The sequence below is a fragment of the Nilaparvata lugens genome, chromosome 4, assembly GCF_014356525.2.
Source record: "Nilaparvata lugens isolate BPH chromosome 4, ASM1435652v1, whole genome shotgun sequence".
Lineage (NCBI taxonomy): Eukaryota > Metazoa > Arthropoda > Insecta > Hemiptera > Delphacidae > Nilaparvata > Nilaparvata lugens.
In genome coordinates, this window is record NC_052507.1 from 26,376,111 (window position 1) to 26,660,622 (window position 284,512).

Genomic DNA, 284,512 nt, shown 5'->3' on the forward strand with positions numbered 1-284,512 from the left:
GCCGCCGAACGCCGAGAGGGACCGGACGACATCCCCAGCCAAAGCCGAGGACGACATCTATCAAGTAGGGGGACAGCTCGTACCACCGCGCGCCGGACACCAGGAGTCCAAGGACGTTGCCCACCACGTTGAAGAGCAGCCCGGACCGCCGACCGCCCACCTCATCGTCCATCCACCGAGGACAGCGCCTGCAACATACAAACCCAATACTCATGAAGATAACCCACAAAACAATAGAAGTAAAACAGAAACCCACAACAAATCGAAATCACAATTGAAAGTAAAAACCTACAAAACAAAACAACACACAAGCAAAATAGCAGCTCCACGGAGAAGAAGAAGCATTAATAGAATTCATTTACACCGCCGTCATGTTAGGCTGAAATTGAATATCAGATTTTTCCCTGCCATGCAGAGAAGAAAAATAGTGTCAAGAGGAACCTACAACCACCGCAGTCATGTACGGTTAAAATCAAGCTGACTGTACACCAGCATGCAGAAAAGAAAAATATTATTCGGAAAAAACACACAGACACCACCAGCATGTCAGGTTTAAAAAGATCAAACTGCATGTTACCGGCCGACAAAGAGGAAATACGTTTGTAAGAATTGATTTACACCACAGGCATGTTCGTTTTAAGCCAAGTTTAATAAAACGGATAGTCACAAATCGGAATTGGACCTGAATAATACCGAAATCAAATTAGATGGGGGCTTGAGGAAAAAATAATATTTTAATTATTTGGAAACTACGTTTGTGGATCATATCAATCATCAAACTTTCATGGTCACAGCCTACCCACCGAATCATATCTTTGCAGACTAGCACCTTTCTACTGCAGCCTAATCAACATAACCTAAACTTCGCCGCATCTCAGCTAATAAGAAAATATCAATCCACATCAAATGAAGAAATTATTATCAACTCTAAGTCAAGAAAATAAAACTACGAAACAACTTTAAAAATTACCAACCTGATCAAGACATCTGCCTCATGTCATAGTCATCACAGGAAAAATCGCCTAGTACAATCCGCACAACTGAAAAACAGAAACAAAAATTATATTATCAACAGAAAATAATGTAAATTAGAAATCAGATGAAGTTAGAAGTGAATAGGAGGAAAGAAAATAAACAAAGTTTATTTGAAAAAATGCGTAAATATAACCTCGAAATACAGAATCAATCAAGAAATCTATTCAGAGTTCAGAGCCTAAGCCTGTTCGATAATTTTCTTCGTCACACCAGCCAATGTGTGCGAGATCATAGAGTCAATTTTAATGGAATCAAAGCAATATCGTTATTAATTATTGTAACCTATTATTTAATGTGAAATTATAAGTAAAAAACGCAACCAAAAATATATATTTATGTTAAATTGCATGGAATGCGCATGTTCTATGTCATATAAATGTATCTCTAAAAAGCTCAAAAGAAAATGAAATTCTTACCTTCAAATGTGAAAATTCATTATTGTTGCATCAAAAGATCATGAATTGTAATTCAAATTGATAAATATAATCTTGAAAGCATAATATTTGTAACCAGCATTGATAAAAATCAAAAAAAAAAATCACTTCAAGTGTAACCCTGTTGTACACAACGTACTAAGCATAAAAAAGGAATTGCTCGAGTCAAACGGTAGACAATTGTCAAGTCACCGAAGTTAAATCACACTCTCACCCAATTTATGTAAAAGCCAGAGCAAAGAGTCGAAACCTGTAATAACCATGAAAAAATGATGAAAATCTATATTTGTTGCCAATACTGTTCGAATCTTAAGAGGATAATATGTGAAATTTTGTATATTTGTTATAGTTATGGGTCTGCTCATAAGCCACCCGTGAATGTAAGTTGTGGAGTTGTTTTAATGAAGGATCCAAAGAGACCTCATTAATTATTGTATTTCGATTGTATCCAATGAAAGGAACAATCAATTATTTATTTTCTCGTAGCCAAAAGTGCACGATATATTGTTTTAGTGTTAAGTGTGGAGTTTTCATAGAAGTAAGGAGATGAAATGGTGTATTCATCACAATATCGGATTTTTCAAATAGTCATTGTTTCGACTCGTCTCCCAATTACCTATTTAAAATATCCTGGGGGCTTTGTGTGATGAATTTTTTAAATAGACCTCATGAGAAGAGAGAAAAATTGTGATTACCTTTTAAAATGAAAGAATTTGCTAAAGGAATAGTTAGCGACCGAGCGATAAAGCTTACTTATCAGTAACTGTATATTAGATAAGAGTACCGTTCTGTACTGAACATTTTCTAGAAAATTATTCAATAAAATTATAATTATTCTGCAAATAAAGCACAAATTATTTACAAATTGCTCATTGAATTTGAGGTTACACTTTGTTTACTATCGATCAGATGTTTAAAGCAGCCTGACACAGCTGACTGATTCAAAGTATTGTCAAATGTCATGCCGGTTTTCATGCAAGGTATAATACATTCTAAAAATTATAAAACTATCAATAAAGGACCAAGAATTTCGAATAAAAAAATAAAATGTATGTATTATCGTTGAAATTATTTATTATTTAAGAAATTATATTATATGTCAGGTCTTATTGTAACTAACTAGGTCATAGCATGAGAGTATATTATTGATAAAACGGCAGAAATTAATTATAACAGTCTCAAACATAATAAAAATTGTATAAGAATATTAATTTATTAATGATTAATTCAACTGAACCACATGGTAATTAAATCTCTTTGGCAAGCCTAAGCCAATCATAGTGCATAGAAATAGCACCAAAAAGGTGATCGTTGAAAGCAACACATGTTAATCTACTATCAGACAACAAACCTGCCTTATCATATATGCTAGCACATGTACATTGTACGAGAGGAACTATGTCTATGAGATTAAGCAGTTTTAAGAATTACATAAATTGAGTTATTATTGTAATTAAAGGAATTATATTCTACTGCCTGCCACTGACGTCACATCTACGTCACAATCGTTCTACCAATGGCAAATTTTCATGCAAATTATTACATCGAGATTCTCAGAAGAAAGGTCTAGCCAAGAAGCTTAGAGAACGACAGCACTTCCCTTTTGAAATCCTCACCGTTCAGATCTCTTTATAGTTACCAAGACCTATTCGTTAAAAAATTCTTGTTCGATTTTATATGTTTTATTTGTGAGCCAATATTTTAGGCCAATATATCTGTTATTTGTAAATTTATTTCCATCAATCGATAAATTGAAGAGTCTAAAGTTAAATCATCCCTTAATTAATTTGGTGAAGGAAATATTAAATTAAAATTCCCCACGTGCTGAAACCGAAGCCTGGACCCGCTGCCGATCAAACGATTTTTGATCTAAAGAAGAAAACCACGACCACCAAGGAATTTCACGTGAGTTATAAGTTTAAAGGGGCCCCAATCTACGCTTCGAAAATATTTCAGTGCAGAAAAACATAAAATTTTCTTCGTTAAATTATTGGCCACGCCGACAAGCGCTTTAGCATTTAAGAGCCTAGAATTTATCCATATAAAATTTCTAAGAATTTGTAGTTTGATTAGCTATCCTCCGCTGCCAGAACCACGACCCCGAGCATTTTAAAAATATTTTATAATTCATTTTTTCACTATTTTTTCAAAACTGTTCAATTTTATCAATTGTAAAATTCTGTTGAATAATTGGCACAGTTGCCTAATTGATTCTCACTGATGATGTTTGTTTTATTAACTTCCACTAGAAATACTCTCAATAATTTTTCATGAAATATCAGTCCGAGAGTGTTTTTTCTCTGAGGTTGGCTCACCATTAGTTGTCTCTAGGAACATACTTAAGCTTGTAGACGTATGGCATTGGATAAACTGGATATATGTTATTAAGGGGGTAAAATCTAGTATGGACAGCCCCCACGGGAAATTATTATGAAAGGGGTTATGAGCAGTAAGTGATTTGCCTCCTGTTAAAAGTGCAGACTAGCAATTCAATTGCTGATTTCGATGCAAGAAGGAAGATCTTTAGAGAAGTTTCAAAATCAAGAATAGACTGAACGATAGATAAATTATAGCATAAGTATCATTTCTACTATTGTACTATTTTTCTCTATGTTAGAACGTAGTGAACTCCTAGAATAGAAAACTTGAAATTTTCTCACATAAAATAGATATTATCCTCAAGTATCATTTTTGCTCATTCAAAGTGGATTAAACTGTGCTGCACTGCTACAATTCTCAGCTCATTTGAAAAGTAAGCTGGTATTTACTACAGGAGAGAATGGTGCGTACTAACGTTGCAAGTGTAGAATGCCTGATTAGTAATGTTGATGCAGAGAACTACGTAACCTGTCCTACGCCTTTTGTTGCTCTCCAGTACTTGGATATCACGACATTAATTCCATTTTAATTGCCTTGCACCATGGGCGCCCTATAAATCACATAATTGTAGTTAAAATTTCATCGTCGTTCAACAATATCGCCATCCTTCTCACAACGTCTTTTAATCGTCTTAGGATTTTATTAGAGTTAATATTATTCCGGAATTAGTAATTCAATAAGCTTTACGGTTTCAATTTGTATACACTCGGTCGGAATAAAAACTTGCACGAATTTACGAGGTGAAGCGACCGGCATCATAAACTATTTTAATGTTGTCGGAAAGCGAACACTGCTCTCGCATCCAAATGAATTAGCGCTCTCTTCTCTATTGAAGACGAAGAAACGCACTCTCTTGGACCAGTCCACACTACTCAACTTGCTACTATAATTCAAAGGCATATTTCCATTTTCTTCAAACCAACTCAACTCCCGTTTCGACTCAACCCACACAGTAACTAATTATACATGCAGTATCAAGCCAACTAACACATGCTGTATGTTTTTCACAATATTTTCGTTATTACTTCCGTCCGAATAATTAAAAATGACTTAAATTGATCAAATTGGTGAGGTAAATAATTTTATTGAATTTTTTTAGAAGCATGACATTAAATGAAATAATGTGATAGCAGAACAATATTTCCAGAACCGCTTACACTTACCTCTCCACTATACCTATGGAAATTGGGATCATCGATCATTGTATTTATTATTAACTTTCTCCTCTTGGTCCTAAGATCATATCATTATCAAATTGATTGAACAAGAATAATTTCCAATAAATTTTCTGCCAAGAGTGTACTTTCTGGTCGTACTTGAAATTCCCTAGTTGAAGTGGGTTATTGAAACTGTTCAAAAAAGACATGTTTATGCGTGGCTAACGAAATGATAAAGACGCTTTTAGCGGGTTTTGAACCCTCGACCAGATGCAGCTATATCAGCCTGCAGTTGCAACTCTTCAGAGTACTCTGCTACGCCGGCCAAATTATCCTTGGATAAAAATTAATAATATCGCAATCTAAATGTTTGATAACCTTGCAATCAGCTTGAAATTATAAGAGGTGAATATAAACTACGGTAAATAGGAAGAATCAAGGAGCAACAAATGGGAGCATTTGAATACAGAAAACATTCGGAAGATGTGCAAGAGGGAAGTGAATAACGTAACTTGCTATACAGTGAACGGAAAGTTCTGACATCTAACCATTTCACTTGGGCAGGCAGAAGAATTTCTCAGTTCCTGTTGACAAACTACAGACAGATGATACTTGGTCAAGTTTGTTGGACAATACTTATCTATATATATAAGCGAAATGGCACTCACTCACTGACTGACTGACTCACTCACTCGCAGAACTAAAAATCTACCGGACCAAAAACGTTCAAATTTGGTAGGTATGTTCAGTTGGCCTTTTAGAGGCGCACTAAGAAATCTTTTGGCGATATTTTAACTCTAAGGGTGGTTTTTAAGGGTTAAAGTTCTTTTAGCATGTATATTCTTCTTATCCCAATATCTTAAAATTATAATTGAAATGCCCATACCATATGTTAATATAGAACTATAATCTAGAGAGAGTACCTCTTCGAAACAGTTGTTCTGGTAACTAAATTGAAAATTTTGTCAGGTTGGCATTAAGTTGAGTTGACTTTGTTAGGTTGGCACCAAGTTAAAGATTGAAATGCATTTATCCAGGACCTTCTAAATACCAATTTATCCAATTAGCCAAAATTAACGTTTTCTCAGATTTTCTGCGTTTCCTCACCTTTTTCAATAATTGATGGAAATATATTTAAAAAAATCAGTACACAGGTTTAGCTGAGGTGGAAGAATTTTGTTCGCCAAAGATACGCCGATATAGTAACAGGTGTTTTTCGAGATCAAATTGACATAATACGTTCAAATTTGGTACAGAGGTTCCGCTGAGGTCTACATGCAGGCGAGCGAAGCGAGCCCGCCGATCTCATTTTTGGACAATCCAGTCGGGGGTCCAGAATTCGGTACAAAGGTTCCGCTGAGGTCTACATGCAGGCGAGCGAAGCGAGCCCGCTGATCTCATTTTTGGACGATCCAGTCGGGGGTCCAGGGGGCGGAGCCCCCTGGCTAGACGGATATGGCGAGCGAAGCGAGCCTGACGGCTAGTCTAGTTTATACATTTGTTAAACACACACATTTGAAGGAGGGGTTGGAGATTGGGAGGTAATTGTTGCTGATTGATCAACCACTTGAAGATTTCCAAGTGCCTGGATCTCATTGGCTGATGTCAATTGAGAGAACTTGGAAGAATAGATGGAATCGTATTAAAAATGTGCACGGAGTGGATTCAATAATGAGAGTTTGTTAGGAGTTGGATTGCTACAAGGCTAGACAAGTACTCAATCTTTCTTGTACAACATAAAATAAATAACTGTTACAGTTGGAAGTCTGGAAAAAATACTCTTCGTCCTTCATTGGTGATTGAAACAGCGCGATATGTGATCGAATAAACAAGCAAGTTCGATGTGTACTCAATTTATTGACATTAGAGTGTGCAGGAGAAACGTGCAGTGGAAACCAAAACTTTCAAATTGCTTTGAAACGAGATAATGGGTGCTATGGAGTATGAAGTATGAATGAGCCAATTTCGTGACTATTAATCAATTATTATTAATGAAGACCAATTCTAATAACTAACTATTCATTGCAAGTCGCAGCTTAAGGAAGATTCCTATAACCTCTGATGAACTTTTTCACACAATCAATAGTTTGTCTAAAAAACCTTTCGAGAGAGAGAAATTGATCATGAATGCCACAGTATGAGTTGATTAATGAGCAGAATATTATGCTCATTAATGCCGTAGTGATTTTTTTCTTCAGCCAACCGTCATAAGATTCGTCAATCATGGTCTACTGTAGTAGGAGAAAAGTGACTTATGATAACCTACTTGGAATCTTTCAAGAACTAATTTTCACATACTTTGATATAAAAAGTACATGAGTGAGCATGGATGACATAATAGAATCTTGCTGAAGGAAATCTGCCACATTAATTGCATTTTTTAAGGTTTTTCTCTCAAATGGTAGAGTAACGATGGAGTACCAAACTGATGGGATCTCAGATGAGAAGAGGAACAATAGCTTCCATTAGGACCAGTTCAAGCCAAGAAGCTGTTACTCTATTGCCAAGTCACTGTTGTAAAATACCTGCTACTGTAAATGACAGCCCTTATATTGAATCTTTTCATATTTCAAAAGAATTTTGAACACAAAATCGATAATTTACAGCCTCTAAACGTCATTTGGCTGAAAATAAGTATACTTCTGAAAAATGAAGATGTTTTTGGCACAATCTGTGTGGTCGGCCAAGATTTCTTTTCTGCAGATGACAAGGTAATTATCCTTACTGAGGTTTTTTTGAAAATAATTCTTCTAGTATTTATCGATCAGAAGAAAGGAATAGAATTCTTCGGTAACTGTATAGACCGCATTCTTGTCTCCTGTTGTGTTGGATTATCTTGGTGGAAAGAGTAAACGATAATTATTAGTAGAGTGATTCATTTCAGGTTTACTTTCCAAGGTTAAGTCAATATTGTATTGTTAATAACAGAGAATGATAAAGTGTTTGAAAGTTTATGTCTGTTCAATTAGGTGATAAGTTACTTCAAGTGGACATTTCATTCAAACATGTTCAAGCTCAATTCTAAATGAGAGAGGTTCAAGATGTCTACTAAAAGCAGCAAGAATACAAGATTCTATTTGAAATTAAATTAAACCAATTCACAATGTGAAAGTATTTTTACAGATCAAACGCAAATAAATTGAAATTGTTTTGGCATCAAAATGGACATCTGTAAACGTCGCACAGCCAACTCAAAACTTGTATGTAGTTGTAGACCGCAGATTCAGGTCCTGCCATCTTCAAAGAAAAACTGTTCAATGAAAGCTCAAAAATAGTTAGGACTATAACGGTTTGTTCCCGACACCTGTTTTCAAAATGTGTGTGACAAAGCACAAAACTATTCGAAATCGGAACTGGCAAAAAATGGTCAACGGTTATTATAGAGCAGGCCTAGAAGTCGCATTCAGCAACACCACCAGAAAGGTGTCATTCACACATTCGTTTATTGTTTCTTCATCGTTCACCTTGTCTTTGTCGAAGGTGAGAATCGTATCCTGTCTTTGTAGCACATGAAGACGTTGGTTCATTCAGGAGAAGTATAGCTGTTCCTGGTTCTAAACAAGCAGTTTAGCTTAGTTATTTACATAGCTTAGCCTTGGTTAGTTTAACCTTCAACCATTTTTACAAAAGCCAAAACTTCAACCGTCATATTAATTACTTGAGTATTGTAGTACCTGTAGCATCTTTGAATTTTTTAACTGAAATTAAAATTTATTTCTCAAAAAACATACACAATTATAATAATATAATATTATAAAATCTAAAAATAATACAAGAAAAATACTATTGAATAAGTATATAAAAATACTCCCAAAACTATAGTATATTTTTATGTCCATCTGTGCAGGAGTAGCCTACAAGGTAAAACCTGTGCGTAGACCTAGGTTTCAGTAATATATTATTCAATATAAAGAAATTACAACTGAACGGAAACTATTCTCAATAATTTCCAAGAAATATGAATTGCAATCTAATAATGTAATAAAAACAACATGTTCTCTCAACAAGAAAAAACATATATTTTTCAATATTCTCTTGGAATTTTTTTTTTTGCTAGTTGAAATAATATTCTATTGGAACTAACAAATGCTTAGCGTGACATTTACGCCATTATGGAAAGAGCTATACCTATCATAGAATAACTATTTTAGAGTATAGCTCCGCTTTACATAATATACAATAATAATGAATAAGTAAACCAGGAATTTTTTTACTTTCCTTGCCCTATTACCATAGGTAAGGAAAGTATTGCTTTCCGAAAAAAATTAAGGTACCCCAATTTCTAAATTTCTATACGTTTTAAGGTCCCCTGAGTCCAAAAAAATGGTTTTTGGGTATTGGTCTGTGTGTGTGTGTGTGTGTGTGTGTGTGTGTGTGTGTGTGTGTGTGTGTGTGTGTGTGTGTGTGTGTGTGTGTGTGTGTGTGTGTGTGTGTGTGTGTGTGTGTGTGTGTGTGTGTGTGTGTGTGTGTGTGTGTGTGTGTGTATGAGTGTATGTGCGTCTGTGTACACGATATCTCATCTCCCAATTAACGGAATGACTTGAAATTTGGAACTTAAGGTCCTTACACTATAAGGATCCGACAAGAACAATTTCGATCAAATGCGATTCAAGATGGCGCCTAAAATGGCGAAAATGTTGTCAAAAACAGGGTTTTTCGCGATTTTCTCGAAAATGGCTCCAACGATTTTGATCAAATTTATACCTAAAATAGTCATTGATAAGCTATATCAACTGCCATAAGTCCCATATCTGTAAAAATTTCAGGAGCTCCGCCCCATCTATGCAAAGTTTGAGTTTAGATTTCCAATTATCAGGTCTCAGATATATTTTAAACAAAAAAATTCTAGTGGAAACGATTGAGCATGGGCATCTCTTCAATTAATGTTCAGTAACATTTTCACCTAAAATCGAAAATAAGCTTGAAATTTGAGAAAATTTAATTATTCAATTGCAAACTGTTGGCAACTGTTGATTCTATTAAATCATTCACCATAAAGAGATAGCAGATCTCGTGTGTATCCAGCGTTATTGAACTGTCACCAGCTGGCTCAGATCTTTGACTTGAGATGTGCGTTTACACTAGCGTCAGGTGATCAATTTTCATAACGGCAAGGAAAGTTGTGTGAGTGCGCCACACCAGATTTTTGATAATAACCAAAGAGAAAAACATTTTGAAGTAAACTCAATTCAGATACAGACACTCATCTCTGAGGACAGTAGTGGGCAATTGATGCATTTGATAAGCTCCAAACAACATTCATCATGGTGTATTAGTTTTTACAAAATGTGCATAACAAAACAGTTTCAGAAATATATCACTTATTCTTAAACATGGATTATTTTTTCATAGTATCAAATTCCTATTTGTCTGGTAATTAATTACTAAATGCGATTCTTCCTAGCAAGAATGCTGGATCTCATGTTTAGAAGTGATGATTGAGTTACGATAAAAATATTGAAGCAGACAAAAAGGAGTCGCGTCAAATCGATTTTCAACACCATGTGTGGCTCACTGCTGAGTATAGCTATATTTCACCCCCAATTTACACCTAAATTTGTTTATGAATTCTAATCGGGCATCCAAGCTGAATCTGAAACAGTTTTTTCCCCTCGAAAGTTATGTCTCTCGAGACGTTATCTTCTATCTATTTCATATATTGATCGTGATAAAAAAGGTAACGTAATTCACTGACCGTTAGTTGTAGCTTATCCGGGGGGTTTCCAAGTCTAGCCAAATGATTTATGTACGCCGATGTTAGTTGACATTAATATTTGAATATGTAAATAATGATCAAAAGAAGTAACATTGCGCTCGTTTCGATGTAAAACAAACTTAGGTGTTGTATTGGTCTGTTTAAGATTAATCTCTCCTATATTTCTTTCACTGTACTTTGTCAAATCCTCAACTTAAAAAGCATTTTTCCCATTCACTTGTACTTCTTTAGGATGGAACACATTCCAGCTAGTAAAAACCCTTTTAAAAGTCAAAAGACAATGTTTTATTCTTGTGTAAGCTTCTTGGCTACCAACCAAATTCAATTCAACCACTGTAAGTTAATCATCCGAGCTGAAAAACGGAGACAATTCAATAGGTTTTTCCAGTGTTGGCTTTACATCTTACTTGGTTGGTAAGCACAATTGCTTACTGTATTACCACAGAAACAAGAACAAGGATAATAAATCAAATGATGGTTTCTCTTCTTGTGAGGTGGTAAAGAACCAAATCCTACAAGAAGCACCAAGTCCTGTTTTACAGTATGTCTCATCCCGTATTGATATTTTTACGAAAAATATCAATTTGGGGTTATCTATTTGTATATTTCAGCTTATTTCACACTTGCAAAGACCTCCATCAACATAAATAGAATTCCAATTAGATTCAAAAAGAAAACTACTCTTGTTTTATGGATAGCAGAAACATTTCCATACAATGGTAAACATCGATTATGATATTAGTAACGTAGCCTCCGTAGCTAAATCGAATACGCAGTACAGTATATGTATACTTGATTCTAATTGCTGTACATAATTCTATAATTCCAATAAGTCGCAAGGTTGGCTCATTCAATTTCCACATCGGAAGTCATTGTTACTAAATTTGTTTGATTTTGTTAAGTCTATTTCAGAAGATATAAATGTGTATTGCTACTCTTATTTTATCTATGACTGTATCCCTCATCAGCTCTATCCCCACTACAAATGGTATTTTCGTATTGGTTGGTATTACTAATTTGTTGTTTTATTCATTATCCACAAAAAAATATAAGTGAATGAGTGTGAAGATGTGGTTTAAAAAGATCCTAACGGAATATCAAAAGATCAATTTACTAAACGAATATCTCAGTTCACTTGATTATCACCACAACTAGAAGGCGATTGCTTCCCAACTCCATCAGGCTTTATCAATTTTCGAACAGAATCACTGAACACAAGCAAACAGTGTCGAGTGTTGAACAAGGGATGTCTTTCGTCCCTGTTACCTGGTGTCACAGGATTACAAGCCTGGTGGATGAGAATTCTATCTTGTAGAGGGGAATTGTCTGTCTATCCTATACCTCGACATCGGCATCTTCGTCCATCTTATCGTGAACGTATTCTCTTCTCCATCTCTCTTCTTCTTGTTCCTCTCACTCCTTCATCACCACCTATTTCTCCTCACACTTTCCTTCCATTGACCACCTCCCTACCCGCATATTATCCCGCTACTAAGTTACAATACCACCCATGCAATCTTCCATGTTTTGTATTTCCTCCTCTTTTGTCTTGATAGTGGTAGGATTACTCTATTGCTTGCCACTCTGCAGCCTATCAGAACGTTTCAATGTGATTCAATTTCACCTTACTTGTCCATTAAAAATAGCACTTCTCAATCATAGTATAATAGAAGAGAATGCTAGAAGGGTAGGTAAATTGATTTTTTTAACATGCTTATCAACAATTAGTCAATTACTAAAACAGACGGCTCAGTCAGATAGCAAAACAATTGGAATACTTGATTTTTTCTAGATAATAATAGTGTTTTTATGCTAGACAATATAGGATAATAGAATGCGACGCGAATGCTACAGAATATGATAATAATATTCAATAAATAAGATGTATTCATTACAATTGATACAATTTGAATAACATCTTAGTGTTTAGTTGAGAAGAGTAAGTTTTTATCTACTGCTATTTCTTATTACTTTCATATTTTTATAGTTTTTAGTTCCACTAATCTTACTGCAGTGAAAAGAATTTGATTTGATTCTGTAGTTGATTATTTGGTGTCAGTTATGAGATACAACAAATTTAGATAAAAGAAGAAGAATGCTGATTGTTATGCAGATTTGAAGATGAATTATCAATTCTCACAACAATACTGCAATAATTTTTCTTTGTGATTTTCTTCTCCATACATTTCGGTTTATCATTGTCAGCAGATTATCACAGAATTTTGAACGAGAAAAGTGCAGTATTTGGATTTTGTAAGTATGCCCATTTCTCACTGTGAGTCCACAATGAAGGTGTTTGATTCCTCTACAACTAAAAGAGAGACGAAGAGAGTGAGTGAGTTAGTAGGAGAAAGTGAATGGTTGTTGTCGATGAGGAGGGGGGATCTGACAGCTGAGAGAGTATTCCCATTGAGCCAGGTCGAGCTTACCTGGACACATGGTCAAACCTTTCAAACAAAACACAAAATTTAGAGAGTCCTTTTGACGGAACGAAACTATTTTTCCACCCGGCCGTTCTACAATACTCCAGTGACCCGCGCAATTCGTATTGCTTCTTTTCATTTCAGAACAATCGCTGTCTCTCCTCCATTCATTCCCGCTGCGGATGGTAGTGTTTGCGTTCCGATCTTCATTTTTGTCTCCAACGGCTCTCTGCGCTGCGCCGTTTACAAATCCTTTGCAACTCCTTCCAAGGGAAGTTCCATGAATGAGCTCTGGTTTCGAACGGCTTTATAACAGGAACGTGAATGGCGTTGCCAAACTTTGTTGAATGACTTGGAAAAATAGAGCCATTGAGGAGAGAGAACTGTCACCTCTTTTGATAACTGGACTTGCAAAAATGATTCCTTGCTTAGTAAAATAGCAATTATCATTACTTCTGGAATCTCTTCTATCATAATATTATTTTATCTCAATCAAGTGACTTTCTGTGATTCTGCGTGACGGGAGAGAAATTCGTCTAGCGTTTGATTAAAAAAAACTTTTGTTTTTATAAAATTCATGCGATAATCATATAAAGATCGAGAAATATGTAATGCATAACATCAGGATGAAAATCACAAGTCAACCACGTAGTAATGATGGATTTACTTAGAGCAAGAATAAGTAATAATATCATACGATAATGATGAAGATTTTTTTCTCTCACTTTCGGGACAAAAACATGGTACACCATCAGACGATACGTTTCCTGTCCATGAAAGCAACAAGAGACAATGTTGCAATTATTTGAAAACTACGTAATTATTTTTCTTCATTCTAGAACTAACTGAAATGATAGCATTAATATTTCTCAAGTTATATGCCATAATCGACTAGTATCTTGAATTAATTTTCCTTCACCTGGGAAAGCTACATAATGTGACAGTAACTTGTCTATATGACTAATAATCAGAATTGTATTACCTTGAGACGTTTGAGCCTACACTGTTGAAATCATGTTTCAAGTAATATGATTTATGTTCTCTTCCTATTATCGTACTCGTACGATAATATTATTTGAAATATAGAATTTGAATTTTCTATTTACTCAAATATGAGTAAGTGCAGGCAGTTGAGATGAGATTTCTCCGCAGAACTAAGGGCTGTGACAGAAGAGATCACATCAGTAATGAGGATATAAGGAAGGAACTAAATATCTTCTGCCGGAATGAGAGAGTTGCATCGTATCATCAACAGTGGACACAGCATGTGGAACGAATGCCAGTTGATAGGCTTCCACTGACAATTTTCAAGTATCAACCGGTAGGCAAGAGACACATAGGCAGGCCACAGAAAAGGTGGCAATGATTATAAAATTAAAACAGTAGATTATCGAGATGCCTATGATGATAGTGATGTTATTAGATTAGATTTTATTAATTTATACATTTATTTATTTCTTTTAATTATAAGTTGTATGTGAATCGGAACAGGCAATAGCCTAATCCCTTTTTGAAAGAAGAAGAAAAAGAAGTTCAATTTCTATAATGAACAGCTCAACTATACTATGCTCCGTCTTATCATCATTGCTCTTGTTTGTGCTGATATTGATCTGGATTTTCTTATTTATAAAATATATGTTAATTCCTATAATGGACTGAAATGATGTTATACGACGCGTAGGTGCAAACGAAGTTTATTCATTCACAGTTGACCTCAAAGACTACAAAGCTAAATTTCATGGAGTACAAAGCTAAGAGCGGATGATATTCGAAATTCATAGTGAAACTGAGCCGTGGTCGCATGCACCGCACCGCACCGCACCATGCAGTTGAGTGGACTCTCGACTCCTCGACTGTCAACTGTCATCCATGTCCATGGTGCGTTGGTGCCCGTGTCGAATGCGAGTCCGAACAAGCAGCATCATCGCCGTCACTTACCTGTGTGAGATACACTCTGAGAGCAGTAATAAATTGACTGGCCTTTGAGGAGAAGAAGAAGGCAAGACGGCTCTATTCACAGAACTCAAGGAAGGTCCTCCTCGTTTGACAGGTGGACTTCTCTTGGGACATGGACGGTTCTCTATCACTCTCTCTCTCTCCCGCACATACACACTTTCTCTCTTTGTCCTCGTCTCTCACTTTTCTGCTCCCGACAATGGACATGAATCACACGTGTGTGCGAGTGAAATAGACTTGAGGCCGCCATCACCGATCACAGAGTAGAGAGTCGACTCTAGCGCCACAAACGTGACTTAACGCTCACAAAAAAATTAAGGACCTGAAAGACTAGCGTAAACTTTTCTCTTCTTCCCACATCACGTCAACAAAGCGCGTTTTACCTATAAGTGAATTATCAACAACGAAGAAGAGGTACTGTTAGTACACATGTGTCTCAACTCAACTTAATTGTTATCAAATTCATTGTATTTGATCAGAGATTATACAAAATAGCCAAGAGATCAAATTCCTCTTGGCAAGTTCGTCTTGAACACTTGACAGAAGACAAAATTAAAATTTAATTTCATCAATATTTAATATTGATGATCTGATAATATTGTATATGGATGGCATTCTATATCAAACAGTTGCTTCAATAAACTCCAATAGCCCATCTTATTGTGTTGTCGTTACGCCATGAATATTAATGATGCCATAGAGGAAAGAATACTCAGTAGTACTTGGGAAATATTTCATCTCTGATGATGGAAAGGGCAGAAAATTATCAATTGTATTGAATTGATCAATACAATTACACTATTCGATCTCCAGACTAGAAAAATCTCCCTCAGAGAAGTTACTAACAAATTTGTTTTTGAATTTCCCTTGGGAAACCCCCATAATTGAGAATTTTTGAATTGCATGAATAGCACATTATCACAAGGGTTGCTGCACTTTGTTTGCATAAATTGTGCGAGGTTAATAGTGTTTAACAAGATAGTTTTGAACAATACTCAAATCACTGGTAATTTTTGTCACAATGTCAATGTGAAAGCAAACAACAGTTACACAAAATCCTGGAAGGTTTCATCAGCTAGAGATATTTTGCTGTTCCAAAGAAGCATGAAACTTGTAAGAATATTCTAGTTCTGTTCGTTCATTCTAGGAGATAAACGTTAGCTGAATAGGAAATAAATCCTTGGAGTAGTAAAAGGGGGATGAGAGATGTAGCCGATCGAAAGTGAACAGACTGGAAATTGGGTGAGCGGGGAGAATGGGTGGGGAGAAGAGAGTTGCTGGAGGAGAGGGAAGTGTGTTCTCCATTTCGCAAGGAAGGAGGAAGGAAGCTTCTTGTTTTCTGATTTCCTCACTTGGGTCTCTTTCTAATCGCCGAGAGTATCTAGTTCACTGGCTGTTCTTTTCCTCCTCATCCGCATACCCGTGCACGTCGTTCCTTCAATGATAAATGTAGCAGGTTGTTAGGGGAGGGGGGAGCTGGGGTTTGGTTGGAAGCCAACGGTAAACGTACGAAATTAAGCGCATATCTCCAGTCTTCTTTCTATTGCACTGCTCAGTCGCGAATCGTGTTTACAAACATATCGAGGCCGTTACCCTTTGCCAGACTTATCATAAACAATTGTCGGCTTTGCGAAAACTTTTATTACAGATCAGCGGCGAGACGGCGGCGTCTAGGGCGCCTTGACGCCGCTCTACTGCGCATGCGCACCACCTGCTGCTCTCTCACACACACACACCAAACAAATCAGCGCTGATTTCTTTTGCTCGCTTCTCCATCATACATCAAATAGCAAATTCTGGGTTCTGGGTCCAGGCAGAACCAATATCAGTTGAAACTTCGTCGTACGAGTTGACAACGAATCAACAGAGCATCAGAAAACTGGACCATTCATGTCGTGCACAACAGCTTCGAGTCTTTATTCCTACAGATGGTTTGCTTTCCATGGTCTACTTTTCACAATAGTTTTATTTTAATTCATAGTATTCATCAAATTTATAATAGCCCAATAAAAATGAGGCACCTTAACAATAATCCTTCCTATAACATTCACATTTATTCATTTGATCTGATATCCAATAATAAATACTTGAATGCCTGTTAAATTTTCAAACATACACTATCTAGTCTTTAAAAACTGTAATCTCTTTCAATGCTCTTGGTTCGATCGATTTCCAGATCTGCCTTCTGAACAATGATAATAGATAACTGCAACATTACTATTGGATGTATAGGTTGGTCACTTTCATCTAGAATTCATATTATGTTTTACTGAAATCTCTAATAGAAACTGTAATCTCTTTCAATGCTCTTGGTTCGATCGATTTCCAGATCTGCCTGCTGAACAATGATAATAGATTACTGCAACATTACTATTGGATGTATAGGTTGGTCACTTTCATCTAGAATTCATATAATGTTTTACCTGGCCAATTACATTCTCAAGGTACGAACAGAACGGTACATATCAATTACTCCAAATGTTTTTAGTTTTGCACAGCTTTTAGTGGCACAGATCTTCACGGCGACTTACTTGTTCTGTTCGCACTTTTACTCATTTTCAATTTTCTTATCAGAAGCGCCAGGTTTTCCAATTGATCCTTCAATGGATTCAACTGAGGAATAAACTCTTTATAAGTGATGCAACTTGATTCCAATATTGTAGGCAGAAACCTCTAAATCTACGCTAAGGTTTGATCTGAGGCTCCTACAACTACATCAATCATCGAACTGGGACGAAAAGGATATTAATGTAATTCTAGAGACGGAATTCAATTAAAAAAGTAATGCTTTTAATTTTTGTTGGACGGAGGAGAGGTCCAGGACTAGGTGCTTCACTTAGAGACCACCCAGGTTCCCTCATAACTAAGTTGGATAGGGTTTATCATTGTGTTTCTAGCAGATGATTGATTTTATCTATTGTTCATCATCTCTACATCCCAGCAGCTCATGACTTTTTAGTAAAAGTGATTTTTGTGGAAACTCCAAATCAACCATCAAAGATGATTTCAAGTGTACTTCCAACTACATATTTATTTATAGCATAGCATGTCTAGTCTAGAGTAAATTTTGCGATCGTCTCACTGAATACTCTATTATTGAGAGGCAGCATAAACTTTTCAGTTGACAAAATTAATCTTCAGAGCATACTTCACTTGCCGAGATTCATTGGACCTTATTCTGATGAAACCTGATCAATTTGAAACGCTTATAGAAATCAATTTTCAACACTCTCATATACAAATCTCAACTAGAATTCAGGTATTTTCCATATACCTAATATGAACAGTGGTTCAGGCTGGAAACAGTTATTCTTTCGAGGTGGGAGAAAGGAGTTGGAACGCCAACCAAATAAATTACATATGAAAAAACACTGGCAATCAATTGGGATAATTACAATAGGGTTTGAGAAAGAGTCTGGTGGTTAATTGTACAGCCGTCGGTCCTATTTACAACCTCAATAAATGTTTAGATAACAGGGGCGATAGTAATTTGTGACCTGATTACACGCCGTTCAAGACTATTATGAGGGAATATTCATTTACCGCTCGTATTTCAGCGAGTGAGGTAATTATGTTCGCCATCAATAAGGCGCCTAATCGATTATAAAGCACCTCCAGCATTCCAGCAGTGGTTGTTGGGTAGTCTTCTGCGCCTTCACTTCATATAATATCCTCAGTTGTAAGCTTGCCACTTTTACTAGGCCCCAATACTTCACAAGTAGTTTCTTACGATATTTCGAGCGCCAAGCCTTACTGGAGTGAACTGCATGGATGTGTCTCTAACAATTATCATAAAATAGTTGAAATTTATCCATTGAAACAATAAACGTTAATATGACGTGGTTGATGAACTGATTTAATGGTCAAAAATATCCGAACATTGTACTTCCTTCAGAAATACCCATAAATTACTTTTACAATGCATTGTAATATTCCGTCAATTTGACGACCAAAGTTGGCTGAAGAGTTGAAAATGCCTCTAAAGAATATTCTATTAGTTGAGAAAAATATATTCTCTCCAATTCGAAGATTAATAGTCCTGCTTGATGCTGAAATTCTTTAGTTTTGTGATTCATAATGGGACCTTTCCCTATTTGTAATGATCAATATATGCTCAATTTTAAGAATCATTTCTATAATCATTAATTTATATAAATAGTATTATGTTTCAAATTCTAGAACTGGAATTTCCGATGTTCCTGAGTGTTTACCACAGCGAACTTACTTTACTTTATTTCCTTTTCGGTGGTTGGAGAGATAAGGCTCCAGTCTAGACTGCCATAAGGAGTTTCGGTCATTGAATTTGCAGCAGCAGCAGCAGGGTCTGGTTGCTGCACCCCTCATTGGAGCAGAGCCAAAAAGCGCTAACGACCAGCTCCAGTTCTGTCTGCTGAGTTGTCTGGCTCAACCTCAACAAGTGGTGAACCCCTTAGCACCAGCACCATCTGTGCTGTGGAAAGCTCAACCCTATACAGTCTGGCTGCTGGAAAATGATTTGCACATCGCAAATGTTGTAGAATAAGTTTAATGTCCTTCCGAATTCTTCTCCTCCAGGAAGCACTTATTATTTCTTGAAAGAAAGAATGCTTCTAATGAAGCTGTAAATCAAATCAACGACTTGATGATGGTCCAAAAATGTTATTCTTAAACTTTCTTCGAGTGCGTTCCAAGGTCCTTTCAACCAGATATCTTTAAATGAGATTTTTTCTCTTTACAACTTTCTTTCAATTATGATTCTGCATGATTGAATCATTTCCGTCTTTCAACCTTATAATTATTATAATCTTACGATTTAGAGCACAATTTTTCAAATTTATTGGATGGATGTGAAAAATGGAATCCAGGCATCACATGAACATCATGAAATCAATTAAATCATACCATTTTATAAAGACCAATCATTAGCCAATGAAAGTGAATGGAAAATTATAATACTTTCAGCAGAGAAAAGAAGTTTGTTTATGAATAGAACGGGAATTTTATGTAATTCATCCAATTATATTCTATTCTAATGTTGTGTGTTCAAATGATAGGCTGTGATGTTTCTTTGAGACAGATAAGGGCTTCTTCGATAACCAGACCATGACTTATGACAAGTCTTTTGAAAATTATATAGTTACGACTGTATTGAAAAATTAACTGATCAACATTTCTAACCGGTAAACATATTAGTATACCAATATACCAATGTTCATCTTGTGAAGTTCAAGATACATGTAAAGTAAAGAAAGTACTTTCGAATGTAATCGGAAATTCATAATGATAAAAAATAACTTGAAAAGATTTTCAGCAGGGACACTGGGGCAATTACTCAATCTGATTTCTTCAGATGCTTGCTCCACGTCAGATTTCACCCAATAACAAATGTGCCTGACCTTTTTAAAGGTGATAAAGAAGATAATTTTGAATAAAATTTAGAATTTAGAAATAGGCCGACACATCTAGAAAATACCTGAGTCTATACCTAATTCATGCAGGTGAACGGGCTAGAGTCAAGAAAACTTCAATTAATCTTGCCATGCCTGATTTAATAGGTTTATACTATAGAATAACACTACAATTTGAAATAATTGAAAAATACAAACAGCTTCAATAAACATTGGCAACTAAAATCGAACAACAGAAACAACAATTTCATGTTACTTTGTTGACATTCTTCATCTGATTCGGGGGCGCATTACTATCCCCGTTTAGATAGCAATACGTCACAAAACCAAACAATATCAGTCATCAAATAACAAGTTAATTTCAACATAAAATTACTCAAGAAAGAAAAGCCCGTTGAACCCAAGTTTCGTCGATAGTAACCCATATAACCATTTCATAATAATTTTGAATCCCCACTTTTGATTGACATTCTCGAATGAACCTTTGTTTCACTACACTGCACTTTCGTTGGTCTGTACGTTGCTTTATCGTCGGGGTTACAGTACCTTGTTTTTGGCGGTGAACTTTTACCGGTTGAATTTGGCTTGACGGCGACGTCCTCTTACGTCCCTAGACCTGTCGTCTGAACGGGTGTCTTGAAGCGGTGTTACATAAAGTTGCGGAACCAAAGGGGTGGTAGTACAAGAAGTTGGTTTGGGGACACACATGAACCGCTGTAAATAAATGTATTACAGCATTAATTTCTAACTCTTCCTACAATTCATCAAAAGCTAAAACAGGAGTTTATTCTGTTATTTAATTTAGATTTTATCTTGACGTTCTGATTTCATTCTCAAAATTTAACAGATTTAAAACAAATTTACTTGCCAGAGTGTCATTAATATACAATGCAACATTTATGAAAACACCCGTAATAAATCAATATAATGCTTTTAGAAAATGAATACTTCATTAATTATTATGTTAACTTTTATATAAATTGATATAATACTCTTAGAAAAGGAATAATTCAGATTGAAATGATGCTAACTTATATGATATTTTTCGTTTGGTTTGCGAAATCAAATATAATTTTTCATATAGTAGCTCGGCTAGTATTGTTGGAAACTTGTGCGCTAGCCAACATTTATTTTATTTATTATTTATGAACTATAGGACGCAATCCAAGTGTAAACAACGGGCATTCGCCCAAAACTGCTCAGAACCTCAATTAAAAATGAACATTCCAGAGTTTATGATTTGATTTACCTACAAATACAAGTCCAAAAACGAGTATCAACTAGAATTATGAATTTATCACCAAATAAAACAAGACACTTTATAACACAATAAAAGAAAAAAAATATTGAAAATTTCACTTTAAGGTAAAAATAATGTTTGCCTTATAAGATTCATCTTGTAGATAGTTTTTACCTTTAATTAAATAAAATTAGTAGACACATAGAAAATAATTTAAATTGTATTAAAATTTGAACATTCATTAATATTAATTTCCTGGAAAAGAAAAACTTTCTTCTTCGTCTATTAAGATTTCTATCATAAAAAATTTACTAAATCATTCGAAAGCCTTAATGACATAAGAAAACAGAGTCTGAAAAATATAAATTATAAAATGTCATAAACTCAATATGAACATAATCTTAAAAATTTCATTCCAATTTAAAGGCTATCTTCCTGACTTTCAGCAATACTCTACGATAATATATCTCCAGAAACAATAACTCAAATGTAACATAACTGAAAACTTTCTATACTTCTTTAGAAAAAATTTATAAGTATCTTCCATCACTAAAAAAATCAAAAGGATTATTCTCAATCAATATTATTAACTTGAAAAATAACAGGCTTTGTTGATAAAATACTCTTTGATTGAAGTTTCAATTAATTAAATTCCCTAAATTATATTTTAACCTTATTTTACATACCTTAGCGGTTATTTGAAGAAACAATTATTCGTACATGAAGAAGAAACACAATTAAACCTTTCAGGACATGGCACTACTAGAAAATTTAAACTTTAATAAAAATAAAACTAGCTCCTACATTAACTAATTATATAAACTTATAAACTTGCCCAAAAAGGGCGAAACATAATGACTACATCTTTACTCTCGTAGTGCTCCTAGCAAAGTGTCCTCCGAAACGTAATCTGGTCTCTCGACTGGGGAATCCCCACTACTGTATTTAGAAACAGGTCTCCTATTGAGCGAAGGGAATCAATTTGACCAATCGTCGCGTGGCTTCTAGAGCCTTTGGACCAAATAGTAACTGCAAAATCGGTAGTTTGTTATAATTTCATTGCTTGCTGTTTTCCAACTTATCGCACTCTATGTCGCGACAGGAAGGCTATGCTTTAGAGATAATTCCATAATCTACATTCCTCGACGACTCGGAGCCACAATTTTTAAATATCTATCATGGGAAACTCGAAGTCATGGTCGTTCATAATAGAGAGAGAAAATAATTTATTTCGCTAACTCACTTACAATAATGGCTCTAGTCTATTGCGTATTAAATTTACTATTATAACTTGGGAAAAGGCCTGAATTAAAAAGAGTGCTCGGCACACAAACAGGAAAGGACTACAGTGCTCGAATCTGAGGTATGAGGCTCAGTTGTTAGTCTAGAGTTGTTTACAACAATTATTATTTAGCACAAGCAGCACACCTACATCAACGCAAAGTGAAGAGACACTGCTCTTCCCGAGATCAGCCATAAAGTGAGGTGTTCTCTGCGAGTGACACACTGAAATTGGGCGAAAACATGTCACTTTATCAACTGTGGTGAGGTGTTGTTTACTTCCCAGTTGCTCTTGAAGAAGCTGATTTCTGCAACTGATACGTGCAACAAAGCTTAGTTATACCGTACTAATGCTTCTTAATCACCACCACAACAAAACTATGTAGGTGATGGTTCGCCAAAATCATCATAAAAGATAGAGAAAGAAGGTGTTAACTTACAAAAAGACCGTAGTGTTATAGCTATGCTTGTCATAACCATTGTTGTAGCTATGCTTGATTTCAATATGACTGATATAATTACCAATGTGATAATTTAGTTATATTATGACTGAGTTTTCCTGGTGTTTTTTTACGTTTAATAGATAAAACATTTAATGATGTGGCGGTTGCTATGTTGTAAATTGATTTGAAATTGAACAGTTATTTGAAAAGAAATATTATTTGTCTTGTTAGTTCTATCGCAACACTATTTTTCAACAGTTGTGTTCACATCAAAACCAATCAAAATTCTTGAGGATGGTTGTTCTAATAATAAGAGAAGTTGTTTTTATTATATCATGATCATTGTGTATTTCAAAATTTATCTCCCAAAGATCCTGAGGTTTTACGAGTAGGTTTGAATTTGATTCTATTTGCAGAAAATGTTTCAGCTATGATTAGTAGAGTTGCTACTATAGTGAGGTCCACATTATAATGACAGTATTTGATCAACTTTGGTTTTGCTATCCTTGTCTATCATTCGACAAAGCCGGTGTTACTATCCTTTTCTAGGTTCAGAACGATGCCAATTATGTTTTTGAAAGTGTAGAAATATAATTAATTAATGCAGAGAATCGGCATCGCTATTCTTTTATCTTTATCCACTGCCATTATAACGTGGACCTTACTATAGTTATTGCCGTGAGAGAACTCTTGATCCGATTCCTGGGAAAGTACTCGAGAATATGAAGAGATCAAGTCGAAGTGGCATCGATTCCAAACTCCTAAAGATGGCAGAAAGAACTCTTAAAAGTTGAGACAGAATCGCCAAGTTTGAAAAGTTTAGTACAGGAATGGCGCCAGTCTCAAGTTGAGACTGTGTCAACTAACGGTTCTCCTAAGGGTTTAATACCCTTTATTTTTATGGAATGAAAATAAAACTATAATTCGTCGTTCTCAGTGCATATATTCAACTTGATTTTCCCCTCTATGCTTCTTGATAGGCGAGATCAGGAAGGAGAATTGCAGTTCCATATCTGGGAGCATGAAATTCATAACAATAATGGCCAGCCAATCAATGAGTTTTCTATAATCGACACTAAAAATTCGTAACACTCTACTTACGAACTACGAAGTCTATAAATTTTCAAATAAAAAGAATTATGAGTATTATTACGCTATCACGATTGATTTATTAAAATTTAAAATGATGCACCATGCATACTGGTGATATCAATATTGAATTTAAAATACCATACTATATCACCAAATTACGATAAGAGCCGGAAACATTAAAAAATATATTTCAGATATAGAAAATAATAAATTAATATGAAATGTTTTCAATCACTTCTTATTCTGGAAAGGAGAAATCATTGAGATCATGGAATATATTACCTACATCACATTATTTATCAGAATAATATTATTAGATATATCACGGATGATATATCTGAAAGAGTAAAGAAACAGGTTTTCAATACAATTGTGATGAGCTGTGTAACTTATGGGGCGGAAGTATGGACATTAACCAAGAGACTAAAAGAAAGATTATTGGCTATGGAGATGAATTTCTGGAGAAGATGTTGCCAGCTGACCTTGAGTGATAGGGTGAGAAATGAGGTTATAAGGGAGAAAATGAAATTGGACAGGTCAGTGGTGGATGAGGTGGAGGAAAAACAACTGCAGTGGTACGGACATCTAAGAAGAATGAGCCCCAGTCGCATACCAAGGAAGGTATATGAGTAGATTCCGGCTGAGAGGAGAAAACGAGGACGACCACGAACGGTTTGGCAGCAAAACATAGAAGAGGCCATGGAGAGCAGGGGCATCCAACAAGACGTATGGAGAGATAGAGGCAGATGGCGTGTTGAGTGCGGGAAACGGCCGGGAAGGCTGTAAAAACCCGCGTATTAGGTATTAGGTACATATTTAACGGGAGAACAAGGAAAAGATCATTGCACTTTTTCAAAGAAATCTACTTTTTTGAGCAGCTGGCTAAAGAGTTCTCAGAGTATATTTGGAATGCTGATAGTGATTGATGTCTAGCATTGTTGTACAAGGCTGATGAACAGGTCAAACTGCGTCCTCAAAATTCAATCACAATGCTCAGCACATCTGCTACTATCAAAAAATAATTTCTTATTGGACTGTAGAGACCTTGACAATAATCAGCTACCAGCCACACGTGAACCTCCTGGCATGAACTGTAGGGCAAATCGTTGTATTATCTTATATACTGATCATAAACAACGATTAACCGCATGTTGTTGGACGCTAACTATTACCATAATTATGATTCATCATTTAACCAGAATCCCAAATAAGGGACGCATGAACATTTATAACAATATCGTACGTTATAATTATACATTTCTGGAATCTTGTGAAATAGCCGCACAAGCCATGAAACATTCTTCCTGCTCAATAAGATGTTTACTAGAATGTGATGATAATGAGAATGCATACTGAGCATGAGAATAGACATAGGCATTGCTGGTGAATGAAACCAGCGGCTAATTTGATCGTGAGCTCGTGAAGAGTGATTGCGCAATGCGCAGTAGATAATAGGTGATTAGTACTAATTATTATTGTCCGATGAACGGGGGCCATGATGTAATATTCTTGAGTTTTCATTATATAGGGTTAAGAAAGCCAATAATATTTGACTGTTGAATTTTCTGTAATTTCAAAAAATATATGGTCAGTTTTTGAGTGTTCAGTAAATGTAGGCTATGTGTGCATAACGTGTGCAGGTGTTGTGCACATTATTATGAACACAGAAAACATCACATGAAAAATATGCATCATCAGATATCACACACGAAATAGGCAGTGACAGAAAATGTTGAGAATTATTATTGCTGTCAGAAAAAATTACACAAAGCTCTGCGTATTATCATTCCTAAGTGATGTTTTGAACTTGGAACGCTTGAAGTCCTATCTTAGATTGAATTGGATATTTATTATTTAAATATGGTGATGCTTTTATAATAGCCATTAAAAAAAGATTCTATTTTGGCGACCAAAATGAGCTTGAAATTATGGTGCATATTGACGTTAATATTTAGTCAAGTCCAAACCTCGTTTCATTATCACATTTGAATAAAATCTGCACTGTTTGCGCAAGGCTATTCGAATATAAAAATATACTCACACTCACAATCCTGTAATGCATTTGCGATTACAACACATGAAACACCACGAAACATCATACTGAAAGTGTTTAGAGAATGATATAATACACTATAAGTGGAAAATGCTATTCACTCACAATTCCAAGATTCCAATTATTCTGAATCTAGTAGCAATTGAATTTATTGAGTGCATTGCATTTATGCACAATTCTCATGAAGAAGAATAGTGACGTTGATGACGTTGATCCAAGTGAATGGCTGTTAGCATTTGACATGATGAGAGCAACAACATCGTGAAAAGTGATAAGAAGTGCTGTCGTGTGTGGCCGGCTGGCTACCAGGTACCTGGAGAGGCGAACGTTGATCTCTGATTGGTCGAGATGGCAGTGAGAAGTGGAGCGTCTTTATTAGAGGCGATTAATCGACAGCAACAGGATCACTCCGCTGTAGGTCTGGCTGCCTGCTCTCCAACAGGGTGGAAATGGGTCCTTTCTGTCGGCCACTTGCTCTCAAAACAAATAAATGAAGATATAAACGGAGGCTCGTGGGAAATAATAACATGAGTGGTACGCATCAAGTAGCCTCAACAATAGTCCAGTCAATATAGACATAAAAAAGGGGGTGTGCTTGCAATTTATATTGTAGTTATGATTTTTTAATATATTATTTGGGTACATTAGAGAAGTCCAGAACCAATTACTTCATGCAAAATTTCCTTGTGCTAGATACAGGGTGGACAAAAAACCTTGTATTTTCGGCTCATTTTCGAGTTTTCAGCTATTTCTGCCAAATCTCGTAATTGGAAAGAAAAATTTTGCTCCTGCCTTTTTTTAAGATCATAAAATTCTTAATAAAATGAAATCATTCGGAACTCTCTATCTCCAATGAGTACTGAGTTATGATTTTTCAAAAATTAGTGAAATTTTAAGGAAAAATAAATTTTGATGAATTTTAGTTTTTGATCTACAATATCCTCCGATTTTTAACATTTAGATGTATAATTCAAAATCCCTCTGGGCGTATTTTTGTGCTCTACAATTTAAGATCAAGGAGAGTTCTCTATCTCGAATAGATTTCCAGGTACACCTGACAACAATGCTCCTTGTATTGTGAAAAACACCTAATTTTCAACTTCAACCATCATCACCAACTACATTGTCCTCACATTGATATTTGACAAGTTCATGATCTATGAGAATCACCCGCTAGATGCAAATATTGAATATTGTAAAGCATGTTTCCTAGTGGAGAGGCGCGCTTAAGAACACCTCAAGGATAAAAATTTCAAACACCTATAACTTTTGACACAATGCTCAGATTTCGTCGTACTACACTTCATTATTTTCGGCTCGTCAAGGCGGTCCAGAATCATGCATCATAAGTCAAATTCGGTCGAAAAATGAAAAATTTATTGTTGAGTGTACTTAAGCCCATATTCCAATACACAAAAAATGGCCGATTTCTATATTCAAAGCTATGTATCTCTGTAACCCCTTATTATAAAAATCATGACTTGATCTTGAAATGTGCAATAGAATTTTTCCATTCTTCTGCTGTAAACGATTCATTAAAAAATATTTTCGTAGAGTGAGACTTCATTGTTGAAAAAAATCCGGAAATTGTAGATATTATTCTCATATAAACAGTTTTGGCAGTTCTATGATATGCCAGAGGGATCCAAGATGGATTCTAGGCAGCTGAGCTCGTAGAGGATGAATTTATCTACAAATTGTAATCAATAGTGAGTTTTTATGATGTATCAGACTCGTTTTAGAAACTCTTGATCTACAGTAAAATCTCAAAAAATTTAAAAACTGAAATCACCATTTTTAAAATCTTCTGTAACTTTCGAATTGTATTGGAATCGGAAATATTATTTATTGGGTGGGTAGATGGGGACAATTTTCACATCCTCACTTGATTTGGAAATTTTATCAGGAGTATTTCTCAAGACAACGAGCTTTGAATATAGAAATTGGCCATTTTTTGTGTATTGGAATATGGGCTTAAGTACACCACAGAGAAGAGAATTCCTCCTACTTTGTGAGTACACTCAGCAATAAATTTTTCATTTTTCGACCGAATTTGACTTATGATGCATGATTTTGGAGCAGAGAAGAATGAAGTGTAGTACGATGAGATCTGAGCATTATGTCAAACGTTATAAGTGTTAGAAATTTTGATCCTTGAGGTGTCCTTAAGCGTGCCTCTCCACTAGGAAATACTGAAATGAAGTGCATCTAGCGGGTGATTCTCATAGAACGTGATTTCATGAACTTATGTCATTGTGCGAAATATCAATGTGAAGACAATATACTTGGTGATAATGATGAAGCTTGATGAAGAACTTTGGTGATGATGGTTGAAGCTGAAAATTAGGTGTTTCTCACAATACAAGGAGCATTGTTGTCAGGTGTACCTGAAAATCTATTTGAGATAGTGCGCTCTCCCTGATCTCAGATTGTAGAGCACAAAAATACGCCCAGATGGATTTTGAATTATACATCTAAATGTTAACAATCGGAAGATATTGTTGATCAAAAACTAAAATTCATCAAAATTGATTTTTCCTTCAAATTTCACTCATTTTTGAAAAATCATAATTCAGTACTCATTGGAGATAGAGAGTTCCGAATGATTTCATTTTATTAAGAATTTCATTATCTAGAAAAAAGGCAAGAAAAATTTTTCTGTCCAATTACGAGATTTGGCAGAAATAGCTGAAAACTCGAAAATGAGCCGAAAATACAAGGTTTTTGGGCCACTCTGTATCTAGCACAAGGAAATTTTGCATGAAGAAATTGGTTCTGGACTTCTCTTATGTACCCAAATAATATATTAAAGAATCAGAACTACAATATAAATTGCATGCACCAATGTATATAGTGACTGGACTACAACGCAAGTAAATATTTCCAGGCAAGTTATAGGATGTCAAGTTGCCAACAAATTTATTACGGGTCCAATGTGTCTTCTACTCCCAAACCTATGTCTAATTTCTCTTGGGGTCGCCCCTCCAAATCCTTTTCCGCCATTTTGAGCGTTGTTGAATTAATTCAGGCTCTGAATTTGTCGTCCTCATATCCTTGAAGATGATACCGATCCAAAGGTAGATCCAAGTAAATACACGAATAATTTTTATTGCATTTGCTCAAATGAATATTATTCAACTAAAGAGTTAAAATATAAATTTATGTTTTAAACTTTGAAATTGAGATCTTGATTATCATGAATGTGTAGCAAAAAAGGATCACTCAAGTTATCTTGAAATCAACTGAATGAATATTTATTTATGTTTCTCTTATTAAATATTCAAATTTTCAATCAAAATTCGGGAATGAAATAGTAATAATAAGCAGACTAAAGCCTGGTTTCTCACGTCCAATCATTTTGAGATTATATGTGTATGCCCCTGATGAATAAATATGTATGGAATGGAAAGTTGTTATATGGAGGTACAATCTACAAAATGAACGCACAGAAAGTTGAAATCAGAATAATTTATTTTTGTTTCACATTAAAAGTTCTTCGAAACGTACCAATCTTGTTGAATTGTTCTTTGCATTGAGTTCAATGAATGATAGGTTGTGGATATGCTCATCAAGTAATTGGCATGAGCCAGAATAATCATGGAAATTATATTAGGAAAAACCTTCACGACTCCGATGTGAATGTTCTGTGTCAATGTAGGCCTACCCTTTATCATTGAACTAATGTTATTCCAGTTGATCTGTTTTGAAGAGTTCTCGGTTTTGTCAGATGAACCTGCAATTAAATTGAAATGTTATGATAAATTATAAGGACTCAATAACTATTTTCCTCTACACATGAATATTTTCCATTACAGGTTTCAATATTTTTTGTGTGTTAGTGTTAACAATATGTGAATAGAAACAAATAAATGTTGTGATTTGATGATAAGCAGTATGTCTTTTAAATGCTACTTTGTATTTTAATGCTCCTGTTATAGGCAATACAATAATTTCCTGTAATAGGACATTCAGGCATTAGCTTAAAGCAGCTGCTCTGCCTTCAATGAATCTTTCCATTCAATACCTTCTTTTAATTAATTTAATTCAATACCTACCTCCCTTGCATTATGGATTGAATATGAATACAAATAAATTCAATAGATATGTGAAATCACATAGCCATTGAGGTCTAATTTAATTAATTTATTTAATGATACATGAAACACAATTCGTGCCAGTACCCAAGAAGTTTGGAATCTTGTCAAACTAGGTACTAGATGAATAATACTATCAAAATTCTACCGATCTACTTGAGACTAATAAATTTTTGTTAGTATTGTACTAGTTCTTAATCAATCAAATATCACCCGGTCGTGTGTTGATGGGAAGGATATTATTTTATACCCTTTATAGAGAATCGATAATTATTTGTTGAATCACCGCCGATTCATGAAGTTACATCACAATATTATACAATCATTATTCAAATTGGATTTAATCTCTATTTTCATTACTTGATTCTTCATACATTGTAAAATTCGTTGAATAATTAACAAAATTTTTATTTAATGTAAGCCAGTAAATATTTTAACATACATAAATAAAGAACTCCAACTGTAACTCTAACCCATGACACATTTGAAAATTATCTCTGTGATGGGAAAAGAATATTCCTTCTCTATTAATCGTAATGAACTTCATTCTTCTTTATCAGTCGATATAAAACAAACTTACCATCATGTCTTGAAGCAAACTGTATCACTTCAATCTTGCCTAAGATGTGTAGACATCTTTGTTGAGTTCTACTGGGTAACCTTCTCCGGCTTCGGTGGTACAAACCTATTAATATATGTGAACTTCAACCCCAGTAGTGCTCAGCAACGTATCAATCAGGATTCTTTAATGGAGAGATTGTCTCGAGTTAACAGCTCCATTGAGAATGGAAACAGTGGCAGGAGCTGGCGACAGTCGAATGCAGTTGCTGCTATCTGCGAAGGCGATCTTATCGACCGATCGCCGTCAAACGGACGACAACCGACCGACGTTTGTCAGTCAAATGGCAGAAGGCGCCATGGCAACCAGTGCCGGTGCAGGCGCCTGCTATTAATTGGCGCTGATTTATGACAGGTGATAATCTTGCCTTTTCTAAATCCAGCAGCCTGACCCTGCAGACTTCCTACCTGAGTACTGAGCCACGAGACCACTGCTGCTCTTCCACTAATGAGACAACGTTTATAGGCTCATGACTCAGGTCGATCTACAGTTTTCCCTCAACTTAATCACCAGCTGTTATCACTGTGAACATGTACCCGATTGCTAGGCTAGTTCTGCATTCCATCTCGTTTTTGTTTCTAGCCAACACACGCTGTATGGCTGCTCTGCTCAACAACACATGTATGAAAGAGTCACCAATGTGAGTCGGCTACCATTGGAGAATAACAGTGGAGAGGGGGTTTATACGAATACTATGTCCTTGAAATTCTTGAGGCACCTCAAAATCAAATCTTGGGGGTCCCAAAAAAGGGCAGCTACTACGGACCACATATGGCTGATTTTTTTCTAACTCAGGGGGTGGAGTGCGTCCATGGGCTTGGGAGTGGGCATCCCTGTATATAAGCTTGCATTCAGCTCCATATTTCAATACACAAGAAATTGATTGTTACAGAGATATTGTATCAGTTTCAAATGAGAGTATAAGTTACTAACTACACCAAATTAATGCTTAATTGAATGGTATAATTGCAGTGATATTACTGATAGGATGTAAGAAGTAATTTTTTTATTTCAACAGAAATTTTCCAATAATACCCCATTCCCTACCAGACCACTTATTGAGAGAGGATGCGAGAACGATAAAAAGTCAAGATAACGTCAATATTATTGTAGGCTATATTATTGTACTGTACAGTATCGATAATACGTATACGAATAGTATCGATACTGCAATATTATTCAGAAGAAAAATTATTTTGTATAACGGGAAGCATTGAAGCAATTATTAGTGAAAAAAACCGAAAAAAGTGTAGGTAACATTTTTGATTTCATTCTACTTCTAGAGTATCTTAGGTTCATCTAGGCAAGGTAATACGTTTTGTATCCAGTCTGCAGTGATTGAGAAAAAGGCGTCTCAAGTAACCATGAAAACTACTTGCTGTGCTCGAGCCGATTCTATGTTTTCGTTGATGATGCTAACGAAGATCTTCTCGCCATCGCCGACCTTTGTTTCATAGAAGGACAACGACGACCAATTAGGACCGGTGGGCGATTGACGCGATTTACTGCCCAATTCGGCCCCCGGGGGGCGGCAAGCTGTTCAAACTTGCTTGCTTTTCTCTCAAAACTAAATTGAAAACGAAACGCTGGTTGGTGCCGCGAAGGGGGGGGGGGGTGAAACGTCCACCTACTCAACCGGCGTACCTCCAACCAAGAGCACGACACTTGGTCATAACTCGTATCCGCAAATTGGAACACGATCCTCACCGACATAACGAGCACAATCCTAAATAAAATCCACAATTTCATCTTGCAATTGAATTGATGGAATTAGAAATAAGTTAATGCAGAAAAAAGAAATATGATACATTTAGAAAGCATAATCAAGCACATAATGTTAAGTACATTGCTTTATACAGTAAAATACAAATAAGTAATAATTATTCTTCAAAATTGATACTTAAACAATCATAGGGCACCAGAATACAAAAATACAGAATACAAAAGTTTTATAATACAATAGTACTAAGTCAACAAGAACCAATTCATAATAAATAATATCGGGGCACCGAGCTTCGCTCGTTATTTTTATTTATTGATAGACAGAACACAATTCTCTAAAATTATCGTGTTTATATTTTACAGCTGGCTATACGTCATCTTATGAATTTCGGGGATGCGATATTTTGATTTTTCACATACTCACTTTTTACTATCCACAGTTGTTTCAGCCAAGGATGAATTATCCTTTTAATGTCGTTCAGCGAGTTTTCCCCAAGGATGAGACCTAGTGCAATCGAATCTTTATATCATAAACCTACCTACTATGTTCCAAATTTCGTGAAAATCGTTAAGAGCCGTTTTCGAAATCCGTTAAACATACAGTAGAACATCGATAATTCGGACGTCAAAAATCCGGTCCGTCAATAATCCGGATTCGTCTCTGGCAAGAAATAAAATTTTCGTACCTTCTGCCCTCGACGCTAAGCTCCTTACTTTAGAGCGGGCGACGGAAGAATGGCGCGAAGCGAGGAGAATGGGAGTGTTTTTAAAAACTGAAATATGTAGTGTCTGGTGTTTTTACTGTGCGTTGTACACATGTTGCTGTAAATAAAATACGATACAGTGCTTTAAAAACGTGTTTTTAATGTAGATGTATATGCAATTTCAACAGCTTTGTTTCTTGAATAGTGCGTGCTGACCGTTTTTTTAACGTAATTTCGATAATCCGGATAATTTATAATCCGGATGGGGTCCGGTCCCAATTAATCCGGATTATTGACGTTCTACTAATAACCATATATAAAAATCTGGTGTGGTACACTCACACAACTTTCCTTGCTCATATTTGAAACTACGATCAGACTTCTGTATATGTGTATAATTGTTTTCAGAGTACTTTTTTTTGTGTGAATTGTGAAATTCGATGATTTTTTTAGTCGTCATTTTTTTAAAGTCGTCAAAACAGCTGTTCTACAGATGAGATATCTCGACTATGTGTTCTTTTTATGAACTGCGCTACCTACCCTCCTCATGCACGAGGAGGTTACTAAGTCCATTTCCCAAGGATGGGGTGGACCCCCATTGGTTTCCCAGAAAGAAGACTCATGCCAGTTGATAGAGCTTATAAATAGCTATCCATGGTATAAATTTGAAGGAAATCGTTAGAACCGTTTTCGAGAAAACCGTGAAAAGCATGGTTTTTTAGTCATTATCCGCCATTTTTCTCAAGAATATTACGGAGCTCCTGGAATTTTCCCAGAAGAAAAACTCATGTCATTTGATAGGGTTTATTAATAGCTATCCATGGTATAAATTTGAAGGAAATCGTTAGAACCGTTTTCGAGAAAACTGTGAAAAACATGTTTTTTTAGTCATTATCCGCCATTTTTCTCAAGAATATTACGGAGCTCCTGAAATTTTCCCAGAAAAGAGACTAATGTCAGTCGATAGGGCTTATAAATAGCTATCCATGGTATAAATTTGAAGAAAATCGTTAGAGCCGTTTTCGAGAAAAACATGGTTAGTATGGAATATAAATTATCCGCCATTTTTTCCGCCATCTTGAATTGAATTTTATTGAATTTCTTATTGTCGGATCCTCATAGTATAAGGACCTTGAGTTTAAAATTTCAACTCAATCGGTTAATTAGGAATGGAATTATCGTGTTCACAGACATACATACACACACACATACACACACACACACACACACACAGACCAACACCCAAAAATCATGTTTTTGGACTCAGGGGATCTTGAAACGTATAGAAAACATGAAATTAGGGTACCTTAAATGTTTTTTGGAAAGCAATACTTTCCTTACCTATGGTAATAGGTCAAGGAAAGTAAAAATAGCCAGATATAAAAATAACCAGATATATACATACAGAAAGTGCTCGCTCAATATAATAGGATTAAGGAACAGCATCTCCGAGTAACTCTAGTCAGGTCCTTACCACGATAGCAGTATTTGATTAACATTGTTGCTGCTATACATGTCTATCATTCGACACCGCTGATAAAGCTCCGTTACGTTGCCAGATCGTTCTCAAACAATGTAGGAATATCATTAATATTATAGAATATTCAATCTCAATATTATAAAAATTCATTATTGATTCATTAAAAAATTTATTTTCTTGACGAATAGAGTATAATAGACTATTTTTATCAAGAACAGTTGATGTTACATTAGATACATCGGAATCAGCTATCTTTTACAGAGAGCAGTGGCAAGTCCAGAAAATCGGCAACGGTGTTCCTCTATCTTTCTCCACTGCTATTAAAACGTGAACCTCACTTATACAGCCCAAATAAATCAATAATATGATAATATTAATTATTTTTTTACTGAATTATCAATTTCAATTATTGTATAACTCTAATTCTGATGTTAAAAGGCATAATTACTCCAATTTAGTTGGAACTGGATGTCCAATTTTATTGTATGAACTGTCGAAAGAAGGTTCTGTTGTAAAATTTATCTTGTAGAAGATAACCAGTTTCTTTATTTTTAATTATAAGCTTCCATGTTATAAACGTTCAAAAAATGTATAATTAATAATCATGAATTTACAGGAATCAATGAACACCAGCCCGTAGCATATTATATATTATTATCAGTGATTCTACTTGTATATTACTGAGATTTATGATTCACTTAAACTAATCTAAGCAGTTGGCGAAACTACTGAATGTCCACATCAATAAAAGCCAGTTTACTATTTGTGAAGCACAAAAACAATCCTTTCTCCGGACGGGAAGAGATTTTTCGAGCGTCTGTAACAGAACGAAAAATTGCCCGATATCCGAGAACGTCTTTGGACCAGACTATGTGATTTTCTTCTTTTGTTGGAAGTTTTTCCACAGTAAACTTCCACTCTTAATATATTACGCCTACATGTTTTCCTCCATGTTCCCCACTCACATTCGCTCAAGACCGGAAAACTGTTTTTCTCTCTATGTCGGATCATATGTCGAAGAAACTTTCCACTTTGAGGGAAATGAACTGATGAAAAAATGAGATTGGTCAATACAGATCTCTTGGACAAAATGTACTGTTTCCTTGACTGCTGTTGGCTGTCTCCACTTTTAGTCTTCTTTAAATGGTTCTGCTATACTTTTATCTGTCCTTGGAGGTTTATTTTATATTAGTGGATAAAGATAATCGTTAAAGAATGAAATAATTTGGAATGAGAAAATGTTTACAAAAATACATGTGCTGCTACAATTCTTGTGGTCCCAGCTCATCATTTTTAATGCAGGAACAGACTTCCATTAATTTTAGATCCACAATATTGATCTTAAAATTATGTAAGTTGATATGACATAATGTCTCACTGAAATTAAAATCTATTTAAAATAAAAGAAAATTGAATTGATATAAAATCCATCACTCCTCACGGGTCATTAAATAAATTATAGCGTTACAGGAAAATATAAATTTTTCAAAAAGCAAGAAAAGTTTTTTGAACGAGCGTAGCGAAATCTCACTTTGTCTTTAGGCTTGAGTTCTTTTCCGTTATTGCTACTAAGGCCTAAATGGTTGCTACTAAACTAGTGAAACCTCGGGCTGGAGAGCTCGCTCAAAATGCCGTTGTTATTCTCTCAGCTGTTCTATTGAAATATTATATTTGAATATTGATCATATTTTTAAGTATTTCATACCGTATGATTGACATGATTTTTTCGCAGAATACTCAAAAACGGAAAAGGAATCAAGCCTAAAGAAAACGTGAGAGCATAGTCACAAGTCCCCAACCCTAACCATTGTGATAAGAGATTGGGGATGGTTTTAAAGTTCCATTTTCTATTAATCTTACGGACATTAACATGCCATACAACTTTAAACTTTACAACATTTCCTACACGTTTTATCTGACAAATAATTTTATAATAATTATACTTCATATTTTTCGAACTACTCTTAGGGCCGGGTTCCGAGCTCGGGATTTAGCCAAGTTCTAGACTTTAATCAGCTGGAGTCAGAAAATTGGCTTTCCAAAACGGGGCGTAGTCGCAGTTTTTTGACAGTAGTCACAGTTTTTATTTTCTCAATTCTATAATTGGAAACGTTTATCCTTGACGAAATTAAACATTCCTTAATAATTCAAATTAGCTGAAACATTTCTCTATTTTCTCTTTATTATATTTTGTATTCAATTTTCTAGTTTTTCAAAATTTAATACAAACGTAACTATGACAATGACTACGACTACGCCCCGTTTCGGAAAGCCAATTTCCTCATTTTGAAGGTATTCATTCCAGTAATTAGCAGTTTTGAACACCTTCTCGAATATATACTCATTCGAAAGCTTATAAAATGGAGAAGTTTTTGAAATATTGAAACCACTATAATTACCCGGAGAAAAATCGAGTAAAAACTGTTTGAATTTCGACTTTGAATTTGAAGAATAGCATTTTTCAAGTTTAAGCCCTAATAAAAACTACATAATAACTAACAACAAATAAAATTACATTAATCTTGTTTGAAATGTTTTTCTCTTTCCAACAATATCCTTGAAATTGAAATTCGACCAGTAGTTTTCGAGTTATTGAGTATTTAATGACCGGAAGTGAAAATATCAGAATATTCTGAAAATATCGAAAAATCGATATATCTCGAAAACTAAGGTCGATAGGAATAAAATTTACTGAACATTTTTTGTCAGAAATCGAGTAGAATCTATGGGCAACGGCTGTTACAACCTTGGTGAGACACCCTGTATATTTAGATTGCTTCAGATGTGAAGTAGATCTTATATCTTTTAGATATTTGTGAAATACTTTATACTTATTCATTTGCAGTAGTGTTACTAATTCACTTGATGAAATGCTGATGATTGATAGAACTTGTTGAAATATAATATATAATATATATACTTATATGCTTTTTTATATATATAATATACAGACTCTAATTGAGATAAATTTGCACTGTTCGAAGCTGAAAGCTGTTCTACAGCTTAACAACTGATTCATTTTTATAGGAGGTGGTAGGTATTGATTCAATCATTATCATCAATATATGGTATTGTGAAACTACACATGAGACTACCCATTTACTGCTTGTTGTCTTTCTCCGTTTCTGTCCCTGATGTAACTAATTGTATAGTGTTCTCAGATGAGATGATTAATGAAGCATAAGTCCTCTCATTCATAGCGTCTGCCTATCCTTATTGTTATAGGCCTACTAAACTATGGATCGCACACTGAACTGCTTTCCCCCGAAATCGTTCATTTGACGTAGCCGTGTTATCACATATTTCCATTTTTTGAAGATTCATTGTGCCAGAGTTCATCACAGAAATTCGCATTGATCATTGCTCATTGTACTTTGTAAACTAACTGAGAATCTCTGCTGAAAGTTTAGATAACCCGAATTCAGCTTTAATTTATTCTGTGAATTTGTTGATTGACTCGCAAGATCAACACTTGTCATTTGAGCCTCCTATTATTCAAAGCACAGTATATTGTAGAAGATGATCTTCTAGATATCGTGGCTTATAGCACATGATCATGTCATACACTGAGACCTAGCCCATCTATGCTTCTACACAGAGAATGAAAAAGTAGTAGGCCTATTCCTTCTACTTTGTGGTTTCTACTACTTCAGCACAGAATTTAAGTGTTTGCGCAAGGGCATGAAAAACATTCTCCTCTCTTCTTAGTAACGAAAATTTCACTGGATTGATATTATAAGGAATGAATTTATTTATTTTATTTGAGTATTACAATAGTGCGATAGTATCCCTCTAGCTGTAAGCTATTTGAGGGATATATAAAAATAATCCTTTACATACAATAAAAAACAACAAATAACAATAATTATCTTTCTTAATTAACCTGATTATATTTCTTCATTTTTGTAACTGATTGTTCTCTTTTGTCCATTGCACCATAAATTAACTTAAGTTAAACTGACTTAACTAAACGAAATAAGACTTATAGAAAAAGAAATTCTGCTGCTCTTGTATTTAGTTTTAGTTTATCAGAGGTTGACAATGGTGTAATAACCGAAACCGGTCTTTCTAATCTCTATACTTATAAAGGCTAAGCCCCGACAGACTGAAATCACACCACAGCCTAAACTACTGAGCCTAAAAACTTGAAATTTTGCACGATTGTTTATGGTAGCCTGAAAACATCCACTAAGAAAGGATTTTCAGAAATTTGCCCCCCTGAGGGAGCTAGGGCCCCCCAAAATTTTGTACTTTTTAACCGCTCATTGCACAGCAAAGTCATGAGGAACTTTTTTGTTCAGCTACGAAAAAAAATTAGATCTATGCAGAAAAATTTCGATCAGGAGCTCAGGGAGGTCCAGTAGAGAACATTTTTCGAAAAATTTTATGTAAAATCACACTACAGCTCAAACTAATTGTCCTACAGACTTGAAACTTTGAACAAATATTCTTCAAACATGCTAGACGCGCACTAAGAACGGATTTTGAGATATATTGCCTCTAAGGGTTTCAAAGGATGAAAAAGGATCCTATTAAGTAAGGTTATGGAAATGGTAAGGTGAGTGCCATAATGGAAATGAAATAATTTATTTATTGACAAGTGATATTCTAACATGTTGTAATCATTGGAAATAACAAAATAATATGATAGAAATTCAAAAAAGAACATCTGTTCTGTTATTGCTTTCTACCTGATTCCACTCAACCTCAATAATATTGTTCATTGTTTAATTGATAAATATGTTTAATATTATTATTAATATGATAAAAGTATTGTTTTGATAATCAATATTTTTCCACAAACTCTGTATAATAATATGGCGAATGTGAAACAGCTGCACCAAAGAAATTATGTCAACAACATATGTTTAGGAAAACCATAGTTTTGAACTTCATTTTCCTGATGCAATGTATAGGCCCAATGTATGGATTATTAATTTTTTAGCTAGAACAGTTTTTTGAGACTGCTAAATAAACGTCTACAGATTTATCAATGCTGTATCGGCAATACAGAAACGCATGCAGTTAATACGGTATGTCTTTAAATAAAGGTGTTGACATTCACATGAATTAATTATTCTCTACCATTTTTATTTTATTACAATTTCAAAATTATTCGAGCCATGATAGAATTATTGACTCACTGTAGAGTCAGTCAAAAAATTTAATATTGAAATGAGGGGTATTTTGGCAAGCTGAACAAAAAATAAGATCCTATGCACCTTTTCGATATTTCCTCAAATGAAAAATGAGTTTTGTGGGTTGTCAAAACTCCCCCTGAAAGGGAAACTATTCAACTTATCCTATAGTTTAGTAAATTAACAATGATTTCTGCGTTGAATAACATGTTTCTTGCCAACAAGAATCGAACTCTCTAAATGGAGGTAGAATGATAGGTTGACAACTTTCAGTTCTGTTGTTTTAACATTTTTTTTAAATCACTTTCAAAAAGTTCATGTAGTACCTACTATTGTGTTCGAGAAACTTCTGGGGCTATCATAGTTTCACAACTATTCTGTTCCACACTCCTATCTCTTGCAGTCGTTAACCATATTTATAATAAAATAAAGAGTTGGCTTAATACATGATAAGAAAATTATGTTTGACGCATTATCACGTCTGAACTACTGGACTAATCAACATGAAATTTTGCATATAGGCTAGATTCTTAATTAACCAAGGATGGTTATAGGCCTATTTACAATTCTTCAAAATTTCATTACGTCAAGTTTTCAGATTATCAATTTTGAAAATAGATCCTTGCGAAGCACGGGTTCCTGCTAGTCATCAATAAATCAGTGGCTTTTTGACAATTTCTTAGTCTTTTTCATTCAATATAGAAAAAGACTTTACTTGGTAAGCGACAATTAACAAGATAAGCAATGTTACTCACTCTGAACATAAATATTTATTAAATCATAATATATCTTCATTGAAAAACTAAAATTATTTTAAACTCAAAAAATATAATAGTCAATAAAAAAATACACACACTCGAATAAACACAACAAACAAAACACAACTCATTTCCTGAAACTAATCAAAATGATTTTATCCTTATGAAGTGCACTTTGAGTTTAGTTTGAATCTCATTCTTACTCTGTAACATTGTCAGCTCTAATGGCAATGAATTCAACAGAAATGGTATTCTGAATTCTGGAGCTCTTTTACCATATGCATTATTATGTCTCTGGGTTCTATAATTCCTATTTTAATGGTTCTCTACACAAGATACATTTGAATATTATGTGATGTGGAAAGCAATTAGGAATAAGGAATAAGTTGTCTCAAAAATTCGATTTAATTAAGTACACTTTTTATTATAAACAATATAATGTGTATAATGTTTTGCTGATGGATATTTTATTTTCATGTGTATAATAGTATACTGAAGCTTTTTGTGTGAATTAATAACTTGTGTATTTGGTCAATAAAAAATTAAATATTTATTCTATCTTGATAGAGTGAATTATGAACAATTTCTCACCAAAACCATGCTGACATACTGAAAAAGAACTTTGCATATTTTAATGTCTAAACATACAGACGGGTGTTTTAGGAGAACATATTGAAGTTTCCGTACAAATTATAGAGACTTTATTTTATATTCAAGGAAGTAAGAGAGCAGAAATTGTTATCTTAAAAATCCTCAGACGTTAAATCATGACCTCCTTACATTATTGCAATTTTTATCAAATCATTCTTTTTCTCTTTTTAGCAGGTTCCATACAGCGGGAAGGCCCCGGTCGTGGTTCCAATACGCCTTCATTATCATCGCCATCAGGATCAGGAGGGCATTGAATATCATTAGACTCTCTTTTACAGTGAAACCTGTCATTTTTGTGAAGGGACTCTTTCCTCTCATTCGTGAAACCTACAAGTAAAAATTGAAAAAAATAAAAATAATACTGAAGTAGAATAGTGTTCAACCCACCTGAGTGAGAGCCTCTGAACACTTGAGGTTACTCTGAGGGGTATTCCATGATTCAGCACAACCCCCTAATACCCCAGGACCAAACCATGCTTATGATTACAGCCACCTATTATTGAAATAGCCTGTCATAAGGAGCCATAGTAGGTCATTCAACTTGTCAGTCAAAGAGTTGAAAGCAGTGAAAAGCTAGTGGAAACTGAAATGTCAACGATAGGTTAAAACGCATTCATGCATCATGCAACTGATCATCAACCCTGGTTACAATGTTGGCAACTCGTTGGACATGACATGTATTAAAGGTGGCTGGAGTGCAGGGGTGCCCATACACTGCCTCAGTAAATGGAGGTAGTGGCCCATACCCGTTGTGGATGTTGGCTCGAAATCCTTTCCAAAAATCATGGCAAGACCTAAAATAGTCCGTCAAAATCAACCTTCTACCTCACCATAAGCCCCTTCCCTCCCAACCAAACAAGTGAAGAATTAAAATTTTATCTTAAACTTTTCATTTTTATCCATTTAAAATGAAATGAAAGTTAAATTCAACATTGAAGCATGAGCTTTGCGCATTGAAGTTCATTCAACACATGGTTAAATTCCTGCTCCATATCAGATAATTTTCTATAGTAAATCTATTCATTTTTTTGAGGTTCTCTGTAATTTATATCATTAATGGGCTGCCAGTTTTGAAAATAAGTAAACATTCTCTCAGATTAGATCACTAGAATACGTAAAATTATTACCAATCATTCTCTCTTGTATGAAGAAAGGTTAATATTGAGAATACAAATGAACAACGAGCAATGATTCTAGAGTATTGGACAGCTTAAATACAAAAATTTGACCTTCTGGCTCTGGAACTTTTTTAGGGTGCCCCAAAATCCACGGATTTTCGGTTCAGCAAAACAGAAGAGAGAGAAAAAATAGTATGAGAGATTTGAAAGCATGCCTTCAAAAACAACAATCGATGAAATGAAAAAAAAATGTTTAAACACTCCAATTACTCCAAGACCAGTCAATGAAATGTTATAGGGGGGAAAAGTTTAGAAGACAATTTTTGACCCCGAGGTTCTGTTTAGGGTGGTAAGAAGGTAACATATCAAAAGTCCCCATCCCTAGCCACTGTGCTAAGGGTGGAGGTTTTAGCCAATATAGTTTAGCCAATACAGCCCCAGCACAGCTTCGTAGAGACGAGCACCTGAAGAGAGAATGGGAAAAGTGCCTACACAATCCATAAACGCCGATGTATGATGACATCCTACTCTTTCCACAAAGCACCCTCAAGTCTAGAAATCCTCCATGGAAGATTATGTACCCGGAGGTTATGGAACGTGGTAACATGAAAGAGAGGTGGAGATCGAAGTGGGCACAAGATGCACCCACAAATAACTTCCTGGTTGAAGATCCAACTGAAAGGGTGCATGGATTAGATCTCCAGAGGAAAGAGTGGAGTGCTCTCAATCGGATCCGTGTGGGAAAAGGGCGATGCGCTCAGGAGAAAAAGAGATGGGACCTACAGCAGTCAAATTTGTGGCCAAACACACACCATGAGCCACATATAACTGCTGAATGCCCAATCCATTCTTTTTAGGGAGAGCTAAGAGAGCTGCATGAAGCCTCAAACAGAGCTGTAGAATGGTTAAAGCAGCTAAGAATTGAGCTGTGAGTGACTCTGAAGAATAACTGAATATTTTTGTTTTCAGGCTAGACCTGATACTAATATTTTATGTTTTGGAGACGAGGGTCTGAGACTGATTATTATTTTTTTTCTGAAAAGAATTTCAAGGCTGGTGTTAGCGTCGGACCATACGATTGAATGAATGAGGGTGGAGGTGGTTCAAAGGTACCATTTTTTGGTTTCTGGCATAACTCAAAATTTCTAGTAATAATGCAACTTTTTCTAGGTACGAATTTCAAGGCTCATAAAATGACTTTTTCTCAATCACAGGCAGAAATTCCAATGATCATCATAATAGTAATTTAATGACAATTGTTTGTATTTTACATTGTTCGACGTAAGATAAGCTACGTCTTTAAGGTAATCAACGTATTTAGGATTATCATGTTTATGAATGAAAGCGAGACTGTGATAGATTAGTCTAACTGAAATATAAACATTATATACAGCATATTTCTGATCACTATAATTACAAATGATAGTATCAACCGAAATGATTGAGCAACTGAATTTCAAAGTTATTATCCACTGTTCAAATCGCACTGTGATTTCCTTTTACTTCCAAATGGATTGAATTGCCTCACTCTTCAACGTTACAATTATTATAAAAAACCAGTAGAATGTGAACGTCATCCGAATAGCATTTGAATTTCAATTTTCAGATCATGAAATTCATAAAAAACTAATTCTTGAGAGAATAGTGATGAATTGCAAACAGTGCAAGTAACATTGATACAAGCGATACAATGAAAATCAACATCGATTAATTTAATACTGGACTTATAAAATTTATATTACCGTTAGTTATATTATATTTATAATGATGAATTGCAAACAGTGCAAGTAACCATTGATACAAAGCGATACAATGAAAATCACATAGATTATTTAATACTGGACTCATCAAATTTATATTACCGTTAATTTATATTATTTATGAAGCTTATAAAATGTAAAACCACAAATTTTAAATTTTCTCTACTGGAGCAAAAATCGATAGAAAATAAAGAAGAGCCCATTATAAGCACACTATACTTGTGTACTAGAATTCACTTGAACTAATCATCACTTCAACCCTTCAATGATCACAATGAACTATAATGGTATAAAAACCATGAAATTGATAATCAGGTACATTTTTCAAATAGCTTCAACCAACTAAACCTGTGAATGCTAAGTCATAACAAATCATGTTCAATAGATTTAATTTGAATGCTTTAAATATAAAATGATTTATTCTTTTGGTGCCCTAATCAAAATCAATTTCATTCAACATTAATCGACATAAAGAAAAGATTCTGCCAACTTTGTGTAATGAATGATAAGATGTGAGTGGAGGTGAAAAATCGATATGTTGACAAAAATAATAGAAGATGATGAATCATCTTCAATTAATCTTATACGGTAGGGTACTTTGTGGTTAAATGTGAAACACTTTCATGATTTTCCTACCTTTTATGCATGCTTACTCTTCCTTAATTTGTATGTTTGCATGGCTTTCATCTTAAGAATCTACTGAATTTTCATATTGGACTGTCTAAATAATTTAGATTCAACTAGTAAGAACGGAAGATAAGCTACTTTACAGAGAGAATCATAGAAGTTTCAACTCAACAAGCCCAATGTATACATTTTTTATGCCTCAGGGTTCTATAATTCCTATTTTAATGGTTCTCTACACAAGATACATTTGAATATTATGTGATGTGGAAAGCAATTAGGAATAAGGAATAAGTTGTCTCAAAAATTCGATTTAATTAAGTACACTTTTTATTATAAACAATATAATGTGTATAATGTTTTGCTGATGGATATTTTATTTTCATGTGTATAATAGTATACTGAAGCTTTTTGTGTGAATTAATAACTTGTGTATTTGGTCAATAAAAAATTAAATATTTATTCTATCTTGATAGAGTGAATTATGAACAATTTCTCACCAAAACCATGCTGACATACTGAAAAAGAACTTTGCATATTTTAATGTCTAAACATACAGACGGGTGTTTTAGGAGAACATATTGAAGTTTCCGTACAAATTATAGAGACTTTATTTTTATATTCAAGGAAGTAAGAGAGCAGAAATTGTTATCTTAAAAATCCTCAGACGTTAAATCATGACCTCCTTACATTATTGCAATTTTTATCAAATCATTCTTTTTCTCTTTTTAGCAGGTTCCATACAGCGGGAAGGCCCCGGTCGTGGTTCCAATACGCCTTCATTATCATCGCCATCAGGATCAGGAGGGCATTGAATATCATTAGACTCTCTTTTACAGTGAAACCTGTCATTTTTGTGAAGGGACTCTTTCCTCTCATTCGTGAAACCTACAAGTAAAAATTGAAAAAAATAATACTGAAGTAGAATAGTGTTCAACCCACCTGAGTGAGAGCCTCTGAACACTTGAGGTTACTCTGAGGGGTATTCCATGATTCAGCACAACCCCCTAATACCCCAGGACCAAACCATGCTTATGATTACAGCCACCTATTATTGAAATAGCCTGTCATAAGGAGCCATAGTAGGTCATTCAACTTGTCAGTCAAAGAGTTGAAAGCAGTGAAAAGCTAGTGGAAACTGAAATGTCAACGATAGGTTAAAACGCATTCATGCATCATGCAACTGATCATCAACCCTGGTTACAATGTTGGCAACTCGTTGGACATGACATGTATTAAAGGTGGCTGGAGTGCAGGGGTGCCCATACACTGCCTCAGTAAATGGAGGTAGTGGCCCATACCCGTTGTGGATGTTGGCTCGAAATCCTTTCCAAAAATCATGGCAAGACCTAAAATAGTCCGTCAAAATCAACCTTCTACCTCACCATAAGCCCCTTCCCTCCCAACCAAACAAGTGAAGAATTAAAATTTTATCTTAAACTTTTCATTTTTATCCATTTAAAATGAAATGAAAGTTAAATTCAACATTGAAGCATGAGCTTTGCGCATTGAAGTTCATTCAACACATGGTTAAATTCCTGCTCCATATCAGATAATTTTCTATAGTAAATCTATTCATTTTTTTTGAGGTTCTCTGTAATTTATATCATTAATGGGCTGCCAGTTTTGAAAATAAGTAAACATTCTCTCAGATTAGATCACTAGAATACGTAAAATTATTACCAATCATTCTCTCTTGTATGAAGAAAGGTTAATATTGAGAATACAAATGAACAACGAGCAATGATTCTAGAGTATTGGACAGCTTAAATACAAAAATTTGACCTTCTGGCTCTGGAACTTTTTTAGGGTGCCCCAAAATCCACGGATTTTCGGTTCAGCAAAACAGAAGAGAGAGAAAAAATAGTATGAGAGATTTGAAAGCATGCCTTCAAAAACAACAATCGATGAAATGAAAAAAAAATGTTTAAACACTCCAATTACTCCAAGACCAGTCAAGGAAATGTTATAGGGGGGAAAAGTTTAGAAGACAATTTTTGACCCCGAGGTTCTGTTTAGGGTGGTAAGAAGGTAACATATCAAAAGTCCCCATCCCTAGCCACTGTGCTAAGGGTGGAGGTTTTAGCCAATATAGTTTAGCCAATACAGCCCCAGCACAGCTTCGTAGAGACGAGCACCTGAAGAGAGAATGGGAAAAGTGCCTACACAATCCATAAACGCCGATGTATGATGACATCCTACTCTTTCCACAAAGCACCCTCAAGTCTAGAAATCCTCCATGGAAGATTATGTACCCGGAGGTTATGGAACGTGGTAACATGAAAGAGAGGTGGAGATCGAAGTGGGCACAAGATGCACCCACAAATAACTTCCTGGTTGAAGATCCAACTGAAAGGGTGCATGGATTAGATCTCCAGAGGAAAGAGTGGAGTGCTCTCAATCGGATCCGTGTGGGAAAAGGGCGATGCGCTCAGGAGAAAAAGAGATGGGACCTACAGCAGTCAAATTTGTGGCCAAACACACACCATGAGCCACATATAACTGCTGAATGCCCAATCCATTCTTTTTAGGGAGAGCTAAGAGAGCTGCATGAAGCCTCAAACAGAGCTGTAGAATGGTTAAAGCAGCTAAGAATTGAGCTGTGAGTGACTCTGGAAGAATAACTGAATATTTTTGTTTTCAGGCTAGACCTGATACTAATATTTTATGTTTTGGAGACGAGGGTCTGAGACCTGATTATTAATTTATTTTCTGAAAAGAATTTCAAGGCTGGTGTTAGCGTCGGACCATACGATTGAATGAATGAGGGTGGAGGTGGTTCAAAGGTACCATTTTTTGGTTTCTGGCATAACTCAAAATTTCTATAATCTACTATAGTTTCCGAGATATACAATCTTAAAGGTATGACATTTAAAAAAAAAACACCTTTATAACTTTCTAAAATCGATGTCAAAAATCTCTGCTGATTATGAGCTTAAAGTTCATTCAATTTCATGTATAATTTCACACTTATTCATTTCCTTACAGCAGATTTAGTTTAGTGTTGAATGTGAAATCTCCAGTCTTGTTACAATAGACCAATGACATAGGAATTTGGAAGAAATGTTTTGAACACAATTTTTGACTTTGCAGCTCTGTTAAGACTAGTTAAGAGGATAACATATCAAAAGTAGTCCCCATCCCTACCCTATGTCAGCCAGATAGCCGAGTGTCCTAAGGCGTTGCACCCTTCAGTCGCTTGTGCTACCTGGTCGCGGGTTCGAATCCCATAGAATGGGCATGGACGTTTGATCATCTCATAATTCACCCTCGCACTTCCCATTACCCACGCACAAGCAAAAAGCTCATGTAGGCATCATCCGCAATAAAAAAATGTGCTAAATGAATGAGGGTGGTTTAAAAGTTGAATTTTCTACCTTTTTGCTTCTTCGCTTCTATCTTGGAAGCAATGCGTTCAACCGACATGACTAACCATTCAAAAATTAAGCTTGATAAATTTTCTACAATTTTTGTTTAGTGGAAGTTTTTGTTATTTCTAACAGTTTAGCGATATTCGCTCTTGAAAGTGTAAAATTGACTTATGAATATTTTTGAGCTAACCGAAGTATTAGGAGGGACAAAATTGTTTCCCCAAAAATTGTGAGGGACGAGTTCCCCTTGTACCACTACCTCCGTAAACAAAGCCATAGTGCATGACAGGTGGTTGATGATAACGTCAGCACAGGTAGGACTCCTACACTAATAAAAACACTAGCTGATATTGATTAGCTGAAATCAACAAATTTTGATTGGTGTAGGAGCCCTACCTGTGCTGACGTCACCAGAATACACTATGGCTTTGCTTACGGAGGTAGTGTTTGTACCCGGTGGATACTATGTACATGGCTTCCTTAAACTTTTGTGCTTGGTTTTAAACGCATAGAGTCGCAGTTGAAGAAAAAGCCAAATTAAGAATTCCGGGTTGGCCAAATCAGGAGACCATTGGACTATAAGAAAAATCTGTCAAACGAAAGATTACTTTTCCAGGAAAAGCTTGTTAGATATATTTGATATTCATTATTGATATCTGAACATTGTTGGCCTTCAAAAAGCTCGCCATCTGCTCATTTTCATGTACTAGGCGCTTTGATGTTATATTATCTTGTCTACATTTCCAAAACTACTAATAAAAAAGATTGTAAGATTTTAGTATTACAATATTTTAAATGATCTCTAGTCTAATCACTGTGATAAAATTGGATCATCTTAATTTTTTCCAACATTCCAACAAAATGTAAATCTGAGTGTAGTTTTTGATTTACTTTCTGTAAATTGGGAAACAATCACATGTGATATCTTTACGTTAGGTACAATAAACTTATAATAATCTTATTGCTGAAGTATTGAGTGAATAATAATTAATATTTATACTAATTATTTTGTTAAAGCAGATGAAAAATAGCTATTTGGATATCTAGAGTGGAAAGTACTGTTTTTTCTCCCTGAGGGAAAAGTTTGAAGCCCGAGGCGAAGCCGAGGGCAACAATTTTCCTGAGGGAGAAAAACATTTTTCACTCGTGATGTACACAACATTTTTCCTCCACCTACATTAGAAAAAACTGCAAATAAAATAATTTTTAAAAACTTACGTGATCAGTAAAATGTGTTACAACATAACTTAAAAATTAAACAGCTGGCTTGCAATCACACAGTTTACCGCCGACAGCGCTATCTGTCGGCAAAAGTTGTAACAACAATGGCCGCCGACTCGACTACAACACTATGATGAAGTTCCCGTTTCAAATTTAATTAGTTAATAAGGAATATTCGTTGGTTGGTATTTTGAATAGCATGAAATATAAAAAAAATATTTATACATTTTTATAGTATATTGTCTGGCAGTACATTTTGGTATCAATAAAAACGTCATTAATTGAAATGAATTATTAGGTCTCAGGCAGGGAAACAAAAATATCTGTCACCAATAATACTATCAGTCAAAGATATAGATGAGACAATAACGACTAGAAAGGCTAAGATTATGGATAACAATTTGAAATAAAATCGTTTTCTCAATTATTTAATAAAATAATAATATTGTGTGAATTTGAGGTTAGGTTCATTGTAAACAACGCTTGTCAGCAATATCAATAACGGTCAAGCTGGACATCTACAATTTAATTAGATACTCTCTAGCAAAATAATTGAATGTAGGTAGCATTCGTTAAGATGAGGACAAAAGTGTTTTGTAACTTATAGCATGCAAAATAAAGGATATTAATGTTTAAAAAGCAAATATGAATATTTATTGATATATGTGAGCAAATAAAAATCACAAAAACATAATGAAAAATAAAAGGGAAGTAGGATCAAATTTTTCTAGGCGCATTAATACATTCTGTATACTCGATTACAATCTGATTGTTTACCAATCAGAGTACAGTATTCGCTCGGCGCTAAAAAATATTCAATTCAAAATCTCCACGTGGTCTTTATTGAAATTATAAAAATTTCTAATTGTTGCAGAATGCATGAAAGACTGTAATTATAATAAAATAAAAGTTAAGGATAAAAATATTCGTTTTTAACATAGTAATATGCTCTTGTACTGTGGACTATTTGACAGTATTAATAATTGCATCATCGCAGATTTATTGAAATCCGCCAATAGGAGAAGATATTTAAATTTTAAAATCGGCATGCAAATTTAGAATCGGAAGTAAATTGTCAAAAGAGAATAAGGGAAGACCAACTGCCTACTTGCTTGCCAGAGACTGACCAAGATGCCAACCATCACGAGAGCAATAGACTGATTCCCTTATAAGAATTAATTTTATTTATTACCAAAGTTTAAATATTGAAAATAATTGTGATAAGTAATGAACCTAACTCAGTGAAGTCGCTCTATGACATGAGTTATTAATTTAAATATTGGAGAGGACGACAGCAGCTCAACAGAAAGGCATAGGACACACGAGGCGAATCCATGCCACATCTTCAAATTTGTGAAAAATCTACGCACGTGAGTTACAGAATATGATTTCTTAAGAGGGCCCTCAGTGCAACGAATAGAAATTTCATAAGCTAGCTGATCAAAGGTTTTACTTAATAATCAAGCTTGATTTAAACGTAATTGTGCAAGTAGTATAAATAAAGGAAAAGTCCTATTTAGAATACAGATGAGAACTAAATCTTAAATTATATATCACTATTTAAATTATTAAATATGCTCAGTTAATGTATTTAAATATCAGTATTATTAGTATAATAAGAATTATAGATGCTCAAAGTTCTTAAGATAATTTATTTATCTAAATTCCACTGACAGCCGAACCTATACCCTGAGAATTAATATTTTAAAGTATCTAATATTATTGGAATATTGAATTATAAAATTCTAATTTGATAAGCAGAAGCAAGTCGAATAATTGTGCTATAGAAATCTTTAATATATGCTGATAGAAAGATCATGAAAATTATTAGTTGATGCTATTAAGCAGAATAAGAGTTTTAATTGAGCCATCTGTGATATTTTTCTTGTATATTTTCTCATATTGTGTCTGCATTTATTGTTTCATATATTATTTTTTGCTCGTTGATTTCATTGTAATTATATATTTATTGATTGAATGGTGTATCTTTCATTTTTAATCCTGTCTTCATGCATGACCAATCTTGTACTAGTATTTTTATTCATTATTATTGACAAATTAATAGAATTATCAACCAACTATATTCTTCATCGAATAAGTTGGATCACTAAATCTTCAGAAAATAATACGTTCTCAAGATTTATTTAAATGGTTCAACCCAATCACTGAAATCGAATTGACTGAAATACAGGGTCATAGTATTAAGTCGAAGCAGTATTACAAATCAAATCAAATCAAATCAAATTTATTCTCTTCAAAATATACACTTTACAAAATTTATGCATATTGCACAGCACAACATTAAATACAGTACTACTACAACATAACATAAAATTCATAAGCATAGCATAATAAAGACTATAGTAACAATAGTAACAATTTGTTGTTCTGTACAAAATACAGAATATGACAGCAATGAGAAATACCCTTACATAGGCTATTGCCTGTGAGTAAGGGTGAATCTGGATTGAATGATTAAGATGAGACTTGTATGAGAACTTATCAGATAAAGATAGTAAAGAAATAAAGAGATTTGAAATTTAGTTTATCTTATTGAAAAATAGAATTTACCGGAGCTTGAGAACGTCCACTAGTTAGTAGCCTACTTGCTTCATCTAGAATAAGTTTGGGTATAAAACTCTATAACCTATAAACTGAGCTAATGATATTTTCGGTTCCATCCTACCTATTTCGCTTAGCCAAAGATTCACAATTTTTTGTACACTACCAAAGATGCTGCATCAAATTCTCTGAGTTTGTTGGGAATATTCCTGAAAAGCATATGAACTATGTAATAAATGTTGTGGATGAATATGTTTTGTTAATTCTAGGTGTCATTATTCCTGAAATTGTAGCTGTTCGGGTGGGATATGTGTGGGTATTTCTAATGAAAATATCAGTATGGTGCTTATACATATAAATTAGTGCATTTTTCACAAATAATTGCCTGATATCCAAAACATTGAAGTCTATATACAGGTCATGTGAGTTGGATCTACTTTCTCTCTTCAATGCTACTCTCAAAACAGCTTTCTGTGCTACTTTTAAAGGTTCCAAATTAGTTTTATAGCATCCACCCCATGAGATTATACCACCCTGTATTAGTGACTGAACGTATGCAAAATATATGTTCCTGAGTTCCTTCTGATTTAATATGTTATTGAGCTTGTAGAACAAGAATATAGCCTTACGAACTCTGTTTCTGATGTATGCAATATGTGCTGACCAATTGAGGTTGTCGTCGAACATTACGCCCAAGTACTTGTAGCACCTCACACGTTCTATCGACGGACACCACAAGTGGAGCTTTGCAAATCATTGCAAGAGTGTAACATTAAACTTTGAGTTGTGTCTTCAACGGTGTTTCTCAATGAATTTCCATGTATTTAGTTTTTTCACATTCAGAGTTAATGTATTATGATCAAGCCATTTTTTCAACTTTGCAAGGTCACTCACAGCAGTTCATACATCTTTTCCTCGTATCACCAGAAACCAGCAGGGCTGTATCATCGGCAAACAGGTACAGGCTTCCGGTTACATTCAGTTTAGGTAGATTGTTGATGTAAATTAGGAATAAAAGCGGCCCCAGAGTGCTTCCTTGTACCACACCATATTGGATGCTCTTCAAGTCACTCTCTACTCCATCTATTTGCACCATCTGCTGTCTATTGGTCAAATATGATTCCAACCATTTATACGCTTTATCTTGTATTCCTATAAGATTAAGTTTTTTTAAAAGCCTGGGCCTATCCACCGTATCGAAGGCCTTTGCTAGGTCTAGAAACACGAGTCGATTTTTCTTATTTTGATTTAGTGACACGTTCAGTTCCTGGTTCAACTGAAATAATGCCTCAGATATAGATCTGTTGGTCCTGAATCCAAACTGTCGCTCAGAGAGAATGCCATTCTGTTCCACATATAATGTAAGTTGGTGCTTGATAATTTTCTCTAATATTTTGGAAAAAACACTCAGCATTGAAATAGGACGGAAGTTATTATGGTCCGACTTGATACCTCCCTTGTAGAGTGGAAATACCTTTGCCACTTTGAAAACGTCTGGGAAATACCAGTGCTTATACTTAATTATAAATATGCTTTAAAGGAGACAGAAACAGGTCGATATTTTCTTTTAAAAAACGAGCAGATATGCCATCATAGCCCGGGGCTGACATACCTCGAAGTTGTTGAACATTTGACAGGATAACCAATCTGAGGAGTGTGTTTTGATTAATTCATCTTTTGATTGTCGTAGTTTTGAGAGTTTAATGATAAAAGTATTTGATAGGGATGGTCCTCTATATGTTAATGTTGTTTATTTTTTCAACTCCGCCAATTCTGATCATTATAATAGGTATTTCGATTGTATTGAGGGTTATGTCAATGTGATAGGTGATAGATTGCTTGTTGCAGGTGACTTTAATTTACCTGAAGTGATAGACTGTAATTATGATCTTCTTAATGGTTCTGTGACCGCTAAAAGGTTAGGGAATTTTCTAAATTTTTATGATTTGAAATCTATATAGTATTCAAAACTCTAATTTTCGTACACTTGATTTAGTCCTCTGTAGTTTACCCGTCGTAACCCTAGAGCACGAACCCAATCCGCTGGTACCAGAGGATATTGAACATCATCCAGCTCTTAATATAAACTTGCTGAGTGATATTGCCGTGAAAAGACGATCACTCAATAATGCTCTCCCGTCTTTGATTTCCGTAGAGCAGATTATTTTGCTTTATATAACATGCTAAAGATTACGACTGGAGTGGCTTGTATGGAATTGATGAAGTTGATGCGGCTGTTGACTGCTTCTACAGTGTAATCTATGAATGTTTTAATGCCACGATTCCTCTTAAATCAATTCCACGTGAACGGTCCAAGTACCCGCCTTGGTTCACTCGCCAAATCATTGAAATGGTGAAGAGGAAGAACAAATGTGCGCGTAAAAAACGGTCTTCAGTTGGTTACATGGATGAATTTCTAAGACTGAGAAGAGAGCTGAAATCTCTTATTTCAGAGGCCTATCGGAATTATGTTATCAAGGTGGAATCGGATCTAGGATACAATTCAAAAAATTTTGGAAGTTTGTTAATAATAAACACAAGTCTAATGGCTTTGTGAGAGGATGTCACTGCATGATGAAAATTTTGTTGGGGATGATATTCCTTCAGGATTCGCTAAATACTTTGGTTCTGTTTTTTCACCGGTCACGTCCTGCTATGATAAGGGTGAATCGCTTGATTTTGTTCATAATATAACAAGTGGTACCTTGGAAATATCGTCAATATCAGAGGATAGAATCAAGTCAGCAATTGATAGATTGAAGCCGAGGGTGGCTCCTGGGCCTGATGGTGTTCCTGCCTTCATTGTCAAGGGTTGTTGGGAGCTACTAATTGGGCCTTTGAAGTTCATCTTTGACTTGTCACTGAAAACTGGAGTATTTCCGAGCAGATGGAAGATCTCGAAGATAGTCCCTATATTCAAATCCGGTAGGAGAGATGAGATCATGAACTATAGACCAATAAGTATATTGTCAGTCTTTGCCAAAGTTTTTGAAAGATCACTTTATGATAGGATTCTTTGGTATTCACGCCCTATAATGTCTGAAAATCAGCACGGTTTTCTTCCTGGAAGATCAGTTGTAACAAATTTGTTGGAGTTCACAGTATCTGTCTCTAATGTGCTGGATGCTGGTGGGGAGGTTGATGTTATCTATACAGACTTTAGTAAAGCCTTTGATCGTGTCAATCACGGTGTATTATTGAAGAGACTATCTCAGCTAGGCTTCAGCACTGCATTAATTGAATTCTTCAGAAGTTATCTGTTTCAAAGAGAGAATTTTGTATCTGTGCAGGGAAGCATTTCTTGTGCTTACTTCAGTACATCTGGTGTTCCTCAGGGCAGCAATTTGGGACCCCTTTTGTTTCTGCTACTGATTAATGAGCTACCCCTCCAGATACCCAACTCCAGATGTTTGATTTTTGCAGATGATATGAAAATCTTCAGAGAGGTGAGAGGCTTGGACGATTGTTATTCCTTGCAGGCTGACATTGACAGGGTTGCATTGTGGTGCCATGAGAATGAACTTGAAATGAATGTTAAAAAGTGCAAATGTATGACCATCTCTAGGAAAGCTAATCCAATTTGTCATTCCTACTTGATTGAGGGTGTTTGCTTGGAAAGGGTTACAGTGTGCAGGGATCTGGGCGTTGTTTTCAGTAGTGCACTGTCCCTCAGCACATGTTGACCACGTCATAAGCAGGGCAAACAGGCTCTTGGGCTTTGTCTTGAGAAACTCTGCTAGTTTTAATAATGTTAATACTGTGATAACCCTGTATCAATCTCTGGTCAGGAGTGCTCTCGAGTATGCATCCATTGTTTGGAGTCCTTCCACTCATCTGGATGCATTGAGAATCGAGCGGGTGCAGAATAAGCTTCTCCGCTTCCTTTTCTACATGAAATTCGGAAGAGCATGTCCTCTGGGTTTTCCCTCTGGACGTTTGAGGTGCCTTTTCAATTTAGACTCTTTGGGAACTAGGCGTGACAGGTTCTCGTTGCTTTTTGTTTTGTCACTGTTAAGGGGTACTGTCGATTCACCTAGTCTCCTCACAAGGATTGGTTTTCAGGTGCCCTCCTTCAATGTAAGAAGAGTTAGGACCTTTCATGTCCCAAGGTCAAGAACTTTGCATAATTATTGCTCTCCATTAAACAGAGCACTGAGGCTTTTCAATGATTTTTGTGATGGAGTTGATGTACATGGTCCTGCCAGTGAGGCTAGAAGGCGAATCATTGACGCTATTGTTCACTGAATACATCAATCTCAGTCTTTGGGATAAAGTCAGTTGCTCTGATGCTCTCTCTTATTTTTGGAAATATATTTTCCCATTATTTCCCCCCGTATTATAGGTAAAGAAGGTAAATTCCCCCATGCCTATTATTAACCAAGCCTATTATTATAGATATATAGTTACTATAGTATAACTCACTTACATTTCTTTTGTTTTTTCTCTCTGAAGCATGCATTGTAAATTATTTTTGCAAATGAATCTGTTGTTCAATAATACTTGTCTCTCTTTCAAACTAGTAATTCTTAGATTAGTCTCATTATTCTAATTTTTTTTCAATTTACATGATTATGTATGTAACACTTATATTTTATTTAGTATGGCTTGACTTGTTAACCTCAATATTTTCTCTTCTTTGCTTCATAATAATGTTTTCCAATTTATTTATCCGTAGCTTTAAATTACATTTAACATAATTCAATTTTTGTATTATTATTAGTTATTTTTTTTTAATCAATCTCTACTTTCACATGCTTACCATTCACCATGCTTATATTTATACCTAATTGCTACACAGCACACACTGTATGAATTTGGTATCATAATATCATCTTCCGTATCTTTCATTGTATAACCATTTATTTTTCATTTCTTACATGTTCATTTTGTTGGTAAATAGTAGTGAAGACTGATTTGGCGTAATGCCTGTAGTCTTCCTTGACATTGTAAATAAATAAATAAATAAATAAATAAATATTGAGTTCATCTGCATTTGAACTAGAGTAATAATACTGCATTCTCCTAATAAAATACTTGATTAAAAACCTTAACTGATTACAACAGCTCAAATAGCCCATTTTCTTATAATAGATTTTATTGATATATTATCATGGCTTGAGATATGTTCTTGTTGACTGTAATAAACTTGACTGAATTTCAATTTCAATAATTTATCTAGCTTTGAAATGAGCAAATGAACTACAGTATAAGGAAAAAGAGATGGCCAATTAAGTACATTGTGAACTGAGAAAAATGATAATAATGATTTGTGATCTTTGGGAAAATCACAAGTTCAATATTAATAATAAACATCTTCAGCTATTAATATTATATTAAATTAAAATTAATAAATAATTGAAATTGAGCTACTGTAATAATAGGTACATCACTTGAGTAATATTTTATTTTAGGCACAAAATGAATGTTCAATATCTTCAATAAATAAACTAGAAAAAAGGGGAAAAAACTTAAACTGTGAAAGACTTGAAGCATTTTCAAGCAAGTAATTATTATTTTTGATAACTTATTCTATAGGCCTTCTCATAGACCCATAGAGCATAAACAAAACGAAAAAACAAAAACAAAACAAAGTTATTATTATTTCAGCAGGCGCTAAAATATCAAAAATATTCAAATTTCACATGCTCTACCACATATTGCCAGCTGGGCACATGTAGGTCAAATACTATGTTACAACTGATATATGAAGTTTGTAATAATTTTAGCATGAAACATATAATTATTTCATATTGATCAAATGTCTGGTTGAGGTATAGAATTTAGTTGGTTTAATGGCTTAGACCTTCTAACCTATTTCAAATGTAAGTTTTTAAAATAGAGATGCTTCCCATGCTATTTAAATGGAGTCACTTTTACGCTCTAGGGAGTTTTTCTGTTTTAACCTCCCGAGAGCGAAAAAGTGACACTTTAGTATTATGTTTCAGGGAGTAAAGTAGGCTCTTTAGACAGTAGGTGGAGGAAAAAGATTAATTCTTCCCCAAATTTCGAGCTGATGGAGTTTTTAAATCAACCCCCCCCCCAATAAATTATGAAGTAAAATTTTGTATTGGATAAAGTGGAATCATCATAATAAGGGACTGTCGTGGATCGTCGAAAATGTAATATTGTATATTCTATGATTGAGTAGAAATATACAGTAAAACCTCTACCTAACGAATTTTGTCACTTGGCAATTTAGAATTCTCACATGTTTCTTTCCTGTATAAAAGGAATTTCTCTATGCAGCGAAATTTTAGACAGGATAATAAATTTCGATACCCAGAGGTTCAACTGTATAATAATCTGACGGAAGGAAGATGCTGTAGAGGAAGCGCTTTTCGGTTTGAAGGTGTCTGGATGCACAGAGTATTCTTCTCTGAAGGCAGTACTGCTTAGATCATCCATAATCTATATCTATATGGAGCATAAATAGACGTCTATACAATAAAGCCTCCTTGATTTAAAAATGTGGTTACAAAAAGCATATTCTACATAGTTCTATATGTCATTTCTCTTGGAATATGTCAATTCCTTCACCTCCTCACCTAGGACGATGTTTTTACAACTTCTCTCCTCACTTTACATTTTTTTGGTTCCTATCCGTTGCCAACTCACATGATATTTTGACTTTGTTTGCTGCCGCTCGGAACAATTCAATGGAATGTTATATCAAACTAGGCTCTCACGTTATAAAGCCACAAGATTCGCCACCAACCAGCTTCGTATTCTGTTTGTATATTATATGCAACAAACCGAGCCTGTTGCTATTCCGTAGTATATACCCAAAATATTCAAGTTCACAAATCAGTGCAGACTTCAAGTGTCTCAAAAGTTAAATTCACAAGTTGATGAATCCAGTAAAATTGTAGACCTTTCAAGAGAGGTAACACATGAAACTATGTAGAGTTTCCAGGAAATACTACGTCAATAAATCAGCAATGGAGATTGTCATTTGAAGGAATACTAGTAGTTCTGTGAACAGTAGACCTCACGCAGTATTCTCATCCACAAGTACCTGATTGAAACTATAGACCTTATGGAAATACAGCAATAGACTGGCTTCTCCACACATCTGTGTAATCACTTGTCTGCTGATTTATGAGGAATAATTCTATAGTCAGATTTTTACTTTCCTTGCCCTATTACCATAGGTAAGGAAAGTATTGCTTTCCGAAAAAATCTGATGTGGCGCACTCACACAAATTTCCTTGGCGTTATGAAAATTGATCACCTGACGCTAGTGTTCTCGCGCATCTCAAGTCTACTATTCAAAAATCTGACCCAGCTGCTGACAGGACAATAACGCTGGAGACACACGATGTCTGCTATCTCTTTATAGTGAATGATTCAATAGAATAAACAGTTGCCAATAGTTTGCAATTGAAATAATAACATTTTCTCGAATTTCGAGCTCATTTTAAATTTTCGGTGAAAATGTTACTAGACATTAATTGTAGAGATTTTCATGCTCAATTTTTTTGTTTAAATTGTATCTGAAGCCTGACAATTGGGAATCTAAAATCAAACTTTGCATGAATGGGGCGCACCTCCTGAAATTTTTACAGATATGGGACTTGTGGTAGTTGATAGAGCTTATCAATGACTATTTTAGGTATAAATTTGATCAAAATCGTTGGAGCCGTTTTCGAGAAAATCGCGAGAACCCTGTTTTGACAACATTTTCGCCATTTTAGCCGCCATCTTGAATTGCATTTGATCGAAATTGTTCGTGTCGGATCCTTATAGTGTAAGGACCTTAAGTTCCAAATTTCAAGTTATTCTGTTGATTGGGAGATGAGATATCGTGTACACAGACGCACATACACACACACACAGACCAATACCCAAAAACCACTTTTTTGGACTCAGGGGACCTTGAGACGTATAGAAATTTAGAAATTGGGGTACCTTAATTTTTTTCGGAAAGCAATACTTTCCTTACCTATGGTAATAGGGCAAGGAAAGTAAAAATTAAGGTACCCCAATTTCCAAATTTCTATACGTTTCAAGGTCCCCTGAGTCCATAAAAGTGGTTTTCGGGTATTGGTCTGTATGTGTGTGTGTGTGTATGTGCGTCTGTGTACACGATATCTCATTTCCCAATTAACGGAATGACTTGAAATTTGGAACTTAAGGTCCTTACACTGTAAGGATCCGACACGAACAATTTCGATCAAATGCAATTCAAGATGGCGGCTAAAATGGCGAAAATGTTGTCAAAACAGGGTTCTCGCGATTTTCTCGAAAACGGCTCCAACGATTTTGATCAAATTTATACCTAAAATAGTCATTGATAAGCTCTATCAACTACCACAAGTCCCATATCTGTAAAAATTTCAGGAGGTGCGCCCCATTCATGCAAAGTTTGATTTCGATCAAAAACAATTCAAGATGGCGGCTAAAATGGCAAAAATTTTGTCAAAAACAGGGTTTTTCGCGATTTTTTCGAGAACGGCTCCAACGATTTTGATCAAATTCATACCTAGAAAAGTCATTGACAAGCTCTATCAACTGCCACAAGTCTCATATCTGTAAAAATTTCAGGAGCAGTGCACCATCTATGCAAAGTTTGATTTTAGATTCCCAATTATCAGCCTTCAGATACAATTTAAACAAAAAATTTCAAGTGGAAAAGATTGAGCATAAAAAATCTCACCTAAAATTGAAAATAAGCTCGAAATTAGAGAAAATAAGATTATTCAATTGCAAACTGTTGGCAACTGTTGATTCTATTAAATCATTCACTATGAAGAGATAGCAGACTTCATGTGTCTGCAGCGCTATTGTCCTGTCACCAGCTGGCTCAGATCTTAGAAAGTAGACTTGAGATGCGCGGGAACACTAGCGTCAGTTGATCAATTTTCATAACGGCAAGGAAAGTTGTGTGAGTGCACCACACCAGATTTTTACTCTAATATTGGCGTATGAAGGAGGCTCCTTTTTCCTTTTATATTATCCTTGAAATGCAATTTCCAAAAATCTTGTATATATGTCGACGCGCAATTAAAAAAGGAACATACCTGTCAAATTTCATGAAAATCTATTACCGCGTTTCGCCGTAAATGCGCAACATATAAAAATTCAAACATCTAAACATTTAAACATTAAGAGAAATGCCAAACCGTCGACTTGAATCTTAGACCTCACTTCGCTTGGTCAATAAATTCTTCAAAAATCAAGCGAAATATGCATCAAAGAATGTAAATATTCCGTATCTTCCTTATTTTTCTTCAACTACATTGAGAAATCAGAGAGGTGTTATTGCTAGACCTGCTGTAAGTGGTACACAGTTCTAGATTTCTCCTTGCAACTGCCAACAATACATAGTCAAAATATCAAAAATTAAGAACAAAAATTAGAAACTAAATAAGAAGACCAATATTATTTTTATACTCATTTAATTTTTATTGATGATTACGAACAATATTACATGACATTGAACAAGCCTAGATTTCAACATTTTCACAAACATACTGAAAATATGATAACTTAGATTTCTACATTGGAAAGAACAATACAATATATTGTATGTGTTAGATAATAAGTGGCAATGTGATTATAGAATGGCTTTAAAACTTTGAAAGCAAAATAAACGTTTAAACGCACATTTAAAATAATTACTTAGGAAATTGTGAAAATGTCATTTTGATCAGATGTGACTGAAATAGTAAATCTCACTGAAATTCGATTTCTTGTCACACTATATTCAACATATTGACATAATTTCAGCAATCACGGCAACGATCCAATGATTGAGGTCATCAAGATTATCAGGTAGAGGTGGAAAATAGTTTATATCTTTGATGACAAATCACAGGAACAAGTTCAACAATCTTTATTCCCGGAGCGATACATATTTGTAATAAGACATGAACTGACTGAAATCTACAATCTAAAACTACTGAGTTGTATTGCAGGAGTCAGTGATACTACTTGTCCATATATTCATGCAATGGATTTTGTAGAATGTCATTGAATAAAACTATTGTACATGATCTGTACTAGTCAATGTCGCACTTTCAAAAATAGTTACCATGACGTTAGGAGTGAATAAAAATGAGCATGTAAAACTTGATAAGTTTTTGAAAAAAATAACACCTTTCTGCAATAGGTGATAGCAACTAATATTCAAGTATAAAAGCCATTACAAGATCACATTAAAATAGTAGGTTGGTGGCTATCAATCACTTTGATAATTCACATAATAGGATTATTTGAATTGAGTTCATTATGCAAAATGAAAACTAAGGATGCATATACTGTACTTGGATTTTATCAACTCTATATTCCTAATATATTTAATTGTAATCATTAAAATAAATATACCGTATTTCAGCATATTACCATTTAATTTACCCCGGTTTGAAATTGGGTTTTACATAAAAGTCAATACGTTTATATCATATATCTAGATGCTGCTACATGTGTGAGAGCATGATAGATGCTTCTAAAATAACACCTTAATATAAATACCTTTGTAAGAGTTTCTAACAGATTAACAACCATATATGTGCAAGCTTAGTTGTTTATGATCTATATATCTATGTCATTACATATCACTAACAACCATATACACGTTATTCGTAATAGGTAGGCCTACTTTGGGAAGATGAGGTTCATGCTTATTTATTGAATTCTTTGACAATATTTGTTGACTAATTTGTAAGATTTCATACTTTCAATTTCTCAATAATAAACTTACTGTGAATAAGTCACAATAATTTCAAACCATTTCAACGTTTTTAAATGTAGTGAGTGTTGATAAAATTCAATATGGTAACTAGATTTTAAAAATCGAACTATTGGAAGAGATGCAGATTCAAGGCTGGGATACACATAAGTGCGGTCGAGTGTCGGACGTACTACGGCGAGTGAGAAAACAAAGGCTTTTAAACGTGTAGACACATACCAGCACCGACGCCGTGTTTGTTGCCCGCGCCGTCACCGACTAGTTCAGGTAACTTTTTGACGGTGACGGTGCGACCTCGAGTAACATGGAGAGTGAAGAGATATGGAATTGTCCAGTTTTGTACGATCAAAGTGATGAGTGATATTGCAGTTATATATGGAATACATTATAGTTATAGAGGGAATACATTTCCTCCAGAAAGTATCGTTTTTTCAAGGGTTTTTGTTGTTCAAGAAAAGATGGAAAGTATTTTTTGTCATACGAAAATATCCGTAGAACTTCATTTCATAACCCATGAGACGAGGAAACAGGGTACTAAATTCTCCCTCAATGGGTCTTGATTTCCAGGCACTATCCACCCAAGTTCTCTTCCTTCGCCTAATTAATGTTTTCTCTCTTTCTTCTTCTAGAGTCAAGGCAATCATTGCTAAATCACTGTTCCGAAATTTCGAAAACATGATTGAGATAATAAACAGAGATCACATTCAGAGATCAGAACACAGTGGCACAATGTGAAAATCAATGTCAATTTGGCATTAATGTCAAAATCTCATAGAATTTAACACAATTTGAATAGTTTTCTGATCACATTCTGAAATCAGAACACAGTAGCACTACAAAACTGAGACACTGCTGCGCTCGGCTGTCGCACGGAGTACGTGTGTTCTCCTACCACCATCACCGTGTCGCGGGTTTAGCTCGGCCGTACGTCGGTGCGGGCTCGGTGCAGTTTTGTGTGTCCCGGCCTTTAGGAGGAAGCCAGCTAACTAACTGAATTAACTATGTATCAACTGAGAATGACTGAATAAATGAACACAATGGATGTAGGCCTACCTGCATAACATACTAATATATTAGATAATATTTGACTTGAACACAAAATACAAATAGTTCTATATCCATTATAATTAAGCTAAACTGAAAGCCATCATAAATCTCAAGAATTATTCATGATGTACGTGAATGCTTCTGTAGAATATGTGCCCATGATAGAATACAGTTCTTGAATAAAACTTTGTAATAGATCGTTGGTGAATTCTACATACTAATATCTATATACTAGATAATAGATACAAACATTGATAGAAATTCATGAAAGCTAAAAAATCAAAAGAATTGCAGCAAAAACTCATCATTCAGTATTTGAGTTTTTCACCATTATTTCACAAAATTTCTAAAGATCGTGTTTATATGAAGAAAGCAAACTAAATAAAATAGGTGAAATTGATCTTGATACATCGAAAAACTTTTTCACTTATCAAATTGAGTAATTAACGAGTATATGATGAAGAAAATGGCGCAACCGAATAAGGATTGCAGTTGAAGTCAAGATGTAACGACATGTTCAGTATCCAGATGGAGGATTGTATTGCTGCCGGCTATGGTCATATTCCAAGGGACGAGAATCGGAAGGACCTCTTCTCATTTGCATGGGCAGGTTGGGCAGACTGGGACACTCAGGCTCAGTCAAGTCTATGAATTCTGGAGGGGGTTGCAGCTTCCTATATTCAGAGGAATCCAGTTTCACTGTCTTTTTGGACACAATCCAATGAGTTTCATCAGATTTACCGTATTTGCTATTGAAGCTTTCCAACGAGTTTTCAATTTCATTAGACAATGTTTGAAATTTCCGAGCACGAACTATGAAATCTCTATTTTTAGGATCATCATAGAATTCTTGTGGGAAATTGAAAGTTCTCATCAAACTTACTGCTTTAGTAATCTTGTCAGACATTTCAGATATTTGTTCCAGTTTCTGCTTCAAAATTTCATCATCATATGGTCTCCATTCTTCAAGTCTTCGAGGATTTGATGAGTAGTCCACATTGACTGATTCAAAACCTTTTTGTGGTTCTCTATCATAATCTTTTTCATATTTCTTGTACTGATTACGACTCTCAGAACGATCTCCGCTTCTAGATCTTTTATCTGCCACTTCTCCTCTTCTTGTGAAAAGATCTCCGCCATACTGGCTGGCCATTCTCTTTTCAGATCGACCATTACTCCTAGATCTCCTCCTAGAAGTGCTTCTAGATCGCCTAGATCGTCTATCTCTGCTTTTTGATCGCCTATAATCCCTGCTTCGAGATCGAGAACGAGATCGCCTGTTGCCTCTACTTCCACTCCTACTTCTAGATTGATAATTGCTTGAAAACTGCCTGTCTGGCATGCTTCTCTCGCGACTAGGAGGCTCACCAAGTCTATCTCGGATGGAAATGGCAGTTGGAGGGAAGTTGTCATTAGCTGCAGAATCCATTGATCTACTCATAGGAATGTCATTTCTGCCTTGCATTGGTGCAGTATTGAAATTGCCACCTGGATTATTTTTAGTCATTGCATTTGATCCTGAGTTCAATCCTCCAAAACCAGTATTAGGATTCCAATTTGGTCCCGTAGGAATCACACTTGATGGTGCTGATGATAATATATTCACATTGGGACCCATAAGAGCAGAGCCTCCCATTTTTGCCATATCTGGAATAGGTCCATCATCTCTGTTGATAGTTCCATATGCAGCCAACCTCTTAGATCCAACATCATCCAACAATTGAGATAAATCTCTTTCCCTCTGAATAGGTCCGACTTGCTTTTGGATGCCAGGTCTACCTTGATCTAGAGGAAACTGAGAGAAGTCTCTCTGCATTGGGCCAATGTTGTTTTGCATTCCAGGTATTTCTTGATTGTTAGCAAATTGTGAGAAATCTCTGTCCCTCTGCATTGTTCCAAATTGATTAATTCCAGGTCTATCTTGATCCATAGGGAATTGAGGAAAATCTCTATCTCTTATGAATAGTTCATTCCGCTCTAGCATTCCTGATCTACCTTGATCCACAGGGAAAGGAGGGAAATCTCTACCACTTTGCCCACCTTGACTTGGCATCTCAGGCCTACCCTGATTTCCAGGAAATTTAGAGGACTCTCTGCCTCTCAATAATGACTGAACAACTCTGTTCAAAATTCCAGGTCTGCCTTGATCCCCAGGTGAATTGTAATCTCCACTTCTCTGCATTGGTCCTACTTGGTCTGTCATACCACGTTCACCTTGATTCACCAAGAAATTATCATTTGGGCCAATATTATAGTTATTATTCCTCCTTCTTGTATAACCCATATCATCTACTTCTTGATTTGATTCAAAAAATCCAGGCTCAAAGTAATCACCTGCAAAAAATTTAAACACATTTGGAAAATTACAATCAGTGGAAGTGTTTCTTTTATAACAAGAAGCCTATAGTTTTACCTTCATAACAAAACAGTATAATATTAATGAAAATTCAACTATTCAATTTCATAAAATTTTATTGATAACAGAAATGAACTGCAATGATATTATTATTATTACTATTAAATTTTATAAAACTTTAAAGTGAAAAAGCACTCACATTCTTTGATGTGGCGACGTCCGTTTCGTGCTGGTATCGCACATTTTCAAGCCAAACAGGAACTGAAGAGTTTAAGGTTATGAGGGTGAAATTTGGTGGGGGTGGAGAGGAGTTTTGGTGGTTAATGGAGGAGTATTTAAATGAGTTTGTCAAACAGGGTGTGGGAGGAAAAGTTGATTTGGTCATTTAGAATATTGTTTGGCTGTTGTTTGGTGTGTTTGTATATTTCAAACTGTTCTAGTACATTCAATTTTCTATTTTTGTGGGAATAGTGGAGTATTTCGAGGTTTTTGTCTATGTCAGGGTGTGTGTGGTCAGTGGAGATAATGTGTTCTGCAAAGGTGGAATGGGAGGACGGATGGGTAATGGCTCTTGTGTGTTCTTTGAATCTTATATTGAATTTCTAGCTGTTTTACCTATGTAGAATTTGCTGCAATCTCTACAATTTAGCTTATAATTCCTGGTCTATTGTATTGATTTTGAGAGGTGTTGTGTGGGGACAAGAGTTTTTTCAGTGAGTTTTTTGTTCTGTATGCAACCTTGTATTTTATTTTCTTGAATGATGCTGCTATTTTGTAAGTTTTATTGTTGTGGTATGTGAGGGTGACGAATGCTGTATGATTATCAGTGTTGTATTTGTCAGAGTTTTGCGGATTGTTCTTGTTGTTTTTAATTTTTTGTAGTAGTTTGTCAATCATTGAGGGTTTGTATCCATTTTGTTGTGCAATATATTTTATTGTGTGCAGTTCAGTGTTGTAATCTGTGGTTGTCATTGGGATATTTATTAATCTGTATAGCATGTGGTTGTAGGCTGCAAGTTTGTGTTGGATAGGGTGATTTGAAGTGCAATGGATTGTGGTGTCGGTTGTTGTGGGCTTTCTGTATATTTTGAATGTTTTGAATGATTGGTTCTGTTTTGTGATGGTGATATCCAGGAAATTTATGCTGTTGTTGGTTTCTAATTCAAGTGTGAACGTCAAATTTGGGTATATGCGGTTGAGGTGGGTGTGTAGTGTTTCAAGTTGTCGTTTGTTCCCCCTGTATAGTATTAATATGTCATCTACATATCGGAACCAAGTGAGTATTCTATTGGATTGGATGTGTGATTTGGGATCATGGTTGTGTAGGATGTGTTTTTGTTCTATAGTGTGAATGAAAATCTCTGCTAGAAAGCAAGATATGGGTGATCCCATAGGGAGGCCATGGGGTTGAAAATAAAATTTACTATTGAATTCAAAATAGTTTTGTGAGGTTACAAGTTTGGTTAGAGTTATTATTTCTTGCATAATGTCCTGTGGGGTGTTGTTTGATTGTAGCATATCTTCTAGGTATTTTATTGTCTCCTGTATAGGTACATTGGTGTACAGATTGGAGATGTCAAATGAAGCCAATGTTGAATTATGTGGAATCTGGATTTTTTGAAGTTTGTTTGTTAGTTCTATGTTGTTTTTTACAGCAGTGTGTTCATGGAATGTTATATGTTGTCTTATTGTTTTATCTAGATGTTTTGCTAGGTTGTGGGAAGGGGCTTGTGTGTGGTTAATTAGAGGTCGAATGGGTACATCAGGTTTGTGGATCTTGGGTAGGGCGTTCAATTTGGGAGCTGATGGGTTTATGTTTTTGAGGTGTTTTTTGTTGGTATGTGGTATAATATGTTGGGTCTGGTTGATGGCATTCTTTATTTGAGCCTGGTATTTGAGAGTGGGGTCATGTTCTAGTTCAATAATGTTGTTGTTTGTGATGAATTGCTCTACTTTTGAGTTTAGAGCATCTTGTTTCATTATCACAGTGATTTGTCCTTTGTCAGCTGTAGTTATGACTAGGTTATGTTCTTGTTGTTTTTTGTTGATATTTTTCATGATTTTGTACTCAGCATTTGAGTGATTTTGTGTTTTGAAAGTGTTTTGGTTTCGGGCTATGTCTTGTCTCAAGTATTCTTGATTCTGGTATTGTGTGTTTTGTATGGCTGTTTCGGTATCAATGATTGTGTGTTTCAAGTGTGTAAATGTATTATTAGGTATGTTTATGCTATGTTTTAATCCCTTGTTGAGTAGGTTAATCTCTAATTGATTGAAACTAACTTGTGTGGTGTTGATGGTGCGACTATGGAAAGGTTGGAAAGATTGAATTTTTGGAGTTTGTGTATTGGACAGTTTTTCACCCTCACATACCACAACAATAAAACTTACAAAATAGCAGCATCATTCAAGAAAATAAAATACAAGGTCGCATACAGAACAAAAAACTCACTGAAAAAACTCTTGTCCCCACACAACACCTCTCAAAATCAATACAATAGACCAGGAATTTATAAGCTAAATTGTAGAGATTGCAGCAAATTCTACATAGGTAAAACAGCTAGAAATTCAATATAAGATTCAAAGAACACACAAGAGCCATTACCCATCCGTCCTCCCATTCCACCTTTGCAGAACACATTATCTCCACTGACCACACACACCCTGACATAGACAAAAACCTCGAAATACTCCACTATTCCCACAAAAATAGAAAATTGAATGTACTAGAACAGTTTGAAATATACAAACACACCAAACAACAGCCAAACAATATTCTAAATGACCAAATCAACTTTTCCTCCCACACCCTGTTTGACAAACTCATTTAATATACTCCTCCATTAACCAGCAAAACTCCCCTCCACCCCCACCAAATTTCACCCTCATAACCTTAAACACTTCAGTTCCTGTTTTGGCTTAAAAATGTGCGATACCAGCACGAAACGGACGTCGCCACATCAAAGAATGTGAGTGCTTTTTCACTTCAAAGTTTTATAAAATTTAACAGTAATAATAATAGTGGAAACAAGATGGATAACCAACAACATATTATTATTATTATTATGTGGATAATGTTATGATGATTGTAGCTATGTTGTGTAGTAATACTCCATGAGAAGGAAAAGAAATTCGATAAAATAGCAATTGTCAATATGGAAGTAATTTTATTGATCAACGTATTGATTTATTCGTAATTCAATCTTAGAAGGGCCAAGTGAAGATGCAACAGATTGCAATTTGATAATAGAGAAAAGAAGGTGAGAAAGAGCTCACACATTCAAAAACTGAGTTCCATAGAATCTTCAATGGATGACCTAGAAGTAAACTGCATGCCTTACAAACTAACAATAATTGATGATTCATCAGAATAAATAATGGATCATTGAATTCAAAATAATTGTAAGATGAAAAATAATTATTGGGCTACGAACTGAACAAATAATTAATTACACATCCATGAATTACAAATGAAAAGACGGTCTAATTAGGTGTACAATGTAATTTTAGAACTTCTCTTCAAAAGACAACTTAATGTTAATCAGATTGTTGTCAGAGTGTGCTAGTACGGTATCTCATTAGTGGATAAGTGACCACTTGTTGGCTAGCCTCACAAACTTTTAGTTACATGCTTCCAAAATCCCTTTTTAAAATAGTATGACTTCTTCATTTAATGACATGACGCAGTTTGGACAGCAATGTCCAAATAATTAATGTGTTAAATCCAATAGAAAATAATGGGATCAGTTTCCAATCAAAATCAATTATAATATTATACCCCTTGCTACAAACAAGAAAATAAGGAAAAAGAAAATAAATATTTAAAAAAATCAAATCCTTTTGAGCTGAAGAATTAAAATAATGAATTTGTATATTTGAAAGGAACTATTTAAAATAATATTCTGTTATTTTTTAGATAACCTGAAAAATTGAATAATCACAGTAATGATTGAATGTGCTCCTAGAATACTGTATTTGACTCAACTTCTATAATTAAGGCTTCCAGACTGAGATTTCCAAACACTCCCACAATTTTTTTTTAAAAAGCAAATTCTTTTCAAATGATTCCTTGTCATTTCTACTATTTTTCATGTATTACTTATATTGAGGTGCGTATGTGCTATGTTTTTTTTTTCAATTAATGAAATGAATATTTCAGTTTTTCACCATGTTTATATAATAAAATTGAATGATAAAATATGTCCCAATGTGCCAAGTGTAGTTTCTTTGAGGACCAACATTAAATTCAGATCACAGAAGGACCCAAAGTGCGTTTTGTACCTCACAAAGTTACAAAAACCACATAAAGGTGCCCCCCAGAACCAAAAGTTCCAACTCTTCTCTTCCACCCCCCCCCCTCCAACAATAATGTCCATTACTAGACAAAACTCCCCCCCCCCCCCAACGACCAAAAGCTTGTTTGATGAATTCCTTCTGCCAATTAATGTCCATTATTGTTTAAAATTGCCCATCAGAAGACCACAACCTCCCCACCCCACCAAACAAAAGTTTATTTGGTCCATTATACCATAAAAATGTCCACCACAAGAACTCAAACCAATCCCATCCCCAACCCCACCAATCAAAAGTTTATTGGTCCATTATAGCATAAAAATGTCAGTCACAAGACCGCAAACCCATCCCACCCCACCGATCAAAAGTTTCTTTGGTCCATTATAGCATAAAAATGTTAATCACAAAACCGGAAACCAACCCCACCTCCCACCCAACCCACCAAGAGTTTATTTGGTCCATTATAGCATAAAAATCTCCATCACAGCACAAGACCGCAAACCAACCCCCCGACCACCCAAAAATTTGTCTGACAAATTTCAGCAATGAATATTCATTTTTGCAATGTAATCACAAAAACAAACCCCCCCCAAACCAAAGTCTAACACCCCCATCCACCCACAACTGACGGAAGAATGTCTTAATCCATCCCTAACAACCCCCCTCGCCCTCTTTCAACACTCTACTGATGTCAATAACTCTTTATAGACCTACTCTATAACCTAAGAGCCGGTTTCCGAGCTCGGAATGTATAAGTTCTGCACTTGCAGAGACCAGATCTAAAGTAAGCCCTCGGATCTAAATCGTCTTTTTGAGTCAAGGATTTATTTTCTTAACTCCAGGATCTATAAGTTCTAGACCTATTTTGAGTCCTGAACTTGAAGCAGTAAACATGAGGGAAATACACAATATTTTGTTGTTATAATGTTGGCTCAGACAGCTTATAGAAATGTGTTACTTAATACCCTGTAACTCTAGTTGGAGCATAGGGCATCCACGAATAGCAGCCACCCCTCTGCCATCCTTCTCAGCTCTCGCCATGTATTTCCCACCTTGCCAAGCTCTTTCTCCACTGTTCGCCTCCATGAAATCTTTGGCCTTCCTTTTTTTCTTTTCCCCTGAGGATTCCACTGCAAAGCATCCTTTTCTATTGTTCCATCTCTTTTTCTTAAAGTATGTCCTATCCACCTCCATTTAATGAAATGAGTTGCATCCTTGTAATGCGCAAGTGCAATGATTGACGTTTTTGTTCTTGTTCTCTGTGTTTATTATAGAAATTTAAAGAAAATTTTCAAATAATAATAGCAAATTATTGTCATTTCAAAGCAAACCCTAACCTTTTGAAACATAAATGAATAAACATTTCATTTTACATTATCCTATTGATCCTCGGTAGTGATTTGGGATTGAAAATATGAGTATTGAGTTGGAAAACGATTTTTTTTTGTAAAATAAAAACAAGTATAATAATTTATTACTGTTACATTACTATTCTTATGTTACAAATGACACTGATTAATAATATTGTAAGATAAAATTTCAAGACAATTCTTGTGTTATTTTTTCTTGAAATTTTACTTTATGACCCAGTCCAAAATAAGTTTAGTTTAAGGTTATTTCAAGTTCAATAAGGTTAGTTTTTTATTCATCATTTCGATAGAACTTTATTCCAAAATAGAATCACAAACTATAAATTATAAATTTGGATGAATTAATCCACATAATCTAGGTATTTCATGACACCTATTGGGCTATTCATTTACCCATAAACAATAACTGAGATGTGTTTGCTCAGTTAAGTCTAAAACTAATTTTTAAATCCTACCCTCGTCGAGGGTTAAAATCGCGCTGTTTCAAGTTGTGGACTTAATGGCTTTTGATAAATCCTTGACTCGGAAAAAGACGAGAGCCTACACTCTGTACAAAATTACTTTTGACTTGGGAGTGACATGCGCAGCAGATTAGGCATACAGCCGTAGGGATAAAACGGCGGCGATGTTACCATTTTGAACCGGCCAGCGTTCTCCAATTTCTAGTGAGTATTCAAGCGCTGAAAGAATTGAGTCGACTGAGTCAAATCGACAAATTGGCAACTGCGCTTCTACCTATAACTCTATCCATCACTGTGATTGGCTGATCTCTCTCGAACTCTCTGCACTGCATATTCTTCCAAGTCAAAAGTCATTTTGTACGGAGTATAATTCAAGTCCTTTACTCAGAAAGCGAAATTATAAACTCCATAGTCTAACGTGTTCTCTAACCTCCAGAGTCTAGTAAAGTCCTCGACTACGTTAACGCCCTGGCTCGGAAAGCAAATTTTCTGACTCCAGAGTATAAAAACCGGTTAAAGTCTAGAACTTAGCTAAATCCCAAGCTCGAAAACCGGTCATAAGAGTTATAGAGGTAAAACAAACTTGCTTTTCAGAACTTCAAGCTTCAGTCAAAGCCCCCCTTTCCTCTGTAATCCATCCTCATCCATTTGGTTACCTCATATTTAGTCATTCCATTTCATTTTGCGCTTTTGTTTCGCAATTCAGATTTTTCATTCCACTAATAATTAATTATTTATTTTTCTCTCCTTTGCACTAGTATTCCTTAATATTTTACGCCGTTACATGCTTAAAAGCATAAACAATCGCATGCGATATGATAGAGAATCTGCTCAATCATACTCAATCATTTGTCCACTCATATATTACAAATTCAGAATGTTTGTGACAAATACTGATTTTATAAGATGAAAATACATTCGAATAACACATCAAGGATCGCCTCGAAATGTGTTAATTAATTTTGTAATTTTATATATATATATAAACTGCCAGAAATCATTGTGATTTCCTGTGTTAATGTTTGGTAATGTGACTGATGACTAAATAATGCTAATATTATTATTGATCACACAAACACAATGTAACCAAACAAAGCCACTGGCAAGCTATTTCACGTGTAACGTAGGTACTTCACCTTTGAAATAAAAGACCCCTGCACAGTTACCACTGATAAAGCGTCCAGTGCCCAATCTCACATAGATAGTAGGTGAACAAAAATTGATCACTGACCCCATTAATGGGTAGGTCTACAGAACGGCACTACGGCACTACTACTGGTCTGTGTCCCCGTCTGCAGGATTCTTGACGCAACGCACAACTTCAAACCATCGGAGGTTACCAGAAACCTCAGTAATCTCATGTTATTTTCCCATTTTAGAACATCATAAATCAATATAATGATGAAAACAAGTTATATCATTGAAGTTATTTTCAGTGTAGGTCAGCGGTTCCCCACCTATTATCACTCACATACACACGGAATTTGACGTGGAATGAAATAATGATGAATTAAAAAAGTATTCCCGTCGATTAAAAATACTTCTTCCCTTTTCTAATGCACTTTTAGGTGGTAATTATGACAATTATAACAATTAAATCCAATTAAGGTTATATACATGAATATTATTAGCTGCAAATATAATTAATTTGGAAAATTATAAATTAACATAAAAATTCGACTGAGTCAATATAAAATAACAAATATAAATGAATTTTTTATTCAATTATAAATTAACATTATAATCTAAGGTAATAGCATTATCCTGAATAATGAAAATTACAAAAATGAATGATTATTTGAATAAAATGAATAATTTAAAAATTTCACTTTTTTATAAAAGTGAATAAAATATAATCATGAAGACTACTTCTATTTTTTATGAAGAAGATAATATGTTGGATTTAAGCTTCACTACACATTTTATTACGTCATATATAATGAATTACTGTATATATGTATTTAAGAAATAAGTACATTATAATTATTCTTGATTAACTGAAGAAACATAATAAATATGCAACCAGCAATCGAAACTGTAGGAATGTTTAAATGTAAAGAGAGCTGTTAGGATGGGAACCACTGCGGTACGTTAAAATGTCTGTGACAATGTTGATACAAAACCAATCATGCCTGGAAAAGTCAACAACCCGAAAACTATTGCTGATTATGATATGAGATCAATGGAATTTACATTTTGATTTAGAGATTTTCCATTGTTTCTCATCACATGTTAGTTTTTATGTTTCACATAGTAAGGTGGATAAAATACAAAATAGAAAATAATATTGCCATTATTTTTATATGATTTATAATTTAAAGTTTTTTATGGAAAAATATGTGAAATTAAATTTTTAAATATAAGCTAATGTAAGTTGAAAAGAATTGTATCCTACCTGTCTGCGTAGTGTGTCGTTGGTCAAGTGCTCCTCTTGGAAATGGAGCCAGTCCCCCATCCGTGGGACCCATTTGAGGTCGATTGGATTCTGGTTGGTACTGGCTGCCAGGGTTGGAACGTGGATAGAACGTTTTCTGGAAAGATGTTTCAGGAGCCATTTCATTGCCGCTTTTGTTGTTAAAGTTCCTCACAAAGCCAGATATCAGCCGATCTCTCAAGTCTTCCTCCGGAGGCTGAGTTTGAGGTTGTGATTGCCATTGGCGATAATCTTTCTCGTTTTCTTGAGGAAAAATCGGTTCTCTGCGCATGTCAGGGGGTCCTCTATTCGGGAAAAAGTCCTTTGCTGGTTCAGTAAACATTTCCCCTGGACCACCTAGAATGCGAGAACCAAGTTCTGGAATTCCAGAATTTGTAGATTTCGGTCCGAAATTGAATTTGAGGAATTTATTTAAAGCACCAGCTTTACCAATATTGTATGGCATATTTTCCATTTCTGACTTCAAGTGATCCAAGTACTCTTTACGTTCGATTCCATGGCCACGAGCATCTTCAAATTCTGCAAACAAACAAACCGACAGTGTGTTAATGTATTACATTTTTGTGAAATATAATCAGTTTTTCATTATAGGCCTCTATATAATTAAAATATTTTCAAATATAAGGTTTCATTAGCTGATTAGATGAGAAGGCATGATAATTCCAATACTTTTGTTTTCGTGTTGTAATTTTTTATGGCCTAGAAGTAAGATGATCGATCCTACTTATTGAATTGAATATTCATTGATTATTCAATCAATTTTAGGATTTCCAATTGTCAAGTATGAAAGTCGGACTGACTTAATCTCAGCACTATATGAATTGAATACACAATTTTGCAATACATTTAGCAATCAATTATTATATTTACACACAAACGTCTGTTGACATCTAATTCCGATTAAATGCCATGAGAACCAATCAGAGAAGCCGAATTCTAAAATGAAAAACCTTCTTTGATTAGTGGACTTAATCACGATTAAAATTAAACAGGTTTTTGTCAACCTTGACAAACTAAAATAAAAAATCCTAACTTACCTGAAATGGCATTATTAGGACGAAATCCTAATCGTTGAATCATGTATCTGAAAAACAGAAAGTAATTGTGAAATATGAAATCCCGGTTTAGTGGAAATCATTTTCAAACTCATAGATTCCTGTACTATTCGATATCTCAAGTTTTAAATTCAGCATCTGTTCAACAGAGAATTGTGTTTTGTTGGTTCATAACTCTCCTGCTATTATGGTAGTATAAAGTAATAGAGTTATTAAATAGTAAAATTGTTCTTGTGGGCCTTCTATGGCATAATGGCACCAACTTTTTATAGTAAGATCTACTTCTAACTGTCAGTATTCCTTCCTTATAAGTCAATGTTTCCCATTCAACCAATTCTGACAGTGAATTCTACTATAGAGGGCACTGCTACATTCTAGGAAAATGTCTTTTCTGGACTATTCTTCACTATTATTATTATCATCTTCCTTATCTTATTCAAATCAATTAGTTACCCAAATTACAAACAGAATCGTTTCTATTAATTTACATTTGACTACTCAATATTAATAGAAGAACCATCCATATCTTTATCTACAACTATAAGTATACAATCACATACTTTGCTATATCTATAATTGGCTACTTGGGACTATTTGTTTAGACTCATCAGCAATCCACAACACTGACTTACCTGCAAACAAGGTAGCCAGTTCTATTCACGCCATGAGTGCAATGGACGCCAATCAGCTTCCCGGCTAAAACCGAAAAATGAAATTTAAATTACGCAAATTTCAATCGACTAATTTGAAACTGAGTTTGCTTTTGAAAAATGATTCAAAAAGGAAATGAGTGATCAGTTTATATTACTTTTAATTTAAATGTCTTAAGAAAAATATAATTCTAAACTTTCCAATGTGCTTCATACAAGATTGATTCTGGTACTTAAAATGCTATTGTATGATAGAATTTAATCATTTTAGATGCTGGTTCCACTCAAAAAACTCTAATTCATTTTAAGAATGATAAGTAAGTCAAAGAACAACTTTATGAGAACAAGAAAGTGAAAAGAATATTTGATATCTCCCGTATAGCATAAACTTTTTCAAATGAATTGTAAAATTAAAGAAATAGCATGTAACTAACTCCAGCTGACTAAATGATAAAATCAATACAAATTGTTTTCTTATGCTCTTTCAATGTTATTTTTATATCATGAAAAAGGACGAAGGAGTGTATCAATTTTGTTGTCCAACGAGCTTGACCTATAAGGCTCAACTCACACTCACGCGACTCAGGTCGAGCAGAGACTCGACTCTAGTCGAGAGCATGTGTTTTCAAATGGTGACAGTCGCGGAGACTAGAGTCGACTGATCTGAGTGTCACCATTTGGAAACACATGCTCTCGACTAAAGTCGAGTCTCTTCTCAACCTGAGTCGCGTAAGTGTGAGTTGAGCCTAAAAAGGTTCGAAGAATTCATGTTCCAAATTCGAAGCTGATTGATCTATTTTCTCTAAAGTAATATTTTAGAGAATACAAACAGACAGAATACGACGTTGGCCTTCAGTAAGTCAAAAGTGAGAACTCGCTAACGCTCGTACAACTACTACTACTACTACTACTACTACTACTACTACTATACTACTACTACTACTACTGTATTGTGTTGATGCATGAAATGACCTGATTGTGGATTGTAGACGTACTCGTCAACAGCATTGAAAAATCTGAAACGAAATGAACAACATTAATTTTATGAGTTTTGTGGCAATATGATTTCTATCAAGTGATTAGAAAAGGATTGAGTGCATTTGGAAAATGTTGTTCAAGTAGCCTATTGTTAGAAACAATATCCACTACATTACTTTCCACAATCAATATAAATGTTTTTCTTTAATCATGTTCTCAATGATCCCATGTTGTTACAAACTTGTTCAATTGTAATTCATTTCTGATAGCTTCCAACACTGAATAAGGATGAAAGAATAACAAGACAGAAGTTGAAAAAATTAAACATATCAAAAGAGGAAAATATGAGCTAATAAGATCAATTAAGTTCCTGGAGTGGTTTTCTCTATTGTAACTTTCCTTTGAACCAGGGCAACTTGTTCTTTTTAAATCTGCATGTTCATTTGTTTGTGAATTAAACGCTTTGAGTGTTTCATGTGTTTAACAATTAGAGATGTGAATCACAGAGTTTCATAACATACCAAAACCAAGTACTTAAAAATTATCATCAATTGGGAATTCCTTCCATTGAGCTTAACAGCATTTTGTACATGAATATTATGTTGTTAAAATGCAGTCAAACAAGTTTGTCTGTCGGAGGGTGGAGGGTGCAATGACATTGTGATCACACAACCCGATGCGCTCCTTTGCTTTTTCGACGCCGAAATTGAAACCTCAGTGGGAGGTGAACAGAATTGAATTACCTAAGATTTCTCCTCTACTTACTAGTCAGCTGAATGTTTCATTTTTGTTTTATTACAACTCCTCATCATCATCATCATCATCGTCATCGTCGTCCGTCTGAGACCCTTTCAGGATCTACTGCCAACTTCACATACTTGAAATTAATTTGTGGTCTACCAGAAAAAGCCTACAACGCGAAACATACGCTGTCATCGAGGGAAGGGCCGGGACTAACCCTTTTCTGGGCTAGCTGCGGCGGCAGAAAGAGATGGAGAAGTCAACTCAGAGCGCTTGTCTAAGAAACGGCATCCCCATTTGTCATAACACAGCATGATGACGGCCAGCCTCCCCCCACCCCTCTCCTAACAGCTGATTCTTACACGTCGCGTATAAATCTATTTCCACCTTCTCACGAACCACTATTGTTGTGCGCCGTGTGATATCGGCAGCACACAGCTCACAAGACACAGATTAATCACAATTAGGGGTGTGATATACTGGTTTCAGATTTTACTTTATAATGAACGGTGATAATAGCAGGAAAGATAAAACTATTCCCAGCCTACCCCCTCCCGCCACACGCATTTCCAGATGACCACACAACTGATACTAAAGAGAACAGCTATCAAGATTGAATATAGTATGAGCAAACAAAAGAGTTGGAATTATGAACGTTATTTCTTCGATTGTTTCGGGAATTGAATTACAGAAGTTTCTTAACAATAGTCCTGGAGAAACGCTATTTAGAATATTGAAAGATGAATAATTTTGACACATCATGTAGCCAACTGGTAGGTAATGCGTCATTATCCAGTTAGCAAAAGTATTTTCTCACGGTAGTAGCACCAATTGACAACCATATAATGTTTTTTCGATTATATTATGTTATCTCTACAAAGCGAACCATTTTTACTGTAAACTAAACCAGTGTAGGCCTACATTCTTACACGCCATGAATACACTCGGCTAATTTTATTCGAATTTCAACAATCCATGAGGAGTCATGAACTCAGCTGTTTGCAATTATCAGGATGTTTGCGATTAGCGTACAGACTTGGCGAATCTCTGTTTGAGAAAAGATCGTGTGATGCGTGGCGCATAAGTCTGTAGGAAGCTTTGTTGACTTGCGATAAAATATAAAGTGTTACTGAATATAAAATACTTCGGAGTGTGAGAGATCTTTGAATGGAAGGCTTGAAAGAATGAATTGAAACTGGAATATACATTGGGGTAGTTGAGAAGTAAGCTGTTAGTAGATTGTAGAAAAACTGAACGTCACAGTACTACAATAAAGAAAATAATGTGGAAAAAATAAAAAAATAGACAGTGATTTGGAGTGAGAAAAAAGCTAACTAGTGGGCGATGACTGCCTTAAAACTGAATAAGCAAGAACGATAGGAGCCAGTAATAATTGCTGACGACTGGTACTGTAGAATAAATTTGGTTAGCACAGAATACCTCAGTCCGTTCCCTACAGTCGAAATTTATGCGTTTGCCCATTCCAATTATTGAAGCTAAATGCCCCACCATCCGCCACCACTAATAAATAATCACAACTTTTATTTGCTGCTCATAGCACAACCTTCGATCACACACGCTTGCACGCACGCACCCAACGCGCATTCGCGTACAAACATCACCTGTCAAAAAACAAAAAGCTGCAGATCTGACGCTCCAGTCACCAAATAAATAATAATGAATTAATTTCTAGTGTTACGAATGAATTAGATTCTGTGGAGGTTGTTTGCTTTCAACAGAATAACTCATATTGGCGCTTTTGTACACTACAGACTATACTATTCGTTCTGCTTTAGGTCACGAGAAAATAATGCGAATTCCACACGAGACTGATATATGTGCTCCAATCTCACACTATCATAATTTTCAACAGAGGAACGAGGAACTATAATTGGGATACCATTCACTGGATTGTTCTCCAACATAAACTCTCCAACAAAAGTGATCCATTGAGCTTGCATAATTTATTTTAGTAGGTGATTTTTCATATGATGTTTATGATGCCGAGGCAAGAATGAATGTAAGCAAGGTGTGACAAGTGGGCTAAATCATTTATGCCACGGTCGGATTAGTTACTGAATTAAAAGCATTCAATTTTGAGGCCTAATGTTATGAGAAAGTTAATCCTGAGGCTAGTTTTCACAGTTAGAAATTATTTGATATCAAGTTCCATCAGTTGATTCCTAGGAGATTTCCCTATTTATATTTTTTAGTCTATAGAATTTATGGACATGTTATATCCCCAATCATAAATGTAACCAACTGTTCACATTATATTATATTCAACTTGTTATTACGTTCTTAGATTCATTCACTCAATGTTTATATTCCATTCAATTACAAAGTCTTCATACTCTCTCTCTCTCTCTCTCTCTCTCTCTCTCTCTCTCTCTCTCTCTCTCTCTCTATTAGTTTTTCATTATTTCATTATTTTCAAAGATATAATAGGATATGAAGCTAGCTAAATTTGTTAACTATACCTAGATAATGAAACATATTTTATTTCGTTACTAATTCGTAATAATAATAATTTTTGACAAAGGAAAATATAGATGGACTTGATTTACTGTAAAAGAATTCAAACATCATGATACGAGACAGATGAATTCGTTCTTCAATGCATAGCCTACATGTACAATGTACTGTATCTAAGAGAGACAAAATATTGGAAATGAGCAATGTATTTGAAAAATATCGTAGAGTAAGCTACTTTTTCGCTCCCTCCCAAATAATTTTATGAACTTTCTATGAATAAATCAACTTATATTGATAAATAAATATTCAAGTACAAATATATTAATTGATAATAGAACAGTACAAAAATATAAAAGTAATAGATCGAATTTCTACAATTAGTTATGGAATAAAATCTTTATAATCACATCGTAACAGCATCTGAATGCATACGAACATGCAAAACAAGTCATGAAGAATCAAATCTGATTAACTTGTATAAGAGTAGAATGTTTTATCTTAAACTGCGTATGACCGATGTTTCCTACTACTCGAGACCTGTATACTCTCTACTCTTGATTTTAATAAAGAGAAAATTCAATAAATCACTACCGGCTGTTAAATAAATGGAAGTGAGACTGTCAAATCATTTGAGGGAGAGAGTAGAACATTTGAGGGTCTGAAGAATTGTCAGTTTCCTTACATTGGTCTTAAGACCAGTAATTTTTCCTTAAAATTCACGCATAAGACATTTTTTAATAAAATAAAACTGGCTGCTACGAGTAAGGAAGTGAGACAAGCAGATTACTTGAGAGATAGACAAATACATCAGCAGAAATTGGACAATAGTTTGTGCAGAAATAGAGTAGAAACGGTTGTCAATGGACGAAGAGATTCGCAACAGTCGGTTAGCAATATGGATGGGCCTTCTGGCCTGAGGCTCCATTCACCAATTTCAAGTAACAGATTGGCTGGCATGAGTAACGTTAGATGACAAGCACATCGGTGAAGTAGCCGCTTCTAAAGGTGGACTTGCGATTCGTAACGCCGGCCGATCTCCCGTTTAGCGCTTAGCTGCCTGAATGAGCAGGCAGGCACCCTTCGCGTTTAATGTCGTGTGAAATCGAAATATTATTTATTTGTTCGGATAGGGATCAGACTGCGGTCTTCAAATAACGCCTCGTCGCAGAGAATGGACCTAATAAGCTGTTCATTTATTGTGAGTTATAGCCGGTCGAGATCGCGCCTTAAGCCACCCCCTTCTCTTCCCCCTCCACGCACTATCTTCGTACCCCAATATCAACCCACTTGCATGCAGTGCCATAGCTCGCCGTCCAGCTAATCGAGTGCACTTTATTGGCAAGTGAAGCACAGTACTGATGTCTTGCCATTAGTGCAAACGATCTGGAATAGCCAGAAATTTCTAGTGGGAAGCAGACCCATCAAAAAACCTCTACCACATGGACATAATAATGGAAATGTCTCTGATTACTTTAAATAGACTGGAAGAGACACGTTTCCAAGCTATAACGTTGTCAAAAAATATTGTCAAGTGGAGTATACTTAACTTATGGGAAAGAAGACAGTTCGAAATCAATTCTAGGAGCTTGACTATAATAATAAAATTAAAACATTATTTTATACGGATTCAACAACTGCAAGGATAGTTTGTGATTTCTTAATCTAAAGATAGTCAGATTCGTTTCCAATGAAAATATTACAATAAAATATTTGCAGCATTACCGTAACCTTATTACTTATTAAATATAACCATTTCGAATAACATTTCAAGAATCTCAACTCTGTGTTTGAAAAATTATATTCAACTCGCAATGTCCTATGGCATTTGTAACGAAAATACTAAGCCGTCATTCTGCAGAAAAAAGTATTTGCCTTTTACTTATTTTTAATGGGGAAGGTATTGGAATCACCCATTCATCAACAGTTTTATTTCATTCATAATATCACATATTGTAAAAACACTTCACTTGAATGGGCTACTTTTGTACAAATTAATAAAAACAATATAAAAACCTTGTAGTACCCTTTATTATTAAAAAATTTAAAAAATGGTTGTTGAATGTTGCAATACTGGCCATTGATAGTACTCGCAATTGTAACGATACATCTAATGTGGATCTTACCAAACTTCATTGTAATTTTAAACTGCATAAATGGAAGAATAATCTTTCTATGCAGTCCACAAACTATGTTCAAGATGGCAGAAAATCGTACAGCGGCTTATAAATGTGCAGTCACCAATGCAAATGGGTTATCATGATAAACGATAGAACACAGAAGAAAAAGAAACGTGAATATAAGTAAAAGAGGATGCAGATGAGTTGCAGAAGCAGAAGATTGGAGGGTTATGTTTCATTAGAACACAGAAATGCATCATATAACTCCTCCATCATGCTTCATTGTTTTGCCTGCTGGGAGGTTACACTATTCTATTGAACACGAACGCTATGCGTATGCGTTAGAATGTGCGTTGAGCAGTGAGCATCCTACGCAACGCAACGCATTACACTCTTAAAACAGCAACCTAATGTTCCCCCCCCACTCCTCCCATTTCATGGGATAAACAACGAACAATACCATTCCTAGTTTGAGATCTTATAAAATATGCAGGTTGTTTGTTTACTATGTTGCGATAATATCGCCCGATGGCCCGCTACCCAAACAAAACTGAAATTTGTTAAGTTTCAATTTATAGTTGCTAGGAGTAGACTACACAGGCAGAAAAGAAACGTAGGGGCTAGTCAACTAGGCTGAGATATTATGATAACACTGCCTAGTGCCTAGAGAAACCGTTTTCTATTCTACTGAACACATAACTTACAGACCAAACTCGGTGTCAGAGATTAGATTGATCACTCAAAATTAAACTGTTATTTAAAACTTGTCCTTTTACTAATAATTCAATAAAATATACAAACAGATGAACACATACTATCAGATAAGCTGAAATTTTATGAAACGATTATCATTATTGAGGTTCTGACAGCACAATTTTGAAGATGGAGAGAGTTGAAACACACAATCAGAATACACCACGCAGCAAACAAACTACTAAAGCTACATCCTAATTGACCGAGCGAAGTGACGTCTAAGATTTAAGTCGACGGTTTGGCGTTTCTCTTAATGTTAAAATGTTTTAATGTTTATATGTTGCGCATTTACGGCGAAACGCGGTAATAGGTTTTCATGAAATTTGATAGGTATGTTCCTTTTTAAATTGCGCGTCGACGTATATACAAGGTTTTTGGAAATTTTGCATTTCAAGGATAATATAAAAGGAAAAAAGAAGCCTCATTCATACGCCAATATTAGAGTAAAAATCACACTATAGAATTATTCATCATAAATCAGCTGTCGAGTGGATTATAAATCGCATGCCATGACGCATGCAATTCAATATCTCAATGTAACATGGTAAAAAATCAGCAGCTGTGTAGACTATAAATTGCATGCCTCATTGAATTCAATTTTTATGCACTATTAAATAGGATGCAAAGAACTTATAACAGCTTGTCTGGGCGCCTAGATGTCTTCTGGTTTTCTTGCTCTAAATTCCAGAAAGCGTTATATGATAATTTTATCTTGTGTAAGCATGATCTGATCAAATAAATAGTTGGTGTATCAGTGTGGATGTGCATATGGTTTGGGACGTCGTTCAATTATAAATGTTATTAATTCTATTGATAAAATTTTTGTTCATTATTTGTTATTAAATTCTCTAATGTTTATAAGTTCTGGAATTTTGAATTCTTAATTTGTTTTATTTTTACTTTTTTTCATAAGTATTTGAAATCTTTGTATTTTTAATTTTTGAATTGGGAGGTATTTTTGTTGTTTGTATTTTTTATTATTGCATAAGTTCATATTATTTTTATTTTTTCATTTGTATATGTACAATTTTTATTGTTAAGGAGTCATATTTGGGGAAACACGTTGTCTCCATTGTGAATAAATAAATAAATGAACTAGCCTATTGATTGCGTGCAATAACGCATGCAATTAATAACTAAAATAATTTAGTATTGTCTCTCGAACTTTCTCTGCTTTGAACTTGGGCTGTCCTGTTGCCAGTATGTCTTGAAGGAGATTAGCTTCTGATGTTAGCATTTTTGATACACCAACCCCAACAGCCATAAGCTGTTTTCACACCGATATCTCGCCGACACGACATACAGACAGGATTTACTCTGATGGACAGTATAAGAGGAGGCTGCGGTTTATAACTGCGCGAGGTCTACTGTTCACAGAACTACTAGATTAAAAAATGATAGTGAAGTAATCAAAGCAAAATTTCTCATGAATACTGTTTATGAATAATATTTCATGGATTCACGTTTCATACAAATTGAAGGTCCTCTAAAAAGTAAGAAAGCAGCCGAAATTCATCTCACAATTCACGTCCATAATATGGCATCAAGTACGTGGTAGTTCCTCCTGGATTGAAGGACTTGAAAATTTTATTGATACAGGCCTCCAAAATCTTAAAACCTATTTGAATGGAATCATGCAGATGTGATATTTTAAAAAGTATCAACTTCTAGTACAGTACTTTGGATAATTTATTTGTAAAATTTCAAATTCTAAAATGACTAGTTCAACTTCAACAATGAGTATTAATGAGTATAACCTTCAGTATTCATTATCAATGAAACAAAATTCATTATATATTTACTAAAATGTTAGAGGAAAACTACTAAACTACAGTGCATGAATAAAAAATAAAACGAATTATCCACTTACTGCTTGACTGAATTCAAACTTGGAACCATATGTCCTTGGCACATCACTTTCTTGTACTTGATGGCTCTCTTGCGATATTCCTGCAAAGCAAAGTGCAAATAAAATTTGATTGAATTTTTAATTCAGGTTCAATTGAATATCAATGAATTTGGTGAAATTATATGTTAATTCATGTTCATAACTGAAGTGAAATGTCATGGGACTAATGCTTCATGGAGTTTCTCTAATTTAAGATAATTTTTAGTATATGATTACCTAGAATTACATTTTTACATCTCTATATCGATTAATAAATAAATTAATTCTGCAAAGAAAAATACAAGTTAAATTCTGCCCTAGGTCAAGTTGTTGATTCAAGAGCGAGCATTTTAAACAAGAAAAGTTTGAACATAATCAATTTTTCAATTAATTTTTTTGACTCAGTAAGAAATCAAATCAATTTATTTTCCATTTTTACAATATATACAGAGCATGAAATTACTATAATCACTGGAACAATTACCATATAACTAAAAAATCACAATCGTACCCTGAAGAACATTACCAAAAATCAAATATACATGGAAAATAATCCCAAGGGTACAAAAACCTGTTTGGGCAGAAAAAACTACTTAACATAAAAAATGAGTGTTACATTTTACAAAGCAAATTGAGAAAGAGTAAAAAAAACTAAAAAGACAAGAAAAAAGGAAAAAGAACTTCAGTATCAGTTTAACATTATTGAAATACTAACAATATTACACTATAAACAATAACATTACAAACTAAAAAAAAAATGTCGCGCTTACCAGTTGTAAAAAAGTATACTACTGTGCAGGCCTGCAGTTCAAACAATATTTTCATAATAACCAGAAACATCTTCATGAATTTCTTTTTAATTGAATATAATTATTGTTTTATAGCGTTATTTGGTTCTACTGCTTAATAATTACTTGATTGATAATTTTCGTTATGACTGGGATGATTTTGGAAATTGAAATTACTTACAGAAATATCATTGTATCGGTCAGTGTTAGTGAGGTCTATGATTAATCCCAGATTAGGAACAATTTTCACCAAGTCTTCGACGGTAAACCTGGAACAAATGAATCAAAAATAATAACATTAATTATAGCATGATTTAAAAACCAAGTTTGAATAACACCTCTCCCTCGATGACTAGAAAAAGGAAATTGAAATTTATGGAATAGGGCCTATTCTGATATATTAATTTGTAGGTATGAATTATTACATTATAAATTCAAAAGAAAGTCTTAATCCTCAAAAAATTTCTTCCATGAGGGTCAAAAAATACTTGAGAGCCTTGTATCTTCTTGAATACTGTGAATAGGTGTTATCGAGTAATTATGACACAAGAATAGTTTCTAAAATATACTAGCCTAATAACAATGGTGCACGAGGGGTAGACCTATTGTATCAATAAAAATAAGAAAATAAACTGTTCTGAGGTTGAACGGGATGCATTGATGTCATTTAAAAGAAAATACTGACAGTATAAATTGAATCTCACTATGAAAGGGTAGTTTATTGAATAAGACATTAGCTAAATGATTACTACAGAAAACCTACTCTAGATATCAAAGGTGTATGATATTTTTGACGAAGGCAAGATGGAGTTCTAATGGATCACGTTTTAGTAAATTAGTATGTAAAAACACGGGGAATGTAGGAAGTGTTTCAAAAATTCATCTACGTTCTATCGATAATACCCATAAATAATTTCTTCATTCAGAAGATAGCGTTTTTGTAGATAATAATGATAAATGGAGAGAAATAGGTTACGTGGGAGGAGATAGACTGAAAGCTCATTAGATTAGATCTCAGGTCTACTTGGCCAGTATCATAGAATTGAAAACAATTTGTGGGGATACAAGACGTTTCAAAACAACGACCTCCACGTAAACAGATAGGTACTTTCTCATCACTAATCACAGAACTACAAAGTATTACAGTTATAATTTATGACAATTGGCCCCCCAATATTCTAACAGCCAAATGAATATCATTTAAAAAAATGTTTTTAGGAGTTTATCCTAGAAATAACAATGATAGATTTTACTTTTCATAGCATACATTGTTTATTATGGCTAGATGTGAGAGACTATTTGTTTTGTTTTGAATCAAGATATTTTAAAAATTCATAAAAGTACTAGAAATACCATGATGATATTCTACATCTAAAAACATTCAATATTTTCATTTAATGAATAATATTTATCTAAAGATATATTTGAATCAACATTGAATACTAATTCAGACTAAAATTCATTATCTTTAAAACTAAAATTGATACATTGATTCTATGAATTGATGACAAAAAAATGCGAATATCTAACGCTATGATAGGCTCAACACTAACTGAATTTTTGCCGGTTTCTTAATCATGTCGAGATGGTTATGAATGATCTTCCTATTACTATTGATGATAATGACGGTACATTTATTCTTTGAGAATAGAACTGGAAATATTTATCCACGTTCAGTTGGATTCTATAAAGTCGAAGAGTCATACTAGAACATTACAGTTGTTCAGAGTATCCCGTTTAAGGATTCAACAATGATAGTTATTACCAAATTACATGGATATTAGTTGTAGTAAGAGGTTCACACCAGTATTACACTAAGAAATGCCATGAATTTCACCGTGAAGAGATGGAAGTTGTACTCGCTTAGTACACAGTAGGCGAGCAATGCATGAGTACAAGTTGACTTCAAATTGAAAAATAATCAGCGGAACGAGAACGTCGATTAATTGAATTTAGAAGTACATTCTACAAGAATAAATGGGTCGAGTATCTCATAATAAGTACCAATAACTCAGTGATATAATGGTGGTGCATAGCAGTACCTGCTCTATAATAAGGATCGACATATTTTTTAGTATGCACTATGTAACAACTTCGAATTTCTTTGTAGGATAGCTCCCAAAAATAAGCAACACTACTTTTCCAATATGGGTAGCCTACATTTCTCATTATCTTGGAACTAGTTTCACTTCAAACTAAACCTTTGGAGAATTTATAATCTATCATTGAAATCGGATTAAAACGATCTCAAAGGGTTATTTAAAACAGTCTTGAATCTATTCATTCATTTCTCAAATAATAAAAAATGGTAAAGTGCATGTTTTTTCACCTGTTATTACTCATTTAAGGTGCCCATTACAAAGCTAGCATGTGAAACGTGTTGTTTGTTGATAGCTCAGTTGTTGATTAATGATTAAATAGATGAGTGCTCCAACACAAGCTACAACGAACAATCCACAGAGTGCATAGAATATAGTTTACACTTTGAAAAGCTCCTTAAATTTGATGAAGTTCAAAACATGAATATGAATGAAGACTGACAGTATTTTGTCAGCACAGCAATGCTCATAAAGGGTTGAAAGGAGGATATCATATGAGTAGGAAGACATCTAGACATGGCCAGAGTGCATCTCATAACAATCGTGTCAACGTCTTATGAAAAGCATGAAAGGGAAGGTGTTTTTACTGAACGCCCATCTGCCTTGAAAGGTGTCGGCTCGAGTGTAATAAAAGGGGGACGCAGCCATCGCCATCATGCCTTGGTGTGGATGACCAGCATCAAAGAATTCGTCTGTTAATTACGAGAGGGTGGAAACTGAAAAGATGTCTGACTGCAATTAAGCCTGTATGTATATGTGAGGGGATGGCATTTAATGAAGGTATGTTGACCGGTCTAATATCCCGGATCATCTTCGTTGAAAAAATTGTACCCATTCTACTATCCAGGAATTCGATTCCCATATGACCATCTCATAGCCTTTGGATCAACTTCGTTAAAAACGTGTACTTCCCTCCAGCAATTCTATATAAGCACCTCTACCAAAGACGTGTCTATTACAGCTAAATCAGTTGCGACCGACAGCTCCTTTCAGATTTGAATGATTAAAACTGTTGAAAGTCCTAGTTGATATTATTTTCTAATTAGAACACCACTACCTTCACTACAGTATTCAATTGGACAATACAATAAACATTTCACTATGATCACTAAACAAAGCGGAAACTGCCTACATTATAGAGCCACTTCACAAAGTACAATCGTTACGAGCACAAAATTGAAAAATAGCTAACCATCTGAAAACCAATAAATGTTTTGCAAAATGTATGTGAAATACGGAAAGGCCAAAATCAGATACCTGGAATAAGCTACTGCCTATTACAATAACTTAAATCATTGAGAGAGCCCAACTCCAAACTGGTCTATTCTCATTTTTAAAATTCGAAACGGAGCTTCAGTGTAATAAGGTACCTGTCATTTATCTAACCTGTGGGTCAAGACAATACTTTACAATTGCAGAAGGTTCACCTTATTGTTACCACAAACAGATGGAAACTTATCACTCCAGCACTCAGTTAATTTCCCTGAAGCATTACCTGAGTCTTGGGGGTCCTCTTACAAGGGTGGAAAAGACGCAACCTAAATAGTTGTCGTTCTGTAACGCGCAATGAAAACCGACCGGAGTATCGTCGCGTCTATTCCGCCAGTACAGTTGGGGCCTCAGGAGACCTAGAACTCTAGAACGATGTAATCTGAATGTAGGAGCCATATTCACGGTGTAAACGTAAAACGAATGCATTTACACGGTGAACTGGGATAACGCATCATATAAAGTGGGTTTGGGTGACGAGTGACCGACCGACCGACCAGCTGGTAGCGAAGAGCATTCTTCAACGTGTGAGGTGCCCCCATTTGTATTCATAAGGGAAGGCCCACAATTTATTGTTTTCCCCTTTCCGTCTTCATACTTTCACTCATTCGATATCCACGCTTGGAAGAAGGCGAGAAGGAAGAGGGAATGTCGAAGACAGCGAGGCCTAGGTGATAACGAGTGCTGGAAGAAACCCCTAATTGGAATTTTACAAGCGGCCGCGCTCACGAGGGTAATCGACCTCTAGCTATTCTAAATGATCGGCTCGCAACGATTTTCGGATATCAGAAGAGACCAACCTATACTGTGGGCCTACTTCCACATACCTTTTTAGCCTATTAAGAAGTATGGTATAGCTTTACTTGTTTCTTCAATAATTATCTAACGATGCATCTTATTAAAATTCCAAACAAAATACTTTTGGTGAAAATTTAAAAAAAAAATCACATTGGTGGCTAGGAAACTCTTAGCCTGGCCACTAACGGTAAAAATAATTTAACCTCAAATAGAGCAGCGAAGAAAAAATAAACATAAAAAATTGGAGACACAAAAACCTAACCTCAGAAAATTTTGCTCGAAGCCTTTCGCTGAGATGACATAATAATGTATCATGTCATGTGTATCATGCATGTCCTACCGTTAGTGACCAGCTTTAGGCTAGCCGCATATTGAGACGCAACGCGACGTAACGTGAGTCTGATTCTTTATTATATTATTAATATAGTATGATCATACTATAATGTTCGCTTTGGAACGAAGCTAGCACATGTGAACATTATAGTATGATCAGCTTCAACACATCTAGCAGACTTGCGTCGCGTCTCAATTGGCGACAAGCCTTACAGCAAGGACGTATTTTATGATATCCAAGTGTCCAGCAAACTAAGGATAACATTGATAATTCTATCTCGTGAAGTAATTTTTCAAGGGTGAATATTTTTATTTGAACTATTTTATTTTTGACAATTCACAGCACTTCATTTTTCAACCTCAATATCATATTTGATTTTTATATTCCCTCTTTTGCGATTTTTACATTTTCTAATTCTCTGCTTCCATTTCAGTATAATTCCCAACACTGGCTTGTCCTTGCCACTATAGTATTTTTTGTAGTATAGTCCAGTCACTATATACATTGGTGCATGCAATTTATATTGTAGTTCTGAAATCCAGAACCAATTTCTTCATGCAAAATTTCCTTGTGCTAGATACAGGATGGCCCAAAAACCTCGGATTTTCGGCTCATTTTCCAGTTTTCAGATATTTCTGCCAAATCTCGTAATCGGACAGAAAAATTTGCTCTCGCCTTTTTTTTAGATTATAAAACTCTGAATAAAATTAGATCATTCGGAACTCTCTATCTCCAATGAGTACTGAGTTATGATTTTTCAAAAATGAGTGAAATTTGAAGAAAAAATAAATTTTGATTAATTTTAGTTTTTGAGCAACAATATCTTCCGATTGTTACCATTTAGATGAATTAAAAATCCCTGTGGGCGTATTTTTGTGCTCTATAATCTGAGATCAGGTAGAGCGCTCTATCTCATATAGATTTCCAGGTACACCTGACAACAATGCTCCATGTATTGTGAATAACACCTAATTTTCAGCTTCAACCATCATCACCTCACATTGATATTCCGCACAATGACATAAGTTCATGAGATTATGTTTATCAGAATCACCCGTTAGATGCACTTCATTTCAGTATTTCCTAGTGTAGAGGCGCGCTTAAAGACACCTCAAGGATCAACATTTCAAACACTTATAACTTTCGACATAATGCTCAGATTTCATCGTACTACACTTCATTCTTCTCGGCTCGTCATGGCGGTTCAAAATCATGCATAAGTCGAATTCGGTCGAAAAATGGAAAATTTATTGTTGAGTGTACTTAAGCCCATATTCCAATACAAAAAAAGGCCAATTTCTATATTCAAAGCTGCATGTCTTGTGAAATACTTCTGATAAAATTTCCAAATCTAGTGAGGATGTGAAAATTGTCCCCCTCTACCCACTCCAATAAATAATACTTTCGATTCCAATACAATTCGAAAGTTACAGAAGATTTTTAAAATGGCGATTTAAGTTTTTACATTTTTTCCGTGAATTTACTGTTGATCAAGAGTTTCTAAAACGAGTCTGATACATCATAGAAACTCACGATTGATTCCAAATTGTAGATAAATTCATCCTCTACGAGCTCAGTTGCCTAAAATCCATCTTGGATCGCTTTTCTCTATCATAGAACAGCCAAAACCGTTAATATGAGAAAAATATCTAAAAATTCCGGGTTTTTTTCAACAATCAAATCTCACTTGATGAACATATTTTTTCATAAATCGTTTACAGCAGATGAAAGAGAAAATTCTATTGTACATTTCAAGATCAAGTAATGATTTTTATAATAAGGAGATACATAGCTTTAAAAATAGAAATTGGCCAATCTTTGTGTATTGGAATATGGGCTCAAGTACAATCAACAATAAATTTTCCATTTTTCCACCGAATTTGACTTATGATGCATGATTTTGAACCGCCTTGACGAGCCGAGAAGAATGAAGTGTAGTACGATGAAATCTGAGCATTGTGTCAAAAGTTCTAAGTGTTTGAAATTTTGATCCTTGAGGTGTCCTTAAGCGCGCCTCTACACTAGGAAATACTGAAATGAAGTGCATCTGACGGGTGATTCTGATAAACATAATCTCATGAAATTATGTAATTGTGCGGAATATCAATGTGAGGACAATGTCGTTGGTGATGATGGTTGAAGCTGAAAATTAGGTGTTTTTCACAATACAAGGAGCATTGTTGTCAGGTGTACCTGGAAATCTATATGAGATAGAGCGCTCTACCTGATCTCAGATTATAGGGAACAAAAATACGCCCAGAGGGATTTTAATTATACATCTAAATGGTGACAATCGGAAGATATTGTTGATCAAAAACTAAAATTCATCAAAATTTATTTTTTCTTCAAATTTCACTCATTTTTGAAAAATCATAACTCAGTACTCATTGCAGATAGAGAGTTCCGAATGATCTAATTTCATACAGAATTTTATAATCTGAAAATCTGGTGTGGCGCACTCACACAGTTTGCAATTGAATAATCACATTTCCTCGAATTTCGTGCTTATTTTCAATTTTAGGTGAAAATGTTACTGAACATTAATTGTAGAGATTTTCATGCTCAATCTTTTCCACTCGAATTTTTTTTTCAAATTGTATCTGAAGCCTGCTAATTGGGAATCTAAAATCAAACTTTGCATAGATGGGGTGGTGCTCCTGAAATTTTCACAGATTTGGGACTTGTGGCAGTTGATAGAGCTTATCAATGACTATTCAAGGTATAAATTTGATCGAAATCGTTGGATCCGTTTTCGAGAAAATCGCGAAAAACCCTGTTTTTGACAACATTTTCTCCATTTTAGCCGCCATCTTTATAATTGCATTTGATTTAAATTGTTCGTGTCGGATCCTTATATTGTAAGGACCTTAAGTTCCAAATTTCAATTCATTCCCTTAATTGGGAGATGAGATATCATGTACACAGACGCACATACACTCATACATACATACACACACACACACACACACACACCACACACACACAACACACACACACAACACACACACACACACACACACACACACACACACACCACACACACCACACACACACACACACCCACACACACACACACACACACACCACACACACACCACACACACACACACACACACACACACCACACACACACACAACACACACACCACACACACACACACACACACCACACACACACACACACACACACACACACACACAACACACACACACCACACACACACACACACACACCACACCACACACACCACACCACACACACACACACACACACACACACACACACACCACACACACACACACACACACACACACACCACACAACACACACACACACACACCACACACCACACACACACCACACACACACACAACACACACCACACACACACACACACACACACACACACACACACACACACACACACACACACACACACCACACACACACACACATACAGACCAATACCCAAAAACCACTTTCTTGGACTCAGGGGACCTTGAAACGTATAGAAATTTAGAAATTGGGGACCTTAATTTTTTTCGGTAAGCAATACTTTCCTTACCTATGGTAATAGGGCAAGGAAAGTAAAAAAAAGGCGAGAGCAAATTTTTCTGTCCGATTACGAGATTTGGCAGAAATATCTGAAAACTGGAAAATGAGCCGAAAATCCGAGGTTTTTGGGCCATCCTGTATCTAGCACAAGGAAATTTTGCATGAAGAAATTGGTTCTGGACTTCTTTTATGTACCCAAATAATATATTAAAAAATCAGAACTACAATATAAATTGCAAGCACACCCCCTTTTTATGTATATATTGACTGAACTAGTATTCACAGAACTTGTTGCTTGTAAATCTGTTCTATTACACATCCTACCTGAGAAACTGCTATGCTTTTATAGTGTTGTCTACTATACTCTATACAACGCTTTTTCACAGGATCTACAGAAAACATTGGGAATCGATGCTTCTGATGCACTTTTATCGGTTCGGTTTCCTGTCTGATAGGTAGGTCTACACCTATTCATTCTCTTCCCCTCATCATTAAACTTTCGATATCACACTTCTTATAACTACTGGCTGCTCTTCTGATCACTCATTTTTCACTCGCTATATTGTTTTTCTATTAACATAGTTAGATTTTTCTACTTTCCTAAATTTCTATACGTTTCAAGGTCCCCTGAGTCCAAAAATCTGGTGTGGCGCACTCACACAACTTTCCTTGCCGTTATGAAAATTGATCACCTGACGTTAGTGTTCCCGCGCATCTCAAGTCTACTATTCAAAGATCTGAGCCAGCTGGTGACAGGACAATAACGCTGGAGACATACGAGGTCTGCTATCTCTTCATAGTGAATGATTTAATAGAATCAACAGGACAATAACGCTGGAGACATACGAGGTCTGCTATCTCTTCATAGTGAATGATTTAATAGAATCAACAGTTGTGTGTGTGTGTGTGTGTGTGTGTGTGTGTGTGTGTGTGTGTGTGTGTGTGTGTGTGTGTGTGTGTGTGTGTGTGTGTGTGTGTGTGTGTATGAGTGTATGTGCGTCTGTGTACATGATATCTCATCTCCCAATTAAGGGAATGAATTGAAATTTGGAACTTAAATTTGGAATATAAGGATCCGACACGAACAATATTTCAATCAAATGCAATTAAAGATGGCGGCTAAAATGGAGAAAATGTTGTCAAAAACAGGGTTTTTCGCGATTTTCTCGAAAACGGATCCAACGATTTCGATCAAATTTATATCTTAAATAGTCATTGATAAGCTCTATCAACTGCCACAAGTCCCATATCTGTAAAAATTTCAGGAGCTCCACCCCATCTATGCAAAGTTTGATTTTAGATTCCCAATTAGCAGGCTTCAGATACAATTTGAACAAAAAAATTCGAGTGGAAAAGATTGAGCATGAAAATCTCTACAATTAATGTTCAGTAACATTTTCACCTAAAATTGAAAATAAGCACGAAATTCGAGAAAATGTGATTATTCAATTGCAAACTGTTGGCAACTGTTGATTCTATCTAATGATTCACTATGAAGAGATAGCAGACCTCGTATGTCTCCAGCGTTATTGTCCTGTCACCAGCTGGCTCAGATCTTTGAATAGTAGACTTGAGATGCGCTTGAACACTAGCGTCAGGTGATCAATTTTCATAACGGCAAGGAAAGTTGTGTGAGTGCGCCACACCAGATTTTTTATTTTCGTGCTCGTGCTCGATTCTGTTAGTTTCCTACTTAACTCTTGCATACCCAGTTTCCATTTGAAAACTGTCCTTCTTCAAAGAAATATTGCGAAATGCTGCAATACTAATAGCTGCAATTTAAATAATAATTTGAATACTAATAACAATTAGAATAACAATTTAAATACTAATTTAACTGCAATAGGTATTTTATTTTTGTGAAACTTGTGTTAAACATGTTGGTAGGTGTGAAGAGGAAAATATGCATAATATTGTGATAATATTGCTGTGGTTTGATGAGATTTTGAATATGATCGTATGCTCTAAGAGCTCTACTGACAAGGAATGATGAATCGGAGAATTCAACAAACAAAATTTGATAGCATGGTTAGAGTAGATCAGCGGAAATCTATTGATCTGAACTACAGGTCGGATTCAACGATAAGCCGGATTAGGGGGAGCCTGTTCAGTAAGGCTCTACTAGTTTTATTTATAGTAACTTTAGTCGAGGTCCCAACTAATAGACGCGAACAATTTTTTTTAAATTTGATTGTATGGTGAAAGATGTAGTGGTATTTCTCCATAATTGAAATAATAAGACGTTGATGTTGTCAATAACACTATATTTGTTAAAAATCAATTTAAATTACAGAGCCAGGTTTCATGTCAACACCTGCCACATCTTCAGCTGAACTGATGTTAAAGATTGTAATTGTTTCTATAATGTAATTCATTAAATGGGAAGCCACTCTTCGAACCCTGATAGCATACTTAATAAAGGTATCTAATATTGCAAAAATTGCATTATTCAGATTGTGTAAAATGTAAGCAATAAATATGTATTTGTACAAATGTGCTCAGATTGACGAATGCTTCAAATATTTGTCTGGAAATACTCCTTTTCTCATATTCATAGCAGCATCTTGTAGAAATAACAATGAAATGGCCACTTTTGTTGGTCACTAGCAGAACACATGCGCGTGGGACAGTAGATGCGTGCGTGAGTGTGTAAGAGAGAAGAAAAAGCATCAGTTGTATCAACAGAAATATCGGATGGTATTACGCCACAAGGACGACATAAAATAACTACTAATGGCTGTGCTCTTTCAACTGTCTGCTCTGTCTCAGAATAACTGGAAGTAGTGTTTACTACAACGGCACAATAAACTATTCAATCGAAATAATGCGGCAATTGGAAAATCGAAAATCCTCTGCCGCCGATGTCTAGAGGCAGAAAGAGAGCGAGGATGGGCAAGTATACTATTAACTGGCCCAACGGTAGGACGAGAAGGATAGGGAGCACACAGAGATGCCGTCAACTAGTACAAGACGTTTTATTCTTTCGGGAGGGATATTCACGATTAAACACGGCATATAAAAATCGGGAAACAAGAGTGAAAAAGCAATGAATAGAAATGAGACGGCGCCACTAACGCTTGCGTACATCCACATGTTGAACGGCACCCCTCGCTCTCAATGCTTGCATTAGAAGTAGGCTACTTGTGGAGGAAAGGAGTTATGTTTCACGCAGTGCTCAAATGATATATTCACATTTTTATTTTTTCAGCCTTGGAAATTGATAGCATGTGGGCAAGCAATAGCACATTTTTGAAAATCGGTAAATAGGGAGCATAAGACGTATTAATCAACAGATCTAACAAATCGAATATACAAACAATATAATCTGCACGTGAATGATAGTAGAAAGGAAGTTTCTATAGTTTAAGAATATTTTAAATATTGGAAATGGCAATCACATCTTCTACTTTGCCACTCAGTAATCAGTACCGAGATGGATAATGTTTGATGAGTTTTTTTTAATTGAACTCTACAAATTTTTCTATACTAGGTGAAACTTACCTATCTTGTGGTTCAATTTTTTGGTCGAAAGACTGAAACAAAAAAGAGAGAGAAATTACTCACTTGCCAAGCGTGATGTACACAGCAATTGTCATACAAACAGAGTGATAGACAACAGATAAAAATGAAAATATTATAATACATTATTCCCAGAACATGGAGACAGTTAAGAACAAAATAATAATTATAAAATCTGAATTAATCATTCGATCTCACTCTAACTGAAACGCAACTGAAATGCTAGAATCACCATACAGGAGAAACAAGAAAAGCTCAGACGATGATTGAAAGCACTCCTCATTTGAGAATTCATGAGCATTTAGAAACATACAATTTTTCTTAATAATTTGCATGGGAAATGAATGACCAACGATGGTGGTTTCTGTGAAAAGGGTTATTTAAACACTCCCCCCTCAATAATGAATCAATGGTAACTGGGTTAAATTCAATCTCTATGTACTAAAGTGGTATCTACTTAATTGATTGAGATTGTAACAGAAAACTAAGAAACGCAGATAAATTAAGGTAATTATAGATTTTATCCAAAAAAATATTTGTTGATTTCTACATAATAATTTATTCTAGAATACAATTAATAATATTTATTCTAAGTATTTAATGAATACTTAAAATGAGCAGAAAAGTGTTTATACTCTCTAGGATTCTATAATTAAAACTTTTCATGAGAAATGTAATTCACTCGATAAAGCATTAGCAGCACTCAGCATCAAACCAACGCGATCTCTAGGCATTGGTTTGTAACACATTTTGTCCAAGAATCTCTCCCTCCAGGTATCCTGCCTAACAAGGATGAAAAATTTGATGTGGCACGAGTCAACCCGGCAATAAGCTTTTGTGATACGCGCCTCCCTTGAATAATTTCCTGGTATAAAATATAGATTTTTGTTGCGAGAGTAGGGAATAGTCAACCAACCAGAAGTCCAAATGTATTCTCTGAAGTATTATTCAACACAAAGTAAGTATGATACGGTCGATTAGATTGCTTCCTTTTCTGTGCAGTTTGTGGGTTTTGCAGTGAAAAGGGCAGAAGTCTGGCATCACGTAAGCGGATATAATGATTTAATCAGCCAAGCGCAACCACAGTAGGGGTGCCGTACTCCACACATCTACAGATGTACGTCCATTTGACCAGATCTTCCATGAGACCAGGTGATATTCATCGAGGGTGGTCCACCCCTGACCACTGGACAATCCAAAATAATATAGTGAATTTCTGTACTTTCTAAAATTCAGAAGCCCACATTTTTAAAGGAATTTTCAAATTGGGTCTTGAAAACTCAGCCTTCAAAACTAGGCTGTTCAAAGTTCTCCTTCAAAAATTAAAAATAAGTTATTTCTACTGTACTTTCTTCAGAAAGTAAAACATTCTGCCTACCTTTCCTTCAGTTACTTGTTATTTTGTCTTTGTATGAAATTAAATATTTTATACATCCAAAAAATTGTACAAAACAAAATCTTATCATTAATACAAGAAGCAGAAAAATCAATATCTTATCCTAGAAACAGAGAAGTGTACAATAATGTAAACCAAGTGTCGATAAAATAATAATGTAGACCTACTGTTGTACGTGTTAGTTTTTACCAATTAAATGTATGGCCTCTCATTCTCCCCTTTAAAAGAAAAAAGAAATAAAAAAAAGAAAAATCCCATTCTCCCCTTTATTAGTAATTCGGTAACTCAACCTCCTTTGGGCGCAAATTAATCCAGTTAGAGAAAATGGACAGATATAAGTGGAACGAGTTTAAAACAAACTTGAAAATCAATGATTTGAAACTAATTGCAACCAACCAAATTTTTTCTTTTAATGCAACAAAGATAAGTGGATGAAGGTGTTGGTGGTTAGACAGTTATACCTGCAATATTTAACTCTGCAGACTCATTCTGAAATAATTTGTTGAATGCTAACCTGTAGGGCAGCAGCGCCACCGTTTAGTGGAGCTGTGGCGCCACACCCACGCCTGCTGCCATCTGTTTGCCACAACCACTTTATTCGCAAACAACACATCCTCCCACGACACACGGCCACCAAATACCAAAATATTGTCTAAATCCGTAATTTATTGCTTTTCATTGTCGATTCTGAGAAAATCTCTTACTTTTGTAACACAGGGAATATCGTTGTTTGATGATGATCTCACATCTAAAGCAAAATATGGATTAAGTCCAATGGAGGATTCTGACGCAAGTTGCAGGATTCTACATCAAAATTACTAAGCAACGTTCGAGTCAAAATTCACAAGAGAAGACACTCAGGAAATATTACGTATTATAATAGAGAATAGATAGCATAATATCTTTGCTAACTCATAGACATAGACTTTAGACTTATGACACCTTTTCTCTATGGTTATAATATACTGGAGGCGCCAGTGCATGATTCAAGAAAAAAAACAGTTGATTAGTGAGTTGTGGATATTGTAGATACATAATCCATCAAAGGAATAAAAAATAAAATCTAAGTACCCTTTTTAATGCGGAAAAGATGAAAAACTTGGAGGCAAAAGTGTTATTTCAAAAAATTTCTCACCTTCAAGAGCGGATATCTCAGAAACTGTGAGAGATATGGAAAATATGTAGAGGACAAAACTTGTTGGTAATTTTGTGAGCTTCAATTTTGCATAGTCATGAATGTTCATAAGATGCATAGTTTTCGAGATATACGCGAAAAATGAAAAAATGGTACTTTCAAACCACCCCCACCCCTTTAGCACAGGGGGTAGGGGTGAGGACTTTTGATATGTTAATCCTCTTACCATCCTTAAAAGAGCTGTGAAGTTGAAAATTGTGTTCCAAACTTTTCCCTCTATACTTTTATTTGAGTATTCGTTGCCTGGACTATTATAAAATCATATGAAATATCGGGGGACCGAGCTCTGCTCTGGAGTACAAAAGCATAGAAAATTTATTACGAAAGAGGAAATTATAATAGACTATTATTTATAGTTTATACAGAAAGGTTCTATCTAATCACAGTGGATTGAGATAATTGTCTCTCACAAACGCCCGCCCGGTTGCACAAAAGCCGGGATGAGACCTAGTGCAATCGAATTTTTATATTATAAACCTACCTATGTTCCAAAATTTCGTGAGAATCGTAGAGCCGTTTTCGAGATCCAGTGACATATGAACATAAATATAAACAGAAATTGCTCGTTTAATTGTATAGGATAGGATATACAAACACATGATCAAAAATAAGAAGCTTGCAATAGTTAAATGTAATTTTATTTATTTTCCAATCACTTGATAATGGTATTCTACAGCCGAAACATGTCGTGAATAAATAATTTAAAAAGGGTGCTTGGGTTTTAATTTATATTTATATTCAAAAGTAGCCCTAAAGAAAAAACGACAATTTGATGCCAAATCAACCTAACATAATCCATCAAGAATATAGAATATAGTATATTTAATAGTATATAGAAGATCTTCACATTTATATCGTGCGTGATTGGGAATACTTATACCAAAATAGTTTCCAATTATCATCATGATAATGGTAAACATATTATTAAGTTTCATTAATTACGGTACAAAAAGCATTATTATTTTTCAAATTTTGAAGTCTATATTGAAATGTTTATAATGCACTGTTTGTATAAATGACAATGAGTTGAATTGTATTATTAGTCAAGTATACTAAGTATTATTGTACTCATCAAGTAGTTTTCAAAGGGAATTCCATTAATTTTGTTTTTATCAACAAGATCTTTTCATTTCATTATATTTTTCAAAACAGATATTATGAATTGTATTCGACGAACCAGATTTTAAATAGCAGATTGTAGATAACAAGGAATCTCGTTTGAGTAGCAGTAGAATTAATTCTTCACCCACATATTTTCTGGAAGTATATCAGAGAATCCGATTAACGTGTATCAGGTTGCATTTGGTGGAATGCAGGCGTCTGCAATTCATAAATATTGCATTGGACAGGAGGCTGGAGGCTGGTTTCGCAAATTGGTGCGAAGCGACGGGACGTCCGCTGGCTGTTTGTTTTGGCGCCTTTTTTACGATTCGCCGCCAACGGGCTAGTGGCAAAATCGTTTATTATATTATTGTTTCGAGTGGAGGGTGGAGGCACCTGAAAGGAGCCGCGTGAAAGAAGGCATTAAAACTTATCTGGTATTTTGTCAATAGTGAATAAATTTGTGTCGGTCGGTCTCCCATCCTCAACTCGCCACTTTATTTATGACCGAATGTGATCTATGTGATGTGATGCTGGGTTGGGCCTTGGCCCCTTCGACCCCTGGGGCAGGCCGCCAATGCTATGCTATGCTCACAAGTCACAACCATCAATAGTCTTCCACCAGAATCATACTCTTATTATACATAAGTTTCTTTGAACTAATTGTTAACGCATAATCTAAATAGTTTTAAATTTCAATGCATTGCGGTAAAATAACACTACAAAATCAAGTTAAAAATGAAATAACTTAGCCTACCCTAGTTTTAAATACCTCAATATTTCTCCTGCATAAAATGGCTTAGTAGCCTAAAGTCATTTGACTGCAACCAGTCAGTCCTATCATAATATCATAGAGAAAATATAGCATAAGGAGATAGGTTCATGTTCCAAATTTTAAGCAGATTTTTGTTTGCTTAAGCCGATTACTGTCGACCATTTTCAATTATTGTATTGTCAATCATTGTCGTCTTCTCCCGATCATACATACAGTAATTGTATAATAATTATTATGATTTGTGGCTCTGTTAATAAATAAATTATTACTGTCTTGGCCGGGTGAGAGTTCATGAACGGCACATTATGAGAGACTACCAGCGTCACATAGCTTCACGAAAAAGAACTTCGTTGACAATCGGTATTAGCAGTAAAATTTGGAACATTAACGACCTATGCACGAAATTTATTGGCATTCCAAACATCACTACATTTCAAAAGCGTTGACAAGACGAGACAGATTACTAATAATTATAATTGTATTACTTAGTTGAATGATTATAGAATAGAAACTTTGATATTTGCATACTTCAGTTCATTTTGAATCGCCAAAGGCAAAAATCAAGCCCTCCTTTCTTAATTATTCTCACAGTTCATAAACGAGAAGTGAAAGCATCCACAAATATTTGCTTGTATTCCAAATGGCGCTAGGCTACCTGTGTATCCTGGATCCGTGAGGTTTTGAACCATCCTTACCATCCCACTTATTATTATGCGCTTTTAATTCTAACAAGCCTGTCACATTTCGGGCTAAGCGCATCCAGTATAATGCCTCGCTTTTTAATTACTAGACGTTTCCGAATAATTTTAATTATAACTTGACTGCAGGAAAACAGGACGCGTCAAGCTTTACGGCGAGAGAGAGAGAGAGGTATCAGAGGAGAAATATTACACAAAATAATCGGGTTTAATAATAAGTAAACTCTAGGATACGGTGGAGTTTGTATCAAGCTTGAAAAATCTCGTCCATCAAAAACATCGAGTAGGCCTACTACGCCCCGTGCTTGATACAGTCGGCTGTTAACCTAGCTTCTTCATATAATGCAGTAAAACTGTTAGCCAAATGGATTATTCATTGCGGTGTATTTTTTTAAATCTTTTCAGTTAATATTGTTATTTTCTTGAGAATATATCCTATGATTTTCTACACGAATAGAATTTTTAAAAAGAGTTCCACCATGTGCATGCAGCAGGTGAATTTATAAATTCATTATTAATAACATTAGAGTCCAAAAATATTTTTCATGCGAGTTTAGAAAAATCTATTTCAAGGATAACCGTTGACATTGATGGTATTATATTATAGAAGTTTATAGCGAAACAAGGGAGAGGTATGCTATTTGAACAAGCTTCCATTGAAACAATAAAAAAAATAAGTAGAACTGAAAACAGATTGAAAGCAGATCAAACAGAATGGAAACAATATGAAAAAATCAGATCAGAAAAAATAGGTATCCAATCTTATGAGAATATTCTGGAAAAAGAACCATATCTGGTTTAATCCACAGAATTGGTAGTAAAATATGAGATCACGCAAAGGTGTGGGTGAGACACGTTTCAAATTCTCACTAAACTCGAGGACCAAACTAATCAGGTCGACATTGAGTGTACTGCATCTAACACAATGATGTACCCACGCATTTCAGATTCAGGGTCGCACAAGATTGTGAAGAATCTTCAAGGCTCTGGCGATAAACGAGAATCCGTCTCCTAAAAGCTACTTCAAGACAAGTCCCCAAGAATTCTGATGAGTTCTTATAGAGGCTTCTAATTCTTATACAAGAATAGTTGAATTTAATTTCAATTGGTATATCAAATAAACTTCCGAAAAATGTTTTTTCATGTGCCAATAAACTGATATCTAAATTACCAATAGCCTGTAACACACTCATTCAAGTTACCTGCTAAGAAAATTTGTATTACAGTATCTGAAAATAACCTGAAACTGCAATCTTAATATATCACGAACCTAAGTTAACGGTTTTTTAGATGTGAACTAGTTTTAATTACAATAACCGAACGTTGGCAAGTCAAAAAATTTCAAACTCTCGAAGAATCGACCACGTTATTAAATTACATAAGAAAATAGCTACTATCTGGAATTGATAGTGGAATTGGGCAAATAATATTTCTGCTGGACGATACCATATTTCCAACCGAATGAAATAAAATTGATTGTTATTAATAAACTCGAATTAATGATGTAAACATTTTTTATAATGATGGGTTGGGGCTATCAAGGTATTTAGTAGCATGGGGAAGTAACGGACGACTACAGTAAATGAAATTCAACATTATGAAAATGATTTCAGGGGTCCTTCATCCACACTCGGAGATGGGAGAGAAAAGACATTCCTCTCGCAGCGGGAAGAGGTCGGTTCCGCGATCCCAGCAGGATACGATCCTATTTTTTACCAGACTGCTTCTCCGGAGCAGACGAATCTTCGGCAATAACTTGCTTTCCCCATGTAAAATACAATAACAACAGCAACTCGTTGTGTTGGGAAGGGAGCCGCGAGGAGTCACAGTCACTTGTAAATCTTGAGCGCGCGTACAAGAGACACAATGCGCGCAACAAAGGGATGGATGTACGGGGACTACAGCATCACGATAAGGCACATGAGACGTCGCTAATGTCCCGCATCTCACCATTCAGACCACCAACTCCATCCCTCTAATCGCTTCATCCCCACCCCCATGCACCTGTATACTACGACCACCATGCAGCGCAGCGCATTTCTGTCAAATTTCTAAATTGTGACTTGTTGGTAGTCTTATCACACGCCGCCATCTTACCCTGTGCACTCACACACTCTCATTTGCTCTCACGTTCCTGTCCGATATCACATGTTTCAGAATCATTCTGACAAACTCTAAACTTCAATTTTTAATAACTCTCATATATGTATTATGTTATTACGTTACTCAACATTTGGTTATAATGAGAGCCTATACATTAAACATTTAGAAGACATTTTTTCAACATTATTTAAGAAGCCGTTGATTAATTCGCATTTTAGAACGCATAATATTGTGTACTCACCCTACTTGTAATAGTGTTGAACTGTAATCTCAGTGTTTCTCTAGTTTTTTGACGTGATGCACATCTGCTCAATGGTTCATTGTTCATAACATTTATAATGTCGTAGAGCTATAATTGTTTTATAAATGTTTAAACATTTCATGGATAAATAAATCTTAAACATTTTCTCCAAGTTTTTACTCGTATGTAAATTTCACGCCTAGTGAGAACGGACTACTTGTTATCCCTTATTTGCTTATTTAGATTCTTCAAGAGAATCTAATAACTTTCATGAGAATGAATAACTTTTTCTCTAATACATATTTTTGATTTCGAATAATGCCCAAATGAGTTTTTTGCTTGTGCGTGGGTAATGGAAAGTGCGATAGTGAAATGATGAGATGATCTAACGTCCATGCCATCGGCGGGATTCGAACCCACAAACCAGGCGGTGTTGACTCTATTTTTCTGTACCTGAGTAAAAATATTCAAAAATGAAAATGAGAGATTTCTTAAAATTGATTCATATTCCAGTGTCAACCTTCCTTTTTGACCTTTCACCTCAAGTTGGAACCCCTAAAAACTGATATAATCTTCCAGATTTCTCCCATCTCGACATTTTTAGGGATGATGATTAATTGATTCGCTTTCTGAGACTTCAAGGTTTTGGTTTTGGAAAACAAATGAAACGTCTTGCACACAACTCAATCTACTTACGTTTACCTGAATATCAAATTATTTTTGATGAATATCAAAATTCATCAAATAATTGAAGAAATTGACATTTGATTATGGAATAATATTTATAAGATATTTATAAGCACATTACTTGATATGAGTATCATTGTAGTCAATTTCTATATCATTATTTTGTACAAATAGTGATATTTTATTACAATTATTTCACCAGAATATTCTAAGGACAAACAATCTCACAGTAATAAATAAAATTCCAGCCATAAAAGACTAATTGCAGATAATTATATGACAATGCTCTGAGACCAGTTATACCAACGAATTCAGATGTGAGGGCGGCTCAAGAAATGCAATTGAATATGAAGATAAGCGTACGTTGAGAATTCGAGGTGACATGGAAGCCCTTCACATATTCAAAGCCATTAAAATGCTACATAATACACATATTGTCTATGAAAAATGTCACAAAATAACTTCATCAGAGTCGTAGAGTGTAAGAGTTTCGAATAAAAAAGGCAAATGGACTGCCTTATTTTCAGTAGAATTAAACTTTCAAGTGGGGTGTATTATATTACAAAACCATCAACTTTTTCCACTGATAATGAATGTGTTATTACAATCTCTGGTTGAAATGTATGCAACTTGATATTTTCCTCTTTGGAGGCCCACCAGTCTGCAATAAAAATGAAGATATTAAGTCAAAGACGGTGTTAAACAGAAATAAAAGACTGTATTTATAGAGAAGAGACACCGCTTCTGTCCCTGGAATATCATTAATCACGCAGGGTCAAGTTGCTGTCTCATAAATTTCTCAGGTCTACATGAAGGAATTTCTTAATAGATTTGTCCAATTCATCACACGCCGGATAAATAGAAGCAGTGAGGTGAGACACTGAGGGAAACATCAAATCGACTTGAATGAATTTGATAGAAGCTTACGGAGACATAAATCGCCTATTATGTCTTATAAAATGCCACAAATGTCAAATATAAAAATTCTCAACTGGTTTTCAATTCCTCAAATTACAAGATTTTACAGTGGGCTATCAATGACTGATCGTCCGATAACAGATTATTTCAAGTTTAAAATTGAATAAAATATAACCCAAGGTCATCAACTTTACTTGATTTGGACCTTGGCCTGTCATATTCCATCACAAACTCTTGAAAATCACTGCTTTTCGGAATCTCGTGATTTGAGCACTAATGATTTTGAATAGGCAAAGAATTTGAACAAATCAATCTATATAGTGAACTGTTTCTAAAGTTCATAAGTAGTACTCATAAGTAGTACTTATGAGTCTCAAATTATGAAGTTCTGAGTCAAATGATTGAGTCACACTACAGTATTTTCTAATTAATCATAGAAGAAATTTTGAAGACTACAATACATTTTTACAGGAATCGGCACAAACTAGAAAGAATAAATTGAAATAACTTGAACTGGAGTTGTGGAGTAATAAGAATATTTAGTATTCTGAATGATGGATATGGAATGTCAATAATAGTCTATTTGCTTCTAAAACACATTGAATTCAATCAATTCAAATCAAAAGATAGAAAACCAAAAATGTATCAAGTTTTTAGAAAAAAAATTTATATTGGAAATTAATGGAAAAACTCAAAATTGATTTGTGATCGGTTAGCTTTCTGAAAATTATTTGAAGATTAATTTGTTTATAAAATTATTTAATGTAAATGGGCTGATAGTTGATGTAAGGTAAATAAATAGGTTGGTTGTTACTGTACTCAATGTTATGTATTTGATTGACCCAATTTCCAACGTAATTAAAGCAGAGGATTGGGAAAAAACAATGATTAGTTTTGATAGGCTGGCTGCAGCCCTTCGCGCGGGCAATCTCCTGTCCAAAATTGAAAGCTCACCGATTGGAATCTACTTCCAATTTCCGGGCCAACACTTCCACCTCGAATAAAATCAATAATTCAATTCTCCCAAAACTTCAATCCAACACCAGAAACCACAAATGCAAAGAAAGCGAATTCGGTTTATAATAGTACTTCATGCTGACTCCATTAAAAAAAAAAAAAAACAAAATAAGACATCATACTAAAGATCAGATTGAATTTTAAGCTTTGAATTTAGATTAAACCACGTCAGTTTGAAATTTATACCCATGTTTTTCAAATAAAATTGATATCTCATGGGAATCTATCAAGTAGAAGAGTGAATGAATAAATGATGACTACAATAATATTTATCGTATGAGCTAAATATGCATCTATTTCACTCAGAAATTATTGTTAATAACTCCAGTTTAGAACACACTTTATTGGTCAAGTAAATTAAAATCAATGTAGACTGTAGACTGATTGTCATAGAAAAATAAGAGCCAATCAACAGAATATAACATTATATTACAGTATTAAAAAAATAATATGAAACTGCTTTTACCTACAATCCTGTAAAATGAAATTTTAGAATCAAGGAACGTGCAAATTACATTACATTTAAAGTTTAATATTAATGCCAAAATTTATTTACTGCTCAAATCAACATGAATAAAAATATTATTATGTTATTTGGGTGATTTATGCAGAAGATTGGTGATAAGCCAGAAGAAACATATCGTGGATATTTTAAAATGAAAATATCAAAACAGTTTGGGGAGAAAACATTCCTTATCAGTGAATTAATTTGAAGGGGATCGAAAATTAAAATGAACGTTTCAACAGTTATGAATATAAAAAATAATTATGAGGATATAAAATCTGAAATTGGAAACACATTTCAAATGCAAAAACAGGAACTTGGTTCTTTAATAAAGAGAGCAGTAAAGAAAGCATTGAGAGATACTGACCACCTGAGAAGAGAGATGAATGATAAAAAGCAGTCAACAATCTTCTAAGAAAAAAAAGATGGAAACAAAACCAAAGACAGAACGGTCAGCCGATCTTTACGACTGGAAACTTATTAGAGATGATAATTTAACGATCAAAAGGAAACGCTATGAAGTTTTTAAAAATTCAAATAGAGAAAGAATCGACTCAGCCAATATGACACATTCGATCGCTCCGGGAAGTAAACAAACTGCTCTGACACTTGGGAGAGGTTTACATGAAATATCGGCAATATTTCACACGAATTTACAGAAACTACATGATCGGACCGCTTTCAACAGCTCTAAAACTCACTTTCCTATTGAAAACCACCGAATAGAATCATCATTTTTATAAATCCTATAACTATAAATAAGTTTTATCGGCGTTCAGGAGCTGCATACGTCTCGGAAACGCTTTCAAAACCAACTTAGTTGCAACCAAACTGAAATTGTTGCTACTTGTGGAGACATAGTTTGGTAGGCTGTGGAATTCTTCCATTATTTTCCAACATTTTATAGGAACTCTTTCACGACTATCCTTTCAGCCGATTAACATGTCTCACTGACATTATTTATCTAGTCTCAACCCCCAATCTTAGTTTTATTAACATTGAAATGACGAACCCATTACAATGGCTTGAAGCGTTGTAGGCTGATTAAATTTACTAGTCCTAATTCAGGTGAAATTATCCCAACAACAGGGGTTGCTTGACAAGAAAAATATTAGCAAATGTATAAGAAGCAAAAGTTTATATTCAAAGAATGGTGATATAATAAAACAGTTTTTTGTAATAGTCTTTTGCAGGATATCACAAAATTTATAATTTTTATCAACATTCTATTATTGTATCAAATATTACCAATCCAAATCAAATATAATAGCATATTGCTGTAGAAGAATTAACTTAGAGAGATTATGACTAAATTTATGAAATTTAATTAAGGGAAACCCAATAAAACAGTTATAAGTGGCATTTATTTACAGTAGACAGTTATTCCAGTATATGATATAGGACATACAACACATTTGTAATACGATGACAATTTCTACAACAGAAGCCAACTCGTGAAGAAAGGTAAATTTTCGAGATAAATCAATCTTGAATTTAATCACTTGTTCAAAAAGAATAGTCTTATTGGGATATGGTAATGGGTTGCAGAGAGAACCAGGAAGGGGATTGGACCACCAGGAATGTTGGCGAACAGGAACCGAAGTGACGAGTTTGATGTCCGGCGTGAGACTTCAAAAATGAAGCACATCAGTTCCGCAGTCACTTTTACTGTTGAACGTGCCATCATTTTTGCAGATCATTCCGTCATCTTGACTGCTCGTTAAAAGCCTGCGAAGACAACAACTCCTAGGCCTGTGTTATCGGTTAGAGGAATCCATTAGGCAAACCGCGAGTCACCTGTACGGACTGCCAGCCAGAAGATAGAAGTAGACTTCTATAGCATACTATACTACTTCTATACTCTGCTGGCAGCCGAGTTCCCACTCAAAGCAGTTATTGCTTCCAGGAAAGTTTTGCTACGGTGAATGTACGTGAGATCGAGAAGATGTCACTGCTGAATATTCATCAAGGCGGATTCAAGCTCTAATCTCAGCTACAAGGCAAATGAGCCGAGTGGACTAGAATCTAGAGAATGTAGTTGGACTAGGAAAAAAGTTGGGAATCTCCTCTGAAACGTAATCTATTTTTATTAGATCTTGAATGATGAGTCAGTAAGCCTGTGAAACATGGTAATCAGCCATGAACTATGATCTAATCTTGAATTGAGTCACGATTTAGAATTACAATTCATTAATCATATAACAGTGCAATAGAACGATTTTTGATGTTACATAAATCAACAAAATTATTAATTTTTTAATAAACAAATGTGAATGTGTGTAAATTGGAATTGAGCTGTGATTGTGAGTGTAGCTACACTCACTTCAATAAACAAAAAATAGATAGAAAGTATAAATAGCCACTCAGCACGATGAGGATGATGCTAAAAGCCTTGAAACGCGTACGGAATGGACACCACGTTGTAATAAGTAATAAGTGAAATAATTGTAAGTAGTGTTTTAAAAATGAAAATTCGAAACTAGAATTAAGTTAAAAAGACTAACAGTTCAAGATGATAGAAACTATATTTTTTATAAAAGTTGGATAAAATCCTTTCTTTGAATTGACCACAGATCAAGTCTTGTAGAATAAGATAGATGAGATATGTTCAATTGAGGAAGAATAGATAGATTATATTGTTGGAAGTAAGCAAAATAATAGAATAATTTCACATATTAGTATATCAAATGAAATACAATAAAATTATGTTTTTCATTTCTTTTTGAAATTGAGATCAGCATTTATTTTTTGAGAGAAGACGGTTGGAAACCTCCATCAGCATTCTTGGCGAATTTCGTTTTATGTGGTGTGTGATGAGAAAACCTTTCGACCAGTTTGCAAACGAGACGTGGTGATGAAGCGATTGAGGACTGCAGCAATTGGGCTGACAGCAGTCATCAGATACAGTAATACTAGTGTGGATGGCAGCTGTATGCAGTCAGCCAATGCCAATGCCAACACGATCGGTGTTTCGGTTTTGTTGAGGCGGTTTATGGCTCGTAAAGTGGCGGCAGCGGCGGCACCTGGATAAAGCACGCGAACCCCGGGGCAGAGCAGGAGGTGCTAATCAACCGATGAAAACTTAATCTGGCCGCACTGGCTTCTAATGGCTTCTGGTGGCGCGATCTACAGTGCGGGGCTGGCGGCAGGGTGGTTGCCAATGATAATTTTTACTCAGACACGATCACCAACATCAACTGACTGTCTCCAATCACACCCAACCAACTTCGCTGACACGAAAATCACTTCATTTGTTAAGTTCACCTACATCATACAGGTTCACAATGGATCAGTGGCCTAGAAGTTAATTCAGTTTATTTATTAATCAATTTTGTCCTGTATTTATTCATGGATTCAACAGGTTATCCCTTATGTGTCTCCAACACGATAAACAATATTGATTTAACTTTGTCCAACTAGTTGGAAAGCAATCTGCCATTCATACATCAATATCCAAATGATCAACTATGATCTATGAATGATTTCCATCACAATTATTACGATAAACAATATTAATTCAACTTGTCCAACTAGCTGGGAAGAGATCTGCCATTGATAAACCAATATTCAAATGATTAACTATAAATGAGTTACCGACTTTCCCAGAAACTTTCAATAATAGAGTCCATAATTCAAGATACGGTTGTATCATTTTTACAAAATGCGTATTGTGAGATCAACACTCGATTTAATTTAGTTCTGTCTACATGACTTGGTCGTAGATAATGGGATGAGGAATAATACAAATAAATGGTAGTGAAGTCCATAACCGTTGCATCTATAGAAGACTTGCGTCGATCTTGTTAGCATTTCATGATACAGTTATGTACTTCTTTGACTTACATGCAAGTGAAACATGGAGTAGATTCATTAGATAAATTGAAATAGAGAATGGGACCGAATTTTAGGGTTAGGTTATTTCTCAAGTCATTTCCAAGTATTTCTAAAGCTATTTATTCAAGTTACAAAAACACTACACAAGACACATAAGCTATAAGTAACGGATCATGCCCAAAATGTTGTCTTTCCTTTCTCTTCCATTGAGCCTTATTCTAAAAGAGACATTAATAGATAATATATTAAAACGGAAATAATGGAATCGTCATATTATAATAGAATTATTGCAACAGTGTACTTATGAATAAAATATTTATGGTATAACTTCAATTTCATATTTTCAATAATATGTGTATCATTTCGGACATTTTTATTCTCAATGAACAAATGTCAATGTGGCATCATATAATCAATCTCTACACTCTCTCAAATGTACAGCGTGGTTGCACCGGTAAACCAAGAGAGAACAGAAGATATTTGGAACAACGGCATCGATATGTCCAACCATCTGAGAGAATAAATAGTTTTTTATACAAGACACATTCACCAGTGCAAGTACAATATATTCGTTAAAACGAATGGACAATGGACGACAGTAACGGAGCAGTCGATTCGATCTGGTTTACATTATTGTCATCAGCGGGGGATGTTATTTTAAATTTTGTTCAGCAGTAATGATATTTTATATTCTTCAGTGCGTATTCATTGGAGTGAGACGAGTTGGGCAGGGGTTGGGCAGTGTTGTGGCTTATGGCTCTCGGCCACATAAACTACAATAATGTCCGTTTTATTAGAACGCCGCGGCCACCTTCTATACCCGCTGAGACAATGTACCACACCATTACTATACCTGTGTTCATGTTCGCTGCACGTACATAGATATGATAAAGCAAACAATGGCCGACTACTTAACACATATGTCGTCTCTACCCGTAATGAACCTAGCCAACTTAATTCACCCTGTCAAAATAGTAGTGATAGTGGTAGTAGAGCAGAGCAGAGCAGAGCTCAACACTCACATTGATCGTGTCTTAGGTAATCCTCATCCTCAACAATCTAACGGCTCCACGTTTCTATTTTAATCATTGCTGACCTATATCATAGAGAAGAGATAGCATCAACATATGCTATATTTTCTCTATGCCTATATTTCACTATAAACTAAAGATAGGAGTCGTGGATATGCATATATACTGGACCAAATAGTCATCGCATCAACTGAAATTAATACAATATGAAGCTCTGATCAAACAAATAGAAATATTTTCAAAAGGTTTCAGCACTCCATCGTTTTTTGGTGTAGCTCGCCAAATCCATCATCAGTTAGTATAAGTGATGCAAGTAAACATATCAGTTAAATTTAACCTTTATAGGCCTACAGTAAATATAATTTTTGGTTTGTACCTTAATTTTACATTTGAAATATATTATATAACTTTTTGCAACCCCCTCTCCATGTGAAATCAAATTCTCATTGTAATTTTGTGATTTTAGATTTTATGATTTTTATGGATAAATGAATGTAATCATGTCGTTAATTGTTAGGGTATTTAAAGGAGACTACTAATCATTTACTGTGATTAAGATTTTATGATTTTTATGGAAAAGTGAATGCTATTTATTTTTATTTAATCATCCAGAATTACACAACTTACGGAAAAGTACCACAGGCTTACGTCCAAAACGGTTCCAATTCTAATTTATACAACAGTCCAAATGTAGCTAGGTTATGTGTCACTTTTATGAATGTAGTCATGTCAATAATGAATAGGGTATTTAAAGGAGACTACTGGTAATTTACTGGTGGTATGCCTTTATTCCAATTCTCTTGGAAGTGATATAGTAATGGTCTACTCGTGAATGTATAATATCAATATTGGAAATATAGTCGTATTACTTATAACAAATTATATTGAACATAATATCACATACATACATATATAATATATACATTTATACATTATGTTATATATATATATATATATAATATATATATATATATATATATATATATATTCTATGAATTTAGAAGTACATTCATCCTATTTTTTTCTTATTAGCATCCAAGAAGCTATTATCTTCTTAGCTAATTTTATCTATTTTATCTATATCCAAAAACCAGGTGCAACTGAAATAGATAAAAATTAGCTAAGAAGATAATAGCTTCTTGGATGCTAATAAAAAAAAATAGGATGAATGTACTTCTAAATTCAGCTGTTAAACAATAATGGAAAAGATGTTTCACTGATCGCGTAAAACTTGTTCAGGATGTATGTATCAAGGTAATAGAATACTGTTTTGGAACCGGCTTCTTATGACTGTAAAATTTTAGAAATTTCATCCCAATGTATAAGAGGAGACTATAGTTATTCATTCATAATGAACGTTTTCTAGTGCAGTCATACAAACGTGAAACAAGTCACTAATGTGACTATGTACAAATGATGAACGGAGGAGCCGGGTTTCATAATGGATAAGGCGGTAGTTTTCAGAAATATTTATTGATTTTTTCATATTCACAATACTTTTAGGTCTTAGTCGTGTATTGGATTCGGCGTTGTACGTCGCTCACTTGTCGGGGGAAGAAATCAAATTATGAACATGAAAAATTGATAGAAAATTGAGCGCGTCCGCTGTCCAGGCGAAACTTTCGAGAAATGTTGACTAGGATAGGAATTATTGTGCTTAATTGCTCCGGATTTATGGGCAGAATTGGTAGTGGCGCACAACACCTATCCGGCAATTAGACGCCGCGGCTTCCATAAATCCAGCTGGCAAACAGGACGCTAATAATACGCTAGTCGGGGGTTAACGGCTATTAGACTTAATTGAATTTATACCGTATTCCCTGTGCCACGTTCAAATTATACCTTTTCACTATTTATGCTTAAACTTCATGCCGATCTGAGAGCCCACTACAAGTCTGAGAATGTTCAAATGCCAGTACACAACATCCTCAACAGCGTTTGTTTCAGGAGCAGTGGCACTCAAGCTACAATCTTATCTTATTGCTGAGACATTTCTAATCTTGACATTATGTCATAATAGCTTGCTTTTTCATTTCAATTGAATATTATGCTTGACAATGTTTCAAACTTTAAATTAACAATGATGCGTATATACCCAACTACAAAATGAGGTGAAAGCAAAATCTTTTCCCATCATTATTTACCAATTCAATAGATCTCCCATGATTTCCAAGATTTCTAAATTCTGTTTAATGAATTTCAAATATGTTTCTGTTCAATTTGAAATCTGTTTAATTTTGTTAAATGAATGCTTTAGTCGGAGTTTTTAGATACAATATTGTCTGGAATAACTCTATGAATGGTGTGAGGTCCCGGATTACATTAATTTGCTGACCAAAATATTTTTAGTTTTATTTAAACTTCAATTCATGGGCTAGAACGTGAGTTCGAATTGAACACTCGGATAAAGGGTACACCGATATAATCCACCTCAAATAGTTGATGAATCGCGTGATGATGTGCATAAAAGAGGCATCACCGAATGCATCTAGCTGGAGAAGTGAGTGAGGGAGTGAGTGAGTGGTGAGTGAGTGAGTGAGTGAGTGAGTAGGAAGGTTATCGGACTCGCTCCAGGCGTGTCATGAGCTGATAAGAGACCACCCTTATTGTGCCGCCACCCTTACTACAAATCACTTGTCAATCACTCTATTATTCGGTTGAACACTATTATACACTGACGACGGTTAAACATGCAGTTTGAGCCTATTGTGTGCAATCCCTTCATCACAATACTCCATCATCTCATATTTGCATGATACAGAAAATAACCTTTTTTCTTTGGAAAAAATACCAAGGAAATTATAATAAATATGCACTTCCAACCGAAGTTCTGCATTATCAATTGGTATAATTTATCTATTAATATTGATAATGATTTACTTTATATAACTTCGTTCAACTGGAAATACTATTTCATAACTTACATACAATTGATGAGATTTGAACACAATTTTGAACTTCATTAAATATTTAATTTGGAAAAGATGAATAATTTTTAGATTTTCTTTGTCATTATTTGTATCTCATAATAATCTACTCACATTTTAACGCTTACGATAAGAGTTGGGAGTGCCTCAGAGCTGCGAGTTTCAATAGTATATGAACATACCCTAAGAGGTTATGTTTAATTACGTTTTAAAGGTGAAATAAAAGGCTAGGGAGGTTAGGTTTTGGCTTTTAAATGGCAATATGTTGATATTATTTGAAATGTATTGATAATTTTCTATAATAATGATAAAGACAAATAACGAAAAGTTGAAATACTCGCACTTTTGAGATATCGCACTTAAGAATGATTATTTAGAGTTTTTGGCACCGCACAAAACTTAATAAAATAATTTCTTATGATTTAGTAAGATGTTAATTTTCCAAATTTCTCTGAACTATCTAAAAATAAAGGCAGGTCAAAAATAAAGGCAGTCATTCTATTCTAGCAGAACTTGTTCCCACAAAACGTCGCACTGAAATAATGCTATCTAGTATAGAGGACTATCATCATAGTACAATATAACCAATATTTTGTAATAACTGAGGTCACCGCAATGCTGCTTATCGATCTGTGATCCCCGAACAAAGCAGGTGTATTCAGATGACGCAGATAAGTGGCCTAAATTCATGCTCAACAAAGACACTTCGAAATGTGCATTAATTATTATACAGTCAATACATATTTCACGAGCATGGTTTATCATGGATATCATATCAATAAATACAAATAGAACAATAGATTTTCTGCGAAAAGTTGGATTGATAAGGAAAGTCGGTAATTCAAAAATATATAGGACATCAGAAACGTAACGCCAATAAAATCAGAACAACAGAAATAAATAAAAATTTAAGTAGGTACTTGGACTTTTATTTCTTTCTATTTAAGAGAAAAAAGAAAAAAGGTAATAAGAACAATGTAGAGAATGGCAAGCAATACCTGAAAACCTCCAGTTCAATCTCCAGTTACTGAAAAATTTAATACTTTTATGTCACTTTTTTCTTATTACTTTAACATAAACTTTCCAAAACTATTCAGAAATGAAAAAGAGTACAGTAGTAAAAAAGTGTCTAGTGCTGAGGCAGTTAATAAAAAGAAGGAGCTGTTAAAGTTGGAGAACATATTCAGACAGTATAAATCAGAGGATGTGAAATTTCAACTTAAATCCAGAAGGAAAGCTTTGAAACTCATTATGCAAAAAGATAAGCAAAAATATTTTGACAAGAAAATTTTTGAAGCAAAAAATAAGATTCGAGTAGCCTGGAAAACGATAAAAGCTGAGATTTGAAAACAACAAAATTGTAATCATTCAAATAAGAGTATAATAAGTAATGAAACGCATAAATCTGATCCTATTAGTATTTAATGACTTTTTTGCTACAGCAGTGGACAATCAACCAATCAATCATTTATTTCTTTCCAAAACATACATGAAAATGTACATGAAAAAGTCAAAAACTAACTTAAAGCTAAAGAGAAATAGTGACTGTTTAAAATTCAGTGTTTTTTTTTTTACAGTAAACTCGTTTATACTGTAGCATGCTAAATCTATCGAATATGCTCTCAGCAATTCCTTGAATTTTGATCTATTAGGTTCATGTCTTATGCAACCTGGGAGACAACCAATAAATTTTATTCCCATGTACGTTGGACTTTGTTTATATTTTTCCTTATTGTGTTTCTTTATTGTAAAATTATTTTTATTTCTTGTGTTGTAATTATGTATATGTTATATGTACTTGCCGTGGGAATCTAGATTCGTTAGTTTTTATATATAATATTGTCCTATAAATGTACAGGCTGTACACCGTCATGAACTTTCACTTACTGAAGAATGTCTTGCATGATTGCTCTCTATCAAGATTTAGAATTATTCTTATTGCTTCTTTTTGTAATAGGAGTATTTTATTTAAGTTTGCTCTCTATTAAGATTTAGAATTATTTCTTATTGCTTCTTTTTGTAATAGGAGTATTTTATTTAAGTTTGAGATGCTTGTTCCTCCATATATTTCAATTCCATATGAAATGTGGGAGTGGATCATTGCAAAGTACACTGCTTTTAACGTTTCTAAGTTGGAAATTTTTGCTAGTCGTCTCAGCGCAAAAATTCCTGAGCTCAATTTTTTATATATTTTTTGAATGTGAACGGACCAACTAAGTGTGTTTTCAAGATATAGACCTAAAAATTTAATTTCTTCCTTATTATTTACGAAATTAAGTTGCTTTACCTCTGAATTTCTACAAGTAAAATGGAGAAACTTTGTTTTGTTATCATTAAGTAGCAGATGTCTATGATCTAGGTACTTTTTAGTAAATGATATAGGATTGTTACATTTAATTTCTGTTGTGTTCCAGTCCTTATCAGCAATGCACGGACTTATATCGTCAGCGTATAAGCATAATTTACTATTTTCAACTAAATCGCACATATATTTAGGCAACCTCCCTAAGTAGCACAGAAACAAAAATTGACCTAACACCGATCCTTGTGGTACAGAATAGTTATTATATTTTAAGTTTGATCCAATATTGTACTGATTTTTATTGCTTGTATACTTTATATTTACATACTGTTGCCTTCCTTCTAGATATGACTTGATCCAGCTAAGCTCTTTACCTCTAATTCCGTAATTTTGAAGTTTATTTAATAATAATTTATGATTCACACTGTCAAATGCTTTGGTTAGATCCAGGAATGCTCCTACAGTATTTAATCCCTCATCCAAGTTTTCTAAAATGTTTTCTAGGAACTCTATCAGAGCAGTAATGGTTGACCTGTGTTTTCTATAGCCATGTTGTTCTTTATCGAGTATACCATTAGTTTCAAAATAATCAATTAGCTGAACTAGTACGCACTTTTCAAATATTTTAGATAGGGCAGGTTGGATGGCCAAAGGTCTGTAGTTGAGAGGATCAGATGGACTTCCTTTTCTTATATGCTGGTATTACTTTTGATATTTTTAATTCGTTTGGGTACACTCCAGTTATAATTGATGCATTGATTACGTGCAAAAGAGGTTTGATGAGTGATGACTTAGCACCCTTGATTATTTTTATTGGTATGTCATCATAGCCGGCCTTTCACAGGTATTTATGCTCTAAGGCAGATGTCCAATGTTTGTAGTGTAGACATTGAAATCGGTATACCATGCAGTAATTCATGTACATTTGCAATGGCGGCTGGCTCGCCGGGGGAATCAAGTACTGCCCGGCTGTACCAAAATATTCCAATACAAAATAATGTTTTCAAGTAAATAAATAAGTAAATAAAGTTCCCAGAATATGCATAGGGTTACGATTATTTATTGTTCAATAACTTAGCATTAATCTCATTAGCTGAATCTGAATGAGGCTGGCTGTGTGTATGAAATGTGAAGCATTTTGTCGCTGGTGAGTTTTGTTGTTGTCCCATATTACTGAGATATTCGTTCTGAGCTGCATTTTGCTCAGGGGATGCCGTGTTCTATTTTTCAGTACTGACCTTGGTCGCTACAGTAGTACTATACACACGCGTTGCCATGGAAACGAGATATACATACTTATAGACTCTACATTAGTGAAGCCTATAGGTACTGCAAGCCGAGCTGGGGCATCCCCTTACTACCAACCTTGCGATATGAAAATGCAGAACATAACGTGAAAACGAGGAATGTGTTTTGCGAAAATTCTATTGGTTAGGTTGGCACAATCAAAGTTTTAAAAGCGCCCAGTTGATGAACCGCATGTCTGCTGTTTACAGTTTGAGGCTTTGAAGTTATCCTAAAAATCTTGAAAACAACACGGTACGCATCGCGCTGATTCTTATTATTGAGAATAATTCATTCTATTGAACATTATTCTATAAATATACCGGTGTAAATAATGTATCTGTAGAAGTAATAGTGTTAGTTACAGTTAGTGTAGTGTTATAATCTTGTAGTGTGAATACTGAATAGTAGTTATATTATGTACCCATCAATAGATTTAGTTTGTGCTCTCTTAGAGACACCATTCTTCAAGTGGACTGATAGTGACAAAAAAGACCAATGTGAGTAGCCTCCTTTATATAAACTTTCAGGCATACTTAAAGTATAGTTTTATTTTTTTCAATATTTTTCTCAAACGACTCATTTTCGACACCAAACGGAATTGGGAATAATAAGGAATGCATCTTTCAAATCACATACTTGATAGCCTATGTCATATTCAATTTTTCATGTTATTTGGGCTTCCCCTAAATTTTCCTCCATGAGCCGCCACTGCACATTTGGCATATGGACTTTTTATCTATGGCAGTACAACCAAAAAAAAATTGGACAAGATACTCAAGCAGCGAAAGAGAGCTATCAGAATAATCCTTAAGCTTGAAAGATGTGATTCAGTACGATTGTTTTTCTCGCAGCTTGGGATTATGACAGTGTATGGGCAGTATATGTGATGTGGAAAGCAAATAGGAACCAGTTGTCTCAAAAATCAAATTCTAGATATCATTTTTCCTCAATAAAGGAGACTATAAAGAACAATTTAAAAAAAATTCAGATCGATATCATGAAAAATGACTGAGTTATGCCTATTAACATAAAAGCAGGGCAATGTTATAACTCCATAACGACAATACTGGTCCCTTTTCTACAACATTACATTTTTGTGTTCATATAATCGACTGTTCATATAATCGACGAAAAGGTCGACTTTTCAATCGAATCTGACCAACAAAGGAAATGTTACTGCATGATAATCGATTGAAAACTCGAAATCGATATTTTTGACCCTGATCTCTATTATTGTCTGCCCTGGACATTTTACTCTTTCAACAACTGGTCCCTTTTCGCTTTCCACAACACATATTGAATTGAATTTTCGAATTTTTCAAAATTTCAAAATTGAAATTTTTGAATTGAATTGAAAAAAATCTTTATTCATAAACATGTAAAAATACATATGAATAGTGTCACAGAATACTAAGGAATATAGCCTAAATACTAATTACAAACAAATGTAGACAGGAATCCTTATAATATTTTACGTGTATGACATTTGTTTGTAATTAGTATTTAGGCTATATTCCTTAGTATTCTGTGACACTATTCATATGTATTTTTACATGTTTATGAATAAAGATTTTTTCAATTCAATTCAAAAAACCTTGGACCCTTATTTTTGAACGGTTCTAGAAGCTCACTTGACCTGAGAGAGCCATACAGATATTATTTTTATGACTCCCTGGAGTAGGAGCCAACTTGAAGACATCAAAAACATTTGTAAATACGATCTAAAAGGATATCCAGTAAAATAGTTATTATTAGGAGATGATAACCAGATATATTAGAAATGTGTCTACATAGGAAGTGCAGAAATGTGTATATAGTGTATGAGAAGGATCACAATCAGAACTGATTGAAATAAATACAATACTCAATTTATTAAGAAACAAGATTCAAGATTTTTTGAAAGCTCTAGAGATAATTTGTCAGAGTGTTCAAAAGCATAACTCCTACACCCGTGTACCGCATTGAAATTCTTTGTTATTTTCGAAATAATTTTTTTTTTCATACATATAGCTCTATTTGAATAATTTACTATGACAGTTTGCTAAATGGTAATGACTTCTATTGCTTGATGAGCTAGAGCGGCAATAACTCACACTTAACAAACTACTTTCAAGCGTGCGACAGTTCAATGCCTAATGAACAGGTAATTTAAGACCATGGACCGATACAAATCAATCCTTGCTTATAATACCCACCAAATTGTAAACAATGTAAGCATATTTTATGCTCCGTCACGCCAGCTGATGCCTATTTGGATTTCAAAATGTGATGTTTACAACAGCAGTAGTTAGTTGGTTATTCATGGTGCTCTAAATATTCATAAAACTTCTCATTAAAGACAACGTCCAGACGTGAACCACTCATTGTACGAGTATGGGCCACAAAAACGATTTGCGGTCGACTAAACCAGAAGTGATTTATGTAAACTATTCCTGTTGTCGATACTAGTCAGGTAGTTCATCTCAGTAGATGAATATTGACACAGCTGCCTGATTTGCACAAATAAGCCAATTGTTAATAAATTTGAAAGATTAATAACGTGAAATTTTCACAATTTGAAACATATCGATGGAGTCAACGGTTACTAATTCCAATAAGATGGAAAAATGTTAATTTTTCACTTTGGTAAGGGTGCTGCCCACAGAGCTCCAAGACTTTTGGATTGGAATGGATTATGGAGAAGGTGATGTGTTTCAATAATTTATTTATTCAATCTCGGTTTGTCAGAATACAATATTTCAATCATATTATAATACAAAAGAGTCTGCCTCTAGTAGCCGATCCATTTCAAATTATAGCCGATTATTTAATTTAGCCAATCCAACATAAAAGCTCTAAGAATATCATGAATTTTGAAGCGAATTCATGAATATATTATGATATTCACTTTGAATATCATAAATATTCAAAAGATAAAGAATATCATAAATATTACAAACATCAATTAAATCTTGTCAACATCACAAATTATAAGCTATTTCAATTTATAAATCACTTAAATGATGAAAACCTTGATCGGAAATATACAAGTAGTCAGAAGTGCCCTAGAACGCAAAGGCAATCGATAACTTCAAAAGAAATCAATGTATTGAATGAGAACAAGTAGTGATGAAAACTAGAAAATAAAATTGATATTCACACGCAAAAATTATGAAACAAGGAATATGAGAGGAATAAAATGCCTCAACTTACGCTTTTGAGTGGAGTCTTGAAGCAAATGAATGGAGTCCCTCTCAAAGGATTGCCAACACGAGTGTAGTCCAGCCATCTATAAACAAAATGTAATTACTGAAAAACAACTACAACAGTACATTAGATCAAATCAAAATATCAAGTGAGTTTCAGTAATGACAAGAATATATTTTGTTATTAATATTTATCAAATATATATTATATTTCATGGATGATTTATATTTCACTGGTTGAAGATGGGGTTTCAACAAAATATAGGCGCATAAAAAGTGTATGCCATTGTAAAGTAAACCTCAATGTAGATAATATATATATGGCTGAAGTAGGAGACACATTACTTGATACTTTAATTGCAAGAATGAAATTATCAAGAGTCGATTAGCCGCAATTTATTTTAGAACCACCAAAATACATTTTTATTCAGCGTGAAACTAACTCAAGTCTTCCCGTTTATAAGCTTCACCATTATTATATTACTAGCCGTCAGGCTCGCTTCGCTCGCCATATCCGTCTAGCCAGGGGGCTTCGCCCCCTGGACCCCCGACTGGATCGTCCATGAATGAGATCAGCATTTTTCATTTGAGCATTTTTATCATATGTTAGGACAATCCAGTCGGGGGTCCAGACTAAACGTCTGGCTAAACGGATATGGCGAGCGAAGCGATTCTGACGGCTAGTAATATAATATTCCCAGGAATAGCTGATTGAAGTAGCAGTGCCCAATCAATTTTTCCGCGATAAATGTATTCCAATTCAACTTAATGCCAACCTGACAAAATTATCAATTTAGTTACCAGTTAACAACAGTTTCGAAGAGGTACTCTCTCTAGATTATAGATCTATAATAACATATGATATGGACATTTCAATTATAATTAAGAGATTGGGAGAAGAAGAATATACATGCTAAAAGACGAACTTTAAACCCTCATAAACCACCCTTAGAGTTAATATATTGCCAAAAGATTTCTTAGTGCGCCTCTAAAGGGCCAATTGAACATACCTACTAAATTTGAACGTTTTTGGTCCGGTAGATTTTTAATTATGCGAGTGAGTGAGTGAGTGAGTGAGTGAGTGAGTCAGTCAGTGAGTGAGTGCCATTTCGCTTTTATATATATAGATTTTTGAAACATTCTAAACGTTCTAGAAGAGAGAAGGCAAGGGCTTGAAAGTTACAGTGGAATGCGATCTAGCGGCAAGAACTATAACTAACTACAAGTGAAGCTGTTGAGATTCTAGCCAAAGGAAAACGATGATGAGGAGTGAGTTCTAGTCGAGAGAAGCCCTGCTAAGCCTGCTTACAGAGAACAAACTTTGATTTGAAAATACTGTAAATAAAATTAAGTCGGAAACTTTAACCAAGAGATTAAAAATAACGTTCAATAATTCTTTACAAAAATATGTGAATTGGAAAATTGTAATTTCTAAATAAAAGAAAAATAATAATACTAAACTAAGTGCTATTACCGTATGTGATGAAATTGATACTATAAGTCAAGACAAATGAATATAATTTCCATCTCATGCTTTCCAATTGAAGAGTTCAAATTGAATAGTAAATTACTAAGGAGTTGAACACATATTACTACGACGATGAGTCTAGAAGTGGTTGATGGGCAATCAATTACAAGACAAAACTCATATTAAAAGTGCACACGCTATTGAAATTACTATCGTTATCCATGTAACATCAGCTTTCACCTCCGGTGTAGAATATTTTTTGACTAGCACATTCTTTTAATTTAAAAACCATTCTATATTGCACGCTGCGGCAGTGTGCGTTAACACAACACATGCTCAGTAAGGTGGTTCCTTGGAATCCCAATCAAAGTTTCACCCTTCGACGATATTAAAGTTTGCATCCAATTCCAAAGAGCTATAATAGAAGATTTGTTTAAATCAGGTGAAGTCTTTGAATGATACTAATGTAATAACATTGGTAGATAAAATCATAATGAGGTAGTCCAAGATAAGGTTAGAATTTCACGTGTACAATTTTTATAAAATTTTAGTCCAAAAAAACATGAAAACTATAAATTTTGAATTTAGATGGCTTGAATTAATGAATTGATTATAAATATTCCACTCAATTACCACTTGTAACAAATAATATTGAGTTATTTAAGAAAATTTCGATGTCTTTGAATGTGTGTAAGTAAACAATAATGTGAAAACAGTTAATTTTTCCTGTATTTCTAGTGATACATTTCCATTCTCAGGAATACCAATAATGCAAATTTTATTGAGGGCTGTCTCCCAGAATCCCAATGAAGACTTCACCCTTCAAATGGTATTTTAGGGATGGGTTTCTAGTCCCAGGACTACCAATAAGGGCTTTTACCTTCAAATGGTACAAAGGAAATGGACTAAAAAACTATAATAATGGTTTTGAGGAGTCGGGATGAAATTGAATGGAGAATAAGATAGATAGACCAGCTTTCAAGTACGGGTAGGGGCAGTGGAAGGGGCGTTGGTTAAAACAGAGCAACGGCTTTATTCTATGTTCTTGAAGTAGTATAAAATATTACAACAGAATAGACTAGTGTTTAGAATACCATAATATTGTGCTGGCTTTGAAGAGTTTGAATAGAATAATAATAGGTTGAAAACCATAAATTATTACTACAACATGATATTCTTACATGGTTGTCAAACCCCTCTAATTATTAGCGCGCTTCCAATAGTAATATGAATTCTATATATTTGAATTGGTGAGTCTCTATTCCTATGAAATAGGCAGTATTCAGATGGACTAGCAAAGCACAATAATGGTGATGGTTATGAGGAGTGGGGATAAAATAATCATAAGTTAACCTTACATTTCTGTTAAAGGGGAGATGGGGATGTATCATTCAAATGTTCCTCTCAACAAGGGCTCCATCCTCTATAGAGAGGTCCACGTTATAATGGCAGTATTTGATTAACATTGGTGTCGCTATCCTTGACAATCATTCAGTGTAATATTTTTTACCTCTGCAACGTTGCCAGATCGTTTTTAAACGTTGCCAGGTCAATGTAGAAATATAATTAACCAAATATTTTATATCAATTAAGAAAGATTATTATTAATCATTAAAATGTATATTTTTGACGAATGAAATATAATTGATCATTTTGTAAAAGAATGAGCAATTAATATTTCATCAGACATAACGGTATCAGCTACGAATTGTATAGAAGGCAGTGAATCGGCAAAACTGTTCTCCTAACTTTCTTCACTGCATTATAACGTGAACGTCACTATATAAGTTTCGAAGTTCGATAGTGTAACGTATTATAAGATAAGTTAACACAGTAAATTCTAGATAATATTCAAATATTAAGATTTTTAAAAAATGAGGGCTTTGCCCTTGAATGGTAGAAGTTATGGACTGCAGTACAGTACTATATAGGTTCAAGGAGAAGAAATAAAATAAGATGGATTCTTTACATGGTTACAGGGGACAATATCCTCCCTCGTGTTATGGGGTAAGGGGAGAGGAGTTTTTATAAAAAAAAGGATTTGCCTGCAATGGGTTGAAGGAATTGGCATAGATTAATAATGGAGTTCAGTCACTCATTTCTGATGGTTATAATTGAGGAGATAGAATAATAATGATTCGATCAGGTTGGGTTGTGGGTTGGATAGATTTGGCGATCCTATTGTAATAAAACTTGCTATTCACAAGAATTCAAATGATAGTTTCTACTCTCTGGTTACTGTAAACCAGAGTTATTTTTCAACTGATTCCGGTACTAATGCTCTTAATTCAATTTTATAAACAAAGTTTTTGTGAGATAGCTTTTCAGCTCCAACAAACATTTCAACATCACATAATTTTTGTGGAAGATTATTAAATTCATTACAAATTCACATGCAAAAATGAGAAAGCAGTAGTATTAGAATGATTGTGAGGTTTTTTGAAGCATGGCAGCTACTGTAAATAAAATTTACATGATAGCAAAATAAGTAGTGGTCTAACAAATTTTGAGCTCTTTTCATTATTATAAGATCCATTCTCTTCATCCATTTTGGCAAGCTAAAAGGAAAGATTGATAGTTTAAATTTTAAAATCACCTTTCCAATTATCTATTTAAAGTTTCTTAATTAAAAATTTATTCATCAAGAATTTTGAGTTAAAGTTTTACAAGACTGAAATTCGTGATAATTTAGCCAATGATTTATAGTTGGAATTAGTGATGTAAAATTCCCGGGAATTTAAGATCGAGGAAATATTCCCAGGGAATTTGAGGGAAATATTCCCAAAAATCATAGATTCCCGGGGATTTATGGGAACTTGAGGAAATTTATGATTTCTTTCATAATAAATGACCGAAAAAGTCGTTTTTTATTACACAAGGTCTCAATCACCTGTTATACAACATATTTATGTAAGAAATATAAGGATGAACAACTTATAAATTGTAGTAAGTTTTAAGAAAACAGTAATTTGAAGTTCATAGACTGAAAGGAGAAATGAGCACTCAATAAATCATCCAATTGTACCACTATTATCATGCTACTTTCATGTCTTACAAGTTGAATAAGATTTTTTTACTTACTGATAAATGCCGGTAAATCAGGTAAACAAAGTCATCAAAGTATTGAGTGTAATTTAACTTTCATTGCATGATTTTATTTTTCCGTCAAAAATAATTGACCCCCTAAGTAAAGATAAGAGTAGAATATAAATCAAAAAATTAGAAATTATAAAATACAACAAAATAGGCTAAGCTAAAACAAGGAGCATACTCGAGTTTAATTCAATATTAAAAAGAAAATAGTCCCACAGCTCACAACCTTTCAAGAGTCATGAGGCTCACTTAACTTGTAATAAGATACAAGTACAGGCAATGAATGCTCAAAAAGATATAGAGAGAAACGCTTGGAACCCAATTTTTGACCTCGCAGTCCTTTTAATGATAGTGAGGGGGTAAGCATATAAAAACAAAAAGTCCTCACTCCTACCACACTCAACACTAAAGCTGCTATAAAAATTGATAGTAAGCATAAATGATGAAATAATACATTAAATTGAAGAGAATTGAATGCTCTACAACTCACTGTCTTCTAAATACTCGTATAGTCCAGTCAATGAAATATTATAGAGGGAAAATTTTGGAACACAATTTTTGACCCCGTAGCTCTTCTTTTAAGGATAGTAAGGTTAAAAGTCCTCACTCCTACCCACTGTGTAAAAATTACATTTTTTCGATGCATTGTTGTTGAGTAATAAGCCCTGAAAGTGCAAAAAGTTGGAAGAATAACTGTCTTTTCAAAGATTTTACACTTTTGAAAGTGAATATCTCAAAAACTAAAGAAGATATCACAAAACTCTACTGTACAAAACTTGTAGGAAATTTATCTAGCTTCATTTTTACTCAGTCAGCCATGTCGCTGAAATGCATTCTTTCCCAGTTACATGCGTGTCAGCCAGAAATGAAAAAATGCAACTTTTAAACTACCCTCATCCCTTAAGCTCAAGGAGTAGGGATAAGGAATTTTGATATGTTCACCTTCTAACTAGTTCAAACAAAGCTGCGAAGTCAAATATTGTGTTCCAAACATTCCCTCGCAATTTCCCTGACAATTGATCTATTGTTGTTAAACTGAAGATTTCACACTCAACACTATAACGGCTGCAACAATCGTTGGGAGATGCGTAAAATAATGAGACCATAGATGAAATTGAAGAGAATATAATGCTCTATGAACCCATGATTGACACGGAATTTTTCAATGAATCATTAAAAAGTTATAAGGCCAAAAAGTTGAAAAAAATCGGAGTCGGAAGGGGTTTTCTTCAAAATGTGATACCTTGGAGAGCTCATACCTAGAAAACTATGAGAGATATGGAAAAATGTTGGAAATGAAACTTGTAGGATAATTTGTGAGCTTTAATATTATGATTGTGTTCGACAAAAATTTCCGAAAGGTGGATATTGTTCGAGATATATGCAAAAAAACAGAATATGACACTTTCAAACCACGCCCACTACCTTAGCACAGAGGGTAGGAGTGAGGACTTTTGATATGTTTACCCCCTTACTACCCTTAAAAGAGCTACGGGGTCAAAAATTGTGTTCCAAAATTTTCCCTCTATAATCTTCCATTGACTGGACTTTTCGAGTATTTAAAAGACAGTGAGGGAATAAGCAAAAACAGGTTTGAAGAATGATGATTTATTGATTATATCAATGTAAAATGTGGCTGAGCTTGCTCAATATCAATTAGAATGATGATTTATTGATTAGATTGATGTAAAATATGAGTGGGATTGATCAATTTCAATCATTTTTAAAAACAATTTTATAAATTCCCGTAAGTTGCCATAAATTTCCTTAAATTCCCAAAATTTCTTGGCCTCGGAAATATTCCCGATCCACATCACTAGTTGGAATATCTTAATGGAAGGATTCAATTTTAGATTAATATCGTCTTTCAAGTTGATATATTCATGTCATATGGGAAGTAAGAGTAAATGAGGGTAATTGGGTATTGCAGAGATAGGATATGGTGGGTGGTACTGAGGTCATCAATACTCGCTGGAGAAGTTTTAAAAATGTCCCATCTAGAAGGAAAAGTCCCAGTTGATATATTTATATAATATGGAAGTGTAGGTAATAAGGTAATAAGGGTAATTGGGTATTGCAGAGAAAGGATTATGTAGTATGGCAGTATGGGTAAATAAGGGTAATTGGGTATTGCAGAAATAGGATATGGTGGATACTGAGGTCATCAATGTTCGCTGGAGAAGTTTTACAAATGTCCCATATGGAAGGAAAAGTCCCAGTTGATATATTTATGTAGTATGGCAGTATGGATAAATAAGGGGTAATTGGGTATTGCAGAGATATTATGATTATGTAGTATGGCAGTATGGGTAAATAAGTGTAATTGGGTATTGCAGAGATAGGATATGGTGGGTGCTGAGGTCATCAATGCTCGCTGGAGTTTTAAAAATGTCCAATCTGGAAGGAAAAGTCCCAGTTGATATATTTATGCAGTATGTGTAAATAAGGGTAATTGGGTATTGCACAGATAGGATATGATGGGTGCTGAGGTCATCAATACTCGCTGGAGAGGTTTTAAAAATGTCCCATCTGGAAGGAAAAGTCCCAGTTGATATATTTATGCAGTATGTGTGAATAAGGGTAATTGGGTATTGCAGAGATAGGATATGATGGGTGCTGAAGTCATCAATGCTCGCTGGAGAGGTTTTAAAAATGTCCCATCTGGAAGGAAAAGTCCCAGTTGATATATGTATGTAGTATGGCAGTATGGGTAATTGGGTATTGTAGAGATGGGATGAGGTGGTTACTGAGGTCATCAATGCTCACTGGGGAAGTTGTAAAAGTGTCCCCCCTGCAAGGAAAAGTCCAAGTTGATATATTTATGTAGTATGGCAGTATGGGTGGAAAAGGAATTTGGTATTGTAGAGATAGGATATGGTGGGTACTGAGTTCATCAATTCTCACTGGGGAAGTTGTAAAAATGTCCCCTCTGCAAGGAATTTTTTTCTAATTTTAGAAACGTTTACCATTTACCACAAATCAAACTCATTTTTCTAACACTCCGAAAATTAGTTTGAAATGAGTTGAATTGAGGTTCTCACCTTATTGTCTTTCTGGCCCAGTACCGTGTGCCACCAGGAATGTTGCGCTGCTTAGCTCCTCGATTATTGTAGCTCCATTTGCCAGGCATGTCTTCTGGTGAAGAGGAAATCTCTGAGGAGGAATTTGAAAGTGGTCTGTCTGTTGGTTTCAAGTCTTCAAAGGAAGACTTCCAACTGGGATGCGTATTACCAGAATCTGTTGGAGGCTGAGCTTCAAATGGTGGCTTGTTGGTCTCAGAGGTCGCTTTCAACTTTGATTGGAAAGCAGCTGGTACCTCAATGGACAGTTCCATGAGTGGCTTAATAGGTGCACTTTGTTTTGGCAATTCAGCTGGTTTTGGAACATTTGCCGGTCTCCACTGTGACTGTGAAGCAGCTGGTTGCTTTACAGAGAGGTCAATGAGAGGCTTCAAATGTCCTATACTAGGATTTGGCAAAACAGTTTTTAATGGTTGAGGTAAGAGTCCCAATAATGGGAGTATTGAGGGTGGAAGGATTGGTAGAGGCAAAAGTCCTAATAATGGTGGATTTGGTAAAATTGGCGGTCTAAAATTTGGCTGGAGAGAAACTGGTGGCTGAACAGATAATTTCATGAGTGGTCTGATATGACCTTTACCTGGTTCTGACAATTGAGCTGTTTGGGGTGAGCTCTTTGCCATGAGAGAAGCTGGGGGCTGAACAGATAGTTCCATCAGTGGTTTGATAGGACCCTTACTTTGTTTAGATAATAATTGAGCTTGTGGTGGATCTGGCAAAAGCGCTGGTTTCGAAATTGATTTTGAAGAATTTGAAGGACCATCACATGGATTAGTCAATTCGGCTGTTTCAAGTGGCTTTGGTAAAAGCTCTGTTGATGGTGTGTTGCTTTTAGCTTCCTTAGTATCTTTCTCCATTATAAGTGCCTAGCCTCGATTTTTGTAGAGTAATGGCACTGCAGGTCCTCTTTGTAGTGCGATGGATGATAAATGCTGCAAGGGTGGAGAGCCAATCTCCTTGTAGTTACAGCCCTTCACTTCCTAGAAATCGAGTACAGGAATAGTTGCTCACTTGAAGTAAGGGGTATCATCATATCATCAGTTCTCAATCTAGATAAATGAATTGCATCAAGCTGTTCATACCATGATAGCCCTATTAGCCGAGAGCGACTGAGTCGGCCGACTAAGCGTCCGGGGCCCAGAATGTATTGAGTTAGATGGAGTGAGATGATTATACTAGGTATGCTTCAGCACTACGAGTTAATCAGTGTTATTATTCTTACACTTTAAATAGGTTAATAGAACCCATTAGGGGCTTCAATAAGTTATCAAATGTTCCAAGAAATTGTGACATTGTTTGTTCTGAGAAAAATCTGAAAGCTTTACTTGTTGACATATCTCCATACAATAAGAACGAATTGTTGATGAATTTATTATATTATATTTGTTTATTCAATACTGTTATTCACTTTACTAGTTTGTATTTGACTTAGTTATTCATTTTTTGTAATGTTATTACAATAAAACGAATTTGAACCTTATTAGCCGTCAGAAACAGTTCTTGGCGACTGAAAAAGTCTCCTCGTCTGTTTCTCGAGCAGGACACCGAAACTGGCAAACAAAGTGTCTGAAAAGACTGACTGGAGATTGGGCTGTATGGCAGTCGAAAGACGTTGAGTGCCCCATGAAAAACCAAAAATGAACCCTATGTGCATGCGCCGCCAGAGTGACAAGGCAGATACAGTAGTCACCACCTTCTCACTCCCATTCCCGTTCTTGACTTGAGTCAGTTTCGTTTGGTTCCATCGTCTTGTATCGTCTCCATCTACCATCTACTAAGTTATAATTGACAATACTTTCAAGAACATAGCACACCATAACTTATGTGCCCGTGTAGCTGATTCTTAAAATTGATATTGAGCAAACAATTTGAACGGTATTATGTTTTCTACTCAAAACTTAAATTCTGGCAAATAATTGGTACCAAACCGAATTCGCAGGTAACACCAACAATTTAAGATACTGTATTTATTAATAGGGATCGTAAGTCTTTCAACTATTCTGTTAGTGCTTCTATTAGAGTTCACAGAACTAGCAATTTTACAAGTATTAGATTAGGCATGTTTCTACGTAGTTTGGTGTATTTCTGGGATCTTCAATGTTCTATAATATCTTATTCAGTGATACATCTGAATATTCATTTTTATGTTCCATTTAGGAATCCAACTGAAATTATAGTTCAAAGTCGATATCAGTGGCTTTACCATTCGAATGGTAAACAAGTTTACTTGAACAACAGAGATGATATGAAAGTGGTAAATATTACTTTAAATGAAAAAGACTAAGAAATTGTGAAGAACCACTGATTTATTGATACTTAGAAAGACCGGTTTCGGTTATTAGACTATTGTCAATCGAAAACCGGTCTTTCTAAGTATCAATAAATATGTGTTTTTTGACAATTTCTTAGTCTTTTTCATTTAATATGAATAATTACCACAATATCAACTTCTCAACTACACAAAAAGGGAAATATTACTTTATTCAAAAATATTCTAGACTTTCTTATATGAATGAATGAGTCTATATTTACAAATACGATGTGGGTAATTTAACAACATTCATCTAATTAATATTCTCAATATTGATGATAAATAAACACTTTATTAAGTTCTCACGAAAAATTATGGTTCAGTTTACGGAAATGTAATATTATCCGACAAATTCTTCAGTTTCAAGAAAATCTGCAATACGAAACAAAAACGAGATTAATTTGTTTCATATAATTATAACAGCCAATAAGTTGCACGGAGAAAGAACGAGAAAGAGATACTCAGGAGGGAGCGAGAACATTGGCAGTGACTGAGTACCCGTCATTATTGGCCGTGGGAGACTTTGTCTCCCAGACTCAATCGCTCTCGCCTAAAAGGACCTTTAGCATCGAAACCGACCAACATGAAAAACCAAATTGCGGATAATAACACTATCTACTTATTTTTATAGTGAGTTATAATAATAGATTAGTTGCATGTTGGATACAGGTTAAAGATAAAATTGTTTCAAAACACTCACTTTTAACTTGAGAAAAAAGAAATACTAAAAAAATAATAGGTTTCGAAAACTCTTGCATCAACCATATAAATTTTATCTCGGATGAGTAACAAAATAATAAAATTAATATAATTGTTATTAAAAGTCAGGCAGAATGATAGTCATTTGAAAACAGAAAAAATTCACTTAATTTTTCAATATGAGGGACTCTTTGCTGAACACTTGAACAGCTCTTTGTCATCAACATTATCAAATGGATATTCAGTGTAAATGTAAATTTGAATAACGTTTCAAAATGTTTTATAGTTTTTAGTAAACATAATATTAACTTGTAAATAAATTTCAATGTATTAGAAAAATGAGTTCGAATGTTTCATATTGTAGCTCAAAATATTTTTTTAATTTTTAAAAATTGTAAAATAGACTGAAATGAAACATATATTTATGAGAACTCTTTAATAGGGCTCATAGTTATTTTTCGATCCTGAAATTAAAAAAAATCAATTTGAAATAGCATTGATATGATACTTATGAAATATGATTGATATGATAACTTGTAATATGGTGAATAACAGTGAAATGATAAACCAACATCTATACACATTGTTATTCATATGTCTTGGCCAAATTTTACTTGTAATTAATTGATTTTGATTGATAAACATTTTTAGGCTATTAGTTTTTATTAATGTATCATTAACCAATAAATTGAATGAACTTGTGTATTGAATCACATTTTGAAATCAAAATCTGTCATCGCTCATTGACTGCAGGTACAAATAACAAGCATCATCGGACAGATTTGGGCCATCGATTCGTCGTTTGATTTCAAGGGTTATCACATCAATCCTTCATTTTCAATTTCTACTGGGAAATTATTAATTATATTTGAAATTTGCAGTCGCAGTGGGCATAGAGAAAAGATAGCACAAGAAGATATCGCATGGTATAGGGCGTTTATGTTCCAATTTTCGATGTTAACTCTAGCCGATAGTCCTAGTAGTTACTAGTTATTTTTCGTGCTGTATAACCCGACTAAAACAGTAATCGGCTTGAATTAACCACCTTAAAACTTGGAGCATAAACGACCTATACCATGCATATCCTCTTATGCTACATTTACTTTATGCTGTAGATGAGCGGAATAGATTCTGGTTTGATGTCAGATACCCCATCCGACAAAATATTTACGCAGACCAACTCCCGCAGTCCTGGATCGCAGCTGGTGAGGATTGAAGAAGTAAATAAGCTACTTGTCTATAAATAAATAAACCAATTTCATGTAATTGAGGCATCGATCCCCGGCTGCCTAGGAATTTTTAATCCATCTCTTGAAATTAGCCTACCTTTTTCATTACCAACGCACAATCCTAATACCAATTTTTTCATCATATTATCAGTATAGAAAATATAAAAACTGCAAAATATACAAATATACAGTACTATACTGCAAAAATTCACTTTTTGGCAGTTTTACAATCAAGCTAAAACAATTGGAAAACAACAAAATGTTTAATGGATGCCAAGAGCTTGATTATTCAAATGAAAGAATTAACCTATATAACATATTGGTTTCCAGTCTGTAATCTTTAATTCGAGTGAGAATTAAAATAAAAAAAATTATAGCTATTTTACCTTTTTTCAAAAGCCCTTAATGCTACCCATTCTTCTCCAATAGCCTAAATATATATTTAGAGAAACTACATTTTTACTCAGATTGGGAATCACTCACCAAGACATTTAGCACAGTATTTCTAAAGCATAGGCCTACATCTGTTACCTTATTAAACATCAATAGGTAAATCTGATAAAAATCAACTTTTTACAAAATGCTAAGGTAAGCAACGCGACCACAAAATTTCGGGAGCGACATGGCAACGCTGAAAAGCTTGACAAGTTCTCATACCCGATGGTGATGCTGAAAAGTAGCCTAATTAGATTACAATAACAATCTTGTAGAGATTGCTACAGTATATAGGCCTACACGAGAATCTTTAAAAATAGTAACGCAACACCCAAGCAGCCATATTCCTAAATAGCAAAGTAGCTTACTGGCATTTTAAAATTAGTGAGGGAGGAGGTGCTTTGATAAATTTAAGGTATATAAGGATGGTGCAACATTGGGCTTAGTAGGGTTGCATCATTAGGCATAAAGATGTAATATAAAAATATCTAGGTAATATTTACAATTTCCAAGTAAATTAAATTGTTGGTTTATACTATTTATAAGTTCATTATAACATTTTCTGTAATGAAACACTTCATTTTATTAACGTTCTTAATAATTTTTTCAAACACACTAAGTTAACTTTATGCTATACGTATACTGTATAGTGGCTTATGCTTTATGTTAGGCGTTATGCCAAACAAAGTTGAAAATAAAATTAATGATTAACACTCTAAAATTGGAGTAAATAATTGAACTAAATTGAATTACAATAGTACTGTAGTTATTAATAGAATAGTAATCAATAAGTTAGGAGAAAATCCACAAATGCAATACCGTAATGAATTATAGGTTACGGTAGCAGACAGATCACAATAAGCTATATATTCCGTTATTGAATGCAATTAATAGAGATAATTACCTTTCCGGTATCGAATTTTTACTTTTCATCATGAAAAATAAAAAGTAGATTAATAAGAATAAACTTGAAGAACTGTTTATCAATAAAATACAGTCAAAATGTCGAAGATGAAGTCGATCCAAAAATTGTTTGTATTTCACTGCCTACTGAATCTGTTTCAACTTTTGAGCTAGACTTCAATAGCCAAAAATCTTATTAAAATCTTTCATAATAAGGAAAAAATGATAAAACAAGACACAATTTTTCCATTCATGATGATTATATAACTCTATTGATTAGATGTGAATATCTGCAATTGTATGAAATGGAGAAAATAATAATTATTTGCGTAGAGTTGCGCATACGCACATGCGCAATCAATACATAGCAACACGAGACTAGTCACAAAACGAAAACAAAAACGGAGAAAAGTGTGGTTATGTCGTTTAAAATAATATTTTAGAAACATTGCCGGTTATTCATAATACCACAAAATAGAATACCACAAATAAAAATAATTTATCTATTTTGATTCATCTTCATTTGAATTAATTTTTATTTCAGTTATTATTGAATCATTAATAATTAATGTAACAAACTTCAATTTTAAGCAATGGCAGAAGATTGGTTGGGATCTATCAGAAGAGCAGAGAAAACAGGCATTATACAGAATGGTATGTTTTGAAATATAATATAATGTTAGATTTGATTAATAAATGCTTTTAATGTTATGTTATAAAGCCTGCAGTTAATTGAAACTCACCTTCTTCCTTCTAAATTCAAACACCCTAGTGGTTAGGTGTTGACTATTATTTTTATCAATAAAACTTTGATGGATTCATTTTATTTTCTTTCTATGTCTAAAATATATATCTATCTCTATATTATATCCTTATATTGGTTTCAATATTTTTTGTGTTAGCCTATTCAATAAAATTTGTTGATTTAATATCAATTTATCAATCCAGCCTAGGTAGGCTACACTAGATAAGGAAAAAATATCCCATGTTATCTTTAGCCGAACTAAGTTACGGGAACGCCCCTTGTGGGTTGGGAGAGCTTTGAGTCGAACATCGTATTCAAGAATGTGTTTAAAACCAAAATTCACCTACAGTATCCCTGCTTGTCGTAGGAGGCGACTAAATGGGACCCCAAGGCAACTTTAGACGTTGTCTTACCTTCAAACCCACGGGATCTGCCCCATCAGGGCAGTTTCGGAGAGGCAAAAGAAAAACCCAAGAGACCAAAGATAGGTGAACCTCCAGGCACAAATGTAGGTCAAGAGGCTGAGACAAGGGTGGCCGGGTCACTTGGCCACCCCTTCCTCATCGGAAGGACCTTCAAAGAAGGCCAGGAGTGGAACTCACGTAGGTCACGAGGACTAACACAGGTATTGGTTTGCCTAACTAACATACTACTTGGGAACACAATAGGCTTTGGTTGACGTGTGGGGTTCTTTGGATCCTTGAATCCGTCCCTTCAGAAACAATAAGTAATAAGTTATGGGAAGAATGTTTTAACACATGTAAGAGGGTTTAAAGCGAAGTTAAATAAGAGGAAGAAATAAAGTTTGTACCAAGTTATTGAATAAAGTTAGATTTATTCTAGAAAGATAGGGTAAATCCAGTTTTGAAACATGTCAGTAAATTATAAATCCTGTTTCTTGTACATATTCGGTTTAGTAAAGTTTAAAGGTATATAAATTAATAAGGCAATCCTTGTGCTATTTTTCTTCCATATAAGATGACAGTTCAAGATAAGGTTAGTTTTTCACATACAATTTCAGTCCAAAATAAACAAGGAAACTTTAATTTTTGATTCTAAATGGCTTAAATTAATAAATAGGCTAAACTAAAAATATATCACTCAATTACTACTTGAAACTATATAATATTAAGTTATTTAAGAAAAAATAAATATAAATTTCTAAATAATACTAAACACTAAACTCAGCTGTATGTCTTGATATAGGCCTACTCCTGATTAGTCTTGATATACAGGAGTGATGCCAAGATAATATTGTCCATTGACTGTATGTAGGTTGAGTGAGTGGTACAGCATTAACAGGAGCTGAATGCTGAGTTGTTTCTCATTTCTCTAAATTCGTATATTGCTACAGATAGTTTTGTGCATACTTTGTTTGTATGCTGCTAGCAGCTTAGCTTTTTATCAACAATGAAGCCCAGGAGATTAACTGGTGCAACATTTTGACGGCTCTATCAAGATTACACATCAGCTCTTGTGTTTAACCTTCAATTAGCAACAGTAGGCCTGTCATCATTCTTTTGTCTCCTAAAAAAGGTATGGGCAGATGGGCTTTGCTTTTGTTGAATTCGTGAGGTCCATTTCCACGACCAACTAGTGTGGTGTCAACAGCAAACACGAACCATCCAAACCGAGGTCATTTATAATGAGGAACAATAGGTGACCCAGTAGTACTGAAGCACTGAACGCTGTAGTGATCCTTGTGACACTGCTTTCTTCTTTGATTTAGTACCCATCATACTAACAACGTGACGCCGGTTCTCCAGATAACTCTCCAATATCCAACACGTTCCATGTACACCATATATAGAAAATTTCTCAACAAGACACGATGTGGCACGCAGTTAGATGTCTTTGTGAGGTTCCACAATATCAGTACACTGTTTCACGATTCTCAAAGGCATGATGAATGGATTCTGTCAATTACAGCAAGGCAATGGTAGTGGATCTACCCTTTAGGAAACCATGCTTCATGATACCCATTAACCTCCAAGTATTCAGTTAGCTGCCTCATCATTATTGCTGCCAGAATCTTAACAATAATTGTAACGATGGAGATAGGCCGGTAACTAAATGTTTGGGTCTCATTTTTTTCAAAGTAGGAGCTGTTTTTGAGACACTCCTCTCTTGATACGTGAACCGTTGCCAAAAATGTTGTCTCGCAATGTATTTTAGATGTAATAAAACAACATTTTGAAAATATATTCAATGTACCAGTAGCTATTTTGAATATTTACATCTTAATTAACATTGCACGTACTATCTTCACTTGTATCTAATGTCAATTTTTGAATATTTATGGTTTGTATTTGTTTTTTAATCATTTCAGGAAAACGAAAAGTGCATTACAAATTTTCCAATGGTCATGAAATGGCTGAAGAGTACAGTGTGGACACCAACATTCTCCTGCGAAGGGCATGGCGCCGAAAAACCGACATCCGAAAGCCTGGTGAATGGGAAGTTGAGGTTGGCGATCCTGAGCACCAGTTTAACAATGTCGACTCCATTGGGTTGAAGGAGAGTAGCAATTGTGTGAGTATTGCAAGCTACAAACTCCTCAATATTGTACTAGTTATAATGGCAAGTCCATTAGTTTGTTATAAAACCCCCAGGGACACGTCAAGAAAAACACAAAACAAGAAAGACTGCTGACGAAACAAAAGTCAAGATAAATTAAATCAAAAGCAGGCATAACCAAAACACATACAAAAAATAATAAGAAATGCCAGCTTACCTACCAAACTGCTGATCAACTCACGTAAAGCGTCAAGTTGCATAATTTTTAAAAATATAATTTTTATAAATAATATATTAAATTATATTATAATAGAAAGCTTTATGTTTGAAAATGATAATTGAATGTAATGGAACTATGAAAAATAATAAATTTCAATTTATTTGATTGAATAAAATCGCCTTTAAAAAGTTATTAGGTAGGCCTACCCGTTCTTGTATAAACTATCAATCTCTGTTACTTGAGGTGCATTTTCGTTTGTGCGTAAACTTCCGCAGTCGACGGTGACAAGCATTGTTGACATTCATATTGTCCAAATTTCTAGTGTGCTAAAACAGCTGATCAAATAACTTTTCATTATTTTTGTTTATTATTCAAGAATCAAAACATTTTTAATAGTATAAACATATTGCCATTTGAAAGTATAAAAAAGTATAAACTCAACCTCCCTCATTGAAGCATAATTGAAAATAATATTTTAGGTTATTTAGACAACTTGAAATCTTCCCATTCTGAGATCCTCGCCCTGTCGTGGTCGACGACGGCATTTACGCACAAACGAAAACGCAGCTTTACTTGTTAATTGTAGTCTTCTCCATGGTCTTTGACCTGGAATTGTCAGATTTCTTCCCAATCAATGGGGATTCACGGTCTACAGTGCTGGTATGTGTGGTCATCTATGTTCTCTGCCAGTGTATAGTAGGGCCTCACGGTTAGGTAGTTTTTCAGACTTCTAGCAAAGACGTGCCCCAGAATAGGCCGGCGACCTGCTGAATTTTGTGAACCGGTTCTGCTGGAGATCAATGTCGGTTCTATTTCAGTATTCATTCGATTCCATCAATAGGATTGTACAATAAATGAATGAATATTTTCTACGTTCTTTGTGATGTCTAGAGTGCCCAGTTAGAACTTTAATCTACTCTTAGATATTGCTCTTGACCAGAAAATGACAACACGAAATAAATGAATTAACCTTTTTTTAATAGATTAATAATGAACTACCAAGACTTGAATGACTGAAAGCTTGACTTTATAGATTATTACTACAATTATTCATTATTATTGAAATAATTTATAATTTACAGCCATATCTGGTGAAGAGAATAACAAAAACGAGTCTGGAGTGGCGTATTCGAAACTTGCCATATCCTCCTGAAACCTATTCAGTTACAGCTGATTCCAACGAGAGGTGCTTGGTTGTGAGGACAACCAACAAGAAATACTACAAGAAGATCCCGGTTCCTGAGCTGGATAGAGTTGGAATGGTTCCGGATCAGAGTCTGGTCGATTTTAGTCATAAATTTAACACGCTCATCATAACAGTAAGAAGCTCTATATTTCTGTAATTTCTTAAATGTCTACTAAATGTCAAGGATATTTATTTATTCATCAATCATGTAGGATTAGTTTCACACATTCACATTTTCTTGATTTATACATTGAGCTTTTCTCGTAAAAACTAACTTGATTATTTATTCAATTAACGATGTTGCTTTTTGAATTAATCACATGATTACTTTCATATGATGATAACATCATACGTCAAAATAGAATTACCATCGCTACAATCTCATATCCTACATTCATTTATTTATTTCATTTATCAATACAATTACAAATCATATGGCTATATGGCAAAGTCATAAGCAACTTTTACTTTTTTTTATAAGCAATGACTGGGATAGAGTATCAGCATAGCCACCTCTAATACAAGGCCCCGGCCTACGATATCGCAAAGTCGCAGTGTAGGCCTAGAATCTACTACAATCAATCTAATACATGATTGGTGAAAAAGATTTTTAAAAATACCAGCTGATCTTTTTCACCAATCATGTATTAGATTCTAGGCCTACGCTGCGACGTTGCAATATCGTAGGCCGGGGCCTTGTATTAGAGGTGGTTATGGTAACAGGCTTAACCCAATACTCCCAAATTTTATGAACAGTAACATTATAGGTTACATTTTGTGCTGTATTATTTAATACTTAAACCATTTTATTATTCATTTGAAGAATTTATTATTTATTTGAAAGTGACATTTTTTAGAGATTTAATATTTTGATTAATTATTGTCATTGACTAAAACGATGGATAGTATTATCAAGTTGTAATTTTGGATATATTTCAAATTCTTTCAAACAAGACTTTCTGTACTAATTTTTATATCTTATAACTTTTTAATATTGACCATGTGATTGGAATGAATGCATTACTTCACTATCACTTATAACAAATTTTCATTTTTATTGCAACGACCTGTTCTGCATTATGGCAATCTTCTGTAACCTTTTACAAAAATAGAAATTCCTTAAAAGAATATATTTCACAGCAATTTACCATGTAAACAATCCATGTCATATTCAACAGTCAGGACATTAGTGGAAAGGGAAATTCGGCTTCTATAGGTACCAGTATGAATGATCTAATATAGACGTGTTGTCAATCAAAAATAAGTACACTTATCATTTGAGTGTACCAAAAATAATTGTATTTTATTTTTGTAATGTATTTTATTTATTTTTTTGCTATTTATTTCTTTTAGTTCTACCTCATAAAATTCAAGTAGGTTGTTATTAAACATAAATATTCTTTTCTTCCAGTACAAGAAACCTGAAGCCGTCCTGCAAATGGAGAAGAAGGTCATCGAAGAACTCAAAAATGTTAAAGATTTGAAAGATGGTGACCTAGAATGCAATCCAAGCTAACTTCAATACATTCTCGTCTTAGTTATAACAATCTGATGATTTTTTTACCAGAAACATAACTAGATTATTATTGTATTGCACATTAAATTAGCCTTCATTCCTAAAAGCACATAAAAGATATATATATATATATATATATATATATATATTATATATATATATATATATTTAGACATATTTTTTGAATTCATGAATTAATAATTATTCATTTACACATTCTCATAATTATCATTTTAAAATCATGGTGCAATCATAACATGAATTATCACAATTTGTGAAACCTGACCAACTTGGTATTTCTGCCAAAAAATGTTTACTCATAATTCTAACTAATGATTTTTATGCTGACAATTATTTATTATCACTTGTGAAGAGTAGGTATTATTATTATTATTTATCACCGACTTTTCAAGATCATTATGAATTGAATAGATGCAAGACTCTAAAAACCAAAAAGGTATTAGGTCTATTAGAAATCTATGTTAGCAAAACAGCTTCTATCTCTCGTTATCGATTAACATAATATATTATCAAAACAAAACTCCAACTTCATTCAGAAACTACGAGAAGATATCCATCAACATGTAATTAGCACAGTTTATATAGCAACTAGTTTGATCAAATTATTATATTTTAAATTTAAATCAAAACTGTTTCAATTTTAATGTTACCGTTTAGATTGATCATTTCCACTGATTACTTCATTTTCTTTTGTAGCTGGTTTCTATAAGTTTTCTCAATAGATGCTATTATAAAACACATTATGTTTTTTTTTCTTTCGATAAAAGATAAGGTCAAATACGATTTACTTGTAGTATTTACCACCCGACCAAAAGGTGTTCCTGATTGATTCCAACCAATCATCTGATTCCTTGCATCTTCTCAGAAATTCTAGCGAATCATGTATTGTAAACACTACAAGTTTGAACGGACAGCGCTAAATTCTGCAAAATATCGAACAATTATTATTACTGTCCGTTCAAGTGGGCGAAAACTTCAATCAATTTTGTTACCTCCGCTTTGAACTATGTATTTGTAGTGTCATTCCATTTTCACACATGTATGCTGTTAATGATTGCACTAAAGAATAAGAAAAATATTACTTTGATATAGGCTAATACCACAGAGTAGAAAAGCACTGTATGTTTCCGTGCTAATACCATAGCCACCTCTAATACATTAGAGGTGGCTATGCTAATACTCAATTAATTTTTCATCGTTTTAATAATTTTAATAAATTTGTTGTTTTTTTTAAATGAGTAAAAGTTGTTTTTAAGAAGTAAGGGTATTATTTTCATTTCATTTTTATTACTGAAATTGGCCCTCTCTATTTAAAATAATCATTCAATTGAAATATGAAAATAATTTCTCTTTATCAAGCAAAAGCCTATTTTCTCTTTGATAGATTAATAATGCCATATTCTTATGAATGTTTTATTGCATTTTTAATAATATTGGAGAAGTACCATTAGTTTCGACAATAAGTTATTTAGTATCCTTTCTTTAAATTTCCGCAATCGATATTACGTCAATATTATAGATACTCTAGCAGTATAGATATTATTACTCAAATCATAACATTATTGAATATTATCTATAATATATTATGAAGGAAGGAATTGGCTTGAACATGTATGGGATACGAAATACACGTTTGACGCATCATCACGTCTGAACTAATAATTAACTTGAAATTTTACATAAAAATTCTTGATTCAACAATGATGGTTATAGACCCATCTTTTGTAAATTATTACAGTTGTTTTTAATATGTTTTCTATCAGCATACATCTATAAAACTAAATTCAATATTATTGTGCTTTTAACAAACCCTTGCGGAGCACGTGTAACACCTGCTCAATTATTTTTAAAATTGAAAAAATTTATTATGATTTGTGATACAAAGTTTACGTAAGAGAAAAAAGTCCAATCAAATCGTTTTTCTATTGCAAATGATTACAGTTGTTGATACTTTTAATTAATTAGCATGGCACTATAAAATTAAATTTATCTATTTGTACTTTGAACAGACCTTTACGGAGCACGGGTGACACCTGCTCGTACTAATTAATAAATCCTTATTTACATCCAAAAACACGACTTATAGCGTACTCGATAGAAAATTGATGTGCAATGCAATTTTGTGCGTAAAATATTTAAATTTATGTTGAAAATGACCGCACAAGTTCAGTATTCACGTCAATGATCAGTAATCTCGAGTCGTCAATGGCTTCACGCTAAATAGAGTCTGCTTCATCTTGAATACTCTCAACTATAAAAATACTAATTTAAAATACAAGGTTATTACAAATGGTGGACCCATCATTTAAAAAATCATGTTAGCCAGAGTAATAATACAAAATCAATATATCAATGAAAGAGAAAATTGCAACGGTTTTTTTACAATAAATACGTTGCAAAGGGCAGCCAGGACGCGCAACCAGCCGGGCAGCCAGGACGCGCAACCAGCCGGGCAGCCAGGACGCGCAACCAGCCGGGCAACAAGGTCACAATGTCGGCCGTGCGAGCGGTCACTCACTCCGTCGCCGAGCATTGTTTCAAGACTTGGACCGGCACGTGATTAATTCCATGAGAACCATTTAGAAAAGCCTTCTCTGATTGATTCTCGTGAAATTAATAATGATTAAAATTTAACGGGTGTTTGTTCAACCGGCACTGACACCAGAAAAAGATTGACACCGCCTACCTGATTGACTGTATGACCTGGCAGCCTAATCTGATAGGGGATCAAGGTAATTGTGAAAAAACTTTGGAATTTCCTCTTTCCATTGGTATAAAGATTGTTCATTTTTGACATTTATTATATCATTTTTTCAAGATGGATCCATTATTTAGAATAACTCTGTATGTGAATAAGCATGTCTGTAAAACGCTTTGTCGAACTCAATGGCGCAGGGCAGATGCGAACAAGTCATTTTATATAAATAGTTGAAATACTGACATTTATCATAGCATAAAAGGTCCTGTCATAAGCAATCCTCTATTCATAGTTATTTTAAGCTACAAGACAATGTAAAGGTGAGGAAGAAATTAGTCTTTAATCTGTTATCACATAGTTGTTTTTAGAAATATTTCTTCGCCTAATAAAAATACAGAATTCAATTGCTGTTATTTGATGTTTTAAATTATAGTCTAGGCAATGAATGCTTAGAAATGGGTACCTATTGAGGAAAAATTTGGAAGATAATTATTGACCCCGTAGTTCTGTCTGTTCTGTTAAGGGTAGACTCAACTCAAGTCTTGGTCACCAGTAGGAACCCGCTAAGCATGTTCAATTACTTCTTTCAGACATAAATCTACGTAGGAAGAAATGAACAATATTATTCAGATTTTTTTATTTAAAAAGAACTATTGCCAGTTGAAAACTCTATTAGAATATATACCTCTATACTTATTTATTAGGTACTTGTATATGTTTCTAATCAGGACCTTCGTAAATACTAGTACCCTACATAATATTAGTCTATATCTATATTATAGAAAGTCCTGGTCTTGTCTACAGTTTTATAAAAATCATGTGTTGTTCTAATCCGTAACAGCATTACAGAGAGGAAATGAAGGGTTATGTTTTGATGACATTATTGTTTTCTAAAGAAAGATTTAAACTTCAAATATTATGATTTAATAGATTCTATTTATTTTAATCAAATTAGGACAGGGCAGCCTCAAATCCAGAAAAGTAAGTAGAATTTACAATTTTTATTATTTAGGTTTATTGTATAATATATTTATTTATAATATATACTTGAAGGTGGAAAACATTACATTTTAAATTACGTTTATCAAAATATTACACAAAGTTGTAGCGTAAAACAAAACCAACTACTTCATTGCGTTATATTAATGTTTTCATTGTAGAAAGGGGATTGAAAAAATATGAAACTATTGATTTTAATTATTTGTTTTTGTATTATGCTTAGTGTAAACCCCGAATTCAACTCTCAAGTTTGTTCAATGGTAGCCTACTATTTAAAAAATGTATTAGTGGTTTAATTTTATTTCTATGGAAAATTGAACTTTGTTATTTTATAATAATTAGAATATTATAAGAATCGTTTACCGGTAGTTTTTATCTTTCTGAATGCGAAGAATTAATGTTTATCATAAAGATAATGTTACAAGACTTTATTACCTACCGGTACTAATCCTAAAGAAAGTAAATTTGTATGGCTTTGTTGGTGGAAAGGTTAAATTCTACCTCTATTATAGCCTATGCTTTACAACACTATAAACAAATTTCAGGGTTATTCTCTTTCCACTAACTTAGTGAATTTCTCTATTTTTTATCAAAGAAAAAGAGCTTATTACTATTCAATTTATTACATTAACATGGCATTGCAGTTTGTAATTTAGAACCATTACATCACAATAGGCAATACCCAAGGATATTCACCTGGAGTATGAGCAAACCATGTCATGGCTGGATAGGACTAGTGTGGGAGAGCTGAACTCGCAAAAAGTAAGAGAGAAAATCTTTTCTCTAGTCAGAAAATCTGCCAAGCCATATTATGTTGAACATGTAAACCCTTTGTATTTATTATTCTTTTTACTATTTTAATTTATGTAGGTTTATTTTATTTATTAACTGAACTGGGCCTAAAAAAGCATAATCATAAGTATTTTTTTTATTTTAGAGCAACACCACAACATAATTCAATTAATCATTTGACATATAACTTATAATTGTAGTTTAATTTAATAAACTTTATAAGTAGTTAAAATCCCAATAATCATTTAAAACCCCCTGTATTTTAAATTTGGATTGTTATGAATAATGACATACGATATAATTTATGTTTTAGTGCTCAATGCACTAGTACGTAGTAGGATATTACATAGATTGAGACAGGGGTGGACTGTCACATGCATTGTACGCAGGTTTGAAACAGTTTTGAATCGAGCGACGCGTGAAGGAGGTGTCAGTTTTGCCGGGGTGTTAAGAGGAGCAGAGCAGGCAGAGGCAGGCTGGCACGATGGGTTGCCAATTCTCGTGCAAAACGTCTTGCGGCGCGCCACACTCTCTCGACGCGATGACGGTGGCTAACGGTCACTCCAAAGAGAAAGCGAGTCCTTCTCCCAGGTTGACTCCTGCATCGGCACTCAGTAAGCAGAAGACCGTCATGGAGCACGTCAGCTTCTCTCACGGCTCTGGCCGAATGCCAATGGTTGGCCTTGGAACATGGACGGTGAGTAGGCTGGCTTCCTTAATCACCATACTACAATCATTGTTATATAAGTCTTAAAGATCTCACACTATTCTCAACGCTGTTATCATTAAGTATATCACTATTCTCTACATATTCATCTAAGAGAGGAAAATGATAAACATCAGAATCACCCAAGACAATTAGAGTAAATGTGACACTATTAATTTCACACTATTCTCAACGCTGTTATCATTATATCACTATTCTCTACATCATATTCATCTGAAAGAGGAAAATAATAAACAACAACATCAGATTAATCTAAGACAATAAGAGAACATGTCATTCTAATTGTCTTGGTTTTATCACTTTATTATTAGTTGAAGCCGAGTTTAACCGGCATATATGTATACGAACTCTTTAAAAAACATTGAACATGAAAATAATACCTAATGTATCTATCAAAAATCAGTAAGCTAAAAATAGTTTTCACAATAAAATCTATTGAAATAACAGTACATAGAGGATGAATTTACGATAACTTGAGAGAGCATTGATTAACTGCGAAAATTGACTAAGGGTAATATTCAAGTTAATTTCTAGTGTAGCCTTTTTATTTGTGTATATGTTTTTTGTAGTTATAAAAATAGAAAATGTTTCTAGTTTTCAAGATATTCATATTTTTTTGAATCCATCTTGTTGAATTCATGGAAAATATTCATTTTTAAATTACTTTTCATAAGCGCCTTCAATAAATAAGGGTATACATTAGACAAAATGATTCAATGAAATTTCAAATAATAAGGTACCGTGTAACAAGGAGTATTTTTTTACATTCAATTTCAGCGTTGAACGCTCAGTTACTGTTGAACGAAACTAGCATCATAGATATATTTCATTATTTATTATTTTCTTATAGCCAATGGAGTTTTTTGTGTTCATATAAATTGAGCAGGCTATTAATAATCAGTTAAATTTATGGTAGAAAAGTATATATTTGCATGTGAGAAATATTTACGGAAAAGTATTTAACTATTCAAGTTAAACCTGAAATCTTAGTTATTCGAGGTCCTATTACTATTATTAGAAATGAGATCCAAAAAAAAATTGTAATGATAATTATAGTGACAAGTTGTGATGATGATAAGACATTATTTCAACTCAACCAGTAACACGAATGAGTCTCCTGTTTCAAAGTAGGGTATCATAATATAATCTCTAGAATCGGTATTTATTTTTAGTTTTCTGTGATTTATTTTCCTTCAATATTTTTTATGTTCTACCACTTAATATCATCGATCTCATCACAAGTAGACCCACCGGTAATCTATTACAATATCACTAAGAAGATAAATCCAGTATAAGAATACAGGATATTTTAATTTCGATTGACTTAGAAATCTTTCATGACGTGAATGTATGGAATAGTACAATGAATTAATAATAAAATCAAGTGATCCATGGCCTGAAGGTATTAGCTCAAGTATTATTAATAGCATTCTAAATTGTTTATTACTCGTTGAAAACAACGGTATTTCAGAAGTGAACATGTCCAGCTTAATGTTAATCACAAATCATTAATCAAAGTCGTCAGATATCGAGAAATACTATTTCCGAGTTGAAAGCAATCAAAATTGCGTTCCAAACCAAGGTCAACTTACTGTTGAAGTAAAGTGGGCCATCGGTGTCTTCTAATAATTGTATTCTTCTAGCCGTGACTATAGAATGAAGGATTTGAATGATTGGGATAGGTGTACCATTTAATAGAAGGACCGCAACACAATCAGGGATCGATATATAAAGAGTTTGTGAGCGACGATACACCTATTCAAGTTGAAATTGGAGCAAGCTGACAAAAGCATCTATCATTGTTCAGTTTGTAACAGCAGAAGTGCATAGCATACCCTTCCTATCAGTTTGTTTCACTTGATAGTCACGTGACCCTATTCTTGAAACAGGAAGTAGATAGAAAAACATTGCTGTCGAACTGCGGTTTATAAACCACTGATAATTAATTTAATGACCCATTAAACTGTAATAAGGATTTTCCGTAAATTATTGATATTTGACCTTGGCAGAGATAGTTGCTAGTTGATAATCAAGATATCTTGGATAGTCTATCTCACCTGCATCCAATTATAAACAATATTTCCGACGACATAATATTCATCCAAGGCCAAAAGCTAGAAAGTAATATTATGCACTATAGTCAACAAATATTCAATGTTAATATACTATGTAAAGTTTTTAAATAACTTTACTTTTTCAAAAAAGAAAGAAAAATTATAATGCATAGTATGCCTAGCATAGTAATTATGTATGAGTATGGATGATATGGATCAATTCATGAAGGAAAACGGTAAATTATTTTATCAGTTGAGCGAGAGTGATTTTTTTTGTCATCTGAAAATATCAGCTTTTGGTAAATTTAATAAGAAAAACTTACCGAGGTGATTATTTTTTAATAACATGTTTCTTCTTGAATATATATATTTTTTAATTAGATTAAAATGTAAGCTTTTACGAATACCATGTTTAATGAACACAGAATACAGAGAAATTGAAAATTTGATGCCATTGAATTGCGAGTATTATTCTTAAATTTCATTGAAAAGAAATTGTTCAATTGATTTACTCCATATGAAAGACATTGAGTCTGATATAATGATACTTGAAAATATTTTTTAATGTAGGCTACGGTATTTGAAGACAATAATTAAGATTCCAGCGAATAAAAAATATCATCACCCTCAGAAAAAAGGTATGAAAACAAAGTAAAAACTGATAAGAGGGATAAAACTTTATTTTCAACTCTTATTTATTTGAAATAAGATAATTTAATGAATTGATGAACTCTGCGATGGACTAATTTTGTAAACTGCAGGCGTAATTTTAGAGACTTCAACATTTGAAACATTATCATAGTAAATAAAAAGAATGCTTATTAGTTATTAGCAGACACTTTCTCCCACCACAGCATTCCCAATGCTCAACTTAAGTGAAACTGCAGTTTAAATTAGATCAGATGCTCTTATAAGTACAATAATCGTCATTATAAGGATTACAATTATTGCAGTAAACAGAAATAGACCTATACTTTGACTTAAATCTATAATATTATGGATCGAACATTTATTTCTCAATTAGACCTACATTTTTCTAATTAAGGAGTGAAAACTATCCAAAGATAGTTTATCCTATTCATTCCATTGAAATTGAATAATAATTCAGACTTGACATTGAATATCGTAACATTCAACCTTTTTTCATTTTTCAGGCAAAAGATGAAGAAATGGAGGCTGCTCTGGAAATGGCTTTGCAGAATGGATATCGACATATTGATACAGCAACCGATTATCACAATGAAAAAGTTATAGGAAAAGTGTTGGAAAAATGGATAAAAGATGGGAAAGTCAAGAGAGAAGAGCTATTCATCACAACAAAGGTAAGACACTTTATCAGATTCGTAATAATATTGAAAAATCTCTTCATGAGATTATTAAAAATCATTGATTGTTATCAATCTATTTTAATAATATGTTTTTAAATATAATAAGAAGGGTATACGAGCAGACATATTTTATTGATAAGGAACTATTAGAATGGCTTTTCAAGAGCAGATATTAAAATTCCCACTTTTCTAATATGTTATTTTCAAATACATTTTGTTTGCAATTGCGCGTTTGATTTGACTTTTACAATTATTGCTAATCCGTATTTAATTTGCCGGTGAAATAGACTAAATCCATTCTACATGAAACCCTGAGGATTTGTGGCTTCATCCAGTTGTAAATAACTAACAGCAGTTTTTTTTAATATCATTCTAATTAGAAACAACTAGTAAGTTTAGTGGGTAATGAATGAATGAATACATTTCGGTGGGTATAGTCATAGAGAAACAATATTATCATTTTCATGAAAATCTAGTATTGGGGTATACATTATAAAAGTCAAGATTGATGTAGGGAGATTCTTATTGATGATTTCAGCTACCTGTTTATGGAAATCGAGCATCTGATGTGGAAAAGTGGTTGAACAGATCTATAGATAACCTGCGTTGTGAGTACATTGACCTGTATCTCATTCATGTTCCATTTGGATTTGCAAAAGGTGAATCAGTCACATTTGATAATGACGGCAGAGTGCAACTGGACAACGACACTGATCATGTCGCCATGTGGAAGGTAATGATCAACTTGTTACTCAAACAATCAAAAATCTATAGTTATAGTGATTCTCTTTTGAAAAATAGCTGAATGTTATTCTCAAAATTTCAATTATTGACCGGACGCAGTGAGGTCTATGTTTTAACTCGGATTTCCTTTTGTCTGTCTGTACGTATGTAACGCATTTACGGCCAAACGCGTTGATGGAATTCTATGAGATTTGGCAGGAATATTCCTTTTTCAACTGCGCGTCGATGTATACACAATTTTTTTGAAATTTTTCATTTCAAGGATAATATGAAAGGAAAAGGAATTTCCTCCATACTCCGATATCACTGTATATAATAACCTTCTCTGAAGATAGGATTAATCAGACTATAGAATTTTTTATCAAAAATTTATTTTTATTTTGATTATTAATTGCATGCAATGACGCATGCAATTAATTACTAGAATAACATAGACCTCTCAACAGAGTCTAACATAGACCAAATAACATAATTCTCTCGACCTTTCTCTGCTTTCAACTCGGGCTGACCTGTTGCCAGCATGTCTTGAAGGAGATTAGCTTTTGATGTAAGCATTTTTGATACACCAACCCCAACAGCCGTTTTCACACCGATATCTTGCCGACACGTCATACAGACAGAATTTACTCTGATGGGCAGTATAAGAGGAGGCTGTGGTTTATAACTGCGCGAGGTCTACTGTTCACAGAACTACTAGTTCTTTGCTAATGTGTACCTCGTATTCAACTTGACCTCACTCTGAATCTCTATTTGTAAGAATCTAAATTGAATCTAATTAGATGAATCTATGACCCTAATGACGACCGTTCTTTTTGTGCTGTGAATACCTAACAAAAATTCAACTGTTACGATTGTGCATAATATTGCCAACATTTATTGCAATGTAATCTACATGAAATTCTTAATTATTTTATGTACAATGTTCAATCATATTTATTATTGGAGTAGGCCTACTAATTCACATATACACACACCCACATAGAGGAAATTATCCAATAATATTGAATTGGTTTTTGAGTTCAAATGATTGGCCTCCTTATCTGAATTGATTCAGTATGAATAATGTAGCTCCGTGCATACAAGTGATAATACTAAATTAAAACCCGTAATTCAATAGTTCTCTAAAAATAGCTTCGTTTAACACACTGATTAAATTAAATGTGGAGTAAAGTAGTTTTGGAATGTGTATGTTTTGTTATCCAGTCCATTGAGAATGATCTTACGGATTGATGGATGCTGTTTCGCATTTTTACAGGAATTGGAAAAGCAGGTTGAAGCTGGAAAGGCGAAAGCTATTGGTGTGTCTAACTTCAATCAGAAACAGATACAGAAATTGATAGTTTCAGCAAAAATTCTACCCGCCAATCTGCAAATAGAAAACCACATATACTTGCAACAACATCAACTCGTTGATTTTTGTCATGACAACAAAATTACGGTGACTGCTTATTCTCCTCTAGGAAATCCAAGTCTTCAAGGATTTTTCTCTAAATTGGGAATAACGTGAGTAATCTCTTTTTAAAAAAATTCTATCTATGGATCTGCGGACAGTATTGAAATATGCTGTTAAGAATAGGCTATATATTTAGAAATAATTTTAGAAAGCTCTGTTAGTTTGGATAGATTGGTATTACTAAAATTAGAACCTAACAATGGACTAACTATAATCATATAGGAAAGATAGAGAGCCATCTATAATTTATCAATCCTATCTATAATAAACACAAAGTTAGTATAAGCGTTAGTGTGATGGAAAAACCTTCTCATGAGTTAACGTAAACCTTCTTTGAATATGATAACGATTGCAGGTACAATGAATTGAAAAATATAGTATGCACAAGAAATAATCATTTCACCAATTAGGCTATCACTATTCGATTTCAAGATTCACGAGTTATCACAATTGGATTTTTCATTGGATTCGATAAAATTCCGGATTTGACACTACACAAACTTTTGAATAATTCCTAATTTTACTTAATATTTTGATTCGAGAAATTATAAATCTGCTGCATCAACGAAAACTCTGTTCTTCAAAAGTTTCATAAGAAAATATCTACAATGCTATCAAAACGTGATGAACTCTAGAATATCAAATAAATGAGTATAAATTGATTACTAGTGAATTAAATTGAAATATTCACATACAGTAGAACTCCAATTATCCGAATAAATGGGGACCGGGACCCATTCGGATAATCAAATATTCGGATAATAGGAGTTTTTTTTAATTGCCATTGGAGAGAAAAAAAGCTACGTTTTGATATTGCACTATTTTTTTATTGAATTAAATGAAAGAAACATGATATTTTCACATGTTTTAAATATAAATAAAATGTACTCATGTACAAGTTTAGAAATAGAAATAATTATTTTTTGAACACCTCCGTCAATTTGGACTTTTTTGAACAAATTTTTTTTCTGAAAGTGATTCGGATAATCGGCGATTCGGATAGTCGGAGTTCGGATAATTGGAGTTCTAGTGTATTGGAATTGAATAAAAAAATAGTTATTTGTGCAACTAGTGCGCAAAGTGACAGTTTACTGCACCGAAAGAAACGTTTACTTGGTTGGTTTCTTGAGTGCAGCAGAGGAACTTTGCGCACGTATTTCACATTAAGTTTTTCCTACAGTTACCATTGAATATGAGAAGTGGTTGATGATGGGTAAAATGATGGCTGAAATCCATCAAATGTTTGTCTTTATAAATTAATAACAACTTTAATTTATTTTAAACTTGATAATCCAATTGAAAATTGATAATCGATAATTCATTCAAATTAAAAATTAAATTAATCCAATTAATTTGAAAATTTGAATAAATCTTAATTTCTAAAAATTTAACCGGCTGCTGTGCAACCGGGCCTTAGTATTAAGAGTGCGCAAAGTATTACTTTGCGCACTAGAGCGGAAAAGTGATTCTTTGCGTTCTGTAATCAGTGCAGCAATGGCCACTTTTCAATGTAACTGTAGGAAAAATATATTTTAGTGACAGTAGAAATATATCAAGTAGGCTAATGGAGCAATTTATTGAAGTAAGTAGACAATGAAATGAATACTGTAGTTAGATAATTGAAAAACTAATAAAATATTTTCAAGTAATTAGATTCAAAATAAACACGACAATATACATGTATAATCCCCGCATACCTCGGTATCCCCCTCCATCCTGAACTTGAATTAGTTGTGGAATTTCCAGGAAAATTTATCCTTGAAGCCTGAAAATAAAGAAAACTCGTTAATGATGTTCAAATAAATCACCGGATTAGTATATTTATTTGGTCTATTGAATCAACATTAAGTTCACTTTAAGAATCAGCTATGAAAGATGAAAATAATAACATAGGCTAATTGGTTTTGAAAGAAGAAGTTGAATCGGGTCGGGAAACCCACATTTCAAAGGCAAAGGCAGACAGATGCATCATCGTAATTAGGAGCATTCCACTTGTAAACATTTAAAACATTAGTGAACAAATAGCAATGATATATTTTCTAATGTGATAGAAAATAATCCTTATGAAATTGTTATTGAAACAATAAATAGGTAAAAATTCAATTTTTTCTTAAATGTTGCAAAATCTAGATTGATAAATTACTTCATAACAAACTTGTGACATTTTAATGCAGTAGTTTCTATATTTATTTGATAAATAATGAAATTGATGTTTTACAATAATTGGCTAACGACCAACTAGCGTACTGTGAATAATATTTATTTGGTGAGTCGTTTCATAATGCTATTGTTATAATGTTATCGAAATGAATTTCTACTTACTTGTTAATTTGAAAAACATTTCTTCAACTCCATGTATTCCAATCACTACCGATGTTGAACGGTCCACATTGAGTTGCTATCTATTGATAAGTTAATTTTCTAGAATGCAGCTTGTTAAATTTTAAGAAATGTTCACTGATTACGTCGATTACTGTATTAATTGTGGGAAATTCATATTTTTCGAGAGCATTGACTGCCCTCTAATTTCCAAGTAAATCAATATAAAGATAATCAATTAGTAGTTTTATCAGTCTGATGAGATTTCTTATGTTTTAGAATTTCAACAGGTGTAAGGTAAATCTTCTTACAGCAGACATCGCATTCATATAATTGAGAGTTGGGCTTCTTAGCTGCATGATTGATGTCAGGTTCTTTGTCTGCTGATGTCTTTTCATTTTCAACTTTACATATTTTCATATGCTGTAGTCTCTCTAGTGAAGTGAATGCTGCGGTCGTTTCACAAGCTGGACAAGTCCAATTCTCATAGGAATGGTGATCGTCATAAAGGCAAGAATAGACAAGGTAGGGAGTCACTTCGAGACCTCCAAACTCGATGTTCTGTTGTATTTTGAAGTCATCTATGAATGGATTAATATCATTATCAGCAACAATCGTATTGTGGCTTTGTTCATCGTGATCTGGTGATGCATTGTGTGTTGCATTTGATTGTATATAAATAGTTTTCAAGTCAGCAGCTAGTAATCTTTTAATCCTGTAAACTATCTGGCAATTCATGAACTGCACTAAGTCATGGGCTAGTTTATTTTCTATGTTATCAGGAAGATCGCTTGATTGTTCATCTAGGCGAGAGTACAGAAGTCTTTTCCACATATTACGGAGGCCGACTGCCTTCAGTAGGAGAACCTCTGCTGATGAGGATGTGGCGAACTGTAATTCCAACCATGAATCACAAACTATTCTGCTGAAGTCACTGTTGGTATGGATTTGATGCGCGAAAAGAAGAAGACTTTGTGCCGCAGGCATACGCACATTGTTAACTAGAAACGTCTTTGTGGTTTCGAATAGAGACATGTGAAAAAGTATCTGATGTTTGTGTGAGAACGGATTCTTAGCTTGATTTTTAATAGTTTCAATCTCAACTATATCTGCGGCATCTATTTGTAATATTTCAGGCTGGTTATTGAAGATACTAAGAGGGTGTAGCCAAACCCCAGGTTGGTTCTTTGTGTGGTATAATTGTGCGCTAACGCTCTTACAACTATTGAACTCATCTGGGATTGCATACTGAGGGTACAAACCACTGCACAAAATAACTTTCAACAGAGTGAGATCACGATGAGAGCTGGCTGTCGACCCCGACACTAAACTCTGCACTTGTCTACTGTCGTTTGAAAGTCGGAAATCAATGTCTCTTATATCGATTGGTCCATCATTGCCACCACATTCATCTTCATCAGGCAAAGCCAATTCAAACCGGTCAGCTTTCAGTATTTTAGCTTTCCGATGTGGAGTTTGATCATAACTTCGTTTCATATCCTTCAACAGTTTCACTTCTCCATGCCTCAAAGCTCGTTCTTTGCTGGACATGTCTTTGTAGCTATCTCTTTCCATTGTCTCCAAAAGCGAACAGTCTTGAAGGAGAGTTTTGAACTGAGCTCGAAGCTTTGTCATTTCATAGAATCGTTGCTCTTCTAAACCTCTTTTCTGACACCACTGTCTGCTTGAAACAGCTCCTCTGTCACCTTTTCTAAAATTATTTTTTATATCCAACCATTCTCTAAAAATATTCAGCAATGTTATGGGATCACCATGATCCGATTCTAACTCCTTTATTAGAGTTTTACAGCTGATATCCTTGCTAGCTTTGTTTGTGAATGGGGTCATAACCGAGAGTACTGAGGTGAGCGAGAGAACAGACTCAACCTGATGAAACATCGATCCAGTTATCAGCATTTTCCCCAGAGGAATGTCAACAGGAAGTTTGGATAGAGCCCTGCCGAGAACAGTGACTTTTTCATCATCAGTCATGGCTTCATGTTGCTTGAGAGCTAGGATAGAGGTTTCAATTGAATCAATGGGAGGTGGTTCAATGAATGGAAACTTCCTGGCATCTGGCAAACCCATTGTGACCATCTGCAACAAAAGAGAGTCTAGTGGAACACGCTGTATCTCTGGAGTAGTGTATTCTTGCATCTGGCTGTAATCTTCCTCAGAATAGATTCGGAAACAAACACCAGGTCCTGTTCGTCCTGCCCTACCTTTTCTTTGTTCAGCACTTGCACGACTTATTTGGAATTTTTTCAATCGTTGTACTTTACACACCGGATCGTAGCTATTCTCTTTCACTTTGCCCGAGTCTACAACAAACCTGACACCATCTATAGTAACTGATGTTTCAGCAATATTTGTTGACACTATACATTTACGAATACCTTCTGGAGCATAATCAAACACTTTATCCTGTTCAGCAACGGACAATGAACTGTGCAGAGACAGAATGATCCACTTATGAACTTTTTCATTATACTGTTTGGCTGCATCCACAATAGCTGTGATATCACTTATTCCTGCAACAAAAATCAAAAGATCGCCGCGCTCGGTTTCTGGATACTTGCTATCAATAAGCTGCATAATCTGCACATAAGGGGCAACAGCCTCGGCTTCATCTTTCTTATTTGACAGTTGGATTTGGTCTTTGAGAGGAATGGGCTTGTAGTGGAGTGTTATTGGGTACAGTCGGCCAGGCACCTGTATCACACGAGTGTTATCACCAAAAAAGTCTGTGAAAAGATTAATATTTATTGTAGCACTCATCAAAACAACACGAATATGAGAAAGTTGCTTCTGATGTAATAGACACTTGACAATGCCCAGTAAAAAATCTCCATACAAATGCCGTTCATGGATTTCATCAAGAATAATTACATCATAATCCAGTATTGCACCATCTTCTCCAGATAATTGCCTCAGGAGTAAACCTTCAGTTATGAAAACAATTTTGGTACTTTGATTTTTGTGTTTCTCAAATCGAATTTGATAGCCGATATCAGTTGTATACTCATTTAGAGATTCGTATGCTACACGTTTTGATAGTGACACACAAGCAATCCTTCTCGGTTGTGTGCATGCTACTCTATTGTATCCCGCTTTCATCAGGTATTGAGGAACTTGAGTAGATTTACCACAACCTGTGTCACCAGCAATAATGATTACTCTTTCATTCTTAACAGCTTCAATTATCTCTTTCTTGTATTGGGCGACAGGAAGATTTTTTTGGGATTGTCTCAGTTTATAAAACTTGTTAAACTTTTCTTTCTGTTTGAAATCTAAATACAATCTTAGAATATTAACGAAAAGCTCTTGATCATTAGATGAGAGTAATTTTTCTGTTTCTACTCTCAAGCATTTTAAAACTTCTGTACTGAGATCAATATTTATCCGTGAACTTCCACCAATTCCAAAATTTGGTTTAACTTTCTGTGCTCGCTTGTGAACGCCTTCATATTTCTTAACAAACAACCAAAAATCATCAACATCTTCTATGAGAAAGTTTCTTTTCAAGAAATATTTGCCAACAGAGTATTTAAATGATTCAGACAAAAAAGATTCAATATTACTTGCGTTACCATCGAGAACAGTATCACCGGTACTTCTACTTGTCTCTTTACTCGTTCCCTGTCCATCTCCGCGTCTACTCCGATCATTTCTATTTCTATGAGTCACTGGTTCATTATCATGGTAATGATGACGTTCCTTCTTCTCTTTTTTGTGTTTCGGCATCCTTATAGAAGAAATGTTACAAACTGGAGACTCATATATTGCAAAAACTCAAGATCCATGTAGCCTATACTATACAATGAAGCTAGTGAATAATAGTCTTGAACTGAGAATTGATACAAAATATAAGACAGTACCTAATCAATCTATTTTAATTATTAAAATAGTTTACTTCACAACTTCTCAAGCCGTGGATACAAGAATAATATATTAGTGCTCTACGATATTCACTTGCTATGTATCAAGACCATCTCGTTCATTAAGATACGATAATAAAAAAAATCTAAATGATAAGCACTGATGTTATTGTCGATAACAAAAATAATATTCATTTCAATTTCAACATAAACTAAACATAACCTCACTTTTGTAAATCAAACTTTTCAAAACATTTTGTTCATCAGATGATCAGCTGACTATGCCAATGCCACCTTTATCAGGTTTTAAAGACCGCCAACAACAGCAAGCGCGAAATTTTTAAATTTGAGTTTATGCAACTTAGATTGACTTGATTTATGCAAATTGGATTAATGTTTTTTGTAATATTTTAATCTGTTCATAGTATAGAGTTACACTTAATATATCATTACAATATTGTATATTTACCTCTTTCATTGAGTAATTCACGTTTAGATGGTATTTATTACTTTTCTCTTATTCTATTTCTTACTTCAGTAACGTTGAATAAACATTAATAATTAATTTGAACAATAACTTAAGATAGGTTGTAGGCCTACTGCATCATAAATGAAATTAGAAACTTGTACTATGCAATGATAATGCTCTGATATTCTTTATTTCATTAATGCTGCTATAATAATAGAGAATCGGATGAAGCTCATGATAAAGATATGGAGGGAGACAAGTATGTAGTTGCATGTTATACCTATTATAAATTTATAGTTTAATCATGTAATTTAATACTGCACTTCACCATTTCTACATGTACAATAATAGAGATAGAATAGTTTGTACACGTATACACTTTTTCAAGAGAGTCAAATTTAATAAATTTATTATTGAATTACAGGAAGTAGCTAGATTTCAGATGTAGTTTTGTTGCTGGGAGTGAGTATAAGGGCCAGACCATAATAAACGTTTTTTTAGACGCCAACCATATCAATCAATCGGAGAGCTTCCTGCCCTACCGACTCTAGAATGGCCTTGCCCTTAGACCTAAGCTTACCCATTAAGAATGCAATAGATAGACTATTTAATACACTAAATATAAGTAAGCAATATACAGATAGGTACATAAAATATATAGGTAATATACACGATATTATAATACTTACAAGAATATTTATTGCACGATAGTACCTACTGTATTATTTTAATTCTTAGAAGAGGAGTCTTCAACTTGAGCCGTATGCTTTTTACAAAAAACATAAATTTTCCAACTTCACTTTCTCTATTATGTTAATATATATGACATTTTTGTTTTCTAATTGCAGCAATATTGTAATATTTGTATATGGTACCGTTATACTTACACTAGGAATTACTAAAATAGTATGATCTTCCATGCAATCTTAATTATTGAGTGTAGATATAGCTGCCTTTTGTTCAACCAGTATTTTACAGGTCAGGATAACCGGATCGACTAAGGCGTTGCCTTAGTTCATCTGCTTCATCTGTTCACCCTTCATTCTGCTAGTGTTTCCTGGTCGCGGGTTCGAATCCCATCGAATAGACATGGACATTCAATCATCTCATTAATCACCCTCGCACTTCCCATCACCCACGTACAAGCAAAAAAGCTCATGTGAGCATCATCATCCACAATAAAAGATCTATACATTCTGATTTCTGTCTCATGCTGATGGTCAAACAAAACATGGTGGACCGGCAAAGGTAGAGCGTATAAGACAAGAAAATAATGCACGTACTAAATATCTCCACTTCGATATACCCTCCCTACTCGTCGCTCCAATAAATGTTCTGACACTAATATAGCTTCACTCTACCTTCTCCACTCGCCGCTCTACTGTTTTGTTTCTACTAATGCAATAATATTGTTTTCTCTAGGAAAGAAATTCCAAGTGTCCTACACTGTCCAGAGGTGGTTGACATTTCAAAAAGAATGAAGAAATCTGCAGCCCAAGTACTTCTACGTTACAACATCCAACGAGGAATTGCCGTTATTCCTAAAAGCATTAAGTCTGAAAGACAGAAAGAGAATATAGAAGTAAGTATTTTTTTATTAAATATACTGTACATCTACGATACCGTGTACCCACATTAATAAATTAATGTTGAATGGAAAAATATTTATGATCCTGTAAAATACTGTACCCTACTCGCATACAGTTCAATATTTTTTCTCTATTAGACAAAATATAATCTCATATACATTTCATTACACAAGCTTATGATTTCAATACGAAACTGATTTTTCAGTTTTCCAAAGTTATTGATTGATCCATACCTAAGAACTTAGGATAATGCTTGATATTTTTTGGATTTTACAATTGCATAAGATTTCTATTGAATTTGTGGAAAATAATTTCATAATATTAATATACGGATATGAGATTTTACAATACAGTACCTCCGTGAGAATTTTATTACAAAGTTTTAATAAGATTTTAAAAAAAATTTGATATGCCATTCGTACATGAGAAAATCTACATTCCACTTAAAATTTGACTTTATTTATACATAATAATTTATTATAATAATAATCATACTACATTTTTCTTCCACCACATAAATTAATTTTGGTATGATGAATTGCTTCTATCGTATCCTTTCTCAACCATTATCCACTCTACTAACACATATTTTTATTCTTAGATGTGCATTAATCCATAAATGATTGCATAGATATTGATAATATTGAACATATTTTTGCAGCTGTTCGATTTCAAACTGACAGAGGAGGACATGAAGGCTCTGCGTTCCTTGGACCGTGGCGAAGAAGGAAGAATTGTTCGATTTGAATTCTTTAAAGGGTACCGTATGCTTTCATGTTTTGTAGTAACGACCATTTCCTGCGTTTTTTTAAACATTTATTCAATTTTCCAATAAAGTTTCTTCTAATTTTCGTCGTATTACTCAAACCTGAATCCTGGCTTATTAACTGAAATAAACTAATAAATTATACGAATTTTTGGCTAGTGTGAAAAGATGGATACCGATAATGACAATTTTAAGAATCATTAACTTACTGATTCGCGATATGCATTGAGGTTGAAGTGCTCCGTCGTCACGTTGACTTTCAAGAAATCAATAAAATCCAAGCTAAAGCATACTTTATTCTTGCATGTTTCTTTAAGTACCAGTTTTATTATTATTTTTGTATTGCCTGTGTATTTTTCTAATTCCATAACTTTTCATAGTTCATACAAAAATGTATCAATATTATGTTTTATATCAATTATGTTTTTTTTTAATATTAATGATAATGTCCTATTTTTTGTGTTTCAGAGTATATGATCATCCAGAATTTCCATTCAAAGAAGATTAATTTGAATCGGGAAAAGAATGACACCTCGAGAATAATTTAAGATTTGTATGATAAAAGCATACAACTGGAAGCCAACCAACTTTGTACTCTAAAAAAATACATCCATAATACTCAATCTTTATTATTATTAATGTTTTGCTCCGAAGAGCAACACTGGAAAATGTAATGCAAGAAACGTATTAAAGAAATCAATAAAATTTTATTTGAAATTCAAGGATGAATTTGATCAATGCAGATGATCCTAATCCCTAAATAGTAACATATACAACATCGCAGGTTCTTAATCCCTAATGAACTATATATACAATATTGGAGTTTCGAAATATAATAATTTATTATTGTAAGATATTTTCTTATAAGAATTTGTAGTATTTTTTTACTTCAGGATCTATTTTGGCATGTTGCATGTGCTTCTTAGAATGAAAACTGTACTATCTCAGGACCATTCTATCTTTTGCTTTTGTGATAAAACATGGATTCAATGAATAGAATAATGCAAACTTTTAAATATTACACAGCCAGTAAATACAAGTCTAAAAAAATATTTATAAATTTTTAGCTGTTATTAGATATTTAGGGTCGTGTGCAAAGTGTAAGCATAAAGAATCGGTAGCACCTTATGTTAAATAATTTATGTTTTAAGATGTTAAATGCTATATTTTCTTTATGCTTACACTTTTTACACGACCCTAAATATCTGATAACAGCTAAAAATTTATAAATTATTTTTTTGCATTAAATTTCTATATGGTGTAAGTTTAACGTCTGGACTGCTGCTGGATTAAATTGAGCTATGTTCACATTCAAAGGCCCGGTTGCACAACAGCCGGTTAAATTTTAACCGTGATTAATTTCACGAGAACCAATCTGAGGAGTTTTTGAAACGACGGCTTCTCTGATTGGTTCTTGTAGAATTAATCAGGGTTAAAATTTAACCGGCTGTTGTGCAACCGGCACAATGTGTTAGATCCTTAGACCAGTTATAGAATAGATACGGTCCATTGTATATTCATACTGAAAGTCGATGAACCCAACATCTACTGCCAAATCCACCCATCTTGACGTCACAACAGTGACGTCACGCATTGTATAGTAATTATAGAAAACTTTTTTGAGTTTGTTGTGTTTAACTTACATTGTTGTTAAACATAGCTTGTTTTCCATAGCAGATTGTTATTTATTTATGTAATTATTATTTATGAAAATGGTAATCTGCTGCGCAGCTTATAATTGAACTGAATTTTTAGGAAAAAAGTGGAATACCTTTTCATGCGTAAGTTGAAATTTATACACATAAATATTATTAGTTGTACGGTAACTGTAATTATTACAGTTAATAATTAGTAATTATTAGTTATAATATTATATTATCTTTGGTTATGATGTAAGTGAACTCATTGCAGCATGACAATAAATTAGTTTTGTAGGCTACCGTACCTTACTATTTTTAAAACACATTATAACTTTGAAGCCGATATCACATAACACATTACAACTTAACCGATATCGTTTTTGCCCGTAGCTAGAAATAACCTAAAAACACCATGAATCTGAATAGACACATTCTGAAAGTTTTCCATACGATGCGCGACGTCACTGTTGTGACGTCAAGATGGATGGATTTGGCAGTAGATGTTGGCTTCAGAGGCTAGACTTCCCAGCGTGTCTATTCTATTATATAACTGGTCTAAGGTTAGATCATCAGATTAAAGGTGCGTACAAAAATAAAGTGCCACGAACATGCGAATTTAACTTTTATCAGCTGATGCTATTCTTAATATATATCTGCATTTTTCTTTCCTTACCCTATACCATAGGTAAGGAAAGTAGGTATTGCTATCCGAAAAAATTAAGGTACCCCAATTTCTAAATTTCTATACGTTTCAAGGTCCCCTGAGTCCAAAAGAGTGGTTTTTGAGTATTGGTCTGTAGGTGTGTGTGTGTATGTGCGTCTGTGTACACGATATCTCATCTCCCAATTAACGGAATGACTTGAAATTTGGAACCTAAGCTCCTTACACTATAAGGATCCGACACGAACAATTTCGATCAAATGCAATTCAAGATTGCTGCTAAAATGTTGTCAAAAACAGGGTTTTTCGCGATTTTCTCTAAAATGGCTCCAACGATTTTGATCAAATTTATACCTAAAATAGTCATTGATAAGCTATATCAACTGCCACAAGTCCCATATCTGTAAAAATTTCAGGAGCTCCGCCCCATCTATGCAAAGTCCGATTTTAGATTTCCAATTATCAGGTCTCAGATATAATTTAAACGAAAAATTTCGAGTGGAAAAAATTGAACATGGAAATCTCTTCAATTAATGTCCAGTAACATTTTCACCTAAAATTGAAAATAAGCTTGAAATTTGAGAAAATGTAATTATTCAATTGCAAACTTTCGGCAACTCTTGATTCTATTGTATCATTCACTATGAAGAGATAGCAGATCTCGTGTGTATCCAGCGTTATTGAACTGTCACCAGCTGGCTCAGATCTTTGACTTGAGATGCGCGTTTACACTAGCGTCAGGTGATCAATTTTCATAACGGCAAGGAAAGTTGTGTGAGTGCGCCACACCAGATTTTTACAGAAGCAGTAAGATACAGATATAATAAACATAGAGCATCAGCTGATGAAATGTAAAATGCGTGTGTCCGTGGCTCATAAGACTGTACACACCTATATATGTATGGCTTTGATTGGAACATAATTTGTTTGTGTAGGTCAACAATTAATATTCTTCACCATAAATATTCATAATCTTTATTAATCAACAATACAATTTTTCAGTTGGGTTTATAATATATATGTACAGTAAATATATTTCTTATAATTTACAAATTTCTCAATAATTATTTTTATGCTACTACGAAGTAAATACAGATGGAATGTAAAAAGGATTTTAAAATTCTGTTCTACTAATAATAATAAACACGTAATTGAAAAAATATATCAAATTTTAAAATAAGATTGTCGAATAGGACTTTTTGCTATTGACATTCAAAACTACCGAAACTATAAAAATTCGGATGATAACAAGTAAAAACTAATTTTGAAAATTCCAATTTTAATTTTACACTACTACTATATTTGAACAGAATATTATATTGGGTTCTTATTTCCAATAAGTTAATGGAAATACATGAAAGGAGATTATTTTTTGCATGACCAAAAAAATTCTTATGAATAGCAGAGTGTAACAAAAGCTAATATTAGAGATATTCTTCTAAACTAGACAGAATCTATTTTTAATACATATCACTGAAATATTTACGGGATCCATGGAGAAATCACACCAAACACCTTTTTTACATTTTGACAGGTAAATCTGTATTCTATCTAAATTAAGTGTAGTAAGTTGTGTGCGATGATGAGATTTGCTTTATTCATCAGGTAAGATGGGATTATTGTCCTGGAAAAGGGGAAAAGGCATTAGTTTTCTCCAATTTTCAACGAAATATATATTTATACTTTGAAGAAATATGGGTGAAACCTATCTCAATGGGGACATGGAACGGCCAAGGGAGAACAATTCAATTGCGAGACTCTTTAGCAGGTAGATATAGCATATTTGTGATCATGTGCAATGAAGCGTTCATCCAGCGTTTCCAGTTTTTGCACCCATCCAGTTATATTTAGTGACTATTCCACACTTGGAGCTTTACTCTGGTATTTCCATTTCCGTGATCTGTAGATGTCCATCGACGTTATATTTTCCAACTATTGACAGTCTATACTCTGTCAGTTGCTCTTCATACAACATGGAGTCCTTGCAAAGTTCATCATGTTGCGACAAATATCGAAACCGTGAAGGAATATATAATCTTTTATTGAATCTAATAATTGCGAAGCAAAGGATATGCCCGTCGTGTGGTAAAAAACAAACCCTGATTTACAACCATTAAAAAATACTCAATATTTTCAAAAATTACAAAGGTACCGTATGTATGTCTATTAATATGAATCAACGTGAACAGAGTTGTAATAAAATAATCAGAATCAGTTTCATTTTGCGTTCGATTATGGAGTAGGTATTCAGAATATTTCTCAGGTCACTCTAGAACTATTTCAATTGACCTATTGTGACTAATGATGTTGGTTGACAGTTATCATTTTCCATTCTACCTGCGTTGAAAGAGGGGTATTGTTCTCCCTTGACCGTTCCATGCCCCCATTGAGATGGGTTTACCCAGAAATATTCCCAATTTTTATGTTAAAATCCAAAATTATAAATAGCCATTACTATGGTTCAAAATTATAAACGGAGCCATTATCTATAGATAAAGTTAGAAATCATGCCTGAGTATGCCATTTACCCCTACTACATTGGAGCTAACCTTACATTGCACCCGAGTATAATGTATACTTAATAGTGAGCATTAGAAATTCAAATAGAGCTCACTTTACGAGATTCAAATAATTCTTTATTACTCTTCTCTAAAAAATAAATAAATTCAACTCAATTACAAGGAATTTCTCCACATACCAGCCGTCTGTGTGTAGAGAAGAATGTTGTAATGAGGCTGTTTAAGTACCTGTTTATTCTATTCATTTAATGGTAATTTTTCTCATGAAAAAGAAAACATGAGACAGAGTTGATGTGGTAATATTGGTCAATGAGAATTAGTTTGAAACGTACAAATGATGGGATTTGCTAATCAATAGCAAGGTAGAAAGATAGATTAATTTAAGAATATTTAAGCTTACCCATTCTCTTGCTATTAATAAAATGGTATTCCGTTCAAGTTTTGGTCCAATAAGAGGATTCATTTGAGCCATGTAGCAGCATAACCAGCTGGAAAAAGAGGTTTTATTATATTAATCTTGAAAATTCATAGTTAGATAATATATTCTTCCATAACTTTCAATAATTTTCTCTCTTAATTAAGCACAATTCAATGATATTATTATCACCTTCGATTACTTAAGGATAGTATTTTACTGTAGATAACATGTTTTCTACAACTGCAGTATTAACTTCAAAACAAATAAATTACATATTTTTACCATGGTAGAGGTTATGAACCTTAGGATAGCAGCATAGTGAGGGATGTAGAAGTCGAGATAGATGTACCTCAATGCAATATAGGACAAATACATATCGTGGCATAGGCGAGGGGGTCGGGGTGGTTCAAACCCCTCTAGGCTGAAGCCTATGACACAGACTGTATTTGTGTTACATTGAGGTACCTCTATCTCTACTTCAACCTCCTTACTATGTGATTGCCCTTAGCCATCATGGAACATGGATATTCATGTCTAGAACCAGCAATCAAATATAAGCTGGACAAAAAAATTTCTTAATTTTAGCAAGCAATACAAGCATGCGCATCGACCGTAAAATTGATAGATTATTGGTTTCCTGCCCGAAAATAAGCTATTTTACGATAAGTTTTGAATTAACTAATTGTTTTATAGTAGTTTACAAAAATGTATATTTTTAAAGTTTTTTATGTCACAACGGGTTGAATTTTGAAAGAAAGAGTCTGTCAAATGGGCTATAACTTTGCCACCCTCTATGAATGAACAATAAACTTACATTTAAATAAAATTAGAATGTATCATTCAACTACAACTCAAATTAGGGGAAAAATATTTATTTTGAATATTAAGGTCTATTACAAATTAATCGAATGAAATAATCAAAGTTTCCACAAATACAATTCCTTTATTAAAGTAACAAGAAACAAGCTTCGGATCATAAGCAATCTCTTCACATACCTTCTATTATATTGTTGAATAAGCTCCTGATGAGTTAATAATATAATAATCTAATCAATGATTCAAAATTTTGTAGCTTGTACGAATAAGCCTTATCAATAGAAATGAATTTTATTAAACAAATTAAAATTTATTTTTGGTACGGTAACCATAACCTTTTTGGAGTGACTCACTATAATCATGGAGTTTCCTAATAATACACTTTGAATAAGTTGACTAGTTTTTATGTGAGTGTTTAAATCACATTGTAATGACAATATCATTTCTTAAAAGGAACTATTTCAGTTTAATTGGATAGACAACAATATAATACTTACAATAACCAGCATGTTGCTGCTGTTAACATCAGAACCAACTGCAAAATTCTGTTAAAATAAAAAATAAATTGATAATACAATTCATAAATGAAATAGGCTTACAATCAAATTAATTTTAATACATCGATAACAAACTAAGAAATACTTTTCTACTGATTCACTTCAATAATGATACAAATATAAAATTTAAGCAATGCTTAACTACAGTGCACATGCTATAATGGTAGTGAAAAAAGATGGGAAGACAGCATTGCCGATTCTATGCCTTGCCACAGCCTTCTATAGAGGATAGCTGATACTGGCATTTCTGATGTAATATCAACATCTGTTCATAGGTACAAGGTGCGCCAGAGAAACTTACTTACTTGAAAGGTCAAACAAAACAAAAGTACTTTAGTTATTGTTTCAATATTTTTTATATGAGAGTACAAAATACCAATTTCTTTTCTTGCATTCTTGAAAATGACATCAGATCAATGGCGACCCCCATTGCGCATACACTGATGAAGTCGAATTTTGAAATTTTTATCCACTCGTTGCAGTATATCAATCGGTATGTTTGCAATGGCGTCGCGAATGTTGCTCTTGAGGTGTGCTATGGTCCGTGGTCGATCGACATATACCAGGGATTTCAAATAACCCCATGAAAAAATCGCATGAATTTTGACACTAAAAAAAAAAATGACCGCGTCTTCAGGCAGGTTGTTAATCAGCATATCACATGCATTTTGATGGGCAACAATATCGGGTTTAGACAATTCTTGAACAAGAGCCAATTTAAAGAGATTAAAAGGATGAAATTGAAGGTCTTCATGGAAAATTCGTCGAATAGTGAAGTCAGAAATTGCAATAGCAGCCGCGTGTTCGCGAGCCGAACGCCGGGGAGAACGCACATCTGACTGGCTCACTCTTTCGATATTTTCTGGAGTTCTGATGGTTCGTTGAAGTCCATTTCTGGGATTAGCAACACTTCCACACTCCCGAAATCAGCTAATCCACGACAGAATCAAATTACGGTCAGGAACGAGTCTATGAGGAGGCATTTCAAATCGAGCGTGGAAGACACGTTGCTTTGCAACAAGTGATCGACCATTACAAGAGAAGCTCTCTACTGCAAAGGCCCGCTGTTCTCTAGATCAGATCATGATGGTTATCTACTTGGGAGCGGATAAATTTGAGAAATTCCTCCTCCAGATGCGACCCCTCCTGCCTCCCTATACGACCAATTCACCATATGGGAATTTTTTCAAATAAGTAAGTTTCTCTGGTGCACCTTCTACTTCCTTAAAATAGTTGACTGTTTTATTCGTAAAAAAATATTTTTCTATGTTCTAATGATAAAATTAGGAGATTCAATTTCAAAAGTATTTAGGATAAAACATTTTGAAGCCAGTCTGTAGGAAAATTTTTCCTCAATTAAGCTCTAATAAATTTTATCAAGAATCGACTCACCATCAATAAGTTACTCGTAATTAAAAAGAAGGGGATTTATATTTTCTTTTCAACTTTGATATCTACATTTGGAGCCGAGATATTCTTGTTTAAAGAGATCATTGCAGTTTGAACATTTGGGAGGGGGTGGGTTGTCCTGGAAGCAAGCGATGAAACAGTGGGAACTTCAGACGGTTCCAGGCTATATACTGCAAAAATATAGCTTTTCCCTAATTTGTTGTGTTAAACCCTGTTTTTTCGTCTTCATTGACTAGGCTATAAGGAGATGTCTGCTACGTTTTTCAAAAACGTACCTTCTTAGCTACGGCGTGTTAGTGTGTGAGGCTGCACTTTAGTATATGGGCCGCGGAATCTAGCATTGAGACCTACATAGATCGATAGAGTAAATCAAGACGAGATCAACCATGTATAACATTGTTGTCGATTTCCAAGCTGAAAAAACATGGCGGAAAGTTCAAAATTTTTCTATAAATTTTTATTTTTTATGACTACAATATGTTTCAAACTAGTGCAATCTTATGTAAAATTAGACGAGGAATCCAATGAAACTAATTTCAGATTCGTAACTTCAGTAGTTTTTGAGATATTGCAAAAAATGTGAGAAAAAGTGCAAATTTTTGGTTTAAAAGAGGTGAACCTGTTTTCATGGTGATTGATAGGTATTTTAAACCATTGGATTTAGTAGAATGATAAATTCTAAAGAAAAAAATGTTCAGTCACTTGATAGCTTAAACTCAAAATTGTTCGAGATATTTGGGCAAATAAAAATATTGCAACTCCATTTTTTGCTACCTAGGGAGAACTTAGGTTAAAAAAAGCTTAGATTGGGGAAAGCTTAGGTTAGGAGGAGCTTGGATCAGGGAAATATTAGGTTAGGGGAAGCTTAGGTTAGAAAAAGCTTAGATTAGGGAAAGCTTAGGTTAGGAGAAGCTAGGGTCAGGAAAAGCTTAGGTTAGGGAAATCTTAGTTTAGAAAAAGCTTATATTAGGAAAAAAGCTTAGATTAGGAAAAGCTGAGGTTAGGAAAAGCTCAGGTTGGGAAAAAGCAAAGGTTGGAAAAGCTTAGGTTAGGGGGAGCTGGGTCTGAGAAAAGCTTAGGTCAGGGAAAGCTTGGGTTAGGAAAACTTGCATTGGAAAGAGATCAACTTAGGAAAAGCTTAGGTTAGGAATAAGCTTAGGTTGGGAAAAGCTTAGATTAGGAAAAAGCTAATGTTAGGAAAAGCTTAGGTTAGGGAAAGGTGGGTCTGGGGAAAGCTTGGTTTAGGAGAAGTTTGGATTAGAAAAAGCTCAAGTTAGGAGAAGCTTAGGTTAGGGGAAGCTGGGTCTAAGAAAAGCTTAGGAAAGAGCATAGATAAGTAAAAGCTTAGGTTAAGAAAAAGTTGAGGTTGGGAAAAGCTTTGGTTAGGAGAAGCTTGGGTTAGGTTAGGTTAGGAAAAGCTTAGGTTAGGAAAGCTTAGGTTAGGAAAAGCTTAGATTAGGAAAAATCTAAGGTTAGGAAAAGCTTACGTTAGAAAAAAGCTAAGAATGAGAAAAGCTTAGTTTTGGAAAAACTTAGGTTAGGGGAAGCTACGTTTGAGAAAAAGCTTAGGTTAAGGGAAGCTTAGGTTAGGAAAAGCTTAGATTAGAAAAAATTTAAGGTTAGGAAAAGATTAGGTTAGGAAAAAAGCTAAGATTGGGAAAAGCTTAGGTTAGAAAAGACTTAGGTTAGGGGATGCTACGTTTGAGAAAAGCTTAGGTTAGGGGGAGCTTGGGTTAGGAAAAACTTAGGTTGAGAAAAGCTTAGGTTAGGAGAAGTTTAGCTTGGAAAAAGCTAAAGTTAGGTAAATCTTAGTTTAGGTAATGCTTAGGTTAGGAAAAACTAGGTTTGGGATAAGCTTAGGTTAGGAAAAGCTTGATTTGATTCAATTATTTTTACAATCTTTTAAAGCTTTTGAATTGCATTGGAAGCTGAATAAAATGTGATCCTCAATATCGGTCTGCACTATGCCTATGCAAACATATTGAACTCCTCTAAAGCAAAAATACTACATTTTCTTGCATTTTTCCAAAATATCAATAATCTATAGAGTTTTCTAACCTCAAATCTATTTTAATGAATTTTCTGCAAAAATCCCAATGAGATTTAGCCAATTTAGTAGTCACTAAAAGTAGTAAAAAAAAATTAAATATGAGAATTGAAGAGTATTGAGTGTCCAATGTTTTTATTTTCCCAAATATCTCAAACAATTTTGAGTTTAGGCTATCAAGTGACTGGACATTTTTCCTTTAAAATTTATGATTCTACTAGATCCAATAGTTTAAAATACCTATCAATCATCATGAAAACAAGTTAGGCTAACATTTTTTAAAGCAATATCTTAAAAACTACTGAAGTAACGAACCTGAAATTAGTTTCATTGGATTCCTCGTCAAATTTTACATAAGATTGCACTAGTTTAAAATAAATTGTAGCAATAAAAAATTATTAAAAATAAAAATTGATATAAAAATTTTGAACTTTCTGCTATGTTTTTTCAGCTAATCCTTGGAAATCGACAACAATGTTATACATGGTTAATCTCGTCTTGACCTTCTCTATCGATCTATGTAGGTCTCAATGCTAGATTCCGCGGCACATATATACTAAAGTGCCCCCGTGTGTGATGGTATTTACTTAACATGGCCTACATACCATAATAAGAAATAGCATATTATAAATTACTACTCAATCAAAAAAATTACTTAATTATCAGGATTTATAATAGAAGAAGCTTAGTAATAGCACAGATTGATAATGAATTTTGAATTAGTAAGTCGAAGTATGCTCTTGGTAAAGTTGCTTGATAAATTAAATAATAAGAAAAAAGTAAATCAATTTTCCTATTTTATTTTTTTCATTTGCTTTGATTTGAGCAATCATTTAACGTTTTTTAGATTGTATAAGCCCTATAAATCTTAACACCAGAGGTTTACAATATTAACAGGATGCATATTCATACTTGAGAGTAAAATACCCTTGAACCGACTACTTACCCACGATTTTGGCCTTTAGGTGCAAAGAAGGGACAAATTATTCCTATAAACGCCCAAAAAGCTGTGAATCCAACAAACACAGCAACAGAAGCACCCATTTTTTAAAAATGTATGTAACTTTTTTAGATTACAAAACAAAACCTGCTAACCTAACTGAGCAAATGATCTAACAGCAAACTGGCATAGTAATTTTCCACGCCCACATCAGCTGACCAATGTGTCACATGACAAATGCAGTGTTAAAAACATAATAAAATAATTTTTTTTTAATTTTGAACTAAAAAAAGCTTTAATCTACGTGATGAATTGGAAGTTATTTTTGATCTTTTGGTGGGACAGGGCTATGGTTTATTGAGCTTGTACTATGAATATTTGTACTCAACTTTGTATGAATACATACCCTCTATTCGGTCCTTTCGGAACAAAAGTAGGCAATACAAAACCAACACCTCCCCATAAACCAGTGAAAAATATTACAGCTAAAGCTGAGGCACCCATTTTATTGTAGAATATCTGAAAATATTGTTTCTCCCTCAACCAATTTGGAGCCAGACCAAAAATTTTGGAGCAAACCCTTTTACACATGCGCGAATTTCTCTTCAAACCAATATAATATGAATGTTTTGCAAATGCAAGGATATTATAATAACTTTAATTAATACTTTAACAACAATTATTAATGTTTTTGGATTTGATTATTTCATTCTCATAGCGATGCTCAGACTTGTGAATGCTTTTGCTTATGGAGCTTTTCTTAACGTGTTTTGTCTAAACGCAACAAAAATTGAACGATCGATTCGACATCATAAAATTGACCGTAGTGAATTATTCTTGAAGAAATAGCAACATCTCAGGAAAATGCCTGAGAAATATAAGGTTTTGTTACTTGATTAGTTTTTTTACAGTTCAATTATTGGGGAATCGTCAATTATCTTTCCCTAGTTGGGAGTTCGCTTATGTTCTGGTCAATTTGCGTCCCCTCAAGTGCTTCATGTTCTTGAGCAAACTCTGTAGGTGCATGATATAATAGCATGACAGGTCATGCCTATTGTCATCGAATACTAATGAAATTTAAAATCAGACATTGGCTATTTTCAGATATCTCGCCGACACGACAAGAAAGAATTTACTCTGATGAACAGTGTTATGAGAGGAGGCTGTAGTTTATAACTGCTCTAGCCCTCCTACTGTTCACAGAACTATCACTTATTTTTCATTATGATGGTTATGTTTGCAGATACAGTTGGGTTTGTTCTATACGAAGAAGTCAAGCTTTACAACGAAGAATTTTTGGTTCACTTTTGTTGCGTTTAGATAAGCTGATCTGGGAAAAAGTCCAAGAAAGGAGAATATTGCGTTGACGATATTTTATGATAGTCGATAGTGTTGTTTACATCGATTCGAGAGTTGTGTCGGTTGTGTTGTGTATGTGTTCGTGTTGTCTTGTCTGTGCTGTGCTGTAGCTGTTGTGTGACATCCCCTCTTTTTCTAATTTGTGATTTTTGTTGGCTATGTTTTTAGCAAGTTGGAAGTAATATTCGTTAATTACAATTAAAAGGAATTAACCTTTGATTAGAACAGAACTAAACGTTATCTTACTATTATTTTTGATTTGCCATTATGTTATAACTGAAAACTCAAAATGAAAGTATTGACTATCAGTGTGTTCCTTATCTCCTCTCTAGTACTGACATCTGCTCTGTACTTCCACATTGGGGAGACTGAAAGAAAATGTTTTATAGAAGAAATCCCTGGAGATACGACAGTTTTAGGTTTGTAAATTTGATTTGCTTTTGTTATTATCTTGAATTACTAAAACCTGTAGGCTATCGTTGCTGTGACTACTGGAAAGTCTACCGGTTGTAAAGCTGCTCATTTTCTTTATTAATTCAGTTCAGAATGGTGGCTCCCAACTTTCTCAAACTTAGTTTTATTAACAAGTATCAAATAATTACCTACTTTGGTTCCTACATAATTGAATAATAGGTATCTTGATATTGTTGTCAAGAACTGGGTTTGCCGGATAAGCAGTAATCTCAAAACATTTCTTTTATAAAGTAGCCTACCGTAATTAATTTGCACTTTGGTCTTGTGTCCAACGAGCCGTCCTCAGTGGCAGGACAATTTCTCGATCCTCGGACCGTGGTGAAGACATCAGTTTTTTTTCTGAATAGCAGCAGTACCTCATTAGTGACTGTCGTTACTCTACAGTAGTAAACCATAGATTATGAGACTATAAAAAGAGTGTGGTAGGTCATAATGATGAATTAAACAATTTTCTGACACTTCTTGTCTGAACAATTATTTGTTGTAAAGTGTAATAATAAGGCTGTTGTAATCAAGCAAATGCTGCAGTTTTTTGGGAAGGTATATAACTCTTGACAGTTTCTAGTAAATTGCAATTGGGTGACTCCACTTTTACCTACTTACTTAACTATTAGCTTACTCATTAATATTATTATTATTCATACTTCTGTCCTTCGTCATTGACAAGCTTCCTGGATGGACGGCGTCTCTTTGTATTCAGACCTAATTTGGTCGTCATTGACTATAGAATTTTTTGCACAAACTTGACGCTAACATTAATGTTTTAGAGCTTAACAACAGATCAAGATGGTCGGTCGGATTCTGTATCACTTGAATTTTAAATTAAAGAATTGTCGGCCTCAAAGAATTCAGTCACAGAGTGGAATAGCATCCCACGAAGCCAAACTCTAAAGCCTTGTACACACGTCCGTACAGATTCGCGCGAACAATCGTATGCACACATGCCTCGACATTCACTGTACGTCCTTGTGGACGCTTTCCACGTATGCCTCGGCATTCAAAAAGCTATCTGATTTGCAGACGACACGAAGACAATATGGTAGATGTATTTTCCACATCATGACAACAATGGCGTCATTCCATCATTGAAGATAATTATTACAAAATGCAGCTGTATCATTTTTTTCAATGACTTGTATAATAAAATCGAAAATAAAACTTAACAAACGATGTTGGTGGGTTGAACGATTGTAGGTTGAAGTGAGGAAATAAATTATTGCTACATGACATAAGATATGAGATTGTCAATTCAAACTTTATTAGGATTTCAAAACATTATTTTGTTAATATACTGAATCTAATTCAACTAGTTATCCAAACAAATGATACCATCATGAGGGAAGCAATAACTTTACAAGAACGATTGGCCCCAACTTTGAGATTCTTGGCATTAGGCGATTCATTTGTTGGTTTCCAATATCTATTCTGAATCTCAAAAAAGAAAATTTCTACAATAATTCTGTGATGATATTGAATCTGTTATGAATTCATTACTGATCAATAAAGCCTAGAATGCAGAGGTTTTTCATTACAAATTCTAGAAGTTTTGATGACCTAATCAAAGCATTTAACACTGTCCTACAAAATTGACAGTCTTCTTTAACGAAATTAGCCATAAATTGAATCGAATACTGAATTGCTGCCCATTTTAAACTAACTCTCCTCATACACAAGACAAAACAAGATTCTCCAAAAGATTAGATTCAAGATTTACCTTTGGAATACTAGTTCAAGGCTTGAATAAATCTCTCTATGGATAGCCTAGCTATCTAAAACATATAATATCATACTGAAGATTACAATTTTAATTACCAACTCTGATTGATAACATACCACATACACAAGATGATTTGATAGCCACAGTAAGATAAAATGTGAGCTATACTTTCTTGTAGGAATCCTGTAGAGAAGCTATTTTCACTTAAATTATGCAGTTCTTAATTTTTTAATCATGATACAAATTATATACTCCATGCCTGTTTCTATTTAAATATTTGACAATCCACATATCCTACAAAATTACAAAAATTACTCCATGCCTGTTTCTATTTAAATATTTGACAATCCACATATCCTACAAAATTACAAAAATCCTACAATTTACAATTAGTTATTGGATCACAATTTGATTTGTCATTCATTAACCTAATTCATTGGAATTAGGTTATGACGCCTTCAATGTTTACGTTTTGCCTCACCCGTATGGCAAAATCGCGTCCACACGTACATTCAATGCTCGCCCGAGGCGCCTTTGAGCACGCCAAAATACCGACAGGGTTCCGGTTCGCCCACATGCCTCAGCGAACAGTGTCCACACGTGCGAATGCAAGCCCATACACGTATGCTCACCCGAGGCAAACGTACATGTGTACACCGTTTAATCCTTGCACCAAAACTTCTGTCATCAGTATCTTCAACTCAATTATAATCACCATTGAGAAGACAGGAACCATGGAGATTGGCCTAAAGTTCACTGGATGCCGGTCTCCCCATTATTGTCTATTGTCAATATCCCAGCTGTTTAGAGACTTTCAGGAAGCCATCTGGACCAAAAGTTTATTAGTATCAGCTTAAGAACGTTAGCTTGTATAATTTCATGAATTTCCAACAGTAACTTGTTAGTTGTCCTCAGTAACGATTGTTTCTACAGTTTTAGCCTGTCTCTAAGTTTGGAAATGTCTGCTGCCAATTCAACCTCCATACACTCACAATTCCCTATACAAAGTACAAGTCAATTTATGGCTCCACGAAGAACCAAAGATATAAATCTTATTACAGTCGGGCAAAAATGGAGACTTCAAAAACATAAAGTTTACCAACAACGGATATACTTGTAAAGTAGTTGACCGAGCGAAGTGAGGTCTAAGATTCAAGTCGACGGTTTGGCATTTCTCTTAATGTTTAAATTTTTATATGTTTATATGTTGCGCATTTACGGCGAAACGCGATAATAGATTTTCATGAAATTTGACAGGTATGTTCCTTTTTTAAATTGCGCGTCGACGTATATACAAGGTTTTTGGAAATTTTGCATTTCAAGGATAATATAAAAGGAAAAAGGATCCTCCTTCATACGCCAATATTGGAGTAAAAATCAGAATATAGAATTATTCATCACTAGACGTCAGGCTCGCTTCGCTCGCCATATCCGTCTAGCCAGGTGGCTCCGCCCCCTGGACCCCCGACTGGATTGTCCAAAAATGAGATCAGCGGGCTCGCTTCGCTCGCCTGCATGTAGACCTCAGCGGAACCTCTGTACCGAATTCTGGACCCCCGACTGGATTGTCCAAAAATGAGATCAGCGGGCTCGCTTTGCTCGCCTGCATGTAGACCTCAGCGGAACCTCTGTACCGAATTTGAACGTATTATGTCAATTTGATCTCGAAAAACACCTGTTACTATATCGGCGTATCTGTGGCGAAAAAAATTCTTCCACCTCAGCCAAACCTGTGTACTGAATTTTTTAAAATATATTTCCATCAATTATTGAAAAAGGTGAGGAAACGCAGAAAAGCTGAGAAAACGCTAATTTTGGGCGTTTCTTAATTGGCGTTATTTCAAATTCCTTCTAACACAACATTATTGCACCCCAGCTGAGCTTTTGTAGTAAATTTGAACATTTTCTGTTTATTTGTTCTTGATAAAGCTGAGAAACGCTAAAAAACGCAGATTTTGGGCGTATCTTTGGAAATTTTTACAAATCCGCTCTTATTGCGCCTCTATAAAGGGCCAACTGAACACACCTTCCAAATTTGAAATGTTATGTCATATTTTTATCATATGTTAGGACGATCCAGTCGGAGGTCCAGACTAAACGTCTAGCTAAACGGATATTGCGAGCGAAGCGAGCCTGACGGCTAGTAATATAATATTCCCAGGAATATCTCTGATTGAAGTAGCAGTATCCAATCAATTTTTCCGCGATAAATCAGGACTTATACCCAAAACCAAATACCTATTTAGGAGGTACTGGATAAATTGGTATTTAGGAGGTCCTGGATAAATGCATTTCAATCATTTTTTTTTTTTTTTAGATTACGTCCTAAAGACTCCAGTCATGGAGTATGAGACAAGTCATGTTATTATATAATAATTCTAACACTAAGTAGTTCAACCTAGTTTAGGTTTGAAAGGAATTCTTGTACACTATAAAAAGCTCTATCAACTAAATATTTTTTCTGAAAATCTTCAAATCATCATTACTTTTCAAGATTTGAGGTAGCTTGTTATAAAATTTCTTACCAATATAATCTGGTTTTTGTTCAAATAACCTACTATTGTGACCCATTATATGATAATCTGCTCTGTTTCGCGTATTATACTCATGAACATCTGAATTCTGGATCACACCACTCGTTTTCACATGCATTACAACTTCATATACATACAAAGATGGCACAGTTAATAGACCAAGCTTTTTAAATAAAGGCCTACAAGAGTCTAACCTATTCACTTTCTCTATACATCTGAGTGCCTTCTTTTGAATCTTAAACACTCTGTCCATATTTTGTTGAGATGAATTACCCCATACTAAAATAGCATACCTAATATGAGATAGTATAAGTCCATGGTAAGCAGTTAACAGTAGTTTTTTATCATTCAGCCTAGCAAGCTGCCGCAGGACAAATACCCCAGATGATATCTTATTACATATCCTCTCAATGTAAGGATGCCATGTTAATTTCCTGTCCAATAAAATTCCCAAGAATGCTACTTTCTCTTCTTGGTCTAATTCATTTTCCTCTACAAACACATTTATTTCTCTATCCTCTACTGAATTATATTTACTTTTGAATTGTAGGAATTGACATTTCTTACTATTTATTGTTAATTGCCTTTGCTTCAAGAATTGGACAATTGACTGTACAGTAAAAGCATTTATTTCTAGACTATCTAATAAATAATTGTTAAAGATAAGCTATGTGTCATCAGCAAACAACAGAGCTCTGTGATCTTTTAACTCTTTTGGTAATTGGTTCACATACAACAGAAACAGTAAGGGACCCAGAATTGAGCCTTGAGGTACTCCAGCCTGGACCTCCAGTTTTTGAGATTTAATTTTTACTATTTCATTCCCATCCACCTTGGTAAGCTCAACACACTGGTTTCTACCTATGAGATATGATTCAAACCATTTTAGTTCTATACCATTCACACCTACAGTTTTTAGTATTTCCAATAATATTCTATGGTTCACACAATCAAAAGCTTTGGATAAATCAAGAAATATTGCGGCTGCCTTCTCACCTGAATCTATTATATCTATTAGTCTTTCAACAGGGATACTATTGCAGTCTTAGTAGATTTCCCTTTTTGGAACCCATGCTGTTCATCACATATGAAATTAATTTCTTCCAGGTGCATCAATAACCTATTTAAAACTACTCTTTCAAAAATTTTACTTATTACATTTAGAATACTAATGGGTCTATAATTTTCAACTCTTTCAGAATCACCGCTCTTGAAAATTGGCAAAATTTTCCTTGTTTCAGATCATCAGGGAAAATACCCTGCTCTAGTGAAGTATTAAGGAGATGCAATAAAGGGTCCAGTAATTCATTTTCACATTCTTTTAAAATTTTGCTTGAGACCCCATCCAATCCTACTGTTTTTTTGTTATTCAAATTTTTTATTATTCTTGACAACTCATCTCTTGATAATGGATGAAATTTAAATACCTTTTCAATTGGCTCAGCATTTAATGTAGTTGTATTATAAGTATTAGTGTTCAGTGACTTTTGGAGATTATATGCAACCTGTTGATAATATTTATTGAAAAAGTTACAAATGTCTATACTATCATCCATATAATTTCCATGTTCATCGATTATCCTAGGGACATTAGTAACTGTATCTTTTTGAGCTGCTCTCCTATTTCTATTAATTACCTCCCAAACAGCAGAGTTAAAATTGGTACTAGTTGTTAATATTTCAGCTGTTTTCTTACACTTAGCTTTCCTCACTTCTTTTGCATAGTTTTTCTTTAGACATTTGTATTTGACTTCACTCGGAACATCCCTCACTAATTTAAATTCCTCATAAGCTTCCCTAACAATATTTCTTTGAGTAAGAATATCTTCAGTTATCCATTCATCTACTTTGTTTAATTTACTTTTTACTTTGACTTTTTTTATCGGACAGCATACACTAATGTGAAATCTTAGAGTATCAATGAATTGCTTATATTTGTAATTTAGGTTACAACTGTTATAAACACTACTCCAATTTTCTTGAAGCAGTTCCTGCTTCAAACAATTTATATTTCCTAGCTCATATTGCTGAATTTCTTTCACAAAAGTTTTTTTCTGCTTGGATTCTGGCCCTGCAACTTAACATCTAAAATTTGATAGTTATGATCTGATAGATCTGAGCTACCTAACCTGACATTACAACCTTCTATATTTGTGAGGATATTATCAATAATTGTCTGTGAAGTTCGAGTTACTCTTGTATATTCGTGGACCTTAATTTCTAAATTATTCATATTAATAATATCTCTGATATCCTCTGTCATTTTATCCTGCCTGGCAAAATCGGTATTGAAATCTCCTACTACTATAACATTTGTGAAACGAGCGGTTGTAATTTCCAAAAGTGTATGGAGCAGCTCACAAAATTTTTGCTAGTCTCCATTTGGTGACCTATAGATACCTAACACTGCTACCTCAAATCGATCATCAATTTTTAACCTTAGTCCCGTCACCTCTAAATCCATTTCAACAAAAAATCTCTTAACAAAATCCAGTTCATAAGTTTGGATATGTTTAGCATTGCTAGTGAATATACATACACCACCACTTCTATGAGCTATTCTACAAAATTCTGATCTCAGTGAATAGCCTGGAATCCTAACTTGATTTATTTTCTTTATTTTTAAGCCATGCTCTGTGAAAATAACAATGTCAGGATCCTCCTGTTTAAGAAATACTTCTAATCTGTCAATTTTGTTGCGAAGATACTGAATATTTTGATGATAAATACTAAAAACCTTACCATCTTGTGCTACTCTATCTCTAGCATTTGTAGCTATTTCCCTTTCACTGTTTTGAGCCAATTTACTAAAAATTCGTTATTTGTTTTTTTGACTGTTTTTAAACCAGAGGATTGCAAACGGCTTTCAATCAGCTCTGCCAATCTATTACAAAAGATTACTTTGCCAGATCGATTTAGATGCAACCCATGATTAGTGAAGTTATGTCTTTTCAGCCTTTCATTTAGAAAACAAATCCCCAGTTGTTTAGAATTCTTATTTTTTAGGCTGTTGATTGTATTATGGATTGATTTGTTTGTCGAATTGATTGCTTCATTTAAATTCTGGCCTATCAAACCTATCAGGAATAGTACTTAAGTTTAACTTATTAAGTTTGTTTTTTTTGCTGAGTGGCACAATTTCCTTGATTTTTTCTGTTACTTGAGGAAGATGATTCAAGTTAGGTTCATTTATATTATTTGAGCCACCCAGTACAATTAGATAGTCATTTTCATCAAAGTCTTTAGTTTGTTCCATAGCTGACTCTACAACTGCATTAATTGATGCACTTGGCTTGAAAAAACATTGGACATCAAATTTATTTTTTAATCTTTTATCAAGGAGATCACTGCAATCACGTCCATGACTGGACGTCAGTAGCAGAACTCTCCCTTTCGTATCTTTATTTCCCTCAGCTATATTTTTGGTTGCTGTCTTCAAAACCTCACTGTACGTTTTATTTCGACCATTTTCAGAGCATTTTCCATCATTTAGGTTAGATTCTATTTTTTTTTGCATTTGGACAGAGGTTCTATCATACATTTAGTATTATCAAATTTAGATTTTAGTTTCTTTATTTCCTCCGACATTAGACTACATTGATTTTTTAGATTTAGTATTTCTTTTTTATGGTCTTCATCTTGTAATTTTATAATCAGTTCCAAAGATTTCATCAACTTGGTGCCAACCTAACAAAGTCAACTCAACTTAATGCCAACCTGACAAAATATTTAATTTAGTTACCGGAACAACTGTTTCGAAGAGGTACTCTCTCTAGATTATAGTTCTATTAACATACTAGCCGTCAGGCTCGCTCCGCCCGCCATATCCGTCTAGCCACGGGGCTCCGCCCCCTGGACCCCCCACTGGGTCGACCAAGAATGGGATCAGCAGGCTCGCTTCGCTCGCCTGCATTTTTCATTTGAGCATTTTTATCATATGTTAGGACAATCCAGTCGGGGGCCAGACTAAACGTCTGGCTAAACGGATATGGCGAGCGAAGCGAGCCTGACGGCTAGTAATATAATATTCCCAGGATTGAAGTAGCAGTGCACAATCAATTTTTCCGCGATAAATGCATTTAAATCTTCAACTTGGTGCCAACCTAACAAAGTCAACACAACTTAATGCCAACCTGACAAAATAATTATTAATTTAGTTGCCAGTTAACAACTGTTTTGAAGAGGTACTCTATCTAGATTATAGTTTTATAGTAACATATTATATGGAAATTTCAATTATAATTAATAGATTGGGAGAAGAAGAATATACATGCTAAAAGACGAACTTTAAACCCTTAAAAAGAACCCTTAGAGTTAAAATATTGTCAAAAGATTTCTTAGTGCGCCTCTAAAGGGCCAACTGAACATACCTACCAAATTTGAACGTTTTTGGTCCGGTAGATTTTTAGTTCTGCGAGTGAGTGAGTGAGTCAGTCAGTCATTCAGTGAGTGAATACCATTTCGCTTTTATATAATCTATATCTATATAATATATAAAAGCGAAATGGCACTCACTCACTGACTGACTGACTCACTCACTCACTCACTCGCAGAACTATAAATCTACCGGACCAAAAACGTTCAAATTTGGTAGGTATGTTCAGTTGGCCCTTTAGAGGCGCACCAAGAAATCTTTTGGCAATATTTTAACTCTAAGGGTTGTTTTTAAGGGTTTAAAGTTTGTCTTTTAGCATGTATATTCTTCTTCTCCCAATCTCTTAATTATAATTGAAATTTCCATATCATATGTTACTATAGAACTATAATCTAGATACAGTACCTCTTCGAAACAGTTGTTAACTGGCAGCTAAATTAATAATTTTGTCAGGCTGGCATTAAGTTGAGTTGACTCTGTTAGGTTGGCATCAAGTTGAAGATTTAAATGCATTTATCGCGGAAAAATTGATTGGGCACTGCTACTTCAATCCTGGGAATATTATATTACTTGCCGTCAGGCTTGCTTCGCTCGCCATATCCGTTTAGCCAGACGTTTAGCTTGGACCCCCGACTGGATTGTCCTAACATATGATAAAAATGCTCAAATGAAAAATGCTGCTGATCTCATTCTTGGACGATCCAGTCGGGGGTCCAGGGGGCGGATCCCCCTGGCTAGATGGATATGGCGAGCGAAGCGAGCCTGACGGCTAGTATTATATAAGATAGAAGATAAATCAGCTGTCTAGTGGACTACTAGTAGTTCTGTGAACAGTAGTCTCACGCAGTATTACAGTAATCACGCAGTAGTCTCATCCACAAGTACCTGATTGGAACTATAGACCTTATGGAAATACAGCAATAGACTGGCTTCTCCACAAATCTGTGTAATCACACTTGTCAGCTGATTTATTATTATTATTATTATGCGTCAAATTCCCTTGTATGGAAATCGCTAAGTATTTACTTTGGATGCCGTACTAGATCCTTATTTCTACGATTATTCCAAAAAAATTTCATTCTAGCCGATATAGCCTCTCTTCTTTCTTGGGAAAAGACTACATTTCTCCTCTTAATTTCCACGGGGCGTATTTCCCACTTTGCAACACTCCTTCTAAATTGGTTTCTGTCAAATATTATGTCATCATCAATTCCTGCATCAGATAAGTCCTTCTGTACATTTTTAATCCAATTTCCCCCCGTCTTTTTGCTCTTCACAAAAAGTAGAATTCTCTTCGTCATTCGATCCCCCGGCAGTCTTATCAAATGTCCAAAGAAATTTAATCTCCTCCTTTTGATATCGGCAGATACTTTTGAGTATTTTCCCACAACGCAGTTCTTCTGCAGCCTATAGCCTTCTTCCGTTTACCTTGGGCCAATTATTCTCCTGATTATTTTCCTCTCCACACGACATAAATCCTCAATATCCAGTTTGGTGTTCAAAGCTAAAGTTTCACTTGCATACAGAAACATGGGTTTAATTACTGTGTTGTAATGTCGTACCCTGGATTTTATTGAGAGACACTTCTTGTTGTAGATGTTTTGTACCAAGCCAAATCCCTTTTGTGCTTTTTTCACTCTCTCTCTCTTAGGGCTTCCTTCTCAGCTGATTTATGATGAATAATTCTATAGTCTGATTTTTAATTTCCTTGCCCTATTACGATAGGTAAGGAAAGTATTGTTTTCCGAAAAAAATTAAGGTACCCCAATTTCTAAATTTCTATACGTTTCAAGGTCCCCTGAGTCCGAAAAAGTGGTTTTTGGGTATTGGTCTGTATGTGTGTGTGTGTGTGTGTGTGTGTGTGTGTGTGTGTGTGTGTGTGTGTGTGTATGTGCGTCTGTGTACACGATATCTCATCTCCCAGTTAACGGAATGACTTGAAATTTGGAATGTAAGGTCACAGATGGAATTTAGGATTTTCGTTAAATAATAATTATGAATGTAAGGTCCTTAGGTCTACACTATAAAGATCCGACACGAACAATATCGATCAAATGCAATCCAAGATGGCGGCTAAAATGGCGAAAATGTTGTCAAAAACAGGGGTTTCGCGATTTTCTCGAAAACGGCTCCAACGATTTTGATCAAATTCATATCTGAAATAGTCATTGATAAGCTCTAACAACTGCAACAAGTCCTATATCTGTAAAAATTTCAGGAGCTTTGCCCCATCTATGCAAATTTTGATTTTAGATTCCTAATTATCAGCCTTCATATACAATTTAAACAAAAACATTCAAGTGGAAAAGATTGAGCATAAAAATCTCTGCAATCAATGTCCAGTAACATTTCCACCTAAAATTATTGAAAATAAGCTTGGATCCGAGAAAATGTGATTATTAAATTGCAAACTGTTGGCAACTGTTGGTTCTATTAAATCATTCACTACGAAGAGATAGCAGACCTCGTGTGTTTACAGCGTTATTGACCTATCACCAGTTGTCTCATATCTTTGAATAGTAGACTTGAGATGCACGAGTACACTAGCGTCAGGTGATAAATTTTCATAACGGCAAGGAAAGTTATGTGAGTGCGCCACACCAGATTTTTACTCTTAAATTGGCGTATGAAGGAGGCTCCTTTTTCCTTTTATATTATCCTTGAAATGCAAAATTTCCAAAAACCTTGTATATAAGTCGACGCGCAACTAAAAAAGGAACATACCTGTTTGTTTGTTTGTTTGTTTTTAAAGCTTCCCAGAGACTCTAATCAGAGTATAGGAATTGTCAAAAATTTATAATACATACAGTATTACAAAAAAAGAAGAAAAAAATACACAAAGGAACCCTCTCTACACACGAACTCTTCTGTGGTATAGAATACTCCAAGCATCAAAAAACTTTTTAATTCCTTCTCAAAAACATCGACATCTTCACAATTTTTCAAGAGAGTAGGAAGCTTTCTAATAAATTTAAGGCCCATATATGTAGGTTTCTTCTCAAAAAGAGCTGTTCTGTGATACAGTGAAGCATAATCTCCTCTATTTCTAGTATTGTATCCATGCGAATCAGCATTTCTAGTCATTGTCTTTCTTCTAACATGCATAATCACCTCATAGATATAAATAGAGAGAACGGTTAGTATGCCTAATTCTTTAAAGTGGTTCCTACAGGACTCTAAAGGCATAATACCTTTGATTGCTCTAACAGCTTTTTTTGGAGCTTGAACACCCTCTCCAAATTCTGGCACGACCCACCCCACACAATAATGGCATAGCGGATGTGTGACATTATGAGTGAGTGGTAGACTGCCATTGTGAGTTTGGTATCATTCAATCTTCTTATTTGTCGGAGTGCAAAGACTCCAGATGCAATCCTCCCACAGAGCTGATCAGTATAGAAATCCCAAGAGAGATGCTGGTCCAGAGCAACCCCTAGGAATTTCACGAAATGAGGCTGGTTAACATTTTTTTCATTTATCTGTACATTAATAAGTTGATCTATCCTGGAATCATTTCTATGTTTAAATTGTAAAAAATGGGATTTTGATTCATTAATTCCTAATTTGAGTTGAGAGAGGTACTGGGCTATGGCATTAATGTTCAAGAAAGATTCTATTTCTAACACACTTGCATCCCGAGAGCTGCAAATGTATGATGTGTCATCGGCATACATTAAAACTCTACCCTGGGATATAACTTTTGGCACATCATTTACATATAGCAAAAACAACAAAGGGCCAAGTATAGAGCCCTGTGGTACACCAGCCTTCACTGATACTCTATCCGATAAGTAATGAATTATCTTCCCTTGTTATTTCCACACACTGAGACCTATCCAGGAGATAGGACCTGAACCATTCCAGTTCAACATCTCTCACACCCACCAACTCCAGCTTCCTTAACAAAATTGAATGGTCAACGCAATCGAAAGCTTTGCTTAGATCCAGAAAAATTCCAACATCTTTCTCACCCTTATCCATCATATCAATTATATCCTCAAAAATGGATACAATTGCCGTCTTTGTGGATCTTTCTTTCTGAAACCCATGCTGCTCCTTGGCCAGAATTTGATTTTCAGCAAGATGTTCAACAAAGCGAAACATCATACACTTCTCAAAAACCTTACCAATAGAATTCCCAAGAGTAATAGGTCTGAAATTATTTGCAACGTTTCCCTCACCGCCTTTGTGAATGGGTACTACTTTTGACTCTTTTAATTTATCAGGGAATACACCGTACTTCAAAGATTCATTTACCAAATGGGTGAGTGGATCTAATAAGTATTCTTTACAAGACTTCAACACCATAGTAGATATACCATCCAGACCAGTTGACTTTTTACCTTTTAGACTATTTAATATTTTATCCATCTCCTCTCTAGTAAAGGAGCAGCTATGAATTTATTCACAATACTTGTTCTGTCATCATAGGAGTCAGAGAAAATGTTGTCATTTAATTGTACAGAGACATTATTCTTTATGCCAGCCTCCTGAAAAAAGTTATTAAAATAGTTGGAAACTTCTAAGCCTCCTCTCAAAACCGTTCCCTCTTCTGTTACAACTTCGTCTATATAACAGTTCTCATTCCTCCGTTTCAACACACCCCTCTCTTCATTTACCACCCTCCAGACAGAAAGATTCAAATTTTTGGACTCCCGTAAAGAATCTGCTGTAAATTTACGCTTAGCCTTTCCAATTTCATTCGCATAAAACTTCTTCAATCTAATATACTCTTGTTGGTGTGCATGGTATCTACTTTGTGTGAAGCGTCTAGAGGCAGCTCGTACATTATCTCGCAACTGCAAGAGCTCATCATTAATCCATTTATTCTTGATATTTCCTCCACTTATTATAACTTTTTTAATTGGACAACAGACATTATGAAGGTAATTCAGAGTTTGTACAAAATTTGAATACTTTTTGTTGAGATCATTTCCATTATAAACTTCCTGCCACTTTTGTTTTGATAAATGCATATTTAGACAAACCAAGTTACAATCACTTACATCTCTCGAATTTTTTGAGATAACTCTCTTATCCGGAGATACAAAATGATCGCCCCGCATTTTAATAGATTGAAAAGTGTGGTCAGATAATTCAGAATTTTTTACTGCAACAAAACTATCCTCTATATTTGTTATAATATTATCTATTATAGTCTATTATATTATATATTCACTAACTTTTATTATCAGGTCGTTTTCAGCAAAAAGGTCTCTGAAAGCATCACTTAAAGGGTTTTTCACATGGAGATCAACATTAAAATCACCTGCAATTACTATCCTATTAAACTTTGGTGTTAGGATTTGCAAAATTGTGTCCATTTTGTCATGGAAATCATTCCAATCTCCACTGGGCGATCTATATACTCCAGCAACAGCAATTTTCCCTTTTCCTTTTCCTATTTCTACAGCAGTGATTTCTAAATTCATTTCAGTGGAGAATTAATTCAAGAATGAGAGTTTCTGAACTTTAATGTTTTTCTTTACCAAGATACAAACGCCGCCACTCCTGTGTAAAGATCTACAATAACTTGCACTTATGCTATAGCCTTCAAAGCTTAATTGCGTTATTTCGGATTCTTTGAGACCATGTTCAGTAAAAACTACTACATCTGGCTTTTCAGCTCTTAGGAAGACATTTATTCTGTCCACTTTATTACTCATATATTGAATGTTCTGATGTATGATAGTGCATACTCCTGTAATATTTGATTCAGTTAAAGGTCCAGAGTATCTAAAAAATAATTTCCAGAAATATCATTTAAAATTGGAATACTGGAACAGCTCTTTGTTGAAAATTCAGATTCCTTTACTATAAATGTCTCAGTGCTTTTCTGGTTGCCAATTAAATATTTTTTTATGAGTTGAATGAGTTTGGGTTTGCCCTTGTGCTTGTTGAAATGCAAGCCATGGCGAGTGTAATCAGTGATGTCTAGCTCATTCAGATCAATCATGCCAATTTTATTATCACTCATTAACTTAAACTCCTCAAACATCCATGTGTTTAATCTACTCACATTTATATTCATTAGAGGTCTGTCATACCTTAACGGAATCGTTGATATAGCCACATTTGTTTTCTCAGCTATTCTCTTTATTGAGTCAAAATTCAGGTTAGTGGGCTACATCAACTACATCGTTTGTCCCTGCTAAAATAATCACAGTGTCGTCCTTTGTGAAATCCTTAGTAAAATCGTCAATATCATGAATTACCGTATTAAAGGAGTATCCAGGTCTAGAGAGGACAGTTGCCTCATAGCCTTCACATTTTACTTCATCATTCAAATTCCATCCTATATCTCTTCCATGACTGTCTGACATTACTAGAACTCTTTTCTTATTAGTTACTCTCTTCTTATTTGCAATTTTTCTTGCAACATGATTTTTTCCTTAATCTTTTTCGCTATCTTATTTATGACTGGTTCACTAGGTTCTTTCAACTGATTTAAAATACTGAATGAGTTTTCCGTATGCACAATTCCGCCGCTCAGAGATTCATTTGCAATTGTTTGACCTGGCGAGTAAAAATTGTTCAATTCTTCGTAATTTAACTGGATTGTCTTATATTTAGCTCGAAGACAACTGTCGGCTTCTAAAACCTCAATTGTAGTCCTCATCTCGCTTAATCTCTGCTCAAAAGTTTGATTTTCTCTCTTCCTTTCCTCCCTCATTTGCCTTTTCAACTCATCCATCAACGATTTATAGTGTTCAATCTCGCTCTCTTTATCCATTTCACAAGCTGTCAAATTTCATGAAAATCTATTACCGCGTTTCGCCGTAAATGCGCAACATATAAACATTAAGAGAAATGCCAAACCGTTGACTTGAATCTTAGACCTCACTTCGCTCGGTCAATAATACTACCCGTTCAAAAACATCGAACATCTTGAAAATGTATCTTTCAATCAACGTTAGTAGACAGTTGACTGTAATACTACCCGTTAAAAAACATAGATTTCTTGAAAATGTATCTTTCCATCAACGTTGTAGACAGTTGCAGCCAGACCTGATAACAGCGCTCACACTCACATTCCGGAACGACATGTCACGGTACGATAGGACAGAAAGCTCTATGTTTATTTAGGATTTTTCAAGACATTTTAAAATGATACATTTTTTATTAGTTTTTGAGAAAATAGCAACAGGTCAATGTAACTTACTGAGCGCGAGGTCTATTGTTCACAGAACTACTAGTATGTCTCGAAATAGTTTCAAATCATAATCTCAGTTCATTCTTTTGTTTTTCTAGTGAACTACAAAGTAGAAGTCCATGATCCTAGAAGTGGCGGATTTATGCCTTCCAACCCAGGCATTGGAATGCACGTCGAAGTGAAGAATGCTGATGGAAAGCTTCTCCTATCAAGAGTAAGTGGCAGATGCTATTTCTACAGTCTAGATTTGTAATTTGAATCTATGTAAGTGGTTCTAATGGACCCCTCTTTCATAAAAATGCGTTCTTTGCACATATGGGACGTAATCAGCCTTTGTTTAAACTTTGAGAAAACTTTCCTAACCTAAGCAACTTTCATGATCACAACATCAAGAGGCGATGCGACATCTACCTACCATACTCAAGATTCACTCAACAACGGACTTATGAGTCAAATTAAATAATAAACTATCATATATCAGCTACCCGATTTACACTCAGAAAATATAAAATGTTCAGTAGACAACTGAATTGTTGAATAGGGTGCTGCGTGATGTCTCACGGAACTACTCAGTCTCCCATTCTACGCTTTAAATGAGGATTTTTTGTCTATTTTACATGATGTCTCAATATTTTACGTAAATCTCTCCTATCTCACTGTGAATTTTTTATCATACGGTAATTTGCACTGATTTTTTTATTAGACCTATAAGTAACCATACTAAAATATAATTACTGTTTTCAGGTCTACAGTTTTGAAGGAAGAATTTCATTCACATCGCAAACTCCAGGAGAACATGTAATTTGCTTGTACTCGAATACAACGAAGTGGATTGGTGGAACCCAACTGGTAAAAATTTTGAAATATGTATTTTCGTTGAACTTAATTAGGTTATCTTATACTCTTGATCCATCGACAATAGCTAAAATCAGATTATAGACTCAATACAAGGCTTAAAATTGAATTTAATAACCAATTCATATTCTTTATATTATTGTCATTCGATTCTACTCTAATTTTTAGAATTAATCCTGATTTTGATTGATTACATCAGATAGATCACTACATTACTCAATGTGAACTGGGAAGCTTTTTAGAAGTTCATCAACTTTATTTTTAATTGAAGTTGATAACGAGAGATTTCTCTCTTATGAGAATGGCAAAGAAATTAATTCAAACGACTCAATCTTCATGTCTTAATTTCGAACTCGTTAGTTTACTAGACTATCTCAATTCCAATTCGACTTCCTCGATCTTCCTGAAGTTATAAAATTCAAAAGTTTTTTGAGTTTAATGTACAAAATCCTATAGTGGAGGCTTCAAGATTATAATATTTTCATTGCAAGAATAAGATTTGTATTTTCAATTTTGTAAACTTGTAATTTTCAAAATTAAATTATTTCACAGATTTTTCATTAACTATTATTGAGTGCATTGTTCTATTGTGATTTTATCAAACTATATTTTAAAAATTTACTATTTTTATATTTTTTGATTGGAAATTTTTGTGATTAAGTCAAATGAAGACAAGTCCTTATTCTTAACTTAGTTTGAGACATATTTACTAAAATTCGGGAGAGTAACAGTTTGGTAACAACAGATGTAAACGTGAATTCATTCAAAAAAGAGATACAAGAAACTTGACCGAATAAATAAATTTATATGTTTTCATGGCACAACAAAAGGGTTTAAAATTTATTATGTAAATTAATGTTGCAGAGAGTACACTTGGATATACAGGTGGGTGAACATGCCATTGATTATGCAAATGTCGCCCAGAAAGAGAAACTCACTGAACTTCAGTTGCGCGTCAGGCAGCTCTTGGATCAAGTTGAACAAATCTCCAAGGAGCAAAACTATCAGAGAGTAAGTGAAAATATTTTTGAAAACTGCAACCCTCTATATATCTTGTCATCTAAAACGTGATGAGTATAGAATATACATTGAGTGCTTGGAGTGCTTGCTCATTAACAGCAGTATTATAAACTAGTTCTCAGAATTTTCTTAGCCGATTTAATTGCATAGCAACAATTAGCAGTTACTAGAATTGTTATGTTTGTGTAAGAATATAAGTTAATAGTTAAGAATAGTTTGTAAATACTTCTGGAGGTTTCATTGAAAGATGAAATTGAATATTTGTGAAGATTTAAATGTACCTATCTTCCATACTACAAATTTTCACAGAAATCCACAGATTTATTGAAGCAATGGTGTAACGGAGTATATCAGTTTGGGTTTTTATATAAATCTTTAGTAATCCTTTTCAGTTTGACCCGTTTGTTTTTTATTGATAATGAATTAACAACTGGAACTATTTATTCGTAAATTCAATAAATAATACAATCAATAATGTAATAACCCGGTAACTAAGTTTTGGGTCTTTCATTATGTAGTAATGCTTCAATAAAATCTTAATAATTCCTCTCTGTATTGAGTAGAAATGAACGTTTTTTATTTATGATTTTGGGATTACTTCCTTTTGTAACAAGCCGTTGCGTATCTTTTTACTTTCCTTTCCCTATTACCAAAATTTTACCTATCACCATAGGTAAAGAAAGTATTGCTTTCCGAAAAATTAAAGTACCCCAATTTCTAAATTTTTATACGTTTCAAGGTCCCCTGAGTCCCAAAAAGTGGTTTTTGGGTATTGGTGTTGTGTGTGTGTGTGTTTGTGTGTGTCCGTGTTCACGATATCTCATCTCCCAATTAACGGAATGACTTGAAATTTGGAACCTAAGCTCCTTACACTATAAGGATCCGACACGAACAATTTCGATCAAATGCAATCAAGATTGCTGCTAAAATGGCAAAAATGTTGTCAAAAAACAGGGTTTTTCGCGATTTTTTCGAAAATGGCTCCAACGATTTTGATCAAATTCATACCTGAAATAGTCATTGATAAGTTCTAACAACTGCAACAAGTCCTATATCTGTAAAAATTTCAGGAGCTTTGCCCCATCTATGCAAATTTTGATTTTAGATTCCTAATTATCAGCCTTCGTATACAATTTAAACAAAAAAAATCAAGTGGAAAAGATTGAGCATGAAAATTTCTTCAATTAATGTTCAGTAACATTTTCACCTAAAATTGAAAATCAGCTTGAAATTTGAGAAAATTGATTATTCAATTGCAAACTGTTGGAAACTGTTGATTCTATTAAATCATTCACTATAAAGAGATAGCAGACATCTGCTATCTGTAGATTCTTATATATATTTTTTTTGTCTTGAAAGTGTTGTATATTTTTTTTTGAGAATCAATAAATTTGAATTTGAATTTGAATCTTGTGTCTCCAGCGTTATTGCCCTGTCACCAGCTGGCTCAGATCTTTGAATAGTAGACTTGAGATGCGCGTGAACACTAGCGTCAGGTGATCAATTTTCATCACGGCAAGGAAAGTTGTGTGACTGCTCCACACCAGATTTTTGTTGTAAGAAGCAAAAAACATCCAATATAGAAGAAATCAGTAAAACTCACGATCAAACTCTGCAGCAACTGAAACATGTTTTCTGTAATCTTATTTTTGATATGACGCTTTTCACCAGTGTGTCAACTCAATAGCTGATTTTCCAATAAAATACCTAATTAAATCATATTCACTGTTACAGTATCGCGAAGAAAGATTCCGTAGTACGAGTGAAAGCACGAACCAGAGAGTGTTCTGGTGGTCGCTGACTCAACTGGTCGTACTCGTGTGTATGGGCTTGTGGCAGATGAGGCATCTCAAATCGTTCTTTGAAGCCAAGAAGCTCGTCTGAGCATCACCTCTCACATTACACACCAAAGGAAGAACCCAAGTCGAATTATTGTTGCTTTCTTCAACAATTGACAAGATATTACATCACTATTTATTTCTCGAAACAGGTAATCTGCATTTCAGATCTCAGATCGGATAGTCTTCGATTTTTAAACAAGAGTTTTTCATTGTGTAATTTATTGAGATTTAGAATATAAAACATTTTGATTCTGGATTAACTGAACACTGACTACATCACAGTACTTTTGTACAAGCAAAAATTTGAAGAATTTCGAAATTGTATTTGTATTCTAAAGAATTGAATAAAATTTGTTATAAAAAAATCAAGGTTTTCATTGCATGGTATGAATAGTGAATTGAAAGGATATCATAGAATGCCTTCTCCTAAAGTAGTATTCTATGGATTGATTGAGTGTGGGCCAGCTAGCTCGCCTCATTCAACCTTCTGTGATATCAAGTCATTGGTTTGTAAAGATTACCCCAAGAATCTTTATGAATAAAATAACACTTGTCACCCTATTGGCTGTTGTCAACCATTGATAAGCTCGAGAGACTGGGCTATTTGCACAATCTTTGAAACCAAATAAAACCACACAAAATTAATATAGATTAGACTAATATTTTTTAAAACTGAAAGCGTGTCCAATTTCTTTGTAAACTTTTATTCATCAAAATCCGGAAGAGGGACAGTTTTGAGACCTTTTGTCCTCTACCGATCATATTTTGTCTATTATGATTTGTGACTGTTAATAAATTGAAATACTAATGCTATTCTATTTGTTGCTATAAGAATAGAATAGTTTAATTATATTGTTGCATATTTGGATTTTATAAAATAAACAAACTTATCTGCCCCGCTCTTAGGACCAAATGTTGTTCGATTTACGTGTATTGGAATGAGACACTCTATCATTATTATTCATTGATATTGGATGTTTAAAACTGTGATTAATGCCTAACTTGAGGTTCATTTTCCCGTTCACTACTGTCTACAAGGCTATGTTTTTCCATGAAATAATAAACTGGAAAAAATTGATTCCAATTCTTCCTTTACTTTGAAAAATACAACCTTTTGAAAATACTGCAATTATGTTTTTTCTAGAAATTCCATTTATATTTTTTTTAAGCCCTACAGCCCAATATGAGCTTTGGCCGTCTCCACTACAGCTCTCCACTCTTCTCGGTCTCCTGTCACTCGTTTCTATCCTCTACATCCCATTCTTTGGAGATCGTCCCTTACTTCATCCTCCCACCTCATTCTTGGTCTTCCTCTCTTCCTTCTGGAATGTAGTCTCTCCTTGAATATTATTTTAGGCATTCTGTTCTTATTCATTCTACAGATATGTCCAAACCACCTAAGCCGTTGCGCCTTTATACATTTAACAATATTTTGGCCTTTTATCAATGCCTAGAAATTCCATATCCTAACCCGAATTTAAAATAAAAACCTATGTAAACCCAAATCTGTGAAATAAATTTAAAAAGAGAAGTAACTTATCCTATAATTATTGTAAGAAATTTTGATATCAATTCGGACTTACTAGAATGCTCGTTAGTTCTCATAACTCTCTAAGGTTTCATTTTATAAATATCTTATATTAGAAGTAAAAGGCAAACTAATTGAGGCTTCTGGTTATATTGCAAAAATTTCTTTCATATTAGAAGTAAAAGCAAACTAATTGAGGCTTCTGGTTATATTGCAAAAATTTCTTTCAAGTCTTAGAAGAAACATTATTATTTATTCCACACTTTTTTTTAGTTATCCATAAAGATATTCTGCTTAATCTTAACTAGTTACCCTAAAACGTTTCACTTACCTACAAATACAAGTCCAAAAACGAGTATCAACTAGAATTATGAATTTATCACCAATAAAACAAGACACTTTATAACACAATAAAAGAAAAAAATATTGAAAATTTCACTTTAAGGTAAAAATAATGTTTGCCTTATAAGATTCATCTTGTAGATAGTTTTACCTTTAATTAAATAAAATAGTAGACACATAGAAAATAATTTAAATTGTATTAAAATTTGAACATTCATTAACATTAATTTCCTGAAAAGAAAAACTTTCTTCTTCGTCTATTAAGATTCTATCATAAAAAATTTACTAAATCATTCGAAAGCCTTAATGACATAAGAAAACAGAGTCTGTAAAATATAAATTATAAAATGTCATAAACTCAATATGAACATAATCTTAAAAATTTCATTCCAATTTAAAGGCTATCTTCCTGACTTTCAGCAATACTCTACGATAATATATCTCCAGAAACAATAACTCAAATGTAACGTAACTGAAAACTTTCTATACTTCTTTAGAAAAAATTTATAAGTATCTTCCATCACTAATAAAATCAAAAGGATTATTCTCAATCAATATTATTAACTTGAAAATTAACAGGCTTTGTTGATAAAATACTCTTTTATTAAGTTTCAATTAATTAAATTCCCTAAATTATATTTAACCTTATTTTACGTACCTTAGCGGTTATTTGAAGAAGCAATTATTCGTACATGAAGAAGAAACACAATTAAACCTTTCAGGACATGGCACTACTAGAAAATTCAAACATTAATAAAAATAAAACTAGCTCCTACATTAACTTATTATATAAACTTATAAACTTGCCCAAAAAGGGGGAAACATAGTGACTACATCTTTACTCTCGTAGTGCTCCTAGCAAAGTGTCCTCCGAAACATAATCTGGTCTCTCGACTGGGGAATCCCCCCACTACTGTATTTAGAAACAGGTCTCCTATTGGGTGAAGGGAATCAATTTGACCAATCGTCGCGTGGCTTCTAGAGCCTTTGGACCAAATAGTAACTGCAAAATCGGTAGTTTGTTATAATTTCAATGCTTGCTGTTTTCCAACTTATCGCACTTATGTCGCGACACGAAGGCTAAGTTTTAGAGATAATCCATAATCTACATTCCTCGACGACTCGGAGCCACAATTTTTAAATATCTATCATGGAAACTCGAAGTCATGGCCGTTCATAATAGAGAGAGAAAATAATTTATTTCGCTAACTCACTTACAATAATGGCTCTAGTCTATTGCGTATTAAATTTACTATTATAACTTGGGAAAAGGCCTGAATTAAAAAGAGTGCTCGGCACAGGGTATTGGTGTTGTGTGTGTGTGTGTTTGTGTGTGTCCGTGTACACGATATCTCATCTCCCAATTAACGGAATGACTTGAAATTTGGAACCTAAGCTCCTTACACTATAAGGATCCGACTCGAACAATTTCGATCAAATGCAATCAAGATTGCTGCTAAAATGGCAAAAATGTTGTCAAAAAACAGGGTTTTTCGCGATTTTCTCGAAAATGGCTCCAACGATTTTGATCAAATTCATACCTGAAATAGTCATTGATAAGTTCTAACAACTGCAACAAGTCCTATATCTGTAAAAATTTCAGGAGCTTTGCCCCATCTATGCAAATTTTGATTTTAGATTCCTAATTATCAGCCTTCGTATACAATTTAAACAAAAAAATTCAAGTGGAAAAGATTGAGCATGAAAATCTCTTCAATTAATGTTCAGTAACATTTCCACCTAAAATTGAAAATCAGCTTGAAATTTGAGAAAATGTGATTATTCAATTGCAAACTGTTGGCAACTGTTGATTCTATTAAATCATTCACTATAAAGAGATAGCAGACATCTTGTGTCTCCAGCGTTATTGTCCTGTCACCAGCTGGCTCAGATCTTTGAATAGTAGACTTGAGATGCGCGTGAACACTAGCGTCAGGTGATCAATTTTCATCACGGCAAGGAAAGTTGTGTGACTGCGCCACACCAGATTTTTGTTGTAAGAAGCAAAAAACATCCAATATAGAAGAAATCAGTAAAACTCACGATCAAACTCTGCAGCAACTGAAACATGTTTTCTGTAATCTTATTTTTGATATGACGCTTTTCACCAGTGTGTCAACTCAATAGCTGATTTTCCAATAAAATACCTAATTAAATCATATTCACTGTTACAGTATCGCGAAGAAAGATTCCGTAGTACGAGTGAAAGCACGAACCAGAGAGTGTTCTGGTGGTCGCTGACTCAAACTGGTCGTACTCGTGTGCATGGGCTTGTGGCAGATGAGGCATCTCAAATCGTTCTTTGAAGCCAAGAAGCTCGTCTGAACATCACCTCTCACATTACACACCAAAGGAAGAACCCAAGTCGAATTATTGTTGCTTTCTTCAACAATTGACAAGATATTACATCACTATTTATTTCTCGAAACAGGTAATCTGCATTTCATAGATCTCAGATCGGATAGTCTTCGATTTTTAAACAAGAGTTTTTCATTGTGTAATTTATTGAGATTTAGAATATAAAACATTTTGATTCTGGATTAACTGAACACTGACTACATCACAGTACTTTTGTACAAGCAAAAATTTGAAGAATTTCGAAATTGTATTTGTATTCTAAAGAATTGAATAAAATTTGTTATAAAAAAATTAAGGTTTTCATTGCATGGTATGAATAGTGAATTGAAAGGATATCATAGAATGCCTTCTCCTAAGTAGTATTCTATGGATTGATTGAGTGTGGGCCAGGGCGGCCAGCTAGCTCGCCTCATTCAACCTTCTGTGATATCAAGTCATTGGTTTGTAAAGATTACCCCAAGAATCTTTATGAATAAAATAACAACACTTGTCACCCTATTGGCTGTTGTCAACCATTGATAAGCTCGAGAGACTGGGCTATTTGCACAATCTTTGAAACCAAATAAAACCACACAAAATTAATATAGATTAGACTAATATTTTTTAAAACTGAAAGCGTGTCCAATTTCTTTGTAAACTTTTATTCATCAAAATCCGGAAGAGGGACAGTTTTGAGACCTTTTGTCCTCTACCGATCATATTTTGTCTATTATGATTTGTGACTGTTAATAAATTGAAATACTAATGCTATTCTATTTGTTGCTATAAGAATAGAATAGTTTAATTATATTGTTGCATATTTGGATTTTATAAAATAAACAAACTTATCTGCCCCGCTCTTAGGACCAAATGTTGTTCGATTTACGTGTATTGGAATGAGACACTCTATCATTATTATTCATTGATATTGGATGTTTAAAACTGTGATTAATGCCTAATTTGAGGTTCATTTTCCCGTTCACTACTGTCTACAAGGCTATGTTTTTCCATGAAATAATAAACTGGAAAAAATTGATTCCAATTCTTCCTTTACTTTGAAAAATACAACCTTTTGAAAATACTGCAATTATGTTTTTTCTAGAAATTCCATTTATATTTTTTTAAGCCCTACAGCCCAATATGAGCTTTGGCCGTCTCCACTACAGCTCTCCACTCTTCTCGGTTCTCTGTCACTCGTTTCTATCCTCTACATCCCATTCTTTGGAGATCGTCCCTTACTTCATCCTCCCACCTCATTCTTGGTCTTCCTCTCTTCCTTCTGGAATGTAGTCTCTCCTTGAATATTATTTTAGGCATTCTGTTCTTATTTATTCTACAGATATGTCCAAACCACCTAAGCCGTTGCGCCTTTATACATTTAACAATATTTTGGCCTTTTATCAATGCCTAGAAATTCCATATTCTAACCCGAATTTAAAATAAAAACCTATGTAAACCCAAATCTGTGAAATAAATTTAAAAAAGAGAAGTAACTTATCCTATAATTATTGTAAGAAATTTTGATATCAATTCGGACTTTACTAGAATGCTCTTTAGTTCTCATAACTCTCTAAGGTTTAATTTTATAAAATACAGGGTGATTCACGAGGATATGCGGTAACTTTGAGAGCTCATTCTATATGTAAAAATAATGAAAAAAACTTATATAAACATAGGTCCGGAAATGTTTCGTTAGCGAGTTATACAGGGTTAAAGATTTCGCCTGGATTTCAGTTCCGCTGAGTAAATGAAGACTCTCTGAAATTCTGGGAAGTTAAATTTAGGGGCAAATGCCATTGTTTCTTATGGTTTTTTACCTGAAAAATTGATTAGAACAGGTCCCAGAACTGTAAGATGAGTAGTTTTTGAGTAATCCAGTGTAAAATGCAAAAACATTGAGTAAAAAAAACACAATTTTTACATTTGGCCAGCAATCGCTTTGTTATTTTACCAATAAACTGATCAAATTTCAGAACAAAACTTGTAGAAAATTTAATTCTAAACAAAACGGTATGATTAAAGTATACAGAAAGTGAACAGATAATCGATTAAAGGAAGTTTTATTGAAAACAGAACAACACACGTTTTTCATTTGGCCGACAATAACTCTGTTGATTTCTTATTAAAGATCTGTAAAAAGTTAATGATTTTTACTTAAATTTAACACCTTAATTTTTTTACTAAAATTTCAAAATAAAATAATATTAAAACACAGTTTTAAAATAAAGAAATAAACATAAACAACAAACATAAATAATAAAAAAAAATACACATGTTGAGCGGATAATTTGTTTTTCATAAGTTGGCACTACAATAACAGCTGATCAACAATGATGTGATTTGAAATGTAGAATTTTAATTCCTTGAGAGGTAACAACTGAGTTTTAGTCCACGTGTGTATTGTTCTGTTCGTCGTATTGAATTTTAGTCCGTGTTAGCATTGTTTTGTCCATAGTAATTATTAAATTGTTGGAGTAGTAATGCCATACTTATTTTCAACTGAAGAATACGCCGATATGGTGTTTATTTACGGTGTATGTGAAGGCAATGCTACAATCGCTGTGGAAGAATACAGACAACGTTACCCTTATCGTAGAATTCCAAATGCTAGAACCATTATTTCTACATTTCGTACGTTACGGGAAACAGGATCACTTCCAAGCGTAAAGATCCAGTCTGACCGCCCTCGCCAACATGATGTTAATGTAGAAGAAAACATTATTGCTGCTGTTGAACGTAGTCCAGGTATTAGTACAAGACGTATTTCAAAGCGGTTTAGGGTTTCGCAAAGTAAAGTTTGGAGAACACTTAATAAGAACAACCTTTATCCCTACCATAAACAAAAAGTACAGCATTTACAACCAGGAGACAATGAACATCGCTTGGAGTACTGCAATTGGTTAGTCAATTATCGTCAACTCTTCAAGTACATTTTATTTACCGATGAGTCACAGTTCACTCGTGATGGTATCAACAATTTACGAAACCAACATTCATGGGCAGAAGAGAACCCTCATGCAACAATTGAACGTAACTTTCAATGCCGTTTTATCATTAATGTATGGTGTGGTGTTATTGATGATAAGCTAATTGGACCGTTTATTTCTCTAGAGCGCTTAACAGGTCAGGCGTACTTACAGTTTCTTCAAGAAGAATTACCGACATTGCTGGAAGATGTTCCTCTTGCAACGCGACGCAAGATGTACTTCCAGCATGATGGCGCACCGCCACATTTTTCAAATGATGTTTCCACCTATCTAAATCATCAGTTCCCAAATAAATGGATCGGTCGTGGTGGTCCTATACACTGGCCACCAAGGTCACCAGATCATACGCCATTGGACTTCTGCATATGGGGATGGATGAAAGATCATGTTTACGAGGTCAAAGTAAATTCCCGTGAGGCGTTACTTGATCGAATTAATGAAGCCTTTGTGCAGTTAAAGGAGAGCCCCGTAGAACTATGAAAAGCAACAAGAGCAATTCTTAAACGAGCAGAAAGATGCATTGAAGTTAATGGCAACATTTTTGAGCATTTACTGTAATTTTATTGCATAACTTTACATTACAGTTTTCAATAAAACTTCCTTTAATCGATTATCTGTTCACTTTCTGTATACTTTAATCATACCGTTTTGTTTAGAATTAAATTTTCTACAAGTTTTGTTCTGAAATTTGATCAGTTTATTGGTAAAATAACAAAGCGATTGCTGGCCAAATGTAAAAATTGTGTTTTTTTACTCAATGTTTTTGCATGTTTAAAACTGTGATTAATGCCTAATTTGAGGTTCATTTTCCCGTTCACTACTGTCTACAAGGCTATGTTTTTCCATGAAATAATAAACTGGAAAAAATTGATTCCAATTCTTCCTTTACTTTGAAAAATACAACCTTTTGAAAATACTGCAATTATGTTTTTTCTAGAAATTCCATTTATATTTTTTTTAAGCCCTACAGCCCAATATGAGCTTTGGCCGTCTCCACTACAGCTCTCCACTCTTCTCGGTTCTCTGTCACTCGTTTCTATCCTCTACATCCCATTCTTTGGAGATCGTCCCTTACTTCATCCTCCCACCTCATTCTTGGTCTTCCTCTCTTCCTTCTGGAATGTAGTCTCTCCTTGAATATTATTTTAGGCATTCTGTTCTTATTCATTCTACAGATATGTCCAAACCACCTAAGCCGTTGCGCCTTTATACATTTAACAATATTTTGGCATTTATCAATGCCTAGAAATTCCATATCCTAACCCGAATTTAAAATAAAAACCTATGTAAACCCAAATCTGTGAAATAAATTTAAAAAAGAGAAGTAACTTATCCTATAATTATTGTAAGAAATTTTGATATCAATTCGGACTTTACTAGAATGCTCTTTAGTTCTCATAACTCTCTAAGGTTTAATTTTATAAAATATCTTATATTAGAAGTAAAAGGCAAACTAATTGAGGCTTCTGGTTATATTGCAAAAATTTCTTTCATATTAGAAGTAAAAGGCAAACTAATTGAGGCTTCTGGTTATATTGCAAAAATTTCTTTCAAGTCTTAGAAGAAACATTATTATTTATTCCACACTTTTTTCAGTTATCCATAAAGATATTCTGCTTAATCTTAACTAGTTACCCTAAAACGTTTCACTTACCACAATACATAATCACAATAAATCTTGGCTCAGTACACTATAACTTGCACAGTGAAAACACTTTGTGCTTTACAAAATTCTTCAAATAATATTCAATTTTACGATATGTTTCTCTTAATCATCCAACTCTCATACTTGGCTTGGCTTAATTCACACGGTTTCTTCAATCACTGCTGCTTCTTCTTCTTTTCTTGCTTACTTTTTTGCTGTTTATCTTTTTTCGTGCCGCAACAAAGTGAGCAAATCATTTTCAAAAATGTATAGATAATAGCAATTATTGTTAGCAGAACAGCCACAATAAAGGCGATAACATCGAGTAGAAGATATTGGTAGTAAGGTAGATTGCGGCCCTCAGATCTCAGGTGCGGAGCTCCGTTGTGTCTCAACACGTATTCGATCCAGTAGGCAGCTTTATCTGTTTGCTTTATCGGATTGTCACGGAAAATTGCTGAATGACGTTTTGCTGCCTCTTTATACCTAAACAAATTAAACATGCATTTAAAAACTAGAATATTGGGCCTTTTTCATGCAAATTTTAATTCCTATTGGATAGGAAAAGACCGCCTGGTTGGTAGAAAGTAGACATGCATACCATGGCGTGTAAATTAAACTATTACTTTGTATTAAATTTATATGATGTGTAGTGCTTTTACATATTTTACACCTAATTAAGGATCAAAAGTATCAATTTAAATCATTAAATACATACTTAATACTCCCAATTTGATACATAACACACTTTTCTATGCATGTGCAGTATGGAAACATCTTTTTCTTGATTTACGAGACTTCTATGATTCAAGTTCCTGTGTATTTTTTTCGCTAATATTAGAACCATAATCAAACAGTCTCGTTGGGCCTTGACAATATCGCATTAACATATTCTGATATGGTACTTTACTGTTAAATTATCCAAGTGCCATAAAAATTAGAAATTAAGCTGGATTCTCACAGACCAGCGACAGTGAAAATATAATTTCCATGAGTTTAGATTGAACTGTATCCACCCAACACGGCCTAGCGAGTGTGGATAATCCCATTTGAACTTATGGGAATAATATTCTTACTGTACCGGTCACTTTCACTGTCACTGGTATGTTGCAATCCAGCTTTACTCGTTTCTTTGAAATTGATTGACTCAGCAATAAGCGTGATATCTAATCTCTTTGATTAAATGAATATCGAACGATCTGTACTACAGTTGGATGGTGTAAATTATATTAACATAGGGTATATAAGAATTATTGTACAAGATTGTAGCACTATACCCCGTTCCTCATACCTTCACCTGCCTTTACTCATTATAGCAATATACCATAGAGAAACAATAGCTTAACTTTTTAAAATTATCACCTTTTTTCTAATTATTTTTTTTTCAAATTAAGTTAAATTTTTTCAACTTCATTAAATTTTCATGAAGAAATTTCAAAATCAAGTTTACGAATATATTCCAACCTCAAAGTGTTCTATGAAGTTTTAAAGTTTTCTAAACAGTTTTGAAATTACAAAGGATAATGAAGTTGATTAATTAAATTGCGCATAAGGTGTTGAGTGGATTATGAATTCTCTATTTGATGCTCAGGTTTTGCAGATCGGATACAGCAATGTCTCCCGGCTACATAGGCCAAAAAAATCCTTCTCAGGGCAACCCAAATGTTACAAATTATTTTGTTAGCCTATGAGTGCTTATGTATAATATATATACTTGATTAAAAAATACACCAATTTCAGCACTCTAGTGTTTTACTAAATAAGAACAATGTTATCCATGATAGCACTTTAGTCATATTCGTATATAGCACCATATAGCAGCTGCTGTCGTCATTCCTAATGACAAACGAGTCAATTTCCTAGATCGAAGAATATTTCCATCGGTTGGGAAAACATTACCTTCCCTATTTAAGAACTAAATAATCGAGCTGTAGTTTGATTTTCACACTCACGATGGATTCTCCAAGACTTGTTTGAGAGCCCAAGAGACCGACTGCTCGGTGATGTTGTCCGAGTAGATGGGAAGCGCGAATCCGGACTGTTTGGCGCGTTCTACGTTCACAAACTGATCGCCGAAAAACGGAACGCCAATGAGGGGAAGTGCGTTGTAGACTGCTTCCATTTGGCTCAGCAGGCCGCCGTGTGTGATGAACGCTTTGATGTTCGGGTGTGCTGTCAACCATACAAAATTCATAATTATTCACCAAGTATTTACTTAGGTACATTCGATGGAATGAACAATAAGACTAACAATAGCAATAAGATTGTATTGTTGTTATTCCCAAATCATTACATACTATTACTTCTACTACATGGATTAATGTTAAATGCTACATTTTTTATTCAAGTCGTTTTCAGTTTATCAAACGTTAATTTCATAGTGTATTACTCTATACATAGCACTGATTGTGTCAACCGTCATAAATCTCTCCTGGTGGATTTGTTGGCAGACTGATTGCAATCAAATAAATTTTCTGTTGATAAAATCAAAGTGCTGTAATCATTTATCGAAGACTTTATTTTGATAACAATTGTTTGTATGGGGATACGTAAACGTTTATTTGGTTCCTAAACCTGTTTGGGTGATTATTCGACTATTAACCCAAACAAAAAACTTCCGTTTTCATTCCAATAATTAACTATCATTAAAATTCTAATAATAGTACCGTTCAGAAGACGATGATTATTGAAAATGCCTGACGAATTGTTGATAGATAAATAAGCTTAAATCTTTTTCTTTGTGCATTTCTTGGCATCATTTTCTTTTTCTTGTTAGGCGATGGATTTGGGTAGAATAGACTTGATATGGTTCTATATTATATTGTTGATAATTTATGTGGGCGATCAGAGTAGGAGTCTTTGAGGTGGCTTATTTTGTGATTGGGATGGATGAATTCTTTTCGGTGCATTGGTATGCTTCATTTCTTGAAGTGTTGGCTTCAAACCTTCAAAGAGATTTGTAATTGCCAGACTCATATCATCACCTAAATTCATTCTGCCTTCTTTTATTGAATCTATACTTATAAATCTTATTATACAGGGTGATTCATAATTATGGTAAAATAATAAAGAAAAAATAAAATAAGAAAAAAAGTTCCTATAAACATATATCCATAAACGCTTTATTAGCGAGCTATACAGGGTGAAAGATTTCGCCCGGAATTCTGTTCCTCTGGTGAAATACACCGATGCTGAATTGTTTGGGGACTAGTTTTTGAAAAACTTATGCTGGATTCATATGGAAAATTATCTGAAAAATTGAATAAAACTAGTCTAGAATCTGTAGTGTGAGTAGTTTTTGAGAAAAAAGTTGAAATATGCAGAAAAGCTAAGTAGAAAAACACAGACTTCTACGTTTGATGCCCAATAACTTTCTTTGATAACCAGGAAACAAATAATTTTCGCAATAAAAATTGTAGAGAATTTAATTCTGAAAAAAATGATGTAAGCTGTGTAAACTAAATTTAAATAAAAGTTGGATAAAATGTATTCTTATGTAGTACATTACATCAAAAAAATTTGTTGTTTTATGAGGAGAGAACTAATACTCATAGGTTGTAGCTGATTGCAAATAGAACATTGATTTTAAGAACAGCTGTTCCAAAACAGCTTATTTATTTTGCTTTAAATAAAAAAAATATTTAAAAAAAATTATCATGAAGAAATTTCAAAATCAAGTTTACGAATATATTCCAACCTCAAAGTGTTCTATGAAGTTTTAAAGTTTTCTAAACAGTTTTGAAATTACAAAGGATAATGAAGTTGATTAATTAAATTGCGCATAAGGTGTTGAGTGGATTATGAATTCTCTATTTGATGCTCAGGTTTTGCAGATCGGATACAGCAATGTCTCCCGGCTACATAGGCCAAAAAATTCCTTCTCAGGGCAACCCAAATGTTACAAATTATTTTGTTAGCCTATGAGTGCTTATGTATAATATATATACTTGATTAAAAAATACACCAATTTCAGCACTCTAGTGTTTTACTAAATAAGAACAATGTTATCCATGATAGCACTTTAGTCATATTCGTATATAGCACCATATAGCAGCTGCTGTCGTCATTCCTAATGACAAACGAGTCAATTTCCTAGATCGAAGAATATTTCCATCGGTTGGGAAAACATTACCTTCCCTATTTAAGAACTAAATAATCGAGCTGTAGTTTGATTTTCACACTCACGATGGATTCTCCAAGACTTGTTTGAGAGCCCAAGAGACCGACTGCTCGGTGATGTTGTCCGAGTAGATGGGAAGCGCGAATCCGGACTGTTTGGCGCGTTCTACGTTCACAAACTGATCGCCGAAAAACGGAACGCCAATGAGGGGAAGTGCGTTGTAGACTGCTTCCATTTGGCTCAGCAGGCCGCCGTGTGTGATGAACGCTTTGATGTTCGGGTGTGCTGTCAACCATACAAAATTCATAATTATTCACCAAGTATTTACTTAGGTACATTCGATGGAATCAACAATAAGACTAACAATAGCAATAAGATTGTATTGTTGTTATTCCCAAATCATTACATACTATTACTTCTACTACATGGATTAATGTTAAATGCTACATTTTTTATTCAAGTCGTTTTCAGTTTATCAAACGTTAATTTCATAGTGTATTACTCTATACATAGCACTGATTGTGTCAACCGTCATAAATCTCTCCTGGTGGATTTGTTGGCAGACTGATTGCAATCAAATAAATTTTCTGTTGATAAAATCAAAGTGCTGTAATCATTTATCGAAGACTTTATTTTGATAACAATTGTTTGTATGGGGATACGTAAACGTTTATTTGGTTCCTAAACCTGTTTGGGTGATTATTCGACTATTAACCCAAACAAAAAACTTCCGTTTTCATTCCAATAATTAACTATCATTAAAATTCTAATAATAGTACCGTTCAGAAGACGATGATTATTGAAAATGCCTGACGAATTGTTGATAGATAAATAAGCTTAAATCTTTTTCTTGGTGCATTTCTTGGCATCATTTTCTTTTTCTTGTTAGGCGATGGATATGGGTAGAATAGACTTGATATGGTTCTATATTATATTGTTCATAATTTATGTGGGCGATCAGAGTAGGAGTCTTTGAGGTGGCTTATTTTGTGATTGGGATGGATTAATTTGTGCGTTTTGGGGCGTGAATTCTTTTCGGTGCATTGGTATGCTTCATTTCTTGAAGTGTTGGCTTCAAAGCTTCAAAGAGATTTGTAATTGCCAGACTCATATCATCACCTAAATTCATTCTGCCTTCTTTTATTGAATCTATACTTATAAATCTTATTATATATAAACTTCATAGCATATTATTACAATACAAATATTAAAATATTGTAATAGCAAATTACAATATTCATTCATCATTATTTCAAAGTGGTAATATCACAATAGAGATTTGCTTTGTAATACAGAAATAACCATGGCACTGAAGACCTATAGACATCGCATTAAATAATAGTAGTTGAACTGTTCACTATTGTTATTATATTATGCGGGGTTCATACCGGCGCTATATTTCCAAGGGTGTAAATTGCCGAGGAAATGTAGACAAGATAAATCGCAAGGGGGTTCAAACAGGAAGCGATGAATCGGCACGAAAGAAATGTGGAGTGAAACAATTAGTCATCATTTTTTTTCATTCTGAACAGGTTTGTGACTTGTCACAAGTATGAGCTCAAGTCAGCATTCGTTGAATGAGCAGTATGGATGTAATTTATAGATAATGCTGACAGTTTATGATGAACCTCTATAAAATTGCAAGCAATCTATGACCGACTGCAAGTAACACTTGAGGAGTTTTTTTTCTGTTCTGAGAAGCTGAAAATCACGCCGGTTTAAACCATTTTTATCGCCTCCCTTTATATTTCTAGTATTTGTCTGTGCGTATCGCCCCGGTGTGAGCCCCGCCTTATAATAAAAAGGTTAATAAAATATAAACTCAGTGAGATGCAATCAATAAAGGGCACTCACTCTAGTATTTTAAATTAGCAAGGTGATGTATTGTTCTCATAAAAATTACATATTTACCTAGAACATCCTGCTGAGGAAGCCATTTAGCCAATTTCACATTAGGTGGTAAACCAGGAATTGAAGTGACATCAATCTTCCACAGAACATTTTGTTTTATTTTTGCGAATGACTTTACAAATGCATCCCTCATCTCCACTGGCAATTGGTGACTCGGCACTACTGTGCCGAAACTGAAGTAAATAACGCCGTGTTTCGACTCATCAAGGAACTTTTTCAGGTCCTGTAATTTTCAAATGAATTATTGCATTTTGAAGTAAGTAGATCACTAAAAACGTAAGTAGTTCTTACAAAAAGCCATAACCAGGTACTAATAACAAATGAGAAAAATTAACAATGCTGCGGAACGTGATCAAGAAAGGAAGCTATCATTAAGAGCTATGAAATTTTACGAATTCATTGAGATTATTTTTAGTGGATCAATTTGACAGACAGTCATTTTTCAAGTTGCCTTGAACTGTAACCACTATTAACAATTCGAAGCTACAAGAAAAACGAGTTTACTGCATTTGTCGTTATATTATTGAAGTAAAGACAACTTAATGCTATTCATTTGAAGAATTAATCCTTCATCTAAAGTGATGCAGTTGAATGTTTAAACCAATTTTTATTTGGAAAAATGGAGAATCTTATATGGAAGTCGTTAGATTCACTAAAGATTCTATAAATCGCGTTAGAATTAGTAAGAAATTTCAGTTCTTGATGTAATTTATACTCTTATCTTCAACATGTCGAGCAATAACTAAAAAAATACTTTAGGGTGTATTCTTTCATCGGTAGTTTTTATTATTTGAATTTTATGTTTTTCAATCAATATTTTTATTTGAATCCTCATTTCAATTTGTTAGTCGGTTGATCTATTATCCACTGTGATACTGATTCAAATATACTGTAATATCCGTATCGTGAGATTCAGTTTGAACTGTCAGAATTCCTTATAAATAACCGTATTAATTCATCTATTCATCAATACAATTTATTATAAATCATATAGATATGACTAAAAGAGAGCAACAGTCCAAATTATTATCAATGTTAAAGGCTATTGTAATATCTAAATTATAGATTTATACTGTGAAGTGTAAATTGTCGTACCTGTGGGAGTGGCTTAGTAGTATTGGCAATGTGGAGTCCTCCCACTTGGACGACATTAGGCACCAAAGGTCGTGCATAGTCGACGCTTTCTTGACTGTTTATGATGACCAGCGAAATGTTCTTGATCATGTCAGCGATGTAAGGCATATTCTCGGCTCCTTTGTGGGTGAAGTACTTTCTCATAATTCCATCTTGTTTGGGCAAATAGAAGGCATATCCCCATGCCAGAGAAGATACTGCTCTGACAAAATTGTGCAGTCGCTGTACGAATGTCATTTTGCTGTTGTAGTTTGTGTCGAATGATGGCAGGTATGCGACTCCGAAAGGATTTCCGACGAACTCGTCAATAAAGACGAAGGTGGTGAATGTTGCTATTGAAACTACAGGCGCGTTGAATCTGTGGCCAAACCCTAGCAGAGATTCCTGGCCGAAATGCGTCTCTAAAATAATCAAATCGAACTTTTCCGACTCCGAGTTGAGTAGTTTTTGAACCTCCGCGTGTTTCAGCGTGTCTTCAGATACCATCCACCCCATTGGCCAGAACATTATCATATTGAAATACTGAGTACCGCTCATGCTCTTTATATTTTCGAATGATATCATTTCTGCAAGAAATAAAAGTCATTTGCAGATTACAGTACTCAATGAATTATGTATATAATTTTTATTTATAAATCACGTAATAGTCTCACAGAAACATTGGTGTAGTCTGTAGTATTTTTATAATTATTCTACATGATGGGCTATATCATATATTTTAACATTATTGTAAGTAAACATTTTACACCAATTTGCTTATAACTTATAATTAAATATATTATTATTACTGCATTATCATCAATATCACGGTACAGGTTCCAGATTTATATGAATTTCAAAATCCGCAATAAACCTTTAATTATTTCTCTAGGCTAGTACATTCCATTTTTTCTAATACGATTATTTTTTCATAAAGTTGGTCCTTTGCCGTACTCCAGCGTGTTTTTGGACTGTGATATGAATTGTGTTATATGCTCTTATTTATACTCTATATTTCTATGATCTAAAAAAGTCAAGACCATTCAGGTGGAAGCACTGCTAATAGTGCAATGCCAGGAGTACTTATTTAGAAACCTCACAGTTGGCTTGAGTGATATGAGTCGGTGCTATGTTGCCACTTCTACTGCAGGCAATTATATTTGGAATATGAATATTTTGAAGTGACTGATAAACAGCATTGCGTTATACTTATACATAATTCCGCAAATTACCGCTTTCCTCTAATCAGTAAATGAAAATACATGTCTGACACAACATCATGGTACCAATAAATGAGCAGATTTTAACAAAGATAAATTTGACATACCTTTCATTTTTTCTTCGAAATCGGTCTTGACCACAATTTCTCTAAAATTGGGTGCTTTCATGTTCATTGGAATGGTGGTGATGAAGGTGAGCTCATGTCCACGATGGACCACTCTTTCAATACCGGCTGGACTATGTAATGGTGACTTTTAGCACTCAGAGTGCATACTGATAGGATTCTCGCCGCATCAACTTCACCAACGACTATGGCCACAACAAGCCATTTCAACACTGAAAACGCTCGCTTCATTTTTCTGCAAAAAAGGAACATATATTGTGTAGAATTGAATATCATAGAAACAGAAAAAATGAATATTTATGTTGAATTATCATGTAGAGTAGGTTGAAAAAACCAATGTATTTAATAGATGAATATCAAATATAAGGATTTGTGACGTTATGTGATCATAATGGTCCAAGATAAAGATATTAGATTTTTAATCTACAGTACCTTATGCATTTCCTTTATTTGCAATTAACGATAATAACTATTATACGTTCAGAAAGGCATTTGATCAGAACTTGAAACAGTCACTCTTCTATTTTTTTCAATCTTTGACACCCAAATCACTTATTTCTTTAAAATTGTTATTTTAAAGCTAATCCTAGATTCAGTCGTTCACTCATTACATGCATTGGATGCATAAACAAATGCTTAAAAGATATTGGTCCTATCTATCTTGAATATGGCTTTTCAGACGATCTCAATTTACTGATTCTGTTTGTACATCATTATGAACTGAGGCTCTCCGATTGTCAATGTTTGTATTTGTGTTATGACCTTGCGTGAGAGCTAATTGTCTCTTCTGCTAACATCAATTCTCTTCACTTTCATGGCCACTAAAGTGCCTACCTGCCTACACGTTTCTGCTAGTCATCCAGGAAAACTCCATTCCGCCTTTCTTATATACTTTTTATTTGTTTAATAATTACTTTGATTTGTTGGCTCAATCGGCAAGGTAAGTTATGCAGTAGAAGCTGTAGGCCTATTGGTGATCTACTGCGTCTAATGGCATCACCATAACTTGATAGCTTTTTGGATGTTTCCTCATAATTTTTATCAAGTACTCGTAAGCTCAGTCACTAATCAAATCATCGGATTGAATAGTTCTCAATGCCTGCCTTATGATATAATAAGTTGAGAGCATCAAATTCACTTTTAGAAAAATTAAAATTTCTAGATTTCTCGCGAGCTACGGTAAGCTAATTGATTACACAGCTGATCTCCCACACAGGCACACGCATCTTCTGTTATTGACAGACGACTAAATCATCATCTGTTTTTCCAAGGATGACTTATCCTTTTCATGTCTTTCAGCGAGTTTTCCCAGGGATGAGACCTAGTGCAATCGAATTTTGATATCATAAACCTACTATATTCCAAATTTTGTGAAAATCGTTAGAGCCGTTTTCGAGATCCGTTGAACATAAATAACCATATAACCAGATAGCCCGATAACCAGATATAAAAATAGAAAAATATAAACAGATATACAGAAATTGCTCGCTTAATAGGATACAACTAGACTACCGTACGCTATAGTAGCGACGCCATTCATTCTTTTTCTTCAGAGTGTTTTCCCATTATTCTCATATTATGTATCAACTTCATTTTTTTCTATTCTCCATCCTATCCCTTACCTTTTACCTGCCCATCAAACCCAACCAGTTTTTCTGGTTTATCTTCCACAATAATTATCCACTACTAGAGAATATCTTCTGAAAACAACGGAATGTCTAACTACTATTCCGGCTAGAAATGAATTTAACTTTGAAAGCTTAATATCAATGAAAAATTGAAAGATATGAGCTTATTTGATGCAGGTAAGATTGGGAATTTGAAAAATAAAATTTCCCTTTCAGATTTTCAGTATAAGTCTTCACAATTTGATAACAGTTTCAAAAATATTTATATTGATCTTTCCCTATTTGATATTTGATTTATGCAAGGTATTTCCGAGGACATTAACCCTCGCACCTCGCGCAAATCTAAACATAAAATTTCCTTGGGCGTCAAAACAAGCGTACTAAAGTTAATGTACAATTCCTTGATTGCTATCGAATCGTTATAATTAATCTCTCCTGGGGCGTTACTGCAAATTAAGAATATGCATTCTTCATTTTAGTTGTAGGCCAAAATAAAAATACAAAAACCTATTTTCAATAGCAATGTGAATGTCTCCTGAAGACTACCTACTGACTTAGTGACTGCTTCAAGTTTAATCAAGTACAAGGCTAAATCTACTATCATAATCTTTATCCGATTTTTAACTGTATCTACACTACTTAACGATAATATTGATATTATACAATTACAATATTGTATAAATTCTCGTACTCTGATTTCTATTATTTTATTTTACTATTCTATATACTTATAACATATTGTTCTTGATGAGTGACATGCATGGGAGGAAACAAATTTATTTGAACTCAGTACAGTAGTTTGATAAAATAATTTAGTTAATAAATCTGCTAGAAAAAGTTGCTCTGAAGTTGTGCAAGTGTAAAACTGGCTTCATTCCAATATTTCAACTTGATGATCATTTCTATTTATATTATAGTACTGTAGGCTATTATCATTGACGACATCCTATATCATTCTGTAGTACCGGTATAGGCCTGCATTATCATTCTTGTCTAATAATGGGGTTTCCTTATTTTATCAATACTGCGAAAAATTCACCAAAACATTTATATTCATCAAACATTCATTTATATTCAAACATTATATTATACAGATATGACTGATGTAATAATGATCAATGATCATATTTAATGATCTTGTGATTTGTGTTATACATCTTGGACTATCATTCACCAAAACATTTATATTCATCAAACATTCATTTATATTCAAACATTATATTATACAAATATGACTGATGTAATAATGATCAATGATCATATTTAATGATCTTGTGATTTGTGTTCTACATCTTGGACTATCATTCACCAAAACATTTATATTCATCAAGCATTCATTTATATTCAAACATTATATTATACAAATATGACTGATGTAATAATGATCAATGATCATATTAATTTAATGATCTTGTGATTTGTGTTATACATCTTGGACTATCATTCACCAAAACATTTATATTCATCAAGCATTCATTTATATTCAAACATTATATTATACAAATATGACTGATGTAATAATGTTCATTGATCATATTTAATGATCTTGTGATTTGTGTTCTACATCTTGGACTATCATTCACCAAAACATTTATATTCATCAAGCATTCATTTATATTCAAACATTATATTATACAGATATGACTGATGTAATAATGTTCATTGATCATATTTAATGATCTTGTGATTTGTGTTCTACATCTTGGACTATCATTCACCAAAACATTTATATTCATCAAACATTCATTTATATTCAAACATTATATTATACAAATATGACTGATGTAATAATGATCAATGATCATATTTAATGATCTTGTGATTTGTGTTATACATCTTGGACTATCATTCACCAAAACATTTATATTCATCAAACATTCATTTATATTCAAACATTATATTATACAAATATGACTGATGTAATAATGTTCATTGATCATATTTAATGATCTTGTGATTTGTGTTATACATCTTGGACTATCATTCACCAAAACATTTATATTCATCAAGCATTCATTTATATTCAAACATTGTATTATACAGATATGACTGATGTAATAATGATCAATGATCATATTAATTTAATGATCTTGTGATTTGTGTTCTACATCTTGGACTATCATTCACCAAAACATTTATATTCATCAAGCATTCATTTATATTCAAACATTGTATTATACAGATATGACTGATGTAATAATGTTCATTGATCATATTTAATGATCTTGTGATTTGTGTTCTACATCTTGGACTATCATTCACCAAAACATTTATATTCATCAAACATTCATTTATATTCAAACATTATATTATACAAATATGACTGATGTAATAATGTTCATTGATCATATTTAATGATCTTGTGATTTGTGTTATACATCTTGGACTATCATTCACCAAAACATTTATATTCATCAAGCATTCATTTATATTCAAACATTATATTATACAGATATGACTGATGTAATAATGATCAATGATCATATTTAATGATCTTGTGATTTGTGTTCTACATCTTGGACTATCATTCACCAAAACATTTATATTCATCAAGCATTCATTTATATTCAAACATTATATTATACAAATATGACTGATGTAATAATGTTCATTGATCATATTTAATGATCTTGTGATTTGTGTTATACATCTTGGACTATCATTCACATTTTCGAACATAAAATAGGAATAAGTAATAACTTACCTTCTGGAGCGTAGCTTCCTAGAATTAGGCCTATTTTACTTTTTCCAAATAATTAAAACTTTCTTTACAACACAACTTGACACAGTAAATAATAAATTAATGAGTGAAAATCACTCTATATTTTCATCTTTGAACCGACACAATACACTACTTGAGATTATAGTGATCAGATTTTTGGCGAAACTTCACACATGATAAACTCAAAGTTCAATTTCACAAAAAAAATGTTTAAACCAAAATACTGTATTTATATTGTTTTTGATATTGATTTGTTGTGTCAGATTAGGAGGCACTCCAATCGGCAGTAGGAGAACCGGCGAGATAAAAACTAGCGTAGGTCTATTGCACAACAATCGAACAGAGTATGAAAGTGATTTGAAATGTAGTTGAGAGTTGAGAGCTGAGCTCTATTTCAAGTTCTATTGAGCCGGTCGTTGCTCTTCTAGTTCTAACTCTAGTGGATGCCGGCAACTCTAGTGCTTAGGACAACCTCTGGAACGTCCTCTTCCCCCTCCACAAAATCGTTGTTATTCGTTTATCTGGCAATGAGAGACGGAGAGATGATGTTGAACTTGTCTTTTGGAATTGAGTAATAAGTTTCCTCAGCTAGTTCCGCCCGGCCGGTACGAAGAGCTGCGAGATTACACATAATCACATAGAATTACGGAGGGTCCCGCAACTCTCACCACACACCAATTGCTGCATGCTACATGTTACTTCACCGAAATTGAACTCCCGATTATTGGAATTCTCAAACTGGGTGCTGACAAATTTCGAAAATACGCTGCTAATGACGTTTTGTTTTATTTTTCTGTATGCATTAATCCATCGAGTTGAAACAGTAGATTTTTACTTAACATAGGATAATGGGTGGACTAATAGAAGAATTGGAAAAATTCGTGAGACTTAGCAATTGAGCTATTGTCAATAAATAATCCTTAATAACAATCATTATCAAATTCAAATCTCATCGGATTTCTCTCTAGCTGTTGTTCCCGTTGTCTGTAGTACGGTACTCTCCCCGTTGTCTCTACAATATTTGAAGTAGCAGAAGTATTTGGATTTATGACAGTATTTAATTTAGATTCTCGTTTAATAATTATTTATATATTCATTAGCTTACGAATTGAATCAATCTCTAATTTATTTTCATCTGTGATTGAACAGATATACCGTATGTCTACTCATCTTTGTTCAATCTATAGGTGAAGATCTAATGTAAATTAGTGGAGAGGGCTCTTATATGCAGCAACTTCACTCACAATTATTTCTGTAATTTTAAAAATTGTATAAATAATGACAAATTCAGTTAATATTCGCAGTTGCTATGAAATAATGGTGGGTAGCAATAGAATATTTATGTTTTTAAAGTTTAATTCATAATCAACTGTGAATAGAAATTTATCTATCCGTTAGAATGATTAGTCGGTTGTTTAATTGTTCATTAAAATGAAATTTTACTCGAAACAATTTAATTATTTCCACAATATTTAAGTTGGGGTTCACAGTTTTACTACCTAGGCTACCTATGTAGATAGCATTTTCAGATTGATCACTGTTCAATCGATGATTTGGTATTGGACATTTTACAGGATATGGAAATGAAGAGGACACAGAAAATGTATTGAAAATCAATATTCCTTGGTAATGATTACTGAAATAAATGAGTATTTATTGAAAAATCAATTCAATTGTTAAGGCAATGGAATTTTTTATGTTATCAAGTAATTAAGAAGATTAGTATTACGTCCGTGATATTCTCTTGAAAGTTTGAATATGTGTGTTCATCTCAACACAATTGCTGAGGAAGGCTGAGTGGAATTGGTAGGAAAGTAGGACCAGGTTGAATAAAAAATAAAATATATTTTTCATAATACTTATCAAATTCGAAATTGTAGTCTACATTAATGTAAGTTTGATACTAGTCATATCCAAATGAAATGATACATAGGTTATTAGAAGTACTGATATGCTATATTATTTTAAATAATAATTGGAAAGTATTAATAGGCTAATCACTTTGAAATAAATTTATTTAGTAAATAGAGTTTTCTTTTCGCCGATGATACCTTTTTAATTCCTGAAAGAAAGCTTCCAATCAAAGTACCTGAAACCTTTTTAAAAACAATATCATCTATGATTGTAAGTTTATTTTTGTTAATTGAATTGAATAACTTTTATATTTCTACAAAACATTGTGAGTTTTTTCTGTTTTATAGAATTAAATACACAAATGCTTCCATAAATTATTTTTATTTTAAATATTAGTTTTGCCTTCAAGCAATGCACTGTTTTCATATTATGTAACATCTTCAAGTAAGTAGGTAGAATGTTCGGTAAGAAGTAGAAAACATCTGAATCTTAAAATAATACGTCATGAATGGTGTAATGAACAATGAACTTTTATCTAATCAAACACTATACGTAATAGGCCGGTTAAATTGTGTAGGCCTGCTTATTGGTGCAGCCTCCTCTATTTTGAATTTACTGATGAATTATTATTATTGATAAGTAGATTTTACCAGCAAAGCCGATGAAACTTTATTATTGGATGAAATTGAATATTATTGGATTGATTAGTGTCTAGTTATGTTTGATTACCGTGCACAGATCATTAGAACTTCTATATTGAACTAGGTAGTGAAAATTCATAATAATTATGAATTAATTAACTGAGATTTATAACCCTGTTACAATTATTGTAACAGGATTGAATCTCACTATTTTATAGTTATTACTCACTATTGTGCAACGAGAAAGTCAGTTTGAGACAATATAATAATTACTGTACTGTTTTTGACATATATAATTACTGTATACAGTAATTATATGGGCCTGTCACAAACTATACAGTAAACAGGCGTCAGCCCAGAACTATGGTGAACTAGAGACACATCAATAAGTAACGTTCTTTTATAGATCAGATATAGCGTCAGATATAGATATCGGAGTCTCAGTGTCATTGAGGTTGCGTAGAGAGTAGTAGGTTGTTATATCAGTAAAGTAATATTTCACTGCAATCACTGAAGGAGATTTCCACAAATTAGCATCAGTCTTTTTGTCTGATTCCCATATAAGCGTTGGGCTTGCGCATGAATTTTATAGGAAGGATGATGGTAAGAGATAAGTGGACAACAGAAGTTATAGTTTGATTTGAGCTTTTCAAAGTAAAGTTTAGCTCACTTTTGAAAGCCTCAAGAAATTCATATTTTTTATAGATGATATTTCCTACTTCGGCAAAAATATGAGGGGAAATAGTCCAGCTCATTGGCCACAGCATCTATCTACATTATCTATATGTATATTTTATAAATTTACTCTAATAATATTCTGTAGCACAATAAATATATTCTTGCATTAAATTAATCAGTTATGGAATTTTTGAAATTAATCAAAGCCTTCTCCTTGACTTGCATCCAGTACGTTTTGGAAAAGCGTCGGTTGTTCGCGGATACATGTGGCTAGACTGTAACCATCACCATAGCAATGCAATCCAGCCATACATGGACACATGATGTCATGGACATTTGTAAAGTCCATAAATTCGAATGGTGTTATACTGATGGTTTTGTTCTGAGGTGTATTGCTGGCAGGTCTACAAATATTTCCTTCCCTTCTGTGTGGCATGCATCTGGGACTGCTGTATCTATCCATTCCTGTCATCAGCAATCAAAATCACAATAATTTATTGAGAATACTTTTCTTAACAAGTTATCAGACATATTAATAGGACTTTTTGGTTAGGGCTACACTTATTTATCAAGAAATAGAAAATCAAAGTAGCCTACTCTTTTAAAAAAAATTACTCACATGTTTTAACATTAATGTCATTTTAAATTGAGTCATTTATCATTCAAGTGAGTCATTATTCACTTGTGAATAACATTAATGTTGAAACATGTTGTGAAAAATTTTTCTAGAAAGGTTACCTACTTGATTTTTTTATTTTTTATTTCTTGATATTAATTGAAATACGACTATCTAAATTCATCAAAGGTCTTCAATAAATTTTTTTGTTATTAGCTCAACAATCACTCTATTTCTCAAAAGATAGTAACTTAGTCATAATTTCAAAATTTGCTAAGGATAGCATTTTCAAAAATATACCGCATGTATTAAATCTTTCATGATTGCACCTAATAATCGTTGCTTTCAGCGTCCATGTCCATGTCCCTGTCTATTTGATACAGTGTCTAGTTAAGAAATAACACTTTAAAATTTCACACTTTTTTATTTTTCTGGAATAGAATACCAAAAGAATTTTGTGCTTTACCATAGCCTACTATAGATAGATAAAGATAAAGATAGACCTTATCTAAAGTAAGCCATGGCTTTACACATTATGTTCCGAACCTCATAAAAATGTTCATGATATTTTAGAGAGTATAGTAGCAGCATAATTCAAAGCTGACAATCTTCATACGAGTATGGTATTGAGACATGCCTGATTTTGAGAGTCTACAATAATATTATTAAACTCTAAAATACAAGCGAGGAGTGTCGTGAATGAATGGAACAAGATTGAATTGTTAATATTGAGTTCAAATTGAGAATATCCAGGCTCTGTTTCGTATGATAGGCTAGTGGAATAACTTGTCTACAAAAAATTAAACACTGAATACTTTTCATGAGTAGGTGATATTACAGTGTTGTATAGTTACGGCACTAGAGCATTCCATGTATTAACTGATCCATTTCCTGAAAATTCTCAATAATTGATGACCCGTAGAAAGTGGATAAAGAAAGTTGGACGCTGAGACAAGCATGTAGTATGATAAGACAAGTTAGGCTACCCGGTCATCAATAAAAATAATATTTTGTAACATTGATAAAATATTGTGATTTTCCGTTATTATTTAGTGTAGATTGAATAACAATGTTAAGAACTGTCATATCTGCTACCTACACTAATGACATTTATGAATTATTACAACTATGAGTAAACTATTATTCTTTATTAGGTACTCTATTTATTACTAATTGATGAGAGTTGGAACATTTTGGAATACCTCAAAATTTATTATTAGGTGTGTATGTCATTGATGAATAAATAAAAAACACGAATTTGAAATAAGTTACAGATTGACGTTGTGTAACAATTTAACTATAATAATAATTTTGAAGTGACTGGCATCACTTGATGCAGTGTTGAAATTTAATGAAAGACTCCATTTTATCAATATAGGAACCATGAAATTATAAAACTCATAACTGACACTGTAGCATGCAAGTAATGTTTTCTAGTTTATCATGAAAAAATCATATCATATCTAGGAAAGCTGTTGGGTTCAACACTCACAACAACGATTTGAAACTACAGTAACAAATCCATAATATTTATTTTTTTAAAAGATGGACACTGTACTCGCAATTGAGTTACCTATGTATATGATTAAATGAGAAGTATTGGTAACTAGGCCTACTAATCAATAAAAAATCTTATGTAATAAGAATTGATTGAACCATCCACCAAAAGACTCGCCACAACCAGTAAACCCCTTCAAAGTAAGCGAGAAGTGAAAAATAAAATTCAAATAACGAATGATATACTGTACTAGATATGAAAATGGTTAAACCATTATTAATTATCTGTTATTCCTCTGAAATTAATTATACTGTATATTTTCATTTTCAAACATCTAGAAGAAATGCAATCTCTGTATTTTTATTGAAAATTCTACTGCGAATTCACTAACCTTCTCCTTTAAAAAATATTTTTTACAGGAGAGGGAGTCCAATAATATATGCCTAGAGATCAGATCAATGAAAATCAATAGCTTTGAATTATGGGTATCTAGTGTATTTATACAGTAGGTGGACTATTAGGCTATTGTTATTGACTAGACATGTCAGGAGTAAATATCTAACAACTAGCTCACCTACCAACTATAGAATAGAAAATATAGGTTATTGTTTTTCAAAGCACATCACGTTTTATTCTATTCAATCAGGAAATCATCTCATTTCTCTCTCATGATTCGCTAAATCTATTTTCAATGTCACTTTGTTCAGATTTTAATTATAAAAAATATTTTTCATCATCATAATTTAGGGTTCTAGTGATCTGATCAAGATCAATCCAATGAATTAATCATACACAAATACAAAACAAAAAATACTCGTGAAAATTTAAAAATAAGTTTCAAATTTATATAGTTTTATCATCTTATAACATATATTTATATGGAAATAATATTGGTCACCGTATAAAATGTTCAAGATTTGTGGAGGATCACATCAATAGTAGTTATCATAGACAGAGTTAGAGATAGAGTTCAAGTTATCCATTAGAAGAGGATCGAAACAGACAGATTGAGGAGGGCCACCATCACCACCACCACTAGCACTGCCACCAATAATGCCACAAGAGAGACCCGATTCGCACGGACATTGGATGTGATGCACATTCGTGTACATCACTTGCGCTTTGTCCGGATAAGTGACATTCTTGCTTGTAGACATAAAGTTCGTATCCAAACACCGTTCACCCCTTGTTAGGTAAGGCATGCACTGCGGTAAACTGTACATCTTTGTACCTGAAATAGAATTCAGATTTTTCTGTTGTAAAAATTCTATAAATTTGATACTATGACCATACAATATTACATCTCTTCAAGGCATGGAACTACAAACCTACAACTTGCAAGGAGTGCTTATATAAGCTTGAGCTTTACAGTTTTGCTTAGCTAGTAAATAATAGGTAGGGATTTGTATTATATTTAATAATATGTTAATATTTCTTTGGTTGTATTTTTATATTTTATTAGGCTAAAGCATAATTTATTTGGAGTTTGGCTTTTATCACAGTATAATGGGCGTATTGCGATATTAATTTCAATATTGCAAACAATTTGAGAAACAAGTACAAAAATTACAATAACAAGCTATTGTATCTGTTTATTGGTGATATTCAATTAATTTTGATTATATAATATTTGATTATTGATAATATTCAATTATTCATTATTTGATAATATTTGTGTGAAACTTACATTTGACAATGGTAATAATAGAAACATGTGAGTATGGTCAATTTATCCATAATTAAAACTCAATTCTCAGGTAAAAATGAATGAGAGAGTGGAGAGAGAGCCTCCATACTCATATTAAAAGCTAATAGAAAGAAAAAGATTTAAGAAAATATCCATTCACAGAAAAAAACTGAGACATCATATTGGTATGATGCAAAACTTGTCTACTTGGAGACATCTCCATTTTGTAGAGAAAAATAATTGATTATGAATTAATATAAATAGGCTAGCATGAGAGAACTAACCTATGACACAGCAAGCAAATGATCCACATTCAGCACTGTCTTGGCATTCAATGTATCCTGGTCGATTTTCTGGTCGAGTTTCCACCAATAGAAAACTTCCAATCGACAATAACAATAAAGAGACATGGAGATTCTTCATGTTCTGGAAAAAATACTTCTGATATTATAAGCTTAATCAATGTTCATTTATTTAATAAAAATTCATTATTTATTCATTTAACACAATACAATGTACATTTCACGTCTACATCAAAAAAAGCTTGTTGGTGGGTACAACGTAAAAAGGTATACAATTGAAACTAGCAATTGGTTAATTTTCATAAGGATGGTGGAAAATATTTATTACCTATTATCTATTTATTTTTTGTTTGAAAGTAGCCAATGAATTCAACAAGAAAGAAATATGAAACTCTAATGCGTTTTAAGATGTATAGCGACCTTATTATGTACAATAAATATTTCTTACCGTGTACCCCTCCCACACATCATCTCATCAGCTACCTACAGATCTCATAATATATTTTCACAACAATAAAGTCAAAAGCACAGTCTATTTTTACAAATTAAATATTTTTCCAAACACACTCTAATCCACTTTATGGAAATAAATTCTTGCAGGTGCACTTTGTGCACATAGTAATTATTTCCTCAGATTTCCACTTCAAATCCTAAACAGTAGAAATGAGAATTTTGAACTTGGGAGGTCAGATCCTGTATGAAAGTCGAAAAGAATATTTGAAAATATTCATACTATCATAAAAAATCTTCAAATAAGAAAACATCAATTGGTATTATTATTTATTCTTGGGACTCAAATAATTATTCTATAATTATAATTATTCTGAGAAATTGATTCATTTAGTAGCCTTTAAAGAAAGGCCGTGTACGTCAATCGAAAAACGCACACCAATATTAATTAATTACATAAGTCTAGTATTGATGATAAGTTTTTATTAGAATTCTAGAACGCATAACGCAATAAGATGAATGACCGACTGATTGATCACTTTGTGAGGACAGCCCAGAACGCAGTTTTTATGTAGGGAAACCAAAATAATTCCCAATAGGTTACTTTTAATGCAGAAGATAAATCTCTCAACAAATCGCCCTTTTTAACGCGATGACTCACAAATTGCATGATCCATTGTACACAACAGTAATTGAGTACTTCCAATTATCATTACGACAGTTCTTATCATTATTATGCACTTGGAAGTTTTGGCCAGGAATCAATGAGGATATATTAATAAATTGTGATAAAAAGTTTTCATTTATGATTATTTATTTCGGATTGATTTTTCTAAACAACTGAAAAAGTTTGCTGAAGACCATGGCCCGCCATATTATCACAACAGTGGCGAATATAGAATATATTTGGGGGGGGGCAAGGTTAATGTAACGTTAACTGATTTTAACACCCCATGATACTAAATATCAGTTTTGCTGTTCATATTCAAAGGGTAATTTGCGCTGAACGCCCTTTTTACTTTACTGTCAGTTCGTCAAATATACCTTTACCATCAAAAATTCAGAGTACTGAACTTTTTTCTGTAATTACTGTACTGATTTTTCCTTATATTCATTATTTCGGGTGGGTGGGGGGGGGTGGGCTGGGCCCCCTTTATATACTCCCCTGTATCACAACATGAATCTGTAAAAAATAGATGAGTTTAAACTACTGAACTCTGAATCATACTTAATGCTTAAAACATGTGAAATCCCCAAAAGTTTATTTTTGTGTTTTAACAATATTATCTATTATAGTTCCATTCTCGGGATTAATCTCTTGACCTCCTAAACGCATAATAATTCTTTTCATTCAGAACTAAATAAATGCGATAACAGTAAAACTTCTCAAATCGTATTATTTCAATCTTTTCATGTAATTTCATAATATTGATTGTTCTCAGTGTTCCGTTTGAAATGGAAAACTTTTAAGAATATTGCAAATAAAAAGGAATTGATAATATTATATTTTGAGTGATAAAAAGCTTACCAAGTTGAAAGCAGAGAAAAGTCGGGAGAAAATACTATGCTACTACTAGGTACTTCAAGTCATCAATGCTGCACGCCTCATTGTTTGCAATTAATAGTCCACACGACAGCTGTTTTTTCACTACGTTATATTGAGATATTGAATTGCATGCGCTATTGCATGCAATTTATAATCCACTCGACAGCTGATTTATGATGAATAATATATTCTATAGCCTGATTTTTACTCTAATATTGGCTTATGAAGGAGGCTCCTTTTCCTTTTATATTATCCTTGAAATGCAAAATTTCCAAAAACCTTTTATATACGTCGACGCGCAATTTAAAAAGAAACATACCTGTCAAATTTCATGAAAATCTATTACCGCGTTTCGACGTAAATGCGGAACATAAATATAAACATAAAGAGAAATGCAAAACCGTTGAATTGAATCTTAGACCTCACTTCGCTCGGTCAATCATAGGTATTTTCTTAAGTGATACTTATGTGATATAAGTATTAATATGGACTGTAATGTAATAAGAAATCAGTTCTCATATTATACAAAAGTATTAGCTTTACCATAGACACCTCTAATACATGTATTAGATGTGGCTATGCTTTTACACATCCATCATGTACAATAATTAGTATTTCATTTTCATATAATAAAGTGATACTTATGTGATATAAGTATTAATATGGACTGTAATGTAATAAGAAATTAGTTCTCATATTATACAAAAGTATTAGCTTTACCATAGACACCTCTAATACATGTATTAGAGGTGGCTATGCTTTTACACATCCATCATGTACAATAATTAGTATTTCATTTTCATATAATAATTACATATTGATTGCATAGATCTATTGGAAAACTATGAACCATTGTGTGATATGATCGTTGTGTGTAGGCTAATACGGTACTTTTGTTTAATAGAGAACACTAATGTCCTATTACTTTACAGTCCATATTATATCACAAACCTTAAGTATCATCTTAAATAAGATCTATGATATCTCTCTGAGAAATTGTTATAATAATATTATTATTCATTCCTTTCAATTTGCAATATTTTAAAAAGTGTTCGATTCCTATCGGAACATTGGAATCAATCAATATTACGAACTGACATGAAAAATTCGTATAATGCCATTTGAAAAGTTTAACCGATATCATTTATTCAGCTATGAATGTAAAAAATTATTATGCGTTTGGGAGGTATGTGTGTGTGTTTGTTTTTCCGATACAGATTTTTTACTTTCCTTGCCCTATTACCATAGGTAAGGAGAAAGTATTGCTTTCCGAAAAAAATTAAGGTACCCCAATTTCTGAATTTCTATACGTTTTAAGGTCCCCTGAGTCCAAAAAAGTAGTTTTTTGGTATTGGTATGTGTGTGTGTGTGTGTGTGTGTGTGTGTGTGTGTGTGTGTGTGGTGTGTGTGTGTGTGTGTGTATGAGTGTATGTGCGTCTGTGTACACGATATCTCATCTCCCAATTAACGGAATGACTTGAAATTTGGAACTTGAGGTCCTTACACTATAAGGATCCGACACGAACAATTTCGATCAAATGCGATTCAAGATGGCGGCTAAAATGGCGAAAATGTTGTCAAAAACAGGGTTTTTCGCGATTTTCTCGAAAATGGCTCCAACGATTTTGATCAAATTTATATACCTAAAATAGTCATTGATAAGCTATATCAACTGCCACAAGTCCCATATCTGTAAAAATTTCAGGAGCTCCGCCTCATCTATACAAAGTTTGATTTTAGATTTCCAATTATCAGGTCTCAGATATAATTTAAACAAAAAATTTTTAGTGAAAACGATTGAGCATGGACATCTCTTCAATTAATGTCCAGTAACATTTTCACCTAAAATTGAAAATAAGCTTGAAATTTGAATTTAATTATTCAATTGAAAACTGTTGTCAACTGTTGATTCTATTAAATCATTCACTATGAAGAGATAGCAGATCTCGCGTGTATCCAGCGTTATTGTCCTGTCACCAGCTGGCTCAGATCTTTGACTTGAGATGCGCGTTTACACTAGCGTCAGGTGATCAATTTTAATAACGGCAAGGAAAGTTGTGTGAGTGCGCCACACCAGATTTTTAAATAAAGAACTCCTCTTTGCATAATACTGTGGGTACAGTAATTATTATTGATTTAGTCTTACATGACGATTATAGTTACATGGGAATGCATGCCTCAAAACACCCATTTTTATCCAGCTCTTGCATTATTACTAAAAACATCAATATCGTACACTTTGTCCTGTTACATACGTAATCTGTTGGGTAGCTCATCATTACGTTATTCATCATGGAGCTATGTCGTGTGTTCTGTAGCACACTAGTCTTTCAAATTGACTAGGCTTCAATATTATTGTGTTCGATATAAGATATCTGAGCTCACTAATTAGCTCAGAGGTGGAGAAGCTACCTGGTTAAGGAATCTGGAATCTCGTATGATGATAGTTTTGGTAAAGGCATCGACCAAAGAATAATAATTTAAAATTTTTAGAGTAGGATGAAGTAGCCCACTTTGGAACATCAAAATTCAAACAGCTATAGCTTGGACAAAAATAAGAAAATTCTTCATTTTTTAATTGTATATTTATTGTATTTGCTTACACTTTCATCCTTGATGGCAACTGCATTGATTGTCAATTGATTTTTTTATTATTGCAAAAACATTTTTTTTTTTTTGAGTGTCCCAACCTGGGTTTCAAGACCGGCCCACGATGGGACATCCCTTGCCCAGGTTTGAACATTGAATTAAAAATAAGCAATTCATTATTTTTGTTACTTTATTAAAAACAAATTTGAATTTACATTCCATTATAAATATTAATAGTAGACTATAAATACATATTTGAATTTTTTTGAAAATTGAAAATCTTCGATGATTTTATTTTATATGGATTCTCTTGGTTTAGTCCTACTAAGAATATCATTTTAGGATATTTTATGTAATGAATCATTCAAATAAAGCATATAGGTATTTTTCCTATTTGTCTCATTTGTACTGACTTGGGTTATGCATTAATTTATTATTTTTTTTTTTTGACGTTGTGAAGGGTTACTCAACCTTCATAGTTTTGAAAACGATATGTACCAAATTCAATCAGTTGAATTGATTCAATAACCTAATAATAAATTGAATAAGAAAATATAATTGAATAAATCAATGTACAAACATTGTCGAAAACCCAATGTCCAAATATTCATATAACTGATTGGAAAAAAATATATATTTACTCTTTAAATGAAACACTGTCTTTCTAAATACAATTTAGAATTTTTGTGTGGTGAATTCATGAAAATTCCAAAGAGTTTGCAAATCATTAAAAATAATGTTTATTCAATTTTCCTCCTCTTAGAGACTTTTTGGGTTTATTATTTCATCATGTATCTCGAAGGAGAAATCTCTTAATTTGAGAAAATTTGAATCATTGATAGAAAAATGAACCCCACTTCATATTAACATAAAGTTTCGGGTGAATTGTGAAAGAACCTATCCACATAATGTGTTAAAGAATTGCATTTTGGAATACAGATGAATAAATCTCTATCATACTCACAATTTTAGTAATCCTTTCAATCGTTTGCACTAATTAATTATTTTTCACGAAGGCTTTAATAATATACGGTATTATCACACTTCTTTGTTCACTATCAATATCTAAACTGTCTCTAGCAAAGTAGAGTAGAATCAAATCGACAAGAGAAGAAGGTAAGGCGGTGTTAGCTGAGTTTGACTGAGAAGTGTGGCATCCCCAGCAGCAGAGGCCAACATCCAGTGTTGCTGACGGTGGTGGACTGACTGACTATGACTACGAAGCAACAGTAATTATTCAGCAGGCAGATGCGCTCCGCATCGCAGTCGTAGGCTGCTAACCAGAATCGTGCTGTTATCAGATCAAGCGCCGCGCACAGCAAATTAGCGCATATTAATTCGCTCACGTGTATTACTAGAAAACACTTTATTCTAAAACGTGGTCACTTTTCACTTCGACCATCCACAATAATAGACTAACTATTCAAACATTACGTCATCGATTAATGACAGCTATGAATCCTATTTAATAGAAGGATTGTCAAATAAATAGTAAGTTATGTCGATGTATTTTCATTGGGTCTGTCGATCAATTCTCAGAATTGCATCTTGTTGTTAACAGCAATAATGTACAAACTGCAGTGGGCTATGTGTGTGTTTTCCTTGGTTATAAAAACTTGCAGCTCCGAAGAATGTGATTGAAAATTTTCATTAATCACTATATTGTTTAGCTTCATTGATTCAGATTTATTTGCTGAGAAATCATTCCATGCTCATTCGAATAAATGTTTATATTCAACGTTATTCAAATTGAGTGAAGAAGCATTAATTTATTGTATATGCTCATTTAAACAGAATGAACAATGAATTCTGAATCCTTCAGAATGAAAAACATTCTTTGATTCTCATTTAGAGGAAATGAATAATTCCACTATCGTACCACATTGAAATTGAGTTGAATTGAAGTCGGTTAATTCCATATATACTGAATAACTTCAATTAAAAAAATAAAAAGGTTTCGTGTTAAATCATGATCTTACAATTAATTATTAGATATTAAGTTGAGGGACATAACCAATATATTATTGAAATCATTAAAATACTGATTTTCCATTATATTTGTTTGGCTTTTCCTCCCAGTAATAAACCGAGAACAACTGAAAAATGATTTCTAAAGGTTAGCACATATAAAAATAACTTTATATCGACCTATTTTTGGATCGAATAGCTGTGAGTCCATTAGATTCCACTCTACAATATATTTAAGGCTCATTAGCTAAGAAAAATTAAGAGTACCATGTACAATATTAAATGTATAGTCTACTAAAATAGTTCGACTATCATTACTGTATTTCTATCACAACGAATTTTTCCATACAACCACTCCCATGTTGAAACGACTGTAAATTGATGTCCTTATTCATTTATATCTCTCATTCAAAAAAAGAGAGATCTCCAAGATGATAAGGTGAGCACCTATATTCTGTAAAAATGGACTAACATTTAAGATTATTCATAAACTCAATTGAAAATTATTATCATTAGCTTATTACTTTTATGATTACGTAAATGAAACTTTTTCTTAAATGTTGGCGGGTGAGATAATGAATTCATGTATAAATAAATAAAAAAATATCATTTTTTTATAATAAGATGAGCTGTAAAATTGAGACAAATTTGTGTAATTCACTACTCTCCGCGTATAATTGAATCACGAAATTATTCTAAGCAAAAATTCAATGTTTAATTTCCAAATTGAAACGATAAATTTATTATAAGTTAATAACTGATTGTATAAAAATTATAATTATAATAATTTATAACCGTAAAATTGAGTCATTATTTGATTTTATTTATCAATCTCAATTATTCGGTGAGTTTTCAGTTTGGAGACCATTTTACATTCTAACGTTTTGGAGCTCTTCAAACAATGATGGATGAAGAATTAACTTTTAGTTAAGTTAATTGAATTATTGACTAGACATAGGTAAGATAGATCTATACCTAATCTATAGTCTTTACAATAGATCTAACTAGAAGTTGAAGTTAATTTAAAAAATGAAAGTTATTTTTATTTAATTATTTGAATTTCATGGAGCCTATTAAATTTTCTATCTTCATCAACACAAAATTTATTATATTTTTACAAGAACTGATTGGTTTTAATTAATTTCTATTTAGAATATCCTCTTTAGTTGATTCGATTTTTTTCATTTCCGGCTACATTATCAGCGTTCTACCTTTGTCTCGGTTTAATAATAATTGTGGCTCTAATAATTTGCACAGTCGTGTAGTGTTGTTCATGGACTTGCAGTCAAGGCCGGAATAATCTAGTATATCTAGTAAGTGTGAATCGTCTTCATGCGGTCAATGCCAATGAGATTTAATTGTAGTCTCGCCTATAATTCATTGCTTTGGGTTTCCCCATTGCCGACGCACATGCTCCTAACCAGTACCCTTCCCTACCCTCCTATTCATAAATAAAATTGAAGAGGATAATAATAATTTCTTTGGATGCTGGACTACACATCCAAAATAGTTTTATTTATAAAACCAAAAGCATTCAATATAATCACGCACTCTCAATATTTACAATCATAATTACTTTTTCAAACATGATAATGCACTATATAATATATGTGGGGTTACTATCAATGATAATATTTTTAACCCCTTTTCGTATATACTACTGTACAATCCTCGAGTCTCATAATATATTATGGTATAGTAAGGTACTCATCAGTCGCGGATCCAGGATCCTTACCAGGGGAGAGTGATTGGGGTGGTTGTCCCGGGGGACCCTCCCTCGTACGCCACCCCCACCTAGTAAATGAATATTTTCAAACTAAAAAAATTCCAAGCACCATTCGGCGTCCCAATCGCCATCCCCCTGGATCCGCGCCTGGTACTCATATTTATTAAAAAAAATTGAAAAAATCAATGTAACCTTTTTCAACTTTAATTTAATTCTCACAACATTTTCATTAACAAGAACGTGAATATAGATCTCTGTACGCATTCTCTAGCAGATATTTCACCAGCAAACAGACTACAATATAGAACTGTATAACTAATTGAGTTTTTCTTGAAGTCTCAAGGGAATTTTAAGCCTTCATCTGAATTGAATCAGGCACATATTTCATCATTATGATGAATAATCTGTATTTTCTTCTATTTCTTAGCTTTTTCATTATTCATAAAACTTATTATTAATTTATCCATATAACTCAGTGGCGCCGACTTTGGGAGGGCAAGGCACTCTCTGCCCCCTCAATGATTACCGTACTTAGGGGGAGGGGCAATGCATGTATTCTGCCCCCCTCCCCCAATGTTCATACGTTACAAGAGAAAATTACATCAATAAGTATTAAAAGAATATTTTTTCCCCATCTTCAATTCCAAAAATCTAAAATGAAACCAATATTATACGAAACAATGAACCTGTCTAGATATTTTTATTATATTCACATCTGGAAACTGGACTATTACAGTTTGAACTGGTATAATAGGCCTACTGCATTATTTTTAAAGTCTATTACTACGATGTCCACAAACCATAAAACTACGAAAATCAAATGCATAGTCTCACACACTTTGCGTATTTTCACAACCCCCTCTTCCCATCTTCAGATGACACCCCCCTACAGATCTTAATGCTGGACTTTGACCCTCCCCCCCACCCCAATATTGAATGAAGTCGGTGCCGCTGATACACCTATCCATCTACTATTTGAAGCCACAGTTTACATTAAGTATAAAAGACTGTCATCATTCGACTAACTGCCAACAAACAAGTTATTCTATGTTTGGAGTGCAGAAAATATGAATTCTCGTTCTAAATTTACTGTACTGTACTGTATTATTATTTCTCTCATATAGTTGGCTATTTTGTAATTTCATGTATATTGTACATTATTTCTTCAATTTATTCACAGGATTCTGTATTCTGTCTATTGTATCAGTTGTTCTCATTTTCCAATAAATTTCAAATTAAAAAAAAAAAACAAATATACCATACTGTACTTGTTATCGAACTCTTGTTAAAGAATTCTCTGCTTCCGAGAAACTATAAGCATGAAGAGAGCATTAACGGAATATATACACAAATATAATACAGTACATAAAATACGACATAATATAATACCGGTATGCTTTCTCTATGATGCTAACAGCATATAGCATATAGGCTACATATAATTCTGCCAGAAAAATATGTTAAATATCTCTGAATATATTAAAAATCTGTTTAATATCTGCAAATATATCAACTAATTAATTTAAATATATAATCATATAATGAACTCAGAAACTGCTGGTTGTTTAGAATAAATTGAGAGATACAAACAAGAATAAAGTACAAACTTCATCAATAAAAAAATAGAGTCAAACAGTCAATCATTATTTAATTATAGCAAAGAACCTTCTCCATTTTTGCACTTAGACTCCCTCTTTTATATTCTTATTTCGTACCGTACAAACTCAGCAAGTAGTATGCAGCTCAGATTTCGTACCCAGCAAGTACAGTACGTATATTATAGTGTACGGTAGTCCCTTTTTAATATTAGGCCTATTATAAAGCTGCACCTCATTACATAATAACCATTATGCAACAAGTGTCAACTTCGAAGTTCCACACCTTTATACTGATGGGCTAGAGATGCGCAATTTTGCTATGTTTGCTATGTTGTGTTCCAGACATTCCGCTCACATTTCATTATCAAATTAATGATCAATTATTGCAGAGTTGAAAATTTCACCCCCATCTTGAAGCTGCTATAGTGCTATAACAATGGAGAGAAAACATGTAATAGTAGAATAATACATCAAATTAAAGAAAATCCATATAATAAATTTGTATGCAGTTTACGATAAGCACCTATTTATACGATGCATTGTTGAATATTCATAAGCCCTGAAAGAGCAAAAAATTGGTTTAAAACCTGTTATCTCAACAATTTCACACTTTCAAGCCTTGTCTATTAATGTTTTCAAGAGCAAATAATATCTCGAAAACTGTTGAAAATATTATAAAACTCCACTGAACAAGAATTTTAGAAATTCATCAAGCTTCATTTTTAAACTGTTGTTATAGTCATGTCGATTAAACGCATTTTTCCCAAGATATAAGTGTGTAAACAAAAAATTCAAGAACCCTCATCCTCATCCCTTTAGCACAAATAAGGTTTAGGGATTGGGTCTTTTGATATATTCACCTCCCTACTGGTCCAAAAAAATCTGCAAAGTCAACAATATTGTGATTACAGTTGAAAAGAATTCGATCCGGTACTCTATAGCTCATAATCAGCATCAATTACTTTAATCAATTTTTAAAAAGTTAGGCTATATAAGAACAGAAAAAGCAAAAAATTAGAGGCAAACATGTTTTTTTTTTAATGTTACACCTTTTAAGAGCGGATAAGTAGTTATCTCGAAAACTATAGTACTATAGATGATAATTATAGAACAAGAGTTGTTGAATCAATATTTGAGGAGATTATGTGAGCTTCAATTTTGTATATGATGATAGCCATGTCCGTAAGAGGAATAGGTAGTTTTCTAATATTCTATGCGAGAAACCAAAAAATAGTACCTTTGAACCACCCCCACTCCCTCAGCACTGGGTTGTAGTGGTGGGGACTTTTGATAATATTATGTTTACCTCCTTACTACCCAGAACTGAACTGCTGGGCCAAAAATTGTCTTTCAAACTTTTCACACTATAACCTTTCGTTGACAGGACTAAATACCGTAAAACCAATATGTAAAGTAGGCTTATTTGATAATTCTATAGGGATTCAACTGACTAATCTAATTCTAATTTTAAACCACTACTAATAATCTAAAAAATAATAAATTATTTGTGCAAATACAATTTTTATCTGTTGCTCCTGTTATTTAAATTACCCGCAAAGCAGTTGTAACAACAAAATTCTATAAGCAACAAAACTGCTTTTTGAATTCATCCCGTATCAATTAGCTTGAAAGAGGTTTATTCAATTTCACGTCGAAAAAGTAGACTAGATTTTGGTCTAATCGAAAGCGTACCTACTTACAGGGGAGGAAGTTTTCGTCAAAGTAATATCAAGATTGGAATCAAATCAGATCAGACCAATCACATTTGATGAACAATCTACCAAGCTGAATAAATGTAGAGTTTGCAGTCACACTTTAGTTGGGGCTCAAATATCTAAAAAAATGTTCTCACTCAACTCCAGCAATTTCAATTTTTGGAAACTGCGTGAACAAACAATTTTTGAACCTAGTTGAACAAACTAGCAACCAAGCTTCCTTTTAGAAAAATATTGAAAATTATAACTTCCATCAGTGTATGCCAATATTTTGAATGTTTCAATTATACTATGAAAATTGCTAAATCAGTGATATTATTTTAAAAAATATCAAATATTGGATTAATCCCAAGTCCGGTGGTCAACTCTGTAACCATGTGTGAATTCAATGTTACCTTCTGCAACTAAACTGGGAAAATAAAAAAGTTGAAGCTTCAAGATAAAATCCGGGTTGTGTGTATTGGTGAGGTAGGGTTAACTTATCAATATTTCAGTTTTTACAAAAATCACGTTAAAATAATAATTCAAAGTTTTTTTTCAATTATTTACGTAATTTCAATTTATTATGAATTTTGAACTTCTAATTTATTACGGTCTGTAATATTCCATGATATTACTTCCAACCAAGCAAATCTGTTTTAAATCGTAAGGGTTTTCTGTCAAGTGAAATGGATAATGATTGAGCTGTTAAGCGGCATTTAGTAAATATCATTGTAAATTCACATATTGTTCAGTGAGTTCAAGCATTCTCTGAAACGTATCGGTTTTGCTCATCTATTTTTATCCCAATCGATAACTTTTATATTTTCAAATGGTGTGAACAGAATTGAAGGTTAGTTCTAAAATGATATAGCTTTAAGTTGGTTATATTTTTCTCTCTTTGATTTTTATCAAAGGGATGCATTTTGTTACTTTAACAACAACTATATAAGTATTAAATCTAAGTATTAATGTGCATTACCTCCAAAGAAACATATTTAGTTCTCATTCAAATTATGACTTTGGTCGTTTGACTATATTTTACCTTTAACATCAGTTTTCTAGTTTATGAATAGAAAGTAATTTAATGTTGTAAAATCAGAGCAACATTGCTATACTAACTATACAGGCTCAACAAATGAGCATCAAACTACTCGCAACAAACTCCCTTACAGTTTGTGATAAGGCTCTCTTGGCAAAAGATATTTTTTGTACATTTTGGCTACTCTAAAGTTTTGATTGACTCCTCTAGAGTGTGTGATACGTGACCAATTTAAGGTCAATATCTTTTGTGAATGATTTCAGGACATCCCATTAAAGGCGAGAGTGGTTTTGATGGTGTGTGGTCAAGTAGACCATAGGTGAAAAAACCCTCCAGCCGTATAAACCTCAATAATAATAATATTATTATTTCAAATATTATTATATTTGTAAGGCTTATGCTGATTGCTAGTCCTTGACAAGAGTTCCATATTACCTTATACATTTACATGAGTAGTCATTGCACCTATTAGTTATACTACAACTGTTTTACTTATGCTTACTTCAGCTAATACTTATGACAGATTTTTTTTATGTTCTTGACTTGTTCAATTGTGGCCATACCTATGACCACGCCATAAACAGAAACACATTATTATTATTATTATTAGGCTATTTATATAGCTGGAACCGACAGTTGAGACCCGTACGGAAAAACTGACAAAAAAGCTTCAGTACTGTACTTTTACTTTATGAACATGTCTCGTATAAGTATGAAGGAAGTGAAAAATGCATTAAAGTTTTGTTCATATTTAGTTCTTATTAGCCTACATTGATCATGTGAATAAATGTTTCTTTTTTTGGTTTCTCAGTTGACTACCTACTATTTTGTTACGTTTTATATATTATACTATATATCAGATTACTTATTTAATTTATAAAATTTAGTCAATTAGTATTTAAGGATTCGCTGTGATCAATCTCGATAAGCCCTATTAAATACCTCGTCATGTTGGTAATGTGTTCCACAATATTTCAATTGGTGTTTATTGATGAATTTAAAAACTATTGATATTTCTCATTTTCAGATAATGTTTTGGCTGAAAGTTGGTGCTGCAAGAAAACTAGAACGTTTCTTTGATAAGACATAGGCAAGAACTGTGAAAAATGATTTTCATGATGAGACTGGTAAGAAATAAATTCCACCCACAGTTTCTTTGGGTACTCTCGTATAAGTTAGATGTGCCAACTCACTGGATTATAATTCTTGTCCTCATTTCCCAGCTAATTTTTCCAATCGGAAAAACAAATAATTTTTCAATAGGATAATTTTTCACCTAAAGCATGATTATTACATATAAATTATTCTATTGAATTGGGAAAGACATTCCAATCTAAAACTTATTTAGTTAAATTATCTTCATGTAGTGAAAAATGTTGTATATTGAGGCTTAGGGTAGATGTTATTATAAAGGTGATTTTTTCTGTCAATGTGAACCAATGTCAACCAAGTACGCTTTGATGATCAACTTCACATAATATAACTTACAGTAAGCCTATATTTTTTTAAAGATTAATATATTGATGGAAAGTGGTAAAGAAGTAATCAAAATTTGTTGAAGCATTCAGTGAGTAAGAATTCAGAAGTAAGTATCAAGTGAATACTTCCAGTTCAAGTCACTTATTAAGCTTTCGATCGATTCTTTTTCATTCAGTAATTGTAATAAATTATCCTGAATAACTAAATGTGTTAGAATTTGTATGAGGCATTTACTGTTTATTTCAAACTTTCCATTAATGAAGACTTTTACTTAATGAAAGCCTATGTCCATAATCATTTTCAAGATATTCTACTTGACTTATTAATGCATCAGATTTTGATAGAAAACAACTTTGTTTTTAGTTTGTTATCGTTTAATATCTTAATGTTCTTTTCATATTATAAATTTCATTGAATAATATAATATCATGTTTTACATTAACTCCATCAAGTAGTGGACCAAATTGATGAGAATTTGACTGTTTGCTTGCAGTTGATGGCAGCTACTGACTGAAGGAGGGCGATAGTGAGGAAGTATGGCGGCGGGAGGAAGCGGTAGGGGCGGGGCGGGGACGTCGTCACACAGCTTGGCGCACATCGCGACGCCGCAGCGCAGTCGGCCGATGAAGCGGCAACACCCGGCCGTGCTGAACGGCATCGGCGGCTCCTACGAGGACAAGACCATCGACTACCTCTGTCCATCTGCTTTGAACTCATCGAAGAGGCTCACATCACCCGCTGCGGTCACACCTTCTGCTACGCCTGCATTTCCAAGTCGCTTGAGATCAACGGTCGCTGTCCCAAGTGCAGTTTCACACTGGGCAGCCACGAGCACATCTTCCCCAACTTCCTACTCAACGAACTGGTCTCCAAATACAAGAGCCGCGTGAAAGGAGCCGTCGAACTGGGCCTCTCCACCGACTCGGCCAGCTCGGACGCGCCTCCCGACGGCCTGCGTGACTTTGTCGCCACAGAGTCGCACACCCTCTCTCTGCCCGACGTCAATGTCATGCTCGAAGTCCTCACACAACGCAAACACCTCCTAGAAGCTGAATCGTGTGCAGCTCAGAACAAACTACTCCACGAATTTCTCAAACATCTTTTACGGCAGAAGGAAAGCCAGCTGGTGCAATTGAAAAAAGAAGTGGCACTCATAAAAAAAGACATGGAAGAGGTTGAAGGCATTCTTAAAGATGTGGATGAAAGTGTGAGGCCACTTTCACTGGAGCTGGAGAGCGGTGCAGAAAGCTCGGACAGTGTGATGGCTGTGAACGATGTGCCGCCGCGAACCATCAAACGAGAACTGTCTGACAGTGGTGGTGGCACCGACTCGTCGGCCAAAGAACAAGGCTCCAGCATTGAAGGCTTCAACGGCAACTCCAAACTAAGAGACCCGATCGGCTCAACTCTTCCAATGCGTAGGAAACGAATGCACGCACATTTTGATGATTTTGTCCAATGCTACCTCACCTCTCGCGCCCAGGATCTCATTTTTGGTAAATCAGATACCAAGCAGCCAGTGGACAATACCACGGCCGGCTCATCTGTATCTTCCAATTCCGGCTTGGATGTATTCCGGGAGAATTTAGTTAAATTTTCAAGATATAATTCTTTACGTCCTTTAGCAACATTGAATTACTCTACTGATATTTTTAATAATTCTACTATTGTGTCAAGTATAGAGTTTGACAAAGACAATGAGCTTTTCGCCATAGCGGGAGTGACGAAAAGAATAAAAGTTTTCGACTATGGCGCAGTTATAAGAGATACTGTTGACGTACACTATCCATGCATAGAAATGATATCCAATTCGAAAATATCATGTATAAGCTGGAACAGCTATCATAAGGCAACGCTGGCCAGCAGTGACTATGAGGGCACAGTGACCGTGTGGGATGCCAGCATAGGACAGAGGACCAAGACGTTCCAGGAGCATCAGAAGAGGTGCTGGAGTGTTGACTTTAACGATGTCGACACTCGGCTCATAGCTTCTGGCTCTGATGACGCCAAGGTCAAACTGTGGTCACTCAATATGGAGCATTCTGTCGCCTCTCTAGAAGCCAAGGCCAATGTCTGCTGTGTCAAATTCAACCCAAGAAGCTCTTGCCATCTAGCCTTTGGCTCAGCCGATCATTGTGTACATTACTACGATTTGAGGAATATGAAAGAGGCGTTGACCATATTCAAAGGCCATAGAAAAGCGGTATCCTATGTCAAGTTCCTTAATAGAGAAGAAATAGTTTCTGCATCGACTGATAGTCAATTGAAAATGTGGAATGTTAACAATCCACACTGCTTACGCTCATTTGTTGGTCATATCAATGACAAGAATTTTGTTGGTCTAGCTACAGATGGTGATTACATAGCCTCTGGCTCGGAAAATAACAGCTTGTATGTCTATTACAAAGGTCTCACTAAACAGCTATTCAGTTTCAAATTCGACGCAATGAGAAGCGTTCTAGAGAAGGATCGGAAGGAAGATGATGTGAACGAGTTTGTGTCGGCCGTCTGTTGGCGTCAGTTGTCCAATGTAGTTGTTGCTGCCAATAGTCAGGGCATCATCAAAATTCTAGAGCTGGTCTGAATGTTGAACCCATTCTAAGGCCAATAGACCAACTTGGTTTAATAGTTTGCAAAAATCGATCAGCAGTCAATGCTAGCTAGTTAGATCCACTTACACGACTGTCCCAACAATATTCCTATTGAATAAACAATCTTGCTGATTCAGCCTCGCTATCTGAAATGTAAGTAATGTCGATCTGTGCTAGTCGAACAAACATTCAAAGATATAGTTTCTAGTAACTTAGAAATTAGTTTCCTAGTTGAAAGTTCAATGGCACTTCAATAATCTGTAAAGTTGACCTCAAGAGACAAAAAGTAGTTATTTCTTCAATCGCTGTATCTGGATCCATTTTGGATTTCAAATACCTGAACTTTTTTCAGAGTTGATGGAAAATTATTTTTGAAGCACAAATGACAGAGTTTTTATTTTTGAACTTTATACACAAGCAAAACACCAATAGCGTCAACATAAACATTGATAACCACATAATATTTTGACAAATTTTTCAAAGTATTTCAGAAAACTTTTCTCCAGTGGCATTTACTTTGAATTGAGTCAATTCAACGCATATCATATTTGAAGAAAATTAGTCGAGCTGCTACTTTGATTAATTTAAAAATTAGTTTTTAGCGACGTCACACTCAATAATTAGTAAAATAATTTATTCATCCATAACAATAGGCAAAGTACATTGTTATGGCAAAGTTCATTCGTAATGGAATTTCAAATAATGTTATTAATATCTAATTTCTCTCATTTTTAAGCGATTCGACTGACAACAGTGAGCAGTGTACGGGATTGTCTGTTCTCCATCTTTGATCCAATTGAACGAAGCTATTGTGAGTCTATTTACTTGCAGAGTTTTTTCTGTATTATCTGTAGATTTCACCTTGAATTGAGTCCCATTTGAAATTAAATATGCAATGAATTGGGCCCATGTAACATCCTTCACTTTTCTACACACTTGAAATAGTTGAATAGTTGAAACAGTACTCCACTATGTAAAGTAGGCGATTATGTATGTCCGTTTGTCGTAATGATTTCATTTATAAGTTAATGGGTGCTTTTCATGTTGATTTTGAATTGATAAGTATTTCTATAGTTATTATCCACTTTTAGACTCAGTAGCCGTACAGGCTCTTTGATTAAGCCACAACTTATTTATTTCAATGTTGTGCCATAATACAAAAGGACGCATACAATATCTTATTTAGAATTAATGTGAGCTTTAGGTGTTCTTGAATTTTTATTTGAATTAGTTTTAAAAGCTTTTATGTTGCAAATATAGACAAGGTGTCTTAATCAAAAGCATCTAAATGTTGAATTAAAATCTAAACGTCATCACACAATTTATACATGTGATTATGATGTGCTGATATACAGCCAGTCATTCCATGGAGTTTATGCTCATGCTCTAGAATAACCTAGATAATACAAGTGAGAATCGGTTAATAAAATGATAGAATTAAATACCAATTTAACAAATTTTATTGATGGTTTTTAGCTATTTAAAAAATGTTTATAAACGGTTCATCAATGATATACTAGGATTAGGTACCCGTTATTGAGACTTGAAACCTGATCAATTTTATATCGCCAAGGTTACGCGCATTTTCATTAATTCAGTTTTGTTCTAGAACATCAAAAGCGTTTAATAGTTATCAATTACTTAATTCAATTAGATCCAAGCAAATAATCAAAACATATTCATTATTTATAGAACAGTTCTGAATTCTTTCACAGTGCACTTCTATAGAATTCCCAATCACGTTGATACAAATTTCTAAGATCTTGATCTTGCACCGTTCTGCAGTTGAAGATTTGTGAATTCTGTTTCTGACTGTTTTTACAATTTTACTGTTTGGAAAAACTAATGCTCACATAATTTATAATATTCTTTTGAATAAAATTAGGCGATTGAATAAATAGTGGTCTTGAAACTTATCCTTACTATATTATTTTTACACTAAATTTTTAATTTATATATACTTAGTACATCATAATTTGCATTCCTATTTTCAGTAATGTTTCTCAATAGTATATCAGCTATCGACCAAAAATGCACTTAACTGTTGAAAATTAAATTTTATTATTTCTCATCAAATCTCGAAATTTTTGTGTAATAACTTGTAGATTATCATGTTATTTATTATGTGTTCTACAGAGTATAATAGTATGGTCATAAGAAAAACAATCGGCACTCTTTTGTGTCACTAATCACTGTATTTAGTGAAACATTTCACATCTATTACATGATTCAGTATTGATAAGAAAATACTGATGTAAGACTTAGATCAATATATCACTGTATATTATGAGTAAATTATTGTATTCGTATTGTATAATAAAGTTGTTAATATCACTGTAATAAAACTTATTTTTTATATTTTCTTTATTGTTTTGTTGTAAAAATAAATGTGTCACGTTACAAATGAGGAATTGATTATTTTGTGTTTAACAAGACCAAATCCTTAATCTCCATCACTTATATTGCGCATTAACTTGATGTATGATAAAATTACTCTTTTCACTAGAACATGTTTTCAGGATGAACCATATAAAGCTACAAACCAGTTGCACAAAAGTATGTTGACCTTTAATCCTGATTAAACGCCACAAGAACCAGAGAAGCTTTCTTCTCCAGAAAACATTACCTATCTGATTGCTTCTCGTGAGTTTAATCATGATAAAAATTTAACATGCTTTTGTCCAACCGGGCCTTATTTGGCTATGAGCACATTGGATGCACGCTTGCGCTAATAATAATTCTATGTCATCAATAATGAAAAAATCTGGTGTGGCGCACTCACACAACTTTCCTTGCCGTTATGAAAATTGATCACCTGACGCTAGTGTTCTCACGCATCACAAGTCTACTTATAAACAAAGATCTGAGCCAGCTGCATTGTGTTGTCCAACATTAAGAACTCACTGATGGAATACAATGGGTTCTCCACCAGCAATCCCCTCAGCGCGCCCTGAAATCGCCTGGTCGACAGGTCTCAGCCGCTATTGGTAGCTTGTTGAAAAGTCTCATAGACAGATGGGCAAGGCCAGTTCGCGTCCTGCTCGTCCTCTGGTACGGTACGTCCAATCTATAGTTACCCCTTTGTATTTTAGGCATGAAAACTGTGGCAATATCATCCACATTCGCATGTGTCCTGCAAAGCGTATGAAAACTATAGAGTGCAAATACCGTAAGTATCCTCTCTCTAACAAAGAGAGGACGACATTGAGACAGTCTTAGAGCCAGTTCTATCATAGCCTTATAAAATTAAGCCAATTTCATTTCATTAGGTCATTAGAGAATGAATTTTAACTTGAAAATGGCCAAAGTAGGTCGATAAACTAGTCGTTAAAATGTTTTGATAAAAGGGTACCGTACCGTACTACAAGTTTTATATTGTTTTTATCATTAGAGAAATACTTGAGAAAAACGCATAGGAAGATTCGAGAAGAAAATAACTTTTTTATGCATAATTGAAGTGAGTTTTATTTTAAAAAAGGGTGGACCTTCTTGGATTTTTATTTCTATTGAAGTAAGTTTTATGTATGGCTCCCAATTGTCAAGTCGTTTTCAAAATCCAAATTAAGTCCTGCTTCCTCATAGCAGTACAGTAACTCTATAACTGTAGGCCTACTGGTTAGCCTTTATAGTTACTGTAATAGCAGGAGTGGGAGTGGGACTGTTTTTATTTAATTATTATAGTTATTGAGTTGCGTAAATGTTTATTTCAAGCTAGCAGAACTAATAATAAAAGAGGTTGTGTATTTAACTATTTTTATTGTTGCAACGTTGCACGTGTCTACTCGTCTACTGTGAAGAAATATAGACCTAATAAGTTGTAACTTATTAGTGGAAGTGAAAATAATTGTTATACAACAACTCACTTGACTAAACTAAAATTTTAGTTTTAGTTTATAAGTACTTATAGGTTTTAATACCTAGGCCTATAGACACAGCCATTCGGCTATAGTTCTTTTCTATAGAACACTATATATTGGTCATGACCTAGACCATTTTTTGCACTGTATAGGCTATTATTGTCTGCTTTTAATATTGATAAAAATTTTTTGTCAGGTGGGGTATCAGTGATGATTTATGAATCTCTTTCATGAAGTAATTTTTGCTTTGTAATTTAGAATTGTTATGGTGGAACTTGAAAAAAATTGGCAATTCTATGCAGACATTGATATTTTAAATGAACATCATTGAATATAAGAGCTACCGTATCTTGTTTGTAAAATTTACTTGCTGACCTTCGTGGTATTCGATCAATTAGTAAATATAAAATAACTCAGTATAGTGTCAGTTTAGCTTGTGCTTTTTCAACTTTACTTTCCTTGCCCTATATTACCATAGGTAAGAAAAGTATTGCTTTCCGAAAAAAATTAAGGTATCCCAATTTCTAAATTTCTATACGTTTCAAGTGCCTTTTTTTTGTTTCAGTCAATAAATATTTTTTTAGTTGACCGAGCGAAGTGAGGTCTAGATTCAAGTCGACGGTTTTGCATTTCTCTTTACCGGTATGTTTATATTTATGTTCCGGACTTACAACAAAACGCGGCAATAGATTTTCATAAAATTTGAGTTCCTTTTTGAATTTTGCGTTGACGTATAATATATAAGGTTTTTTGAAATTTTGCATTTTAAGTATGCGGTAATACAAAAGAAAAAGGAGTCTCCTTCTAACGCCAATATTACCGTAAAAATCAGACTTTAGAAATATTTATCATAAATCAGCTGTCGAGTGGATTATTAATTGCATGCAATTAATATCGCAATATGTAACTTGCTAAAAATCACGTGTCGTGTGGACTATTAATTGCATGCCTCATTGCATGCAATTTTTATGGACTATTAATGCCCTATTGATTCCATGCAATAACGCATGCAATTAATAACTAAAATAACATAGTATTGTCTCTCGACCTTTCTCTGCTTCCAACTCGGGCTGATCTGTTGCCTTTATGTCTTGAAGGAGATTAGCTTTTGATGTAAGCATTTCTGGTATACCAACCCCAACAGTCATTAGCCGTTTTTACACCGTGATATCTCGCCGACACGACATACAGACAGGATTTACTCTGATGGATAGTATAAGAGGAGGCTGTGGTTTATAACTGCGCGAGGGTTACTGTTCAAAGATCTACTAGAACCTACTATGCTACTTCTTCAGTTCTATTATCAACAATTTGATTTCTTGGTTAATCAATCAATAGTCATCATCATCTTCATTATCCGTGGCGCTCCAACCCGCAACAGGTCTTGGCATCCTCCAGTATTCGCCTCCATTTGTCTCTCTCTTCTGCCCTCGCTTTTCAACCTCTGGCTCCAATCACTTGTGCATCCCTGTCAACACCGTTCATCCAGCGCAGTGTCGGCCTTCCTGGTCTTCGCCTCCCTTCCATCATGTGTATAGCATGAGTCTCCTTGGTAGAATCAATCAATAGTACCTTACCAAAATAAGGAAAATTGATACAGTTTTCAATGAAACTATGAGGAAAATTAGTGAGACATTGAGACCAACAGAGACTGAGTGGTTGCCTGTGCTTAGTAACATCATGCCTCCAGATCTCAGAAGGTTGGAGAAGAAGAACAAGTTCATTTCCCAGTTGCAACACATTCATGAGGATCTCCCAGTCTCTAGAGATTTGGCTAACCCTCCACCAAGGCGCCTCAAGTCGAGAAAATACTATCTTGAGACTTGATGAGCAGGAGGAAATGCGAGAAAGAGCAGAAAGTGCGAGGGAGTTATGGAGACTGAGATGGTTGTAGGGAGAGGTCAGGAACAAAGGCCCTGTGGATGACCCTAATGACTTTGTCCCTGGCACCCAGCTGAGACGTAGAGAGTGGTGTGGCCTTAACCGGTTCAGGACGCAGGTGGGAAGGTGTGCTGAGCTGATGACAGCATGGGGATACACCTCTGATCCTCTGTGCCAATGTGGAGAAATTCAATCAATATGAATCACCTAATATCTGAGTGTCCACAACACTCCTATCATGGAGGGCTGACACAAGTTCATGATGCTGGAGAAGAGGCATGTCAGTGGCTCCAGAATTTACTAGATTCCATTAGTATTCAACATATTAAGTGTAAAATTATGTTTTTTCTAACTTTGGCCTATGAATGGATATGTATATGTATATATATACCTTACCAAGAAGTCTACCTAAAGTCTAATGAGTCATTTCTGACTTGAATGTACAATGAAATATTCATTTCCACATTCGAGTTTTGCTATGTATTTGAAAAATCAATGGTACGGTACCGTAAACTTTAATAATCGTATTATTTTGTTGTTTTGTGGATGGTCTTTGCAATGTTTAATATTTGAATTTTTGGCGCTATAAGTCGTCAGATTTACCAACATAACGATCACTAAGTTATTTATATTATCAATTATTATCGTAGAAACTTTCAACTTTGAACTTTTTGATTCTTACTCTATTTATACCTACCTATTTCATGTGATTTGCCAAAGAAAAATAGAATTGAAAAATGTTTTCCATCAAGATCTCAAAAAATTGTATTTTACGATTTCTCAACTCATAAATCCTTGATTTTTGGAATTAGAAAGTTTTGGTTTTTTATAAATTTCATACAAATTTATTAATAGACTAAATTTCTGCGAATCATTTTTGCATGACTTGTAGGTTATTGTAACATTCATGATAGTCATCTTGACCTCACAAATCACTGTAATGTGCATGAGCAGGTAACGTTTTCATTCAGTCAGCTCTTTGAATGTAACGTTCTTTTTGTGTACGGCTACTGAACACTGATTGAACATTACCAATAATCATTATCAACATATTGCTATTAAAAGCAAATCTCAACCTCCCAAACCTTTTTCTTACCTTGTCAGAATCAATTCATCTTATGATGTGAGTTGAATCGTGCAAGTTGACTTGCAACAATCAGTTGATCAATACTCGGTCGCAATCAGCTGACCGTTGTCGTTACCGGGTCGGTACTCTGTATGTTAGGTTTTGATGATGAACTCACACGTATCATCCACAAATCACATCAGAGTGCCCGGTGCCGTTCGTTGCCGTAAGCACCCGTAAGCAGTATCCGTATACCGTTATTGGTTATTGGGTTTGTGGGTTAGTGCTGAGGCTAACTGCTGACGCTGACTGATTGAATGGCATGTGCAAGATTGAGAAATATTCATATGACTGCAATGAAGTCGTTCGGTATAAGAAATTTTAGTGCCAAGTCCCCACCAGAAAAGGTATTTTTAAAATGATTTATTTCATATTATTGTTTTTATATTTAGCCTACGGTCTAATGGAATAAAATTTAAATCAAGTTAAATTAGACCCATAAATTATTACAGCTTTTAAAATATAAGAATTTACGGTAATATTGTGACTTTCTTAGGTAAAGCTTGTTATTTTTTTAGTTTGTTGTTTATTAATTCAGTTGCGATATCAAGATAAATAATATACAACCATTCCAACATAGGTAAGGTTAGCCAAGCTGTCAAATATTAGATAATGATGTATTGTCTTTTGCCTCTATTCAAATTAATTCATGTCGGCTCATTCATATTATAGAATTTAGACTAAATAATCTGGCCGGTTAAATATTAAAAATTGATTTTTATATTAAAATTAAATTAAATTATATCAAAATAGGCTCTTTTTCCCCCTCTTTGATTAAAATAAAATTTAGTCGATATCTTCAATAATAACTAAGATAACAGGGGTAGCTCACCGGCTAGACTTTTGCTAATCATCTTCAATAAATTTTAAATTGATACCTAGGCCAAGACAGAAAATATATTATTGTTTTTTATGATTAGCTTGTAAATTAGAATTAACATGATATTTCATGTAGGCCTACCGGTACCTATTAGGATTTTTCTTGTGTGTGTTTTTTTTTAATAATTAAGAGTATTATATTTAATATTCAATAAATATTAGCAGGCACCTAAGAAAAGGGTGTCTAAATGCCTAATTTTGTTCGTCATACTTATTTGATATTTTTCTGATCTTTTCAAACTGCCTTAAGTTATTGCACCACAAGCCCACTGAAACTCACTTTAAATATCCCAAATCAAATTTTAGCATCAAACCACTAAGAATAAAACTAAACCTCCCCCTTGAGAATTCAAATAAATTCTCCCCCTGAGTCTGCGTGTTGGCCCCTACGGGCAACTTTTTCTTATTAAGTATAGTTTACACCCACCAATGCAGAATCTGCACAGCCTGCACTTACTGTACTTTGCACTATTTTTTTTTAAGCAGGCCATTCACTATCTGACTTTTGGTCCAGCAATGTTTAACCGGTAAGACCACTAGTTGGATCTTATTAGCAAGTAAGTAAGTAATCTATAACCATTCAGCCTGCTACTGGCTGTTCACGACCATGAGTTAGTCCAACATCCGCATTCATCTTCCAACTTGACTCTCTACGCAGCTGACCTTGGGATGTCGGATGAATTGGACCTCCAGTTCAACCAATTCGTTCGCCTAGACATCCTCCAACATTCGACCCAACATCATCAACCCCCATTCACGATCCGACATTGAATGTTGGACCTCAAATTGGACATGAAATCTGATAGTGAATGGCTCTCTTAAGTTATTAGATTTTCTTTGGGGATAATTCTTTATTTAGTGTTATTTATATCAACATCTAGGCAACCAACGACTGATAGGACAGACATAGAATATTGCAGCCATACCAGGAGATGGTCAGATAGTAACTGGCTGACAATTTGAAAAAAAATACTATGCATTCGCAGTTCCAAAATGCTTAGGATCTGTTTACTTCAGAGAAACACCAGGCAAAGACTCCAAGTGATACAAGAGTTAGTCGCGGGGCATCACTTATTTTTTGCTTTCATTTAGCTAGGGACTCCAGGATTTGGTGTCTAGCTGGTGCCTGTTGTTGCACTATTAGCTAGGACAATGTCCTGGTGCAGCAGCTATAGGAATGGTTGAACAAAGTAGGCTACTATTATACATGGATGTGAATGTGATTGGAAAATTTTTCTTCATAATACACGTAAAGTAAATTTGTAGACTAAACAAAATTAAATTAGACTAAACTAAAGTTTATCTATCTGTATGGATTTTTGTAGCTGGGGAATCCCTCACGGTAAGGTTTATTATAACGAGTGGACATTAGATATTACATACTGTCAACACAGTGTAGCCTTTTAATACGGTACTTCGTGGGTCTTACAATTTACAGACCCAGATTTGCGCTTATACGGTGCAGAGATTTAACATTAAAGTTAAAAGCACTTGTAGTTGTTTGAAATTGGTGAACACATTGCTATTTAGGAATATTTTGTAGGATTTCTGTTTTGGGTACCCTATGTGTAGCCTACTTGAATCATGGGCTATTGAACTTGTGTGGAACGTGCATTAGCTATAAAAACGTTTTATGAAAATGTTGATAACTGTCGCACAGAAAATGTTTTAACGGCATTATTATTACAGAATCTGTCAAAATTTCTCCCATGTTCTGGGAACATAGAATGTGGTAAATTGTCCGATTCACAACTTACCAGGTAAAAAGTTCCGCGTCCCATGGGAGGAATTTTGACAGATTCTGTACCAGAAACCAGTTCCAAGTTCCTGTCCCACAGTCGAAGCCTGGTAAATTGTTACAGTTCAAATTATCAGAGCTCTCATTGCTCGATTGAATTGTAGTTTTCTTGCTTCTCTGCGCATGCGCTGATAGCTTGTTTGTTTATCATAGCATAGCCATAGAATACATAACCAACAAAGTGATTTTTGATAACCATTCGTGAATTTCTTTCTATAGAAAATTTGAGAGTAATGGAATGAAAGAAATGCACACTTTCTAGACGGTAATAAGTTTGTAAAAGAGCCTTTCTTCATTCACGCAGCTAGTGAACAACACATTTTGGTGTAAATCAATTTCATAAGTGCGCGCCAAAAGCTTGAACCAACGATTTTGAAATGGCGTTTAATGGGAACATTTTGCACTAGTCACGTGATTGAACAATTTACCACTGGAATTAGAACAGTTTATCACTTTTTCTTGTTTCCAGAATGTACACATAGTTTGGAACGTCATGGACGTGTTCCTTTAGGGATATCTTGAAGGGACAGGCAGTCACTGTAGGCGTGACTAGTGATTTATTGCACTTTTATTTCAGAGTTAACAGATTGTGAACGTCGAATTGGAGCACACATTCCTAATGAAAATTGAGCAGTTTTGGACATTTTGATTATAAAAACATAAATGGCTGTATCTTTCCGTTCATAAAATAAATACCAGAGTTTTATGAATTTATTTGTCGAACTAATTTTGAACTTGTTTGAACTAATTTTCATATTTAAGTTATAACTTTTTCAAGAATTTGTAAGTTGAAGAGAATAACGTTTGGAACATCAGCCGTCCCAGCTACTCTAGCAGAGTTAACAATCGTGTAAAACTTGAACCTACTCACATCATACTTATTTTAATTTACTTCTTCATAATAATTATAATAAAAATTAATGATATTTATTTTAATATGTCTCATAAAATCGAATTAGAGTTTAATGTAATGCAGAATTGAAAGTGTGCATGGAGTTGTACAAAGTGTGCCTTATCTACGCAGTATTGCAAGGATATATATATCATTTTAGCGCCTTATCATCATAATATCCTCTTGTAATATCAACCAGTTTTTGCCTTGGTAATATTATGATATTTTCTCTTATTACAGAAAGGACTACTATTAGGTGCATATACCGGCGACAAAGATGGAGAGATAGTATTCACTAAAGCAGCACAAGGCATTGACAATGAATGCCAAGGAAAGCTTGCTCAGCATATAGAAGTGTGAGTAAATTTCACTTTCTTCAATCGAAAACTGAAGATTTTCATTCGTTAAAAAAGTTATCTTGGATAATGAAGGTTCATTCTCATTGAATACGATTTTTACTAAAGACTAGAACACTTGAGTTCATGATTTTAGAGTTAGATTCAATCTATTGCTAATGAAGCTCTAATTGATGGCCTGGTTTAGAGTTTAATATTGTCCATAAAATGATATACTTTAATGATCACCCATGACTATAATCTTTTCAATGATATTCAGCGAGAGTAAAATCTCAGTTAAAATAAATAGTATGATTAAAAATGTAGGTTTTCTTATCTTCAACGCAACTTTTCAGATAATGAAAGCCATTTGCAACAATAATTTATACTACTTATGTCTACATAGATTACTAGTTCATGAATATGAACTAGCTTAAGTAGAAAACTTTGGAGTTTTAAAAATTTGATTGAAGTAAAACAGTTGGTAAATTTTCTGTGTTTCGTCTATCGTAAATCAATTAATGTAAATATAACTCCTAATGGAACGTTTTGAATGTTCCGATCAGACTCAGGAAATACAATTCACTTGAATACTACTTCCCTACACTTCATACAATTAAGTATGAACCTGACTCATATATATTAAGTATTTGGTTATAAATTGCGTCACAGTGGCTCCATATACCAATACAACACGTAGGAAACGTAGAATGATCAATACAACACGTAGAATGATCAAGTTTTATTGATTATTTGTTCAATCTTCTTTGAAGATCATGAGTTTAAACTTTGCAAGTACGCTCTCATAATTCTGGGAAGAGCAATATCATTTTATTAAAAATGTATGAAGATTTCTAACAGTTATTGATCTGTTATTTGATCACCTTGTATTATTGATGAAAACTGAATTATGAGAAAAATAACTGTGGCAAAATAGAATTTTCACATTTTTATTGATAATTTTCAGGGCAGGCCCCGGTTTGAAACAAGGAAAATGCCGGGTTTTCTACAAATTGCATCAAAATCATGATATCATAGCAATAGTTGGACTGGGCAAGCAGAACCTCACCTACAATGAAATGGAAGATGTGGATGAGAAGAGAGAGGCAGTTAGAATAGCAGCTTGTAGTAAGTGAAACAGAAGAAATTCATCCATCACATTAAAATTGAGTAGCCTATAGTATTCGAATAGATTTAAGAATATCAAAATATTACATCTCTTTATTACTTGAAAGTTTCTCAATCATTATAATTACAAATGAGCTAATGAAATAATGATGATCAACCTTTAAAATAAAACACTGATCTTATGTGAACTCACCAATACAATTTGTTTAAAAGCAAATGCAAATACTGACTGATACTTTTAAATCATCGTTTTATCTGTGCAAGAAGTTAAGAAAAATAATTTTCAAGTTCAAAATGCTGAGAACATTTGTAGACGAGACGTGCATGAAGATGTTCTACGATTCCTCAGTTCAGTCTTTGCTTACCTATGGAATTGTAGGATGGGAGGAACAAACTACGTTCACCTCGACCCCCTAAAGGTGCGTACAGATATACGCGCCTCCAACCCGCTCCGCGCAAGCTCCGCCCTCGTTCCGCCATCGCTCCGCAGTCGCACCGATCATGAACGTTACGGGAGATAGCTCTTCTCGCGTTCCACTCTTGCTCCCCGGTCGATCATCAATCGCTCTGCTCGAGTGACGTTCGGTTGCGGAGACTCGGAAAGTCTGTACGCACCTCTATAAAAGTGCAAAAACTAATAATTACAATCATCAAGCAGAGGCCACCTTGTTATCCATCAGACCAGCTCTACAATGAGTTTGGTGTGATGGACGCAAGACAACTCTAATCCTTAGAAATTATTCGCAGACTACACAAACCCAGAAAGCTTTCAAAACAGAATAGTCCAGTCAAATGGTCGTTTTTCAGGAAAAAGCCCCGAAAGAATTTTTCTCGACGGTTCTATATGTATTTTGGGGCGCTGAATTTGAATCTGGGATTTGCTGAGACGCCAGAGTGCGGCTTCACCCCCAAAACCCCCTAAAATGTCGGACTTTTTTATTTTTCCATTCGATCTCGAAAACTTTTTTTTGGAGAAAAATCATTCTCTACAAAATTAAAGATAATAAAATTTTCAATAAATTTAGTGGTCGCGCAGGATTCTACCATTTCTGGTTCCGGAACTACGAATTTTCAAAAAAGGGATATTTTTTAAGGGGTTTTCAAAATAATGCAAACCTACCACTCCTAACCTACACAACTTTGATATTTTTCTAGTATAGATGAAAAACTACACATCAATCGCGCGATCACATAATCCTGCGCGACCACTCAATTTATTGGAAATTGTATTATATTTAATTTTGTAGAGAATGATTTTTCTCCAAAAACTGTAAATTGAAAGTTTTCGAAATTGAATGGAAAAATTGAAAAAGTCAGAAATTTTAGGGTTTTTTGGGGGTTTTGGGGGTGAAGATGCCCTTTGGCGTGTCAGCAAATTTCAGATTCGAATTCAGCGCCCCAAAATACATATAGAACCGTCGAGAAAAATTCTTTCGGGGCTGTTTTCAGAAAAACGACCATTTGCCTGGACTAGAAACCACTGTCACAACACAAGAAATAGAAGCCTTCTTATCACGAACGTGGCTAGGAAGGCATCATACCAACGACACTTCAACCACGAACCACCTAGCACCAAAACTCCACAATTTACTTCGTGTACACATCTAGATAATAGAAAACTCAAGAAAATTTAAATGCGCCGTTAAAAACTGGATCACAACAATTGGAAGTCATAATATAGAAAACATACTTTCGAACAATATGTGAGCTCACTTACCCAATGTATTTGCACCTCCACTCTAAATGTAATTGTATTACTACTGCACCTGCTCTAGAACATGGGTTTCCCATAGTTGAGTAGGTTAATGTCCGAAAAAATGCAATTTATTTATATTTGTAGTAAATTTCATATATTGTATTTTTTAATATTATGTACATTTTATTGATTAGATTGCTTGTTTGTACATTAATGGAAATATAATTTATTATTATGATTATTATTTATTTATACTTCAGACATTCTGTTTTATACTATTTTATCTAATTAAGTAATCTGTTGTGTGGTAGTTTGGTCATTAGTTTTGTCAGTTTTCCAGAATGAAGAATGTGATGTTTTGTCTTTAGATGGGTGTCGCACCCTTCAGGACGTTGGCGTGACACACATCTACATGGAAAACCTGGGTGAGCCACAGTGCGCGGCCGAAGGTGCCAATCTCGGGCTATGGCTCTATCAGGAAAACAGAAGTCCAGAGAACCAAGTCTTCATACCGCAAGTTCTTCCTTTCGAAGGACCCAGGTAAGATATTACTGAGCTTCCATTTATTGAAAAGACTTTTACTAAATCTTTATTAATGACATTCATTGTGAACGTTACACTGGACCATTGGTTTAATGCTGAAATACAGTGTGACAATGGCGTTTCCGCTCTAGTATTTCACAGTGAAATATTTGAAATTTATTGATTTACACATTGATTTATGGAACTTTTGTTTCATATTATAAAACAATACGTAACATTTTAAAATCTGGTGTTATGTCTTTTTTGATTAGTTCATCGTTTTGATTAGTATATAACGTTTTCAGGCACTAAAAATTTCCCTTTGCATCATTGCTCTAGACTACATTAAATTCGTTTTTAATTATACCAATACTGCAAGTGGCCCTATAATACAGAGTTAATTTCAATTTTGAAGGGAATTGTCAACTGGGTCAAAATGTAATATAAGTAAAGTTGATGGTGGTGCCAACTCACCACAGAACTGTTTAAAATAGAGTATTGAACAAGGCGGCCGAAAATTTGAATAAAAAAGTTGAGAGTGTCAACAAAACCAGCAGCGCTCTCTATCTACCGTATTATATGAATTCCAATTTTCAACATTTATTACATAAAATACTAGCCAAACTCTTTTGGTACCTGCAGTATTACTTGGTATAATACCAGTTATCCTTGTTATTATAGCTTGTAGCTTGTGAAGCTACAAAATGTTATTTATATAGGTATTTTTGATAATTTGTTAATAGTTGATTTCAGTATTTAGATTTTACTGGTTGACATGATATAGAAAGAATCTGTTGAGCATATCCATCCTTCCACCTTTTAAACTTAAATTTTTAGAAAATAGAAACAATCCAGTCAATGAATCTTAACGAACTGCTCACTGTTCTAGATGCCAATTATCTAGGTTCTAGGAGGTGAATGCTGAAACCCTAATAAAATAATTCATTCATTCTACTTGATGTTTCATAATTGTTGTAATTCTTCTAGTTCACGTATAAAACGTATTGTATGGTAGCAATTTCTGACAGGATAGAACATGTTATTTCAAAGCGTAACATTTTTAATTAACATTGTAGATATATTTTTACTTGAATTTCTAAAATATCTTATTATGTTTTGTAAATATTAACCAATTGCTTATTTTCAGCGAAGGATGGAAGAAAGGAGAAATTTTGGCTGAAGCCCAAAACTTGGCTAGAAGACTCCAAGACACTCCAGCTAATCTAATGACACCTACTATTTTTGCCGAGGTAAGCTGCAATCCACATAATATACTTACTGTGAATTAATTTTACATTTCTATCGATACAAAACTCTTTTGAAGTTGAGCCTTCTGTTTCTTTTTTCAGCTTACTAATGATTTATGCTTGCATGAGTGAGTAAATATAGCCAATTTTGTCATACATGACATTGGCATATGCATTATTTTTTAATATTATTTTTTTTGAGTTGGAATATCAGTCGTGGAATTAATAATATTATTGGTCGACGTAATTGGTAAAGCGATTCAATTTCCAAAGTGTAAGTTCTGAACGTGTGCTTTATTAAATAAGAAATAAATCATAATCATTAATATTACCGGTTCTCGCCTTTTTCAAAGTTGATTGCAAGCACTTGTGCTGCTTTCTCCAAAACTGTACTTTGTATGCTAGAAATTTGGTTTAATGACGTTAACCATGCATTTTTTAAAAGTTTCCTATGTCAATAAAGCAATTTCTTTTTCATGAATACTTCCTCATCGTAGTTTTATTTTAACATTTTTATGATATTGAACGGCATCGTAAATCAATTTGAGAATTTTTAAATGTGACTGTTTTTCAAGTTGAGATAGACCTAGTATGTGATTATCATTCAATATAACGTGAATTGCAAGCTTCCAATACAACTTCCTAGTTTACAATGTGTTAGATTGAAAACATATGAAGCCTGTTGGCAGTAACAGTACTGTTCGCCACATCTTGAGCTATACAGTAATGATTATTTCAAATATCCAATACACGATATTTTTATAAAAAAGTTATATATATTTATATATCTTTCAATGAATATTTGAAATAATCATCATACAATGATAGTATTCCAGTAGTTGATTAACTGCAATTTCTAATAAAATCTTTTATCTTTGAGCTACAAGGTTATCCGACTGATGAGTCTTATCACCTTGATTCTTAACATACAATTCTCCGTGAATATGTTCTTATTTTAATAACGATGAAAAGATATAACATTTTATGTTACACGGGCTCTGTGTAACATATCCAAACAATGGGTGTTCCATCCCACTACTAAAGAACATTCGATATTTTTTGAGAAATCTGAATGCTGTGATTTTGTTTTAGAATGCAGCTGCGATTCTTGATGAAGTGGGCGTGGTTGTTGTGGTGCACGACAAGGCGTGGGCTGAGAAGAAGAAGATGGGCTCGTTTTTGAGTGTGGCCGCAGGATCGGAAGAACCACCTCTTTTTCTCGAAATTACATACAATGGAGGCAAACCATCAGACAAACCTATTGCGCTTGTTGGTAAGATACTACTCATTGATTAACTATAAATGATTGTTTTTTACCGTTTTATTATTTTTCAACATTATAATCATAATAATAATCTTGTTTGATCCTGCAGTAAAATTAAGTTTATAAGAGTGTCATTAACACTCGTTTTATAGACTATTACCAAAATTATGGAAACAAGTTTGTAATCAAATTTTTTCAAATTCACAAAAAATCCCGGTGGAATCATTAGATCTGCACAATAATCCAATAAAATTAAAATTTCACTGTTCAATCTTTTAGAAATAATCATTAAAGGAATCTAAAGACAAAAAACTCAAAAATAATTTATATTACTGTAATTGAAAATAATCAATTTTTAAAATGTATTTCGTGTATTTTGGTGAATTATTGCTAAATACTATTTGATGTAGATCCAGAACTACTTAGAGATTGGTTGGTTGTGGTTGTATCGCAGGCAAAGGCATCACCTTTGACACGGGCGGCATCAGCCTGAAGCCGGCGGGCAGCATGGCGGACATGCGAGGGGACATGGGTGGAGCCGCCTGCATTGTTGGCGCACTCACTGCCATTGCCAGGCTCCAACTTCCTGTCAACATTGTTGGTCAGTTTTTCTTGTTAGCCTACTATTATTACAACATGGAATTAGAATTTAAACGGCCGGTTTTTGCTGCGTTTACACCAAAGTTATAAAAAAGTTAATAACTTAATCCTTATAGATTCATTAGATTGAACGGAACTTGACAAACTCATATGTTCATAAGTTATGTTCAATCTAATAGAATCCATAAGGATTAAATTATTAACATTTTGTTAATAACGTTGGTGTAAACGCGACTTTAGATCTTGAGTAGTTAAAATTTCACTAATGGAATGAAAAGCCTATAAATGAAAAGTCGACTTTACTTTTTTAATTGAATTTTTTTTCGGTCCTTTCTCTAAATTTTCTTTAATATGTGAATATTTCCTATTCCAAGTGATATTAATGTGTAATATTTCTTCTATATTTGGTTTTGCAAACATCTGAATTTAAAAATCACCTTTGTGAAAATATTTTTGAACTAGAATTTTTGTAATGTGAAGAAGAACTACAAGACTTAACCTATTTTGTACTATGTTATAACCTTATCCAAATAAGAAGAGCACAAGGTTACCTCATATTTCCTCTTCCTATCATTTTAGTGATGTACTTTTTGTAATAAATAAGCCTAAATAATAAAGTTCACAAATCGAAGCAATGGTTGGCGATAAATAATAGGCGCTATTACATTTATAATATTTTAATGTTATAATTCTTATTTACTCTAGAAACTGTGCAGTTATCCTTTTTTGTGGGCAATAAATTCAATTTAATAAAAAGCTCAACCTTAACTGGGTTCTCTCCCAAATTTTGATATACGAGTCCAAGTTAATGTTATGCTATATTTTCAATTCATTATGTTGTGATGGGAATCACAAATATTAGGTGGGTTACAAACCACGAAGCGATTTTGTTGCCCAGCTTTAACTGTCAGTGGAGAGCTGTCACCCTTCCGACTGGAGAATAAGGAGTATTTTATAAACAAATATATTTATATAGCTTTCAATGGATATTTGAAATAATCATCATACAGTAATTATTCCAGAAGTTGGTTAACTGCAATTTAATCATAACTAATATAATCGATTTCAGAGAATACATGCAACCCTGAAGAGTCAACCACATTATTTTTCCATATGCTTTTAAAAATTGTTATGTGATATTGATGTTTTTTTTTATTTGTTTAGTAATCCATACTAGGCTACTTTATGTATTGCCGTGATAGATTACAAAAGCCTTTTGAAGCCCTTTCAATACAGAACTTACTTTACTATATAAGAAATAAATCATAATCATTAATATTACCGGTTCTCGCCTTTTTCAAAGTTGATTGCAAGCACTTGTGCTGCTTTCTCCAAAACTGTACTTTGTATGCTTGAAATTTTGTATAATGACGTTAACCATGCATTTTTTAAAAGTTTCCTATGTCAATAAAGCAATTTCTTTTTCATGAATACTTCCTCATCGTAGTTTTATTTTAACAACATTTTTATGATATTGAACGGCATCGTAAATCAATTTGAGAATTTTTAAATGTGACTGATTTTCAAGTTGAGATAGACCTAGTATGTGATTATCATTCAATATAACGTGAATTGCAAGCTTCCAATACAACTTCCTAGTTTACAATGTGTTAGATTGAAAACATATGAAGCCTGTTGGCAGTAACAGTACTGTTCGCCACATCTTGAGCTATACAGTAATGATTATTTCAAATATCCAATACACGATATTTTTATAAAGAAGTTATATATATATATTTTTATATATCTTTCAATGAATATTTGAAATAATCATCATACAATAATAGTATTCCAGTAGTTGATTAACTGCAATTTCTAATAAAATCTTTTATCTTTGAGCTACAAGGTTATCCGACTGATGAGTCTTATCACCTTGATTCTTAACATACAATTCTCCGTGAATATGTTCTTATTTTAATAACGATGAAAAGATATAACATTTTATGTTACACGGGCTCTGTGTAACATATCCAAACAATGGGTGTTCCATCCCACTACTAAAGAACATTCGATATTTTTTGAGAAATCTGAATGCTGTGATTTTGTTTTAGAATGCAGCTGCGATTCTTGATGAAGTGGGCGTGGTTGTTGTGGTGCACGACAAGGCGTGGGCTGAGAAGAAGAAGATGGGTTCGTTTTTGAGTGTGGCCGCAGGATCGGAAGAACCACCTCTTTTTCTCGAAATTACATACAATGGAGGCAAACCATCAGACAAACCTATTGCGCTTGTTGGTAAGATACTACTCATTGATTAACTATAAATGATTGTTTTTTACCGTTTTATTATTTTTCAACATTATAATCATAATAATAATCTTGTTTGATCCTGCAGTAAAATTAAGTTTATAAGAGTGTCATTAACACTCGTTTTATAGACTATTACCAAAATTATGGAAACAAGTTTGTAATCAAATTTTTTCAAATTCACAAAAAATCCCGGTGGAATCATTAGATCTGCACAATAATCCAATAAAATTAAAATTTCACTGTTCAATCTTTTAGAAATAATCATTAAAGGAATCTAAAGACAAAAAACTCAAAAAATAATTTATATTACTGTAATTGAAAATAATCAATTTTTAAAATGTATTTCGTGTATTTTGGTGAATTATTGCTAAATACTATTTGATGTAGATCCAGAACTACTTAGAGATTGGTTGGTTGTGGTTGTATCGCAGGCAAAGGCATCACCTTTGACACGGGCGGCATCAGCCTGAAGCCGGCGGGCAGCATGGCGGACATGCGAGGGGACATGGGTGGAGCCGCCTGCATTGTTGGCGCACTCACTGCCATTGCCAGGCTCCAACTTCCTGTCAACATTGTTGGTCAGTTTTTCTTGTTAGCCTACTATTATTACAACATGGAATTAGAATTTAATAAACGGCCGGTTTTTATCGAAGCTTTATAAAGCTGCGTTTACACCAAAGTTATAAAAAAGTTAATAACTTAATCCTTATAGATTCATTAGATTGAACGGAACTTATGTTCCGAAGTTATGTTCAATCTAATAGAATCCATAAGGATTAAATTATTAACATTTTGTTAATAACGTTGGTGTAAACGCGACTTTAGATCTTGAGTAGTTAAAATTTCACTAATGGAATGAAAAGCCTATAAATGAAAAGTCGACTTTACGTTTTTAATTGAATTTTTTTTCGGTCCTTTCTCTAAATTTTCTTTAATATGTGAATATTTCCTATTCCAAGTGATATTAATGTGTAATATTTCTTCTATATTTGGTTTTGCAAACATCTGAATTTAAAAATCACCTTTGTGAAAATATTTTTGAACTAGAATTTTTGTAATGTGAAGAAGAACTACAAGACTTAACCTATTTTGTACTATGTTATAACCTTATCCAAATAAGAAGAGCACAAGGTTACCTCATATTTCCTCTTCCTATCATTTTAGTGATGTACTTTTTGTAATAAATAAGCCTAAATAATAAAGTTCACAAATCGAAGCAATGGATGGCGATAAATAATAGGCGCTATTACATTTATAATATTTTAATGTTATAATTCTTATTCACTCTAGAAACTGTGCAGTTATCCTTTTTTGTGGGCAATAAATTCAATTTAATAAAAAGCTCAACCTTAACTGGGTTCTCTCCCAAATTTTGATATACGAGTCCAAGTTAATGTTATGCTATATTTTCAATTCATTATGTTGTGATGGGAATCGCAAATATTAGGTGGGTTACAAACCACGAAGCGATTTTGTTGCCCAGCTTTAACTGTCAGTGGAGAGCTGTCACCCTTCCGACTGGAGAATAAGGAGTATTTTATAAACAAATATATTTATATAGCTTTCAATGGATATTTGAAATAATCATCATACAGTAATTATTCCAGAAGTTGGTTAACTGCAATTTAATCATAACTAATATAATCGATTTCAGAGAATACATGCAACCCTGAAGAGTCAACCACATTATTTTTCCATATGCTTTTAAAAATTGTTATGTGATATTGATGTTTTTTTTTTATTTGTTTAGTAATCCATACTAGGCTACTTTATGTATTGCCGTGATAGATTACAAAAGCCTTTTGAAGCCCTTTCAATACAGAACTTACTTTACTATATGACAGGAAGGTTAGTTTTTATGGAATAACGCCTATTTTTAATCGCCATTGAATTTACAATTTTCAGTACCTCAAAGATATTCTCCCATCTTTTCTGAAAGAAAATATGATTCTATATTATTGTTTAGCTATTATTTCCAAGAGCAGCAAACTCTTCTATTGGTTTTCTGTTTGTGTAATGTGTTTTTAATGATGTAATGGTGTTGATGATGTTGCAGCTCTGATTCCTTTGACTGAAAATATGCCGAGTGGAAAGGCGACAAAGCCGGGTGATGTTGTGACGGCTATGAATGGCAAAACAATTTGTGTGGACAACACCGACGCCGAAGGCCGCCTTGTGCTAGCCGATGCTCTCCTCTACGCAGCCACCTTCAATCCTGTGCTCACTGTCGACCTCGCCACATTGACTGGTCATTCATTTACTTATTCTATTCAGAGTAGTTAAGAAAATATTTCTGGCTATATTATCAACTATAAAATACCTCATGAAGTTTAATGAGTTAATATACAATTAAACTTAATACCTTGTAAAGTGTTATGAGTTAATATACTTACCTGTACCATTAAATTTAAAAAAAATTGAGGGTATCTCTTTAAAAAGGCCACAAAAGTGCATTTGCGTTAAACTTTTTGTGTTCTCTGCTGTGAATTCAATCATGTCTTCAACTAGTTTTTTTGTGTGAAAGATTAAAGGCGAACTTGTTTGGTGTTATAAGCCTTGTAACAACAATGCTGCTATTGAAAATAATCAAGTTACTTACAAATTTGAAGAATAGTGATCATTAGGTTGATCAGTGATCGAGAACCAGAGTATAGAATCTTCTAGCTGCAATAAACTGCGTACTGATACTGTGTATAAAGACGTGATAACAGGGTTTTGGTGCTTAACTTTTAGTTAAAAATCGGAGGTAACATCACTTGCAAGGACTTGATAATTCCAAAATTATCTATTTATATATTCTAATAGTCAATAAATGATTTTATTACTTTAATTATTTCATTTATATGAGCTTATAGTTCGATTGCTCCCTGATCAACCTGATTGATCACTGATTAACCTGCTAATGATGAATATTTTTCAAATTGATTTGTAACAGGACTGCAGGTTCCTCTAAGCTGAATAATCTGTGTACCACTATTATTGATGAAAAAGTTGAATGATTATAAAATATTGAAGTAGATTACAACTTTTTATTATTTTGATATTTTAGTCTTTTTCTAAAGTTCGACTGAGAAGTCAGTACATTTTAAGTTGAATACTTTCAAAGTGAGATCATAACATTGCTTTCGTTACATACAAACCCCTTGTTTTCTAATTTTCAGAGTTTTTCTTATCGGAAGTACTGAAAATTTGTTGATGTTGGCATGATTTCAGGTGCGATCATTGTGTGTCTGGGAAGTGCCGCATCGGGAGTGTTCACCAACTCGACGCCCATGTGGAAGGTGCTGCACAAGGCTGGCACTGTCACCGGCGACAGAGTCTGGCGATTACCCATCTACAAGGATTACACCAATCTCATGACTTGTATGTTGATGCTCTTATGTAATTTAGATAGATATTAGTAGCTTCAAAGAAAAGTTGGGAGACAAAAACAAGAGCACAACACTTGAAGACTTTCAATCCAATGGCTTAATCAGATAGTAGTTACTTTTTAAAGCCTAGCTAGTTTATTTATCGTATATTTTTTGTAGTTAGATGTAGCTATGTCAGATAAGATGAGCTACAGATAAAACAAGAGCACAAAACATAAAAACTTTCAATTCAATAGTTTAATCAGACAGTAGATACTTTTTATAGCTAGTTATTTATATTTATTATTACAGTATTTTATAGATAGATGTAGGTTTGTCAGATAAGATGATCAAGTAATTTTAATGTTCTTGTGAACCCAGAGTGGATTCATTGAATTTTTAATTTGATAAATGTTTGGTATATTTTAGAACCAATATCTATTTTATGAATCATCTGTCAATAATTTTGATAGCCTTTACTGTTTTTTTAAACCATTGATGTCATTATGAATTAGTTGGTTATATCTTTCATATCAATATATGTAGCTCCACATTAATTTTGAAAATATAAGTTGGCTACGTTTTTACAGAAGTTGATTTATCATGAAAACTTTTCTATTTTTCCAGATTACAGATCTGTGGACATAAATAACATAGGGAAGGATAAAGTTGCTGGATCTTGTAAGGCCGCTGCATTCCTGATGGTAAGTTGAGATAAGGTTGTCCACCTTACTACCTTAGGCTATCTAAAACCCTCTAAATCATCTTCAAGAAATGATAATATTATTTCTTTCCTATTTGTGATACGGTAACTTCAATTGGGTTAACCCACGCTGAGAATTCTCTAAAATACTCTCCCCCAAATATTCTCACTTGTATCAACTCTGGGTAAAGGGGTTCAATGAAAACTCTCTGGACATTATCTCTAGCTTCAGTCTCAAGTATTGACAACTTATCGCAGGATAAATTTGATAGAAGATGAACGTTTATGCTATTACTGCATGTTAGAGAAAGAATCATTTTCATCCCGTTTGCGCCTGGCGTGTCCAAATGATCACAACAGTAATTGAATGATTAAATAACTTAATGATGAAGCCAAATAATTATGATGTAATAATAATAATAATAAAATAGTCAGAGAAGCAGACAAGAAATACACCCCTCTCAACTTATCAGAGCGAAACATTAATGCTGCCCAAAGTAGCAATCAGCATGAAAGCGAGGCCCTGGAGCAGTGGAGCAGAAAACAGTTGCATGCATTTGCATTAGGAAAGCCTGATATGGATGCAGATGAATCAAATATCTGGCTAAAGCATGGTGACTTGTTCATCGAAACAGAAGGCTTCATGGTGGCTATACAAGACCAAGTGATAGCCACCAAAAATTACAAAAAATATATAATGAAGCTACCTTTGAACGATGACCTTTGTAGACGCTGTGGTATGGCATCAGAGACAGTACAGCACATTGTGTCTTCCTGCCAGTCAATGGTAGGCACTGAATACCTCAAGAGGCATAATGATGTTGCTGGCATACTGCACCAGGACCTGGCATTAAGGCATAAGTTGATTGTCGAGAAAGTTCCTTACTATAAATAAGTTCCAACTTTAATCCTAGAGAACAATACCCACAAGCTGTATTGGGACAGATCTGTGCTGACTGACAGAACGATTCCACATAACAGGCCAGATTTAATCCTGATGAATAAGCTGACCAGGGAAACAGTCTTAATAGATGTAGGCATTCCATGCTGCCATAACATGGAACACTATACAGTGGAAAGATTTCCAAGTATCTCCCCCTGGCAGCTGAGATAAAGGATATCTGGCATCAAGAGAAAGTGGAAATCGTTCCAGTCATAATATCTGCAGTTGGATTGATGGGGAAAAAAGTGACTGCAAACCTAAGTCATCTGGGTGCCTCGAGAAACAAGATCTACTTGATGCAGAAGGCAATGATGCTCAACACTGTATCAATGGTTAGGGCATTCTTAAACCTAGCAGCAGAATAATTCATCAAAGTCTTGTCATAGACCGATTTTGATGAAAAACTCACATAGTAATGTGATGAAAAATAAAAATAGTAATAATAATAATAATAATAATAATAATAATAATAATAATAATGACAAAGCCAAAATAATTATGTGAAAATAAATCCGAAAATTGACTGTAGAATGTGAAGATTACGACTGAAAAAAATTAGGTTTAATTTATTAAAAGGAATGGGATTTGAACATGAAATTATTGATCGTTAAGTTTTTATTCCGATGTGCTTGATCTTAGTGAAGATACTTCATTATTGATAACGCATTTTAATGAATTGATGAAAAAATGTAAAAATATAAGTTTGTCACAAGGGAGTTGTGCTTTAATTTTTATTGTTTGTTTCAGGAATTTGCCCCAAAAGAGAACTGGATACACATGGACATAGCTGGTGTTCTGGGACCTTCGGATTACCATCCTTACCTTCACAAAGGAATGATGGGCCGACCAACAAGAACCCTGGTGGAGTTTGTTGAGCGCTTGCCTGGCTCGGAAGGCTTTCCCTCTTAAGTTCCACTCAAGTATTGCCAGTTCAATACTTTTCAAAAGTTTGCATTTTTCTAAAAGTTGCCAGGAGATTCATTTTTTCAAAATTATTTTGTAGTTCCAATGAATGTTTCATGAATCTTTTCAACTTGTTTAATAATTAAATAAAATTCTATGTAATAAAAACTTATAAGTTTTTTTTCTAAGTTTGCCCTTTCTCATTGTAGAAATAAAATCATATGTAACCATAGGTAAACCATCTGGAACAATATTATTTTAATCCCACATGGATTTGGCTTAGATCTCATAACTTGTCTTGCATGACAATGACCCCAGAAAAAAAAATTCTTGAGCACAGCAACATTCATTACCCTTCCATTGAGATGACAGCCTGTCGCAACAGAGTTTTTATGAGAAGGTTTGTTTGCTATAATTTGTGTGCTATGAGAGCAGTAATGGGGTCTCCCTAGTGCTCTCACATATTGATTGTAACTTATCAATAAATAACTTAAATAGGGATATACTTGTACATATAATACTGAGGTGGCATAGCCTTCTTTGATGGGTAGGTGCAGGCGGTAGTAGTTCAAAACTTGCTTGCTTTTTCCTAAATACCCTTGATGTACCTGATAACGATTGCGTCACTTGTTGATGTTGGTTAACTGGTCACACACTCTGTAGGCTAGTCTGTAACAAGAACAAAGAAACAAAATCAAAACTTGTAAATAGAGGTGCTCAAATGGATGAGTCATACCTTAGGAAAAAACAATTTTTTTGCAGTTTCCAAACTCCAAAGTATCTCTGAAAAGAGCTCCCTAGAAGCTCAAGCTCCAGCCTGATCCCTGATTCCTTACTCGAAGACAGAGAGGCCCGATACTCTTCTCTCACTAATTACTCCCACTACCTAACAACATTCTCCCTACTTTTGTGTCAGCATCGAATTGTGCGCAGCATGCTTACTCCACTGCTCCACTACTCTGTCCATGCTACAAAATGTGCAAGGAAAAACTGGTTTCCCCTCTTCATGTTAAAAGTAATACCTCTCAGACTATAATGAATTGAATGACTGCCTTTATTTTTCCTAGAGAGCGAAGTTAGGGCGCAGTCGGCCCTCTCTTAACACTTAACTCTCTATTACACAAGAAAACAATACAAATTAATAATATGATAAAGAAACAAAAATTTCAAACAATATGAAAAAACAAACAATACCTACTTATTTAAAATAATAACAAATTTTAAATAATTGAAAAAGAAGAAAATAAATTAACTTGAAAAAAAAATATAACAATGCTGAATAACAGTGGTGATGAAGATATAGCAAAACCCAAAACATTTTGGCGGCCATCTTGTTTCTGAGGTGTTCGTCTGTGATTTCAACTTATCATCATCACGATCCTTATTATGCTAGACCTAACGAACAAATTGAGACATCTTCCACGGCTGTTACTCAGAAATGACCACGGAGTGCCTTATTCATGACATTTGCGCCCGGACTATGAGAATTTTCAACTGTTATGGAAATTATCCACGTAGTTTAAAAAAAATCTTGATGTTTCTGGACATAATATAATATAAAGGAGATTGCATTTTATAACACAAAATTTTCCCCGGTGCGAAGCACTGGCTACTTCCTAGTATGGTATCTCATAAACTTAAACCCATAATAAACCATGTAAAGTGGTACTGTGCATTGTTACTTTCCTTGCCCTATTACCATAGGTAAGGAAAGTATTGCTTTCCGAAAAAAATTAAGGTACCCCAACTTCTACATTTCTATACGTTTCAAGGTCCCCTGAGTCCGAAAAAGTGGTTTTTGGGTATTGGTCTGTATGTGTGTGTGTGAGTGTGTGTATATGCGTCTGTGTACACGATATCTCATCTCCCAATCAACGGAATGACTTGAAATTTGGAACTTAAGGTCCTCACAATATAAGGATCCGACACGAACAATTTCGATCAAATGGCGGCTAAAATGGAGAAAATGTTGTCAAAAACAGGGTTTTTCGCGATTTTCTCGAAAACGGCTCCAACGATTTCGATTAAATTTATATCTAAAATAGTCAATGATAAGCTCTATCAACTGCCACAAGTCCCATAACTGTAAAAATTTCAGGAGCTCCGCCCCATCTATGCAAAGTTGGATTTCAGATTCCCAATTATCAGGCTTCAGATACAATTTGAACAAAAACATTCGAGTGGAGAAGATTGAGCATAAAAATCTCTACAATTAATGTCCAGTAACATTTCCACCTAAAATTTAAAATAAGCTCGAAATTCGAGAAAATGTGATTATCCAATTGCAAACTGTTGGCAACTGTTGGTTCTATTCATTCACTATGAAGAGATATCAGACCTCGTGTGTCTCCAGCGTTATTATCCTGTCACCAGCTGGCTTAGATCTTTGTTTACAAGTAGACTTGTGATGCGCGTAAACACTAGCGTCAGTTGATCAATAATTTTCATAACGGCAAGGAAAGTTGTGTGAGTGCAACACACCAGATTTTTCAGGAATAAAGTTATTTTGTTTTAAAAAAAATGTTTTTTATTTTCCTACATTATACTATCATAATTTTTTTTTATTTTTGCTTTTGTTTCTTATTCATCTAGTATTTTTTAAAACGCCGTGGATAAGTGAAAGAGTGGATTTTACTGTCCAAACTCCACTTCGTCATCAAATAAAACGTCATTCTATTCTATTATTTTTATTGTAGTTTGCTGACGAGAAGTAAAGTAGTAAACGTAAATCAAATTAGAAAATGTTATACACCACGTTTAGCACTCATGTGATATTTTAGCGGCTGCTCATGGTTGCACTGCATCACTTTGCATCATGGGAAATCGTATGTGACAAGATATCAACGTGCTAGAATTTGAAAGCTGTGTGCTGTTTCTAGAAATGTCTCGGGACTGGTGTCCCTACGTGACTAGTATGAATAAGGGCTCTGCTCCACACCACTGCATCACTACATTTTTCCCTTCTCGTACTTACGTTTCATACAAGATGCGAAAAACGATACCACTCTGCGGGTGGAACAGGTGAACCCAGTAAAAGTTGACTAAAAGTTAGTTCTGTAGTAGGGTATGGAACTTCTTCAATACACTCCATCCTCATTGAATATTTTCAATTAAGATACTTCAAAAATACCGTGGATTTTACCACGACAATCGCATCCTTCAATCACACAATCAATTAATTAATTTGAGTTTCCCATTTTCAATAAAGAAAGAAGTAATACAGTGTGTAGATGCGGTGATAGGCACGGGGCCCAAAGTCGCTCTCTACAAAAACATAAGCTATTAACAAAAGTAACAACTCTCATAATAATTCGTATCATCACCCACGCACAAGCCTAGAGCCCATGCGCCCTGTGAGAATCATCTTCAGCAAAAAGAAAAACTATGATGAGCTTCATTTGCGAATCATGTTTCTTTGAGTGATGCTGCTTTATTGTTCTTTCCTGCTTGGATTAACACTGAGAACAGTAGAATTGATTATTTCTTCCATATGTTCAAAGGAGCATGATTATTGTTCCTTCCATTTCCTATTTCAACTAGCTGGGAAAACTACTACATAATTGATATGATTGGAAACAGCTTTAGAATATTCAGAATAATGAATATTTATTACTTTCAGAGTTGATAGAAGTTTTGTTCGTTTGAAGAGAATTCATCAACTTGATAAAAACTGGACGTTCTGATTATGTGCCTTTCAATATCAGATTGAAAACCAGCTTTCGAACATGAAGATGTCAAAGGTGAAAGCTCTCAAATATAATTTTATTGAAAAACCGACCTTCCTCCATTAACATAGACGGTTCCTATATTCTAATATAGGATTTAAGTTCGAAAAAACATTTTGTTTGCCTGAAATCTGAATTAAAAAAAACAGATAATGATACAAGATGGCTTCAAGAAGTGTGTGATTATTCGTAATTATACCCAAACTATACTATCATTCGATAACATCTCATGAAGTATAGTTTCATATGTGTGATGTGAACCATGAGCTACCTGAATGCTCAAGAGGTACCGTAGTGTCTGAATGCTGAATCTACCGATTTCAGTTGACCAATGATGTAGGCCTACGGTAATTTCCATATTTTGCAACATCTTGGGAAACTCTAAACATTTTTCTCATCTCTAAAATTTCCTTATTTTTCCGATTAAGATTTCTATTAGGATATTATTGGTAGAATGCGAGTGGGGTATTATGGAAGTTTTCAATAATTACTGAGCATCATTAGAGTCAGTATCAAAATATATGTTATTCTAAACATTTTTCTCATCTCTAAAATTTCCTTATTTTTCCGATCTTGGGAAACTCTAAACATTTTTCTCATCTCTAAAATTTCCTTATTTTTCCGATTAAGATTTCTATTAGGATATTATTGGTAGAATGCGAGTGGGGTATTATGGAAGTTTTCAATAATTACTGAGCATCATTAGAGTCAGTATCAAAATATATGTTATTCTATTTCCAGTAAAGCTACATAGGAAACTTTCCAGCAAATAGTTCACGTAATCAGCCCATCAATATGCATCCTTGGGTCTAGGAATATAAGACTCTAGATGGAAACTTTCCACGTAAAATGCAAAGCGATTTGGCTATTGATGAATGTGCATGTAGTCGACAGATTTTGGGGTTGGCTCTTCTCCAGATACTTTTGTTGGTTGGGTAGAGGCTATACATCCCTTACTAGAGGGTGGGTAGTGGGCTTGGTCGGATGCCAGGGTCCGTTCGACGATAAAATGGTCCAGTTTTGCGTCTGTAGTAATAGGATGCTCCATGCATAGCCTACTGAGTCGTAACCCAATTTCTGGCATTCATCTCCTATGAATGGATAATTGAGCTCCGGCATTTGACTTGAATGAACGCCCTTGAAATCTGTGTAGTAAAGTGAATATTGGTTTCCAGAATCTTTGTCAAGGACAGAGGAAACACAACGAGCTCGACCTTTAATAAATTCATTCTTTATTGTGATGACATTTTTATCACGAGAATGTACCAAGATTCTATGAATGAATAAGTTTTAAGAACTATTTAATGGAATGATCGAGTTTTGAATGAATAAAGTTCCATTCTTGATTATAAATTCACTTTTATCAATTTCAATTGTAATGATCTTCTATCCTAGTCTTAGTGTGGAAATTTGTTCGAAAAAATGAAAAATAGAAATTACATCAAAATGGCAATATGAGAATTATGAGAGCAAAGAGAAATAAAATCTTTATTAAACTTGAATCCTCTTTCATATGAGGCAATGACATTCAATAATGAATTCTGTTCTGGTTATCTCTTGACTAGATTGATGAGGATTCGAGTATGATGTTTCTCACTTTTCATTATTCTAAGAAAGTAATATAGCCTTTTTTTAGTCAGAATTAATAATATTTTTTACTTGAAGTATTGTAAAAACTAAAAATATTCTAAGATATCGGTAAATATCTATAATATCGACAATCGTGATAGCAAGATATATTGCCAACAAGTCCAGTGATATTGTATTGAATGTGAGTACAGTAGTTGTGTTAATATCTAGCATAACTAGTAGCAAAAGTGCCGGTATATTGGATATGGTTCATATGCAATACAATATTGTGTACCGTAACCCAAAAGATTATTCATGCATGTTGCGGCAATTTCGTTACGATAAATGTGAGAACTGTGTAAAGAGATGGTGTTGTATTATTGCTATGAGCTGTGTAACAATAGTCTTGTTATCGTTCCGTTGATGTCAATAGGGTCGGTTTGAATGCATACGCTACTGAACATTGAACAATGATACAGTGTATGTATACTGCAACTGATATTACATGCATAGCACACATGCCTGCCCCGCCCACGCCTTCTCCTTGTCCACTTACGGTCGACTAGTGTGCTCTAGATTACCTCATTTGAATAACAAACACTGTCGATCAACTCACTACTACCTACCTTTCATTAACAAACTGCTTTCGATAGCGATCCTAATCTTTCGAGCTAACAATTTGGGTTAGCACATGAAGAGGTGCGATAAGAGAGTTGTGGTAATTGCTCCAGATATCATTCTTCATAGCAATTAATGTTTAGAATAATTTCTTGTTGAAATTATTAAAATTTAGAAATGAGTGTTGTGAAAATATCCTCATTGGACAAGGTGTGGAATGGCTGGATGCATTAGAAAGTAATTAGTACCGGTATCTAATAGAGCTCGAGAATATAATTATGTCAGGCGTGTTACTAGACAGCTATTTATAAGTTGGATTCTTGGATATTTGTTGATATATGAGAGAAAAAGTGATATTCCTAAAAGGTAAGAAGGGTAATTTTTAAAACTTTAACTATAATTATTTTTCCCAACTAACACTATAGTCACCTTCAACTCAGATTGAAAAATGAATCTTACACCAGGTAATATTATCTTCAGTTCCATTAATTAATCTCTCCATCATGTGCAAATTTTGACACAGCCTGATGAAAATAACGAGTAGTTTTTGATTGAAGCTGGAAGAAATAACTTCTCAACTGGTTCTTCAGGTAGGGCATTGAATCACTCTTACAGCCTATATATTGCATGGATTAGTATCAAATATGCAATGTATGATCAGAAAGCAAGCAAATAAAATTTCATGAAATTCCAAGTCGACTACTGGACTCTTTATCTTGATGCTTTTCTTGAAGCTAGTCCAAATAGATTGGAAAGAAGATTCTTTTCTTTATTTTTACTGAGAAGTCAAAATAGATGGGGATGAAGAAAAGATTCAAGTGATAATAGAATTTGAAAGCGGAAAAGGCAAAAAAATGTGAAGGATATTGGGATGACAGGAGACGAAACGGAGGTGAAAGGAGAACGCGTGCCAAAATGAAAGTCTTTCTTTGTTGGGTGAGTTTTCAAATTGGTGTCGCAGCACCCAGCATTCAGCATCCAGCATGGCAGGCATCCTGGCATTCAATGAGCCTCATTCAATCTTTGTCACATTGTAAGTTCCGCTCCCAACCTCCCATTGTAGGTTTTACGCTCCAAAAGGATTCAAACCCAATTTGTTCAGACTTGTACTTGTGCAACTGCAACGATACATTCCTCGAATGCTTTCCGTCTAAATCCTTCAACTTTAACAACGGATAAATGTCTCTCAAATCAGATTCTTTTAACTTTCTTGGAGGAATTCAAATCTTTTCCAGTGCAGTCTCGAGAGATTTGAATATATTATTATATTGATTGTGGGATAAATTAATTTGATATAAGTGAATCGAAGAAAGATAAAAATTCAAACTTCTATGATTTTCGTATTTAACAAAAGCCGATTTCATGCTCCTTCAAGTCGAATAGCCTAATATGGTATATTGGAGAAGAAGGAAATGAGTATGATATTTTTACTTTAAACAAAATTATAGCATATTGATTTTGATTTTCGTTCAATAAACTGATGAATTTTAATTATCTTGTAATAGTATTGTTTATTACACAGAGGCTGGCTCAAACAGCACTCTGGTTTGTGGACTGTAAGACTGTATCAATTACATCGAGAACTTTTTGGGGTTGTCTGGCGTCGGGTAGTAAGTTGAACAATTTAAATGGCTAAGTGCACAATAACATAGGCCTACCTTCATGTCCAAATCCTCCTTGCTTCTAGGATCCCGGGTTCAGATCACGATACGAGACGAGACGACACTTGTAATCAATCACAATAAATCAATAGTTCACTTTGCAAAAAATCGACATTACGAGAAGTGAGCTGTTCGATTGGCTCGCAAACGGCAACTGGCGCAATTATGCTATACACATCACCCTTCAATTGCCCCCTCCACCACACAACACCTAGAGCAGAAAATGAAATTTTTCCAGCTCGAAATCGGTTTTCAAGTCTGAGGCCATAGGCCGAGGATGAGAAAAGATTGAGAGCCAGAAAAACATTTTTGCCTGTGGTGCGAACGCTATTTTTCACCACACACAAAAATAGACTATATATATATATATATATATATATATATATATATAGGAAGGTGATAGCTCTAGCAAATCTGAGGTAATCTGAATATCAGGAAATTGTCCAAGTATTATTATTTTTTATTGTGATTTGTCTAAATAACCTAAAAGATGATGTTCATTGAGGCCATTGAGGAGACTTATAAAAAAGGAATAGGAGGCCCACGGAAAGGGGTGGATGGGACGAGAAATAATGACTATATACAACCGATATAGATAAAAACAAGAAACAAAGCAACTTGGGAACCTTTCCCACATATAAAACGAGAAATAAAAAACAATCTACTAAACTTATTGAAGTTCCCTTCAATAAGGCCTAATCTTCATCAATAGGGAGGAGACATACCCTATTGACAGCCCTAGTGAGACTTCCTTTTGCAGTCTGTACCTCCACCACTCTCACAACTCCATCCTGTCCAGGGAATATCTTCGTTATTCGACCATGCCTCCAGTGAAGAGGGAGTAGGTTACTTCCCTTTAAGAGAGCTATACGTCCAATGTTAACATTACTATGTTTTCTGTACCATTTTGTTCGGGTTTGCAAACTAGATACATACTCCAATTGCCAACGTTTCCAGAATGAGGATACAATTCTTTTGAGTAAACTCCATCGATTTTTCAAGTTCACTGATTGAATTGATTCCTCGGAGTCTTTACTCTGTGTTGCTAGAGTAATTTTTCTTGCTTCCAATTCAATCTGTTTGGAATTTTCATCATCATTACCGTGGGTTTGGTGTGGCCAGCACTCCAGTGGTTTGTCTAACCAATCAGAACCATTCCACCACAGAGAATTACCAATTACCACGGAGAATTATCTCCCAGTTCTTCTTCTCGAATCATGGAAACATTTTCTCCAACATTAGTTTTACCTTCAAGATATCCCGATATCTCACTCATATTTGTTTCCTTGGATGGTAATTCTACAATGTATCTACCAGTATTCAAACGACAAACAGTTGATTTGTATATCTCCTCACAAGCCATTTCACTTTCCAATAATTTTTTTGTCCTAGGTGGCTCTTCTACGACCCAAAATCGCTTCACCAACTCTTCTAAATCAGCATTGGAATACATGCACAGATTATTTGAGATAGTAGAACTCTCCTCTGATACCTTACCCATCAGGCAGTAGCCCCATACAGTTTCTAGGGCAGATGGTGTACCCGCTGGACCAATCACCTTTCTTCCAGTCAGAATGAAGGGGAAGTATTCAGCACCCAATAAAATATCAACCTCCTCTGAAAGGAAAAATTCAGAATCCGCTAGATCCAGTCCTTCAATATGTGCTCAGTACGCATTTTTTATCTGATTTGTAGCTGCTATTTTGTTGACTCCCAACGCGGTAATTTTTAATGAAGGGGAGTTCGGTGTTTCAAATTCACAGTTAGTAATTTCATCTGTCACTTCCAGTTTAGTATCAGATAATCCATAGATTGGCAAACTGTGTGTTTTATGTACCACTAAACCCAGTTTTTTCATGTATCGCCTTGTAATAAATGACTTGGTGCTTGCACTATCTAATAATACTTTGACCTTATGATAATTGCCTTGATTACCTCGAACTCCCAATTTAACAGTTGGTAACAGTACTAAGGAGCTATTTACATTCGAAAATACTTTCTTAGCTGAGTCAGTAACAAATGTTTGATGGCTTTGATCAGCGACGTCGTGCACGTCTATGCTGCTCATTTGTTTATTACCGGCCAATGTGTTGGTGATATCAACAGGCGGCTGTCTCGGCTCTAAATGGAGGAGCGAATGTTGACGCGAATTACAGTGACTGCACGGCTTCCTTCTTCTACAATCTCTAATAAAGTGCCCTGCCAATAAACAACATATACATAGTTTCCATTCTTTTACAGGTTTTAATCTATCAGACGGTTTGAGATTCAAGAACACTTCACAATTTTCCAGTTCATGAGAATTATTACATTCAATACATTTCAGCTCGTCCGATTTCGATTTAACAGTCATAGCTGAAGCTTTGTAATTTCCCATAGTGGGCTTCAATTTCCCAAACTAATTACGTGAGGAGGCTTCTGACGATGTAGATGACCCCAATAAATCAGTGGATTTGGTAGCCTCTAAAATAACAGCTTCATCATTAAAAAATATTTGGAAGTTTCTCAAATCGGATACTGTTCCATTTCTTAGCAGTCTCTGCCACTTCTCTCTCAACTCTTCAGTCAGTTTTTTACGTAAGACAAATAATAACGGAATCGACCAGTCATTAACTGAATGACCAATTGGTTTTAGTACTGAAATATACTCAGCTAAATGAGTGATGAATTTTCTAATAATACTTTGACCTTATGATAATTGCCTTGATTACCTCGAACTCCCAATTTAACAGTTGGTAACAGTACTAAGGAGCTATTTACATTCGAAAATACTTTCTTAGCTGAGTCAGTAACAAATGTTTGATGGCTTTGATCAGCGACGTCGTGCACGTCTATGCTGCTCATTTGTTTATTACCGGCCAATGTGTTGGTGATATCAACAGGCGGCTGTCTCGGCTCTAAATGGAGGAGCGAATGTTGACGCGAATTACAGTGACTGCACGGCTTCCTTCTTCTACAATCTCTAATAAAGTGCCCTGCCAATAAACAACATATACATAGTTTCCATTCTTTTACAGGTTTTAATCTATCAGACGGTTTGAGATTCAAGAACACTTCACAATTTTCCAGTTCATGAGAATTATTACATTCAATACATTTCAGCTCGTCCGATTTCGATTTAACAGTCATAGCTGAAGCTTTGTAATTTCCCATAGTGGGTTTCAATTTCCCAAACTAATTACGTGAGGAGGCTTCTGACGATGTAGATGACCCCAATAAATCAGTGGATTTGGTAGCCTCTAAAATAACAACTTCATCATTAAAAAATATTTGGAAGTTTCTCAAATCGGATACTGTTCCATTTCTTAGCAGTCTCTGCCACTTCTCTCTCAACTCTTCAGTCAGTTTTTTACGTAAGACAAATAATAACGGAATCGACCAGTCATTAACTGAATGACCAATTGGTTTTAGTACTGAAATATACTCAGCTAAATGAGTGATGAATTTTCGTAGCGAGTCTGGTTGCTTATTAACTGCTGGCATATCAAAAACTGCTTGCAAGTATGCGTCAGTCAGCTTGTAAGAGTCATTGTAGCGATTCAATAATATTTTCCATGCCTCAGCATAATGATCACTTGCCAATGGGACTACAGAAATGACTGACAGTGCATCGCCTCTCAGTACAGACCGAAGATACATATGTTTTTGTATGTCAGCAATTTGACCATTATTATGAACCGTGGCTTCGAATAAATCTTTAAATTGACTCCAAATTTTCAAATCGCCGTCAAAAGTCATTAAAGGAAGCTTAGGTAGGGCAACTGACGAGATATTTCCAGTTGTAGGTGAAGAAGCTACATTGGAAGAACTAATATTCAAATTTGTTTGAGTGGATGGTAAGGTTTCGAGAATAGCCTTGACATTGAAATAAATCTCATCAAATTCGCTCATCAGCATTTCAAGTTCATTTGTTTCCAATCGAGGATTTTGTTTGTTATTGTAGCTCTGCATCTTATCTATTATATAATTGAACTCCACCTGGTGGTGATCGATATGCTCACCCATAACTTTCAATAAATTCTTAATTTTTTTATTTTTTGGATCCTTTTCGACAGCTTCGGCAATTTCATTAATCCGTTTTATTTTACGAATTAATGCGTCTCTTTGAAACGTCAAGTCTTTGATAACTTCCATAGTGAGGCGATAACAGTGAGCGCTCGTCAAGAGAGAGAGAGTGAGACAAAGAGCCAAACAAGAATAAGAGGGAAAACACGAGAGCAGGCGACACAATGAAGTAGTGTAATGAACAATGACTAGCTTATCTAATCATACAAGCAAAGCCAGCACTTCATTGGAACAAACAATAACTGCTATTAATAACGAAGTAACGACAATAATCAATGCAAATAACTGCAAGTATCCTTTGAAAAAAAGAACAGTTCCAGTTACTGTTACAGCTAGATGACAATAAGTCTTTCTCTACTTTGTAATAGAACTACATAATTTTTATTATTTGTCATGAATTTTCACAATGAATAGATAAATTAAATCCGAGACACCATTTTCCTGGTTCAGTGAGTTCAGTGAGCTAATATTATCAATTTTATTATTATATATTATTCATCTTTTTTATTGAAGGCAAATCCTGTAATTATTCTATTGTTGTTTAAAAAGTTTTCTCAATATTATTTTTATTTAAGTTTCCAGTTTCATTTTGAGTTACAATTTGATTAAATCGATTACTTAGTTCTCCAAAATATAACTGTTTAGTTTATTATTTTAAAATATAGTTCCTTTCTCATGAGTTATAGAGTTAGATCAATTTAACCTCTCGCAAGCCAAGCGATTCCCCTATTATAAATTGTTACCATAATGTCTAGGGTTGTTCTCACAACCTTATAATACCATCACAATACCATACATAATATAACCCCAATATATTCCAAATTTAAATACCCCATTACAACTTATTGACACAAACTTGTCAGTCCAGCATAGTGGCGCCAATGCAACAATCTTACACAATAATACTATGACACAATTATTAACAAAAATATTACTTGTTATACTCAATTTCCAACTTAAATTGAGCCCAAATTTCTTAAGAATACCACAAATGAAGCGTATATTCATCTACGATGACAAAAACAAGCGATATACACAGAAGAACCAAGAATAAAATAGGCATAAAAAACGACAAACCTATAAGACGATATTTCAAACTTATGTCCTATTCAAATTCGATTAACAAATCAATCCGTACGGTTGGACCATGTTTATTCGACAGAGGCTGGCTCAAACAGCACTCTGGTTTGTGGACTGTATCAATTACATTGAGAGCTTTTTGGGGTTGTCTGGTGTCGGGTAGCAAGTTGAACAATTTAAATGGCTAAGTGCACAATAACATAGGCCTATCTTTATGTCCAAATCCTCCTTGCTTCTAGGATCCCGGGTCCAGATCACGATACGAGACGACACTTGTAATAAATCACAATAAATCAATAGATTACTTTGCAAAAAATCGACATTACGAGAAGTGAGCTGTTCAATTGGCTCGCAAACGGCAACTGGTGCAATTATGCTATACACATCACCCTTCAATTGCCCCCTCCACCACACAACACCAGACAACAAAGAGGAACATTGATAGAACGTCCGAACAAGTATATTTCGCACCTAGAGCAGAAAATGAGATTTTTCCAGCTCGAAATCGGTTTTCAAGTCTGAGGCCATAGGCCGAGGACGAGAAAAGATTGAGAGCCAGAAAAACATTTTTGCCCGTGGTGCAAATGCTATTTTTCACCACACACAAAAATAGACTATATATATATATATATATATATATATATATATATATATTATATATATTGAAACCCCACCTAGGGTATAGAAAAAATAGACACGGCCAGACATCTATGTAATGCATGAAAATAATGAAGAATCCACTTGTCAGCTGATTGATTATGAATAATAATTATTTAGTCTGATTGATATTATCCTTAAAATGCAAAATTTCAAAAAACCTTGTGTATACATTGACGCGCAGTTGAAAAAGGAATATTCCGGCCAAATCTCATCGAATTCTAACAACGTGCTTGGCCGTAATCGCGTTACATACAGACAGACAAAAGCAAATCGAGTTGAAACATAGATCTCACTACGTTCGGTCAAAAAACATGATATGGTTGGTTTCTTGTGGAATAAGTAGTGTGGCAATATTCAGTTGGATTTCATTAATGATTTCAAACATCCAGACTGTCAAAGAAATCAATAATCTACAAAATTTAGTTTGAAGATTTTTTTTCTTATCTACAATTTTCTAAAAACCACGAACATTTCAAACAAGAAATGGTTGAAAGTGGTGATGTTAACACTTTGGTTGGCTGCTTGCTGCTATCAACCATTCAAAATTAATCTGCTCGGATGAAAACGCTTTTATGGGCAAAAGCCAAGTTAACATTGCTCTAAGCCAAAGAGATTTGATCCAGTTTTCAGTTTTTAGTTGAATCTTGATGGTTTTCCTCTCTTCCTTCCCCACATCTTCTCTTTTTCTACTTCTCTTTACTACTCGCTCGTAAACCTTAGTCTCGATCGAAAAAGTTGAGTTGAGTGTGACCCGTTTAACCCGCTTTCTTTTTTATAACTTTTCCAGGCTTTTCCGAGCTTTCTGCGGTGACTGTGGAAGGCGTTTTTCCTCGCATTTCCCGTTTTCCTCAAGAGTATGCTCACCCTGACTACATATTGGTTCAATCTCAAGCTCTGTATGAGGCTTATATTTGCCATAAAACTCACGTTATGTGGTGACGCATTTCTGCTCTCACATTCCTGGGCCGAACATCCATTGTTACGGTTCTGATATTTTCCGTTAAAAAACCACATAGTCAATACTGCAACATGTAGCCAGAAAGCGTATCCATGTATCGGAGTATCGAATATTCTGCTAACAAAAGAATGGTGCAATAATAGACTATTCTTTGTTTTTGCACATCACAGCTTACCTGGGATGTACGAAACATTTCCTGCACACAGTAGGCTGTAGACTGAAACAAATTTCTATTTCTTTAATGGGGAAAATAATAAGCAGTGGAAGAAAACTCCACTTTTGTGTTGATCATAGGTGTTTTATTATCTTGTTGAGAAAATGTCCGATGAATCATATTTTTAAGATCAACTTGAAATTGCTTATTTCTTCAAACGTTGATAATGAACACCATATTAGTATAATTTATTCCATGAATAATTTGAATGATTCTAATAGCCAAAAATTTTTGAAAATCAATAAGGGAAATCGACATGTGCTGATGAATACAGTTTCACTCCTAAAACACGCATAACCTGAAGATATCTTTTTAGATGTGTGGTGATGGTGAGTGATCAGCAGGAGGATTATATAGATATCCTTCCTGAACTGAATCCATAACTTGAAACCAGTGGAACTCGGAACGCCTGACCTCTCTCTGTATGCACACACCCTAAGCTTGCAAGAGCTAGAGCTAGGTACAACCCTGAATGTAAGCACATTCTAGCTAGATAAATGGAAGAACGTAGTCATCAATTATCATTCTCGTTCTAATCCGTCGAGAAATCGTTTTGATAAATGAAAGTTGATTCATGAAAGCAATAGAATTCAATATTAGTTCTTCAGTGGAAAAATTAATCGTAGAAACTGTTAAAATGGAAAATTCAACACTTCACTTTGCAAAATTTTTCACATTCAAAAACACTAGAAATACAAAAATCAACTAATTTGATTTTTGGCTATGATAGAACCTATTAGAAAATAACTTAGTCCTCTACAAACGCTCAAAACTCACATCCTATCAAAATACACTTTCGAATCCTGTTGTTTAAATAAGCTACGCCTCTACCCATGCTTCACTCATAGATGCGTAAAATTCAGTGTGCTAAGTATAGTGTGAATGTGTGTGAGAGCAGAGTTAATGTGCCATGAAAGTGGTGTTATAGGTTAAGGATACGGACGGTTGCAGGGTACATGATGAGGGGGGTAAGAGTGTCAAGCGGTTGGATTCGGGTTAAGGTGTATCCTGTGAGCGGTGGATTCGGGGGGCATGAGCTCCATCCATAATCGATATCCAGTCAACTTGAAAGAGGTGAAACTTTGTTACAATGTGCAACAGCTACTAAGTAGCAAGACGACGATGGTTTATTGAACATGAGTTGAGCAGCGGATTATGATAAACTCTGTTAAACATTTCTCGACCAAGAGGAAACAGGCCATTGATTAGTTTTAACTAGTCTTCAGCAGTAGATACGGGATTGGTTATTGAGTTTGAAGCTCATAACTCAATTAATTGATAACTATTATTTCTTATTGAATGTGCTTAATGAGTTATATCTTATTCTCTCATTTTCAGTTATCTTCAATCATCACAGAGTAAGAATAATAATACGGTATTTGAAGACCTTCAATTCTGTTTTTAAATAATGTGTTTCAAGTGAACCACTTTCTTTGAACAAGCTTATAAATTCATATGGCTTAAAATGGATTTTTCACTGTATAGTAAGCTGAAAATGAATATTCGTAATATATTTTTACTTTCCTTGCCCTATTACCATAGGTAAGAAAAGTATTGCTTTCCGAAAAAAATTAAGGTACCCCAATTTCTAAATTTCTATACGTTTCAAGGTCCCCTGAGTCCAAAAAAGTGGTTTTTGTGTATTGGTCTGTATGTGTGTGTGTGTGTGTGTGTGTACACGATATCTCATCTCCCAATTAACGGAATGACTTGAAATTTGGAACTTAAGGTCCTTACAATGTAAGGAACCGACACGAACAATTTCGATCAAATGCAATTCAAGATGGCGGCTGAAATGGCAAAAATGTTGTCAAAAACAGGGATTTTCGCGATTTTCTCGAAAACGGCTCCAAAGCGTTTTTGATTAAAGTTATACCTAGAATAGTCATCCATAAGCTCTATCAACTGCCACAAGTCCCATATCTGTAAAAATTTCAGGAGCTCCGCCCCATCTATGCAAAGTTTGATTGTAGATTCTCAATTATCAGGCTTCAGATAAAATTTAAACAAAACATTCCGAGTGGAAAAGATTGAGCATGAAAATCTCTACAACTAATGTTCAGTAACATTTTCACCTAAAATTAAAAATAAGCTCGAAATTCGAGAAAATTTGATTATCCAATTGCAAACGGTTGGCAACTGTTGAATCTATTAAATTATTCACTATGAAGAGATAGCACACCTCCAAACATTCTTTGAAGAAACAAAAGAGTCTCCTGATTTTTTTCCAATTTCAAATTGTACACATCTCTTATAGTGAAATAGTTGAGTGTTCCAACTATAGCAAGTTTATATTGATTTCATGGAATTGGTTTGATCCATGAAGGTATTTTAATCCATGCATTAGATTTTTGGTCGCATCTGCATCAACCAATCCTTATTTCTTTTTGAAAAAACTCCACCACAATCTCATCAAACAGGACCCTCAATGAAATTTTGATTTTGACTTCCCGCCTCTTCTCAGTCAGCCCTTCTCATGTCCCAGTTTCTTCTTCCTCTAAATCTTCTTCACAGTTCCTGGCGTCCTGTATTTGTCAGATATGCAGTAGTGGTCATCTGAGCCTTTGTGTCCTGATAAAGCGCGCCATAAGTTATTTTTGCATGATTAATGAACCAAGCTGAACGTCAGTAGGGTTCTCCGATCTTTGTTATTATAATAAACAATGGACCTGGAACACTGAGATTCCTCCGAAAGTCAAGTGTAATCAAATCTAATCATACACAATATTTAATCGTTTTTAATTTAACTCATTCCGCATAGAAAGTAACACATTTCCAAGAACTCTTCATACAGTATTTGAATAGCATATATGATCTTTTGAATAGAACCAATTTCATGATCACCTCACAGTCTGTTCTATGTCTCTCTATCTTATTGGGATTCATTACAATAATAATCAATACAAAATTGAGGACATTATGAAACACTGCAATATTGTTGATAGAGGAAGTGTGATTCCCTACTGCAGGTTGGTTTCTTCGAACGGAAAAGAGACTGCTTGAAATATCTATGTATGAACAGTTCACATAGTGTGAGTGTGAAATCAACTTTTCTTCTTTGTCTATATATTTCACATTGCAAGTCTGTTGTCTAGAAAAATTGACTGGAAAAACTAAAATTTACAGTTCTTCAATTAGCTAGACGGGTAACGATTATTATAGTTAAATGCTGTCTATGATATTGGTTTAGAACATTCTCCATACTAAACCGTTTAATATAATAACTGATAGCTAACTATATATATCCTGTTGATGTCGTTTTCCATGACGAAAACATTATATAATAACTTAATTGTAGTCTGGACACTGTGTTTCTTAAATAATTGAAAAAAACATTTAATTTTTGATGAGAAATGAGGAATGCATTTCACTCCAAAGGAGGAGAAGGCTGATCAGGCTGATGAAGCACCTCTTCAGTAGTAAAATGCATTCCGCACTTCCCATAAAAAATAGATGTTTTTATATTAAATTCTACGTAGAAACTCTGTGTCTAGACTACAACAGAGTTATATTTTGTATTTAATGGGAGAAATATTGTGAGAAAATATGAGTGTAATTATTACTACATCTTTTCATCTTTTTTAAGGTAATAATTTAATTAATATTTGGATTATTATGAATATTCTTCCTTCATTTCAAATAGATACAATTCCCAGACCTAGTGTATTCTTATTGGGCTTTGTAATATACGGAATGTAGACTGACCATTATCAAACAGCATAAGATGCTAAGTGGATTAGTGGAGTGAGTTTCATAGCATTCAGTTTCAACTGAGAGATCTCACTCTACTGGAGCATCCCGGACTATATAATGCTTTGCCCCAGTAAAGGATTGCATTCTTGTTCGAATCTCTGCATTTTGAGATGCTGGACTGTACAAGCAGAACACAAACTAGGACAGAGATATAATAATCTTGTCAGCCTATGTGCTCCACATTCCAACTATTTGCAGTCGGTATTCACCATCAAATCCTATTTTTGCTGAATTTATCTGGCCATGAAAACATCACATTTCTCATCTCATTCCATTCCTACAATGGTTTATTGGTTACTTATACACAGCACTCACCCATTCCATTCTAGTACACAACTATC

At 34.1% G+C, this 284,512-nt stretch overlaps 9 protein-coding genes and 2 long non-coding RNA genes across 19 annotated transcripts; 6 read left to right on the forward strand and 5 right to left on the reverse strand.

Moving 5' to 3' along the window:
• Positions 1 to 30,049: 30,049 nt before the first annotated feature.
• Positions 30,050 to 136,661, reverse strand: LOC111044543. 4 transcript variants are annotated; one of them, XM_039427205.1, is made up of 11 exons: positions 136,505 to 136,661; positions 130,891 to 131,906; positions 123,296 to 123,371; positions 98,069 to 98,100; positions 86,693 to 86,780; positions 85,706 to 85,785; positions 77,744 to 77,787; positions 76,754 to 76,817; positions 76,104 to 76,150; positions 75,028 to 75,585; positions 30,050 to 30,329 (listed from the first exon to the last, which is right to left on the reverse strand). In XM_039427205.1, the coding sequence occupies exons 2-11, from the start codon at positions 131,781 to 131,783 to the stop codon at positions 30,082 to 30,084; spliced, it is 2,130 nt and encodes a 709-aa protein (XP_039283139.1). In that variant the 5' UTR covers positions 131,784 to 131,906; positions 136,505 to 136,661; the 3' UTR covers positions 30,050 to 30,081. The 4 variants fall into 4 exon arrangements, with proteins under 4 accessions (XP_039283139.1, XP_022185412.2, XP_039283137.1 ...); XM_022329720.2 differs by lacking the exon at positions 30,050 to 30,329 and adding an exon at positions 45,572 to 46,152; XM_039427203.1 differs by lacking the exon at positions 30,050 to 30,329 and adding an exon at positions 61,800 to 66,489.
• A 169-nt stretch (positions 136,662 to 136,830) lies between these two features.
• On the forward strand, positions 136,831 to 143,970 carry LOC111044552 (protein DPCD). Its single transcript, XM_022329731.2, has 4 exons — positions 136,831 to 137,157; positions 139,578 to 139,780; positions 141,068 to 141,304; positions 142,583 to 143,970. The coding sequence occupies exons 1-4, from the start codon at positions 137,097 to 137,099 to the stop codon at positions 142,685 to 142,687; spliced, it is 606 nt and encodes a 201-aa protein (XP_022185423.2). The 5' UTR covers positions 136,831 to 137,096; the 3' UTR covers positions 142,688 to 143,970.
• A 2,243-nt stretch (positions 143,971 to 146,213) lies between these two features.
• On the forward strand, positions 146,214 to 163,246 carry LOC111044554 (aldo-keto reductase family 1 member B7). 2 transcript variants are annotated; one of them, XM_039427209.1, is made up of 9 exons: positions 146,262 to 146,387; positions 147,081 to 147,167; positions 147,587 to 147,894; positions 151,133 to 151,300; positions 151,845 to 152,039; positions 153,306 to 153,553; positions 161,592 to 161,751; positions 162,420 to 162,517; positions 162,993 to 163,246. In XM_039427209.1, the coding sequence occupies exons 3-9, from the start codon at positions 147,682 to 147,684 to the stop codon at positions 163,030 to 163,032; spliced, it is 1,122 nt and encodes a 373-aa protein (XP_039283143.1). In that variant the 5' UTR covers positions 146,262 to 146,387; positions 147,081 to 147,167; positions 147,587 to 147,681; the 3' UTR covers positions 163,033 to 163,246. The 2 variants fall into 2 exon arrangements, with proteins under 2 accessions (XP_039283142.1, XP_039283143.1); XM_039427208.1 differs by lacking the exon at positions 147,081 to 147,167 and having other exon boundaries at positions 146,214 to 146,387.
• LOC111044553 (probable ATP-dependent RNA helicase DHX34) lies at positions 147,788 to 160,347 on the reverse strand. 2 transcript variants are annotated; one of them, XM_039427207.1, is made up of 3 exons: positions 155,826 to 159,960; positions 155,201 to 155,268; positions 147,788 to 147,924 (listed from the first exon to the last, which is right to left on the reverse strand). In XM_039427207.1, exon 1 carries the CDS (start codon positions 159,564 to 159,566, stop codon positions 156,057 to 156,059), a length of 3,510 nt encoding a protein of 1,169 aa, XP_039283141.1. In that variant the 5' UTR covers positions 159,567 to 159,960; the 3' UTR covers positions 147,788 to 147,924; positions 155,201 to 155,268; positions 155,826 to 156,056. The 2 variants fall into 2 exon arrangements, with proteins under 2 accessions (XP_039283141.1, XP_022185424.2); XM_022329732.2 differs by lacking the exon at positions 147,788 to 147,924 and having other exon boundaries at positions 155,056 to 155,268; positions 155,826 to 160,347.
• A 2,538-nt stretch (positions 163,247 to 165,784) lies between the features above and the next one.
• LOC111044555 (V-type proton ATPase subunit e 2) lies at positions 165,785 to 174,253 on the reverse strand. 2 transcript variants are annotated; one of them, XM_022329736.2, is made up of 4 exons: positions 173,939 to 174,253; positions 169,076 to 169,123; positions 167,745 to 167,832; positions 165,785 to 166,449 (listed from the first exon to the last, which is right to left on the reverse strand). In XM_022329736.2, the coding sequence occupies exons 1-4, from the start codon at positions 174,121 to 174,123 to the stop codon at positions 166,420 to 166,422; spliced, it is 351 nt and encodes a 116-aa protein (XP_022185428.2). In that variant the 5' UTR covers positions 174,124 to 174,253; the 3' UTR covers positions 165,785 to 166,419. The 2 variants fall into 2 exon arrangements, with proteins under 2 accessions (XP_022185428.2, XP_022185429.1); XM_022329737.2 differs by having other exon boundaries at positions 173,539 to 173,958.
• A 669-nt stretch (positions 174,254 to 174,922) lies between these two features.
• Positions 174,923 to 199,379, forward strand: LOC111044556 (transmembrane emp24 domain-containing protein eca). Of its 2 annotated transcripts, none has more exons than XM_039427211.1 (5): positions 174,923 to 175,310; positions 191,243 to 191,358; positions 191,889 to 191,993; positions 192,864 to 193,010; positions 198,905 to 199,379. In XM_039427211.1, exons 1-5 carry the CDS (start codon positions 175,181 to 175,183, stop codon positions 199,034 to 199,036), a joined length of 630 nt encoding a protein of 209 aa, XP_039283145.1. In that variant the 5' UTR covers positions 174,923 to 175,180; the 3' UTR covers positions 199,037 to 199,379. The 2 variants fall into 2 exon arrangements, with proteins under 2 accessions (XP_039283145.1, XP_022185430.1); XM_022329738.2 differs by lacking the exon at positions 198,905 to 199,379 and adding an exon at positions 194,754 to 195,225 and having other exon boundaries at positions 174,932 to 175,310.
• Positions 199,380 to 200,500: 1,121 nt separating this feature from the next.
• LOC120351125 lies at positions 200,501 to 203,761 on the forward strand. The gene is made up of 2 exons (XR_005571181.1): positions 200,501 to 200,642; positions 203,465 to 203,761. It is a non-coding gene; the product is annotated as an uncharacterized LOC120351125 (long non-coding RNA).
• Positions 203,610 to 217,002, reverse strand: LOC111044557 (UDP-glycosyltransferase UGT5). The gene is given in 7 exon segments (XM_039427210.1): positions 203,610 to 204,185; positions 207,885 to 208,104; positions 209,731 to 209,953; positions 210,826 to 211,430; positions 212,171 to 212,284; positions 212,287 to 212,423; positions 216,521 to 217,002. Coding segments are annotated over 6 exon segments (1,605 nt in total). The 5' UTR covers positions 212,420 to 212,423; positions 216,521 to 217,002; the 3' UTR covers positions 203,610 to 203,875.
• An 18,809-nt stretch (positions 217,003 to 235,811) lies between these two features.
• On the forward strand, positions 235,812 to 242,901 carry LOC111044558 (E3 ubiquitin-protein ligase COP1). The gene is given in 4 exon segments (XM_022329740.2): positions 235,812 to 236,238; positions 237,455 to 237,554; positions 238,400 to 238,605; positions 238,608 to 242,901. Coding segments are annotated over 2 exon segments (2,046 nt in total). The 5' UTR covers positions 235,812 to 236,238; positions 237,455 to 237,554; positions 238,400 to 238,442; the 3' UTR covers positions 240,491 to 242,901.
• A 4,581-nt stretch (positions 242,902 to 247,482) lies between these two features.
• LOC111044560 (cytosol aminopeptidase) lies at positions 247,483 to 266,040 on the forward strand. Of its 2 annotated transcripts, none has more exons than XM_039427214.1 (11): positions 247,483 to 247,708; positions 251,171 to 251,286; positions 252,233 to 252,393; positions 254,458 to 254,629; positions 255,759 to 255,861; positions 256,951 to 257,131; positions 257,577 to 257,723; positions 262,026 to 262,217; positions 263,183 to 263,332; positions 263,947 to 264,023; positions 265,713 to 266,040. In XM_039427214.1, the coding sequence occupies exons 1-11, from the start codon at positions 247,619 to 247,621 to the stop codon at positions 265,872 to 265,874; spliced, it is 1,551 nt and encodes a 516-aa protein (XP_039283148.1). In that variant the 5' UTR covers positions 247,483 to 247,618; the 3' UTR covers positions 265,875 to 266,040. The 2 variants fall into 2 exon arrangements, with proteins under 2 accessions (XP_039283148.1, XP_039283147.1); XM_039427213.1 differs by lacking the exons at positions 256,951 to 257,131; positions 257,577 to 257,723 and adding exons at positions 259,774 to 259,954; positions 260,401 to 260,547.
• LOC120351126 lies at positions 264,047 to 266,568 on the reverse strand. Its single transcript, XR_005571182.1, has 3 exons — positions 266,477 to 266,568; positions 264,229 to 264,866; positions 264,047 to 264,173 (listed from the first exon to the last, which is right to left on the reverse strand). It is a non-coding gene; the product is annotated as an uncharacterized LOC120351126 (long non-coding RNA).
• Between the last annotated feature and the right edge of the window lie 17,944 nt (positions 266,569 to 284,512).

What these genes read in the sequence shown, in the direction of transcription:
- LOC111044555 (XM_022329736.2), bottom strand. Translation starts at nt 174,123, where the DNA reads ATGTGTAAAAGGGTTTGCTCCAAAATTTTTGGTCTGGCTCCAAATTGG. An exon ending in GCAGCAACATGCTGGTTATT is followed by an intron (nt 167,833 to 169,075) that starts GTAAGTATTATA and finishes CTCTTTTTCCAG; the next exon opens with CTGGTTATGCTGCTACATGG. An exon ending in TATTAATAGCAAGAGAATGG is followed by an intron (nt 166,450 to 167,744) that starts GTAAGCTTAAAT and finishes CCCCTTTTCCAG; the next exon opens with GACAATAATCCCATCTTACC.
- LOC111044552 (XM_022329731.2), top strand. Translation starts at nt 137,097, where the DNA reads ATGGCAGAAGATTGGTTGGGATCTATCAGAAGAGCAGAGAAAACAGGC. An exon ending in AACAGGCATTATACAGAATG is followed by an intron (nt 137,158 to 139,577) that starts GTATGTTTTGAA and finishes TAATCATTTCAG; the next exon opens with GAAAACGAAAAGTGCATTAC. An exon ending in TGAAGGAGAGTAGCAATTGT is followed by an intron (nt 139,781 to 141,067) that starts GTGAGTATTGCA and finishes TATAATTTACAG; the next exon opens with CCATATCTGGTGAAGAGAAT.
- LOC111044553 (XM_039427207.1), bottom strand. Translation starts at nt 159,566, where the DNA reads ATGCCGAAACACAAAAAAGAGAAGAAGGAACGTCATCATTACCATGAT.
- LOC111044556 (XM_022329738.2), top strand. Translation starts at nt 175,181, where the DNA reads ATGAAAGTATTGACTATCAGTGTGTTCCTTATCTCCTCTCTAGTACTG. An exon ending in GGATTGGTGGAACCCAACTG is followed by an intron (nt 191,994 to 192,863) that starts GTAAAAATTTTG and finishes TTAATGTTGCAG; the next exon opens with AGAGTACACTTGGATATACA. An exon ending in AGGAGCAAAACTATCAGAGA is followed by an intron (nt 193,011 to 194,753) that starts GTAAGTGAAAAT and finishes TCACTGTTACAG; the next exon opens with TATCGCGAAGAAAGATTCCG.
- LOC111044560 (XM_039427214.1), top strand. Translation starts at nt 247,619, where the DNA reads ATGGCATGTGCAAGATTGAGAAATATTCATATGACTGCAATGAAGTCG. An exon ending in CACCTACTATTTTTGCCGAG is followed by an intron (nt 255,862 to 256,950) that starts GTAAGCTGCAAT and finishes ATTTTGTTTTAG; the next exon opens with AATGCAGCTGCGATTCTTGA. An exon ending in ACTTCCTGTCAACATTGTTG is followed by an intron (nt 257,724 to 262,025) that starts GTCAGTTTTTCT and finishes ATGATGTTGCAG; the next exon opens with CTCTGATTCCTTTGACTGAA.
- LOC111044543 (XM_039427203.1), bottom strand. Translation starts at nt 131,783, where the DNA reads ATGGAGAAAGATACTAAGGAAGCTAAAAGCAACACACCATCAACAGAG. An exon ending in TGGGCCAGAAAGACAATAAG is followed by an intron (nt 123,372 to 130,890) that starts GTGAGAACCTCA and finishes TTTTGTTTATAG; the next exon opens with ATGGCTGGACTACACTCGTG. An exon ending in ACGACACACTACGCAGACAG is followed by an intron (nt 66,490 to 75,027) that starts GTAGGATACAAT and finishes AATTTTTTGCAG; the next exon opens with GTGATTACTTTGAGCCTGGA.
- LOC111044554 (XM_039427208.1), top strand. Translation starts at nt 147,682, where the DNA reads ATGGGTTGCCAATTCTCGTGCAAAACGTCTTGCGGCGCGCCACACTCT. An exon ending in GACAGAAAGAGAATATAGAA is followed by an intron (nt 161,752 to 162,419) that starts GTAAGTATTTTT and finishes ATATTTTTGCAG; the next exon opens with CTGTTCGATTTCAAACTGAC. An exon ending in CGATTTGAATTCTTTAAAGG is followed by an intron (nt 162,518 to 162,992) that starts GTACCGTATGCT and finishes TTTGTGTTTCAG; the next exon opens with AGTATATGATCATCCAGAAT.